Source organism: Prunus avium, chromosome 1 (genome assembly GCF_965620075.1).
Source record: "Prunus avium chromosome 1, drPruAviu1.hap1.1, whole genome shotgun sequence".
Taxonomy (NCBI): domain Eukaryota; kingdom Viridiplantae; phylum Streptophyta; class Magnoliopsida; order Rosales; family Rosaceae; genus Prunus; species Prunus avium.
Genome location: NC_142284.1, coordinates 44,237,461 through 44,517,598, shown reverse-complemented (window position 1 = coordinate 44,517,598; position 280,138 = coordinate 44,237,461). Strand labels below are relative to the sequence as shown.

Below are 280,138 nucleotides of genomic sequence, written 5' to 3'. Positions count from 1 at the left end.
CAAAATGGAGCTGCGGAGAGGATGAACCGAACTCTCATGGAGCGTGAGAGATGTATGAGAATTCATGCAGGGTTGCCCGAATCTTTTTGGGCAGAAACGGTTAACCACGCTGCCTATTTGGTTAACCGATCGCCTTCAAGAAATCTTGAGTTCAAATGTGCAGAGGAGGTATGGTCTAATAAGTCAATTGATTATTCGAATCTTAAGGTGTTTGGGTGCAGTGCATATGCACTTATTCCTAGTGATGAAAGATCCAAGTTGAAGCCAAAGTCTCTTGAATGTATTTTCATCGGATTTGAAAGTGGTGTGAAGGGCTACAAGCTGTGGGATCCAGTGAACCACAAGAAGATACTCAGCAGAAATGTTGTGTTTGATGAGAAGACCATACCTATGAACAAAGTCAAGAATTCAGAGGCAAATGAGGATGTTGTTGAGAAAGAAACAACCATTAATTGAAGTTCCACTCAAGAAGGTGTCAAGAATGACTTCACGGAAACAGCCAACTGAAGACGTTCAGGAGGAGGTGGAGTCCGACATTGAAGAGGAAGAAGCTGGGCAGCATCAACAACACACTCAAGAAGAAGAAGAGGCTCAAGAACAGGTGGAGCCATCATCTATAGCTCGGTCCAGGCCCAAGAGAACCATCAAACCACCTCAAAGGTTTGGATGGGAAAAGGATGCAGTTCACTATGCCCTAAATGCTAGTGAAGAAGAACCAACCACGTTCCAAGAAGCTGTTGAGAACAAGGAACGGGAAAGTTGGATGGAAGCTATGATGCAAGAGATGGAATCTCTACACCAAAACTCAGTTTGGGAGTTAGTTCCTAAACCCAAAGGTCGCAAGGTTATTGGCTGCAAATGGGTGTTTAGGAAGAAAGAAGAAATGCATGAGAAGGGTGCCACCTTATTCAAAGCTCGGTTGGTGGCAAAAGGATTCTTGCAAAAGGAGGGAGTTGATTATGATGAAATCTTCTCTCCGGTGGTGAAACATACTTCTATACGACTACTACTCTCCATAGTAGCACAAGAGGACATGGAGGTGGAGCAAATGGATGTGAAGACTGCTTTCCTTCATGGTGAATTGGAGGAAGACATCTACATGAGCCAACCTCAAGGGTTCATTGAAGCAGGGAAGGAAAATCTGGTTTGTAGGTTGAAGAAGTCTCTATATGGGCTGAAGCAATCTCCAAGACAGTGGAATAAATGCTTTGATTCTTACATGATGAAGATTGGGTATAGAAGATGTGAATCTGATTGTTGTGTTTACTCTCATGCATTCAAGGATGGTAACTTCATCCTTTTGCTTCTTTATGTTGATGACATGCTAATTGCATGTAAGGACATGTCAAAAATCCAGAATTTGAAGACATTGCTTGGAAGGGAGTTTGACATGAAGGATCTTGGTGCTGCACAAAAGATCCTAGGAATGGAGATAAGGAGAGACAGAAATGAAGGCAAGTTGTGGCTGTCACAAAGCAAGTACATTTCCAAGGTACTTGAAAGGTTCAATATGATGGATTGCAAGCCGGTGTCTACTCCTTTGGCGGAGCATTTTAAGTTAAGTGCAAAAGAATGTCCTTCCACGAATGTGGAGAAGGAAGAAATGAGTAAAGTTCCATATGCAAGCTTGGTAGGGTGTCTCATGTATGCAATGGTGTGCACACGCCCCGACTTAGCCCAAGCCGTTAGTGTGGTGTCAAGGTATATGGCGAATCCTGGAAGGCAACATTGGACAGCAGCAAAATGGATTCTCAGGTACTTGAAGGGCACCAAAAGGCTTGGGATATTGTTTGAAAGACAACAAGGAAAGGCATGTGTGTCGGGGTATGTAGATTCTGATTATGCAGGAGATTTAGACAAGAGGAGATCCACCACAGGATATGTCTTCACTTGTGGTGGAGGACCGATTAGTTGGAGAGCGGTGTTACAATCGGTTAGTGCCTTGTCTACTACTGAAGCGGAGTATATGGCGCTAACGGAAGCTTCAAAAGAGGCGGTATGGCTGAAGAGATTGGCAAAGGAATTCGGGATAGCTCAAGACTTGGTGGTGATTCTAAGTGACAGTCAAAGTGCTATTTGCTTAGTGAAGAATCAAGTGTTCCATGGGAGGTCCAAACACATTGATGTGAGATACCACCGGATAAGGGATTGGGTGAATGATGGAGACATCACAATAATGAAGGTTCATACAAATGAGAACGCTTCAGATTGCCTAACAAAGCCAGTCACAGCAGCAAAGTTCAAGCATTGTTTGAGCTTGCTCAATCTTGTTACATGCTAAAGATTGAGGTGGAGTTCTTGAGAGTTATCAGGACGATTCTCAAGACATTACAGATGTCCTGGAAGGCAATGATGTCCACAAGGAGTATTAGGCTTGCTATGGTGGAGATTGTTGGAAAAATGGCTCACCTAAAAGGATACAAAGGTTTTGGCGCTCAAAGGAGGATTTTGAGTCTGCCCAAAAGAGACCGGTCGCTAGGAATTTGCGACCGGTCGTTTTGAAGCAGATTCGAAGTCTGGAGTAACATCAACGAGCGACCGGTCGCCAGTTCTTTGCGACCGGTCGCAGGAAGCATAAGCGACCGGTCGCGTGACATTTGCGACCGGTCGTCCTGGAGCAGATTCAAAGTCTGGAGGGAAAACTTCTGGCGACCGGTCGTCCCAGTCGTGCTATGATGTTTTGCTTACGTATTTTCAACTGTCTTTTCAAGGGCTATCGCTTTCCACAAGTTTGTAGGTGCTTAATGGATCACTTCTGAGGTAAAAGAGGGTTGACTACCTGCTGGATAGTTGGGAGAGCACTCATGGCTAATTGGTTATCTTATTTTGAATAATCTCCTCTCCATTTTCTGGTTTAATGGAGGTGGCTGAGTGGGATTGTATTACCTACCTGATCTGACCCTTAGTCTAAGTGGTGACTAAAAGGAAAGAACGTGGAGGACAATCAGATATCCTATCTCTTGTCCATTGGCTTGTGTAGGTAATGGGATGAAGTAAGATAACACAAGGGAGAAAAACAAGTTGGATAATTAGGAAGTGGCTGAAGCAGAAGATAGAGTTTTCTGGTGAGAGTTTCAGAAAAACCAAGGAGAGAGCAAGAGAGTTCTCTAAGTGTATCAAGGTGTTGAGCAAGGGTGTGAGAGAAACAGATTGTGAGGGTAGTGTTCTAAGGGGGTTTCCTTTGTAAACCAAAGTTGTAACCTATCTTCATTAGGGAAATTTCTCAAGGTGATCACCAAAGAGGATGTAGGCAATTTGCTGAACCTCTATAAACACTTGTGTCATTTGTGCTTGGTTAATTTCTGTGTGTGTGTAAGACTCATCCATCATTGAGTTCTTTGTCTAAAGTCCATCAACAACAAGATCTTAAAAGGGCAGTGAGTTAGTCATTAATTCACAACAGGATAGATTCCCCAAGGAAAAAAGTTTTCACGTTCTTCCATTCCATAAGCAACACTGAAAAATGCCCTAATAATGTACGGACGAAACTCTCATGACAACTAATCCGAAGCAAACACAACTCAACCCAGCCGGCAGTGCAATAAGCACCCTCGCTCTCAAAACCCACGACGTAACATAATTAAATGCATCGTTAAAGTTCATGAATTATATTATCGTGTTAATTAATGCGTGCTTTGTTTAATTACAAGTAATTAAAAAATGCTTTGCTATGTATTTGTGTCAAGGGCTGTGATATGTGATATTGTGATGTATTAACTATATGGTTATCACATATATAAAATAAAATGAGTGGTGTGCTGATGTGTCCAGTTTTTGCTCATCATTCGTTATATCAACTACAAATAGCCTTAATACTTAACAATTATAACAAGTTAAAACCCAACTGGTTTGGACGAAAATGTTCAATTAACTATTTACCCACAAAGACAAAGACAAAATCAGACAATAACATCAATCAATCTTTTCTTTTGTTGAAACATCAATTGTATCACATTAAATATTTTTAGTTTTTGTGTCCAGTTTTTGCTCACCAATTGTATCACATTAAATATACTACGGTTATCACATATACAAAATAACATGAGTGGTGTGATGTGTCCAGTTTTTGCTCACCAGTCGTTATATCAACTACAAAACAATTGAAAAACATTGACAAAAAAAATTGGGGATAATTATTGGACAAAGCCAAAGATGAATTGCGGAGAAGTCTTCCAATTTTAGTTTGCAGTTTCCATCTAACGCATTATTTATTTGCTTCATGGTGTGACTGCTGTCAAGCCTCCACAAGTTCTAAGATTCGGTTGAAATATCGCATTTTGCATGTAATGCCTAAAATACACTGTGGCTGGCTGCCGACGGTTCAGGTGTCCTTTAGTCTAATCTTGTGAGTAGTGACTTCAAGTACAATATTGGTGGAGTCTAAATACGAAGGTTAGATATATATGCAGTGTTAGTTGGATTGGCTAAGGTTTTTGGTGTGCTCTTAAGTGGTCATGGATCTAAATCCTCATGGTAGTCGTGTGCCCCTCCCCTTCCTAACTTTGACCAAAATATATATATATACAATGTTAAATTCTACGTTCTTAAAGTGGATTAGCTCCATTAATCAAGTTCACTGATATACTCTAACTAAATTAAGAAATTAAATTTGGTAGGGTTTTGTTTGGGGTCCAAAATTTAAATTTGATAGGTACAGATAGTACAGGTATATGTCTACCATGTTAACCATTCTTAACCAAATTAATAAATCTGAGGACTCAAATTATGAGTCTGTATGGTTGGAGGAAAAAACATTTTGAGTCCGGACAATACATGAATAATTGTATTTTAGAGAGTGAAAATTTGAATTTAGCCCCATTATGGTTGGAGATGACCTTACTTGTCTTCCCCGCACCTATTGTGATCATTAGTAAATGTGTTTCATGTGTTTCGTGAGATTCATGATGTGAAGCAAGCACCTGGTACAGCTTAAAGTTATAATATAAAATACCAGGCAATTTAACTGTAATAACTTGTATTTCAGGAGAAGCCAAGTTATACGTTGTTTAACATTCTGCCTTATACATATCAAATTTCAAAACTGATAAGCGTAAGCATGGCTCTGCACGGTTTTATTGGGACTCAAATAGAACTCAAGTCACCTGCTGATAAGTTCTACAAAGTCTTCAAGGGTCAAGCCCACCTCATCCCAAATGTTTCTTCTGGCCATATCAAAGGCATTCAGGTGCATGAAGGAGATTGGGAAACGCACGGCTCTGTTAAGATCTGGAATTATCATCTAGGTAATTAAGTAACTATATGGTGAACCCACTTAGGACAAGTTTAATTATTTTCTGTTTCGTTGTTAACTATATCATATGGGTATGAAAAAAACATCATAAGATGAGCTTATATATATTTTGTTGTTGTGAAATAAACGTGATAGGGGACGAAGTTGGGACACTCAAGGAAAAAGTCGAGTACGACGACGAGAACAAGGCGGCAACTCTGATTGGATTGGACGGAGAAATGTTCAAGTATTACAAGAGCATTAAGGGCATCTTTCAGTTCGCTCAAAAGGGTGATGTTAGCGTTGCCAACCTGACAATTCACTATGAGAAACGGAATGCGGATGTTGAAGCTCCAGATAGATATGTTGGTCTCATGGTTACCCTCGTCAGGGATCTTGATGCTCACTTTGCCAAGGCATAATCGAATATCAAAAGCACCTATATATATATATGTATGTATGTATGTTAATGCGTGCTTTGTCTGGTTAATATTATAAGTAATGCTTTGTTTTATGTAAGTTTTTCTTTGTGGCAAGTGCATGAAGGGATTTCATATGTGATATATTGTGATGTATTAGCTATGTGGGTTATCACATATATAAAATAAAATGCGTGGTGTTCTATATATATGTCCAGTTCTTGCTCATCATTCATATATCAAGTACAAAATAGACTTAAAAATCAACAATATCCAACTGGTATATGTTGCGAGCTTGGATTCGAAGTCTTAAAAGATCAAAAAATTTGAAGTATGTTGCGTGCTTGGATTCGAATTTCACATTGAACACTTAGCCTTGTAGATGAAAAAGACACAAGCTAAAAGTGGTAAAAAAGTAGTAGAAGCAGCTGGAAGCTCTTTCCTTCATCATTTGCGCTCTCCTTTTCCCACTTCGTCTCTCTCTCTTTCTTTATCTCTCTGCCCTTCTTCCCTGAAATTGCTGGTTTACTTTAATATTAACAATCGACATAGAGAAAAGAAAGTGTTGCTGGATGCGACGAATGAAGGATAGATTCCACAAAGAAAAAAGTTTTCACGTTCTTCCATTCCATAAGCAACACTGAAAAATGCTCTAATAATGTATGGACGAAACTCTCATGACAACTAATCCGAAGCAAACACAACTCAACCCAGCCGGCAGTGCAATAAGCATCCTCGCTCTCAAAACCCACGACGTAACATAATTAAATTCATCGTTAAAGTTCATGAATTATATTATCGTGTTAATTAATGCATGCTTTGTTTAATTACAAGTAATTAAAAAATGTTTTGCTATGTATTTGTGTCAAGGGATGTCATATGTGATATTGTGATGTATTAACTATGGTTATCACATATATAAAATAAAACGAGTGGTGTGCTGATGTGTCCAGTTTTTGCTCATCATTCGTTATATATCAACTACAAATAGCCTTAATACTTAACAATTATAACAAGTTAAAACCCAACAGGTTTGGACGAAAATGTTCAATTAACTATTTACCCACAAAGACAAAAACTAAAAATATTTAATGTGATAGGAACTTCCAGTACTTCGGTTTGCCAAAATACAATTGATGTTTCAACAAAAGCAAAGATTGATTGATGTTATAGTCTGATAACTATATAAAATAAAATGAGTGGTGTGGATGTGTCCAGTTTTTGTCATTCGTTATATCAACTACAAATAGCCTTAATACTTAACAATTGAAAAACGTTGAAAAAAAAAATCAATAAAAAAAAAAAAAAATTGGGGATAATTATTGGACAAAGCCAAAGCTGAATGAGAGTATTTTTGCTCACCACTTTAATCTAAAGTGTATCCTCATTACCCTTCTGAACACTTGACACTTGTCTATTGACATAACCATGGTTCCATAAATACAAAGTAAAGAGTTAACTATGATTATGTCGTCAGGCAATTTAACTGTAATGAAATGCTTGAAATAAATTATAAATAAAATATGAAGTCTGGTGGCAACAATGTAAAAACATAGGAATACTATCTTATATCCTACTGGTCATTTAAATTTGAAATTTGGTTTTACACATATATTTATAGAGTAATAGATATACGTCTAAAAAATAAAAAATGTAGAGATCTATATTTGACAAACCCTAAATTTATCACTCAAATTTGCTACGAAGGCAAAGCTGAATTATTGATGCATTTCCAATATGGCCCGCTTGGTTTGCAGTACTTTTCATCTAGTGCATTTATTTGCTCTACCCTGCTGCTGGCATCGAGAAGACCACAACTTTTGAGAATTGTTTGACATATTTTGCACACCGACATGTCAAGTTTTGCATGAAAATCTCATGGCACCCGCGGATCATTAACCACTGGGGATTTGGCTGGTCGGATAGGAATGCCCCACCAGGTGTTTCTTGAAATTGACTGAACAAAGGATGGGCAGTAGACTCTGTTGGGAAAATGGCTCACCTAAGGATACAAGGTTGGTTTTGGCGCTGAAAGGAAGATTTTGAATCTGCCTAAAAGCGACCGGTCGCTAGGCATTTGCGACCGGTCGTTTTGAAGCAGATTCGAAGTCTGGAGCAACATCAACGAGCGACCGGTCGCCAGTTCTTTGCGACCGGTCGCAGGAAGCTAGCGACCGGTCGCTTAGCATTTGCGACCGGTCGTTTAGAAGCAGATTCAAGGTCTGGAGGAAAAAACCAAAAGCGACCGGTCGCCAGTTCCTGGCGACCGGTCGTCCCAATCGTGCTGTGACGATTTCTTACGCGTTTTCAACAGTGTTTTCAATGGCTATCGCTTTCCACAAGATTTCAGAGGCTTAGTGGGTCACTTCTGAGTTAAATGAACGTTGACTACCTGCTGGATAGTTGGGAGAGCACTCATGGCTAATTGGTTATCTTATTTCAAAGATATCACTCTCCATTTTCTGGTGTAAGTGGGAGGTGGCTGAGTTGGATTCTATTTACCTACTTGATCTGACATTTAGTCTAAGTGGTGACTAAAGGGAAGAACGTGGAGGACAAGCTGATATCTTATCTCTTGTCTATTGGCTTGTGTAGGAAATGGGGTGAAGTAAGATAACACAAGAGGAGAAAACAAGTTGAATAATTGTAAGTGGAAGAAGCTGGTATTCCAAGTTGAGTTAGAGCTGAAGTTTCAGTTGTGTGTTCAGAAAAACTAAGGGGAGAGCAAGAGAGTTCTCTAAGTGTATCAAGGTGTTGAGCAAGGGTGTGAGAGAAACAGATTGTGAGGGTAGTGTTCTAAGGGGGTTTCCTTTGTAAACCAAAGTTGTAACCTATCTTCATTAGTGAAATTTCTCAAGGTGATCACCAAAGAGGATGTAGGCAATTTGCTGAACCTCTATAAACACTTGTGTCATTTGTGCTTGGTTAATTTCTGTGTGTGTGTGTAAGACTCATCCATCTTTGAGTTCTTTGTCCAAAGTCCATCAACAACAAGATCTTAAAAGGGCAGTGAGTTAGTCATTAATTCTCAACAAGTGGTATCAGAGCTGTGTTTGGCAGCTGGAGCTAGTTCTTCTCTTGGAGTGCTAGTGTGTTGAAGATGGCAAGTGACATGGAAGCTGAGAGTGGTAGCAGTTCACAGCATATGAAGCCACCACAGGCAGCAAGTATGAAGGTGGAGTTAAAGCCTTTCACAGGGAAGGAGAACTTCACTCTTTGGCAACGAAGGATGAAGTCAGCTCTTACACAACAACAACTCCATGTTGTGTTGGTTGGCAAGGAGAAGAAGCCAGCAAGCATGACGGATGATGAGTGGGGAGTTCTTGACGAGTTAGCCAGAGGAGCTATCGAAAACTATCTCTCCGATGAGGTGCTCATCAACGTGATAAAGGATACAGCGAAGCAAACATGGGAGAAGCTCGAAGAGATGTTTGCAGGGAAATCGTTGTCCAACAAACTCTTCCTCAAGGAAGAACTCCTGAATCTTAAGATGGAGGAGGGAGGAAATCTAATGGAACATCTAAGTAGTTTCAATAGATGTGTTGCTGACTTGCAGAGAATGGATGTGAATTATAGTCCGGAGGATAAGGCTCTCATGTTGTTGACATCCTTACCTTCGTCCTATAAACACTTCCGAACCACTCTTATGTTCGGAAAGGTTACTCTTGATTTTGAGCCTGTGGTGCAAGACATCATGACACACCATAGGATGACTCAACGTTCGGGAGAAAACTCTCAAGGTGAAGGTCTAGTTGCAAAGACCGGAGAGAGAGGTCGTTCAAAGAGGCGTGAAGGCAAGAAAGGCAATAGAGGAAGGTCCAAATCCAAGGCGAAAGATGGTTGTTTCGAGTGTGGGTCAAAGGAGCATTGGAAAAAGAATTGCCCCATATGGAAGGAGAAGAAGAACAAAGGGAAGAATGCAGCAAACACAGCGGAGGATGTCACGGAAAGTGATGGTGAGCTTTTGTGTGTTAATAGCAATGTTAAAACAAATGCATTGGCTAATTCTTCAAGGTGTTCCTCTTCCGATTGGATTTTGGATTCCGGATGCTCATATCATATGTGCTCAAACAAGGAGTGGTTTGACACGTATGAGAAAGAAGATAGCAGTGAAGTGATGATGGGGGATGGCTCAATGTGTAGAGTCAAAGGAACCGGTACAATCAAGGTAAAGATGCATGATGGGGCTGTTAGGACGCTTGGAATGGTAAGGCACATTCCAAAGTTGCGTAAGAATCTCATTTCCCTTGGAACTCTTGATAAGAATGGTTATTCATTCAAAGCAAATGGAGGGAAACTCATAGTCTCAAAAGGTTCACTTGTGATTATGAAGGGTGAGATTCAACCTAATTGTCTATATAGGTTGTGTGGTACAACAATCATAGGTGGAGCAGCTGTATCTACAAGCAAGGACTCGGAAGATGAAACTCAGCTTTGGCATTTGAGGCTAGGGCACATGAGTGAGAGGGGCATGCAGGAACTACACAACAGAAAATTGTTGAAAGGTGTTCAAAGTTGCAAGCTTGAGTTCTGCAGATTTTGTACCATGGGAAAGCAATCAAAAATAGCTTTCAAGCAGCGAAACAAAGAGGAAGAAAGCACGGGTGTGCTAGATTATATTCACACGGATGTATGGGGGCCATCACCGGTTAAATCGAAGGGTGGAGCTCGCTATTTTGTGACTTTCTTGGATGATTTTTCCAGGAAGGTTTGGGTCTACTTCATGAAGGAGAAATCTGAGGTCTTCACCAAATTCAAAGAGTGGAAGGCGGAAGTAGAGAACCTAACCGGAAGAAAGATCAAGATCCTAAAGAGTGACAATGGTGGTGAATATAAGGACAGCAAGTTCCTTGAGTTTTGCAAAAGTGAAGGCATTAAGAGGCACTTTACCGTGAAGAAGACACCCCAACAAAATGGAGCTGCGGAGAGGATGAACCGAACTCTCATGGAGCGTGAGAGATGTATGAGAATTCATGCAGGGTTGCCCGAATCTTTTTGGGCAGAAACGGTTAACCACGCTGCCTATTTGGTTAACCGATCGCCTTCAAGAAATCTTGAGTTCAAGTGTGCAGAGGAGGTATGGTCTAAAAGGTCAATCGATTATTCGAATCTTAAGGTGTTTGGGTGCAGTGCATATGCACTTATTCCTAGTGATGAAAGATCCAAGTTGAAGCCAAAGTCTCTTGAATGTATTTTCATTGGATTTGAGAGTGGTGTGAAGGGCTACAAGCTGTGGGATCCAGTGAACCACAAGAAGATACTCAGCAGAAATGTTGTGTTTGATGAGAAGACCATACCTATGAACAAAGTCAAGAATTCAGAGGCAAAGGAGGATGTTGTTGAGAAAGAAACAACCTTTGAAGTTCCACTCAAGAAGGTGTCAAGAAAGACTACTCAGAAACCGCCAACTGAAGACGTTCAGGAGGAGGTGGAGTCCGACATTGAAGAGGAAGAAGCTGGGCAGCATCAACAACACACTCAAGAAGAAGAAGAGGCTCAAGAACAGGTGGAGCCATCATCTATAGCTCGGTCCAGGACCAAGAGAACCATCAAACCACCTCAAAGGTTTGGATGGGAGATGGATGCAGTTCACTATGCCCTAAATGCTAGTGAAGAAGAACCAACCACGTTCCAAGAAGCTGTTGAGAACAAGGAACGGGAAAGTTGGATGGAAGCTATGATGCAAGAGATGGAATCTCTACACCAAAACTCAGTTTGGGAGTTAGTTCCTAAACCCAAAGGTCGCAAGGTTATTGGCTGCAAATGGGTGTTTAGGAAGAAAGAAGAAATGCATGAGAAGGGTGCCACCTTATTCAAAGCTCGGTTGGTGGCAAAAGGATTCTTGCAAAAGGAGGGAGTTGATTATGATGAAATCTTCTCTCCGGTGGTGAAACATACTTCTATACGACTACTACTCTCCATAGTAGCACAAGAGGACATGGAGGTGGAGCAAATGGATGTGAAGACTGCTTTCCTTCATGGTGAATTGGAGGAAGACATCTACATGAGCCAACCTCAAGGGTTCATTGAAGCAGGGAAGGAAAATCTGGTTTGCAGGTTGAAGAAGTCTTTGTATGGACTGAAGCAATCTCCAAGGCAGTGGAACAAGTGCTTCGATTCTTACATGATGAAGATTGGGTATAGAAGATGTGAATCTGATTGTTGTGTGTACTCTCATGCATTCAAGGATGGTAACTTCATCCTTTTGCTTCTTTATGTTGATGACATGCTAATTGCATGTAAGGACATGTCAAAAATCCAGAATTTGAAGACATTACTTGGAAGGGAGTTTGACATGAAGGATCTTGGTGCTGCACAAAAGATCCTAGGAATGGAGATAAGGAGAGACAGAAAGGAAGGCAAGTTGTGGCTGTCACAAAGCAAGTATATTTCCAAGGTACTTGAAAGGTTTAATATGATGGATTGCAAACCGGTGTCTACTCCTTTGGCGGAGCATTTTAAGTTAAGTGCAAAAGAATGTCCTTCTACGAATGTGGAGAAGGAGGAAATGAGTAAAGTTCCATATGCAAGCTTGGTAGGGTGTCTCATGTATGCAATGGTGTGCACACGCCCCGACTTAGCCCAAGCCGTTAGTGTGGTGTCAAGGTATATGGCGAATCCTGGAAGGCAACATTGGACAGCAGCAAAATGGATTCTCAGGTACTTGAAGGGCACCAAAAGGCTTGGGATATTGTTTGAAAGACAACAAGGAAAGGCATGTGTGTCGGGGTATGTAGATTCTGATTATGCAGGAGATCTAGACAAGAGGAGATCCACCACAGGATATGTCTTCACTTGTGGTGGAGGACCGATTAGTTGGAGAGCAGTGTTACAATCGGTTAGTGCCTTGTCTACTACGGAAGCGGAGTATATGGCTTTAACGGAAGCTTCAAAAGAAGCGGTATGGCTGAAGAGATTGGCAAAGGAATTCGGGATAGCTCAAGACTTGGTGGTGATTCTAAGTGACAGTCAAAGTGCTATTTGCTTAGTGAAGAATCAAGTGTTCCATGGGAGGTCCAAACACATTGATGTGAGATACCACCGGATAAGGGATTGGGTGAATGATGGAGACATCACAATAATGAAGGTTCATACAAATGAGAACGCTTCAGATTGCCTAACAAAGCCAGTCACAACAGCTAAGTTCAAGCATTGTTTGAGCTTGCTCAATCTTGTTACATGCTAAAGATTGAGGTGGAGTTCTTGAGAGTTATTAGGACGATTCTCAAGACATTACAGATGTCCTAGAAGGCAATGATGTCCACAAGGAGTATTAGGCTCGCCATGGTGGAGATTGTTGGGAAAATGGCTCACCTAAGGATACAAGGTTGGTTTTGGCGCTGAAAGGAAGATTTTGAATCTGCCTAAAAGCGACCGGTCGCTAGGCATTTGCGACGGGTCGTTTTGAAGCAGATTCGAAGTCTGGAGCAACATCAACGAGCGACCGGTCGCCAGTTCTTTGCGACCGGTCGCAGGAAGCTAGCGACCGGTCGCTTAGCATTTGCGACCGGTCGTTTAGAAGCAGATTCAAGGTCTGGAGGAAAAAACCAAAAGCGACCGGTCGCCAGTTCCTGGCGACCGGTCGTCCCAATCGTGCTGTGACGATTTCTTACGCGTTTTCAACAGTGTTTTCAATGGCTATCGCTTTCCACAAGATTTCAGAGGCTTAGTGGGTCACTTCTGAGTTAAATGAACGTTGACTACCTACTGGATAGTTGGGAGAGCACTCATGGCTAATTGGTTATCTTATTTCAAAGATATCACTCTCCATTTTCTGGTGTAAGTGGGAGGTGGCTGAGTTGGATTCTATTTACCTACTTGATCTGACATTTAGTCTAAGTGGTGACTAAAGGGAAGAACGTGGAGGACAAGCTGATATCTTATCTCTTGTCTATTGGCTTGTGTAGGAAATGGGGTGAAGTAAGATAACACAAGAGGAGAAAACAAGTTGAATAATTGTAAGTGGAAGAAGCTGGTATTCCAAGTTGAGTTAGAGCTGAAGTTTCAGTTGTGTGTTCAGAAAAACTAAGGGGAGAGCAAGAGAGTTCTCTAAGTGTATCAAGGTGTTGAGCAAGGGTGTGAGAGAAACAGATTGTGAGGGTAGTGTTCTAAGGGGGTTTCCTTTGTAAACCAAAGTTGTAACCTATCTTCATTAGTGAAATTTCTCAAGGTGATCACCAAAGAGGATGTAGGCAATTTGCTGAACCTCTATAAACACTTGTGTCATTTGTGCTTGGTTAATTTCTGTGTGTGTGTGTAAGACTCATCCATCTTTGAGTTCTTTGTCCAAAGTCCATCAACAACAAGATCTTAAAAGGGCAGTGAGTTAGTCATTAATTCTCAACAGACTCGACTCGATCATGACCCGATTCAAGTTCATTAGTGGAGTACTCACTCTGTGTTTGGTTCACTTCCGTGAATTAATGAGAAATTAATATCTATATAGTTTTTTATGAGAAGGGAAATCGAATATTCATTTCCCATATTTACTAATACTGGAAAAATTACTAGAAAATATCATTTTATTTCCTTTCCTATGTGTGGTTAGTGTATGGATTGAAAATACATTTTGTTTAGTTTTCCAATTATATCCCAAAATAAAAAATCATATATATTAAAAAAAGTGTAATTAATGTTTGCCATGGTATTTTTAATTGTTAATAGTGGTAAATTGGTCATAAAAAGTTGTAATTAATTCTTGTCTTGGTTTCCCATGAGGATGGATAATGAAACCTGTTAATAATCGTTAATATATATTCGGAATAAGGTACTGCATACCTTGCGGAAGATTCCAAGTGAAAAACCGCTTGCAATTACTAGCCCGCCGAGATGCTTCCACGTCACGAACACGCCAACAAGATTCTACACGTTCCTCGTCTCCAAGGTCGTTGGATTGGCTATGAAAGTTACTCCATTGATTCCACGTACCCAAGACCAAGGCTCTTGGTGAATTGCCTAAAGGAGAGTGTTTAGGGAGATATGAGGTTTCTCTCTTTGTGGGTGTAAAACTCACTACAACTCTTTGATATGCACTCACACTTCTTGTCTCACACACACCAACTTAGAGAGTATGCACTAATGCTTCTCATCATCTCTTCACTTGCACACACTCCATCTATTTATAGGAGTTGTTTTAGCTCATCTCAAGAGAGCATAAAACATGCACTAGTGCTTAGGTTGGTAGTGCACTAAAACAAGGTTTAGTGCCTTAAAACAAGGATTAGTGTAGTGCCATAAAACAAGGCCAAGTGCCTTAATTTGTGTAGTGCCATAAAACAAGGCTAAGTGCCTTAATTTGTGTAGTGCCATAAAACAAGGATTAGTGCATAATCATTGTTTTATTACATCTCCCACTCACCCACATAGGGTGTGATGACCTTGTTTTATTACATCTCCCACTCACCCACATAGGGTGTGATAACCTTGTTTTATTACATCTCCCACTCACCCACATAGGGTGTGATAACCTCATAATCATCTTAAACCTCTTGTATACACTCTTCTTCTCATACAGGAAATGGGTCGTGCGACCTTGCGAGAAAAAACGTACAGCTACAAGAGCACATTTTATTAAGTCATCACCAAACTAATAAAAGTGCATCATTTGAAATCATCTCGTACATACCCCAGACTTATTCAGACTACACCAGTATCAGCACTCTTAACCCCTCATAAAAGCAGTGCTTCACCCCAAATATGTATTGTACTCATGACATGTCATCAACAAATATGACATAGACGCTGGCCAGCTATGAGTCACAAAAACATGGTGTATTGTCGAACAGTCTTCCTTAAGCGCTTATATCAATCCAACTAGACTTAACTGCTTTCTTAGACATGCCCCTTGAGACCTTATAATCGATCCTAGGGAAACAAGCTAAAGTAGCAACATCAAGCATCCTCTTCATGACATAGGCTAAAGTCAACTAAGGGTACATTTTTAGGATCTTAATTAATGATCCAAGTGGCTCACATAGTGATGAAGCAGGGATTCATTCATCGCTCCCACTGTCGATCGCATCTAGCACATACAGTATAAAATGTATGCTATGACGTATTCTCATAAAATGAGCATGTCACTTGTCCAAGAATTGGACATACGTCATACGAATCTTAGTCTAGACATTACACAAATGTCTAACTTGAGTTCTAGTCTCAGTCACCCTCTCGGTGCCTGTCTGGAATCTCACATTCGGCTCAATACAGGCTTCATAGATTTTATGGCAATTTTCTATTATCGACCTCTTTCCTTTTTCAAGGTCTCATCTTAGCTCCAACTAAGGCGACATTTAGAGAAGTGTTTTATCTTGCTGCCTACTTGGGCGCAGATATACATATATGTCATAATATGTTGTCTAAGCTTTTTAGAACATAACACAAATGTCTCATCTTGCTCGCTATCTCAGCGCCAAGGCGAATCTCCCATGTGAGTGGGCTGACTCAAGCCTGGTGACAAATCTTTGTGCAAAAACCATATTAATCATTCTAGAACAAGTACCATGGAAAAAACGATTAACATTGCATTAATAATAAAGTCAATTACAAAAATAGGTATATTAAAACCTTCGTAGTCCCATACTCCTAATATGAGAAAGGAACACATCTCTAGCAATGGGTTTAGTGAGAGGATCAGCAACCATATTGCCACTTGAGATATGCTTTAATATAACCTCTCCTTGTGCTACCCTCTGTCTGATATAGTGATATCTGACATCTATGTGTTTGGATTTTCCATGGTATTTCGGATCCTTTACATATGCCAAAGCAGATGTACTATCTGAGTAAACAAGTACTGCCTCACAAGTTTTGGCTGTATAGTTTAGTCGTTGCAAGAATCTTCTTAACCAAACAGCTTCCTGAACTGCTGCTGAGCAAGCAACATATTCCGACTCCATTGTGGATAGGGCTATGCAAGACTGTTTCTTGCTACACCAAGAGATAGCTCCACCTCCAAGTATAAAAGCATAACCAGAGGTGGATTTGCGTTCATCTCTGTCATTGGCCCAATCTGTATCGCTGTAACCTCTAAGTCTCAAATCGCCACCATGGTAGCATAAGACAAGATCAGCGGTACCTTGCAGATATCGAAAAATTCTCTTTACTGCTTTCCAATGAGCAGGTCCAGGATTACTTTGATAACGGCTCACCATACCAACTGCATGACAGATGTCTGGCCGTGTACACAACATAGCGTACATTAGACTTCCTATCGCAGATGCATAAGGAACTTTGGTCATTTGGTTTCTTTCCTCATCATTTTTAGGACATTGGTCAAGGGTTAGGACACATCCTTTTTCCATTGGCGTGTCTATGGGTTTGGAGTGATGCATACGAAAACGTTCAAGTATCTTCTTAATGTAAGTCTCTTGAGACAAACCAAGAAGTCCTTTTGAACGGTCTCTTATGATTTTCACTCCTAGCACATAATTTGCTTCACCCATGTCCTTCATTTCAAACTTTGCGGACAACCACTTCTTAGTGGCGACAATGGAATCCATGTCATTTCCTGCTATGAGAATGTCATCAACATACAATGAAAGAATCTGAACATTTTCCTTGGATCGTTTTAGATACACACAGTGGTCTTCTTCAACCATCTCAAAACCAAAGGAGATGATTGAGGTATGAAATCTAATGTTCCACTGTCTAGACGCTTGTTTGAGGCCATAAATAGAACGTTTGAGACGGCAAACTTTGCGCTCTTGTCCTTTGACCTCAAAACCCATTGGTTGATCCATATAGATCTCTTCGTCTAGATCTCCATTGAGAAATGCAGTCTTAACATCCATTTGAAAAAGGTTCAAATCCTTTTGTGCGACAATAGCGAGGATTAGGCGAATAGATGCAAATCTCACCACAGGGGAGAAAGTATCATCATAGTCTATACCCTCTCTTTGAGTATAGCCTTTCGCCACAAGACGTGCCTTGTATTTGTCAATTGAACCGTCCGCTTTGCGTTTGATTTTCAAGACCCATTTGTTTCCAACGGTCTTGCGCCCAGGCGGAAGGTCAACTAACTCCCAGACCTTGTTTTTGTCCATTGAGCTTATCTCATCTTGCATAGCAGTCATCCACTCTTTACTAGCTAAAGATGATAGCGCTTCCTTATAAGAAGCAGGCTCTTCTTCATCTATTGGAGTACACAAGAAAGTTTCCCCTTCAATTTCAAAAAATCGACGGGGAATATTTCCTCGTTTGCTCTTGCGCACCATTAAATCTTGAGTTTCTAGTGGTGTACCATCCTTTGGTATACTCCCACTAGGTTGCAGATCATTGTCACTTTCTTTAGCGATTACTGGATTAGGAATCAATTCCCCATCCTCGCTTAAAGATTGTGAAATATCTTCACTTCCTTCCAACTCATGGAGGTCAAGATTCTTTTGGGCATCACCAATGCTAGGAAAATCATTCTCTATGAAATTCACATTTCGGGAATCTATTTCAGTCATTCCTCCATCAGCATGTTCACCATACATCACATAGCCTTTCGAGTGCTCGCAATACCTTATGAAGATATGTTTTTTACCTCGAGGGCCAAGCTTTCCATGCTTGTGGAAAGTATTATGAACAAAACCAGCTGATCCCCAAGGGCGCAAATGCCCCAAATTGGGCTTTTCGCCTTTCCATAATTCGTAAGGGGTTGAAGTGACTGATTGGGAAGGCACTCGGTTAAGAATGTAGGCAGCAGTTAATATTGCATCTCCCCAAAACGAAATTGGGAGATTAGCTTGCGCCATCATAGACCTAACCATGTCTAATAAAGTTCTATTCCTTCTTTCCGCAACACCATTTTGTTGCGGTGTATAAGGAACAGTAAGTTGTCTGCGTATCCCCTTATTTTCACATAGTTCTTTAAACTGTTCAGATAAGTACTCGCGTCCGCGGTCTGTGCGAAGAGCCTTTAAACTCTTCTCTGTCTGATTCTCAACCTCAGCTATAAAACGCTTGAAACAATCCAAGGCTTCATAGCGGTGAGCGATTAGATAGACATAACCATATCGCGTGTAATCATCAATAAATGTGAGAAAATAAGAGGCGCCATGACGTGCCTTCACACTCATAGGTCCACAAATGTCCGAGTGAACTAACTCTAGCGGTTGAGTAGCTCTCTTAGCCTTACCAAAAGGCTTTCTTATAGCTTTACCAGCCAGACAACATTCACATATAGGTAGGTCAACTTTAGCGAGTGAGCCTAAAAGACCTTCTCTAGCTAACCTTGTCATCCTGTCACGTCCTATATGTCCTAGTCTAGCATGCCAAGTTGCAGAATCAACATGTACATCAGCATAAGCTATATAAGAAGATGAGTAATCAGAATCATTCAAATCCAAATAAAAGAAGTTACTCCTTAAAAAACCATGACCAACAATTGTACCATCCAATAACACATCCAAACCAAAAGCAGAAAACTTAAAACAATATCCATCACGCAAACACTCTAAAACTGAAAATAGATTATGCTGAATTCCAGGAACGTAGAGCACATTATTGAGGAGCAATGTGCGCCCATTGCGCATCTGAAGTTGATATGAACCAACTCCCAAAGCTTCTATACGGCTTCCATCACCCATGAACACACCAGAGGTGCCCTTTGGAATTCGTCGATAATCCAAAAAACCTTCTCGATCTCGAGTCACATGTTTGGTTGCTCCCGTATCTACAATCCACCCAGAGGACGTATTAGCAACTAAAACATGCTCACATACATATATGTGGGAAGGTTTAGTCAAGAAAGATACCTTCTTCGGCTCAGTACAATCACGAGCGAAGTGACCCTTCTTATCACAGTTATAGCATTTGACTTTGGACAAGTCTTTCTTCCCACCACGCTTGCCCCGACGGCGCTTGGTTTTGTTGTCATCCTTTGGTGCAAGCTTGTTTGCCCCATCCTGCTTATCTGTCTTTCCTTTTCCTTTACGCTTAGACCATTTAGTCTTAGACGTGCCACCCTGGGCGAAAAGGACAGTAGCATTGGTCGCCTCTTGGCGCTCCGATTCTAGCTCAACATGACGAGAAATATCAGAAAAGTTCTTGATATTCTCATTATGTGTCATGATTTGTTTCATGGAGCTCCATGAATCTGGCAGGGATCTGATGACTGCCTGCACTTGCTGCTCATCAGTGAGGGTATTTCCAGCAGCTTTTAAGTCACGTATCATGCTAGAAAGCACCCTTAAGTGCTCATGAATCGTGTGCTTAGGATTTTTGCGGTATACCTCAAACTTCAGGACCAAACTTCTAAGTCGAGTGGTGGACGTACCACCAAAATCAAACTTTAGTTGATCCCATAAAGCCTTGGCAGTAGGGTAGCTTTCATATCCCCCAATAAGATCATTGTGCATGCTGCTTAGCATAGTAAAGCGCGCACAACGATCCTTTTTGAACCAAGTCTGATAAGCTTCAAGATCACGGCGATGTTGGGCCGTTTGCCCAACCTCAGGTTCGACCATTGAATTGGTTAATGTTTCCAATAACTCCTGCTCATTCAAGAGATATTGAATTTTCCTATGCCAAATATCATAGTTGGTACCCTCAAGCTTGTCTCCCTTATTTAGGTCAGCAACAACATTTTTGGTGGCCATTATCTATACAACACAAGGATTGACTTTAGTATTAGCGTTTTGCACATTTCTATTTGTTTCAAAAATAAATTGAAAAGAATTATCCTTCCTTACAAATTTGGACTCGAAAATTTGCTATGCTTATAATCATCACCCAAAAAAGCAAGTCAAAATAAACATTTTCAATTACTTTTAAACAAATTTCTACTTAGAAAACACAAAGTTTCCAACCAAACAAATGTTTGCGCAGTTTCATAAAAGCGCATGGGCCTCTCATAGATCTAAAATTGGGAATCCATTTAATAGGTTAACCAATGAAAGTCCACCGAAAAAATGTGACCAGGTAAGTTTCGGGAGTAGTGGTGGAGATGAACTCGCTTAAATACCATTTCCTCTTAAACACCAAAGGTGTTTCCTAAATAACTTGCCTAGACATCACACATTTTTGGGTAGTCAATTCCACTAGTATGACCCATAAATTAACTCAACCAATCTTAAGTCCATATTTGGCATGCTAAATATGACCAACTTAATAACATATTTAGTTTCTAAATGACATGTCATTATGTTGCAACTTCATAAACAAACAATTATTCATTTATTCCAAGTGATACTTAGCCAAATGATTTTTAGAAAAATAGACGGAAGGAGTCCACGATTGGATTCCGTATGTCTAAGATGAAGCTCTACAAAGGGCATACGTGCTCTCACGCGCCTTCAAAGAGGATGTGTTCACAAAGAACACTGTTCACGAAGAACACTATTCATCTTGCTGAAATTTCCAGAAAAAATTTCCAGATTTTCATGATCATTTGGCCATCTTTGGAGACCTCTATCTCCTTCGTTATGCATCCAAATGACGCATACGATATATCATTGGAAAGCTCATGCAACAGAGAATATGCTAAGGCAAAGAAACAGCATTGAAAAACAATTTAACAGCATACAAACATGCTCTAAAAAACTCGAAAACAAACTGTTTTTCATGCTCTTTGGTTTCAATTTTTCTCCTAAACCACTTCTTTAAATTGTACGAAAATTTAAAGGTAAGTTCTCATCACATAGAGGAACATACTTCATGGAAAGAAAACATCAAAAAACAATCAAACAAAAACGAAGTTTCTTGGTTCATGCTTTCATGGTAGTTCTTGCGGAAGAAAAAAAAAAAAAACACATTCTCATGCATCATAACATGGCGAAAAGCAAGCATACAAGCTCTGATACCACTGTTAATAATCGTTAATATATATTCGGAATAAGGTACTGCATACCTTGCGGAAGATTCCAAGTGAAAAACCGCTTGCAATTACTAGCCCGCCGAGATGCTTCCACGTCACGAACACGCCAACAAGATTCTACACGTTCCTCGTCTCCAAGGTCGTTGGATTGGCTATGAAAGTTACTCCATTGATTCCACGTACCCAAGACCAAGGCTCTTGGTGAATTGCCTAAAGGAGAGTGTTTAGGGAGATATGAGGTTTCTCTCTTTGTGGGTGTAAAACTCACTACAACTCTTTGATATGCACTCACACTTCTTGTCTCACACACACCAACTTAGAGAGTATGCACTAATGCTTCTCATCATCTCTTCACTTGCACACACTCCATCTATTTATAGGAGTTGTTTTAGCTCATCTCAAGAGAGCATAAAACATGCACTAGTGCTTAGGTTGGTAGTGCACTAAAACAAGGTTTAGTGCCTTAAAACAAGGATTAGTGTAGTGCCATAAAACAAGGCCAAGTGCCTTAATTTGTGTAGTGCCATAAAACAAGGCTAAGTGCCTTAATTTGTGTAGTGCCATAAAACAAGGATTAGTGCATAATCATTGTTTTATTACATCTCCCACTCACCCACATAGGGTGTGATGACCTTGTTTTATTACATCTCCCACTCACCCACATAGGGTGTGATAACCTTGTTTTATTACAAAACCCAAAGTGGATGGAAGGTTTCATTTTCTCCCTATTTTCCCATGAAATAGGAAATCATTTCCCAAGTCTGGACTTAACAAACATGGGGAAACAAATAATTTATCATTCACAAGCTCCTTTTCCCATGAACCAAACGCAATAAATATGAAGGTTTCTACTTTCTAAAAGTTCATTAGCTCGAACCTACCAGAAAAACCTAATTGAGAAAACCCAATCCTCCCTTCTCTCTCTCAAACCTCTTTTGATGTGTTCCGGGGAGGGGGGAGGAGGTCACTCCTCCTCCTCTCTCCCCCTCTCTCTCTTTTCCTTACCTCCATACTTATTTTCCCTTTCCCCATCTACTGGATTTGGGGTTTTAATTGTGGGGAAGTTACTTGTGTCTAGAGATCTGCTTAAATTTGTGGTTTTGTTGGTTGGTGTTTTAGTTGTAAGGTGACTAGCTGCAATCTCGGTGGTGTTCTCTATCTCCAAGATTTTCTCTATAAAAAAAAAAAGTTCATTAGCTTGAATATTAATTGACTGGTATACTATTATAGATAAATTAATAATATTATTAAATTTGCAAGAGGCTTGTAGTTTAAGCGGTTAAAAGTTTCTACGCTCGAGGTCATAGATTCAATTCCTCATGTTTCAATATCGCTTGTATAATAAATAAAAATAATATTATTGGTAGATTTGCCATGTGCAAGATGCATATACACACATGTGCATCCTTACTTTTGACACATGTGATTATCATTTCAAAACGTTGTTGCTATACTGGGTTTTATTAATGTTTAATAAAAAATAGTATAGCCGTGCGGCTATACCTGTTTTGACACGTGGTACCTAGGCGCTGTGCGGCTACCTTGGTTTTTTTTTCAAATAAAGGCTATACTCTATTTTTTAATTTTTTTTTTTGAAAAATAGTATAGTCACGCGACTTTAGTCGGTTTTTTGTTTGTTTTAATTGCCTTTAATAAATAGTATATTGTCGGCTGCGCAGATCTCACGGCCTGGGGTTCCGGGCCGAGGGGATGTGCGTTAACATGTGGCTTCCTGCTTTTGGATGCGGTACGGTTGTGCGCGAGTGTCACGACCCGATTCGAAAATAAGGAATATTCCCGAATCATGGTGTGAGTCATACCATAGTCATAAGAATAAAATCCTACAGCCATGATATGATGAGAAATAGAGCCACAAAAATAATACAAATTTACTTAACACTACAAAATCAGAGTCGCAGTAGCTTGTAAATAACTACACACTAAGATCTTTAACAAACGGTTGACTACTTACAAATATTAATTACACAAATCAACAATAAAAGCCCAGCAGCTTAGTTGAATCCGCTTCCTCAAACTTCTTCTTTAATCCTGCACAATCTATTAGGGTATGAGCATTCTAATGCCCAGTAGAGTACCGTCAAACCCCTCAGGGTCAGCTATCACAGTTAATCAAAGTGTCATGCATCAAACAACACAAGATATACAAATTATGCAATCATAACAGATAAATAAATTTGCATATGCGGTGATGCCATGAACTCACTCCCTTCTAATCCCACTAATTCATATCCTAGGGCAACAAGCCTGCATGTCCCATACCATGCGTTTTACCACTGTGGCTCCGAATACCCTAAAATATGAACTAGTGCCCATCCGTCCCTTAACCCATTTGTCTTTTGTTTTCGAATTTCTCAACTTTCACTTATCATTAGAGGCCCTGCTCCCATCACCTTAATATATTCAAGCTCTGCTCCCGTCACCTGAATATATTCCACATTTTATTCAGATATATCTAAAGCCTTCTCCCACCCCTTAGATATATCTCAAACGACACACACACACACACACCCCAAATACCACTGTCTTTATGATGCATATGTAATGCGGCGCAAACATCATTTATTTCTGCAGAATAATAATATAGATAATAACAATAATATTCCAGGCTTAATCACATGCATAATAACATTCACTCAATGTCAAATAATATCCATGGAGAAACATCAACAATAATATTCACATAACATCAAATAGTATTCACCGATCAACACAAGAACAATATTTATAGTACTATATATATAATCACCAAGATTAAAAGTGACATAGCCCAATCATCGGGAAATCAGGAAACCCTACCTCAAGTCCAGCTAGCTTAACCTTGTGCGGTTTCGTCCTCGAAAGTACGCAGAGTAGAACACCTAGTTAAGATAATTTACTGATTAAAATTTATTGGAAATAAGGAAACAAATTTGAGTGTCCTACTAGCGCACGTAGACCTAAAACCCCACAAAACACTTGACAAGTTGTTTGACCCGATTGTTGCTCCCTTAACCTCACATCCAAGCAAGCATAGAACCAAGCGTTAAGGAAAAACTAATCTATTCCCCTCCTATAATAGTTCTACTCTTTGGGGATGTTTAAAATCATGTGGCTCGGCTCTAGACTCATAAAGAAAATTTAAAACATCAATTTAAAACTAAAATTTCAGTTTTGCTAAACATTTGGGTTGGAACACGTTAACTTTGAAAATTCACTAAATATTGAGTTTAAATCAAAATAATGTAAAACTTTCCAGATCACAACTAGACATAGAAACATTAAAGATGTCAAAATTTGATAAAAATTAGGGTTAAGGAAGCATGTCAAAATAGAAACCAAAACAGACTAGGCTGCGTAACGTTCTTTTTTTTTCTTCAGGTTTGTACACTTTATTTTGAAAAATCACCAAAATTACAATTTACAAGCAAACTGGATAAAACTTTCCAGATCTGAAGAAAATACGAGAAAGTAAAACATACTAAAATTTCATGAAAATCCAAGTTTAGGAAGTTTTCAAACACTTACTTCAAAACATGGTATGCAGCAGAATCAAAACAATTCCAGCAGGATAGTCTCTACTTTGAAATTTCACAAAAAAATCAATTTAAATTCAAATGGCACAAAACCAACTTTGAAATAACCCTTGAGATATTCATTTTGATGTACCAAAACCCCAAAATGAAAATGGAACAAAAATCACATCAAAATAATCTAGAACGTCATAAAAACACACTTCGAAAGATATATATATATATACTTGAGGCATTCTAACCAACACTTGGTTTAAAACTAGTACTCAAAGAGACAATAAAAAGAAGAGCTTCAAGCCTTTAAAGAACCATTTACTTGAGATGATAGTGACTAATTTGAGCAATTGAATGATAAGGAACAAGCCATTTGAGAGAAAGTACACATATCTATAACAAGAGATTCAACATAATCAATTGAACAAGTTTTGTTCATACCAATTTTTAGAGAGTTATAATGATTGCGTTTGGATGATCTTAGGATATGTTATAAAGGGGAGAAGTTGGAGTAACTATCATGAAGAAACCATAGTGTTTTAAGCTTTTGAAATGAGTGTTTTGGACTGAAAACGAGGGAAGGACCTAAGGTTGAAGACTATAAACAAGTTCCACTCTAAACATTCCCAAGGTGGCTAGAGAAGTCCGATCAATCTGAAATTTTGATATGTTATAATAGACATCATTTCAAACAACTTTGATGAAGGAACCAAAGTCATTTGAATACAGGAAATCACAGAAACAACTGAAACCGAGCATACTGCTGTGAAATCAGGAAATGATAAACTCATTGTGATCATACCAACGTTTCAGAGCCTATACTAATCGGATTGAGCTGAAATTTGAGTATGTTATAGGAATCACGTAAATGAACAACTTTTATGAAGAAAGTTTTCTCATTTGAGCTTCCTAAATTTGAGTTCTCGGCTGCTCTAAGGAAGCGATGAATTTTGGATTTTGAAGAGGAACAAAAGAAAAATGAGGATGAAGATAAGTGAATGAGGAAGAAAGGATGATACAATGAATGATGAGGATAAGAGTGAATTTATGATTGAAAAGCCTTAGGCTAGGTGAGTCATCAAGTTAAGAAAGAGTGATGATTCAATGAATGGGGAGGAAGAGAATAATTTCAAGATTTAAGAATCTTAATTAGGCTAGGTGACTCACCACTATAGGTTTACAACTCATCCCAAAATCAGATTTTTTTGAAGACAAAGTAAGTGGGAAGGGGGGAAGAATGAAGGAGGGAAGAAAGCTTTGGCTTACACGTTGCTTTCTCTTCTTTTCTTTTCTTTGCCTACAAGGGTATTTTGGTAATCTATCACACATCTAGGGGTATTTTGGTCATGTTTGTCCAACTTAAAATTAAACACACTTAATTTAATAATCTCAATCCAAAATCTCTTGATAAACACCCATAATCATTCTCCACAATTATTTTATTATTTTTCACTAAAATATGAAAATCCACCTTGAATTTTTTGGGGTATTACAGCGGGCGTGCCAGTACGGTCTACCGTGCGTCGAGATGTTGATGTGGATAGAATGGTCAAGTGGTGCGCCTGTTTGAACTCGTCTTCTAATCAAACGATTGTAGCCGAGAGAGGAACTGATCTCGGCTGTAAGGTTCACGGCCTGAGCTACAAGGCCGTTTAGGGGTGGTGCTGATGGTGGGTTTTGGGCGGTACTCCGGCGCGTTGCTCAGTGAGCGGCGGTCGTATGATATATGAGGTGAATGAATGAGTAACAGAGATGGTGCTCCGGCGCCTTGAAAATCAAGGGTCGTATGATATATTGATGAATGGATTTTCCTTACAAACTAGCACTACTCCTAGGAAAGCAAGTAAAGATATTGAAAGTGCACTACAGGAAAATATAATTTGCTCCGTGGGAGGCTTTTGTTTGGTGTTTGAACCCTGTGAATGTAGCTTGAGCCTTGTATTTATAGGAAGAGTTCTTGGAGAAGTAATCGAGGCTAAAAATCTGCATGGTGGAGCCTGATTAGAGCAAGTGGGTAGTCCAATCGACATTTGGGATCGTGAAGTATGGTGGTGTGACCCCATAAATCCCGGTGAATCTCGGCCGCCGCCCTGATCGTGGGTTCTGCGCTTCTGGCCGTGAAGACGCATTTATTGTTTCTGATAGTTGGTGACCCAATCTCTCAAACTGCAAGAATTCTTGTGAGAATGTCTGCGTCTAATCACTCTGATTCCTGACTTCAATCACTTCCCACCTTCCCTCGTGCATTAAATGTTTATTCGTGGTCTGCGGGTTTGCTACCATAAACAGAGGCATTGCTTCATTAAATGAAGCGTGGAACCCTACTGCCACTTGATGATCTGACCTTAGTGCCTTTGGCCGTGAATTTGTTCGGCTTCGGCCTCGGCCTATAATCAAGGCCGAGATGATCATGCCTTCACAGCTTTTCCTTTGCTTTTTTAGGAAGGCCAGACATCTTGGCGAAACGCCGCGTTTTATCCTCACGAGCAAGTGTTAGGGTCGAGAAAAGGGGCTCCCTCGGTCAGTTCTTGGCCGTGATTTATTAGGCACAAACATTGCCCCCACATCCCCGGATTCTTCGGTCTCGGTATGGGTAGGGGCCGAATGGATTCCAGGGGATGGACCCTTTGCATTCCTTCAGAAGTGATTGACAACTGTTGCATTAAATGCGCAGGCTAGTTGGCGCATTTAATGCCCAAGCACGTCGTGCAGGCCATCATTGCCCAGACTTACGCGAGGCGTCGCTTCGCCTCGTCAAATGAAACGACGGCCTCTGGGCTTCTGACACGTCATCGCGCTTTCGATTTGTGCGAGCCATCATTTTACCTCGCCAGCCAAAACGTCGGCTCCCAGGTCTCAGACGCACCCTCGCGTGCCCCGAGTGCGTTGTCAGGCCATTTCGTCTTTCGAGAATCACATCGCCTGTTCTGAATTCCAGTGCTAGTATAAAATCCCTGCCTTCCTTCATTTTTCTTTCAACGCCTCCTGCTCTGAAGCTCTCCACTTGCTTAGTGATTTCTGGGCCTCTTTCCTCCTCTACTCATTTTCCCCTTCATTTTAACCTGCTCCAATGGCCCCCATTGTAGCCCTTCCAAAAACCGGGGAGCCATATCTGCTGAACCTCGCAATTCGGCTGTTTGGCCATAGTCAGATGGCTCTTTCTCCCCTGCTGCCCCCCGTTTGCCCTTCGCCTCGGAAAGTCGACGTGAGCCAGAACCAAAGTGTGGTTGAGATTCTCTCCCAGCCCTGGAGGAAGATGACCTTCCTCCCTATGAGGCCGAGGAGAAATTGCAATGCGATTGATGAAGATGGGAGGGTCTGGTACGATGATTCCAACGTGGCCGTGGCCGTGTTTATTCGGTCGGGCACTCGGGTTGCACCCATGTCCAGAGTGACGCCCCTTCCCTCGGCCGGAATGACGGCCCCGGTTTCGCCTGGTCGTACTCGTGTCCTGAGTGCCGCCCCTTCCCTTGACCAGAATGATGGCCCTGGGCTCACCTGGTCATACCCGTGTCCTGAGTGCCGCCCCTTCCCTTGGCCGGAATGACGGCCCTGGGCTCACCTGGTCATACCCGTGTCCTGAGTGACGCCCCCAGTCTCGGGAAGAAACATCTACCTGTCCAGCGAGGGGACCATGAAGCTGATGTTCGTAGACTTAGGATGTAATCTTTCCTTATGCATATCTATATGTTGTAATCGGCCATGAGCTGGCCGTTCCTTTGTAAACGTGACCCCTTTTTAAAATAAATGAAGTATGATTCCTCTTTCCTTCTGTCTGAAAGCATGCCTTGTCTTTTATCTTTGTTGTGTTGTTTACTTCCAGTTGTAAGAACCTCATAATCCATTCTCAGCCGTCTCCCATAATGACGGGGTATACTTTTTTAAATACTGGCCGTTTATTGGTAGGTTGTGTCATTCTCCATCCCTATCCTTTAATTGGAATGCGCCTCGGCCCAGGGTTCGTTCGATAACAAATGGCCCCTCCCAGTTATGTGAGAATTTGCCGAACCGAGGGTCCTTAGTTCCGATAGGAAGCACGGCTCGTCATACCAAGTCGCCTTCGGCGAAAGTCTTTTGCTTGACCTTTCGGTTATAGGCCCTTGCCGCGATTTGCTTCTGTGCCTGCATTAGGTTATAAGCATCGAGTCTGGACTGCTTCAAGTCTTCTGACTCTTGAGCCATAGCTTGCGCATAGTCCTTCCTTTCTTTACCAGGCTGCTCAGTCACACGGAGAGACCAAACCATTAACTCCATTGGAACGATGGCGTCATGACCGTAGGTTAAGGCATAAGGAGATGTGCCCGTGGCCGATCGCTTTGTGACCCGGTAAGCCCAAAGGGCTTCAGAGAGTAAGTCGTGCCATGCCCTTGGTTTTTCCTCAATCATCTTCTCAAGGATGCCCTTGATTATCTTGTTGCTCGCCTCGGTCTGTCCGTTAGACTGGGGGTAGTAAGGTGTTGAGTGAACCAATTTGATCCCCATTTTTTCGGTGTACTCCCGGGTTTCAGCCGATGCGAAAACTGGGCCGTTGTCGGCCGTGATAGTTTCAGGTATACCAAACCTGTGGACGATGTGTTTCTCGAAGAATTTGACCACCTGCGCGCTGGAAATTGACCGATAGGACTCCGCCTCGACCCATTTAGTAAAATAGTCGGTTACCACCAAAATCTATGCGTGTTGGTTGGACGCGGCCGGATAGATTTTGCCGATGATGTCCACGGCCCAACCTCTGAACGGCCATGGTTTAGTAACCGGGTGGAGGGCCTCGGCTGGTACCCTTTGTATAGGGCCGTAGATTTGACATTTGATACACCCCTTCGCATACTCTATGCAATCTTTTAAAATGGTCGGCCAGTAATAGCCGTGCGTCTGAACCAACCATCTCGTCTTGACGCCAGACTGATGAGCGCCGCAAATCCCCTCGTGGGATTCGGTCATGATGACCTTGATGTCTTCGGCGCTGGGACATAGGAGCAATAAGCTGTCTGATCCCATTCGATATAGCTCGTTCTGGTAAATTAAATAACACCGGGCTCGGAAACGTGTAGTCCTCTCATGGCTGCCGGAGGGGTCGCGCAAATACCTTACTATAGGGTAGCGCCAATCGACCTCGACCGTGTTGATTTCGTCGGTGATCTCGGCCGATGACACTTGCGTTGTCATTCCCCGTTCAGCCAAAGCTGGCAAGGTGCGCCTCTCGATTCTTATCACACGATCGTGGTCACTGTCCGGAATATTCACACCTGACGCCACTTGGGCCATCTCATTGGCCTCATGATTTTCGGCGCGCAGTACGTGGACAAAGGAAATCCTGGAGAAATCGTCGGCCGTATTGAGGGCCTCTACGTAATACATAGATAAATTCTCGCTCGTGCACTGGTATTCCCCGGTCAGTTGGTTAATTACCAGCTGAGAATCACCGTAGACCAAGACACGGGTCGCCTTCATTTCTTTCAGAATTTCGAGGCCGATGATGAGTGCTTCGTATTCGGCCTGATTGTTGGTGCATTTGAAATCAAGCTGGAACACAAATTGCCACCTTTGTCCTTGAGGGGATTCGATCACGACTCCGGCTCTGGACCTGGCCTCGGTACTGGAGCCGTCGAAGTACATAGTCCAGTAGTTCTTCTCCATGCGGGCCATGCCGATCTCGACCTCCAACTCCTCTTCTTGCCCCTGAACCGGGTGGTGAGCCAAGAAGTCGGCCAATGCCTGACCCTTGACCGATTTCTGAGCCACATATTGGAAGGTGAATTTGGACAATGCCATCGTCCATTTCCTGATTCGGCCGCGTATGATCGGCCGAGTGAGCATATATTTGATGAGATCGGTCTTGGAGATGATCTGAACGATCGAGGGGAGCATATAATGGCGCAACTTGGTAGCCGCGAAGTAGAGCGCTAAGCATAGTTTTTCGATCGGCGAATAGTTTAGTTCGGCCATGTTAAGGGTACGGCTCAGGTAGTGCACTACTTGCTCTCGTTCTGATTCATTATTTTGAGCCAGCAGACAGCCGATAGAGCTCTCCGAAGCCGAAATGTAAAGTCTCAAGGGTTTCCCTTTTTTCGACAGCATAAGGACCGGTGGTTGAGATAAATATTTCTTGATATCGTCGAGGGCCGCTTGATGTTCTGCTCCCCATACGAACTATTCCGTGTCTTTCAGTTTGAGCAGAGGGGTCAATGGCCGGATTTTCCTTGCCAAATTGGATATGAACCGCCTTAAAAAGTTGACCTTATCGAGGAAGGACTGGAGCTCCTTCTTGGTCCTTGGCGGAGGGGCCGCCATGATGGCCGTAGCTTTATTTTTATCTACCTCGATTCCTCGTTGCTGAACTAAGAAACCGAGGAAATTCCCGGCGGTGACGCCGAAAGCACACTTCTTCGGGTTCATCTTTAGGCCGTGCGCTCGCATTCGGTTGAAAGCCTGTCGGAGATGTTCTACGTGGTTGGCTTTGGACGGGGACTTTACAACCACGTCGTCGATGTAGACTTCAACGGTCCGGCCCATAAGGTCGTGGAAAATAAGGTTCATAGCTCGCTGGTATGTCGCGCCGGCATTCTTTAGGCCGAACGGCATGACCACCCACTCATAGGTTCCGATTGCGCCTGGGCATCAGAATGCCGTTTTGTGGACATCTTCCTCGGCTATGAAAATTTGGTTGTAACTAGCATGGCCGTCTATGAAAGACAAGAGTTCGTGCTTTGCGGCTCCGTCTACCAGGAGGTCTGACATAGGCATGGGGTACTTGTCCTTTGGGGTTGCAAGATTCAAATTTCTGTAATCGGTGCAAACCCTCAAGGCCCCAGTCTTCTTCAAAACTGGTACGATGTTGGCCAACCACTCAACGTATCGGGCCGTTCGGATGAAGCCGACTTTAAGGAGCCGTTCAATTTCTTCCTTGACTTTAAGTTGCACTTCGGTCGAGAACCGCCTCGGCGATTGTTGGAAAGGCCTAAACCCCTCCTTGATTTTTAATTCGTGCTCAACCAAACTTCTCGGCAACCCGGGCATCTCATGGTAATCCCAAGCAAAACAATCCTTATATTCAAGGAGCAGGCCGATAATATCGGCCGCTAACTCAGGGTCCAAAAGCTGGTTTACAAAAAGAGGCCGTGGCTCGGCCTCCGACCCTACATTGATTTCTAATAAAGGGTCCTGGACCTCAGGGTAGTCATCCTCCATCTTGGCGGGCGCCGTTTCTAGGTCGTCAAACGTCAAAGCGTCCGTCTCGTCTGATTCATGGAGGAATTCGATCAGGTTGATTGGTGAGTTTGGTCGCAAGGATTCCTCCGCCCAATGTTCCAGCAGTCTTTCCAGCAGGTCGGTCACGGCCGCCGCTCCTTCTTCTTTAGTGGTTTTGTCTGTCATCTAAAGGCTGGTGAGGTCGATCAATACTTCGCGCGCCGAATCCTGTCGGATATTCTCGGCGCCTAACTCCAGTACTTTCTGGGCTATTGTCCTGGTCGGTCGGCTGCTTGCATCGTGGCCGGTGAGGACAACCCATCCAACGTCGTCGTCGTAAATCCGCGCTTGCACGACGTTGGTTTCGAAGGGTCTTCGTCGGCCGGGTGTATGGACACTCTCTGGCCGTCCCAAAAGAAAAGTAGTTAGAAGAGGGAGGACGGTATGCATCTGGCCGTCCTTACGTAGAAGGCTGCGACCCTTTTCTAGTCGGCCACGGTGATTTTTAACGGCAATACCCCGATGGTTTTAGATTTATCGCCGACAAAACTGCTCATGACCACGTCGCTGGGGATGAGGTCCTCCTTTGATTTGTCCAGCTTCCTCATCAAGGAATAAGGAAGGATATTGATCGTGGCCCCACAGTCGACGAAGACCTTGGACACGGGCACACCCTCTACATGAGCCGAAATATACAACGGCTTGAGATGTCGATATTTGTTCGGCTCGTCTCTGGGTATTACCTCGTTAAAAGCTATGGCCAACAATTCTTCCTTTGTCTTTGGCCTCTGATCTAGCTGCTCCTCGGCCATGTCATTAACCAAGCCGTTAGTCTGCCCCCTTGGGGCTGAGAACTCAGACGGTAGTACCAGGACCATGTTCACGCTGGCCTCCCTCGGCTCCTGCTGGTCTTCCTTACCAGCTTCCTCCTCGGCCTCATAGCCGTTCCCGACGAGGGTTTTCTCTTCAACCATCCCGAGGATCCCGTCGTATTCTTCATCGGATATTCCCAAGGTGGGGTCGTCTTCGGCCTCATGCCTGAAGAAAGGGTCGCCGGGGCCCTCGATCACAGGCCTCGCAGTCCCGAGAATGTCGTCTGTGGATGCTTCGATCTTGGGGGGGGGTCTGAGCTCTCAACCTTCTCCTCGAGGGCTCGTCTAGCCTTGGCCAACGTATCCCTAGCTATTAAGTAGTCGTTCAGACGGCTAACCTCGGCCCTTTCCTCGGTCGTCAGACCAAAGATAGTGTCAGCCGGAGTCACGGTGAAATACTGGCGAAGATACTCCAAGTCGCCCTTGCTGAAGGGGGCCTTAGCCTCCAATCCTGCTAGGTCGGGCTGGTATCCTGGCATCCCTCTCGCTCTGGCTTCCCTGTTCGCCTGGTATACGGCCTTAATGGGGGAGTCGGATCCGTTGGTAATGAGGAGTCCCTCCGCCTTCGCGTTTTTGAGGGCCAACTCCACGATTTCACGGTTCTCAGGGGTCATGCCGTACAGGTCGGTGGCTGAATAGTCTTTATGGAATTCCATGAGAAAGGACAAACCGTTGGCCGAGAAAGGGGGATCTCTTCGGTGGTAGACGTCGATGATGCCCTCGTCTGATTTCTCCAGGAGCACAGCCTTTGGCTGGACCGAAACGACTGCCGTTCTACGGGGGTTCTCGCCCTGCTTAGGGCGCCACGCCCTTGGAGGCTTGATGCTGGCCGTCATTGTCGTAGAGGGGACAATCGGTGGTGATGATGGCTCGTTTGTAGTCGCTATTTTCTGTTTGTGCCTGATAAATCACGGCCATAAGCTGGCCGAAGGAGCCCTTTCTCTCGGCCCTGGCACTTGTTTGCAGAAGCTGAAACGCAGCGTTTCGCCAGGGTATTTCGCCTTCCTAAAGATAAAAGAAGAAATGCTAAGGCATGATCATCTCGGCCTCAAGCGTAGGCTGAGGCCGAGGACGAACAAAATTGCGGCCAAGGCATTAAAGGCAAATCATCAAGTGACAGCAGGGTCCCATGCTTCATTTAATGAAGTAGTGCCTGTTTAATGCAGCAAACCCATTAGCCACAAAGAAGCATTTAATGCATGAGGGAAGGTGGGAAGTGACTGAAGTCAGGATTTGGTGATGAGAATCAGAGTGATTAGACGTGGACATTCTCACAAGAATTCTGACAGCCTGAGATTTTGGTTCACCAGCTATCCAGGCCATAAATGCGTCTCCACGGCCAGAGGCTCAGAACCCACGATCAAGAGCGGCGGCCGAGATTCACCGGGATTTCTGGGGTCTCACCACCATACTTCACGATCCCAAATGTCGATTGGACACCCACTTGCGCTAATCAGACTCCACTACGCGTAAATTCAGCCTCGATTACTCATCCAGGGACTCTTCCTATAAATACAAGACTCGAGCTACATTCAAAGGGTTCAACACCAAAACAAAGCCTCCCACAGAGCAACTTATTTTTTCCTGTAATGCACTTTCAATATCTTTACTTGCTTTCCTAGGAGTAGTGTTAGATTGTAAGGAAAATCCATTCATCAATATATCATACGACCCTTGATTTTCAAGGCGCTGGAGCACCATCCTTGTTGTTCGTTCACTCACCCCATATATCACACGACCGTCGCTCCCTGAGCAGCGCGCCGGAGCACCGCCCAAAACCCACCACCAACACCATCACTCAACGGCCTTGTAGTTCAGGCCGTGAACCTAACAGCCGAGACCAGTTCCTCTCTCGGCTACAATCGTTTGATTAGGAAGACGAGTTCAAGCAGGCGCACCACTTATTCATCCAACATTCATCAACACATCGACGCACGGTAGACCGTGCTGGCACGCCCGCGCACAACCGCACCACACCCAAAAGCAGGAAACCCCGTGTTAACGCACATCCCCTCGGCCCGGAACTCCAGGCCGTGAGATTTGCACGGCAGACATTTTCTTCTGCCGCTTGGAACTCTCGGCCTGGATCGTCTGTATCCTGGCCTGCTGGACCTGCCTCTGCATCCTTCTCAGCTGGATTTTTGTCAATGGTTCTGCCCTGCCCCCAGGTCGAGCATGGTACTAACGGTCGTCCCGCATGACCGGCGGTTTGAAAGTCTTTACTGGCCTAAAGGGGCCTCGTCTTCGTGGCCCACCGAGATACTGGGGGGTCTATGCTCCCAGTCGGTCGAAAACAGCCCTGCTGGCATGCCGACGATCGTTCTGACCACCGAATTTCTTCTCGATCGGTTGAGATGGCTCGGTGCCCTTCCTCTTGTTCTCCTGTAGCCTGGGCTGACCGACCTCACACCTACATCGCTCACAAAGCACTGGGTCTGATTCGGCCGACGGTTCCTTTTCCTTCGCCGGTCGACAAATTTCCCCATATTCAGCTCGGAGTTGGGCATCGACCATGTTGACGACATGCAGAGGGAATGGCTTGGAGTCAACCTGCATGGTCGCCTTCTCTGGGAACTGGAGCTTCTTTTTGTCTATCAACTTCTGGATGACGTCTCGCAGGACAACGCAGTTGTTGGTGTTGTGGGACCAAGAACTGTGGTATTTGCAAAATGTCTTCCCTTTGAGCTCGTCGGGCTTCGGAATTTTATGGCCGAATGACAACTTGACCTTTTTCTCGGCCAATAGCAGGTCAAAGATAGCTTCGGCCCTCTTTAAGTCAAAAGTGTAGGCCTTCGTTTCCCGAGTTGCAAACTTGGCGTCGGAAAATTTTGTACGGCTATTGTCGGCCTTGATAAGTCCTTTGCAGACGAATGGTTTGTCTATGCTGACTTCGGCTGATCAAGTCATGCATATCTCTGAATTCGATCCCTTGGAATTTTTTCCAGTACTCGAACTCCAACCTTTCTTCGGCCATCTTGACAAATTCCCTCTCTGGTAGGTTCGTGCGGCACCAGTTCCTGCATGTTTTGAACCGCTGCAAGTAGTCGCGAGGTGATTCGTCTGACGCCTGGCTCATCCTTGCTAGCTCGGCGACCGTTATTTCTCGGTTGGTCTGATAGAAATGTTTGTGGAATATTCTTTCCATATCAGACCAATCCCTTACCGAATTCGGCGGAAGGTTTATGAACCATGAGAACGCCGCGCCGGTCAGGGAGTGAACAAATAAACGGAGCTTCTGTGCGTCTGAATCGGCCTCTCCACACTGGGCCGTGAAGCGGCCTATGTGTTCAATGAAGGAGGTCTGCCCATCCCCGGAGAACAGCATGCATTCTGGCAATCGATAGTTCTGGGGAAGAGGGGTTCGGTCAATTTTCGGCGGGTACGGCTTTGTATACCTTGGCGCCTCCGGTCGCCTCTGAGCGAGGCCGTCCTCGAACATCTTCGAATCGGAGCTCTTGAGGGGGTGCTTCTTGCTGGGCCGCATACGGCCGCGGGACCTGCTGCACATCATTCTGCGGCCTTATCTTATGTGCCATTTGAACAGGGGGCTCGGCTAGTACGGCCGAGCTGGCTGGCGCCAGGTGAGCGCTATGGGTTTGGCCAGGGTGCGTGTATGCTACCGTCGGAATGGCCGAACCGTAATGAAGGTGGGAGCCCAACGGGAATAACGACGCCTGCAAAGGGGGCGAAACGGTCGGATTGCTCTGACCGTAACCTGACGCTTGGGTTCGGCCAGAGATGTCAAGGCTGCTGCTTTCGCCGTAGGGCTCGATCCTTTCGCGCTCTTGGCCTCTCTGTCCGGCTCTAAGAGGTGTTGCGGGCGAGGTCGCCGGCGTCCTCTCCTAGAAAAGCGTCCGTAGTTTCGAGAAAAATCTGTCCATCACGGGCATAAAGGATGTCTCTATCCTGTGGGCCTGCTTAGACATCAAATCTTCCACCACGGCTTGCTCTTGCATGGACTCGGCCGTGCGATTCGTCATTACTGGGACGCTGGCCGAGATTCTGACCGCGTGTTTGGTCTCGGTGACAGTGATTGGTGAGGTGGACTCAGGAGTCTCAGAAGTCATTTCGACTGCTTTGTTTTTGAGCTTTGCTTGTGCCCTAGTTTCCACCATGAGTTTTTGACAAGTATCCCACCGGGCGTGCCAAAAGTGTCGGCTGCGCAGATCTCACGGTCTGGGGTTCCTGGCCGAGGGGATGTGCGTTAACACGTGGCTTCCTGCTTTTGGATGCGGTGCGGTTGTGCGCGAGCGTGCCAGCACGGTCTACCGTGCGTCGAGATGTTGATGTGGATAGAATGGTCAAGTGGTGCGCCTGTTTGAACTCGTCTTCTAATCAAACGATTGTAGCCGAGAGAGGAACTGATCTCGGCTGCAAGGTTCACGGCCTGAGCTACAAGGCTGTTTAGGGGTGGTGCTGATGGTTGGTTTTGGGCAGTACTCCGGCGCGCTGCTCAGTGAGCGGCGGTCGTATGATATATGGGGTGAATGAATGAGTAACAGAGATGGTGCTCCGGCGCCTTGAAAATCAAGGGTCGTATGATATATTGATGAATGGATTTTCCTTACAAACTAACACTACTCCTAGGAAAACAAGTAAATATATTGAAAGTGCACTACAGGAAAATATAATTTGCTTCGTGGGAGGCTTTTGTTTGGTGTTTGAACCCTGTGAATGTAGCTTGAGCCTTGTATCTAAAAAAATTCCTATTTTTGGTGCCCGCCCAAATTTTTAAGGTTTTGCGCGACCAAAATATTCCCACGTCCTATTTTTGGTACCCGCCCAAATTTTTAGAGTATACTTTCCGTGACAAAAGACTATATATTGGTCATGCAAAGTCTTTAAAAAAATTTCAAAAAAAATTCCCATTTTTGGTACCTGCCCAAATTTTTAGAGTATACTTTGCGTGATGAAATATTATATTGGTCGCACAAAGTCTTAAAAAAAAATAAAATTTAAATCCCATTTTTGCATGACGAATTATTAGTCTTGCAAAGTTTTGCGCGACCAAAAAAATCCCGCGTCCCATTTTTGGTACCCGCCCGAATTTTTAGAGTATACTTTGCGCGACGAATTATTGTATTGGTCGCACAAAGTTTTAAAAAAATAAAATAAAATAAATTCCCATTTTTGGTGCCCGCCAAATTTTTAGAGTTTTGCGCGACGAATTATTGGTCTTGCAAAGTTTTGCGTGACCAAAAAAATCCCGCGTCCCATTTTTGGTACACGCCCAAATTTTTAGAGTTTTACACGACGAATTGTTGGTCGTGCAAAGTTTTGAGAGACGAAAAATTGGTTCGTAGCACAATATTTATAAAAATAATTGTTATGAATAATAAAAAATAAAATTATTTTATTTTATGATTGAAAATATTAAAAAATAAAGAAATAATTTAGTTTAACAATATAAAATATAAAAATAAATAAATAAGGGTTAGGCGACGAAATATTGATATTCGTTGAGCAAAGTTTTCAAAAAATAAAAAAAACTTATGAAAACAACTATATCTTAAAATTTATAATGTATAATTAAATAAAAAAATAATTGGTTTGCCCGATGCATGTTTACATTATGACGTAGTGCTATTGGTTTTTGCACAACAACCCCATTGTTATATTTAAAAAAAAAAAAATATATATATATATATATTATTAGAAAGTTTACTGAAAATGTGACTTTACTCCTTTCAAATTCAAATTTTTTTTTTCATAAAGCCCACAATAATATATTTTTCTAACAAAAACCCAATCCTAACTACAATAATAAATTTAAAGCTACAATAAATATATATACTATTCAATTTCTTAAGTGTTATACGTACAAAATAAATAAATTTAAGCTACTTAATAAATATGAATAAATAAATATATATATTTATTTATTTATTTATATATACACACACCATTCAACGATCCAACCGTCAAACTTGTTTGTATATACTTCGAGATCGTATACCCCAAAAATCGCAAAAAACAAACAATCAGAGATCTAGTAACGAGACAAAACTTTTCGACGGTTATAAATGAAAAATCACAATTTAACGGTTATTTTAACTTTGATTTTGATGATTTTTTTACAGCTACACTCCTTGACCCTATGTGAATACAATGACTGAATTTGATCTTCAATTTAAAATATTTACACTAGTGGATACCACAAAATCTTATGTTATATTTAATAAAAGTATAAATAAACTCTTAATTGTTAGTGAATATATTGTTTTGATGACATGCGCATTCTACGAAACTAGTTTCAACGATCCAACCTTCAAACTTGTTTGTTTATACTTCGAGATCATATATGCCAAAAATCGGAAAAAATAAACATTCAGAGATCAAGTAATGGGACAAAACATTTCGACGGTTATAAATGAAAAATCACGATTTAACGGTTCTTTCAACTCTGATTTTGATGATTTTTTACAGCTACACTCCTTGACCCTATATGAATACAATGACTGAATTTGATCTTCAATTTAAAATATTTACACTAGTGGATACCACAAAATCTTATGTTATATTTAACAAAAGTATAAATAAACTCTTAATTGTTAGTAAATATATTGTTTTGATGGCATACGCATTCTACGAAACTAGTTTCAACGATCCAACCATCAAACTTGTTTGTTTATACTTCGAGATCATATACGCCAAAAATCAGAAAAAATAAACATTCAGAGATCAAGTAATGAGACAAAATATTTCAACGGTTATAAATGAAAAATCACGATTTAACGGTTATTTCAATTTCAATTTTGATGATTTTTTACAGCTACATTCCTTGACCCTATATGAATACAATGAACTAATTCGATCGTCAATTTAAAATATATATTTTCTAACAAAAACCCAATCCGAACTACAATAATATATTTTTCTAACAAAAATCCGATCCGAACTAAAATAATAAATTTAAAGCTATGTAATAAATATATATACCGTTTAATTTCTTAAGTGTTATGCATACAAATATTTTTTAAGAAAAGCAAAAATAAATTTGCTTAGGCAACAAAATATTTGGATTACGTCATGCAAAGATTTTAAAAAATAATTTTTTTTATTTTTGTAAAGACTTTGCGCGACGAAACACACTTGGTAGCGCAATACTTTGTACAACGAAGTTTAGTAATTGGTCGCGCAAAAATTTTTAAAAATAATTTTTTAATTTTATTTATTTTTATAAAGACTTTGTGCTACAAACCCACTTGGTAGCGCAATACTTTGTGCAACGAAGTTTAGTTATTCGTCGCGCAAAGTCATGCAAAGATTTTTAAAAATAATTTTTTTATTTTATTTATTTTTACTAGTGGGTATTTTTACAAGGTTTTGGGGTTGAGCTTGTTTTAAAAAATTGATGGCAGCTTTGTAATTTATAAGAAGTTAAAAGTCTCTTTGTTATGTTATAAATGGGCTTTGAGTGTATTTCTAAAATCCATTTTATATAGGGTTTTTTTTATAATTTGAGCCCCTATATTGGATATAATAGTGAATCTCTCTACAATTTATCACTCAAATTTGCTACGAAGGCAAAGCCGAATTATTGATGTATCTTCCAATATGGCCCGCTTGGTTTGTACTTTTCATCTAATGCATTTATTTGCTCCACCCATGCTGCTGGCATCGAGAAGACCACAACTTTTGAGAATTGTTTGATATATTTTGCACACCGCCATGTCAAGTTTTTCATGAAAATCTCATGGCAGCCCCTTGGGGATTTGGCTGGTTGGATAGGAATGCCCCACCAGGTGTTTCTTGAAATTGACTGAACAAAGGATGGGCAGTAGACTCGATCATGACCCGATTCAAGTTCATTAGTGGAGTACTCACTCTGTGTTTGGTTCACGAATATGAATTGATAGAGAAATCAATCTCTATGTAGTTTCTCATGAAAAGAGAAATTGAAGATTCATTTCCTATATTGGTAACGTTGAAAATAGGTTAGTGTATAGATTGAAAATACATTTTGTTTAGTTTTCTAATTGTATCCCTAAATCAAAAATTATATATATTAAAAAGTGTAATTAATGTTTGTCATGGTATTTTTAATTGTTAATAGTGGTAAATTGGTCATAAAAAAATTGTAATTAATGTTTGTCTTGGTTTCCCATGATGAGGGAAAATGAAAGCCAATGTGGATGGAAGGTTTCATTTATCCCCTATTTTCCCATGAAACAGGAAATCATTTCCCAAGCCTGGACTTACCAAACATGGAAAAGCAAATAATTTCTCATTCCGAAGCTCCTTTTCCCATGAACTAAATACAAAGGTTTCTACTTTCTTAAAGTTCATTAGCTCGAACCTACCAGAAAAACCTAATTGAGAAAACCCTAGCCTCCCTTCTTTTTCTCAAACCTCTTTTGTTGTGTTCCGAGGAGGGGGGAGGAGGCCACTCCTCCTCCTCTCTCCCTCTCTCTCTTTTCCTTACCTCCCCACTTATTTTCCCCTTCCCCATCTACTAGATTTGGGGTTTTAATTGTGGGGAGGTTACTTGTGTCTAGATCTGCTTGGATTTGTGGTTTTGTTGGTTGGTGTTTTAGTTGTAAGGTGACTGGCTGCAATTTCGGTGGTGTTCTATGTCTCCAAAGTGGTGACGGCGTTGTGGTGGCGGTGGCAACAACGGCGGTTGTTGGTTTTTGGTTGTTTATTTGCAGTTTTCTTATTTTGTAATAATTGCATCAACTCCTTGTGAGTTGGGTGCATGATTGTTTTCTAGTCTCTACTTGTATTTTGTACTTGTGAGAGTTAAAAGTTGTAGTTGTATTGGTAGCACATGCCTAGTTTGTTCAGGCATATGCGGCTTTTATGCCGAAATTTCTCTAACCTTTTGTTGTCTGTATCTAGATTAACCCTATGTGGTTACTATGCTTCCATATTTGTATTACCCCTTTGTGGGCATTTGTATTTGCCCTTGTGGCTGATGGTCTTTGTGCCTACTTTATGAATACAATTATCATTTTTTCTCTAAAAAAGAAAGTTCATTAACTCGAATATTAATTGATTGGTATACTATTATAAATAAATTAATAATAATATTAAATTTGCAAGAGGCTTGTAACTCAAGTGGTTAAGAGTTCCTATGCCCGAGGTCCTAGATTCGATTTCCCATATTTCAATATCGCTCGTATAATAAAATAAAAAAATATTATTGGTAGATATGCCATGTGCAAGATGCATATACACATGTGCGTAATTACTTTCACCACACGTGATTATCATTTCAAAACGTTGTTATAATGCTAGCCATATCAAGTTGGTGGCAATTAATTCCATCCAATTGCCTTCGTAGAGACAGTGTGTTAGAGCACTTCCAGTAGTTTGCCTCTTGCCATGGCAAGGGGGGGCCTAGGGCAGCTACTATTCACATGAATAGTGGCTGCTCTTGCCATATTAAGCTATGTGTGTTTTCAGCAGTTGCCCTTTGCCATGGCAACTACTATTCACTTTTTTGTTTTTTTCACAACTTTTTTTACTTAAACAATTATTTTGGATAATATTTTTGAGTAAGATTTTTGGGTTTCTACGTGTCAATACTATTCATATCGGATAAGATTTTCGGTTTCACATTTCAAATAAATTTCGAATTTCAAATTTCATATACATTTCAAAATCCAAATTTCAGATAAATTTCAAATTTCAAATTTCAGATACATTTCAAAATTCAAATTTTAGATACATTTCAAATTTCAAATTTCAGATACATTTCAAAATTCAAATTTCAGATAAATGTCAAATTTCAAATTTCAAATGAATTTCAAATTTCAGATAAGATTTTCACCCTCTAAAATTGCGCCACGTGTCATCTCTATCTGCCTAAATTATTCTATAAAACCAGAGGCTCAGCTCATACCTCCCACACCATATCTTCTCTACATTTCCATTTCTCAGATTTTAGATTTCAATCTCTATTCTCAATGGCAGACATGGAAGAGGTTTTGGAGAGACAAGAGCGAGAAACTAGAGAAACAATGCGTAGAAGAGGTGCAAGCAAGAGGGTGCAGAGAGAACTAGATGAGCAACTTGGCATAGCAGTGGCTTTGCTTGAGGAAGAAAATCAGAGCCGCTATGGTTCACGTGAAGGCCGTCGCCCGAATGTGGACAGACATAGACATTCTCGGGGTAAGAATCTTCTAGAAGATTATTTTATCCCACAATCTCTGTACTATGATGTTCATTTTCAGGCAAGATATAGAATGCAACCCCATTTGTTCAATAAAGTCATGCATGATATTTGCAATTATGGTGAATGCTTTGTTCAAAAGAAAAATGCTGCTGGAAATTTGGGACTTCTTCCCAAGCAAAAGTTCATAGCAGTGATACGAATGTTGGCGTATGGGTCATTTGCTGATCAGGTGGATGAGATTGTCCGTATGGGGAAGTCCACTATTTTGGAGACCTTGGTGCGATTCTGTGATGCAGTGGAAACTCTGTACACCAGGGACTACTTGCGCAGACCTACGCCCAGGGACCTGCAACGGCTTCTACAAAAAGCTGAGATTCGAGGATTTCCTGTAATGATTGGCAGCATTGACTGCATGCACTGGCAATGGAAAAAATTTCCAACTGCTTGGCAAGGGGATTACAAAAACAGGAAAGGGCAGAAATCAATCATCCTTGAAGCAGTTGCTAGATTCGATACATGGGTTTGGCATGCCTTCTTCGGAGTTGCCGAATCTCAAAACGATTTGAACGTACTGGGTCAATCCCCGGTGTTTAATGATGTATTGAGAGGTGAAGCCCCAAATGTCACATATGAAATCAACAATACTGTCTACCAAAATGGGTATTATCTAGCTGACGGCATCTACCCAAGGTGGACCGCATTTGTGAAATCAATTCCACATCCTCGATCTCATAAGCAAAAATTATTTGCTGCCTATCAAGAGGGTTACAACAAAGATGTGGAGAGGTGCTTTGGTATCCTCCAAGCGTGGTGGGCTATTATTAGGGGTGCGGCGCGTCTATTTGACGAAGAGGTGCTTAGGAGCATAATGATAACTTGTATCATCCTCCACAACATGATTGTGGAGGATGAGTATGATTATCTAGCTGATGAAGTGTATGAACCAGATCCCATGAATACGCCCTTGACACGAATTTATGAAAAACCCTTGGGGCCAAATGGAGAACCAGTGCAGCATGAACCGTTGGTTCGAGACGGTAGTTTCATGCCCCGTATGATTGATCGCTACACGGAGATGCAATCGTCGTATATTCATGAATGACGTCAAGTTGACTTGATTGAGCATTTATGGGCGGTGTAAGGCAATGAAGGTGAATGAAGTGAAGTGAAGACGTTTTTTTAATTTATTATGTTGATGTTGTATTTTTAGTTATGCTTTGGTTGTGGTTTGTTTTTTATGTATGGAATGTTTTGAATAAAAAGAAATTTTGTTGAATATTTTCTTTATTCACTAAAAGAAAATCAATACAACTAAGAAAATAAAATACATGAATTACCACTAATTTATTAAACAAAAAAAACAATACAATGAAATGAAAGGCAAGCAAACTAACTTAATGGTTTTGATCATTTAACCAATCCGTGTTGCTAGGTCCATCGTCACGAAAAAGGTTTCGTCTCATAACCTCCCTTCGTTCTAGCTTCCAAAATTTTTGTGTTTCAGGGGACATATGGCTTGTATTCATGGCCATGGTTTCCCGATCCTTTTTTTCAATGTTTTCTTGGCGTACATACTCCCTTTCTTTGCATATATACTCCCTTTCTTTTGCATATTCTAGTTGAATTGCCCTATTGTGCTTGTTGTGAATTTATTGCAAGCGCACAATTCGCACAAGTAATACAGTGATAAGTGAAGTGTCGTTCCCACGAAGAGTGATTTAATTTACTAAGTACCGATTGTGATTAGCCCAAGACTTTATTTGAACAATTGAATGATGAGATTTGGTTGATTAATTAACTAAAACAATGAATAAAAGCAAGCATAGAAAAATAAAGTAGTAAGATTCAAGTTATGAGAGCACTAGAGCTTCCGATTTCACAATAGCCAATTCTACCCAATTCCCTTAGCATGTTAATCCTAATTATTCTCCACGTTGACAGTCGATTTTCCCTACTTTATTCGATACTCTATCCTTGGTTATATCAAAAGTATTCTTATTACCAACCCACTCTATCCCTAGTGATGGAATTAAGATAATAAGAACCCATTAAACTCCTTGGAAAATCTGCAAAACAACCACATAAGTCATAACAAACATCCCTGTCTAATCATGTAACTCATGGCATCTATTACAAGAAGCAACCCTAAATTGGATATCCCTATCGTCAATTTAGCATCAAAACAATTAAATGTTGGCCAAACATTCAAAAGCATTAAGCATGGTAATAGATACTCAACATGGAAAAATACTTGGAATTAACATTGACTAAAGTAATGTAGCCCTAGCATGAGAAATTAGTTCATGACAACTTTGATAAAAACCATGATAAACAGTGTCATAGGAAAGAAAAAACCAATTGAAGATTTAATCTCCGCACAGCAGCAACTCTAGCTCCAGGTCTTGTTCTTCTTCTCTTTAAAACTCTCTCTCGTGCCTTTGTAGTCTATGGTCTCCCAATAATCCTCCCCCAGCCTTAGGTTAAGGCTAAGTATTTATAGGTCAAAGGAATTCTCCAAAGATAAAGAAAAAATAATAATTAATTAGGAAGTAGATGAATAATAGGAAAGTCCAAAAATAAAACCCAAACTGAAAAGGAAAAACAGAGATAGCTGGCAGCTGAGGAGACTTGGGACTTAACCAAGTCAAATAAGGAATCTGACTTTGTGGAGAGAAAAAATGCGGCTTCAAGTAAAAGATGCAATTGGTTGGCTTTGTGAGAAGAAAGCGGCTGAGACATGAAATTAACATCTCCAGTTCAAAGGAAAGTGCGGCTTAGATAACATTTTGCAATTCAAAGGAGACCAGCCCATTAACACACTTTTCTCAAAAAGCAAGTGACGGTGGCAGCTTAGGTGATCAGCAATTGTCTCAACAATTGCAAAGTCAATTAGCTTTCAATGTTGACAATATTTCAATCTCATGCATAATGCTTTCTTTCCTTTCAGACCATCTCTTTATTTTGTCATCTAATGTCTCAGCAAATGCTCAACTGACGCAAACCACGTTGTCTTCCATATCAGCAATTGGCATCGGGTTATTCTTCAAGCGGCAGGAAACACGGCAATCGTAAATCTTCTAACTCAATCTCTCTGGCACTGGTCACTGAGACCAGTTGTGGGTATAAATTGACACTTGCACAGATGCACTCCAGGTGTTTGATAAAATGACAGAATGAGTTTATGAGATTTTGTTGAGTTGATAATTCTATCCATTTTGGTCCCTTAGGCTTCAAAAATCGTAGTTTTAGCTCCAGAGCCTTGCTAGGAACAAAGGCCTACAAAATCTTCACTAAACACATTAAACTAACCAATTTCACATGAAAACAATGCAAAATAGAGATAGATTATATATGCAAAATATTAATCTATCAGTGCTCTTGTTGTTTCATATCCATTTCAATTCTCATGGCTTGGTGCTTTGAAATGTTCTCCAAAAATTTAGATGCAATCTTGGTAGAATTACTCCCTCTCTTCGCCTTCGCCGCTTTCCTCCCAATAGGCCTAGGCTCATTTTTGATAGGTGAGTCTTGACTCATCGGGGAATCCATAGGTGAATCCGATGTCAGTGTCTCATGGAGTGTCGTCTAGTTCAACACCACCTGTGGACCCGTTAGAATAATTTGGAATCTCTTACAATTCTTCATTGCCTCCCAACATTGGTTATGATTGAAACTTTTTTTGCCTTGCCCAGTAGCACCAAACCACATTTGTGCTTGCATAATCTAAAAAAAAAAATAATGGAAATGCAACAAACTTTAAAATATATTGGCAATGCAACATGTATAAAAAAAAAATGGAAATGTAAGAAATTTTAACAATTTATTAGAAATGCAATAAATATTAACAAAATATAAATATTGCAAGAAACATTTAAATAAATATTGGAAATACAAGAAATATTAATAAAATATATAAATTGCAAGAAACATTTAAATAAAAATTAGGGTATACTGGTGAAATACCCCCTGAACTTGTACCTCGCTTTCAATTAGCCTCCTATCCTTTTTTTTTTAGAAAATTAAGGATATGAACTCTTTTTTTTCGTCAATTTCCCCCCTACCGTCTAAATCATCAACATTTCATCCAATTTTCTGTTAAATCATTAAAAATAAATATTTTTTTTGGGAAAAAATTATAGAAAAAAGAAAACAAAAAAAAAACCCTCCCAACAACCATCACCTTTCTTCTCACCATCACCACCACACCTCTCCCCACCATTGCATCACCAAACCTCTTACCCAACCCCAGATCCAAGGCCACCCGCTTCCTCACTGCCACCTCCCCTCTTAGCAGCCCACCCTCCTACAGCCACCACACACACACACACACACTCTCTCTCTCTCTCTCTCTCTCTCTCTCTCTCTCTCTCTCTCTCTCTCTCTCTCTCTCTCTCTCTCTCTCTCTTCCCCCAAAAAATTTACTCTACACACCCAATCACCACAACCAACCACTCATCTCACTGACACAAAACAACTCCTCCCTATCCCTCAACTTAACTAGTCCAATGCCATCACAGCAGCCAATGATCCACCCCCTTCCCCACCTGCAATCAACCCCCACATCCAAAAAACCCAAAATGAAAACCTTATCCCCACCCACAAACCCAAACCCATTTCGCACCGTCCTCCTCCTCCAATTGTAGCTTCTTCACGCACTCGGAGGTCGGGTCCCACGTAGGAGCAGAGGTTGGTCTTCCATTCACGGTGTATGTGTCTGTGGCTGTGGTTGATTTGGGGAAGAAGGGATTGTAGAGAGTGGAAGAGACAGAGAGAGACAGAGAGATATGGAAGGTGAGGTTTTTATTTATTTATAAACTTTATTTCTATTATTATTATTTCAAATTTCAAATTATTTTATTTTATTTTCATATGGAAATGACCAATTTGCCCTCATATTTAACGAAAAATTGGATGAAATGTTGTGGATTTAGACGGAGGGGGGAAATTGGCCAAAAAAAAGAGTTCATATCCTTAATTTTCTAAAAAAAAAAGAATAGGGGGTTAATTAAAAATTAGGTACAAGTTTAGGGGGCAAATCACTAGTATACCCTAAAAATTAATATGACATATAAATTAATAAAATGAAAATTACAAATAATTTACCTCATTGCTAAGATTTTCCCCACTTCTATGGTTGTCCATCACTTTTGGCAAGGCATCTCTCCATTTCGCCAACTCGTTATTAAGAATTTTCCACCTACTAGATAATGCCATTTCAGTACGGGTTGAACCAATTGCCCTTTCACAAAATTCCTGATGAATTTTTTTTCACATATGACAGAATTTCATCTCATTGCCCGTTACGGGACAATGACTAATTTGGACCCAACACTCACACAACAAAACATCTTCCATCGTGCTCCATGCCCCTCCGGTTTCATTAGAAGAACCCATAATATGATAGAGAAAAATACAACTTGAAAGTGAAAAAAAATATTGAGTAGAAGGAGAAGAAAATGTATGAGGATTTGGTGTTAAAAGTGAAGAGTATTGGTTGGTATTTATAGAAAACAAATTCAGTATTTATTTTAAAAAAATTTCGATTTTTTTTCAATTTTTATTGCACAAAAATTGATTGCCGTTGGATTGCTGGAAAACATCAGATCGGAGAGCCCAGCGCGCGCCACGTTGAAGCTAGCCGTTGGGGAACTGTAGCGGGCGCGTCAAATTTTTTTTAACGTTGGCGTGTGTGCTACACGTGCCAATGTTAAAAAAATTTGAACGCCTGGGCTGACATCATCTCCAAAACTCGGGTTGGCGCTCGGGCTAGCCCAGTTCGCTGGGTCCAACTCCTTGCCCGGGCCACTTTTTGTTGCTGGAAACAGCATTTTGGGCTTGCCCCACCCCCCCCCCCCCCCCCTAGGTCCCCTTGCTGGAAATGCTCTTATAATTGGCTCAGGCACTCTACACAAGAAATGGAAGCCAAACCTAGCTAATAGTAGCACACCACCGGTCCACCGGCATATACAGACAGAGAGCATATATGATAATAGTTTGATTGGAGGTGGTAATAATAATAATTACAAGCTGGAAACTGTACAGTGACGAAAGTTGTGGTGACCAAAATGCATGTTTTGGTGACCAAATTGTAAGCACTTTAGTGACCAAAGTTGTGGTCCCTAATAGCATTTTTATTAGTGACCAGACAGGAATAGCCACTAATTCTTTGTGTTGTAATGACCAATAGTTGACATTGGCCACTAAATAGAATTTGTGACGAGCCTCTAGTGACCACCCGGTGACCACCAATATTTGGACACTGATTGCATTCAGTGACCAACAAGGGTTGTTTCTGTGACCAAGTGGGTGGCCACTAATACCTGTTTTTCTTGTAGTGTGTGGAGGCTGAGGTACAGATCAAATCCAACGCTGACAAATTGTACAAGGTCTTCAGCAACCAGCACCACGCCTTTCCCAAGGCCTCCTCTGATCATGTACACGATGTTGTAGTTTAAGAAGGTGACTAGGAAACTTCTGGTTCTGTCAAGCTTTGGACATACACCGCAGGTAATAAGTCCAACCGCGATGTAATGACGCCAACACATATGTTGATTGTTAGTCAAGACATAGAAGACAACTTACCTCAAACAAGGAAAAGCTTGTCTGCCACCTAGAGACACATTTCCCTATTTTCCTTTCCATGTTTTAGGGATGGAAACTCTCTATGTTTCCCTCCATGTTTTGTGCATTGTTTGTAACTAATAATCAGCCATGTACAATTGTATATATCACTCTCTCCAAGTTAGTAATTCAATTGGCAGATTTGAATTCTCTGCAAAACCTATCTTGTTATACATTCTCAACTCTCTCAATTACACTATCTTTGGCATGGTATCAGAGCAATCGATTTTGGTTGCCTCTGCATAACCTTGTTCTTGCCTAATCTCTACCTATCCTTACCCATAATTTGCTGTTATATCATTCTTATCTCATACTTTGCCTTGCCTCAAAATTGGTCTTGATCCCAAGTCCTATTTGTGCTCTTGTTTGCTGAAGTTCTAAGCTATTTTTTTTTTTCTCTTAATCTATTTACATCATGGGTGACACCAAAGACACCATCAACTCCACGGCCGACACCTCTAAGATCGACTCCACCAAGATTGACTCCGCAACTCCACCACTCCGGTCCTCTCATGACTTCTCTCAAATTACTCTTGATAAGTTGGATGGGTCCAACTACCCTGCATGGTCTCGTAGTGTTCGCTTGGCCATTACTGCTCGTCGTATGGCTGGTTTCATTAATGGTAAAAAGATTGCCCATGCGATTGATGATCCTAGCTATGAAGCTTGGGATGAAGACAACTGTTTGGTGCAATCATGGCTCCTCAACTCCATGACCAAAAATGTACGAGCCTTATTTGATCATTGCTCAACGGCTTATGCGGTGTGGGACGCAGCTCGGAAGACATACACTGTTACTCAGAATAGCTCCAAGTTGTACCAACTCCGTTGTCATTCCGTCACCACCTCTCAAAGTGGTGAACCTGTGAATGTCTTCTATGAAAAATTACATGTAATATGGCAGGAAATTCACAGCCTCCGTCCCTGCAAACATACCAATCCGGATGATGTGGGTCTTCTCCAACAAGCACTTGAAGTTGAACGTGTGTACGATTTTTTGGGAGGACTCAATCCCAACTTTGATTCCGTTCGTAGTCGAATTCTTGCTATGAACCCACTTCCAGCCGTCATTGAAGCCTATGCACTTGTGGTAGAAGAAGATAATCGCCAATCTTCCATGCTTGGCGGTGGAAGTGCAATGGCGGTCAAGCCATATCGGCCACCACACCGTACGTCCTCCGGACTTCCTCCCCGGGGTCCCAAAACTGACGATGCAAAGGGAACTCAGAAGTGCCCTCATTGTGGTGGTAATCATCTTGTTGAGAAGTGCTTTAAGCTTCATGGTTATTCTGAGTGGTGGGATGCTCTCAAGTCCCGCAACAAAACACCCAAGGCAACATGTGTTATAACTACCGATGCTTCTCCATCTTCCACCCTACTCTCCGACTCCGAATCAGGTACACGACCCACTACATGGATAATTGACACAGGTGCCACTGATCATATGACTTTTGACTATACTATATTTTCCACATTATCTTCTAAGTCTCGTCATCCTTACATCACTAGTGCCAATGGAGTTCCTTCTAATGTTGCTGGTGAAGGAACTATATCACTTTCCCCTTCCTTATCTTTATCTTATACATTACTTGTTCCCTCCATCAATTGCAATTTGCTGTTGGTTGGAAAATTACTTGACTCACATAATTGTTATGCCACATTCTATCCTTCCCATTGTCTTTTTCAGGACCTCACGACTCACGCGACGATTGGGCATGGTAAACGAAGATGGGGGTTGTATTCCTTGACGGTCTCTTCACCACCAAGGGCAGCTCATACTCATGGTTCCAGCTCACAAGCTCGCAATCAACACCAGATTTGGCTTTGGCATCGTCGCCTAGGACATCCATCATTTGGCTATCTTCAACGTTTGTTTCCGTCTTTGTTTCGTGGCTTAGATAATCATCAGTTTCAGTGTGAAACCTGTATATTGGCCAAAAGCCATCGAACTGTTTTTCCCTTAAGTGATAATACAACGGAATTCCCTTTTGATTTGGTTCATTTTGATGTTTGGGGTCCTGCTAAAGTTTCTTCCAATGGCAAAAGATGGTTTGTTACATTTATTGATGATTGCACTCGCATGACTTGGGTATATTTACTAGCTCATAAAAGTGACGTTTCCGCTGCAATCCGTGAATTTCATGCTATGATTACCACACAGTTCCAAGCCTCCATCAAAGTATTCCGGTTTAATAATGGTGGGGAATATGTGAACAATGTATTGGCACAATTCTTCCGAGACCACGGCATCATTCATCAAACCTCCACATCTTATACTCCACAACAAAATGGTGTCGCAGAGCGAAAGAATCGACAATTACTTGAGGTTACTCGTGCATACATGCTAGATAAATCGGTCCCTCACTACTTATGGGGACATGCCCTTCTTTCTGCAGTCTATGTAATTAATCGAGTGCCTAGTAGTGTTTTGAAGTTTGACACTCCACTGAACACCTTGGCTCGTCATGTCTCTCTTCCTACAGTCCTCAAGTTGCCTCCTCGCATATTTGGTTGTGTTGTGTATGCTCATGTTCCATCTCATCAAAGAAGTAAACTGGACCCTTGTGCCATTCGTTGTGTGTTCGTTGGGTATGGATCAAATAAAAAAGGATACAAATGTTACCATCCTCCTACTCGTAAGCTCTTTGTCACCATGGATGCTGATGAGCACAAAATTAATACAAGTTTTATCCTTAAATTTATATTTGTTAGTATTTTCTTTTGTATTATGTAAATCTATTAGAGTATTTATATTGTTTTCTTTCCAATCTTGTTTTATATTTAATGAGTGGTTATTTGTAGATATTAAGTGTTTTCCACCAAATGCCAAATGAAAAGAAGAAGCAATCAATTTCATCTATGCTCTAGGACATGCATGCAAGCTTCCATCATTGAAAAAATAAAGAAAGAATGAATAAACAATGAAGGAGAAGTTCAAATTGACTACTTGCAACCAATGAATGCAAAGAAGAATGATGATGCTTGAGTTGTTATCTAGCTACAATTTGAACTAAGTTGCTGCAGTTTTTTTATAAGATACGAGAGATGAGATGGAGCAAGTGGAGCAAGTGGAGCAATTGATAAGAAGACTCAAAGATCTTTGTGAAACCAAAGTAAAGGAAGTAGGCTAAAGATGAGAAAGATATTTGGAAAAGTAAGCTACTTGATTATTATATAATTCAAGACTCCCTTTCTTTGGCTATAAATACAAGTTTTGAGCAAAGATCAAAAGATATAGAGATATAGAGGAAGAAACACACGGCAAGAGATAGAGAGAAAGAGTGGGGAAGAAAGAGAACAATGATGGAAAGGAAAGAACCAAGAGCTAATAACTCTTTTAAACTTGTTCTTCCTTTCCTAGTTCTCATTTAATTTATGTATTTTAGTTTCTTTGTTTTGTTTTAAATATTATTTATGTCTATTTAAATTACCTAACTAAGGTTGGATGAAACACCATTATTAAATAAAGTTCTAGTTTTTATTTTCAATTCTCAATTATTGTGGTGTTCAATGATTATAATTTTCACTTCACATGATTAATAGATTAAAATTCTTTTCACCACTTCTATCATGTATTGTGAGATATAACATGTATTTGTGGTAGTTAAGAGTTTGGATTAATCTATTAATTCATCCTTGGTTTATATTTCTAATTTACAAATTTCTTTGATATTTTGTTATTCAAATGAACTTTTTCACATAGGACGCTTAGGAAACTTTGATCCTTTGTAGTTAAATAATTTTGTTTACATATTATGCTTAGAATTTGTACTTATGAAGGGAAGGAAAATTTACTTATGATCTAAATTACAAGCTTAAATGATAAATCTTGAGAAAGCATTAGATTGATTTCTAGATTGCTACTCCATGGGAATTGAAAGATAAATAATTAGAATCTTATGGAATGATGGTGTGGATTCTAATACCTCATGGTTCCGTAGGCTAGCTTTTAATATAAGTGTGTAATTTTTATTAGTTTGATCCAAACTTAAGCTTTAATGTGAATTTGTAGTATTTGTTCAAATGGAATTTGTAGTTTTCTTTTTAATTAATTGATGAAAGTTTGATAATCTATTTCATGGGTTCAATCATGTTTTTCCCATAGTGTAGTAAAAACTTTCATGCTTTTAAAAGAGAAGAGAATTACTAAAGATTAATAGAATTTTGATGAAGATTATTTTTTGATAGTTTGTTGCCAATGGTACAAGTTATGCTTAGAATACTTCTAAAGGAAATTAAAAAGAGCTTTAATTATTTTGAACAACTACAATGGAAAATATTTTGTGGATCAAATTATTAAGAGTTGCATGTTTATGTTAAAAGTGGAAACCTAATACCTTAGTTATTTTTCTCATAAATGTAAATCTTAATTTCAGTTTATTGTCATTTCTATATTTGTTTTATGCTTTATCTTATTTTATTTTCTTTTTGAACAAACAAATCACCATATGAATCAACTAGGTTGGCAATGAAATTAACTTGGGTGAAATTGGTTTTCTATCTTTACATGCAATCCCTTGGGTACGATCTCGCTCTTACACGCTTATGCTATATTCGATTCGTGCGCTTGCGAGTTTATAAATTTTAAAACACCTCTTTTGAGGCACAACAGATGCCACATTCCATGAAGCTTCTACATCCCCTTCTCTTCAGGGGGAGAGGAGGAATGAAGAGAATGAAGAAAAAGTTCAAGAAAAAGTTCAAGAAGAAATTCAAGTCTGTCCAGAAACGACCGGTTGCTTTTGCACAGATTCGGAAACGACCGGTCGCACGGACCTCAGCGACCGGTCGCATGGCTCCAGCGATGAAATACCAATCTGTCCGAAAGAGACTAGTCGCTCAGAACCGTGCGACCGGTCGCCGATCCCCTGTGAACTTGAAGGTGGCTATTTGGATAGAGATGAAGGTACTGAAAAATTGTCGTTCTTATTTGGTGACGATCCCGAAGGAGATAATCCAAATGTTTCCTGTGATCAACTACAAAATACAACCCCTCCGTCTCAACCATCGGACCAATCATCTCGTGAGGAAGAAACACTCGAGGTAATTCTCGAACCACCTAATGTTATACCATACACTCTCCCACCTAGGACCACTAGAGGAAAACCTAAACCTCAATATTGTCCTGACCTTACTGCCAAATCAAAATATCCCATTAATAACCATGTTTCAACTCATAGATTGTCAAAGTCATATGCATCGTTTGTGAATCAATTATCTACTATATGTGTTCCAAATAAGTGGCAGGATGCTATAACTGATTCTAGAGGGGCTGAAGCAATGGCAATTGAAATGGAAGCTCTGGAAAAGAATTCTACATGGGAAATGGTTCAATTACCACAAGGGAAGAAACCAGTTGGATGTCGGTGGATATACACTGTTAAATACAAAGCTGATGGATCCATAGACCGATACAAAGCTCGATTAGTGGCCAAAGGGTATACACAAACATATGAAATTGACTACCAGGAGACATTTGCACCTGTTGCCAAGATCAACACGGTACGTGTTCTTATGTCATTGGCTGCAAACCTTGACTGGCCACTATTGCAGTATGATGTAAAGAATGCATTTCTTCACGGGGACTTACAAGAAGAAGTGTATATGGAACCACCACCAGGGATCTCTATGACACGCAGTCCCAACATCGTTTGCAAGCTGAGAAAATCATTATATGGGTTAAAGCAATCACCACGAGCCTGGTTTGGAAGATTCACCGATTCCATGAAGCGCGTCGTGGTGGCAAACTTACGGCCCTTATCATCTATGTTGATGATATGGTGGTTACCGGTAATGACAATGAAGAAATGAAGAATCTGCAGAAACTCCTTGCTAGTGAATTTGAGATGAAGGAATTAGGTGAGTTACAATATTTTCTTGGCATAGAAGTTGCTAGATCAAAACATGGCATATTTCTATCCCAACGAAAATATGTGTTAGATTTGTTAACAGAAACTGGAATGCTTGATTGCAAGCCAGCTGACACACCTATTGAGCAGAACCGCAAGTTAGGAATGTATCCAGATCAAGTACCCACAGACAAAGAAAGGTATCAAAGGTTAGTTGGGCGACTGATCTCTCTATCACACACATGCCCCGATATAGCTTATGTTGTGAGTATGATGAGTCAGTTTATGCACCGACCAAGTGAGGCACACATGAATGGAGTAACACGGATTATGAGGTACTTGAAGGCTGCCCCCGCAAAAGGGTTGATGTTATCCAAACATACACATATGGACCTAGAAGGATACACAGATGCGGATTGGGCAGGATCCATCACAGATAGACGTTCTACTTCTGGATATTTTACATTTGTAGGGGCAACTTACTCACTTGGAGAAGAAAGAAGCAAAAAGTTGTGGCTAGATCAAGTGCTGAAGCAGAATTTAGGGGAATGGCTCAAGGAGTTTGTGAATTGCTCTGGTTACGGAGATTACTGAAGGATCTGGGAGTTAAACCATTAAAAGCTACAAACTTGTACTGTGACAATAAATCTGCTATCGAGATAGCACATAACCTAGTACAACACGACCGTACCAAACATGTGGAAGTCGATCGACACTTCATCAAAGAGAAACTAGAAAGGGGTATAATCAAGTTTCCATTTGTAAACTCGGAAAACCAACTTTGCTGACATCCTGACGAAGGCCGTATCAAGTAAAGTTTTCCATGACTCACTGGACAAGTTGGGCATGCGTGATATCTTTGCACCAACTTGAGGGGGAGTGTTAGTCAAGACATAGAAGACAACTTACCTCAAACAAGGAAAAGCTTGTCTGCCACCTAGAGACACATTTCCCTGTTTTCATTTCCATGTTTTAGGGATGGAAACTCTCCATGTTTCCCTCCATGTTTTGTGCATTGTTTGTAACTAATAATCAGCCATGTACAATTGTATATATCACTCTCTCCAAGTTAGTAATTCAATTGGCAGATTTGAATTCTCTGCAAAACCTATCTTGTTATACATTCTCAACTCTCTCAATTACACTATCTTTGGCATTGATTTTACTTTTTAATTCTCAATTTTTCAAATTGTATAACTTTTACTGTGTTTACTCGTTGCAAATGATAATGTTTAGTTTGGAATGAGTTTTTTTTTCTTTGCATATATTCATGGTTTGACATTAGGGGTGGATATGGTCTAGATTTGGATCAGTTTCACTTCAAAACCACGGCTGAACTAATTACAATATAACATTTTGTTTTGATTTGGTTTTAACAAAAATCATGAAGAAAACCCAACACTATGTACTTACTTTCTCTTCTGCGTGGCATAATGTGTAGATGGAAAAATGTTAGATCTTCAAGGAAAAGGTGGAAATAGATGAAGCAAACAAGTGGGTAAGTCTTACCGCTTTGGAGGGACATGTGCTGGAGCAATACAGAAGCTATAAGATCATTTTTCAGTTCACTCCAAAAAGTGAAGGAGGAGGTCCGGTGAAAATTACTGTACATTATGGAAAACTTAATGACAACGATCCACCTCCTCATAAGTATCTTCGCTTTGCGATCAATGTTGTTCATGATATGGATGCCCATCTTCTTAAAGAATAAACGTACCAACCAAGATTAATATATATTATATATATAGAAGAATCCGTGTGTGTCTTTAATTTTATGGGCAAGCATGAATTGGATGTAATATTGTTATCTTGCTTGTGTGAGCAAGTTTCACATGGATAACCTTCCAAATTAATAAATTGCTCTATTGTATTGTGTTAGTACTCCTAAATACGCGTAGTTACTAACATGGGGTTCATGATTGAAATGGAGCTGGGCTGAATTGAAGTTTTAAACTAACCTCCCTAGACACTAATTAAATCTTACTTTAATGCTTGAATTAGAGCAAAATTAAATTGTAATTTAAAAACCTGAAATATAAATAAAATTAGAAGAAAAAGACGAGGGATGAATATAAACAAAACAAACAAAAAAAGGCCCCATTAAAGAAAGAAAAAAGAAAAGAAAAGAATGAGAGTGGGACCCCACAATGAAAGGGAATGAATTTGAAGTTTGTAAGATTTGGGAATTAATGCTTTTGTTAAAAGTTACAACAAGGTTTAGTATCCGTTTAGATGAAGGAATTGAAAGTTATACGGAATTCTAAAATGACGAAATTTAGATTTCCATAATTTCAATTGAGTGTTTGGATTTATGTATGTCGAATTTTGTAAATATCACTATAGAAATTGTGAAATAACGTCTATTTTGGTAGAAATTAAACTCGGGAATTTGATGCCCTCAATTTTCACATTTTTTTCTACACGTCATTGTTCGTACCACTTTGCAAAACCCAAGGGAAGGTATCGTATAGTAGTGTAGCTCGGAAGTCCGAGTGTCGTATCCATAGAGAGCAGTGTAAAGAAAATAACAGAGATGAAAAAGAACAAGTGTGATTGAGAGGTAGATTTATGCAAGATTTGATTTAAAGAAAATTTAATTGATTAAAACACTAAGGCATTGGGGTTCCACTTTTAACATAAGCATGCAACTCTTATTAATTTGATCCACAAAATAATTTCCATTGTAGTTGTTCAAAATAATTAAAGCTCTTTTTAAATTTCTTTAGAAGTATTCTAAGCATAACTTGTACCATTGGCAACAAACTATCAAAAAATAATCTTCATCAAAATTCTATTAATCTAAGTAATTCTCTTTTCTTTTAAAAGCATGAAAGTTTTTTACTACACAATGGGAAAAACATGATTGAACCCATGAAATAGATAATCAAACATTCATCAATTAATAAAAAAAGAAAACTACAAATTCCATTTGAACAAAAACTACAAAATCACATTAAAGCTTAAGTTTGGATCAAACTAATAAAAATTACATACTCATATTAAAAGCTTTCCCCTTAGCCTTAGCTAGGGAGTTAGTTCCCCATAAAATAAAACTAAAACAGAAATTTAGAACTAGAAGAATTGGAGGAAGGAGAGAAAGCTCAAGAGTTGTGGAGCTTGGTGTGTGTTGAATGCTGTGGAGGATCTCTCTATTTATAGGAGAAGCTCATGTTGCAACCTTGCAATATGTCTTGAATAAATTGTTATCCCATCATGCCATTCCCGCATCTTTCTTCTTTAATTCTTCAATTGATGCTCCACTTCCATTGTTTATTGCTATCATGATTCCATTTCCTTATCTCTTTCCTTTTATTTCTCACTTTCTCATTCTTTATATTTCCTTTTGGTTGGCTGGGCAATACCTAATTTTCCTTTGCTATTCTTTTCCTTTGGTGTCCAACCATCTCTCTCTTTGCATTCCTTTGGCATGTGCAAACCTCCAAAAGGTAGCCTTTCATCATCTTGTTGCCAACCCACGTGAATGCCCATGACATGTTTATTGTCCAAGTTGAATAAGCCATCCTTGTAACAACAACACCTCACATGTGACATACCCATGTATCAAAGCAATTAGTCCAAAATTAAACAAATAAGATACTAACAAATATCATTTAAGGGATATTACATGTAATAATTATGTGCTCATCAGTCATTTAATAAATTTCGTGCTTAAGTTGCCAAACAAGAGAATAGTCAATTTCTCCTCTTAAATTTCCAACTTTTAGCTAAATTCCGAGTTATTTTCCCTCATTCAAACGGAGGGTTAGGGTTTAGGGTTTATAATGTTGATGGGTTTGCATGTCTTGTTGTGCTTGTGTGTACAATATCAAGCTCCTCTTCTTGGAAGCGTAGTAGGCTAGTCGATAGTAATGGTGGATGATGCCGTACAGGCAATCCCGCTGCCCCACCATGTCAAACGTCTCAATAAATCTCAAATCGGTTGTCCTAGACTTCGCCCCCGCGAATCTCTGGTACTCCTCAAACACCGAAGCCAAGCACCAATTCTGAAATTTCCTCAGCACACCCACGAGACAACCCGTCCGATGCTTGCCACGTTTGCAGTGGATCAACACTGGATGGTTCCTCACGTCGATCAACACCTTCAGAGCCTCCAAGATCGTCTGCTTGGGGATCGACGACGCAGCCGAAGAAGAAGCCTCCTTCTTCCCCTCGATTCCGAATTGGAACAGCTGGATGTTTTGAGACCGAAGAAACTCCAGATTCTCCTCCGGGTAGGGCTCGGGGCACAGATATATGATTGATCGGAGTTGAAGGGTTTTGAGGAATGGGAAATTGGGCGGCTGAGGGAAGCCTGATCTGAAAATGCCCTCGTCCACCATCGAGAAATTGATCGGCGGCTCCAAAACGTCGTTGTCGTCCTGGATCATCATCTGTTTCGCTGCGGTTTCTTTCTTAAATTGCAAGTAAGCGATATTATTTGCTTGATTTGACGGAGTGATTGCACAGTTTAAATGTATTTATATGCGAACTAACTATCTAACCGAATCCAACAATGAGCAAATTTAGTTTCTAAACGAACTAACTAAATCCCTAACTGATTAGAATTCCTAGAACTCGAACGTTGTCGTACTGTTTTATTATGCTTCTAGTAGAGGAAGGAGCTCTTGGAATTTGTTTTATTTTTATTTTTTAACTTTAAACTTTTAAATTTCAAAATTCGTGTTTGTTGTAAAAACGGAGATACGGTAAAAAATGAAGTGGATTTGGATAACGAGTTTTTCCCAAGCCGAAGGAGGAAGAAAGGTTAATCAATATGTAATTTATTAGTAGGTGTAGCCAGTGGCGGATGCAGGAATTGCCACTCATGGGGTCATAGCGTAAACTACTCAATAATTTTTTAAGATGAAAAAAATATTGAGATGGTGGTTGGTGGAGGTCTTGGGGAGATTGGGGATAGGGTTGTTGTTGAGGAGAAATGGGATTTTGGAGATCTATTTTAGGGTCTGTGCTATTAAGAAGCTGTAGCCCCCTTTTTTATATTTTTATTCCTCAAGTCTTAACCCAAAACGACGTCGTTTTGGCTAAGTCATTTAAAAAAAATTGCCTTTGCCAAAACGACATCGTTTTGCCAAGCAGTTTTTACAAAAAAATAAACCAAAAGAACCCTGGCTGCCCACCAAAGCTTCTTCTTCTCCATGGGGTCATTTCCATGGCTGCCAAGGGCAAAAGCCAGTCCCTACCACTAAAATCCAGATCTGTCATGGGGTCGTCTGACCCCATTGACCCCATGGTGGATCCGCCACTGGGTGTAGCAGGGCATTTTTGAAAAAGTCAAAATAATATAAATAAACAAACAACAAAGTATATCTTATATTAGGATGAGCATCACAAAAATAAGATGCCCATCCTAAACCAAACAAAAGTGAACTACCTGTACCTAATAGATTAGGGCATACAATACAAACAGAGAAACCAACAAACTCAAAAAACAAGGAGCAAGGGATTGTAGCAGATGCTTTACAAGGAATCTTGAGAACAATTAATATGATGACAGCAATATGATACCTGATTAATGTGTTTTTTTAGTGGAATAAGTACAATTAATTTTAACCTAGAGCTGATGAGAGGATGGATGCGATGTTCTCATCTTATCAAGAGGCATGTTGCCTATATATAGGTACAAGGGCCAAACTGGTTTCCTCAAATCCTATATGTCTTAGCTATATTATTACTATTATCATTGTTATTTCAGTTAATAAACTGGTTTTTTATTTTTATTTTGTGTGGGAAGAATGGCCAAGTCTGGTAAGTTGGAGACGAATGTTGAAATCAAGTCTCATGCCGATAGGTTCCACGAATTCTTCGCACAAACGCCATATGAAATATGAAATATCAGTCCTGACAAAGTTCCGAGTCATAAATTACTTGAAGGTGAATGGGGTAAAGTGGGTTGTGTCTTCTTGTGGAATTATATAGAAGGTAATTAAGCTTGCTCCAAAGATTGTTTGACCACCATGTCATGTCACAAATATGCATATGGATTAAACCATGTTGTCAAATGATGAGCAACATGTATGCTTTTTGGATGAACTAATTATTGCTTTTGCCAAATACACAGATGGGAAACCTACCTTTTCCAAGGAGTTAACTGAAGCCATAGACGACGAAACTCATTCGGTGACTTTTACAGTCCTTGAAGGAAACCCTCTGGATCGTTACAAGAGCTTCAAGATTACTCTTCAAGTTAGTCCAAAATCAGGCGACATTGACAATATTGCTGATGAAGGCAGCATGGTGCATTTGGTGCTTCAATATGAAAAGCTGAACGACAGTGTTCCAGACCCACATCTCCAGCTCCAGTTGGCAGTTATTCTCGTCAAAGAGACTGATAATTTCCTTAACCAAGCATAATCCAATTGACCACGAAGGGTTATCTAGTGTGGTATTTATTTACCGTCTCCGTATGCAATAATAAAAAGTTCAAGTTCAAGTTAATCATGCTTGCATGTGTTTTTTTCCTTCTCTGTTTTGTATAATATGTTTGTGTACACGTGTGTTGTTACAACTGTGAAATCTTGATCATTAGCAGCAAATGCAAAATGAAAGAAAATTCAAGCTGAGAAATCTTGATCAACTTCCCAATTGGAGTGTGTTCAATTGTTTCTTATAATATTTAATTTCTCAACGACCACTCAGACAGTTGACACTGTATGATTCACTTGCAAGGATTTAAAGCAAAAAGAAATTGTAAATAAAGGATTTAAGCTTTCCAAATAATATACCTAAACGTCACTAAAGATTTTGTACATCCTGAGACAATTGACATTTAGTCCTCTACCACTTCCAAGAAGCCTGCCCATAATTTTTAAACTCCTCCCCACACAATGATAGGACCCGCTCCGAATTCCTCGGAACCTGTTGTGTAGATTTAGCTCCATCAAAATGGATTAAGCTGCATCCTCAACTTGTGATACTCGCAAGTGCACGAACCGTTGGTAGTATAGCATATGTAAGTGCGAGGTCGATTCCACGAGGATTGGTGATTGAATGATTCAATTCATTTCTCCTACACAAAACAGAAATAAAAAAAGAAAATAAATAAAACAAGAAAAAGGAAATACCTCAAGCAAATAAGTTCCCAAGTTCAATTTAGATTAATGGATTGATTCTAGCTAAAGTATGATTAAGCCATGGTGTGTGGTCATAACCTTGTGTTCCTAATTCCTTAATTTGATCATTTGTTGTCTAACCTAAAATTAAGCATTAGGAACCCATTAAGCATAGAAGAACATTTTAAACAACCAAGCATGTATCTAATCCCTGTTGTCGAATGTCCATACATACTCTTCCTATTCATAGTTCAATTCGAATTAAAGCATGGTGTATACTCTTAATTCAAACCAAGATAGCTAACATGCAAGCCTAAATGGTGATCAATCATTCAAACTAGCATATTAACTTATAAGCATAATGAATAAGAACAAAAACCATAATTGAAACTTGGAAACTAATTAAACTTGAATACTTAAGAAAGAATGTACATTACAAGAAAAATAAATTACAACTAAGAAAACATTAAAGAAAGCTAGAATTGAGAACTAGAAAGCAAAACTAAGAGAATTTGAGGGAGAGAAGGGAAGGGAGCTCTAGAGAAGTGTTTGAGAGCTCCCCCCCCTTGGGGTGTGTTTACAAGCTTAGAGAACTTCCCTATTTATAGGCCTAGGGGAAGTGAAAATCTGAATTCAATATGGCTAATGCATACAACACTTGTTTTATAAAATCTGAAATGGTTGATGCACTTGTATTAGAAAATCTAAATTGGGTGATGCACTTGTATTAGAAAATCTTGAATTGGTTGATGCACTTCACCAATAGATCCCACCAGCAGCCCTAGCTCATCTTCATGTCACCATGACCAAGCTTTCAACCAGAAATGATAGCTCATACCTAGCTCACCATGACCAAGCATCCAACCAGCACATGCTGAGGTCAGCATGACCAGCAACTTCAAGGGCTTACAACTTGGGCTTCTCTTAATCAAATTAGGACTTTAAGCACTCGAAATTGAAGTTCAGAATGTCTTCTTTCCAGCCATACAAGTATTGGCCCAATCCAAGCTCGGAGGAGGAAGTTAAGGCCAAAACAAATTGCTAACTCGTTTTGCTCGCTGACAAAAATCCATCCTGAGCATGGTTCTGTGTTTGCTAGGTAACGGACTCCAGATTTATCCAATGGGGCTGAATTTTGGATATGTTATAGTACACACCAATTGGAACAACTTTCATGAAGAATGTGGCCTCATTCGAGCTATGTAGGTTGTTGAAACAAAGTTTGCAATATGACCTACGGAACTGGACTGGCAGGGGGCTGTAGCCAAAATGAGTTTGTCTTTAAGCTCTTCATCCATTCATCCAAATTAGGCCTTAACATGCTTGAATTGCATGAATTATGCTCTCTAAAGCCATCATTATTACCTAAAGCTCAATGAACTGAAAGATAAACACAAAAAGGATTAAAAGCACAAGTTTAACTCAAAAACATAACCAAATCATAAGCTAGAAGGGTACAAAATGATATACAATTATGAACCGATCAAATACCCCCAAACCTAGATTTTGCTAGTCCTCGAGCAAAACAACACAAAACAAAGTTAAAAACAAAACAAGAAGTTAACTAGACCACTTTCGTAGGTAACTCGATTGCATTGAGCGAATGCAACAAGCCTTTAAACCTCTAGGCATCCCTAGTAGGAGGAGTTGTGTCTCTTGAGGGTTTAACAGATACGATACCCACAAACGTTTTTCTAACTCTACAAAACAAAATGGTTAGAAAACTTATTAGATTTGTTAGTCCTTAAGCAAAACCAAAAACAAAAACAAACATAAATACATTAACAAAAACAAAAAAAAATAAAACAAAAAGAAAAATAATTAAAAAAATAAAAAGAACTCAAAACAATCTTTCCGAACATTTTCTGAAGAGAAATGACTCATGCACATGACTCAAAAGTTTTTCACAATAAAAGCTCAATTTTGGACATTATTCACAAAGCGGCAAAGTTCAAAACATAATATGCTCAAAGTGTGGTAGTGTGATAGCCAAATGCAACAAATTCCCCAATCTTAGTTTTCACATAATTTCAAAAATCATACAAAGCACAAATTCAACTTCAAATCTCACCAAAATTGTCCTCTCACAAATGAATCACTCGGAAGAGGGCTAGAATGCAACACTCAGTTATAAACATGAGATTAGAGTTAAACCATAAGGGACTTAACTCACAATAGAAAGATGAAGAACTTGCATTAATATGATCTCAAGAAGGATGCCAAACACTTAAAAGTAGAAAAATAAATGCAATTCAACCACATGACATTTAAGATCAATTTAGGTCTTTAGCATAGGTTGTAATGGGGCCAAGGGTGTAAGGTGAGTAAGAAATGAAGGGTATGGATAAAACAAAGTCCAAGAAACTCAAAATATAAGAGCATAAAACAATTGTTTGCAAGACTTCGAATCATCACGATTAGATTTTTTCTTTTACACGATCAAAACTCCTTATACCTTCATTTACAATTATTCATACTCCTTTCCTTGAATTGAACAAACACCAATTTATTTAGAAGGCCCAAAAATGAAACCCAAAAATGAAATTTCATTCAACCACCACTTAATCACAATTTTTCTCTTTTCTTTTCTTTTCTTTCACCAATTGAGTGAATTTTTTTTTTTTTTTCTCTTTATGTAATATCCCTTCCCAAACTTAGCATGAAAAACACATCCGAATTAGAGCTCATGAATTCCTTAGAAAGGTAAATATTTGTTTTTCGGGCTAAGGCGAGGAAATATAATTGGTAAAATGAAAGAAAAGGTTTACATGTAGGCTCAAAATGGTAAACAATGGAAAATCATGCTTAAGCATGCATAAGGTTAGCTTGAAAGGCACAAACGATCCAAAGAAGGCCTTAATATCACTTCTTAAAATGTCATGAAGTCAAATTGCATAAGAATGAATGACTTTTAAGTGTTCAACCAAATCAATGAATAATGAGATCAAACAACAACTTTGATGACAAGAAAATAAGAGTATGTGTATAACACTCATGAAATGAAGCACAAGGCTCAAAAGCTCACATTATATGGTTATATAAGTCTAATTTATGCTTGATACAATTCTTTAGATCATGCAAATCCTTTAATTGGAAAATTATGAAACAAATGGCAAGTGCAAAGAAGGTTTCGAACATGTCATGCTAGAACGATGCCAAATTAATTAATTAATTAATTATTATTTTTTACAATAAAAATAAATAATAAATAAAATTCAATTTTTTATTTAAGTCATGCAACATTTATCACAATCTCATCAAATGTGTTCGGAAAGTGACTAAACAAAACAAGATTCAAAACAAGAAAGAAATTTAAAATTTTAAAATTTTTTTTTTTTAAGAAAAACCAAGTTTACTTGCTAAACTCCAATACCCCCAAACCTAGAAATGAGCATTGTCCTCAATGTTTAAAAATTAGCCACAAACAATGTCATAACAACAAATGAAAGGTATTAAAGCAAATAAAAAAAAAATCACAAAATCACAAAAGAAAACAAAAACAAAATAATTATAAAATAAAAATTACAACACAAACAAACAAACAAACAAAAAAAATGAAACAGTAAACCCTAATCACACAATTCCGAAACCCAAAAAAATTTTGAAGCCCAAAGCCCACAATTTCGAAACACAAACCACGGTGAATTTAACCCACTTTGAAACCCAAACTAAAGTGAAACCCGACCCACAATTTGTTTTCATTTCCGGCTTTTTATTATTATTTAGTTTTGTAAAAACAAACTATCGAACCGTGAATAGCAACACAAAAAGCGGGATTTTAACATGGGTCATGATGTCTCGGTTCAGTGTAAGGGACCAACAGACAGGGTGAGACACGTGTCGACACATAGAGGCGCCGCAGACTCCACAAGCAAAAATTACGGGCTCATGGAAAGGCGCGAAGACTTTACTGAACGCGTTCGTTCAGAAAAGACACGTCGTGATAAATGAGTTGGGTATGGTTGGAAGGCGAGAAGGTTGTGGGACTCAAGGAATGCTGGAGATTCAGAAAATGCTCAGATGCTGCAATGGCTAGGGTTTGTCAAAGACTAAGTCTATAAGAAAGGGTGAAAAAAAACGCAAACTCAGAAACACACAAAAGAGAAAAGAAAGAAAGAAGAAAAGAGAGTGAGAAATCAAATGGCCTCTAACTACCCATTTTCATTGGATCTCAACCTAGCTCCACCGACTCAGACACGAGGCCAAGCAGCGGCACCAGTATGGATGCCCTACTTTGCTTCCGCACGGGGGCCTGTGACAGTAACTGACTCAATACTCCTGGACAACGATGTTGCCATTGGAGTGGCTAGAAATTTAGTGACTCCTAAAGATATACGTGTTCTGGGGACAAGGGATGACAACCGGGTCGTGAGCGATGCCCTGGCACTGAGCGTGCAGAGTACGGCAACAGTCGCAAGTTTGGGTCATCGCCTACTTGCGAAGTCCCATGAGGTAGAGGTGCTAAAGGGTCAGTTGGCGGCGGAGCGAAGTATGGTTGAAGAGTGTCAGACTGCTATAAAAAGCTTGAAAAGGGAGAGGTCAAGGATAGTGGAGGTGAATCGACACCAGCTAGAAGTATTGCGGGACGAGAATAAAAACCTATCAAAAATGGTAGAGTTGTACTCTCGCGACATGCGAAAACAGCTGGATGACCTAGACCGACCGGGTAAACGCAAACAAGCAGATCGCGAGAGTAGTTACGCTCAAGCTAAGATTGCGATCTTTGGGAGCTCAAGTGATGAGCCCCAAGAAGCTGTGCGTGAAACCCCGGAAGAGGACAGCCAGAGGGCCAAACTCAAAGCTCCAATGGTCGAGACACCAAGCACCGAGAAGAAATGATTTCCTACTGCATTATTGTTGTTTTTATTTTATTTTGTTGTTTTTGTATTTTCGTTATTTTGTTTTGAAAATAAAATAGTAAAGTTGCAGAAGAAAAAAAAAGAAAACGGAAAAGAAAGCACACTTCCCAAACTTAAATCAAATAAAGACGACAAACGGAAAAGAAAGCACAGTTCCCTAACTAAAATAAAATAAAGATGACAGCCGAAAGGAAAAAGCAAAAACACAAAGCTCTAGAAAACGATAGTAACGGGCAAAAACATAAAACACCAGAAAACACGGAAAAAAGAAAAGTAAAGTGAAAGTAAAGGTGCTCCCCCTTGAAGCGATTAGGTCGAGCATGCCCGGGAAATCCGAAATGGTGTTGGCTCTCTCTCATCAGCATATGTCTATTTAAACCACACCTCTGCAAGCGGATGATACCCGGCATTTCTTCCTGCAAACTCAAGGAAAAACATCAAAAAATTCAGAAGCAAAACAAATGGCATCATCATGCACTCACCTTGATGATCTCAACCTTGAGCTCTCACTTGCACCACCGAATGCCCAGACAAGGGCTCCTCCAAACACTGTCTTTCCAAACTCTTCATATCATCACGGCACGGCCTCAAACTTTGCTGAGGCAATACCGAACTTTTCTGAGGCACTGTCGAACAGAGCAGTGTTGCTAGGAGGCATGATTAGCAGCAAGCTCACTCCGACAGATCATCTGCATGTGGCACAAAGATCTGATAAGGCAGCAGTAGAGGAGTCCCACAATTTAACTGTGCTCCACGCGGTCTCCGCTACCAATTTGGGCATGCGATTACTGGCGAGGACAAGGGAGTGTGCCGCGATGAGCGAGGAAATAGCTTCCTTGAAGGCTATGGTGGCGGACTTGCAGAAGCGGCTCTACTGTGCCAATCAGCACGTGGAAGCACTGCAGAGGAAAAATGAGGACCATGTCGAGCTGCTGCAGATTCTGCAAGTAAGAGAAAATAGAGGCAAGCCATGATGATGATGAAGATGAAGAAGAAGAAGAAGAAGAAGAAGTTTTTTGTTTTTTTTTTGTTTTTTTTGTTTTGTTTTTGTTTTGTTTTTAATGCAGCGTTTGAAATAAAAATGTGTTTTAACACTCAGAAATAAACTAACTAACCATACAACGTAAATAAATAAATAAACTAACTTAACAAAACAAAAACAAAGACTATACAGAAAAGAAAACAAAGAAAATAAATAAATAAATAAAACTTAATTTAAAAACACACGAATATACAAGCAACTCACGGATGACCAGTTAAGGGCCTCAGAAAACACAGCCAGGGGATCCGGGAAGGTTGGAGGGGTCACAATGGTCCCGCTTAAAACCCAAACTTCTTAGACACCGAAGGTGTCGCCTAAAGAACTCCTAGACACTGTATTGACGGAAGTGCTTACTGGAGTTACCAAAAGTTAGCTCATATGAAAAATAATTTTTTTTTTATAATAAATTTTTTAAAGATATTCTCGTAAGAAAAAGAAACAAAAACAAATTAAGATAAATGAAACAACAAACCATAAACGAAAATGAACTAAGTACTCTAAACAAACTCAAACAAACTCAATAAATTGTTGTACTAAAAGAAACAAACCAAGAAACCAAAGAAAAAAAACAAACAGCACTTTCTATCACCTATTTATCACCATTTGGACAGATTCGTTTCTATGTTTTTCAGCTTCGACCTCTGTTCAGTTTTTAGGCTATAACTTTCCAACCGTAAGTTCAAATTTTACGTTTGTTAAGGCCCAAAAAAATCTCAAGAAAAGCCCATGCATATTTTAAAGCCCAATGCATTATCAGGTTATAAAAGCAGCATGCCATGACATGCCAAGCAAGGCTACAATTTGACACGTGGGGGTGGTGGTACGAGTTTACCACTTTTTACATGCAAACTTGTAAGAATTACAAGGTTTCACAAGCCCAAGCCACTGCAATACAGCAAAGCCCAAAGCCACTGCAATACAACATAGCCCAAGCATAAGCATGCAATAACACGCGATGCCAAGCAACCCCCTGTTTAGTGTCAAATTACACAACAAGCTTAAGTGGGCCCAAGCCACATACATGCTCTGGGGCTTGCTGAGCGGGTTGTGGTGTGGATGGTTACAAGGATCCATGAGGCCCATTAAAGGTTCAAGAGAATGCAGGTTTTGGGCTGCTTGGGAGCCCCAAAATCCAAGCCCATTTTCTTGAGCCCACTAAATGGGTAAGCAGAGAGAAAGAAAAGCCCAGCACCAGCACGTTCTGTGCGACCGGTCGCCAGAACTGGGCGACCGGTCGCTTTTGCACAGAATCGAAAATCCAAAACAACACAGCTGCGGCGACCGGTCGCTTGCACCTTACGACCGGTCGCTGGTCTCGATTTCCAGCTTCTTCTAATCTGCTTCAAAACGACCGGTCGCTCATCCCTTGTGACCGGTCGCTTCCCCCAACACCTACCCATATGTGCAGCACCTTTCCCATACGACCCTAAACCAACCATACGACACCTAAACCTTATCTTTTCTCCCAAAAACCAACCACCCGGCACCTACATAGAATAAAGAAGCCTTGTCATCTCAACTGGGAGACAAGGGTGCATAGCCGGAGTAGCATGCGCGACCACCTCGATGCCGGAGTAGCATGCGCGACCACCTCGATGTCGGAGTAGCATGCGTGCATAGAGAAGTGAACTCCCAAGGCCTATAAGAGGGAGAGGAGACACAGCCAGAAGGGGCATCCATGGCGGGGGGGCCCGGAGGAGACAACCGGGGGAACACCCAAAACGCCCAAGCTCTAGCCATTCTAAACCCAGAAACAACAACCATTCTTGCTACCATACTCTTGCTGCGGGCTCACTCCAAAATACTCCAAGGTTTAACCCAGAAACAACCTTCATTTTGCTGCCGTAACCTTTCTTTTGTTGCCGTACTCTAGCAAACCATGCTTCCATTTTGCTGCCGTATTCTAGCAAACTTCCATTTTGCTGCCGTACTCTAGCAAACCATGTTTGCTGCCGTAACCTTCATTTTGCTGCCGTAACCTTTCTTTTGCTGCCGTACTCTAGCAAACCATGCTTCCATTTTGCTGCCGTATTCTAGCAAACTTCCATTTTGCTGCCGTACTCTAGCAAACCATGTTTGCTGCCGTAACCTTCATTTTGCTGCCGTAACCTTCATTTTGCTGCCGTAACCTTTCTTTTGCTGCCGTGCTCTAGCAAACCATGCTTCCATTTTGCTGCCGTATTCTAGCAAACCTCCATTTTGCTGCCGTACTCTAGCAAACCATGCTTCCATTTTGCTGCCGTACTCTAGCAAACCATGTTTGCTGCCGTAACCTTCATTTTGCTGCCGTAACCTTTCTTTCGCTGCCGTACTCTACCAAACCATGCTTCCATTTTGCTGCCGTACTCTAGCAAACCATGTTTGCTGCCGTAACCTTCATTTTGCTGCCGTAACCTTTCTTTTGCTGCCGTGCTCTAGCCACAGTAAACAACCCAGCAGACCATGCACTGTCGTGCTCTAGATAAACACACAAAACCCAGGCATTAACCTCCCCATTCTCATTTTCTTCCATAATATCACCTTAAGCATTGAACACCATCCAATCATTCCACAATACACTGCCATAATCATTCGTTCCTCAAGCAAAATACTCTCTCCTGCTAAACTTATGGATTCTTAGCTCCCACACCACAAGCCTCTCATGCCAAGCTCATTATCTTAACTCATCAGAGGAAACTCCCATGCCAAACCTATCTCTGTGCAACACTAGCGCATCATCCTCAACTCTTTCCAGAGAAGCCGTACACCATCCAGCAGCAGTGTACACCGTTTAGAGCTGCCGTCCATCTATTCCACGTATTAGCATCAAAAGCCAGTCAAATATGGAGCTGTTGTAAGAATAACAGAGTACCCCTAGGGCTTGCCTTCCCTTCGGGATGCTTTGGGCCTAGTTCTCGCTAACTCAGAAACGGGGACTTGAAGGCTTCACTCAAGACTAGCGACCATCCGGCCCAGCTAAGCCTTCCAGCAGAAAAAGACCCCCACAACATTCTTTATATGGTTGGATTCAGCATAGAAAAACAAAGAACTTAACGCGGACCAAAAGGCAAAAACAACTACGGAAATAAACAGAATTCAAAGAAGAGAAAGGATTGAAATGCTCCCCCTTGAAGCGATTAGGTCGAGCATGGATGCACTTGGAGGTCGCGACTTCTCCCATTGCTCCACACTTCCCATTCTTATGATTGAGGTTGCCATCTCTCTCCATTTATTATTGAGCTATAATAAATTGCTAAAACAAACATAGAAAACTTGAAACGGAATTAAAGGATTACGAAATATAATAAAAAACTAAAAATGAAAAGGAAAAATCAATACAAGTCCAATTCCATGCTTCAAAGCAACAAGCACCAATGGGTTGTGTAAGCTGGGACTTAAACCCAGTTCTCTTGCTTGTTGGGCAATTGTCCTTTTTTGTTGGACTACAAACACAACTTGTCCATTAACGTCATTAACTTTAAAACTTGAAATTGTCTAGTTAAGAAAAAAAAAATAAAGTAGGAAAGCCAAATAGAATCAAACAATGTTACCGATCCCCGGCAACGGCGCCAAAAACTTGTCGTGTAGATTTAGCTCCACCAAAATGGATTAAGCTGCATCCTCAACTTGTGATACTCGCAAGTGCACGAACCGTTGGTAGTATAGCATATGTAAGTGCGAGGTCGATTCCACGAGGATTGGTGATTGAATGATTCAATTCATTTCTCTTACACAAAACAGAAATAAAAAAAGAAAATAAATAAAACAAGAAAAAGGAAATACCTCAAGCAAATAAGTTCCCAAGTTCAATTTAGATTAATGGATTGATTCTAGCTAAAGTATGATTAAGCCATGGTGTGTGGTCATAACCTTGTGTTCCTAATTCCCTAATTTGATCATTTGTTGTCTAACCTAAAATTAAGCATTAGGAACCCATTAAGCATAGAAGAACATTTTAAACAACCAAGCATGTATCTAATCCCTGTTGTCGAATGTCCATACATACTCTTCCTATTCATAGTTCAATTCGAATTAAAGCATGGTGTATACTCTTAATTCAAACCAAGATAGCTAACATGCAAGCCTAAATGGTGATCAATCATTCAAACTAGCATATTAACTTATAAGCATAATGAATAAGAACAAAAACCATAATTGAAACTTGGAAACTAATTAAACTTGAATACTTAAGAAAGAATGTACATTACAAGAAAAATAAATTACAACTAAGAAAACATTAAAGAAAGCTAGAATTGAGAACTAGAAAGCAAAACTAAGAGAATTTGAGGGAGAGAAGGGAAGGGAGCTCTAGAGAAGTGTTTGAGAGCTCCCCCCCCTTGGGGTGTGTTTACAAGCTTAGAGAACTTCCCTATTTATAGGCCTAGGGGAAGTGAAAATCTGAATTCAATATGGCTAATGCATACAACACTTGTTTTATAAAATCTGAAATGGTTGATGCACTTGTATTAGAAAATCTAAATTGGGTGATGCACTTGTATTAGAAAATCTTGAATTGGTTGATGCACTTCACCAATAGATCCCACCAGCAGCCCTAGCTCATCTTCATGTCACCATGACCAAGCTTCCAACCAGAAATGATAGCTCATACCTAGCTCACCATGACCAAGCATCCAACCAGCACATGCTGAGGTCAGCATGACCAGCAACTTCAAGGGCTTACAACTTAGGCTTCTCTTAATCAAATTAGGACTTTAAGCATTCGAAATTGAAGTTCAGAATGTCTTCTTTCCAGCCATACAAGTATTGGCCCAATCCAAGCTCGGAGGAGGAAGTTAAGGCCAAAACAAATTGCTAACTCGTTTTGCTCGCTGACAAAAATCCATCCTGAGCATGGTTCTGTGTTTGCTAGGTAACGGACTCCAGATTTATCCAATGGGGCTACATTTTGGATATGTTATAGTACACACCAATTGGAACAACTTTCATGAAGAATGTGGCCTCATTCGAGCTATGTAGGTTGTTGAAACAAAGCTTGCAATATGACCTACGGAACTGGACTGGCAGGGGGCTGTAGCCAAAATGAGTTTGTCTTTAAGCTCTTCATCCATTCATCCAAATTAGGCCTTAACATGCTTGAATTGCATGAATTATGCTCTCTAAAGCCATCATTATTACCTAAAGCTCAATGAACTGAAAGATAAACACAAAAAGGATTAAAAGCACAAGTTTAACTCAAAAACATAACCAAATCATAAGCTAGAAGGGTACAAAATGATATACAATTATGAACCGATCAGAACCCGAAACGAATCCTGTGGAAAATTTTCGACATCACAACGATGCCAGGCCCACTTACTAAGAACCAAGACTGTTTGCCGAAATTTCGGCAGAGTCTCCCCTGAAAATTGGACTTTCCCCAAATTTCAACCTGTTAAAAGATTCACAATTAAATCCCAACTGGCAGCATGCACAAGTTATCAACATGCAAACACATAATAGGCCTCCGGCCTTCAGATAATTCGAAACAAAACCAACAATGCTCCTAAGTCAAACAATACATAAACCATACAGTTAATGATCTCAAACAACTTTACAAATACCACCGAAAACATCAAACCGGATTCCAATCCAATAATCACAACAGCATCCAATCACATACTCAGAATCGATCAAACCTTTAAAACATAATATAATTTGCGGCTGCACCTAGGTGAGACCCCAGGCTGCCTACGTACCTTTGGACAAGGGATCAAGCCACACGCAGTTCTCGTCATCAACAGTCACAACTCCGATAATAGACAATTATTTACAACCGAACTAACTATACATTTCATATCTATTACAATTCTAAATCCAATAAAAACACATTGAAAACTATCACTTTCTTCCCAAGGCATCGTATTAAGAAGACATCACAGGCTTGGACTAACTCCGACGGGCCTGGGCAAAATAAATCATCCGAAAGGCTTGGACAAACTCCGACGGGCTTGGGCAAAATAAATCTCCGAAGGGCCTGGACAAACTCCGACGGGCCTGGGCAAAATAAATCATCCGAAGGGCCTGGACAAACTCCGACGGGCCTGGGCAAAATAAATCTCAAACATAAAACCCATAACCGGAGAGGTACCTAAGGTAGTGCTAATAACACTCAAATTAACATTCTAAGTACTCCACACAAAATCAACAAGATAACACTTTCTCAATTATTATATATAAACCCAAGACACTCGAATATGTCAAACCCCCATGTATCACAATTACTTTACAAAAATAAAGAATTCAACTATTAAATATAAAAAGCATTTAAATAAACCATTAAATTCAAAAGCATAAGATTTCCATCATAAAATCATACAATTAATCCCATAGACCCACATAATCAACATAAAACAAATGACGGTCGAGACTCATCCAAAAGGGTTGTTCTAGTACTCTTCGAAGAGTGGGACTACCCCGGAAGACTCACGGTCAATCGAGGGTCAAACTACCCAAACTTGGTCAATCGGGCCCGCGGGGCCCACGACCTCCATTTCACGATCCGAAAGTTCCTATGGGTTCCACAAGGTCTAGGATACACGTCCTGCAAGTTTGGTCCGGATTGGACGGTTAGATCGCTCGCGATCACACGATCGGACGGTAATCGTAAAACACAAACTTTAACTATTTAAATCGGAACATCCGGGGCTCCGATTCCCGATCCGCAAATTCCTACACGATCCTAGAAATACCAAGATCAATACATATTAAATTGGAAGTGATCCAACGGTTCCAACCTATCGAACCCGGAAATCACACAATAAGTAAAATTCGTTCGGGGTTCAAACGTTATCCGAATTGAGATCCATAAAATCCTACGCGCTCGTGACAACCAGGGGATTGCATTGGGACATAAAGCCCCTCTGCTCCAGTGCCCACGCGCCGCCACACGCTCTGGCAGCGCGTGGGTGTCCAAAGCGATCACCACTTGCTGGAAAAACGTAGAATCACAGGCCAAGACTCCTACCCTAGGTAATACACCTAATTTGGAGCCACTTTTGTTCTTGGACATACCCCAAAAAGTGGCCGGAAGTGGCCGGAAATTCAACCCGAAGTTCGGCCAAACCTAAATTCGAAAATCGAACTACCTACGCTCAAAATTGATGCAATCCTACCCAACCAGCAGCTAGATCAGGAAAAATAGGTGGAAATCCATACCTTACACGTCCAATTTGGTGGAGAAATGAGGGGGAACGAGCAGCTGGAAGTTCTGTCAAAAACTAGCGTGTTTTGGCAGTTTTCCGGCGAGATTCCGGCGTCTCCAAGGGCGAGGGCTGGCCGGGAAAGGAAGAAGGAGTGGTGGGGGTGCGATCCGGTCCGGTCCCGTGGCTGGTGGCTGCCGGAGTTGGCGCTGGCGACCGTGAAACCGTCGCTGCTGTAACAAACCAGGGGGGGCTCGCGACAGGGAGAGAGAGAGAGAGGGTTTTCTGCTTTTATTAAAAATAAACTTCGAAATAATTACGATTGTGCCACTGAGAGTTTTTAGATCGTATCTCTCTCGTTACAACTCCGATTCAAGCCCACCGCATGTCTACGGACTCGTCTCAGTACGACCTACGTAAAGGTACCATCCACTGCCCCGAAATCCTCCAGGATAAAAAATGACTAAATTACCCCTACTCCGAGGGCAAAATTGAAAATTCATAATTCTTGAAATTAATTAATTCACTATTCCTTTATTTTGGGTCAGGATGTTACACACAAAATTATTGTGGTGATTGTCGTCAGCCCTATTACTTAACTTTTATGTAGGCCAAGTTGTGGATTGTCACTAAGGGGGTTGTATCCAATTCTAACTTTTAAAGACTTTTTTTAAGTGAGTGACTTTCCTATAGTTGACATATTCTTAATGACTTTTACATACTTTATAGAGTTAAAGTGACAAACTTTCATATACTTTTGTCATAGAGTTTTATAGACTTTTAAATACTTATTTTTATATTTATTTTACGAATAGAATTTATCTTTTAATATGTTGAATTAACTAGTCGGCATGCATGGAACAAAAAACTAGAAAAAAAAAATGGATGCAATTACATGGAAGAATCTTTTTCTCAACTGTTTGCTTGCTTAGCATTCTATTACTATCACGCCATCCACAATTGGCGGCGTCAACCATGAGTTGTAGCAACTCATTGCTCTCTTCCAACGTCCACAATTTATAACCCCCATTAACTTTGCTATTTCCTTTGTCATTTCCCAGTTGTGATTCTTCTATTGATAATTACTATATCACACGTACAAATCCTTATTAATTGTGTATATTTTCATAATAGCATATTGGTAAAATGCATCCAATGCATCTTTAAATTTTTATTTATCAAATCTGATCACATAGATAAGTAACATACTCTTATCAAAAGAAATAAATAGTACTCAATCATCAATAATATTTCATAAACACTCACAAATCAACAATACTGGTCAGATTACAAGAGTCTATATTCCAGCAATTCTCTTAGCCCAATACGTGATCAAATTGAGAATATTATATGAAAAAATTATCCACACCTAACGAATTATGGGTAGAGAAACAGTTCCTAAATAATAAATTAATAGGTTTAGGGGCAAGCAAACATAGCATATGAGAAAATTAATATAATAAAATATTCATATGCAAACATATTGATAAGCTTTATGATGCAAATATGAGGAAAAGAATAGAAGAAATATTCATCAACAGAGGGAAAGTAACGTGTGGATGAGAAGAGAAGAAAAAAATTCAAGATTTTTTACTAACCTGGAGGAAGTGGAGACAAGATGGGATACCAGTGGAGACCTTTAGTTGAAGAAAATAGATATGTCTGCTTGCTGGTTTGATATAATGAGGGAGGAAAGAATTGGAGACGTATTGTTTCTATCTTCTCAGCTTCCCAATACGATATAAAGTCTGGTGTAAATTACCAAGACTTTTGGTAGTAAGAATTAGCTTTAAAAGTATTGACAAATCATTTATTTAACAAAGTCTTTAAAAGTCATTAACATTTTGGATACCTCAAAACTTTTAAATACTCTTTAAAACTCCCAATTGAATACCACTAAACTTTTAAAGACTATTTAAAGGTCACAATTGAATACCTTTAGACTTTTAAACTCATTAAAAGTCATTAAAAGTTAGAATTGGATACACCCCCTAAATAATGCACCCAATAACCTAAGACTATGGGCCCCTACTACAGGTAGCTTTAGTGAATAACTTCTCCTATTTAAGCTTATCTCAGGGTGTTTTCTTCCAATTCCATCTTTTAATCTTGGGCTTATTGTTCGGTTCATTTTTACACATGATTTTTCATGTTATTCACCCACTATTTTGAGTTAGTTCTTGACATTTTATAGCTTTTTATAGCTTGTCATGGTGAAGTTGAACCACTAGGTAATTGCATTTCACAACATTCAATTTGCCAACAGAAACTAGGTAGTTGCACACACAACATGCAATTGCATTCACAGTTTGCGAAAACCAACTTTCTGTTGTCAATTATGTTCGATTCCATTTCACCCACTATTTTGAGTTAGTTTTAACATTTTATAGCTTTTTACTTCCTTTTTGTGTTTTCTTAGATTTTACCTTGGTTGGGATGAAAATGAGCTAAAAGTGCATTATTAGTTATAAATTCTGTTTTTGTTCATTTTCGTAGGTCAACTTCTTGGCCTGGGATCAACATGCTCTGGTGCTCGGATGAGGTCATGATCTTCATGAGATTTGTTTCAATGGATGTTAACTACAACATATCCAAATTTGAGCTCCATTGGACAAGTATTGCCTATCCAACCAATCCAGCATGTTACCACAGCTCTGGAAATCCGGATTTGGCCAGCTTTTACCTCCTTTGTGTCATCTTAATTCCTTGTTACCATAACTCTTGGTAACAAGAAATTACCTTTGTAAAAGAGATATTTTCTGAAGTATTTGGCATCTTTGTGAGTCAATGCTTCATAATGGCAAGGGGACAATGGGCAAAAGCTTTAGAGAAAGAATGAGTTTTATATTAAAAGTGTGAGTAGGAAAAGATGGGAAAAGGAGCAAAAGCAATTGGCAATCAGATATGGAGGGAGCCTTTGAACGTGGAAAGCAATTCAATTCTTAATTCTACACATTGAGAGCAGATTTTGGAGAGTTTTTGGAGCTTGGAGAAAGCCAAGGTGCAGCCAAGAAAAGTGGAGAAGAAGACTTCCACCATTGATGATCTTGAAGCTTTCATCATTTTCTGAAAATCTGTAAACTCTTTCTAATTTCATTTTGAGTTTGTATTTGAAATAAGTATGAGCAACTAAACTCTATAGCTAGGGCTTAGGTTGAAGCTCTAAACATGATTACCTTATTGTTTTGATACTTGAGTGTATGAATTTCTAGATATTGTTGATGAATTCCAATTCACCAAATTAATCTATCCTTGATGTGTGTTTTTCCTTGGTTGGCCATCTTTGAAAGCATGCTTCTTGAGATTGTTGGGATTATGTGTATCTTCATGTTATCCTAAGCAATAAATGGATGAAGTAAGAATCATCCATGTGAATTGGTTTCTTGAATACCTAATGTAAACACCATGCTATTAGGATTCTTGTGATGTTCATATTCTCTTTGAACTTAATGGGTTCTCCTTGTAATTGAATCAAAGTACGAACCATACCTAGGTTCGGTTATGGGGAGGGCACAAGTATTGTAGCACGAACCATGCACTTTACGTATATTAGAGAGAATCAATGCGTCTTGAGCCACGACCCATGGCCTTGATTGCGAACATTTTCATCAACACGTTTAGAGTTCATCACTTGAGTATTCATGAACTTGGGTAGAATTGTTTAGGGTGGATTCCGAAACCCTAGTGTTTGTTACTTTTTAATTCCACTCTTTGATATTTCATCTCTGCAATTCTCATTTAAATTCAAAGTCCATTTACTTTCTTGCAATAGAAATAGGTCACTTGAAACAAATCAAACCCCCCCCCCCCCCCCCCCAATGTGTGTGTGAGTTGTGTGTTCGACACGTGGTGTGTCTTTGTTACTGAATTTTATTTGTTTCCGTAATTGTTTTGGACTTTTGGTCCGCGTTGTGTTCTTCCATTTTCTGTGCTGAATCCAACCGTATAAAGAACGTGAATTTTGGACGTACGGTTGGAAAGTTATAGGCAAAACACTGGACAGAGGTCGAAACTGGAAAAATAGAGAAACGAATCTGTCCAAATGGTGATAGAAAGTGCTGTTTGTGTTTTTCTTTAGTTTTCTTGTGTTGTTCCATTTCTTTTACACTTCTTTACTCATTTCTAGTTTCCATTTTGCATTTGTGCATTTGTGGTGTGTTAAATAAGTGTTCTTTACGTACTCAAATTAGAACTTATAGGAAGCCGACAAGTTCTTCGTGGGATCAACCCCGTACTTACATAATCTATACTTCGATAGATTCGTGCACTTGCGGGTATTTTTAATTGGTTGTTTGCACATTAATTTGTGTCCTTTTAGGAATGCAACACTTATCTCCTTAATCGATGCATGATATCATTGATAATGACAATATGTCTTTGGTATTGGTGATATTTGTATTAGCAATATTTGTGGATAATAATCAATCGTATTTTCTGTTTTCATTGATAACCATATTCATGCTTTATGACAATGTATAAATGGACTTTTTTCTATTGCAATTTCCAATAGGGATCTCTCAACTAAAATAAAAACAAAAACAAAAAGTGTTGTGTTGTGCGGAACACTCCAATACCTTGTGTACGAGTTGTCTGGAATCAAAACTTATCCAAAGTTTGCGATTTGAGTGAGTGATGTTGCATCTTAATTAAGTGCTGGGTTAGCATCGATTTCAATTTCAATCCTTAGGGGCTGGACGTGCGTGTACTTGCACTAACAGAAAGCAAAAATAAAAACAAAAACAAAAAGTTGGGTATATATCTCATCGGAAAAAGGATATATCTTTACCCAAAAAAAGGCTGGAAAAAGAATCCTCTTTCTGATCCACCATAAGATGAAGATAGTGGAGATAGGACATCAGTAGTTCTAGCTTGCCCTGCTGGAGGGCCCAGAAAACTGCATTCTTGCTTCGCAGAACCACAAACCAGGATCAGCTGGAAAATTGTGTCCTTAACAGAACCAACTTTTGAAATATATTCAATTTATACGCATACCGTAAATAATATTGGCAAAAGTAGTCAAGAGGATACATTATACATGTGATGTCTATAATTTCTTTCTTCTATATAGAGACCAAGTGAGAGAGAGAGAGTTATATATTTTTCACCAGACTCTAGCTAATTTCGTACAAATTACAAAGGTACGTTATACAACTCTCGATTGAACAATATATAATATATGGCTCAAATAGCAAACATAGAAGTCCAAGCCGAGATCAAAGCCAGTGCTGACAAGTTCTACGAAATCTTTCGTAGCAAAGGGTACCTTTTGCCCAAGATCTGCCCTAATATTATAAAGGATCTACAGGTGCTTAAAGGTGACGGGAGCTCTGTCGGCTCAATCAAGCAATGGACTTACGTTACTGCAGGTAACAAATATATTAATTAATACTCTATGATATAAGTTAATATGCATATATAATATACTGGAGAAATAAAATAATCATTATAAATGGCTCTTATATTGCCACATACATTCAATCATAACTGTCAATTTCATAGCTGGACTATTATTTATCATAAACCCAACCTCCACTTTAATTAATTGGTTGTCTAAAACCATGATAGGCAATTTTTCTGAGGTTTCGAAAGAGACAGTTGAAGCCATAGATGAGAAAAACAAAACAATCGCCTTCCGAACGGTGGAAGGAGAGGTCACGAAACACTACAAGAGTTTCAAGGCGACGGTTCAAGTTACACCAAGGGGTGATGGATGCAGCCGCAGCAGCAGCTCATCAGTGAAATGGAACATAGAATACGAGAAGCAGAATGAGGCTGTTCCGGCTCCTAATAAGTATCTGGACTTTGTGGTCATTCTCACTAACAATGTTGATGCCTACCTTCTCAATAATGCGTAACAGATGCTAGTACAATATTTTACCCACAGCTGGTACTATTAGCATATTATTGGCTTAATAAAGAAAAACAATATATATTGATCAGATCGATCTGATGTTAAAAAGTGTTGCAAGATGAAATTAGAAAATCAATAAAATTAAAGTAGCTCGCAAAATGAGGTACTAGAGAAATAGGAAATCTAATCATATAGACCCTTTCATTTCATTGCATGTGGAACAGAAAATACGATTGATTATTATCCTTACTATTTGATAATGAATAATGACATTTGATCGACAGCCAGTGCCCACCCAGTCACCGACCCCAAATAATGATAATATAATTAATTTGATAGGTACACGGCAAAAAAATTAGTATTATTGCTAAAACTTGCACGAAAAAGGAAAGTTTAAATGTTTAATAAACTTATCAGAAATCAGAATTATCCATCCACCAGCAGTTTATTAATTCCTTCTGACAGTGTGACTTGATGAGCAACTGTCGATGAGTCCGGTTGAATACGCCCGATTTCTCAGGCAGATCCCTATGAACAGTAAGTAGTAGGGTATGGGCTATAACTTGATCATGGGATATTGCAATCAAATTAATTAATTATAACCCCATTGGTTAAAGTTAATCACTAACGGCTAGAAATAACATCTCATTTCACTCCAACTGATGTGTCAAAGCTTATGTGGAATGAAGGCTAGAGATTGAGATGTTATTTTTGACATCCCAAAAGCAAGATGTGAAATGAATAATTTTTTTTTTCTTTTTAATTAAAAATAAATCAACACTAAAATGTAATAAAATAATAATTTAATTTGACATATCGGGTGGAGTGTATAGCTGTGTAAGATGTCAAATTGCCACATTAGCCATCAAATTTAAATTTGATGTTTGGTATTTGACATCTCCACTCTAATCACAAAGCCCCAAAGCTCCACGTATTTTGGTTCATAGAATTCAAAGGCATTTAGAAAGTTTTTCCCAAGCCGAAGGAGGAAGAAGGGTTAATCAATATGTAATTTATTAGTAGGTGTAGCAGGGCATTTTTGAAAAAGTCAAAATAATATAAATAAACAAACAACAAATCACTACTACAAAAAACACTTTGCGCAACGAATGATTTTTGGTCGCGCAAAGGAAAATTTCGTCGCGCAAAGTTTGCGCGACGAAATTTTGGTCGCGCAAAACTCGTAAAGAAAGGGTTTGCTCGACGACAAAAATTCTTCGTCACACAAAGCCACTTTGCACGACGAAGGATAACAACTTGCGCGACGAATCATGACGACTTTGCACGACAAAAATAACAATTTTGCGCGACGGAAAATAACAACTTTGCGCGACGAATACTAATTACTTTACGCGACGAATATTATCAACTTTGAGCGACGAAAGTTAATGTCGCGCAAATGTACTTTGCGCCTTTGCGCGACGAATTATTCATTTTTTTTTTATTTTTTTATTTTTTGAAAATTTTAAACTAAAATAAACTAATTTAATAGTTTGCGCGATGAAATATTTTGTCGCGCAAGGTTTTTAACATTTTTTATTATTATTTCTCTTATATCAATTTCATTATATTAATTTTTTAAATTTAATTTAATTGTATGATTTTATTTTTCTTAATTCCTTTAATTTAAATTGACATATTCAAAATAAAATTACATAAGAAAAATAGTGGTCAAATTATCCAATATACATAATATTCAAAATGTACACTTAAATTAACAAAGTACAATAATAAAATCTACAAGCATCTTATATCAAATCCTCAACTTTAGCCTCAACAATTCCCTACAAAGAAAAAAAACAAATATTGTCAAATAACAAAACAATAACATAAAATAATGACAAATAATTGGCATAAACTCAAAACTAACTCCAAAAACACATATTAATGAAAAAAATTAAAATTTACAGAGAAGTGAGTGTGCGAGAATTAGAGAAGATAGTGAGAGAGAGATGAGAGAGTGAGTGAGAGTGAGAGATGATGAAAAGAGAGATGAGAGAGAGAGAGAGAGAGAGAGAGAGAGAGAGAGAGAGAGAGAGAGAGTGAAGAGAGAGATGAGAGATTAAGTGAGAGGAGTGAGTGTGAGAGAAATGGTAGGATTTGGGGAGTGGGAAAGAGAGAGAAATGGTAAGATTTAGAAGACATTGAGAAAATGGTGGAGGAGTTATTTTGCTTTTAAAGAACGTATCACTTTGCGCGACGAAATAATATATTCGTCGCGCAAAGTGTTTAAAAATTTTTTTAAAAAAAAATTCCCATTTTCGGTGCCCGCCAAATTTTTTCAGTTTTGGGCGACGAATTTCTGGTCGCCCAAACTTTTGCGCGACCAAAATATTCCCGCATCCCATTTTTGGTGCCCGCCAATTTTTTAGAGAATACTTTGCGCGACGAATACTTATATATTGGTCGCGCAAAGTCAAAATTTTTTTTAAAAATCCTATTTTTTGTGCCCACCAAATTTTTAGAATATATACTTTGCGCGACGAATAATTATATATTGGTCGCGCAAAGTCGAAATTTTTTTTTTTTTAATTCCCATTTTTGGTACCCGCCCAAACTTTTAGAGCAAACTTTGCGCGACGAAAAACATATATTGGTCGCGCAAAGTCGTAAATTTTTAGAGTATACTTTGCGCAACGAAAAACATATATTGGTCACGCAAAGTCGTAATTTTTTTTTTTTTAATTTCCCATTTTTGGTACCCGCCAAATTTTTAGAGAATACTTTGCGCGACGAATAATTATATATTGGTCGCGCAAAGTCGAAATTTATTTTTTTTCATTCCCATTTTTGGTACCCGCCCAAATTTTTAAAGTATACTTTGCGCGACGAAACACTATATATTGGTCGCGCAAAGTCGTAAATTTTTTTTTTTAAAATTTCCCATTTTTGGTACCCGCCCAAATTTTTAGAGTACCCGCCCATTTTTTTGCCCGCCCAAATTTTTTAAAAAAATTTAAAGCTACTAATAAATATATATACTATTCAATTTCTTAAGTGTTATACGTTCAAAATAAACAAATTTAAAGCTACTCAACGATCCAACCGTCAAGCTTGTTTGTTTATACTTCGAGATCATATACGCCAAAATTCAGAAAAAATAAACATTAAGAGATCAATTAATGGGACAAAACATTTCGACGGTTATAAAAGAAAAATCAAGATTTAACGGTTATTTCAACTCTGATTTGGATGATTTTTTACAGCTACACTTCTTGACCCTATATGAATACAATGACTGCATTCGATCGTCAATTTAAAGTATTTACACTAGTAGATACCACAAAATCTTATGTTATATTTAATAAAAGTATAAATAAACTCTTAATTGTTAGTGAATATATTGTTTTGATGGGATATGTATTCTATGAAACTAGTTTCAACGATCCAACCGTCAAATTTGTTTGTTTATACTTCGAGATCGTATACCCCAAAAATCAGAAAAAATAAATATTCAGAGATCACGTAATGGGACAAAACTTTTCTATGGTTATATACAAAAATCACAATTTAACGGTTATTTTAACTCCGATTTTGATGATTTTTTACAACTACACTCCTTGACCCTATATGAATACAATGACTCAATTTGATCTTCAATTTAAAATATTTACACTAGTGGATACCACAAAATCTTATGTTGTATTTAATGAAAGTATAAATAAACTCTTAATTGTTAGTGAATATATTGTTTTGATGGCATACGCATTCTACGAAACTAGTTTCAACGATCCAACCGTCAAACTTGTTTGTTTACACTTTGAGATCATATACGCCAAAAATCGGAAAAAATAAACATTCAAAGATCAAGTAATAGGACAAAACTTTTCGATGGTTATAAACGAAAAATCATGATTTAACGGTTATTTCAACTCTGATTTTGATGATTTTTTATAGCTACACTCATTGACCCTATATGAATACAATGAATCAATTCGATCGTCAATTTAAAATATTTACACTAGTGGATACCACAAAATCTTATGTTACATTTAACAAAAGTATAAATAAACTCTTAATTGTTAGTGAATATATTGTTTTGATGGCATATGTATTCTATGAAACTATTTTCAATGATCCAACCGTCAAACTTGTTTGTTTATACTTCAAGATCATATACGCCAAAAATCGGAAAAAATCAACATTCAGAGATCAAGTAATAGGACAAAAAAAATTGACGGTTATAAACGAAAATTCACGATTTAACGGTTATTTCAATTTCGATTTTGATGATTTTTTACAGCTACACTCCTTGACCCTATATGAATACAATGAACCAATTCGATCGTCAATTTAAAATATATATTTTCTAACAAAAACTCAATCCGAACTACAATAATATATGTTTCTAACAAAATAATTTTTTTATTTTATTTATTTTTGTACAGACTTTGCGAGACGAAGATTATTATTTGTCGCGCAAAGTCATCCAAAATATTTTAAAAATAATTTTTTATTTTATTTATTTTTGTAAACACTTTGCGAGACGAAGATTATTATTTCGTCGCGCAAAGTTATCCAAAAATTTTTAAAAATAATTTTTTATTTTATTTATTTTTGTAAAGACTTTGCGAGACGAATGACACTTCGTCGCGCAAGACTTTGTGTACCGAATTATTGTCTTTCGTCAAGCAAAGTCATGCATAATTTTTAAAAATAATTTTTTATTTAATTTATTTTTGAAAAGACTTTACGAGACGAACCACACTTCGTCGCGCAAGACTTTGCGCGACGAATTTAAGTGTTTCGTCGCGCAAAGTTACTTTTCGCGACGATGCTTTGTCGTGGCGCAAAGTGACTTTGTGCGACGATTTGTATTTCGTTGCGCAAAATTTAGTCGCGTAAGACTTTACGTGACAAAGTTTAATTTTCGTCGCGCAAAGTCACTTTGTGCGACGAATTGTGTTTGGTCGCGCAAAGTTTGGTCGCGCAAGGGGTTTTTTTTACTAGTGAAAGTATATCTTATATTAGGATAAGCATCACAAAAATAAGATGCCCATCCTAAACCAAACAAAAGTGAACTACCTGTACCTAATAGATTAGGGCATACAACACAAACAGAGAAACCAACAAACTCAAAAAACAAGGAGCAAGGGATTGTAGCAGATGCTTTACAAGGAATCTTGAGAACAATTAATATGATGACAGCAATATGATACCTGATTAATGTGTTTTTTAGTGGAATAAGTACAATTAATTTTAACCTAGAGCTGATGAGAGGATGGATGCGATGTTCTCATCTTATCAAGAGGCATGTTGCCTATATATAGGTACAAGGGCCAAACTGGTTTCCTCAAATCCTATATGTCTTAGCTATATTATTACTATTATCATTGTTATTTCAGTTAATAAACTGGTTTTTTATTTTTATTTTGTGTGGGAAGAATGGCCAAGTCTGGTAAGTTGGAGACGAATGTTGAAATCAAGTCTCATGCCGATAGGTTCCACGAATTCTTCGCACAAACGCCATATGAAATATGCAATATCAGTCCTGACAAAGTTCCGAGTCATAAATTACTTGAAGGTGAATGGGGTAAAGTGGGTTGTGTCTTCTTGTGGAATTATATAGAAGGTAATTAAGCTTGCTCCAAAGATTGTTTGACCATCATGTCATGTCACAAATATGCATATGGATTAAACCATGTTTTCAAATGATGAGCAACATGTATGTTTTTTGGATGAACTAATTATTGCTTTTGCCAAATACACAGATGGGAAACCTACCTTTTCCAAGGAGTTAACTGAAGCCATAGACGACGAAACTCATTCGGTGACTTTTACAGTCCTTGAAGGAAACCCTCTGGATCGTTACAAGAGCTTCAAGATTACTCTTCAAGTTAGTCCAAAATCAGGCGACATTGACAATATTGCTGATGAAGGCAGCGTGGTGCATTTGGTGCTTCAATATGAAAAGCTGAACGACAGTGTTCCAGACCCACATCTCCAGCTCCAGTTGGCAGTTATTCTCGTCAAAGAGACTGATAATTTCCTTAACCAAGCATAATCCAATTGACCATGCAATAATAAAAAGTTCAAGTTCAAGTTAATCATGCTTGCATGTGTTTTTCTCCTTCTCTGTTTTGTATAATATGTTTGTGTACACGTGTGTTGTTACAATTGTGAAATCTTGATCATTACCAGCAAATGCAAAATGAAAGAAAATTCAAGCTGAGAAATCTTGATCAACTTCCCAATTGGAGTGTGTTCAATTGTTTCTTATAATATTTAATTTCTCAACGACCACTCAGACAGTTGACATATCTGTATGATTCACTTGCAAGGATTTAAAGCAAAAAGAAATTGTAAATAAAGCATTTAAGCTTTCCAAATAATATACCTAAACGTCACTAAAGATTTTGTACATCCTGAGACAATTGAAATTTAGTCCTCTACCACTTCCAAGAAGCCTGCCCATAATTTTTAAACTCCTCCCCACACAAAATTATTGTCGTGATTGTCGTCAGCCCTATTACTTAACTTTTATGTCGTCAGCCCTTAGGGGGTTGTATCCAATTCTAACTTTTAAAGACTTTTTTTAAGTGAGTGACTTTCCTATAGTTGACAGATTCTTAATGACTTTTACATACTTTATAGAGTTAAAGTGACAAACTTTCATATACTTTTGTCATAGAGTTTTATAGACTTTTAAATACTTATTTTTATATTTATTTTACGAATAGAATTTATCTTTTAATATGTTGAATTAACTAGTCGGCATGCATGGAACAAAAAACTAGAAAAAAAAAATGGATGCAATTACATGGAAGAATCTTTTTCTCAACTGTTTGCTTGCTTAGCATTCTATTACTATCACGCCATCCACGATTGGCGGCGTCAACCATGAGTTGTAGCAACTCATTGCTCTCTTCCAACGTCCACAATTTATAACCCCCATTAACTTTGCTATTTCCTTTGTCATTTCCCAGTTGTGATTCTTCCATTGATAATTACTATATCACACGTACAAATCCTTATTAATTGTGTATATTTTCATAATAGCATATTGGTAAAATGCATCCAATGCACCTTTAAATTTTTATTTATCAAATCTGATCACATAGATAAGTAACATATTCTTATCAAAAGAAATAAATAGTACTCAATCATCAATAATATTTCATAAACACTCACAAATCAACAATATTGGTCAGATTACAAGAGTCTATATTCCAGCAATTCTCTTAGCCCAATACGTGATCAAATTGAGAATATTATATAAAAAAAATTATCCACCTAACGAATTATGGGTAAAGAAACAGTTCCTAAATAATAAATTAATAGGTTTAGGGGCAAAAAATAATATAATAATATATTGTATGCAAACATAGCATATGAGAAAATCAATATAATAAAATATTCATATGCAAACATATTGATAAGCTTTATGATGCAAGTATGAGGAAAAGAATAGAAGAAATATTCATCAACAGAGGGAAAGTAATGTGTGGATGAGAAGAAAAGAAAAAAATTCAAGATTTTTTACTAACCTGGAGGAAGTGGAGACAAGATGGGATACCAGTGGAGCCCTTTAGTTGAAGAAAACAAATATGTCTGCTTGCTGGTTTGATATAATGAGGGAGGAAAGAATTGGAGACGTTTTGTTTATATCTTCTCAGCTTCCCAATACGATATAAAGTCTGGTGTAAATTACCAAGACTTTTGGTAGTAAGAATTAGCTTTAAAAGTATTGACAAGTCATTTATTTAACAAAGTCTTTAAAAGTCATTAACATTTTGGATACCTCAAAACTTTTAAATACTCTTTAAAACTCCCAATTGAATACCACTAAACTTTTAAAGACTATTTAAAAGTCACAATTGAATACCTTTAGACTTTTAAACTCATTAAAATTCATTAAAAGTTAGAATTGGATACATCCCCTAAATAATGCACCCAATAACCTAAGACTATGGGCCCCTACTACAGGTAGCTTTAGTGCCGGGCCTGGGGGTAGGCAAGAAGGGCCTTGGCCATGGGCCTCCAATGAAGGGGGCCCCAAATTTTTTTATATTATATGTATATGTATATATATATATATATTTTATTGTCCAACTAAAAAAAAATTTTAAAAATAAAAACAGAAAGTCAGCGTTGTAATTGACGAGGAAGGCTGTTCCTCTTCCCATTCAGAAACTCTTTGTTTCCTACGCCACACAGCCAGCCAAGAGCAACAACTCCTTTCCTAATTATTTCTCCATGGAGCTCTATTTAATCCATCAATCTCTTAATAATCCACCATTATAATTTTTCTCTGTTATTCCCATCTCCCTTCAATCCATTACCCATATCCTTTATTTTCAGTTTCTATCATCTTTCTCATATCAGATTCATATTATAACCCTAAGTTTCAATCTCACCCAAAAAGCTCACAAATTGTCTTTGAGATTGATGGTGACCAAGAGGGGAGGAGCATGAGAAACTGAAAAGGTAATCAGATTTATAATTTTTTCTTTATATTTGTTCCTACCCAGCAAACTATTGTTTCAATTCAATTTCCAATAGGAACAAAACACAGAGAGATACAGAGTGGTAATCAGATTATTGTTCAGATTTTATTCTTGTCTAACTTGTTTTTTGTCTCTACGAAACTCCGCAAAGGATAATTATAGATTCATACTGGCACTCTAATTTGACTTTTCTAGATATCAAGCCGCTAACTTACAACATACAGCTAGCTAACTTAATTTGGATTTGTTTCTAAGGCAAAACATCCTCTGCCTGGTGGAGATAATCTCCCAAGTCTCCTTATATAAGTCGCTATAAAACTGCACAATGACATCTACTAAACTTTTCTAACAAAATCTTGCATATATCTTATCATTGCAGATGTACATAAATCAGGTGGAGGTACGGAGTGGAGTTTCTCAAAGTGCTAGAAGATCAAGGATTTTTCAGTGATTGATTGTACTTTTAATGTTACAGTTTTTACTTTTTTGATTGTAAATGGTGCAGAGGAAATCAAGCAGCTATTTGATAAAGGGAAAGCATCATATATTTGCACATTGTAATGGGATGGATCTCTTATTGGCTGCCTGTTTGGGAGGAAGAAGGCTACAGGAAGATTTTGTACCCATCCAAATTTGCTGCAACCATTTCATATGTTCTTTTCAAAGCTGATTTTGCTAAACTCGTGTGATGAAGCTTGAAGCCAGAAGCTAATCTTAAGGGAAAGGGTTTAGTATTTTGAACAAACACTTAGTTTTAATGTATCTTGACATGTTCCCATTATTGGTTGTTGGAATGTTGGTTTGTAAATTTTTAATTTCCTTCATGATATTAAATATGTAATCAGAATTTTTTTTGTTTTATATGGAGATATGGCTGCACTCTACATAAAATCATTTTATTTGTTGTTTTTTTTGCAATTGTATATAAACTAAGGGAAGGGGCCTCATTCAGTTTATTGCCTAGGGCCACCGAAAAGTCAGGGCCGGCCCGGTTTGTATTAGCAATATTTGTGGATAATAATCAATCGTATTTTCTGTTTTCATTGATAACCAAATTCATGCTTTATGACAATGTATAAATGGACTTTTTTCTATTGCAATTTCCAATAGGGATCTCTCAACTAAAATATAAAAAAAAACAAAAAGTGTTGTGTTGTGCGGAACACTCCAATACCTTGTGTACGAGTTGTCTGGAATCAAAACTTATCCAAAGTTTGCGATTTGAGTGAGTGATGTTGCATCTTAATTAAGTGCTGGGTTAGCATCGATTTCAATTTCAATCCTTAGGGGCTGGACGTGCGTGTACTTGCACTAACAGAAAGCAAAAATAAAAACAAAAACAAAAAGTTGGGTATATATCTCATCGGAAAAAGGATATATCTTTACCCAAAAAAAGGCTGGAAAAAGAATCCTCTTTCTGATCCACCATAAGATGAAGATAGTGGAGATAGGACATCAGTGGTTCTAGCTTGCCCTGCTGGAGGGCCCAGAAAACTGCATTCTTGCTTCGCAGAACCACAAACCAGGATCAGCTGGATATATTATTGGCTTAATAAAGAAAAACAATATATATTGATCAGATCGATCTGATGTTAAAAAGTGTTGCAAGATGAAATTAGAAAATCAATAAAATTAAAGTAGCTCGCAAAATGAGGTACTAGAGAAATAGGAAATCTAATCATATAGACCCTTTCATTTCATTGCATGTGGAACAGAAAATACGATTGATTATTATCCTTACTATTTGATAATGAATAATGACATTTGATCGACAGTCAGTGCCCACCCAGTCACCGACCCCAACTAATGATAATATAATTAATTTGATAGGTACACGGCAAAAAAATTAGTATTATTGCTAAAACTTGCACGAAAAAGGAAAGTTTAAATGTTTAATAAACTTATCAGAAATCAGAATTATCCATCCACCAGCAGTTTATTAGTTCCTTCTGACAGTGTGACTTGATGAGCAACTGTCGATGAGTCCGGTTGAATACGCCCGATTTCTCAGGCAGATCCCTATGAACAGTAAGTAGTAGGGTATGGGCTATAACTTGATCATGGGATATTGCAATCAAATTAATTAATTATAACCCCGTTGGTTAAAGTTAATAACTAACGGCTAGAAATAACATCTCATATCACTCCAACCAATGTGTCAAAGTTTATGTGGAATGAAGGTTGGAGGTTGAGATGTTATTTTTGACATCTCAAAAGCAAGATGTCAAATGAATATTTTATTATTTTTTCTTTTCTTTTCTTTTTAATTAAAAATAAATCAACACTAAAATGTAATAAAATAATAATTTAATTTGACATATTGGTGTTTGTGCCTAATAAATCCCGGCCATGAACTGGCCGAATGAGCCCTTTTTCTCAGCCCAAGCACTTCCTCGAGAAGCTAAAGCGCAGCGTTTCGCCAAGGTGTTTTGCCTTCCTGAAAACAAAAGAAAAGTTGCCAAGGCATGATCATCTCGGTCTCGATTGTAAGCCGAGGCCGAGGCCGAGCAAAATCACGGCCAGAGATATCAGGATCAAATCATCACGTGATAGCAGGGTCCTATGCTTCATTTAATGAAGTAATGCCTCTGTTTATTGCAGCAAACCCACTGGCCACGAATAAGCATTTAATGCATGAGGGAAGGTGGGAAGTGACTGAAGTCAGGGTTTGGCGACAGGAAGCAGAGTGATTAGACGTGGACATTCTCACAAGAATTCTTGCAGCTTGAGAGAGTAGGTCACCAGCCATCAGAGCAATAAATGCGTCTCCACGGCCAGAGGCGCAGAACCCACGATCAGGGCGGCGGCCGAGATTTACTAAGATTTATGGAGTCACACCACCATGCTTCACGATCCCAAATGTCGATTAGACTACCCACTTGCTCTGATCAGGCTCCACCATGCAGGTTTTCAGCCTCGATTCCTCCTCCAGAGCCCTTCCTATAAATACAAGGCTCAAACTACGATCAAAAGGTTCAAACACCAAACCAAAGCCTCCCACGGAGCAACTTATATTTTCCTGTAATGCACTTTCAATATCTTTACTTGTTTTCCTAGGAGTAGTGTTAGACTATAAGGAAAATTCATTCATCAATATATCATACGACCCTTGATTTTCAAGGCGCCGGAGCATCATCCTTGTTATTCGCTCATTCACCCCATATATCATACGACCGTCGCTCCCTCATGAGCAGCACGCAGGAGCACCGCCCAAAATCCACCAACACCATCACTAAACGGCCTTGTAGCTCAGGCCGTGAACCTAACAGCCGAGATTAGTTCCTCTCTCGGTTACAATCGTTTGATTAGAAGACGAGTCCAAACAGGCGCACCACTTAACCATTCTATCCACATCAACCATCTCGACGCACGGTAGACCGTGCTGGCATGCCTGCGCACAACCGCACCGCACCCAAAAGCAGGAAGCCGCGTGTCAACGCATATCCCCTCGGCCCAGAAACCCAGGCCGTGAGATCTGCGCAGTAGACAATTGGGTGGAGTGTATAGCTGTGTAAGAGCATCTCCAACCGAAATGTCAATTTCAACGTGGCAAGTTTTAACCCCAAAAAAAGACATTTTAAGCCCTCCAACCGTGATGCCAAATCCTAGCTGGATTGACGTCCTTCACTTTTGCTGTCAAAAATGACAGCCCACATGTTGAGACGTCTTTTACTTTTTTTAATTATTTTAATGCTGGGCTCGCTTCCTTCTCTCCTCTTCCATGTACAATTTTTAACCCTATTTAATATTTTACTCTTAAATACCGAGCCCACTTACCTTTAAAAATAATAAAATAAAATGTATATTTGACATCTCGGTTGGATAAAGAGTTTTACAATATGTTAAATTGCCATATCAGCCATTAAATTTAAATTCATCTCCCTTGAAGATGCTCTAATCACAAAGCCCCAAAGCTCCACGTATTTTGGTTCATAGAATTCAAATGCATTTAGAAAGTTGTTTACCTGTCACGATCGCTGTCTCCCCCTAACAAATAACAATCACCTTCCAAACATTATATCTGAGATATGTCACAAATGATAACATATGCAATAAATGTTTTACCTGCTCTCTTTCTTAAATCGAAATAGGATCTTCTAGTGGTTTTTTGTGTGTTGGTATTTTGTTTCAACTTAAAAACAACACGGTAATGTTTTAGCTTTAGACTTGATTAGAATTTAGGGCAAACATTAGAATAATAATCAACTGAAGATCAAATGGAAGTTTGAAATAATGTAGTTTGTGGGCGCACATAAGCATCATATTCACAATAAAAAAATCTAGACTCCTTTTGGACGAAACAACTCTTGATTTCAGATGTCTAATTATATTTGAAATTAGTCACACACATTACCGACATGCTAAGATTAGTATTTTGTCTTTAATTATTATAGTGGGGTTTGACGGACCTCACTCACAACAACTAATACATAAATAATTGAAGTGAGATTCATGTGGTTTTTTTTTTTTTTTTTTTTTTTGGAGATAGAATAGAGATCCATGTGGTTTGAAAATGGAGAACAAATAGTAAAACTGAAAACAATGTGACCTGTATATTCATGATATGGCTCCATCACTACTATATAAGTGTAAGAGCCTAGGCAATGGCGGACTCAGACTTTTGTTCATCTGGGGGCGTAAAAAACAATTTCATAGCTGACTCCTACAAAGTCTAGGTTTTCATAGTAATACGATATATATTATAACACATAATCTATTTCAATAATTTTTTAATATATGATTTTGGGCCAAAATCTAAGGCTTTATATATTGGACCACATCTTATTAAGTCTTGGGCCTTGATATTTTCAATATAGGAGAGGTTTTGGGCTAAAACCTTGAAGGCTTTACTTATTTAGAGTGTTGAGTGGGGATTTTGCATGCAAAATATTAGCAAAGTGTCTTGTTTTTATTGGCAAAGTGTTTGGCTAGATGGGTGAAGAAAACACTTAAGTGTGGGCAGCTGCCCACAATAGGCATGTGCTGGGTCCGCCAGTGAGCCTAGGTGTTTCTTCACCACTGCGACGAAACTTCTTATTTTGTTGTCATTTATTTATTTCCTCATTTAATCCGGCTTGGACTTGGAGCATAACGTTTTTGTTCAAAAACGTCTTATTCTGGTAAGGTGGAGACTGATGTTGAAATCAAGGCTCCTGCTGTGAAGTTCCACGACTTCTTCACGCAGAGGCCACACGTTCCTACATGATCAATAAGACATACTCAAAGACTTTTCATTAAACCCAAAAAAACATATAACCAACTTACATTTCAATCAATTGCAGTATTTCTATGTACAAACCATTTTGCAGCTTAGTGCAGAACTTAATAAACAAGAACCATAAAAAGAAAAAAAAAAATTAATTGTTAAAATCTTGAATTGTTACAGAGTTTATCTTCATATCAACCAGAATATAAAAAAATACAATACCGAAAGGAAAAAGAAAGAGAGAATTGAGAGAAATAGAATGAGCTCTTCTGTTATCACTTCTCAATTGTTCATTACATAATGATACAAGAAAACCAACTTCTATTTTTAATCCTCTGTCTAGACTTAAGTAACTGAGAATAATTAATTATATAACAAATCAACTTATTGCTTGTTCTTGTTATTACAAAGTGTTCATTGGCTTACAAGAAGTGCATTATACTATCGACAAGTAGAAAAGCGAATCATCTCATTGCTATAAGCCTTTCCTGGGAAAGCTTTTGTCGCCAAATATTGTATTTGTTGGCAGAATTCTGCCTGAAGGTATCTTTTCTTGTAGTGAGTTTCGGGAGAATTCGCTTCCATTCATCCATTTCTTGGCTTAATTTAATTGAAGATTGCCGCAGGTGGATTAATCAAATTGGCAATGTTGTATTTGTTGTGAATTAATGACTAACTCACTGCCCTTAAAGATCTTGTTGTTGATGGACTTTAGACAAAGAACTCAATGATGGATGAGTCTTACACACACACACACAGAAATTAACCAAGCACAAATGACACAAGTGTTTATAGAGGTTCAGCAAATTGCCTACATCCTCTTTGGTGATCACCTTGAGAGAAATTTCACTAATGGAGATAGGTTACAACTTTGGTTTACAAAGGAAACCCCCTTAGAACACTACCCTCACAATCTGTTTCTCTCACACCCTTGCTCAACACCTTGATACACTTGGAGAACTCTCTTGCTCTCCCCTTGGCTATCTTGACAAAACTGAAAACTCTAACTCTCTCAACTCAGAATTCCAGCTTCTACCACTTACAATTATTCAACTTGTTTTCTCCCTTGTGTTATCTTACTTCATCCCATTACCTACACAAGCCAATGGACAAGAGATAGGATATCTGATTGTCCTCCACGTTCTTTCCTTTTAGTCACCACTTAGACTAAGGGTCATATCAGGTAGGTAATACAATCCCACTCAGCCACCTCCATTAAACCAGAAAATGGAGAGGAGATTATTCAAAATAAGATAACCAATTAGCCATAAGTGCTCTCCCAACTATCTAGCAGGTAGTCAACCCTCTTTTACCTCAGAAGTGATCCATTAAGCACCTGCAAACTTGTGGAAAGCGATAGCCCTTGAAAAGACAGTTGAAAATACGTAAGCAAAACATCACAGCACGACTGGGACGACCGGTCGCCAGAAGTTTTCCCTCCAGACTTTGAATCTGCTCCAGGACGACCGGTCGCAAATGTCACGCGACCGGTCGCTTGTGCTTCCTACGACCGGTCACAAAGAACTGGCGACCGGTCGCTCATTGATTTCGCTCGAGACTTCGAATCTGCTTCTAAACGACCGATCGCAAATTCCTAGCGACCGGTCGCTTTTGGGCAGACTCAAAATCCTCCTTTGAGCGCCAAAACCTTTGTATCCTTTTAGGTGAGCCATTTTTCCAACAATCTCCACCATGGCGAGCCTAATACTCCTTGTGGACATCATTGCCATCCAGGACATCTGTAATGTCTTGAGAATCGTCCTGATAACTCTCAAGAACTCCACCTCAATCTTTAGCATGTAACAAGATTGAGCAAGCTCAAACAATGCTTGAACTTTGCTGCTGTGACTGGCTTTGTTAGGCAATCTGAAGCGTTCTCATTTGTATGAACCTTCATTATTATGATGTCTCCATCATTCACCCAATCCCTTATCCGGTGGTATCTCACATCAATGTGTTTGGACCTCACATGGAACACTTGATTCTTCACTAAGCAAATAGCACTTTAACTGTCACTTAGAATCACCACCAAGTCTTGAGCTATCCCGAATTCCTTTGCCAATCTCTTCAGCCATACCGCTTCTTTTGAAGCTTCCGTTAAAGCCATATACTCCGCTTCCGTAGTAGACAAGGCACTAACCGATTGTAACACTGCTCTCCAACTAATCGGTCCTCCACCACAAGTGAAGACATATCCTGTGGTGGATCTCCTCTTGTCTAAATCTCCTGCATAATCAGAATCTACATACCCCGACACACATGCCTTTCCTTGTTGTCTTTCAAACAATATCCCAAGCCTTTTGGTACCCTTCAAGTACCTGAGAATCCATTTTGCTGCTGTCCAATGTTGCTTTCCAGGATTCGCCATATACCTTGACACCACACTTACGGCTTGGGCTAAGTCGGGGCGTGTGCAAACCATTGCATACATGAGACACCCTACCAAGCTTGCATATGGAACTTTACTCATTTCCTCCTTCTCCACATCCGTAGAAGGACATTCCTTCGCACTTAACTTAAAATGCTCCGCCAAAGGAGTAGACACCGGTTTGCAATCCATCATATTGAACCTTTCAAGTACCTTGGAAATGTACTTGCTTTGTGACAGCCACAACTTGCCTTCATTTCTGTCTCTCCTTATCTCCATTCCTAGGATCTTTTGTGCAGCACCAAGATCCTTCATGTCAAACTCCCTTCCAAGCAATGTCTTCAAATTCTGGATTTTTGACATGTCCTTACATGCAATTAGCATGTCATCAACATAAAGAAGCAAAAGGATGAAGTTACCATCCTTGAATGCATGAGAGTAAACACAACAATCAGATTCACATCTTCTATACCCAATCTTCATCATGTAAGAATCAAAGCATTTATTCCACTGTCTTGGAGATTGCTTCAGCCCATATAGAGACTTCTTCAACCTACAAACCAGATTTTCCTTCCCAGCTTCAATGAACCCTTGAGGTTGGCTCATGTAGATGTCTTCCTCCAATTCACCATGAAGGAAAGCAGTCTTCACATCCATTTGCTCCACCTCCATGTCCTCTTGTGCTACTATGGAGAGTAGTAGTCGTATAGAAGTATGTTTCACCACCGGAGAGAAGATTTCATCATAATCAACTCCCTCCTTTTGCAAGAATTCTTTTGCCACCAACCGAGCTTTGAATAAGGTGGCACCCTTCTCATGCATTTCTTCTTTCTTCCTAAACACCCATTTGCAGCCAATAACCTTGCGACCTTTGGGTTTAGGAACTAACTCCCAAACTGAGTTTTGGTGTAGAGATTCCATCTCTTGCATCATAGCTTCCATCCAACTTTCCCGTTCCTTGTTCTCAACAGCTTCTTGGAACGTGGTTGGTTCTTCTTCACTAGCATTTAGGGCATAGTGAACTGCATCCTTTTCCCATCCAAACCTTTGAGGTGGTTTGATGGTTCTCTTGGGCCTGGACCGAGCTATAGATGATGGCTCCACCTGTTCTTGAGCCTCTTCTTCTTCTTGAGTGTGTTGTTGATGCTGCCCAGCTTCTTCCTCTTCAATGTCAGACTCCACCTCCTCCTGAACGTCTTCAGTTGGCTATTTCCGTGAAGTCTTTCTTGACACCTTCTTGAGTGGAACTTCAATGGTTGTTTCTTTCTCAACAACATCCTCCTTTGCCTCTGAATTCTTGACTTTGTTCATAGGTATGGTCTTCTCATCAAACACAACATTTCTGCTGAGTATCTTCTTGTGGTTCACTGGATCCCACAGCTTGTAACCCTTCACACCACTCTCAAATCTGATGAAAATACATTCAAGAGACTTTGGCTTCAACTTGGATCTTTCATCACTAGGAATAAGTGCATATGCACTGCACCCAAACACCTTAAGATTCGAATAATCAATTGACTTATTAGACCATATCTCCTCTGCACATTTGAACTCAAGATTTCTTGAAGGCGATCGGTTAACCAAATAGGCAGCGTGGTTAACCGTTTCTGCCCAAAAAGATTCGGGCAACCCTGCATGAATTCTCATACATCTCTCACGCTCCATGAGAGTTCGGTTCATCCTCTCCGCAGCTCCATTTTGTTGGGGTGTCTTCTTCACGGTAAAGTGCCTTTTAATGCCTTCACTTTTGCAAAACTCAAGGAACTTGCTGTCCTTATATTCACCACCATTGTCACTCTTTAGGATCTTGATCTTTCTTCCGGTTAGGTTCTCTACTTCCGCCTTCCACTCTTTGAATTTGGTGAAGACCTCAGATTTCTCCTTCATGAAGTAGACCCAAACCTTCCTTGAAAAATCATCCAAGAAAGTCACGAAATAGCGAGCTCCACCCTTCGATTTAACCGGTGATGGCCCCCATACATCCGTGTGAATATAATCTAGCACACCTGTGCTTTCTTCCTCTTTGTTTCGTTGCTTGAAAGCTATCTTTGATTGCTTTCCCATGGTACAAAATCTGCAGAACTCAAGCTTGCAACTTTGAACACCTTTCAACAATTTTCTGTTGTGTAGTTCCTGCATGCCCCTCTCACTCATATGCCCTAGCCTCAAATGCCAAAGCTGAGTTTCATCTTCCGAGTCCTTGCTTGTAGATACAGCTGCTCCACCTATGATTGTTGTACCACACAACCTATATAGACAGTTAGGTTGAATTTCTCCCTTCATAATCACAAGTGAACCTTTTGAGATTATGAGTTTCCCTCCATTTGCTTTGAATGAATAACCATTCTTATCAAGAGTTCGAAGGGAAATGAGATTCTTACGCAACTTTGGAATGTGCCTTACCATTCCAAGAGTCCTAACAGCCCCATCATGCATCTTCACCTTGATTGTACCGGTGCCTTTGACTCTACACATTGAGCCATCCCCCATCATCACTTCACTGCTATCTTCTTTCTCATACGTGTCAAACCACTCCTTGTTTGAGCACATATGATATGAGCATCCGGAATCCAAAATCCAATCGGAAGAGGAACACCTTGAAGAATTAGCCAATGCATTTGTTTTAACATTGCTATTAACACACAAAAGCTCACCATCACTTTCCGTGACATCCTCCGCTGTATTTGCTGCATTCTTCCCTTTGTTCTTCTTCTCCTTCCATATGGGGCAATTCTTTTTCCAATGCTCCTTTGACCCACACTCGAAACAACCTTCCTTTGCCTTGGATTTGGACCTTCCTCTATTGCCTTTCTTGCCTTCACGCTTCTTTGAACGGCCTCTCTCTCCGGTCTTTGCAACTAGACCTTCGCCTTGAGAGTTTTCTCCCGAACGTTGAGTCATCCTATGGTGTGTCATGATGTCTTGCACCACAGGCTCAAAATCAAGAGTAACCTTTCCGAATATAAGAGTGGTTCGAAAGTGTTTATAGGACGAAGGTAAGGATGTCAACAACATAAGAGCCTTATCCTCCGGACTATAATTCACATCCATTCTCTGCAAGTCAGCAACACATCTATTGAAACTACTTAGATGTTCCATTAAATTTCCTCCCTCCTCCATCTTACGATTCAAGAGTTCTTCCTTGAGGAAGAGTTTGTTGGACAACGATTTCCCTGCAAACATCTCTTCGAGCTTCTCCCATGTTTGCTTCGCTGTATCCTTTATCACGTTGATGAGCACCTCATCGGAGAGATAGTTTTCGATGGCTCCTCTGGCTAACTCGTCAAGAACTCCCCACTCATCATCCGTCATGCTTGCTGGCTTCTTCTCCTTGCCAACCAACACAGCATGGAGTTGTTGTTGTGTAAGAGCTGACTTCATCCTTCGTTGCCAAAGAGTGAAGTTCTCCTTCCCTGTGAAAGGCTTTAACTCCACCTTCATGCTTGCTACTTGTGGTTGCTTCATATACTGTGAACTGCTACCACTCTCAGCTTCCATTTCACTTGCCATCTTCAACACACTAGCACTCCAAGAGAAGAACTAGCTCCAGCTGCCAAACATAGCTCTGATACCACTTGTTGTGAATTAATGACTAACTCACTGCCCTTTTAAGATCTTGTTGTTGATGGACTTTAGACAAAGAACTCAATGATGGATGAGTCTTACACACACACACACAGAAATTAACCAAGCACAAATGACACAAGTGTTTATAGAGGTTCAGCAAATTGCCTACATCCTCTTTGGTGATCACCTTGATAAATTTCACTAATGAAGATAGGTTACAACTTTGGTTTACAAAGGAAACCCCCTTAGAACACTACCCTCACAATCTGTTTCTCTCACACCCTTGCTCAACACCTTGATACACTTAGAGAACTCTCTTGCTCTCTCCTTGGTTTTTCTGAAACTCTCACCAGAAAACTCTATCTTCTGCTTCAGCCACTTCCTAATTATCCAACTTTTTTTCTCCCTTGTGTTATCTTACTTCATCCCATTACCTACACAAGCCAATGGACAAGAGATAGGATATCTGATTGTTCTCCACGTTCTTTCCTTTTAGTCACCACTTAGACTAAGGGTCAGATCAGGTAGGTAATACAATCCCACTCCGCCACCTCCATAAAACCAGAAAATGGAGAGGAGATTATTCAAAATAAGATAACCAATTAGCCATGAGTGCTCTCCCAACTATCCAGCAGGTAGTCAACCCTCTTTTACCTCAAAAGTGATCCATTAAGCACCTGCAAACTTGTGGAAAGCGATAGCCCTTGAAAAGACAGTTGAAAATACGTAAGCAAAACATCACAGCACGACTGGGATGACCAGTCGCCAGGAACTGGCGACCGGTCGCCAGAAGTTTTCCCTCCAGACTTTGAATCTGCTCCAGGACGACCGGTCGCAAATGTCACGCGACCGGTCGCTTGTGCTTCCTGCGACCGGTCGCAAAGAACTGGCGACCGGTCGCTCGTTGATGTTACTCCAGACTTCGAATCTGCTTCAAAACGACCGGTCGCAAATTCCTAGCGACCGGTCGCTTTTGGGCAGACTCAAAATCCTCCTTTGAGCGCCAAAACCTTTGTATCCTTTTAGGTGAGCCATTTTTCCAACATATCCTTCATTCGTCGCATCCAGCAACACTTTCTTTTCTTTATGCCGATTGTTAATATTAAAGTAAACCAGCAATTTCACAGGGAAGAAGGGCAGAGAGATAAAGAAAGAGAGAGAGAGACGAAGTGGGAAAAGGAGAGCGCAAATGATGAAGGAAAGAGCTTCCAGCTGCTTCTACTACTTTTTTACCACTTTTAGCTTGTGTCTTTTTCATCTACAAGGCTAAGTGTTCAATGTGAAATTCGAATCCAAGCACGCAACATAGTTCAAATTTTTTGATCTTTTAAGTACTTCGAATCCAAGCTCGCAACATATACCAGTTGGATATTGTTGATTTTTAAGTCTATTTTGTACTTGATATATGAATGATGAGCAAGAACTGGACATATATATAGAACACCACGCATTTTATTTTATATATGTGATAACCCACATAGCTAATACATCACAATATATCACAAATGAAATCCCTTCATGCACTTGCCACAAAGAAAAACTTACATAAAACAAAGCATTACTTATAATATTAACCAGACAAAGCACGCATTAACATACATATATATATATATATATATATATATATATATATATATATATAGGTGCTTTTGATATTCGATTATGCCTTGGCAAAGTGAGCATCAAGATCCCTGACGAGGGTAACCATGAGACCAACATATCTATCTGGAGCTTCAACATCCGCATTCCGTTTCTCATAGTGAATCGTCAGGTTGGCAACGCTAACATTACCCTTTTGAGCGAACTGATAGATGCCCTTATAGCTCTTGTAATACTTGAACACTTCTCCGTCCAATCCAGTTAGAGTTGCCGCCTTGTTGTCGTCGTCGTACTCGACCTTTTCCTTGAATGTCCCAACTTCGTCCCCTGCCACATTTATTTCACAACAAAAATATATATATAAGCTCATCTTATGATTATTTTTTCATACCATATGATATAGTTACTTAATTACCTAGATGATAATTCCAGATCTTAACAGAGCCGTGCGTTTCCCAATCTCCTTCATGCCAAATATAGTGTAATTGAGAGAGTTGAGAATGTATAATAAGAAGAACAAGATAGGTTTTGCAGAGAATTCAAATCTGCCAATTGAGTTTCTTACTTAGTGAAGGGTTAGATATACAAGTATACAAGGTGATTATTAGTTACAAACAATGCACAAGACATGGAGGGAAACATGGAGAGTTTCCATCCCTAAAACAAGGAATATGAAAACAAGGAAAAGTAACAAGGTGGTAGACAAGCCATTTAGGGATGTCTATGTTTTGTCTTTGACTTTACTAACACTCCCCCTCAAGTTGGTGCAAAGATATCACGCATGCCCAACTTGTCCAGTGAGTCATGGAAAACTTTACTTGATACGGCCTTCGTCAAGATGTCAGCAAGTTGGTTTTCCGAGTTTACAAATGGAAACTTGATTATACCCCTTTCTAGTTTCTCTTTGATGAAGTGTCGGTCGACTTCCACATGTTTGGTACGGTCGTGTTGTACTGGGTTATGTGCTATCTCGATAGCTGATTTATTGTCGCAGTACAAGTTTGTAGCTTTCAATGGTTTAATTCCCAGATCCTTCAGTAATTTCCGTAACCAGAGCAATTCACAAACTCCTTGAGCCATTCCCCTAAATTCTGCTTCAGCACTTGATCTAGCCACAACTTTTTGCTTCTTACTTCTCCAAGTGACTAAGTTGCTCCCCACAAATGTAAAGTATCCAGAAGTAGAACGTCTATCTGTGATGGATCCTGCCCAATCCGCATCTGTGTATCCTTCTGGGTTCATATGTGTATGTTTGGAGAATATCAACCCTTTGGCAGGGGCAGCCTTCAAGTACCTCATGATCCGAGTTACTGCATTCATGTGTGCCTCACTTGGTTGATGCATAAACTGACTCACCATACTCACAGCATAAGCTATGTCGGGGCGTGTGTGTGATAGATAAATCAGTCGCCCAACCAATCTTTGATACCTTTCTTTGTCAGTGGGTGCTTGGTCTGGATACATCCCTAACTTGTGGTTCTGCTCAATAGGTGTGTCAGCTGGCTTACAATCAAGCATTCCAGTTTCTGTTAACAAGTCTAACACATATTTTCGTTGGGATAGAAATATGCCATGTGTTGATCTAGCAACTTCTATGCCAAGAAAATATTGTAACTCACCTAATTCCTTCATCTCAAATTTACTAGCAAGGAGCTTCTGCAGATTCTTCATTTCTTCATTGTCATTACCGGTAACCACCATATCATCAACATAGATGATAAGGGCCGTAAGTTTGTCACCACGACGCTTTAAGAATAAAGTGTGATCCGAGTGGCTCTGAGTGTACCCAAAGCGCTTCATAGAATCTGTGAATTTTCCAAACCAGGCTCGTGGTGACTGCTTTAGCCCGTATAATGATTTTCTCAGCTTGCACACGGTGTTGGGACCAAGTGCCATGGAGATCCCTGGTGGTGGTTCCATATACACTTCTTCTTGCAATTCCCCGTGAAGAAATGCATTCTTTACATCATACTGCAATAGTGGCCAATCAAGGTTTGCAGCCAATGACATGAGAACACGTACGGTATTGATCTTGGCAACAGGTGCAAATGTCTCTTGGTAGTCAATTCCATATGTTTGTGTATACCCTTTGGCCACTAATCGAGCTTTGTATCGATCTATGGATCCATCAGCTTTGTATTTAATGGTGTATATCCACCGACATCCAACTGGTTTCTTCCCTTGTGGCAACTGGACCATTTCCCATGTAGAATTCTTTTCCAGAGCTTCCATTTCAATCGCCATTGCTTCAGCCCATCTAGAATCTGTTATAGCATCCTGCCACTTATTTGGAACACATACAGTAGATAATTGATTGACAAATGATGCATATGACTTTGACAATCTATGAGTTGAAACATGGTTATTAATGGGATATTTAGATTTGGCAGTAAGGTCAGGACAATATTGAGGCTTGGGTTTTCCTCTAGTGGTCCTAGGTGGGAGAGTGTATGGTATAGCATTAGGTGCTTCGGGAATTACCTCAAGTGTTTCCTCATCACGAGACGACTGGTCCGATGGTTGAGAAGAAGGGGTTGTATTTTGTTGTTGATCGCAGCAACCATTTGAATTGTCTCCTCCGGGATCTTCACCAAATAAGAACGACAAATTTCCAATACCTTCATCGCTGTCCAAATTTTGAAGTTCACTGGTGCTTGGCGACCGGTCGCTGGATTCTGTGCGACCGGTCGTTTTGTCACGACGACCGGTCGCTTCTGGATTACGACCGGTCGTTTTGTCACAGAGTCGATCTTCATCATCGCTGGAGCAAGGCGACCGGTCGCGGTCAGTGCGACCGGTCGTTTCAGGAAAGCGACCGGTCGCTTCTGGGTTGCGACCGGTCGTTTTGTCACAGAGTCGATCTTCATCATCGCTGGAGCAATGCGACCGGTCGCTGTGGTCAGTGCGACCGGTCGTTTCAGGAAAGCGACCGGTCGCTTCTGTGTTGCGACCGGTCGTTTTGTCACAGACTTGGATATTTTCTTCCTTTTCTTCCTTCTCTTCATTCCTTCTCTCCCCCTGAAGAGAAGGGGGCATAGCAGCTTTAAAGTAGGATAAATCTTCATGAAATGTGGCATCCATAGTGACAAAGAGCTTACGAGTAGGAGGATGGTAACACTTGTATCCCTTTTGAGTTGATCCATACCCAACGAACACACATCGAATGGCACAAGGGTCCAGCTTACTTCTTTGATGAGATGGAACATGAGCATATACAACACAACCAAATATGCGAGGAGGCAGCTTGAGGACTGTAGGAAGAGAGACATGACGAGCCAAGGTGTTCAGTGGAGTTTCAAACTTCAAAACACTACTCGGCACTCGATTAATTACATATACTGCAGAAAGAAGGGCATGTCCCCATAAGTAGTGAGGGACCGATTTATCCAGCATGTAAGCACGAGTAACCTCAAGTAATTGTCGATTCTTTCGCTCTGCGACACCATTTTGTTGCGGAGTGAAAGATGTGGAGGTTTGATGAATGATGCCTTAGTCTCGAAAGAAATGTGCCAAGACATTGTTCACATATTCCCCACCATTATCAGACCGGAATACTTTGATGGAAGCTTGGAACTGTGTGGTAATCATAGCATGAAATTCACGGATTGCAGCGGAAACGTCACTTTTATGAAATAGTAAATATACTCAAGTCATGCGAGTACAATCATCAATAAATGTAATAAACCATCTTTTGCCATTGGAAGAAACTTTAGCAGGACTCCAAACATCAGAGTGAACCAAATCAAAAGGGAATTCCGTTTTATTATCACTTAAGGGAAAAACAGTTCGATGGCTTTTGGCCAATACACAGGTTTCACACTGAAACTGAGAATGATCTAGGCCACGAAACAAAGACGGAAACAAACGTTGAAGATAGCCAAAGGATGGATGTCCTAGACGACGATGCCAAAGCCAAATCTGATGTTGATTGCGAGCTTGTGAGCTGGAACCTTGAGTATGAGCTGCCCTTGGTGGTGAAGAGACCGTCAAGGAATACAACCCCCCTCTTCGTTTACCATGCCCAATCGTCGCGTGAGTCGTGAGGTCCTGAAAAAGACAATGGGAAGGATATAATGTGGCATAACAGTTATGTGAGTCAAGTAATTTTCCAACAGACAGCAAATTGCAATTGATGGAGGGAACAAGTAGTGTATGAGATAAAGATAAGGAAGGGGAAAGTGATATAGTTCCTTCACCAGCAACATTAGAGGGGACTCCATTGGCACTAGTGATGTAAGGATGACGAGACTTAGAAGATATTGTGGAAAACATAGTAGAGTCAAAAGTCATATGATCAGTGGCACCTGTGTCAATTATCCATGTAGTGGGTTGTGTACCTGATTCGGAGTCGGAGAGTAGGGTGGAAGATGGAGAGGCATCGGTAGTTATAACACATGCTGCCTTGGGTGTTTTGTTGCGGGATTTGAAAGCATCCCACCACTCAGGATAACCATGAAGCTTGAAGCACTTCTCAACAAGATGATCACCACCACAATGAGTGCACTTCTCAGTTCCCTTTGCATTGTCAGTTTTGGGACCCCGGGGGGGAAGTCCGGAGGACGTACGGTGTGGTGGCCGATATGGCTTGACCGCCATTGCACTCCCACCGCCAAGCATGGAAGATTGGCGATTATCTTCTTCTACCACTAGTGCATAAGCTTCAATGACTGCTGGAAGCGGATTCATGGCAAGAATCCGACTACGAACGGAATCAAAGTTGGGATCGAGTCCTCCCAAAAAATCGTACACACGTTCCACCTCAAGTGCTTGTTGGTGAAGAGCCACATCATCGGGATTGGTATGTTTGCAGGGACGGAGGCTGTCAATTTCCTGCCATATTATGTGTAATTTTTCGTAGAATACATTCACAGGTTCACCACTTTGAGAGGTGGTGACTGACTGACGACGGAGTTGGTACAACTTGGAGCTATTCTGTGTGACAGTATATGTCTTCCGAGCTGCGTCCCACACCGCATAAGCCGTTGAGCAGTGATCAAATAAGGCACGTACATTTTTGGTCATGGAGTTGAGGAGCCATGACTGCACCAAACAGTTGTCTTCATCCCAAGCTTCATAGCTAGGATCATCAATGGCAGGGGCAATCTTTTTACCATTAATGAAACCAGCCATACGACGAGCAGTGATGGCCAAGCGAACACTACGAGACCATGCAGGATAGTTGGACCCATCCAACTTATCAGGAGTAATTGGAGAGTAGTCATGAGAGGACCGGGGTGGTGGTGGTGTTGTGGAGTCGATCTTGGTGGAGTCGATTTTAGAGGAGTCGTCCGTGGAGTCGTTGATGGAGTCGTTGGTGTCACCCATGAGGTAAGTATATAAAAGGATGTAGAGGAAGAAATAGCTTAAAAATTCAGCAAACAAGAGCACAAAAAGGGCTTGTGATCAAGACCAATTTTGAGGCAAGGCAAAGTATGAGGTAGGAATAATATAACAGCAAATTATGGGCAAGGATAGGTAGAGATTTAGGCAAGAACAAGGTTATGCAGAGGCAACCAAAATCGATTGCTCTGATACCATGCCAAATATAGTGTAATTGAGAGAGTTGAGAATGTATAATAAGAAGAACAAGATAGGTTTTGCAGAGAATTCAAATCTGCCAATTGAGTTTCTTACTTAGTGAAGGGTTAGATATACAAGTATACAAGGTGATTATTAGTTACAAACAATGCACAAGACATGGAGGGAAACATGGAGAGTTTCCATCCCTAAAACAAGGAATATGAAAACAAGGAAAAGTAACAAGGTGGTAGACAAGCCATTTAGGGATGTCTATGTTTTGTCTTTGACTTTACTAACACTTCATGTACCTGAACGCCTTTGATATGGCCAGAAGAAACATTTGGGATGAGGTGGGCTTGACCCTTGAAGATTTTGTAGAACTTATCAGCAGGTGACTTGAGTTCTATTTGAGTCCCAATAAAACCGTGCAGAGCCATGCTTATGCTTATCAGTTTTGAAATTTGATATGTATAAAGGCAGAATGTTAAACAACGTATAACTTGGCTTCTCCTTAAATACAAGTCATTACAGTTAAATTGCCTGATATTTTATATTATAACTTTAAGCTGTACCAGGTGCTTGCTTCACATCATGAAACTCACGAAACACATGAAACACATTTACTAATGATCACAATAGGTGCGGAGAAGACAAGTAAGGTCATCTCCAACCATAATGGGACTAAACTCAAATTTCCACTCTCTAAAATACAACTATTCATGTATTTTTCCTCCAACCATACAGACTCATAATTTGAGTCATCAGATTTATTAAATTGGTTAAGAATGGTTAACATGGTAGGTATACCTATACTATCTATACATCAAATTTAAATTTTGGACCCCAAACAAAACCCTACCAAATTTAATTTCTTAATTTAGTTAGAGTATATCAGTGAACTTGATTAATGGCTCTAATCCACTTTGATAACATAGAATTTAACATTCATATTTATTTTTTTGTCAAAGTTAGGAAGGAAAGGGGGAAACTCACACACACGATTATCTTGAGAATTTGGACTCATGACTGCTCAGGAGTATATAAAGACCTGGATTAATCCAACTAATTAACACCACAACGTTTTTTAGGCATTACATGCAAAATGGGATATTATTGTTCTCACCACTTTGCAAAACCCAAGGGAAGGTGTCGTATAGTAGTGTAGCTCGGAAGTCCGAGTGTCGTTTCCACAGAGAGCGGTGTAAAGAAAATAATAGAGATGAAAAAGAACAATTGTGATTGAGAGGTAGATTTATGCAAGATTTGATTTAAAGAAAATTCAATTGATTAAAACACTAAGGCATTGGGGTTCCACTTTTAACATAAGCATGCAACTCTTATTAATTTGATCCACAAAACATTTTCCATTGTAGTTGTTCAAAATAATTAAAGCTCTTTTTAATTTCCTTTAGAAGTATTCTAAGCATAACTTGTACCATTGGCAACAAACTATCAAAAAATAAACTTCATCAAAATTCTATTAATCTTTAGTAATTCTCTTCTCTTTTAAAAGTATGAAAGTTTTTACTACACAATGGGAAAAACTTGATTGAACCCATGAAATAGATTATCAAACATTCATCAATTAATTAAAAAAAGAAAACTACAAATTCCATTTGAACAAAAACTACAAAATCACATTAAAGCTCAAGTTTGGATCAAACTAATGAAAATTACATACTCATATTAAAAGCTTTCCCCCTAGCCTTAGCTAGGGAGTTAGTTCCCCATAAAATAAAACTAAAACAGAAATTTAGAACTAGAAGAATTGGAGGAAGGAGAGAGAGCTCAAGAGAAGATTGTGAGCTTGATGTGTGTTTTGAAGCTTGAAGACTTCTCTATTTATAGGGCTAAGAAGAAGGAACATCATGATGAATTCCAACACCACCATTCCTATTCCAATACAATCCATTACTCCCACTTCATCTTGTCTAAGTTAGTGTGGTTGGAATCAATTCCATCCCATACTTCTTTTGGCATGGGTGTGGCACTTCATGCATTCTTTTCAATTCTTTAGCTGCTGCATCTCAAGCTCTCTTCACATGGGTATTCAAAGGTGTTCAATTATGGCTGCCTTTTGCTGCCAATCCATGTGGGTTTTCTTTTGGTTGCTGGAAAAACGATTCTTCTGAACCAGGCTTGGTGTATGAAGACCTGAGATTTCAATATGTATCCAATGGGGCTCAAATTTGGATATGTCATAATAGACACCCATTGGAACAATTTTTATGAAGAATGCATTCCCATCTGAGCAGTACAAGTGTACGTTTTGGGCCTTGCAAGTTGACTGCCGAAAATAGACTGGAATTGGCTTCATTTCTTTTCTTTCTTTTCTTTTTGCTTCACATGCATGCATATTCTTTCTCCTTAATAGCTCCAACATGCACCTATATAAAATCATGATATTAGAATAGAATGTAACAATTATTGCCCAATTGATAAGAGTTTGGGTGCCACTTCAAAGAGAGAGCTACCAAATAGAGAATTCAAATGAATTAGCCTATATTTCAATGAAGTGCAAATGGATTCGTAAAATGCAATGAAACATTCTAATTGGTGCAAAAATCAATATAACAAAGTACTAACAAATATAGATTAGGGATAGAAATTGTAATAATTATGTGTTTATCAAATACCCCCAAACCTAAAATTTGCTAGTCCTCGAGCAAACTAAAATTGAAAACTAAGAATAAATGAAAACTAATTAAGCCACTTCCGCAGGGATCTCGATTGCATTTAGCGTATGCAATAAGCCTTTAAACCCCTAGGTTGCCCTAGTGGACGAGTTATAGTCTCGTGAGGGTTTTTAGGGATGATACCCACAAACATCTGAAATTTTAAGTAACTCTCCTGCCAAATTATCATCAAGAATGTCAAAAGCTCAAAAACAAAGATTCTCAATTCATGAACAAATTTAAAAGAGCGAACACAAATCCAAAACTTTAAGTTCTTCCAGTCTAAAGTCAAAGTCATTTATCACCATTAATAAACTTTTCATTTGCTTTCTTTGGTGTAAAGTGAACTAACACAATTGAGAAGACAAAAATTCAATCATAATCACACCATCCTTGCTATCTTAGATTTTTTTTTTTATATAATTATTTAATAATAAATATATACATGCTATTATGTGGACTGTGCAATGTTTAGCTCCCTTAAGCTTTCTAATTAACCCATGTAGCAAGTGTTAGGCCAATGACTCTCAAACACAAAGGCTTTAAGGCATTAGGTGTTGAAACACCCCGATGAGCTTAATAACTCGAGTTAAAAAGGCTACAAAGCTAAACAAGTCACACATGCATTTTTTTTTTTTTTAAAGAACTTCACGGTTTGATGCGAACACTCACTACTGATTAGGCAAGAGGCCCAGTTACTAAGTGAAAGTTATATTTTTATTCTTCTTCTTCTTCTTCTTTTTTTTTTTTTTCTTTTTTCAAGAAAACAAAGATAAATACAATCAATCTCAAACTCTATCTTCTCAAGCGCATTAGTGTGAGTGTGAATTTTTCAAAGCCTAACTCATAAATCATTCATTAAGTAGAAATAAATGAAAAAGACTAAAGACTGGATTAGTTATCGCTCAAGTGTTCTCAATTTTAAATTCATGCATGAATATCAAATCTCAATTTAATGCAAGTCTGTTTTGATGACAACAAGCGTGGAGGTTTTTTTTTTTTTTTTTTTTAAATGTGTGAAATAAAATTTACAAACTAACAAATTGTCAGAAATAATTCTACTTCCCCCCAACTTGAATGAAACATTGTCCTCAATGTGTTATAAAGGAAAAATATGAGAGACATGTTGGAACGAAATTATAACGAGTGGGATAGAAGTCACCTAAATGCTGAAAAGTCTTTGAATAATTTTCTCCCTGAAAATAATTGGGTTTAGAAATGGATACCATAGGAGAAGTGTCAACTTCACTGTTTGGCAAAGACTTAGGGAACAATTTCAATTTCACTTTAGGAGCCTCATTTACACTTGACATCATAGGCTCATCATATAAAGGTGGAAGTTTGTCAATTTTGGGTTTCCAGCCAATCCCTTAATGTACCTGTAAAGCATCAAATAATGAACCAATTTCAGTAATTTGTGAATTTCTTGTTAAATCAGAACCATTAGAATTTATTTGAAATTTTTCTGCACAAGAAACAACACTACTTTTCGCAAATTGATCATGCGATAAAGTTGAGATAGAATTCACAAATTCGGGTTCATCTTCCTCCCCAGATGACTGTTTATAAACATTAAAAACATTAACTTCCATAGTCATATTTCCAAAACAAAGTTTCATGACTCCACTTCTGCAATTAATGCTAGCATCACAAGTAGCCAAGAAAGGACGTCCTAAAATCACAGGAATTTGATTATCAGAATTTGAAACATGTGCAGTGTCCAAAACAATAAAATCAACAGGATAATAAAATTTGTCCACTTGGACCAACACATCTTCAATAATCCCTCGCAGTGTCCTTACTGATTGATTGGCCAATTGCAAATTTACCTTTGTAGGTTTAAGCTCACCAAGACCTAGCTGCAAGTACACTGAATAAGGCAATAAATTTACACTGGAGCCCAAATCAAGTAATGCACGATCAATAAAATTATTTCCAATTACACACAAAAGAGTAGGACTTCCAGGGTCTTTATATTTTGGAGGAATTTTATATTGTAACAATGCACTCACATGTTCAGTTAAAAAGGCCTTTTTCTTCACTTGATGCTTTCTTTTGATTGTGCACAAATCTTTCAAAAATTTAGCATAGGATGGAATATGTTTAATAGCAGCTAACAAAGGAATATTCACTTTGACCTCTTTAAAGACATCTAAAATTTCAAAATTTTGACTCAATTTCTTTGGAGGATTTAAAGCTTGGGGAAAAGGAGCAGGAAAATGATATTCATTTGATTCATTCAAGTTGGACATGTTAAGTTTATTAGTATTCTTAGATTTTTCAACTTCCTTATGTGAAGGTGTGTTGTTAATTAATTTACCACTTCTAAGAGTAATAACAGATTTTACATGCTCGAGTGAAGATTCACAAGAATTGGCCCCTTTTGGATTTGGTTGAGTGTTGGCAAGAAATTTTCCTTTTTCATTAACAGCCAAAAAGTTAGTCAACTTGGAAATTTGACTCTTAATTTCTTTATTTTCTTCAACCAATTGACCAAGCAAAGTATCATACCTTTGATTTTGCTTCTGTTGTTCATGCATAAATGTGTGAAGAGTGTCGCTCAAAGATGGCCTAGCATTGAATGCATTAGGTGCCTGAAACTGATTATTGGAAGAATTCATGTCACTTACCTGAGGTTGTGACTCATTGCTCCAACGAAAGTTTGGATGATTCCTTGTTGCTGGATTATAAGAATTGGAAAAAGGAGAATACTGTTGTTTGAAGTTTCCAATAGCAGCACAACGCTCCTCATTAGCTCCTTTCATTTCCTGAAAAATTGGGCAATTTTTAATAGTATGACCAATCTCATAACAAGAATCACATACTTGATTAACATCAGCTTGAAAAACAGATTGAGGCAAATTTGATTTTTCCATTTTCAAAGCAGCTATCTCTTTAGTTAAAACCTCAAATTTTAATTTCCAATCATCTTCTTCTTTTAATTGATAAATTCCTTTATTAGTAGAAGATGTGGTAATTCTTGACCGATCAGTGGTCTCAACTGGACTGGGGACAGTCCATTGATGAGCTTTTTCAGCAATTTCATCCAAAAATTCTAAGGCATCATCAGGGTCTTTTTGCATAAAATTTCCATTACACATTGACTCAACAAATTGGCGATCACGAGGGAGAAGTCCCTCATAGATATAATTAGCAAGACGCCAGTTTTCAAAGCCATGGTGTGGGCACAAATTCAAAAGCTCTTTAAATTTTTCCCAAGTTTGATATAAAGTTTCATTTTCTTTTTTAGAGAAATTTGAGATTCTTTTCTTTAGAGCAATTGTCTTGTGATTAGGAAAATATTTGTTACAAAAAACTTGAGTCATTTCCCCCCAAGAACCTATGGATCTAGCCCTTAATGAATACAACCAACTTTTAGCCTTTTCTTTTAAGGAAAAAGGAAAAAATTTCAACCTTATGAAATTAAGTCTATCAAGTTGAACATTGTAAAAAGTGCCAATAGCCTCTTCGAATTCCCTAACATGCACATAAGGATTTTCACTTTCCATGCCATGAAAAATAGGTAGTAATTGAATCATTCCAGGTTTGAAATCATAATTTGGCATGTTAGGTGGAAACATGATGCATGATGGATTTGGTGCACGAATAGGATGCAATAATGTCTCTAAAGTTCTAGGGGCAACTACTTCTTCTCTCATTTCATTATTCACAATCTAAGCATTAACCACACATTCATTATTCACAATTTCTTGTTCATTATTCACAATTTCAGCCATGGTTTCAGATTTGTTGGATGTTTCAGGTGAAGAAGTTGAAGCAGAATTAACAGTTTCAGACTTTTTGACAAATCTTCCTAGATGATCTCTAGGTCGCATAAAGAAAATAAATAAATAAACAAGAACAAAACAAAACAAAACAAAACAAATTAAAAAAAATTATTAACAATAAGATGAAAGTTGGAAATAGTGTACCAGATGTGAAGAATTTCACATAAACAGCAAACCTTCGACCAAGGGGATCTCTGTACTCTTTGACAAGCCGCTCCCCGGCAACGGCGCCAATTTGTTCGCACCACTTTGCAAAACCCAAGGGAAGGTGTCGTATAGTAGTGTAGCTCGGAAGTCCGAGTGTCGTTTCCACAGAGAGCGGTGTAAAGAAAATAACAGAGATGAAAAAGAACAATTGTGATTGAGAGGTAGATTTATGCAAGATTTGATTTAAAGAAAATTCAATTGATTAAAACACTAAGGCATTGGGGTTCCACTTTTAACATAAGCATGCAACTCTTATTAATTTGATCCACAAAACATTTTCCATTGTAGTTGTTCAAAATAATTAAAGCTCTTTTTAATTTCCTTTAGAAGTATTCTAAGCATAACTTGTACCCATTGGCAACAAACTATCAAAAAATAAACTTCATCAAAATTCTATTAATCTTTAGTAATTCTCTTCTCTTTTAAAAGCATGAAAAGTTTTTACTACACAATGGGAAAAACATGATTGAACCCATGAAATAGATTATCAAACATTCATCAATTAATTTAAAAAAGAAAACTACAAATTCCATTTGAACAAAAACTACAAAATCACATTAAAGCTTAAGTTTGGATCAAACTAATGAAAATTACATACTCATATTAAAAGCTTTCCCCCTAGCCTTAGCTAGGGAGTTAGTTCCCCATAACATAAAACTAAAATAGAAATTTAGAACTAGAAGAATTGGAGGAAGGAGAGAGAGCTCAAGAGAAGATTGTAAGCTTGGTGTGTGTTTTGAAGCTTGAAGACTTCTCTATTTATAGGGCTAAGAAGAAGGAACATCATGATGAATTCCAACACCACCATTCCTATTCCAATACAATCCATAACTCCCACTTCATCTTGACTAAGTTAGTGTGGTTGGAATCAATTCCATCCCATACTTCTTTTGGCATGGGTGTGGAACTTCATGCATTCTTTTCAATTCTTTAGCTGTTGCACCTCAAGCTTTCTTCACATGGGTATTCAAAGGTGTTCAATTATGGCTGCCTTTTGCTGCCAACCCATGTGGGTTTTCTTTTGGTTGCTGGAAAAACGATTCTTCTGAACCAGGCTTGGTGTAGGAAGGCCTGAGATTTCAATATGTATCCAATGGGGCTCAAATTTGGATATGTCATAATAGACACCCATTGGAACAACGTTTATGAAGAATGTATTCCCATCTGAGCAGTACAAGTGTACGTTTTGGGCCTTACAAGTTGACTGCCGAAAATAGACTGGAATTGGCTTCATTTCTTTTCTTTCTTTTCTTTTTGCTTCACATGCATGCATATTCTTTCTCCTTAATAGCTCCAACATGCACCTATATAAAATCATGATATTAGAATAGAATGTAACAATTATTGCCCAATTGATAAGAGTTTGGGTGCCACTTCAAAGAGAGAGCTACCAAATAGAGAATTCAAATGAATTAGCCTATATTTCAATGAAGTGCAAATGGATTCGTAAAATGCAATGGAACATTCTAATTGGTGCAAAAATCAATATAACAAAGTACTAACAAATATAGATTAGGGATAGAAATTGTAATAATTATGTGTTTATCAATTATAACCAAATCTTAGAACTTGTGGATATTTGAGTGCTAGTCACACCATGAAGCAAATAAATAATGCATTAGATGGAAACTGCAAATTAAAATTGGAAGACTTCTCCACAATTCAGCTTTGGAAATATTTTTGCTCACCACTTTAACCCAAGGTGTACCCTCACCACTCTTCTCAACACTTTACACGTGTCTATTGGCATAATCATAGTTAACTCTTTACTTTGTATTTATGGAACCATGGTTATGTTAATAAACATGTGTCAAGTGTTGAGAATGGCGGTGAGGATACACATTAGGTTAAAGTGGTGAGCAAAAATACTCCCATTCAACTTTGGCTTTGTCCAATAATTATCCCCAATCTTTTTTTTATTATTTTATTGATATATTTTTTTTCAATGTTTTTCAATTGTTAAGTATTAAGGCTATTTGTAGTTGATATAATGAATGGTGAGCAAAAACTGGACACATCACACCACTCATTTTATTTTAAGAAAAATTAGGTATTTGACATAAGTAACTTTACTAATTAGTATTTGAGACATTGGGTATTTTTATTTGGGTTTTAATACCTAGGAAAGAATTGTTGTTTTGGATTAGGCCAAAGAGGAGGCCCAAAGTCGTTGGGCCAGCTTAAAATAATAACTTAAAAGACAATGCTACCATTCTTCTTAAAAAGCCTGGCCTAACTTTAAAACTTACAAAGTAAATGACTTTTTTACCACTGTCTGTTTAAACTACGCTCAATTTGAACTTTTCTCTTTCGTTTTCATTCGGCTTGATGTTTTGGAGCTTTGGTTCGTTTAGCTATGATTGGAGCTTTGAATTTCGGGTAGGTTTTCATTCGATTTTCTGTTTTATTCTGATTATGTTTTGTATTATTTAGATTGATCTTTATGTTTTGGGTGTAATTTTTCTTTTGCATGCAGAATCAAGTTCAGTTTTGGCGTCCGATTTCTGTGCTTTGGTTCGATCTTAGTTCTTCTATTTCGAGCTCAGTTTTGTGGAGTGCCATTTTGTATCTTCTTCGTTTTGTGATTAGATTTGATTTTGAGCTGCTGTTTGGTTGGGGAGATTTTTGGCAGTCCTAGTTGTTGAGGTATGAGTACTTGAGAACCTTTTTTTGTTTGTATCGACTTATATGTTTTCGGAATTTAGTTTTAGTACTTTGATCGTGGCTTTTCCTTTTGGTTTCTATTCGAAGTTTTCTGATTTTCTGTCATAAACTGCATTGCCGTTTCTGTTTGTTGCCGTTTTTTATGCAGTTTCTTATTTCATAAACTACATTGCAAGTCTATGGGAATGTTACAACTGCTTATAGACTTAAATGTGTTTTGAACTTAGTTTTAGTACTTTGATCATGGCTTTTCCTTTTGGTTTCTATTCAAATTTGTGCATATATTTTCTCATAAACTGCACTACAGTTTCTATTTATTTCAGTTTGTTATCAGAAACTGCAGTGCAATTTCCTGTTCCATATTTCGATTTCAGAATAATTCATACTAGTCTATGGGAATGTTACAACTGCTTATGGACTTAATTGTGTTTTGAACTTAGTTTTAGTACTTTTATCATGGCTTTGCCTTTTGGTTTCTTTTCACACTTGAGCAGATTTGTTTTCTCATAAACTGCACTACAGTTTCTATTTATTTCAGTTTGTTATCAGAAACTGCAGTGCAGTTTCCTGTTCCATATTTCGATTCCAGAATAATTCATACTAGTATATGGGAATGTTACAACTGCTTATGGACTTAATTGTGTTTTGAACTTAGTTTTAGTACTTTTATCATTGCTTTGCCTTTTGGTTTCTTTTCACACTTGAGCAGATTTGTTTTCATAAACTGCACTGCAGTTTCCGTTTGTTGCAGTTTTTGACTAGGTGCAGTTTCTCGTTTCATAATTCGATTTTAGACTAATATTTGCAAGTCTATGGGAATGTTACAACTGCTCATCTACGTTATTTATTGATTTAAGTTGTGTTTGTGCCTAATAAATCACGGCCATGAGCTGGCCGAAGGAGCCCCCTTTCTCGGCCCTGGCACTTGCTCATAAAACTGAAACGCAGCGTTTCAACAAAGTGCTTTGCCTTCCTAAAGACAAAAGAAAAATGCCAAGGCATGATCATCTCGGCCTCGAGTGCAGGCCGAGGCCGAGGCCAAGCAAAATCGCGGCCAGAAATATTAAAGTCAGATCATCACGTGATAGCAGGGACCCATGCTTCATTTAATGAAGTAGCGCCTGTTTAATGCAGCAAACCCACTAGCCACAAATAAACATTTAATGCATGAGGGAAGGTGGGAAGTGACTGAAGTCAGGTTGTGGCGACAGAAGACAGAGTGATTAGACGTAGACATTCTCCCAAGAATTCTTGCAGCTTGAGAGATTATGTCACCAGCTATCAGAGCAATAAATGCATCTCCATGGCCAGCTGCGCAGAAACCACGATTAGGGCGGCAGCCGAGATTCACCAGGATTTATGGGGTCACACCACCATGCTTCACGATCCCAAATGTCGATTGGACACCCACTTGCGCTAATCAGACTCCACTATGCGTAAATTCAGCCTCGATTACTCATCCAGGAACTCTTCCTATAAATACAAGGCTCGAGCTACATTCAACGGGTTCAAACACCAAACCAAAGCCTCCCACGGAGCAACTTATTTTTTCCTGTAATGCACTTTCAATATCTTTACTTGCTTTCCTAGGAGTAGTGTTAGACTGTAAGGAAAATTCATTCATCAATATATCATACGACCCTTGATTTTCAAGGCGCCGGAGCACCATCTCTGTTGTTCGTTCCCTCACCCCATATATCATACGACCGTCGCTCCCTGAGCGACGCGCCGGAGCACCGCCCAAAACCCACCACCGACACCATCACTCAACGGCCTTGTAGTTCAGGCCGTGAACCTAACAGCCGAGACTAGTTCCTCTCTCGGCTACAATCGTTTGATTAGAAGACGAGTTCAAACAGGCGCACCACTTATCCATCCTACACTCATCAACATCTCGACGCACGGTAGACCGTGCTGGCACGCCCGCGCACAACCGCACCGCACCCAAAAGCAGGAAACCACGTGTCAACGCTCATCCCCTCGGCCCGGAACTCCAGGCCGTGAGATTTGCGCGGCAGACAAGTTGTTTTATGTTTTTGTTTGTTGTTTTGTTTGCATTTTCAAGGCTAATAAAGGTTTGTGTCAATGCCAAGTGCACATATAAGTCGGAATCCATTATGTTCATTTTCTTCTTTTGCTTTGCCTTGGCCTTTTCTTTCTTTGGTTGGTTTGCCAAGGCAATTGTCTTTTGTAATTCTTCTTCTACCATGCCTTTTGATGGTTTTGACTTTTCTCCAAAGTGCCTTGTTTTGAAGGTATCAATGTATCTATCAGTGCCAAGTTTGACAGATTTTCCTTCGTTTGGCAGTCCTAGAATCTCAGTCACTGCATTAGCTGTGATCTTGAATGATTTGGTGCCGAATTTGAAGGTCTTTGTATCTGGATCAAACTTCTTGAGCAGCTTTACTAAGTCGAGGTCCGACTTATTCATGTTCTTCATGTCAATTCTTTGGTTGTAAAACAGCTCAATCAAGTTCCAGAAATGCGTTTTCTTGAGCAGTTTCTTCTGCCTGTCATTGAGCTTGTCTTTAACGTATGTAATGATGTTGTTGAAGGCATTGACGTTGCACCGAAACATGACATAGTCCGGGGGCTTTGCTTTCCTATCATAGTTTGACTTTGTTTATCTCTTTTGAGCCATTGTTTTGATTCTTAGCTTTCGTTGGTTTTGAGCTTCATTCTTTTGTGGTGACATTTCTTGTGCCATTTGTGATCTGAAACAAGAAGGGATGAAAACACTATTAGACAAGTAGAGATAAACTACAATAAAGAAGTATAAATAGTTGAGTAGAAAATAGAAAATAGAAACTGCAATGCAGTTTGTGGTTCATTGCATTGCATTAACGAAAACTGCAGTTTCCGTTTTTTGCAATGCAGAAAACAGAAATATTTGATGATCTTCCTCTTTTAAAGGGAGCAATCCAAAACGCAAAACATCAAACATAATAGAAATATAATAGGAGCTATCCAAAACACAAAATATAACAGAAAATATACATCAACTTAACATGAAATGGAAAGATCAGCAAAGTCAAAACAAGAACTACAAACTAAACCAGATATATTTGACGCTCTTTCTCTTTCGCTGGTGATTTTTTGGTTTTTAAAGGTTTTGAAACCAAAACTAAACCCAAAACCTAAACTACATTGCAGAATGAAGAATGAACAGTAGGTAAAATCTCTAAAATCCTTAATCCTTATAAACGAAGGCAAAACCTAAACCAAGAGTATTTGTGAATCCAAAGAGTCATCCATTTTTTCAAAGGGAGCATGCATAATAAACAGTAGCTAAAATCTCTAAAATCCGTAATCCCTAAAAACGAAGGCAATTTTGTGTTAGAGTGTTGATTTTCTTACGGTTTTTTTTCGAGAGAGTGAGAATCGGCTTTGATCGTTGGTGGTCATCGTTGATGCGAATGGTTTAGCGTGGAACGATCATCTTTGAGATTTTTGGGAATAGTGTTAAGGAAACTGTGGAAAGGTGGTTTCTCGAGGTGACGGCAAATGGTCGCGCGAATGGCTTAGCGTTCAATTTGAGTAGATGTCGTTTCGGGTTAAGTTTTTGGTGTTGTGATGTCGTTTTGCTTATCCATATACAGCTGTAAGTTTTGGTTTAAAATTAAATATTGAAATTTGAAAATAATGGCATACTGGCATATTTTGTAATTTTGATGTCCTTTAATTATATTATAGTAAAAGTAGGTATTATATTTTGGCTTTTGGCTTTATCCTAATTAGTTGAAAATTGAATTCCTATTTACCTAAATAGTAAATTATATTGTGTGTGAAAACTAAAACTCCCTTTATTTTATATAGTTATCAAACTATAACATCAATCAATCTTTTCTTTTGTTGAAACATCAATTGTATTTTGGCAAACCGAAGTAATGGAAGTTCCTATCACATTAAATATTTTTAGTTTTTGTCTTTGTCTTTGTGGGTAAATAGTAAATTGAACATTTTCGTCCAAACCAGTTGGGTTGTAACTAGGGGCGGTCCTACCCTAAGGGCAGGGTAGGCAGCCGCCTACTCCATTTTTTGCCAAACCAAATATTACCCAATACTTAATACAATAATATCTCTTCTGCCTACTCAACCCCAACCCACTCAAATGTTTCCCCTTAAAAAAAAAACAATAGCCCAGCCCACTCAAACTTTCTCATTTAACAAAAACAATAAAAGCAATATCAACTCAAATGCTCCAGCCTAGCCGACATTCTCCACTCCAACCATGTGCCATGCCCACTTATATTATACTTCAAAAAAAACAAAAGATACCTTCTCCTTCCTTGTCAACAAGTATTTCTCATTCTCTCCTCTTTAATTATCTTCTCTTTTTGGGGTTTTCCTAAAATACATGTATGCATCTTAATTTTAATTTTAATTTGAAATTGAGTATTCTGAGGTTTAATTAGAAATGAATTATAATTTGGGATTTTGTTGAAATTAATTAGGTCTTTGAAACTGAGTATTGTCTCCTCTTTGTTGAGATGTTTGATTTGATGTTGGTATTATTGAGATGTTTGATTTGTTGTTGGTATGTTAATGTTTCATTAAAGACATTGATGTTATTATGAGAATTTGTTTGATTTTTGGCTGTGATATTTGATTAAATAGGTTATCTTTTATTATGTCGGATCACAATCGGAACCCTAAGAAAACAAAGAATTTGTTCTCTTTTTTTAAGAAAAAGAATGATGGGTCATCATTTAGTACAATGCTTTTGTTAAGCTTTTATTTATGTATAGATATGCATATTTGAGGGTAAGGCTCATTACGTCCCCCCCTACTAGGTGTATCTTTTTATTTTTATGAATAAAATTCACTCGTACAGTCGAGTTTTTAAAGTAAGTTTCGCCTACTTAGCTTTTGAATCCTGGATCCGCCACTTGTTGTAACTTGTTAGAATTGTTAACTATTAAGGCTATTTGTAGTTGATATAAACGAATGATGAGCAAAAACTGGACACATAAGCACACCACTCATTTTATTTTATATATGTGATAACCATAGTTAATACATCACAATATCACATATGACATCCCTCGACACAAATACATAGCAAAGCATTTTTTAATTACTTGTAATTAAACAAAGCACGCATTAATTAACACGACGATATAATTCATGAACTTTAACGATGAACCAGCAAGCAGTACGTAGCTCTTTTCACCGTTGCATGCTTTTCCTCATGCCTTGATAAAGTGAGCATCAAGATCCTTGACAATATTTACCATCAAACCAACGTATTTGTCTGGAGCTGCAACATTGTCATTCAATTTCTCATATGCAATCGACAAGGTCGCAGTGCTGCCTTCATCCTTTTGAGTGAATTGATAGACAGGCTTAAAGCTTTTGAAATACCTGAAGACATCTCCTTCCACCCCATTCAGAGTTATGGACTTGTTCTCATCGTTGTACTCCACCTTTTCCTTGAATACCCCTACTTCGTCCCCTATTTCACAAGACATAATTGTATTTTGTTAGGTAGGGAATTAAAGATATACACCCCACTACATGTAAGATGTATGTAGGTGACCTTACCTACTGAGTAATTCCAACTCTTAATAGAGCCATGTGTTTCCCAGTCTCCTTCATGCACCTGAACGCCTTGAATGCTGCCAGAAGAAATGTTTGGGACGTGGTGTGCCCGGCTCTTGAAGATGTTGTAGAACTTCTCAGCTGGTGCCTTAATTTCTATTTCAGTCTCAACCTTACCTTTCAGAGGCGCCATGTCTATCAGTTGTTGTTGTGATGATACTCAGAATTAAGTATAAGTAGTTATCGATGTGTGTACAAGGCAGAATGTTAATGAGCATAATTTGGGCTCCCCTTAAATACAAGTGAGAGTGTCGACACCTAAATGGTGCAATATTTATTAATTTATTGGATAACTTTAAAAATATAGTGCTTGAAACACGCATACATCATGAATCACATGAAACACATGAAACACATCAACACATTTATTTTATATCAATTATTGAAAATATATTTTATATGAATTCAGATTAACGTAATGATTGCAATATGTATATATGATTAAATAAAGGTTTGCCTATCGTTCTTTTACACGATATTTCAAGTTTTCAAGCAAACAAAAAAACGAAATAGACAACGGGATCCACTGTCGTTAAATCGACCAACATCAATTATGACGGCTTCTCACTATCGTTGTTTATTTGTAAAGACGACAGTTTTATTAAAAACCGTCGTTATTTTATTATAAAGATGAAGGTTTTTTTTTTGTAAAAACCGTCGTTGATTTTATATAAAGAGACTTTTTTTCTTTTTATAAATATTTTTGGTAAGAAGAGTGTTATTGCTAGCTCTCAACATCCATGAACAAGTGCAATTACCTTCGGTTCCGGCTGCAGGACAAATATTAGCCAAATCTTATATTAAGGAAAAATATTGTATTTGATATTGTTATATCTCAACAAATGATTTGAGCTTTTAGAATAAAAAATATTTACCTTTTCAATGATCATATCTTTTTCATTTGGATTTTACTAATCCCTGACTAGTTAAATTGAATGCTAGACAACTGTCTGAAGAAAAACTCTCTCAATTCATAGTTAGTGTACATGCATGCAATGCGAGATCTTCAATTCATATATACATCGTAAAATGTGTTGCATGCAATGCCAGATCTTCAAGCCTACGAAAGAAAGATACTTATGAGTTATAATACTTTATAAGATTCACATTTATGAAAGTGTAAAAACTACGAGAGATGAATAACCTTTCTGAGATGTAAAATCAACGAAAACCCAATTATTACTTTCATCCTCACCAAATCTAATTATGCAGACCAAACCCAGCCCATGCTTATAAACTATTTGGCAATAAGAAATTATCAAATGGGCAGGCAGGGATGATCCACACCTGTCAAATTCGACAAATCTTTAATAAAATAAACATTTTAGATCTTCGATTGATCAGTCACACAGCCATTATTTATGGTACGTATATAATAATGTATAACTTTTTCCCTTGGGCTTTCGTTCTTTAATCAAAAGTCACACCAACTCCCATTTCCAAAATTTAAAATTACCACCCTAATAAGGCAGGTGGCGTAAAAAACTTCGAGAATGATAGATACGAGTTAGTGTATCTGTAGTTCAGATCAGTTGATTGAAGCAACATTCGAGTTTGATCCCCTTCTTGTACATTAGAGTTAGAATATATTTTTGTAAAAAAAATAACAAAATAAAACAAAACTCTTGGCAAATAATTGAATAATTGAGAAATAAATAGCTAGATATCTAACTTGTATTTTTAAAATTGAAATGGTATAATTCTACCATGCATTTCTTAATTTTCCTGGAGCCACTGCCAAATTAAAAAAATCAGAATAAAAGAAAATAATTTTCCTGGATTTTATGGTCGTAATTAGGGATGCCTTGCTTGATTGAAACGAGTTACTGTATCTGTAGTTCTGCATTTATATTCTCATATGACAGAAACATGTTCAGGACTTTTGTTCTTTGATCTTATGGTGCCTTAAAGTTTGTATTTGTTTCGAGTTCGAAAGGAGCCTATGTTTTAATGGTGTGTGTGCCCTAGTGGGAGAATGTAAGCGTTATAAGGTCACACACTCGTTGAACTTGGCTGGGTGAGACAGATACCAAGATCAATTAGAATAAGTATTCTGAAGCTTATACATATGTGATTAAGATATTCTATTTAAGCATTGAAGTCCTAATAATATAATTAAAAGAGTTGGACATAGTCATCTGGTTAATTGGTGATTAAGTTGAATTCTAATAGGATTGTAATGGGAGAGTCCTATTAGAATTATACCAACTAAAGCTCATTATCAGAGATAGAGTGATATACAGAGCTTGTTAAAGAGGTGGAAGACTTGCCTACTGAAACAATGGTTTCTTCTGCAGGTATTTTGTGTATTATTTGTATGTCTGCTAAGATGTTATAAGATTAACAGTCACTACTCACAAGATTAGACTAAAGGACACCTGAACCGTCAGCAGCCAGCCACAGTGTATTTTAGGCATTACATGCAAAATGGGATATTTCAACTGAATCTTAGAACTTGTGGAGGCTATTTGAGTGCCAGTCACACCATGAAGCAAATAAATAATGCATTAGATGGAAACTGCAAACTAAAATTGAAAGACTTCTCCGCAATTCAGCTTTGGCTTTGTCCATAATTATCCCCAATCTTTTTTTTTTCAATGTTTTTCAATTGTTAAGTATTAAGGCTATCTGTAGTTGATATAACGAATGAGCAAAAACTGGACACATCCACACCACTCATTTTATTTTATATAGTTATCAGACTATAACATCAATCAATCTTTTCTTTTGTTGAAACATCAATTGTATTTTGGCAAACCGAAGTAATGGGAGTTCCTATCACATTAAATATTTTTAGTTTTTGTCTTTGTGGGTAAATAGTTAATTGAACATTTTCGTCCAAACCCGTTGGGTTGTAACTTGTCATAATTGTGAAGTATTAAGGCTATTTGTAGTTAATATAACGAATGATGAGGAAATACTGGACACATCAGCACACCACTCATTTTATTTTATTTATGTGATAACCATAGTTAATACATCACAAAAGCACGCATCAATTAACACGATAATATAAGAGATTTTCTATTTAAACCCCGCACTTCTCTTTGTTCACCCCAATACTTAAATCATTAAGCTGTAAGTTTTATTATTGTGTAAAAAGACAAAAAAGGTCATCCAACTTAATATTTAACTCTAGTATATCTATACACACACCCCAACTTCCTGTTTACAAACTCTCTCTCTCTCTCTCTCTCTCTCTCTCTCTCAACAATACCTAAGGGTTTAGGGTTCCATATGTTTGTGTTTTTTTTCTGCTGGGAACAAAGAAAATTGTGGGGTTTAAATAGAAAATCTCTTTTATTTCTCATTTTTTTCAGTTTAAATTTGGGGTGTATTTAAGGGTAGTTTGGGAAGACAGTGGGGTTTTCTTAGAAATTATGAAAATTTAAATTAAAAAATGGGGTGAACTTAGAACATGGGGTGAACTAAGAGAAGTGTGGGGTTTAAATAGAAAATCTCTAATATAATTCATGAACTTTAACGATGAACCAGCAAGCAGTGTGTAGCTCTTTTCACCGTTGCATGCTTTTCCTCATGCCTTGATAAAGTGAGCATCAAGATCCTTGATAACATTTACCATCAAACCAACGTATTTGTCTGGAGCTGCAACATTGTCATTCAATTTCTCATATGCAATCGACAAGGTCGCAGTGCTGCCTTCATCCTTTTGTGTGAATTGATAGACAGGCTTAAAGCTTTTGAAATACCTGAAGACATCTCCTTCCACCCCATTCAGAGTTATGGACTTGTTCTCATCGTTGTACTCCACCTTTTCCTTGAATACCCCTACTTCGTCCCCTATTTCACAAGACATAATTGTATTTTGTTAGGTAGGGAATTTAAGATATACACCCCACTACATGTAAGATGTATGTAGGTGACCTTACCTACTGAGTAATTCCAACTCTTAATAGAGCCATGTGTTTCCCAGTCTCCTTCATGCACCTGAACGCCTTGAATGCTGCCAGAAGAAATGTTTGGGACGTGGTGTGCCCGGCTCTTGAAGATGTTGTAGAACTTCTCAGCTGGTGCCTTAATTTCTATTTCAGTCTCAACCTTACCTTTCAGAGGCGCCATGTCTATCAGTTGTTGTTGTGATGATACTCAGAATTAGTATAAGTAGCGATCGATGTGTGTACAGGGCAGAATGTTAATGAACATAATTTGGGCTCCCCTTAAATACAAGTGAGAGTGACAACACCTAAATGGTGCAATATTTATTACTTTATTGGATAACTTTAAAAATATAGTGCTTGAAATATGCATACATCATGAATCACATGAAACACATCAACACATTTATTTTATATCAATTATATTGAAAATATATTTTATATGAATTCAGATTAACGTAATGTTTGCGATATGTATAAATGACGAAATAAAGGTTTGCCTATTGTTCTTTTACACGGTATTTCAAGTTTTCAAGGAAAAAAAACGAAAATAGACAAGGGGATCCACCCTCATTGTGATGCTTTGAAAACAGTCATTAAATCGACCGATATCAATTATGACAACTTTTAACTGTCATTTATTTGTAAAGACAACGGTTTTTAAAAACCGTCGTTGATTTTATATAAGTGCATTTACTTTCGGTACATCGCCATGTGCTGAACAAACATTAGCCAAATGAACTTTTAGAATAAAAAATATTTACCTTTTCAAGGATCACATCTTTTTCATTTGGATTTTACTAATCCCTCATTAGTTAAAGTGAATGCTGGACAACTGTCTCTCAATTCATAGTTAGTGTACATGCATGCAATGCGAGATCTTCAATTCATATATATATCGTAAGTGCGTTATGAGTTATAGTACTTTATAAGATTCACATTTATCAAAGTGCGACGAAAACCCAATTATTGCTTTCATCCTCACCAAATCTAATTTGCCAATAAGAAATGATCAAATGGGCAGGCAGGGATGATCCACACCTATCAAATTCGACAAATCTTTAATAAAATAAGGACAAACGTTTTAGATCTTCGATTGATCTTCGACAAATCTTTAATAATGTATAACTTTTTCCCCTTTGGGTTTTCGTTCTTTAATCAAAAGTCAAACCAACTACCATTTCCAAATTTTAAAATTGCCACCCTAATAAGGCAGGTGGCGTAGAATTGCCTTTATTTATTTTTTATATAAAAATAAATTAATGTATTTAAAAGATCAATAATTTAGTTTCCAAATTCACATTATCTGTCAAATTATTATTAATTTTTAAATTGGCTATTCAACTGAATAATGAAAAATGGTGTGTGTGTTGTTCCCATCCTCCAGCAAGACCTAGACTTCCCATTAATCAACAGAGATAAATTTAATTACGTTACTTACATCGTGGGTGCTGTGCTGGTTTAGGGTTTGACTAGTTGGGTTGGGTGCTTATTGCACTGCCGGCTGGGTTGAGTTGTGTTTGCTTTGGATTAGTTGTCATGAGAGTTTCGTCCATACATTATTAGGGCATTTTTTCAGTGTCGCTTATGGAATGGAAGAACGTGAAAACTTTGTTCTTTGTGGAATCTACCTTCATTCGTCGCATCCATCAACGCTTTCTTTTCTTTATGTCGATTCGTTAATATTAAAGTAAACCAGCAATTTCACAGGGAAGAAGGGCAAAGAGATAAAGAAAGAGAGAGACGAAGAGGGAAAAGGAGAGCGCAAATGATGAAGGAAAGAGCTTTTTTTTTTTTTGGTCAAGGATGAAGGAAAGAGCTTCCAGCTGCCTCTACTACTTTTTTACTACTTTTAGCTTGTGTTCCGTACAAGGCTAAGTGTTCAACGTGAAATTCGAATCCAAGCACGCAACATACTTCAAATTTTTTGATCTTTTAAGTACTTCGAATCCAAGCGCGCAACATATACCAATTGGATATTGTTGGTTTTTAAGTCTATTTTGTACTTGATATATGAATGATGAGCAAGAACTGGAGATGTATATATAGCACACCACGCATTTTATTTTATATATGTGATAACCCACATAGCCAATACATCACAATATATCACATATGAAATCCCTTCATGCACTTACCACAAAGAAAAACTTACACAAAACAAAGCATTACTTATACTATTAACCAGACAAAGCTCGCATTAACATACATATATATATGTATGCTTTTGATATTCGATTATGCCTTGGCAAAGTGAGCATCAAGATCCCTGACGAGGGTAACCATGAGACCAACAAATCTATCTGGAGCTTCAACATCCGCATTCCGTTTCTCATAGTGAATCGTCAGGTTGGCAACGCTAACATTACCCTTTTGAGCGAACTGATAGATGCCCTTAAAGCTCTTGTAATACTTGAACATTTCTCCGTCCAATCCAGTCAGAGTTGCCGCCTTGTTCTCGTCGTCGTACTCGACCTTTTCCTTGAATGTCCCAACTTCATCCCCTATCACATTTATTTCACAACAAAAATATATATATAAGCTCATCTTATGATGTTTTTTTCGTACCCATATGATACAGTTACTTAATTACCTAGATGATAATTCCAGATCTTAACAGAGCCGTGCGATTCCCAATCTCCTTCATGCACCTGAACGCCTTTGATATGGCCAGAAGAAACATTTGGGATGAGGTGGGCTTGGCCCTTGAAGATTTTGTAGAACTTATCAGCAGGTGACTTGAGTTCTATTTGAGTCCCAATAAAACCGTGCAGAGCCATGCTTATGCTTATCAGTTTTGAAATTTGATATGTATAAGGCAGAATGTTGAACAACGTATAACTTGGCTTCTCCTTAAATACAAGTCATTACAGTTGAATTGCCTGATATTTTGTATAATAACTTTAAGAGGTAGCAGGTGCATGCTTCACATCATGAAACTCACGAAACACATGAAACACATTTACTAATTTTCACAATATATGCGGAGGAGACAAGTAATAAAGGTTTTGTTTACAGTGTTTGTTTTATTTTTTCTAATTTTATTTTTGAGTTACAGTGGTGGTGGCCGACGCTCCAAGAAAGCAAAGACTGAGTCAAAACAGTTATTGGCCCAGAAAGGTCAGTCTCTGGCCCGTCATGTCATTGTCGTCCGCTAGACTGTCCAAAATGAGAAAGTAAATACGGAGTGAATTAATCTAAAAAAAAATGTGAATACCACATGTACATCTTATACTATAACACGTGTAGAAAATGTATTATAATTCTATAATCTCTCAATATAATGGGCCACATCTGCGTCAAATTTCATATCTTTATTGATTTTTTTAGAGGGCAGTATTTAAACATATTCACGTGAACGGCCCCACTACGACTAGTACCTCCCACCAAACCTGTACCCAAAAAGATCTGTATAATATGAGAAAGCATTGAGTAATGGCGAACGGCATGTACTGTATCAGCATGAATTGACAGTTGTGTAGTGAACTGTTAATATTGACATTCGATTAAATTAGAATTATCCTTTCATAATTATAAAATGTGACTCATGATACTCGTGAGTTCTTTTTAAATATTTTTAATTCGACAATCATGCTATAATGAGACTCATGAAAACTACTTCCACTTAATTAATTATAATTCACTTGATTTGTTTTCATCGTCACCAAAATCTGGGCAAACCCCACGGCTTAAGACAACTTGACAATAAGAAAATAGAGATAATCAAGTGGCCAGGCAGGGACGAATGATCTTACTCATCATCCATCACCAGCATTATTAACAAATACTAAATATTATTATAGGTACACACTTAAAATTTAAATTTTTTTTTTTTTTTTTGGGTTTTGGGCTAATTGGATGGTTCTTTATTTAATCAGAATATAAAAGTCATAACCAACTCCCATTTCCAGAATTTAAAATTAATATCTCGCAATAATGTGAAGAAAGAAGCAATATTGTCGAAAAAAAATTTCTAATTTCGAAGAAGCACCATATTTTGTCATTCCTTAAAATAATGTATGAAGTAATCTGTAATTGTGCATATCAGCATATCAGCATATGTATATACATATAAGGCTGAGACTGAGAGCCCTCAACCATCCACCCATCAGCTGTCCAAAATTGAAATCCAGTTAACAATTAAATAATTACAAGGAGAAGTAAAATGGATTATACAGAATTATCTTTGGAACACATGGGATCTTGCTCCTCACTTATTTAGCATATCCGGAATATCCTTTCTGGAACTAACAGTAACTGGAGAGGCAGAAAGGCGATTGTGTTTATCTGAAACCACAGGGTAATCGAGTTTCTTACTGTCCTTTTCCTCTTTGTAAGACTTTGCAGGAGATGTCGATCCAAAGATCTGTACTGTTAAGCTTCCACCTGCAGATAAACAAGAACCAGACATGTAAATGCATATGGAAAGCAACCACTAATAATTATAAACATCAACTAATCAGTATTTCCCTGTTCGAGTTTGAATATCGGTACGCATTAAGGTTAATTTGTCAAACTTTTAGCCAATAGAACATCTAGCTGACAAACCGACTAGTTGAGCACACTACCCTTCTCATTTCAAGCAACAACAGGCAGGTGCGGGGTTTCAGAAGCACATCTTTAAATCATTTAATAACACAAGAATTTAATTCTTCTATCCTGGGAAAGAGCACAATGAAGAGGATAGGTACGTTCCTATTCCAATAAAATCATTTAAACTTTAACTCACAGATTTTTAAATAACATACCGAACCTAATTCTTGAAATTCTTATTCTTCTCAAGCTTGAAATTTGACCAATTTAAGCTTTACTGAAATCCTACATAACCACGTAAATACTCAATTTTACTAAGATACAAGCTGGTTAGAAGGTGAGCAGCAGATGTATAGTCCGAAAGTAGATATGTTAAATCATAAGCATTGCACCTACTAATGGTAAGGTAATATTTGGTCATTGGTAGTTTGATAATAATAGCTGAATTTACTTTACCTAGCACCAGTGCAGCCCCAATCCAACCAGTAGTGCCCCACCTTTCCCCAAGGAGAAACCACGCAAAACCAGCACCCCAGACTGGCTCCAAGCCATAAATTATTGCTGTTTCTGTGGCTGATACATCACGCATTGCAGCCATCTGTAAGAGTAATTCTCTATTTAAAAATTTAAGCTAAAAAAATAATGCTTGCGAATTTATTTGGTTTAGCAAGAGCATAAGGAGTATCCTCAACCAGAGGTCATATAATTTACAAATGTTCATTTCGTATTGGACATAAGCTGTGTATCCAATGAATCCCAGGAAACACAGCAATGCAAGATCAAATGGTTGACACCCTCAGATGAGCATTTGCAAATACCTCTACCCATAAGCATAGACCAGTCGAGAATATGCCCGAGTACAGTGCAGGTATCCATGGAAACACCACCATCCACTCCCAGAATATCTTCCACGTCCACAATGATGGGTTACAATCTTGCAGGCCCCCGGACCCTGATCCAACGCAGTACCACATTGTTGACATGATAGCAACAACGCATACCTAAATGGAATCTTAGAACCTTAAAAGACCACCGATGAATATTAACAAGTAGAATTCATTCCATATCTAACAAACATGGACATAACGACAATATACTAACCTCATAACCGAGCAGAGGTAAGAAATTTTCTCTTTTTGTGTTTCTCGAAATGTGTTCAGTTCTTAACATATGGACACCAAAAAACACGGCGCTTAAGAAGTTCAACAAATCTCCAACCTGAAAAGGTTTGGTTGGATGCAATTTTACTAAGAGCAAGAGAGAGAAAGACCGATCACCAATTATATAAAAAATGACAGATGATTCTATAAACATCTTATCAAGTGTATGACAATTTACACTGGGTGGAGATCCGCTGGATTCCAGCATTGCAACTCCTATGATAGACATGAGAGCTCCGAACCAGGTACGAGTGGGGACTATTGCTCCTAACATACCATCAAGCAATGGAACTATAACTACCTGTTAAATTCACCCAGAAAATGCCAACATTGTACCTTTAGGTACGCCCAGCAAACAATCAATTTGCCCTCCTATATATGCATAGAAGGTTAATAAAGAGACTTACAGTGAACATGGATATAAATGATGCACGACCGGCATCTGATGTTAGCAATCCAAGAGCCTGCATGAGATACCCTAGACTGACCCAGAAACCCAACTCAATCCCTGCATTACGGGTATGAATATCACCTCGTGCTCGGAACACAAATGGGATGAATGGAATGGCCGACACAGCAAACCGAACAACAGTAAAGGCTGCTGGGTCCATGATCGCTTCCACCTCTTTCACAACCGAGAAGTTACTGGCTGCAACAAGTGAAAAAGATGAGTGGAACAAATTAAAATTGTGATTCGTGCACCTTCAATACAATACACCATACGAGCCTGGACTTCATAACCCAAATAGCTTTCACTTCCAGAGGGTTAAAAGGCTGCAGTTGGTTTGCATTATGGATCAGTGATTAAACATCTCTTGAATAATACAAAGTAAGTTCTGCCAACTCAATACCAATGCACGGTAAGCTCTTACTTCCTAGCGGGAAGACATCTATAATTTTCACTTCTGATTGAACAACGAGTTCTCTCAAGTTTCCACACTGACTTATTTGTGCTTTCCTATTGATTCTCCCACTAAAACTCTAAATCATCTCTCTGTTCAGTAACTTCACTTGCCCTTTACCCTATATTTTTCTTGAGCTACCATTACACATTGTTAAACGTAACAATTTTTTGTTCTTTTCTTTAATTTTATGAGCAACCAGACATAAGGCAGAGATTATTTATGGAAATATTACAATGTTAATAATGCTCAACTTTTAGGGAGAAAAAAAAGAAAGAAAAGGAAGAAACTTTACCATAAACGACGGTGATAACGTTGAGCAAAATGATGCTCCGAACTTTCTTAGAGGCGAAAAATATCCTTCGCCACAGAGATCGTTTCCCAAAGAAGGACTTGAAGCTTAGGGGCGTTATTCTATTTTCGTCTTCAGATCGATTTCCATTTGAACTTTTACCTAATTTGCTTGGATTCGGACTCGCACTATCCAATTTCAGGGGCTTTCTCAGTCCCTGCTTCGCAGTAGATTTAGAGCTACTAGAAGAAGGAGACGAAGAAGCCGTGAAACGAGGTCGTTTTTGTGGAGCTGAGTGGAAGGAAGAGAGACTTGAGGAGTTAGAAGAGCATTTAACTGTGGCGATGGCGTGGGTCGGTGAGTTCCATGACCATCCACATGGTGATTGGGCAGCCATGGCTCAGAGCCTGAGAGCGCTGAGCAGAGAGGAGGACCGAGAGAAACTTCTCGCTGTGGCTGAGAGAACATTTCACTCGCTAGACTCGAAATTACTGAAATGCCCTCGCATTGGCAGCCGGACAAAATATCTGCGGCTTTTTTTTTCTTTTTTGGTCAAGAAATATCTGCGGCTTATCGTTGAAATGTCAGTTTAGTCAAATGTCAGCTAAAAACGACAACGTTTGGGTCTTCCTCTGTTCCTCGTAAGAACAACCAACGACAATTCGGTTAGTTGAGAGAATGAGAAGAGTGATGCAAATACCATGGAGCTCCAGAAGAAGCCATTGCATGATGGGCATGACCAAGCTTTGGTTCAGTCTCTCACTTAAACCACTTGCCTCAATTCTCCAATTTTCTTCTCTCACCCAAACCCAAAACCCCACCAATCCACCAATTGCTCTGACCAAGAAAGTCTTCACCACCCTCTTACAGTCATGCTCTTCCTACCCAAACGAACTCAAGCAAATTCATGCCCTTATCCTCACCACAGGCCTCTCTATCAAGAACAGCCTCATCACCCAACTTCTCACCAATTTCACACTCTTAGGGGACATGTCCTATGCCCGCCAATTATTCGACCAAATGCATAAGCCACGCGTTTTTCTATGGAACACTCTTATCAAAGCCTATGTCAAAAATGGTATTTTTACGGAGGCGGCTTTTGTTTATAGACAAATGCACCTTCTGGGTGTTCGTCCTGACCAGTTTACTTACACGTTTGTGGTCAAGGCATGTGCTGAACTGCCCGAATTATGGGCTGGATCAGCTGTTCTTGCCCATGTGGTGAAATATGGGTTGGAATTCGTTGCTATGGTGAGGACTGAGCTGATACTAATGTTTGCGAAATTCGGAGAATTGGGTATGGCGGATTTTCTATTTGAAACTATGGTTGACAGGGATTTGATTGCTTGGAATGCTTTCATTGCGGCTTGTGTACAAAATGGCAATGCTGGTAAGGCTCTTGCATTGTTTCGCCAGATGGATGTAGCTGGAATTAAGCCTGATGCTGTTAGTGTTGTGAGTGCCTTTTCAGCTTGTGGTCAATTAGGGTGTTTGGAGAATGGGGAAGAAATCTATGGGATCATGAGAAAATATGGGATTGTTTGCAATATAATTGTTGCCAATGCACGGCTTGATATGTATGTGAAATGTGGTAGCATAGACATGGCTGAGGCGTTGTTTGAGGATATGCCTCAGAAAAATGTTATTTCCTGGAGCACTATGGTAATAGGGTATTCCATAAATGGGGAGAGTGAAAAGGCATTGAATATGTTTTCGAGGATGCAAAAACATGGAGTGCAACCAAACCATGTCACTTATCTCGGAGTTTTGTGTGCATGTAGCCATGCTGGGCTTGTAAATGAAGGCAAGGCTTATTTTAGTCACATGGTCCAATCTGGTAACAAGAATATTCGACCAAAAATAGAGCACTATGCATGTATCGTTGACCTTCTAGGCCGGTCAGGACATCTTGAAGAGGCCTATAATTTCATAAGAAGTATGCCAATTGAACCGGATTCTGGGGTGTGGGGAGCTTTATTGGGCGCCTGTACAATCCACCAAAATGTTGAACTGGGCCAGCGTGCAGCTGATTTACTTTTTGAAGTAGCTCCAGATATTGGTTCATATCATGTCTTAATGTCAAACATATATGCGGCTGCTGGAAGATGGGATTTTGTTGATAAGGTGAGGCTCAGAATGAGAAAAGGAGGTGTTAAGAAAATAGCTGCCTACAGCTCCGTTGAATGTAATGGGAAATTCCACATTTTCTATGGTGGAGACAGATTGCACCCAGAGTCATCAGAAATATATGAGAAGTTGGAGGACTTATTGAGACAAGTGAAGAGTATAGGTTACATTCCAAATACCAGCTCCGTGTTTCATGATGTAGACATGGGTGAAAAGGAAGCCACACTGAGCAGTCACAGTGAAAAGATTGCCGTTGCATTTAGTCTTATAAATCTAAGGCCTGAGAGATAAAATCCGTTTTCATCATTTTAGAAATGGTGATTGTTCATGCAACAACTTTTGGTGATCGCAAGAAATACTAATGACTGGCATATGGTGATTGAAGAAGAACCAAGGATGAGCTCATAATAGATACTAGCTATGGCTCAAAGGTAACTATTATATTGCCTACGTCAATGATACCTGAACTAGCTTGTGCACTTGTATTGACAAAGTATCAACGGCAACAGATATCTTATATCTGGCGATGCTGAAAAAGTGGACTTCCTACATGAACTTCTGCACAGCACTAAGAGGTTTGAGGAAAGCAATTTTTTTGGCTGAGAATGTTTAATTTCATACATCACCAAGGAATTTGACTCAGATTGTGAAACAGTGCGTAATGTTTGCCACAAAAATCTCAAGATCCTTGGCACTAGAATAAACGCCTAATGGGAGCCTTGAGAAATGGCTATACTACTCTCACAACTTTTTTCAAGATAGATTGCAGAGACTAAAGGTAGTGGTAGATGTTGCCTCAATATTTGCATATCTCCATCACGTTTGCAGTTATGGCATAATGTTAACAGAAATTTTCACTAGAATAAAGCCGAAAGATGAATATTTTGCAGGAGAACTGGGTTTGAGAGATTGGGTTGGTGACTCATTACATGGTTCAACAGTTAAGTTGGTGACACAAATTTGCTAGGCAATGAAGATGATCATTTTGTTGAACGAGAAGTGTATATCTTGTGTCTTTAGACATGGCATGCATCCAAGATTCACCTCTGGAGAGGATTGATATGAAATATGCAGTGACAAAATTTACGAGAATTAGAGGACGGTTTCTAGCAAATATTTGCTTTGAGGTAAAGAACCAAGCAATGCTTTTGGTATTTTCTTTTTTGTTTCCTCTATGTAAAGACCATGTATGCATCTGTACTTTGAGCACTTTCAATATACATGTCCATTAACAGGTGCAAGCTACCAATTCCCCTGCACAGGTTATGTTCATTTTATGTTGTTTTGTAGTGTTTGCAATGTTAGCTTTGTTGGTCTTTCCGTGCCTGCATTGTTGCCTCTCATCTGCTACGAGAGTCCTTTATCCTCTGTGAGTTCCCCAAGCCCCTTCTCAGTTTCCGCCCCTTTTTTTTTAACTCATCCCCAGCACCTGCTGGTTCTTTATTTTGTTTTTCCACCTGATCTTCGGTTACCTCTCAGACCCAAAATTTCATATAAGCATAAAAAATAAAAAATAAAAATCCTCTCCCAAGGAAATTTTGCGTGTGACACACATTTTCCAATAATGTTACACTCACAAACTTTGTTCAATTCAACTTTATATGTTATAAAGTTCTACCTTATTATAATCTGGCATATTTAAAAATAAATAAAAAAGTGTGCTAGTACTTTATAATTAGACTGCATCTTGTTGTCAAGGACTCAAGTGGGTGCAGTTACTGTTTTTAAGGAATAAAGATATTAAAGTCAATAAATCAATTCATGAGTAGAAAAGTGGGATTAGATGTTCCTCTATTGGTAAAAAAACAAATTGTAATTAATCGTTAAAGATTCAAGGGGAAAAACAATCAATGAAAAGTTGAGAGTTGTAAAAGCAATCTCATTCATTATTCTGCCATTCTGGTTTCTCCTGCGTATCTATCAATTTACGAGTCGACGACCCATATAATAATAAAGTCTCTTTTCAAGCTGCCCTGTCACAAAACAAAAGCTAAATTTATGCTCGTGGTGTGGTAATCGGATAACAAAATAATACTATTCCCGCTCATGCAACGCCATGCGAGCTTTCTAACTTCCAAGTTCCATATATTTACTACTCGAAGGGTAAAGGGACCAAATGCCTAGATATCATTCTTCCAAGAAACATGTCTTTGTCGTTAACCGAAAGGAAATACCAACAAAACCCTGCGCTGCTTTGGTCAATCAGTGCAAGCAATTTTCTCTCCATTTTAACTCCCAAGGTCACCATGCCCATTTCTTCCTAGTTGTTTTTTAGTGCATTATCTTATATTACTATGTTCCAACTTGGCTCTGACCCAAAACAAAACCATTGATGCTACTTGGCTTCTTTTTTTCCTTTTTTTTCCTTTTCTGTTGAAATTGATGCTACTTTGGTTGGCTTAAACAAAAACCCTAAACTTGTAATGATGAAGAAGGCGGTCTACATTGATAACATTATGTATGAAAGAAGAAGTATATTTTTGGTGGTTGATGATATTGTGATAAACTTGGCTTTCAGCCAGCTTGTCGACCAGCGTGGGGTCCTTCCTTGGTTATGATTTCTAAATTGGTGATAAAAAAAACATGACCATATTTATTCAATGAAGATGTTGATGGAAACAAATATTTAAATTAAAATTTCAAAACAAAACCCTAGCTCGCGATGGAATGCAAAATCTTGGGGTGGGTGGAAGCAATAAACGGGTTTTATGGGAGTTGACAAAGAGAGAGATGAGGTAGTTGCATTTCGATCAGACCCTCTTTAACTCACACATTTATGAATGATTCCAAGCAAACATTCATCTCATGGGGAAATACCACTTTCCACAAAAATAATAACCCTCGACATCTTTATTAGGTGAGAAGAGATAGCTAGAATCTTTTCATTTTTGAAGTAATCAAAAACTACTTAATTAGATTATTAATTAATTATAAGAAATTATTTTAAACTTTATTGTTTTCTGGCCAATTTTGATTTGGGGTGGAGAGCTGTTTCTATATATATATATATTTTTTATAGGTTTCACAGATTCAGCTTACACTACTCATTCCAAGGAAGTTTCTATGGGTTTCTTTAATTGTTGATCCAATCTTGAGAGGTTGAACTTTGTTTTGTCCACAGGTGACATTGAAGAACAACCAATATTATAATCTAAAGTGGAGCTGTGGCTGCCCTTAATAATTTAAGTCTAATAAGAGCACCCTCCTCCTGCCCCTGTAGTAAATGTAAAATAAAGGCAAGGACGACCAAGGACGAGATGGAATGGGTGGTGGTGGGTGGGGAAGTGAAGTGCCCGTAGGGCTCTGCTCCATGCAAAAACTTGAGCACCATTAATAACATGTTGGGGGAATAGAATAGAAACCCTAATAAGTCCTGACTGAGGTGAGGAAGCGTGTTGGCCCATAGAGACAGGCATCCTCATTGGAAGAAAAAAATGAAATGGGTGCATTTAAGTCTCCAAATACAGATGAGGACTTCTAGGAACAATCAATCAAAATAGTCCCACACCCCAGCCAATAAAATATCAACCCAGCCTAGCTAAGCTACCTAGTTTCAAAGCTTCAAGCCCTACTTGCCCCACGTGTCTCGTTATTAGACGTTGATATTTTTCTCCAATAGTGCAGTGAGGACCAATGATCAGGATCATTTGCTTTGAATCAGTGCTGGGTGATTATTTAGGTCTAATTATATTGCACGCCTCAGTAATAATGCACAATCATGGAGAAGTAGCATTAGTTGGACGGTCGGATCTGCGTAACCAAACTAGTATTCGACCCTGTAGTACTATTGATTTTCTGCAATGTTATATGTCTAGGGTTATGGGGGTGCTGGAAATGAACCATGGCATGAAAGAATTAAAGTAGGACAGCAGATGAAGAATAATAACTATACGTGCAGAAATGAATTGAAGCACAATTAAATGAATGGTAAAGAGAGAAGGTACAGAAAGCTGTAAGAAGATGACTGCAAAAAGAAACAAGAGCATTAACACTAGCCTCCCCATTTTCTTCCTCTTACCACTCTCAGCATTGCTGCCTGCCCTGCCCATAACCTCATCAAACACTACTGAAAAAGGCTAAAGCCATGCTCTCATTCTTTCTACCTAATGAAAACAAAAAAAACAAAACAAAAACTGATAACATAAAACATGTTACAGTCTTTTTTCACTTGATGAGAATTCTAGCTAACTATAGCTAAGCTAGTAGCATTCAACCCTAGCTAGTAGTACTGGAATACACAGGAGCAGCAAATCAAACCCCAACCAACCACTGATATTGAAATTTCAATATGATCAATTAGTTGTGAAGGGGATTTGGACCTGTATGAACTATTCTCTTGTCATCTCCATATAGCTTGTCCGGACCACCGTTGATCCCCACAAAATGATGAACATCATGAGATGGAGTACTTGAAGGTGCATAAAACGATACCTTGCCCAGGAAACGTGATTTCCTTGGCGGTGACCTCATGAACCGGCCACCACCCAACTCATCACCATGACTGGTACTGGTTCTACTGGCAGAAACCACCAAATTACTTGTTGAAACAAAAATTAAAATGACCCAGAAGAAGAAGATTGCAAAATTTCTAGCTTCTCCACCCCCATGTCTGCTTCCTCCTGTTGTTGTTGTTGTCGCACCGCTACTTTGTAGGCCTTCTCTAGCAGCAGCTCTCATTGCACCAACTAAAAATGGTAATGGCAGAGACTAATAAATACCATAAAAACCTTGATGTGAGCTCTAACTAGCTTCTACTGTGCACTCGTGGAAATGGAAGTGGGGTTTTTTCTTTTTTGGGTAGTGATTGTTGAGTGAAGGAGAGAAGAGAGGAAGCTTAAAAACCTCTGGTGGTGCAATTCTTCCTTGTCTGGCGGGTCTACCCTAGGCACATGATCTTGACCCTTGATTCCTGGAACCTTCTTATATTTCTTATTTCACTTCTTCTGAAAAACTTGGGAGTCTGCACCTTTTACTCACCACTGCTTTGTTTTTACTTGCTTTGCTTTGCTTTTCGGTATCTGTTTGGGTTTTTTTTGTGGGGTTTGATGTTGTTGTACATATATGTATATTTATAATGAATATCATATATATGCTGCTGGCTTGGAGTTGGAGAGGGTGTGGTGTGTGGGACTGTCCAGTATTAATAGCCGTTGTCCCCGGAATATTTTCAAATCTAATCCATATACGTTTGTGAAAAATGGAGCATTTCTAAACCAACTCGGTGGCCGTACCATCTTTTGCTTGTGCACAGAAACTCCATATAAATTATATATAGGGATTTTACTCTACTAGCTAGGTGAACAATAAGCACGTGCATTAATAACATATTATATTAGCATTAGTAAATTTTATTTATAGAGTATATAGTTTGGTAACGGTAGGTAGTAATTTTGGGTGTGTTGAGTAAAATTGATAAGGTCTTTATCCGAGTCATGATTGGAAGCGTGTGATATTTGATCAGTCACATTCATATTTAGTACTGTAGACCAGCGCATGCAGCTTATAGCTTTGCCATCACCAAAATTGAGAATGCCAGCTCACTCAACCACCACCATACAGGAACAGGAGGAGAGGAGAGGCCTACTTCATTAGCTGGGAAGGGAGACCAAGACTAGCTAGTCCACCATGATCAGATCTTGTTCATAATAATATAATATCAATTTTAACGGTATCAAGTCAAAGCAAGCATGATTGACTACATCAAAGATCAATCTGTGATCGTCAACAAAAATAAAATAAATCAATCAAAGGTCTTGATTTGAATCTTGTCTCACGTTCCTTAAAAATAAATGATAATAGTAAAGGCGGATGGATGGGTTAGACGAGTTGATTAGAGTGGTAAGTCCGGCCCTTACACCCATATTCGATGATTGTGGATCTCAATCTGATCTAAAAGACAAGAGCCCAACGGGCCTAGATAATCATATATGGGCCTTTGTCCAATTAATCTAGAATATTGGAAGGATAGATCATAGATATTATGAGATGGCACATTTTGATACGATTTTGGGAATATGCGAGAGCAGGGACGACGAACATTGGAGGAAGATTCCTCAGTCATGCGCATCTCCCTCTCTCTCTTTCTTTTTTCCAACTCAAACTGAAATAACCACCCTTTCAATCCAACCTTCCTTTGCTCTTTCTATTTATTTTAGCATTTCATTCCCTTCTATTTACACCCAACCCACCTCCTCTTCTTTCCTCAGCTCCACCAATCTTCCACATCTTCCCAGGTTCTCTCTCTCTCTCTCTCTCTCTCTCTCTCTCTCTCTTAGGATTCGCACAATTTGTTGTGATGTTTCTTTAAGGTCAATGTTGGTGGCTTGCTTGCTTGTTTTTTAATTAATGAGCCACTATGGATTTTTTTTTTTTTGGTTCGGAATTTGGGTGTTATTTATCGGTGGCGAATTTAATATTTGCATTCTCAAGAAAATCGGATAATGGGTTATGGTTGTGATTCGGGGTTTTGTTATGCACATGGATGTGCTTATAATCTGTTTGATAAAACACCGCTTCGTAATGTGAACTGCTTCTGGTTTGTCGTCCAGTTATGTTAGATTTTGAGCTCAAAATATCTGCTTTTTTTATAAATAAATAAATAATTAATTAATTTTTTTTCAAAAAAAAAAAAAAAGAGCTTTGGAGTTTGGAGTAAGGGTGTGTTATGCATTTTGATTAAAATTGTTTCTCTAATAGAAGCTGGTGGGGGTGTGTGTGTGTGTGTGTGTTGAGGAGGCTTTCTAAGAAGGGATCTTATAACTAGCCAAAGGGAATGCCTTGCAAATCTTAGGGGGCTGGTTGAAATGTAGAGGGTTCTTTTGAGTGTAGGACCTTTGTCGACCCCCTCCCTCCCTGTAGCATGGGATCTCACGCCATGAACTGTTCGATTGAAAGAAACCAAACCTCTCCATTTGGATTTCCCATGCTAATGGAGAGTTGCCTTTTCCAGTTTTCCTAGCCAAAGAGGGCTCTTTCAGTCAGAGAAAGAATTAAAACCATATATATAAAAAATCATTATCTATGGGATGCAAATTTCGTGGTTTTTTATATATATAAATTCCCTTAATTTCAAGCTTCAGTGGTTGCTCAACATTATCATGTGCTCTGCTCTTAATTTGTAAAATTATTGTTGTTGTTTTGTAGTGGTACACTTTTAAGAGGCATATTGGCTCGCAATTGGGACACTTCTTCCAACAATTGCCAGCAAGTGTTTGCTGGCAAAAGATTGCTTGCCTTATTACAGAAGAACTTATGAGTCCCCAGAGTACATTGAACCGACGTAGAGCCCTAGAGGGCATGCACGGGGTGCGTGTGGTGCCGTGTTCACTGTTTGAATCAGAGGAGACTACTCAAGATGGAGACCTTCCTCACTCAACTTGTGGAAGTTCGGCTGTTGGAGCAAATCAGCAACTTTTTATGCAGTGAGTGAGAAACCTGATTAATGAGACTTGTTTATCAGCATATGCTAATAATATTTTAGGGGACATGTGATTGCCATCAAAGAGACAAGATTAAGCTATGAGTACTAATTATTTAAAATAATTATAATGCATTTCCACAGTTTTGAAGTCATTATAGATTCAATTACACATTGAAGAACAAATGCAAGCAATTCCACAGCTATTAACTTTGTCTGCATTGTCTCCAGGCGAGTATGGCAGCAAAGACCGCCATGTTTGAAGCCCATCCAGGGCTGCATTCAAGGTATTATAAATATAAATGCATTTTTTATCTTTATCTGGCTTGCAATCCAATCTCTTGTATGGAAAATACATAGCTGTTGTTAACGCATTTTCCCATTTTGTTAGGCGATCACAGTGTTGCAGAAACAGTTGCTAATGTGCTCACTTCACTTCCTTTTATAGTTCTTGGAATCCATGCCCCCAGGTAATACTTTTATGTAAGACAGTTGATGGACATATACGTAATCTTATTGATACATCACTTTTAATTAACTTTTTCTTCCTTGGTGAAACAGGAAGAATCTAAATTCAAAGATATATGCTAATTCATTAATTGGAGTTGGAGTCGCCTCAAGTTTATATCATTCTTCAAGAGGAAAACTAAGGCAATATTTAAGATGGGCCGACTATACAATGATAGCCACAGCAACAGTAGTAAGTCAGAAAAATTCCTTGAATAAATAATAGTTGGTTTTATTATCAACATCCATGAAGTTGTTTCTGGATGATGCCAAATTGCTTTAGTCAAAATTAAATTCATTAAAAAGATTGTAATGGTGATTCTTCACTCAAACATGAATGTATGGAATGATGCATCTGAATTAGAATTGTTATCGCTTAAGAGGGCCTTTTTAATTTATAAACTGAAAATATTTCTCTTCTGAGTGTGAAGGTGATTTGGTCAATAGGAGTAACTACTGGATTTCAGAATTTTTCAGCATTTTTTGGTTTTCTGCATTACTCACTAAGAGTCTGAGATATGTTGCTTGTTCACCTCATCTCTGAACATTTATCTGGATTTTGTTCATCTGAAGAAGCTCTAGGATTAATTTGTACATACTCATACTCATCTTTGGCAAGTTTACATGGATTACACCTTGTCAGTGTCATGAGCCCCCCAACTCTTAATTATCTGCAACGTAACTTTTATTTTCCAATAGAATGAATTTGCTGCAAAAGCCTACTTATCATGATAATCAAGGAAAAAAAAATTCAAGGAACAAAAACCAATCAGACCACCAAACGAGGTTCAGAAACTAACACCCCAATATATGATTTCTTATATAGTTTTCCTACATGTTTAATTTGTTTCGTATCTTCCTGTACAAAGTATTAGTTATATCTGTGTATTTTCTTTCTTAAAAGTTACTCAGTTGCCCACTTGATATAATCAGAAATGGATCAACTCATATTTTTGCAGTGTCTCTCAAGAGCCATCAGAAATGAAAACCCAAAATTGCTGATGGCAGCTTCTGCCTTATTTCTACCAATCCAGCCTCTGATGGTTTCAGCCGTTCACACTGGAATAATGGAGGTAACCTTGTGACTTTCCTGTAATCTATTCAATCATATGAAAAAGTTCGTGTTAAGTAACTAGTCATAGCCATAGGCAACCTGAAAAATTTTATGTTAAGCACCTGGTTCTACTAAAATTGTACTTTACTCATCAATTCTCTTGTTTTGTTTTCCAGGTAGCATTTGCGAAAAGAGCATTGAAAGATCCAGAGCTAAGGACGGCCCACAATGTACATAAGATGTCATCACTAGTGGGAGGTGTGCTTTTTATTGCTGATGACATGTTCCCTCAGACTCCCTTCCTTCATGCTGCCTGGCATCTCGCTGCAGCTGTTGGCGTTAGCACCTGCAATAAGCTTCTGGAGTAGTAGTTAATCAGCCAAATAGAGCTACTACTGCATCCAAATTTCAATCCAATCCATCATTCTTTTGACTCAATTGGTGGGTTACCATGATTATTATGTAACTAAAATGGTAGAAGGGACAAGGTACTAGGAAGGTACAACTGTACAACTGTACGAGGGAGGGCGTTGTCTCAGAAGTCAGAGCAGCTTCGTGCATGGGCTCGACCCCTATTGGGGTAATTTTCAAAACGTCTTAAAGATGTAGTCAATCGTCTGTTCATTATGTTCACTCAAGTTTGCCTTGTAAATATGATACTGGCACCCATTATTTAGTAGCTTCTTTATGAACATATTTGCGATGCCTTCTCTATTTTTTCAAATACAAGCAATAGCTTAAAATTACTCTAAATTAACCTAATTTACGGGGAGAGGGATTCGAACTTGGGTGCACAAAGGATGACCTCACTGCTTTGACCAACTGACCTAACCAACTTTTGCACAATATTTTCTTTAAGAAGAGAAGAAAAAATAAAAAACAAAAGAGGTCTTGGGGTATTCTGTGGGTAAATTGATTGAGATACCATAAGAACATACTTTGATATGAGTTCGATGCCTCCAATTTAGGCTTATGAGTGATTCTGAAAGAAAAAATGAAATGTTTTGAGTTATAACTAGTCTTCCATCTTTTCTTTTCAAAGGAATATTCAGTTGGTGATGATAGATCCACTCTTCCTCACTAAATAAAAAAAAAATTGGGATCTGGACTGCAGTTGGATAGCTTAAATTAAATCTACCATTAACGAGATCTTCAAAATATCAATCTTTAAATTATAAATATTTAAAGAGGACAACCAAAAGGATACGAAATTAGAATCAGAAGTTGCATTTTCTAATCAGAGAGATCTGTTCACTTTAGGAGGTACTGTTTTGATACTAAATTTTCATACAAATAATATGCACCGGTAGAACAAGTCTAAACCGCAGTAAATGCCTATAAATACCAACTAAGAGAAGATTATAAGTTACAATGACAAATGGCTCAAGCTTTTTTCATCCAAAATAACAAATGGCTCAGCTTTTATCCACTTTCGTTTTTAGAATTCCTTGTAGATGTAATACACACTGCGGATACCTCAATTTTCCCAAAGTAGAAGATGGGTCTGCTTGAGAATTGAGATACACTAACAGATCTAGAGATCGAATTTCAGTTCCGAAGAAGATACATAGAGAGGCTCTGGCTCCACTTTTCGCCTGATCCTGGTTCATGACAAAACCATTTTCTTTAGAATAATTCAGTTTAAATGTATTAGATCTCAAGCAAATAAGAAAAATTATTTAAAACCACAAGTATTAAGTATCAGACTATTCTTCCTTTCAATGTAGACTGCACAAGTCACTCCTACAACAAGAGGTAAAGCTCAGTAATCCTCCAATGTAAGATGTAATTACCAATTATCTTGAGCCCATTTGCAGCCATCAGTATCCACCACATGCAAGCTATACGCATGCCTTGATTTTGAGGACTGATTCTCAAAACTGTAGTCCAAGCATTTGACAGGAAAAAAGGAAAAATTGGATTTTCAGACCACCCAACTAAGGCAAAATATTTGAAGGTCAACAGAAAGAGTTTAATTGAACTGACCTTTGATGAATAAGATCACCATGAATAACAACTAAAGACCCAGCTTTCACTTCAATAGGCACAAAATCCTTTTGATCATACTCAGGGGAAGGACGATCAAAGGTCACGCCCCCTTCACCTCTTATGAACCGTCTGACAAGGCCATCTGTAAAACAACAAAAAACAAATTACAAGAAAGTTTTAATACACCAAACAATTTCAAAGCCTTTCCAGCTCACAAAAACTTGAAATTGGCAAAAAATGTATTGGAAGGAAGAAACGGAAAAGGAAATAAGAGGTGGGAGAGGAGAATGGTACTCTTTTGAGAACCAGGTATAGCCCATAGGCAGCCATTCGTTATTGTTGCATCTTCTAGAGCCAGCCACAGCCCTGTGCAAGTTGGTGGTTCGGTATAAAGAAATGAGTTATCCTGATGTGGTACTACCTCACCTCCAATACCTGGTTGCTGCCAATAACATTCTTGTGCATTAGTTTGCAAATAAACTCAGGATAATTTGCATATCTGAAGAAAAACAACCAATATTGACATATTAACATAGCCAAACTCATGAACATACAAAACAATGTACCACAACAAATCATGAAATTTGAAATTATACAACTAAGATTTAGCAGGGCCGTCTACATTTTACTGTTTTAAATCATAACATTGCTAATTTCACAGTTCCGTAGACATAACTGAAACCATTCTAGACCCCATCCTAACAAAAGAACACAAAACTTGTTCTAACAGGGGTGGGGCAGGTATGCCGATCAAGTCTGTACCTCCTTCCTCCCCCTTTGAATGCGTGCATGCATATCTATGTGTAAATTGTTAAACACATATGTTCACATACATGTGTGTACATATGTTATACATAGTCTCCATTCCAATGTTAAATTGTATCTAGTCATTTTAAATGCATTGAATCCAATATTTTTAGGGTTCTTTCGGCCAATTAGCCCAATTGTCAAAAACCAATCCTTTCCTCAGCCAAATAGACCTCAGGTCTCGCATTTAATAGGTACTAGAGCCTCACAAGGAAATTATGTCACACCACTAGGCCTTAAACACAAGAAGATGTAATACCTTAAATATGTACATAGACTGAATGATGATGGGCCTTTTATAACCCAAGGAGGAGAACAAACTTGAAACTTTCTCAGAATAGGAGAAACCTTTAAATACTGGATCGAGCTCATGTAACGCTGCACCAAAGAGCATGTGCTTTACAAAATTAGTTTTAGTTTCAAATGCATGGAAAAAAACTAGACTTCATTTTTTCAAATTTTATTAATCCAGAGGTATTCAGAGCTTACCATGGCCAACTTTATTAATGGAAAGTTCCTTTGGCTGTTGTAGCTCTCCATCATTCCCAAAAGCTTTCTCTGCCAAAATCAAGAAATGCCAACAATTTAGCACAACACAAACTAGAGATTATGGATGAATCAAATTGCAAAAGTGTTCAATTTCACTATTTGGAACCAAATTCCACTTGTACAGAAGTGTTCAAAAGTGTACAAATCATCTTCTTTCTTTTTTCCGGAAAGAACAAAAAAAAAAAAAAGACATAAATACAGGAATTGAAGAAGTAAATGATTCAGGGTTGTTGAAAATTGAAACATATAGTCGTATACCTTCGAAGAAAAACGAAATCTTCTCGGCGCTTTCATAGAAGTAATTGTCCGTCGACTGTTGCTGCAAAATACAATTGAAAATGAAAAAGAAACGAGTTTAATTACAGATAAACATAAATAACTACATAATAAAAGGAAAAAAATTAAGACACCTGATTCTTGGTAGAGAAAATAGAGGCGGTGGCGGAGCAGTCGAAGTCGTGAAGCAATTGGTCCATTCTCTTCCTCATGGCATCGATGTCCTCCACACTGGCAAACGATTCTATAACAAAATAACCTGCAATCATAAAATTATATAACAAGTTAGCAACCCAACACACATGTTTCCAAGTCAAAAAAAGTCAAAAACAAAGCTTTCTTAGGACATTTAGGAGGAGTTAGTTGGTTGTGTTTACCTTGGGAGTTGAAGGAGTGGAGTTGGTCGGGACTGAGATTTCCGACGATGCCCATGGCTTCTGCTTCTGATTCTGATTATGAAAGGCAAAAGAGGTAATTTGTGTGTTTCTCCTCCGCGGTGTTTCTGTCTTCTCTTTAGAATTGAAACGTTGAAAGGTTAGATTAATAGGATCGGGATCCATATATTCTCGCGGGGTTGTCAAATTTACTCACATTTGACAAGGTCTCGGGGTGCAATGCCACGTTTCAGTTCCTTTTTTCCTTTTATTAATTTTTTTTTATTTATAAAAATTAGAAAAAAAAAAAAAAAAAAAAACCCTAATAACAGGGCAACGCAACCTGTTTGATTATTCGGTCAATTATAAAACTAACTTGAATCACATCTTTGTTGGTTTGCAGACGTGAATTAAGCAGTTGAATAAGATAGTGAGCTCTCTTATACATCAGTTTGAATCTCCTCATAAGTTAAATTATCATTTGTATTCAAAAACAAAAATTAAAATGAATTTATTCAAAGTAACTCTAATAAAACCATCAATAATCTTTTTTGGGTCGTGAAGCCTCAAAAATATAAATGATCATAATAATTTAAGTCAATTGTTTATAATTATAGTGTGCTTATCATATACATACATGATCATTTGTGTAGTGTATCAGGTCGACCTAAGCCATTTTTGGAACAGACGGACAACAAATAAATCTCAACCAAAGGCACAATTGGATCAAATCACGTTCGGCCCTAGGGAAAGCCCAATGATCGGGGTCTAAATATAGTGGATAGAGCCCCTTTTAGAGCTCAAAAGGAATATTCATGGTGTTAGGTTCTATATTTGAGCTCTAAATTTTTTTATGATGAAATTTGATTTATGTCCTTACTTTTTTTTTGGTTAACTTTTTTATTGTTCATGTATATTTATATTTTGTTAAATTTTTTTTCTTAAGAACATTTCAACTAAAAAAATTTAATATTTGGACGAGATTATGAAACTACATTTTGATTTATAGATATTGTTTGCAGAAGTGTTTATAGGGGAAAAAAAAGAGAGTTTAAATTTGAGTGAAATGAAAATAATGGTAAATTAGAAGGAAAGAAAGAAAAGTGGTTGACCCAAAGAAAAAAAAAACGATTAGGAGCAGCCAGTTATTTGCAAAACAATAAACTTAAATAAAAAAAAGTCTTTATTCAGCGAGTAATGGAGCAGCCGCAAGTCTTGCGTGATTGAGGATCAGCTTTTTATGTTCACGCGTGCTTATAGGCTATAGTCCAAAAATGAGTGGGTCCTGCAGGTTTCAGTGGCTTCTTCGACCGAGTTCCTATATATATGGGTGTGATTGCAACCCTCCGGTGGGCTGAGCCATTTAGAGCCCACTATTCATCATCATTGGTGTTCCTTTACCATCTGCAGCCTTGCGGCGGATAAAGCCCTCCATTTGGCTTGCTCTTAGAACAACCAAAACGCGCGCAGAATGTTAACACACAAGGCGAAGGCGGGACATAAATACAGCCAAGCCCAAGATAGAAAACAACGCAAAAGCTTTCTGGCCACGCCCACGCCCACTGAGACGAAACACCACAAATTATAATTTCAAAAACGTTGCAGCCAAACTATAATTACATTCATGCCCCCGCTAAATCACAAAAATTAATGAATATATTGGTGGATGTTATAAAAATAAAATAATTAGAGTAAGGAATTACCACTGAAAATTGATAGTGGAATTAAATCTTTTCTTGTGGTGTTTGCACAGTTGAAATTCCTCTCAAATAGAAACTCACTCACTAATACTTAAATTTCTCTCTCCTTTTCTTTCTTCTCTCTTCTGATGGTGTGTGTGTTACAAATGAATGAGCAAGCCTATTTATAGGCGCTTCTGAAGTTTTCTCGTGAGTGTACAGTGCAAATCTTCTACCTCAATTTCAAATCATCGCTTTCATCCGTGAGTGTACAGTGAAATCTTTGCCATATTTTCAAACTTCATAATTTCAATGTGGGCTCCACTTCCATTATTTATAACACTCCCCCTTGGAGACCACATGTCCCTTCATTAGTTGCCTCATTAAAACCTTGCCTGGAAAAACCCAGTGGGAAAAAACCGAAGCGAAGGAAAAAGAGTACAACCTTACTCGGGACATTAGAGTAATGTGGAGTGCGCACATGTTGCCTCGTTAAAACCTTGCTAGGAAAAACCCAGTGGGAAAAACCCTAGTCGAAGGAAAAAGAGTACAACGCGCTTATGTCCTGTGTTAGAGGACTCTTGAATGCTCCCCCTGATTTTGCATGCTCTAACTTGATTGCTTGCAGAGTTGTCGTAATCCGATGCCATGTACTAGCTTCTGGAATGTGCACTTGGGTAAAGACTTGGTGAAGAGATCTGCCAAGTTATCGCTTGAACGGATTTGTCTGACTTTGATTTCTTGATTCTTCTGAAGCTCATGCGTGTAGAAAAACTTTGGTGATATGTGCTTGGTCCGGTCACCCTTGATGTACCCTTCTGTGATTTGAGCAATACAAGCTGCATTGTCTTCATTTAGAATGGTTGGAGTGTCCGTTGCTGAGGGCAAAGCACAGGTGCTTCGAATGTAATGAATCATTGATCTTAACCAAACGCATTCACGACTGGCTTCATGGAGGGCAAGTATTTCTGAGTGATTGGAAGATGTGGCTACCAACGTTTGCTTTGTTGAGCGCCATGAGATTGCAGTTCCTCCACATGTAAATACATACCCAGTTTGTGAGCGTCCTTGATGTGGATCAGAGAGATATCCTGCATCAGCATACCCAACAAGACTCGGGGCATTGGTCAATTCACTGGAATAGAATAAGCCAATGTCGGTCGTTCCACGAAGATATCGTAAAATATGTTTAACACCGGTCCAATGTCGACTGGTTGGAGCAGAGCTGTATCTTGCTAACAAATTTACTGAAAATGCTATGTCAGGTCTGGTACATTGTGCTAAATACATTACAGCACCTATTGCACTAAGATATGGTACTTCTGAACCAAGTACCATTTCATCATCCCCTTTTGGACGATATGGATCTTTCTTAGTGTCGAGCGACCGAACGATCATCGGAGTGCTAAGTGGATGGGCTTTATCCATGCCAAACCTCTTTAATACTTTTTCAGTATAATTTGATTGATGCACCAAAATTCCATCAGCACTGTGCTCAATCTGTAGGCTAAGACAATATTTTGTCTTTCCAAGATCTTTCATCTCAAATTCGCGTTTGAGATAATCAGCAGTCTTTTGGAGCTCTTTAGGAGTTCCAATTAGATTCATATCATCAACATAGACTGCCACTATTGCAAATCCAGACTCTGATTTTTTAATAAACACACATGGGCAGACGGGATCATTTGTGTATCCTTCCTTCAGTAAATACTTGCTGAGACGATTATACCACATTCGCCCAGATTGTTTTAACCCATATAATGATCTTCTCAATTTGATTGAGAACATGGCCCGTGGTTTATTACTGGCTGCATTGGGCAGCTTAAGTCCTTCTGGGACTTTCATGTATATGTCTGTATCCAACTCTCCATACAGATATGCGGTAATGACATCCATAAGTCTCATTTCAAGTTTTTCTGAAACCGCTAAGCTTATCAAGTAACGGAACGTAATTGCGTCCATTACTGGGGAGTATGTTTCCACATAATCAATTCCAGGCCTTTGTGAAAAACCTTGCGCAACAAGTCGTGCTTTATACCTTGCAATCTCATTGTTCTCATTGCGCTTTCTTGTAAATACCCACTTGTAACCTACAGGGTTCACATTAAGTGGGGTTGGAACAATAGGTCCAAAAACACTCCTTTTTTCCAAAGAGTCTAATTCTGCCTGGATTGCATCTTTCCATTTAGGCCAATCCTGTCTCTGTGTGCATTCATCAATGGAACAAGGCTCAACATCATCAACTTTTATGATCTCAGTAGCCACTAAGAATGCAAATATATTATCGATGATTATCTCATTTCTGTTCCACAATTCATTAGTGGATGCATAATTTATGGAGATTTCTTGGCTTTCAGGTACAGCTACCACTTCAGGAGCACGTGTCTCATCAAGGACATTTTCCTTCTCAGGAAGTACCCGTCCCTCATGGGAGGAATTTGAAACATGAATTATGGGCTCTCCATTTATTTCATTTGCATTCATTTTGGCCATCAACTTCCTCTTTCGAGGAACTGAGTCCTTTGAGCCTAGTGGTCTGCCACGCTTCAAGCGTGCAACAGATGAGCCGGTTGCTGGCGCATTGCCTTCTTTATTATGAACATCAATCCTTGCAGGTGCATTTGCAGCTGGGATATGTGATTTCATCACTTTCGTTGCATCATTAAATGCATCTGGCATCTGATTCGCAATGCTTTGGAGGTGAACGATCCTTTTCACTTCGTTTTCGCATTGAGCGGTACGAGGATCGAGATGAAGCAAAGTGGGTACATCCCATGATAATTCACGTCGTTCTTCATGAACGAGTTTGCCTTGTTCTTTAGGAACAGATTTTTCTCCCCTAGTAATGGAAAAATTGTCTCATCAAAATGACAATCCACGAATCGTGCCCTAAAGATATCACCAGTCAGGGGCTCCAAATATCTGATGATAGATGGTGAATCAAAGCCAACATAAATTCCCAATCTGCGTTGAGGGCCCATCTTAGTACGTTGCGGTGGTGTAATAGGCACATAAACCGCACAACCAAAAACTCTTAAATGTGAAACATTTGGTTGATTACCCAACACAAGCTGTATTGGAGAATATTGATTGTTGGCGACGGGCCTCAACCGCACCAGAGATGCTGCATGTAAAATGGCATATCCCCAAGCAAAAACTGGCAACTTTGTTCTCATTAGCAATGTGCGTGCTATCAATTGAAGACGCTTAATCAAAGCTTCTGCCAAGCCATTTTGAGTATGTACATGGGGAACAGGATGTTCAATGTCAATGCCTAACGACATGCAGTAATCATCAAAAGTCTGAGATGTAAATTCACCAGCATTATCGAGTCTAATGGACTTGATGGGATAATCTGGGAATTGGGCTCGTAATTTAATTATCTGAGCCAAGAGCCTAGCAAATGCCATATTCCGAGTGGACAAAAGGCAAACATGTGACCATCGGGTAGATGCATCCACCAAAACCATAAAGTACCGAAATGGTCCACATGGAGGATGAATAGGCCCACAAATGTCCCCTTGAATTCTCTGTAAAAATGATGGGGATTCAATATCAACCTTTGGTTGTGATGGTCTGATTACCAACTTCCCTTGTGAACAAGCTTGACAAAAACTGTCATTTGATACCATAATATGTTTTGTCAATAAGGGATGTCCTTCAGAGTTGGTAATGATCCTATGCATCATGGTGGATCCAGGATGACCCAACCGGTCATGCCAAAGCTTGAAAGTATTTGAGTCAATGGACTTTTGATCCATGACACTATGTGCCTCAATTGTCCGTATGGTTGTATAGTACAACCCTGATGAGAGCGCACAAAGCTTTTCCAATATACGTTTCTGGGTATCATTGGAAGTAATACAAAGATATTCCATGTTTTTCTCATTCTTTGTTTCAACATGGTAACCATTCAAACGAATATCTTTGAAACTCAACAGATTTCTTCTGGAGTTAGATGAATACAAGGCATCTTGAATGGACAGTATTGTCCCATTTGGTAACATAACTTGGGCTATGCCTGAGCCTTCAATCAGATCTGTAGGTCCTGATATGGTTGTTACCTTTGCTTTTGTAAGCATCAATTTTAAGAAATACTTTCGATCTCGAAGGATTGTATGAGTAGTTGCACTGTCTGCAAGACAAATATCTTTGCTAGAGCTCTTGTTTTGGGGGCATCCATAATTTACATCCATGCCTTCAAATAAAATAAGTTGAATCAACAATCATTCAAAACATTGCCATTTTTATTGAAGGCAGAAAGGAAAATAAACAGTGCTTCAGATAATACAAATGGTACATGAAGGAATTTAATCCAGTTCGGACCCATAAATTTCATTCCCCATTTCAGTAACAAAATCGGAAACATCTAGATGCGTCTTGTCTAAACGACGCGATATTTCCGATGAGCCTTCTATGGCTGGCGGATCTGGTGCAACATAATTTGTCTCCACTTTTCTGTTTCTAAGTGAAGTTTGATAAAGATCCGCCAAGTGCCTCGGCGTACGACATGTACGCATCCAATGTCCATTTGCACCACATCTGTAACAAGCTCTTTCATCATTTCTAGGCACATAGCTTGTTTGTGTTTTTCCCTTATTTCTGGGTGCATTTTTGCCATTCATGGGTGGATTGTTTCTTGGCCCCAAGCTGTATGAGTGAGCACCACGATCTTTTCTACTCCCTTGCCATCGGCCACGTTTGCCTCCTCGCCAACATTTGTGGATACTGCCACGAGATGAGGTGGTATTCACTTCCCGAGATGCAACATTTATTTCAGGAAGTGGTGCTGAGCCTGTTGGGCGAGATTGGTGATTTTTCAATAAAAGCTCGTTGTTCTGCTCAGCAAGCAAGAGGCAAGATACAAGTTCTGAGTACTTTGTGAAACCACTATGCCTATATTGCTGTTGCAGAAGCACATTTGAGGCATGAAATGTACTCAGAGTTTTTTCGAGCATATCTTCCTCAGATATATTTTCACCACATAATTTCATAAGGGAGGTGATCCTGTGCATAGCTGAGTTGTATTCGGACACTGTCTTGAAGTCTTGAAATCTCAAGTGTGTCCATTCATATCTAGCTTTTGGGAGAGTCACCGTCTTCTGATGATTGTATCTTTCCATAGGACCAATGGTTCATCAATCACCACATATTCGCTCTTCAGCGCTTCATGAATGTGGCGGCGAAGGAAAATCATGGCCTTCGCATTTTCCTCAGGTGATGCATCACTTCCATCTTCAATGGCTTTGCCAAGGCCATTAGCACGCAGATGGATCTTGGCATCCAGGACCCATGATAGGTAATTGTCCCCAGAAAGCTCTAGGGCAGCGAATTCCAATTTAGCCAGATTTGCCATCTTCAAAAGAAGAATGAGATGCATTAGAATTCGCAATAATCTTCATGCTTAATATATTTTTGAACTTCATGTCAAAAATATTTTACTCAAAATTTCAGATTCGGGATCTGGGACATTAAGCCATTTATTAATAGGAACTCCAGGCCCTATAATTGTTTGAGGAACTCCAGGCCCTTATTTTAGTTGGTTATAAAAATAAAGTGCTATAAATTTGCTGGTATGGACGATAAACCCGCACCATACTTTGAATGAAAGTAAATGTGCAGTAAAGTAAATTCATAAAGTAAATTGCTTGCTGTATGGACGTTAATCCCGCACCATACTTTAAATAAAAGTAAATGTACGGTAAAGTAAACGTGCGATAAAGTAAATGCATAAAATAAATTGCTTGCTGTATGGACGTTAATCCCGCACCATACTTTAAATAAAAGTAAATGTGCTGATATGGGCACTAATCCTGCTCCATACTTTTAAGAAATAAAAGGCAGTTGTGTGGACGATAAACCCGCTCCACACTTTAAATAAATACTGTCATATGGGTAATAAACCTACACCATACAGTAAATAAAATAAGTGTGGGAATAAAACCACCACTAAAAATATAGGAAGTACATATTATATTTTGTGGGCAATATAACTGCACCACTATATAGTAGATGGGTTTTAAGATCACACCATAATTTTATTATGATAATTTGTGTTACAACGTGATGGGTAATGAAAATTACACCACCATAAAACAACAGAATGGGGTATAAAACCGTGCCATTCCAAATTATATTACAAAGAAATAAATTAAGCAAACATGGATGAAACAACACAAAAATTGTGAGAACACAAAAAAAAAAGTTTGCATGTCATCGTAGTAGTAGAGTGAGAGGAGACATATGACGGAGAGGAGAAAGAGGAATAACCACATAGTGTTGAGCTGAGAAAATTTAACAGTGGAGAGACTATCGTGCTGATAACGTGTTATAAAAATAAAATAATTAGAGTAAGGAATTACCACTGAAAATTGATAGTGGAATTAAATCTTTTCTTGTGGTGTTTGCACAGTTGAAATTCCTCTCAAATAGAAACTCACTCACTAATACTTAAATTTCTCTCTCCTTTTCTTTCTTCTCTCTTCTGATGGTGTGTGTGTTACAAATGAATGAGCAAGCCTATTTATAGGCGCTTCTGAAGTTTTCTCGTGAGTGTACAGTGCAAATCTTCTGCCTCAATTTCAAATCATCGCTTTCATCCGTGAGTGTACAGTGAAATCTTTGCCATATTTTCAAACTTCATAATTTCAATGTGGGCTCCACTTCCATTATTTATAATGGTGGAGTATTAAAGATATCCTGTGAGCTTCAGTAACTAAGGTAACCTCTTTGTAAGGTGGGGATAAAGAGCACGAAAAGATAAATGAAACCGGAAAGAACCCAGAAAAGAAAAAATGAAATTTGAGTACCATGGCCTTTGGATAAATGTACAAAAAATTCAACCTGATCCTATTTGCACTTGCAGATCAAACTCTAACTAATCTACAAACATGGCAAAAGCAGGCAGGCTGTGAAGGAATGCGATCTGTCAGTACACAGCTTGTTAAATACAGCAGCTGCAGATATGAAACAATGCCTCAGTCAACGCCCGGGAAACTCCTGTGATGGAAGGATTGATGTATCACCGTCTTCTCTTCTGGCATCATATAAAAACTATGCAACTTCGTCACGATCCAATCCCGGGAAAATAATTAGGTAACTGTGACCTCCAACAAATTCCTTGTAGCTCCCAAAATTGGTGTATATGCCCTCTCCACACCCGGACAGGGACAGAAAAAAAATGAAAGAATAGCAACACAAAAGGGGGGTCAGCAGTAAAGTTTCCTCGCAAAATCAAGGGTATGGGGAACACCCATCACAACGTTTTCATTCAAAATCACGTAGCTGACGATGCTCTTGAATCCTCTGTCTTGTTTGAGCGGCACATGCAATCTGGGCATGGGAAGGTATATATCGAGTCATTTGGTCTCTTCAGCTCAAAGCCCTTTGAATCACCATGGGACCTCATACCCAGCAGTTGACGCTTGAAAGTCTTCCATCTGGGAATAAACAACAAAACCAAGAGATGTTACTGCTATGGTAGTTTGGTAGTGCTCAAGAAATTTGCATCACAATGGGTAGTTTGGTGTCCCAGACATTTTTGTTCATATTAACTCAAATACACGACAATACATAATATGGTATTTTCTTCTGTTCTTCTTCTCTAGCCAAAACCATAAAAGGCGTTGCTCATTTCCTGCCTATTCCAGCCACACACCCATAAAAGAAAGGACTGTAATTTAGTTCTGACACAAATATCATCAAATGTAACCTCCTTCCAGCCATTTCAATACATGTAAAAATGCATTTTTCAATGAGACTAAACTAGCCATAAAGATCATGTATACCTACCCAATTTTGGGATTATCAAAGAGTAACGCTAACTTCCGCTTGTCGGGCCTGATAGTCTTGGAGTGTCCACCATACAAGTATCTTCTGTGTCCCATGAGAAAATGGGGAAAGTTTCCTCCTTGAGTTGTCACAAATACCTCACTGTGAAGACAAACAGTGTAATCTGTCGCAGCCATCCTGGAAGAAAAATTCTAGCAATAGTAACTCAAGTCAGAGCAATGGTATTATACCAAACCTCAAAGATTGAAGAAAAAAAACAGAACTAAGACTATTAAGACCTTGAAAGGAGCAAGCTCCTCATCTGATGCTAACATCTCTTTTGTCTGCAAATTAGGAAACATTTCCAGTAATGGGGCCATTGTCTTCTCAGCATTGTATATCTTTCCCGATGCCAAATAGATAAATGTGTTCTTATCAAATCCCATTCCCCTAAGCATCAAGCCAACCTGATTAGATGACACAGAAAAAGAAATAATCAAATATTCATATTCTAGAATTTTAAAGAAATTTAAAGAAATTTAAAAACTCATAAAGTCTTTCTTAAAGTGAAAGAAACAATTGAAGATAAGGATAGAAACAATGGTCACAGTTAGAATAGTGTTGCAAAACAGCAATTTAGAGGACCCCAGCTGGCAGATGGCACAATGGGACAGTGGCATAGGCTGCCTTGCAATGCAAGTGCCTCATATGCTGGGTTCAAACACAGAAATGACACAACAGGCAAAGGACTAGGGAGGGGAGGGTTAACCCTCCGTTCTGAGGCCATAAGTTTACCTATTCAACTAATATATATATATATATAATTATATATTATGAATCCTTGGGAATAAATATTTTCAAACAGAAAAATAATTTGTGCTAGACCAGTTGTCTTTTGAAGGTATGATCATTTGTTTTATCAGGAAATGAAATGACAAACAGATGAAGATGCTGGCTACCTGATGAAACTTCTAGCAATATGGAGTTTATACTGCTAAACTTTAATTCATGCAAAACCTAAAATAGCTTAACTGGAATTCGTGCAAAACTTACAGCTCTTTCATTGTTTGTGAATGAATAGTCACTACGTAATTAAATACTCGGGAAGGAACTACACAAAAGCAAAAGATATACCTCTAAAGGAGTGAGAGGACATTTTCCATTAATCCTGATTGCTCCAGGACGTATAACCCTACCAGGTTTGCTAAATTTCCCTCTCCAACCTCTTTCCCTTGCTGCTTTCATGTCTTCATTTTCTTGCTCTCCACCATCAAAAACACAACAAGAGAACGCAACCATGTCCTACACTTGGGAGATCAGTAAATTCCACTTGTCAAAGGAAGATGATATTTTCTTCATGGAGGTTAAATAGAAGTTAATTATACTACACCAACAGCTGATCAAGACAAACCTCCTCAAACCGAAGATGCACCGAAATATATTTGCCACCATAATTTGCACTGCGTTCTTTCATTCTTGCAACCAAAGTTTCTCCCAAAGTTAATATAGGACTTGAAAACCTTAAAGCTTCATAATTTGCCAAGCATCTTAGCCGTTGAACAGCGGGAGGAGAATCAAATGACAATCGATTTGCAAAAGGAGAAATCCTTATAACCCTGTTTTGTCCATAAATATAACCAACATTAAGCATCATTTTGTACAAGAATTGCATGAATCATGCCACACCCATTTTCACAAAATTGATGCAACAATAAGTATCTCCAGAATCTGCACTGGATACAACAATAACAAAGTTCAATTCTTGCGAAAGCTGTATAACAGTCCATATTAGTTCAGTTCCATATACCATAATTTTTTTAAGTATTTAACACTATTTTTAGCAATGCTTATTCAAATTTTATTACCGAATAAAACAGAACATATAGTTACTGGATCTCATTTTAAATAGTTATAAAACAATATAAAGAATTAATCAATAATCGATGAACAGTAATGAGGTCACATTGACAAGTTTAATCAAACTCATCTACCAAGCAGAATTTGGATTGGATAGAAAACAGCCAAGAAGTATCAATCCCAAATTCATCAGATTCAGGTGGGTCGGTAGGTTGAGGTCAAAATTTACAACCTCTACTTGCACACAAGTAGTGTCGATACCTAAGGCAACTCTTTAACAGATTAAATGACTAGGATGAGCAACACAACAGATTTTACAGACCCTATATTTTTTCCTCCATATTCTCCCTCCCCCCTCTCCCCCCTTTTTTTGACTAATACACCATTTGTGCAATAGAAACTATTAAACCATACCTCATATAGAAGCAAAGTTTCACTGTTTAGCACAACATGTACCACGACAACATAATGAAAGCAACTTTAAATAAATAAATAAAAGGACCAACTGAAGTTAAATTTTCTCACTCACTTTTCTTCAAGTAACCTTGGGAGAACTGCATCCTTATAATACAGAATGGGAGACCATGCTTTTATTCTGAAGTTGTATACGTTGCTCAAATTGTGGTCAAATCGTTCCATTAAATATTCAGGAACCTTGTTAACTACGCGTACATCATTTTCCAACATACTGATGAAATAATCTTCATCATAGATGTCTCTGAATTTACTGAAAAGAAAAGAAGAAGAAAATCAGAGTCCAGTTTATGTGAGAATGAAATCGTGAATATAATATTCGTATCAGTTCAACAGAAAACTCCTGATAAAGCTACGAGGTTTTAAGCAAGGTACAACCATACAAACAGAATATATGTGAGGCAGCGTTCATGCCAACCCAAAAGAAAATAAAATGCTGTATTAGCACCTTATGTCACTTTATTCCTTCTATCTTATAATGTATCTTTACACTTTTATCCATTTGTCTGCTTTCTTCTTTTTGAGTTTAAGGGTTGACTGAGTCAAGTCAAATCTTCAGATAAGTCAAGATGCATAGACGACACTGCCAAAATTCACATACTGTTTTCTATGTACCTCAGATTTGTTTGCTATTATGTACCTCATATTTTAGTTGCAAATTTCAATACCCTGGGAGGGTTCATAGATATGGATATTCATTGTTAGGCACCCTGATCCTACAAACACAACATCAAAATGATAAGTGTTGACAAACCTTGGATCTCTCCAGATGCTATGATAATGAAAATTGGGAATTACAAGTGTTGCATTAAGATATCCTGCAACAGCAACTGCATTGCATATCTAGAAAGAATCAACAACAACCATGTATCAAGGAGTCAAGAAAGTTGTTACAAATAATAATATTCAGAACAGAAGCACAAACACAAACAAGAAAAGAAATACGCAACCAAACGAGGAATTAAACTCACTGAAGTCCTCTGCTGATTTAAACCACCATTTGCCTCAATGTATATATAACCATTTGACTCTGCTAAACCTACGAAAAAGCAACCAAATGATCAAGTTCGGAACTCATATGAAGATGGAAACCAACATATAAATGTGCCTATCTAAAAAGTAAATGAAATGATATTATGTTACAGTATGGAAATATCAAAAGGGAAGGGGGAGTATGAATTAAGAAAGCAGTTTCCAGCGTAGGAAAAAAAAGGTATACCAGCAGCCATTATCATATAAAACTGCAAGAACTAGTTGAGGTAACTCGTACCTCCAGAGGACTTGTTTACACACGGTCTCCACTCAGCACCTTTATAGGAATGTTTCCATACAGTTGAGATCTGCATAGAATTTGATAGATTGTCAGCAAGTTGGATAGGATGCATAGGAGGGGCAGATAATTCTAAGCCATAACTACATCGAGAAATTCCAAGATCTCTAAGAGTAGCCTAACTAGGGAGAGAAACAACGGAAGATTCAAAAAGAAAAATAAGAAACAATTTTTTCAAATCCCACTTGTATGCAATGCTTACCATGTAATAGCTCAGTATCCCACAGTTTTTTTTAAAAAAAAATCTTTTTAACTGTCATTTTATCTCAATGATGAATTACTTATTTGTTGTATAAATAGCAATAAGTCAAATTTCGGCACAAAGAAAGAAAATGAGTATGTCCAAGTAATAATGATAGGATTGATTAAAAGACAATAGGTTGATTATCTGAAAATTAGAAGATTGATTGTTCACATTCATAGTCGTTTACGCAAAGATTTCAAATCTCCAGGTTAAAGCATAAGCAGGAGGATGGCCGATATAGTACTAATTACTAAACAAGGTAGGAACGCCAAGCAATCCTATGTAGTCTAAATCAGAATAACTTTGCCATGATTGATTTTCGTCCTGAAATTATGTCAAATGAAAAACAAAACGAAAAACAAAACAAAAAACAAAAAAACAGATTGATTGAAATTCAGAAATCATGTAATGCTGGAAAACAATTATTGGAAAAGATCTCAAACAGTAAATCGGGCAACAAAAGGGAAGTAATGACGGGACGAAACGCACCGCATCGGCGGAGGAGTTATCGGCATCCATTTCCGGTCGGAGCTTGGCGTAGAGTTGGGGACTGCGGTAAACGGAGCCGGGAGCAGGACGATGTGAAATGACGGGAACGACCTCGAAGGAAACGGAGCCCATGTAGAGGAGCATGCCGGAGATGTAGAGGAGAGGGGCGAAGAGAAAGAACCCCTGGCGGCGGATGAGAACGGAGAGAAGGTGCCAGACGATGCGCTGGATTAGGGTCCGACCCGGCTGGTTGAACCGGCCACCTGCTTTGGACCGGCTGTGTCTGAACCGGGGCGAGCGGAGCGGCGAAGGCGGCGGCGATGGGCTGTTGTGTCCGCTACTCGGTAGCCGATTGTATGGGTGCATTGGGATTTGTGCTGCGCTCTCTCTCTCTCTCCCTCTCTCTATGTACTACGTCATGTGGCCTTCTCTCTCTGTCTTTTTTTTCTTTTCTTTTCTTTTCTCTGTGTGTGTTTGTGTTTCTTGTGAATTGGGTCTCTTCTGAGAAAATGTTGGGGGAGAGAAAAGGTGGACAAAGAAAAGAAGAGAGAGAGAGAGAAGAGAAGAAGTGTTTGTATTGAATTGAAATTGATTCGAACAAGAATGAGTTGGGCGTGCACGTGCTTCTCTTCTCAGGGATGACAAGGGCTTCCTTTTTTTTTCTTTTTTTTTTGGCTTTGAAATGGGGATGACTTGTTTGCAAAAATAATGCCTAGAAGACCAAAGCCAATTGATTTTTTTTTTTTTTTTTTTCGAAACTATGTCAAGTGTTGTCAAATATATTTAGCATAAATAAATGCAATGAGAAGATTATGCTAATCAATGTTGAATGCGTTGACATGATGGTTTTTGGTGAAAGATGGTGGGAGGCAGAAAAAAAAAGAGACCATTTCACGTGACCCACTTATCAAAATGGGAAATTCGGCTGATGATTATCAGGAAAATGGCAAAAAGACTGCACCACAAATTACTTATATATGTGGAATGGTCTAGAGATTCTTTAGAGATACGTTTCTCTGAATATCACAAATGTAAATATCCATCCATGCTATATGTTTCTGCTTTTTGGGTAAACACATTAGATTAGAGGAATATATCCTAATGTGAAATATCAACATTCTTTATCGGATACGGTGAACATTTATTATCATTGTATTTATTTATATCAATAGACGCGTATCAAGTGTTAAGAAGAATGGTAATGATACACCTTGGTTAAAGTAGTGAGCAAAAATACTCCATTTAGAGAATTATGAAATAAAAATTATTTCTATTTTTCATTGTTTTATTATTTTATTAACCATGGATAACTTTACAATAGCAAATTACTTTGTATTAAAAAAAAAGTTTATTCGATTCTTTAAGGGGGAAACTGCAAAATAGTAAACATAAAAAGAGATATCGTGCCTCCCGGTACAAGTAATTGTGTGCTGTAGAAGCGTTGTCCTATTATTTTTCTCTAATTATTTTATGTTAAAATAAGATCTACCTTTGGTTGGGGAGGGGCACGTGGCATAATGAGGTGCTATTGTCATTTTTTATTCGGATATGATATTACCCATTCACTCTTAGTAGTACCATTATCATAGTTTAATAACAAATGGCCATAGGCAAAATTTAAGGGATCCTGTCAAGAAAAAAGATTTTCCAAAATATAATGGAGTTGGGGCTTCCCAACCAACAAACGAGATCTCTAGAAATGGATGGATGAGTTAGCTACTTACCTGTTGTACTCGTCCTTATATATTGGGATCCAACTCATGACCCCCTCCCCTCCCTAAATCCCCTTCATTGCCAGCTTTTAATTTCTAACATTCAAGCTTCTGTCTGGCTTGTGGTGTTCAACATTCACGTTTACAGATGGAAATTGGAAAGTGACAAGTGCAGGAAACGTTTGATATTTTTTGCGGGCATTTCTTTTGTAATTTTGTTTTTATACAAGTAATAATCTAAATTCTCAATCTAGTTTACGAGAAGGGGAACTTGAACTTGGATTCAAGAGCACAAACTCAATGTCCTAGCCAACTGGTCTAACCAAATTTGCTGATATTTTTCATTCAAATGAGTGATGGAGATACAAATAAGAGGGGTGAAAAGGATGGAACATTATAAGACAAACTACAACGATTTTCAGTTCAACTTGGAAATGATAATTGAAATATATCTTAAAGACTAAAACCCCTCGCAAACGCATTTTCCACTTGCATAAAAGACATTTTAAACGTTTTAATCAACTCCTAATAGAGTAGCAGTTGGAACTTCGAGGTAAGAGCCATCACTAATTAACCTTGTTAGATAAGGAACTAGAAAAAGACGAGAACTAATTTTCATGGATGAGGAGGCTTGAGAGAAACTAAAGGAGAAAACGGTGCTATGAGAATCAGAATACAACTACAGAAATCCCACAAGACAAGGCTACCATAAATCAGCAAGTCAGAATTGATATTGAAAGAAAGCTACTGCTCTCTCTCTCTCTCTGAATTGGGCTCACTAAACAGAAGCATTGAGAACATTTCAGTGGGCCATAACATGCGATTTTAACACACATGCCAAAGCAAATTCAAAGGCCCATTTGATTTTTAGATTGCAAATCCAATCCAGAACATAAAGGAGGGTAAATAAGAATATGAAATCAAGGGCGCTTCTATAATAAGGGGATTTGGTGAGGGGGTTCAATATGGGGTTCCATCCATCCCACCATTCATTTCATTTAAAAAGTTTGACTCCAACACTCTCTCATGTTGGATGGTGGGATGGACCCCAAATTGAACCCCTCACCAATAACCCCCCTCATAATAACATTTCCGTGAAAATAAAAGGAAAGGGCAAGGAATTATGTAATCCAGTTCAGATCACAACGTAATAAGAAAATTATAGTGTTTGCTTGCACATTGAAAATCAACACTCCTCATGCATGCAAGACATAGATGCAGAATCTTATTTGTACATACATAGGGTCACCATGATGCGGATGGAAACAGAGTAAACAGAATAGACCAGGTAAACACAGTACGTACGCAGAATTAGGAGAATTAATATGCATCAATTATCAGCACGCAGATTTCCTAGTAAATCATTTGACTGAAAACGCAACACATTTGAAACAATTGCGGAAATCAAATCACATTATATAAAAGAAAGAGGTCAAGGACATGAAAGCAAGAAGAAGTTTCAAAATCCAATCACAATCTAAGCTACTTTATAAATCACATTTTGGTTATAATTGTGGCATGAGTTGGGTGAATCCCTTGAGTTTAGCACAATTGACAAATTCACAGACTAGTATGCAACAAATAAGATACAAAATTATTTCTAAATTTGGCCCATAATTTCCAGTGCAAAAATCCAAACCTAACAGAAGATAGAAATAAATAGATTGATAGGGGCTTCCATTAGTTCATTTCAAAGAAAACTAACACCCATGATAAATTCCAATCCGCTAATTAATCAGTTACATCTGACCCTCAAATTGAATAGCAATATCCTTTAAAAAAAAACATACTACCCAATCCAATGACTCATTCATGGAGAGTGCCCAAGATGTCCTCATCCCTGTATAAATGGAGCCTGCACAACACCAACCCACCAAAAACCCAAACCAAAAGTCATAAATGGAAGAGACCCCTAAAACATACAATGGCAAAACAGAGCAAATATAGAACAAAAAGACTTACTCCTTGTCACCAAGCTTGACTTGGGTGCCCCCATACTCAGGCAAAAGAACTGTATCACCTTCTTTCACAGCCACTGGAATCACATTCCCAGCCTTATCCTTGGCTCCTGGTCCCACAGCAACCACCTTCCCTGAGTTTAGCTGCACACACCCATAAAAATTAAAATCCACACAAAGTCATCAATCATTGACAATTTACTCAGAGACACATTTTAAGAAGAAAATGGTAGTATTTACCTTGGTGGATGACTCGGGGAGGAGAATGCCGGCGGTGGTTTTAGATGGTGGGATGATTTTCTCAATCAGGACACGGTTGAGGGTTGGGATCAAACGCCTAGCCATTTGTGCCTCTGTTTCTGAGACTGCTACTGTTGTTGGCTCAGATTGGATTTGAGTTTTTCTTTGGGGAAGAGGGCGATTGCTGATCTTTCTTTTAAAAGATGTGGGTTTGGGGAGGATGGGAACTACTTGGCGATCAAGTTCTAGTAGACGATAGAAGGTTCTAGGTCTTAGGGTTTTGGGGGTTTTAGGGTATATTTGTAAATTATGTTGATGTTGGATGGTGTGGGCTTGTGGGCATAGGTCTGAAGGTTTGGTAATATAAAAAGCCCAATGCATAACGTTGTTTGCTTGGGCTTACCTTCATTGTCATTACCTTTCCTTAAGAATTCTATAGTGAGGGCCTTATATATGGCCCTTGGCGAAACAATATCTCTTAACCGTTTGATCAAATTGGTTAGCCCGATCCAAAGGTTAAGAAATAGGACTTCACCTAAGGACTATATATAAGACCCTCACTATAGAATGACTCTACCTTTCCTTTCCTTTCCTACAATGGGTTTTTGAGTTTGGGTCATCAAGTACTTGTAGATGTTTCTTTTATTTTGGAAATTTGGATTTGATATGTTATGTTGGATTAAGAATTCTATAGTGAGGACTTTATATATGGCTCTTAAGTAAGACCCTATCTCTTAACTGTTGGATCAAATTGGTTAGTCTGATTTAACAGTTAAGAGATTGGACATCACCTAAAAACCATACATAAAGCCCTCAAAATACTTCAGCCCACTGGAAGGTTGCAACTAATTCATAAATGTATTGAAGCCCATGAAACCCTACTGCGTCCCACTTGAGAAAAAGCAGCGAACCACATGCAGTTAGAGTTAAGTCCAAAACAACTGCGCTTTAATGACCAACAATCAAAGTTCGAAAATGGGCCTAGGCTGGTCTGGGCAGGTTGGGTTTTTTTTTTTCCTGGGCGGGTCTGGCATATCTACAAATACGTCAAGCTAGAGACTCACTCTTTCTCACAGTTTATCAATGTAAAGGTTAGCTCTTCCCCACAATTCACTCTTTTTTATTGTGCATTCTTTATGCTGTGACTTAGAGTGCATTCGTTTGAAATTTCTCAAATTGTCGATAGCTCTGAACAAGTTGTTGAGTTGTTAAAATTGGAGCTTTGTGACAAATATTGGGCTCTTTCTATTGAATAAGTCCATGTTTCACCTGAATTTCGTCTCTTTGAAAATTCAAACCCTACAAGTTGAGAAATTGCAATTGAAAATCAATATTTTTCCATTTTCTATTTTGGTTTATGTTATGTTTGGTTGCTCGGAAGCTAATGATGAACAAATATTCTCTTACCTAAATATTCAGTTTCATATTTCTTTTGTTGTATTGATTAATTAGTTACAAATTGAGTTGGTCTGGTTAACTAACCCAAAAGGAGTATGCTGCTTTCTGGGGCTCCAATTGTTGAGTCATCTGTTCTTTTGAAAGTTCCCATTCCATTTTTTCTTTTTAAATTTCATTTTTGTCAATTCTCGGTAATGTAATCTAAGTGAAATGCAGCTTTTGGATTCATAAGATGGGAAAAAAGAGTATATAAAAAACTCAGAGAGAGATGCAAGATAATACAGCTGCTGTAGAAGGGAAAAAAAATTGTTGAATCATTGGTTGAGATTCAGTTCAGGTTTACCATGTATTTTGGTGTTAATTTATGTTTCAATTACTAGGCGTATGAAGCCTCATCTAATCCTACTTTCTGCAACAGGAACACCTAGAGAGCAATGAGGGTGTCCTGAGTTACTTGTTTACATTCCGTGAGTATCCACTTTTGTTGTTTTATGTGTTATCTTCAGGACATGAGTTAAAGAATGCATAAACATGAAATTGATGGGGACAGGGAGATCCATTGGTTGAGTAGTTGTACCCATTTTTCCATATTTTCATTCAGTTTCAATGGTAACACCTTTTGTTAGATATCCTTAGTCGGATCTGTATGAGTTTGAGTATTGGATTCAACCTTAAGCCTTCTCCAACCTATGAGGGGGCTAAACCCAAATTTTCCCCTCCAAAAAGTAACTATTTGGGTTTTGCCCTGACTCAAATCCTTTTTTCTCCTAACCCTACGGACTCAAATTTTAAGTTTGCAACTTTTTAAATAGCGTCATAATTTAATTTTTTGAACAATTTGACCTAAAAAAAAAAATTGAAATTCCACAATTATAATTTTATTCCAAAAGAAAACACACAAGATAATTGAAACACAAAAGGAGGCTTCATTCTCCAGTGAAGTATGGTGGACAATGGCTTGTATCACTCTCTGATGATGTTCCTCATCATCTGAATCATCATCAAACATAAAGGAAAAGATGGCATTGCCACAGTTATCCATTGAAAGCTTGAAATGATATGAAAAGTATGAGAATGAAGAAGATGATGTGCTTGAAATGATATCAAAAGTATGAGAATGAAAGGAGATTGATGAAATTGACAAAGGAAAAATAAATTGAGAAATAGAAAAAATATTTTTTTGTAGATTAATTGAGAAATGGGTGAGTATTTATAGAGTTTGGAGTGAGTTTTGGGGTTGGATCTGATTTAGATTAATTTAAAATATTATTTTGACCGTTGGATTTAAATTTCAGCCGTTGGATCTTTCTTTTTTTACCGTTAAAATAGCTTAGATTTAATATATGTCGTTGATTTAAAGTTACTATTATAATTTTTTTTTATAAAAAAAAAAAGAAATTTGAATTGCAACGGACACTTAAGCTGGGGTCAACACGTGGCATCCGCTGCGTCAGGCCAACAGACAAAGCCAGCAGCGCAGGCCCCAATCTCTTTTCTGATGTACATGGGCTATGCCAGCTGTAAGTGGGCTTCACTGAACAGTTTGGGTCTAGGCAATAGTTGGACTGGTATTTGGATCCAAATTTGAGTTTTTCCAAATTTTGGCATCTTCATTTTCTTGGGTTGGGAGAGATTTGGGGTTATAATTCAGGATATTTTGGGTTTAGCCCCTTGGGCTGGAGATGGCCTTAATAGCATTTCCAGGATCACCTAAAACAAACATAACACATAACTTGTGTGTCATTTATAATTATCTTTTATTCTTGTGCTCATATGCTATATATGATGTTAAACATAGCTTATTTTTGAAACATTTGTGTTGCATCTTGAGAAATTTTATTAAAACCCACCATTCTAAGACCAACTTATTAGATGAAGTTATCTATGATGTCGTTACTTTACATTTTGATTGAGTTATATTTTGTTCATTTATTTCTGATAGATTTACATCAGATGTCAAGATCAAGAGCATTTCAATTACTGGTTGTGCTGATGGAACTAGTCCTTCCAAGGTGAGGGCGTAGGTTCGAACTTCAATATTTTCTACCTAAGGCCTGGATTTCTTATATTGGTGTAGTTCGAGATGGCATTGACTTTCAGATGTTCAAGGAATGCAAGCCATTCAGGTATTGCTTTCATATTAGCTTGTCCCAGAGTTACTTGAAAAATTCAACGTTTCAGCCTTGAAACACGTCTTCTTGTTGTTTTAAGGAGTGGCATTTGGTCGAAAATTTTCAAGGAGTGTTGGAGTACCAGACAAGGTATTTATTACAGCCCTAAACCCTTTTGTACTGCTTCAAAAACCATGTTGTTTAATTTTCTAGAACATGACAACTATAAAAATTGAGCAGAATGAAGGAAACCTTATTCTTTTTCAAATTGAACAGTGAAGGTAATCACTTTCAATTGCCACTGAAATGAGTTCTTTTGTTGTTTTTATTTAACCATCTGCTATCCCTCTGATATTGCATTTCTCCATATAATTAGGTATTCCAAGTTTCAAAACATGGCCAGCATCACATTGCATTTTCCTGATAGTTTTGGTGGTAATTCCATTCCATATGAGAAGATTTGTAGAGTTAGTTGTGCAAAATAACACTTTTTTTTTTCTATGATGAACAGTTGAAGAGGGATGTTGTGGCAACAATTGTTTATGAACTCACAGGCAAATCCTTCTGATCACAAGTAAGCTTTCATTAACCTAGTGGAATGGAAAAATTGGTCTTTTTCAAAGAAATGTGGGTTGGGTTACTCCTTGTGGGTTTATCAGTAAAACTCTGTAGAATTTCTTGTCTTGTCGAATGAATTCGAGGCTATTTGCCAGTGGAGAAAATAACTGATGTTATGCTGTTTGCAGGACAAAGGCTGAAGGTGGGGGTCTTTCACATGTGGAATGAGGAAACTCAAGCCATGCTAGCAGTTCAAAGGCTGAAATGAACAAGTTATGCTAACTGTGACCTGCTGTGCTTCTTAAGAATGGAACACTCTTTGTATATCGATAATTAAAACACCAAGGAAATTACTTGAATTGTTGTCACAATCCTTTTATTTGTGGCTCTTTTTCTGTGTTATCTTTCTTTCGCTTTGTTTTTTATTTCTTATGGTTGCACAATGCTCTACTTAGTTTGCAATGGAAGATGTTGGTTTAGTTGAGGCTCATTAGTCTCTCTTATGGGTCTTTAACTCAAATGGTGCTCAAATTTATACTCGAGTTGCATTTTGGTCCTTCAACTAAATTATTCGTTCAAATAGTCCATGAACTCTTTATTATTCGGCACATTGATCCTACCGTTACATTTTCTATGAGTTTTAATCAAGTCAACACTACAGGTGGGGTATAGTATGGGTATATGGATTTTTACTATCACATAATTAAGTTAATGAACGACAGAAATTAAACATGAAATTTGTCATAGTTTATCTGGTACTTTGGTTGAAGACCTTTTTGTTCTGATTTTGAAGTATCGAAATTCAAGTTGAGGTCTACTTCATCTAACCAAGTCCCATCCCTAAAAGGAAATTTACAGATAACTACAAGTAAGTGCAAGTGCCGATCAGTGTGTCTTTTATTGAAAAACAATACGTAGGGAACCTTCAAGTCTGTCCTTGCAAAAAGTATACTTTTTTTAGGCTCGACAAGCAGCTAAAGTTAAAAGCCCTAACTGGATCAAGTCATGACAAAACTCCAGACTCGTACGATACAAGAATTCCAGACCACTCCTCGTGCTAGGTTAATCATGATAAAAGTCATGCATATTGCTGTCTATTTTGTGCAAAAAAGAAAATAAAAAGGACCATAAACTTTTTGAAATAATTTATATATATGGTTGACATACTTAGGACCAAAATCTTTTTGCAACCCAATTGAGGATTGGCCATAACTTCGTCATCCCTTCCAATAGCATGTGATGGGTTTTTGCGGTTCAGATGGTTCCCACTAAAAGGATCACTTATAGTTTCCTACCTTTGTAGCTTTATAGCCTTTAAGGACCATCACATTTTTTCCAGAAAATCGGATTCTCGTTATCTTTCAAAGACATGTCCAAATTACAATACCTTTGCTTACAATTTCATGCAGAATCTAGCTTTAGAAAAATTATCTCAAGAACCTTTGCGATGATAAGTTGCGTGTATAGTTTTTTATTTTTTCATACACATATATGGATGAAAACCAGTCAATATTTGCTTTGAGAATATAGAAAGCCAAACCCATCATTGCTTGCCACATAAATAGCTAGCTGGACATGTCACATATGAAATATACCCTAATTGATGGTGCAAACATTCAAAACACTCTAACAAGGGAGAAAAACTTACATATATACTAAACTTGTGTCACGATGAGCGATGCATATACAACTGTTGTCCTATCACTCCGTAACATGCAATTTTTTCACCTAATTAGAACCGAACATAAACAGAACTCAGGACCATTCATTATAAACACAAAACACACATTTGCTCATAGTCAGAGATTTAATCATTCCTGGGTTTCCCTCTTTTTCCTTATTTGTGAACTTATGACAATTTCCATATGACATTGAACCGTGGGATCGAAGTAACACATATGGCTGTGAATTAGCTGTGTATGTATGACGAATGCATAATCGAATATGTTATAAAATTGGAGCATATTTGTTGTGTAATTATCAACTGTGAACTGTGTGTTCCAATAACTTTGGTGGCTCTTCATAATTTCTGCGTTTGACTTTGGTGTTGATGATGATCCAACTAATAACTATGTATGTATATATCAAATCTGTAATTCTGGCTGTCTCGCTCAACTGATGCTACTTTGTTAAGGCTAATCTTTTATTTGCAAATTGCAAGGGTTGGCTGAGAATCAACGAAAGGTCGTAGAACCGGAAGGCATTAGTGGGGGGTTGTGGTAACATATGGAATATTTCCGATGCAGTCCGCCACATGTCATAAGAAGAAATGTAGTAAGTTGGATAATAATTCCACATGTTCTATGTTTATTGGATGGTACACCAGACACGTGGTGTACCTGGAACATTTAAAAATTTCTCCATATGGCGTGTCTCATGAATTGAAGCATAATTATAATTTATAATAATGAGTTCCACGATTGAAAACAAAACTGGATGATAGGGACTCACTTGATACGTGGAGCTTATTCACTGGCCTTCTCTTGATCATGAGTTTTGTAATCCATTTTCAAATGGAGCAGTTTCATTTTGAACATGTGTATTGAGAAGCAAATATAATCGCGGATTTGTTAGTTAATTTAAAAATAAATTACACTTAACTTTCGTAATATGACTATTAAGATTTGTTTTGATGTTTGGAATATTGAAATCCCACCTTCCTTGGAATTTTGTTCTTTCATTAAAACAAAATTTCAGTGATCCATGAATGTTGTAGAAATTTCCTTTCTTTTGGAAAGGCTAGAATTTCCGAATATGCCTAGTGGGATGTCACCATTGTGCAGCCCTCCTAGATCCTGCACATTCTTTTGAGATATCAGTGGGGTCCTCCCTCTCGTATACCGGAATCTCCTTTACAAGTCCAAAGATGTGGTGCAGCCAGCTACAAGTAAACTATTCTGTTAAATAATAATGATCAAAGAATCTGAACATCGTCAAGTGGGCGTGCCGGAGTGGTTATCGGGCATGACTAGAAATCATGTGGGCTTTGCCCGCGCAGGTTCGAATCCTGCCGCCCACGTTTTGACTCTCTAATCTAAAACATTAACATTTTTTATTTTTATTTTTAATAATAATTTTATGGACAGCAGCAATCATACACAAGTAACAGAAGGAGCACAACATCCAACTTTTAATGGTTGCTATACTGATCAAGAACAATGGAGGGTGGATGCCCATCCAACTTTTAATGGTTGCACCTCAATGTTACCTCATTTTCCACTTCATGTCTTACATTGACATTTATTTCCAAAGCAAATGAAATGACTTCTCCTTTTTTTCATATTCTAAGATAGTATCTTCTTTTTCATCTCATCATTCAAAAATGTTGGGTAGGAAGAAAAAGTAGTAGGGTTCAGTGTCTGAGGAAAACTCCAAGATTCTTCTCCAAGTTAGTGCCACTTGAATCTCCAATATATATTCGAAAGGGCCTACTTATCTCTTTCCACCATCATCATTGTTAATGGTGGTTGTGGTTGTGGAGGGTTGAGCTTCAGTGGCCTGGCCTGCCCTGGCCGGCCTTTCCTGATTGTTAAGCTAATAAGCTCTCCAAGTTGCTTACAAATTATGCGGTAATTGTTAAGCTAACTTTCCAAGCCACACACATACGTATCATTAACTAGGGGTTCAGGCCTGATATTTACTATGTGATGCACCAATTATCGTGGGGGATGAATTTTGGACTTTACTATTTTTGCTTCTGAAATTTATTCGACTGAGTTTGTTTTTTATTTCTAAAGTCTTTTCCCTTTTTAAAAAAATTATTTTGGATTTATGGGTATTGTTGTGGTTTATCCCTTGTATAAACTCGTTGTTTAATCTTCTGAAATTAAGAAGAGTCTTCTGAGTTTTGTTCTACTTTGATCATATACATTCATTATTCTCGTTGAACAATCAACGAATCCCTTAGAAAAACTTTGCTCCCCTGGAAAAGTTTGCTTCGAGTATATATATATAGATACAGATTGATTAATCTGCCTCTATATCAACAAGATATAGAGGATGATTCTTGAATTGGAATCGGTTCCTCGTATGTTCATGGAAAACTCAACAACTTCTAAACTAGGTTGTAGATTGTTTGAATTGGAAGGCGAACTACATCCAACCTAATTATGGATGATCAACTTTGGTATGTTTTTTCTTTTTCCTTTTTTTTTCAATTAAAAATAAATAATTTTTCCCGTATTTAATTCATTGCTTTTATTTTAGATTTAACATTGTTGTTAAGATTGTCTTTTGAGAACTAAAGAAAGTGTTCACTTTTATTTGTTTGTGGTTCCTGGAAATCTTGATCTCTTTTATGGATGTGATATTGTGGAAGTTCATCTTTTGTCTTCTTCTTCCGTATGCTGTTAATTACTTAAGAAAAGTTTAGTGATGAAGAGCCATCAATATTACGCTTAACATTCATTATAATCTGAATTAATTTGAATGAACTCGTAACACTATCTCGACATACCATTTGGTATTAGGAACAATATTTTTTCTTTCTAAAAGAGATGCAGATAACCAAGACCAAACCCTATTGTGATGCGGATTCAGACATAATATTAGCAGGCATGGCTCATATTCGGTTCCATGCACATTTTATGAAACGACGTAGTCTGATCTGTACAATATTTATACACATACCAACACCATATATATTAAAAGTAGTAACTTTACGTATATATGCGCACATTTCTCTACCCTAGACATTGAAAACAAAAATACAATAACATATGGTTATGTTTCATTTGGTCTTTTTAGGGGCACAAAGTTGGCGCAGCAGCACCTCCGTCCTCCTCGTAGCTAGAGTTAACTGCTCACTAAAATATTGTACATGCCAAAGTTGTAAATAAATTATGCTTGTCCTAAAGTAGAAACCAAAATTAAAGGTGATTGATGTTTTTTAAACTTTTTGGTTTCTGGGTACAACAAATCCAACAAAAGTATAGCTAATTTTTGATTGCAGAAGGAAGATGCGAATGAATATGGATTTTGTGGCATTATATTGTGGCACGTCACCTGGACTGGACATATGTGCTCACACTGGCTTCCTATCATTTTGCTTAATGCATGACAAACAATTTAACAATATGGTGCTTGCTAGGCTGCTAGCTTCTTATAGCTTATAGCTCACCTCCTCCTCCTCATCCTCATCAAAACAAGGGTACCGACCCAAACCGAATACACCACCGATCGACTATCTTTCTTCTTCTTCTTCTTCTTCTACTCTGATCAGTTGTAAACTTGTAACAATTGTGTTGCTGTATTTAACATGTCTAGCAACTGTCCATATAAAATTCCTACAGAGTTTAGACCATTTATTTACAGCTTGGATGAACACAGAGAATATACCTCAGAATATTACCTCCCGCGGTGATCAGCTTCAGCCAATTACAAACCCAACCCATTTGCATGGCACACTAGTTTATGTACCTTCTTCAATGTTTCAACCATCTTTTCCGGGTCTAGTACCTTTCAACAAAATTTTCTACTTGTAAGCTTTCCTTTTATCATCTCCCTCCACATTTAATATTTTACAGATTCCCCCTTTTGAACTTTTCATTTTATTCTTTGAGCACCCCTTTTAGCCTAACTAGCTTAGCTAATTGTACATATACAGATAGAGAGCTAGAGATAAACCAATTCACTTTGTGTCATTTCGTGAGTAATTAGCAAAAGTAGCGGGCTCAACGACCCCTACTCAATTAGTAATAGTATAGTAGCTAGCAAGACTTGTAGTAGTAGTACTAATTTGGTTTTAGCGGTCCCCTGGAGAAGTTGATTGATGGGAGAAGCCTCACACGATAAAATAGAGGGCTCCTCACCCTCAAAGTTAAATAACCAGCATCCCACCATAAACACACCAAGTAACAACAACAACAACATGCACCACTGCATGGACATACCAATGGGGGGATTGGAGGTTCACAAGGTTGTTCCTCCACCCCATAGAAGCACCTTGCAGAAGCTCATGGCCAGGCTCAAAGAAACCTTCTTCCCAGATGATCCCTTGCACCAGTTCAAAGGACAGCCACCAAAGAAGCAATGGATTCTTGGAGCTCAGTATGTCTTCCCTATCCTTGAATGGGGTCCTACTTACAGCTTCAAGCTCCTCAAGTCTGACATTATTTCTGGTGTCACCATTGCTAGTTTAGCCATCCCACAGGTACAAAGCTTGATCTTCAACTTTGATTTCTCAATTTCATGATTGAAATTTGAAAACAACATATACCCTGTTCTTAATTGAACTCTGTTATTTTATTTTATTTTATTTGGTCTGAATTTATTTCTTCTTCTTCTTCTTCTTCTTCTTCTTCTTCTTCTTCAGGGAATCAGTTATGCTAAGCTTGCTAATCTACCTGCAATTGTGGGTCTATGTGAGTAATTTGTTTCTGGAACTTGTTTACAATTTTGAATGTGTTGCATTTTTTGATTTTAGTATTATTGATCTTTTTTGGACCTGTAGATTCCAGCTTTGTTCCTCCTTTAGTGTATGCTGTTCTTGGAAGCTCAAAAGACCTGGCAGTAGGACCTGTATCCATTGCTTCTCTTATAATGGGATCAATGCTTATGCAAGAAGTGTCTCCAACAAAAGATCCAGACTTGTTTCTTCAACTTGCCTTTACTTCAACCTTCTTTAGCGGTATCTTCCAAGCTTCTCTGGGATTATTGAGGTAAGTGGCCCCACCTTCACTTCCCAGCTTAATTTGCTGTAGTTTTGCCGCCTTCTTATCTAAAACTTGAAAGGACAAAAAACAATATTATAAGAAACAAAATTGATCAATGTTTTGGTATTGGTGGGTGCAGGCTTGGATTTATCATTGATTTCCTTTCAAAGGCCACTCTTATTGGTTTCATGGCTGGAGCTGCTGTGATAGTCTCCCTGCAACAGCTTAAGAGCCTCCTTGGAATACAAAATTTCACCAAAAAAATGGCTATAGTCCCTGTTTTGAGCTCTGTTTTTGAGGAACGAAGGGAGGTAATGAAACAGAGAGAAGCCCATTAAAATATTCAAACAGTGATATATTACTCTGCTAATAAAGCTTTTAGCTTTTCTTAGCAATCATAAACTAAGCTACAGACATAGTACTAGAGATAACTATCAACTAGATATCATTTGGAATCTCAGATATTGTATTTTAATATTAGTTCCTTTTCATTTTCCTCTCTTTTTCAAGTAATAATTTGACTGTTTTTCTTTATTTTCTGAAGTGGTCATGGCAGACTATATTAATGGGAGTTTGCTTCCTTCTGTTGCTCCTAATCGCAAGACACGTCGTATGTTATCTTGTCCCCTGCCTTCACTTTCTGATGGATTACTTTTTTCATTAATGAACTCACTCACATCAATCTCTGACTGATGGTTATAAATATGTTGTCTTTATCCACTAATTACAAACACACATAGTCGCCCCAACTAAAGGCCAAATGTGGTCCTCCAACTTTGATTAAATGTGGTTGAAGATGAGTTTTGCATTATTTTAGAGTGCCTTATTTTAGAGTTACGTTGAAGATGAGTTTTGCATTATTTTATAGCTACATTTAGCCTATGGCCATAGCTGGAAATGGACTAAGAATTCAGTTCAAAGTCAATGATGCAATTTGACTAATCCATATTGGGCTGCGTGCCATGTACATACATGCAGAGCATGAGAAAGCCAAAGCTATTTTGGGTCTCAGCTGGAGCCCCTCTTGCGTCTGTCATCCTCTCCACCGTAATTGTTTTCGCATTCAAAGCCAATCGCCATGGCATCAGTGTGGTAAGTTCTTGGGGCCCACACCATGCTTAGTTAGTTTGCTTCCCCTCAAAACTCTCTCCTCCATGTCCATCCACTATGCATCATTTCTAGAGACGTTGATTTTTGGTCTGCTTTTATATTTTATATGGCAGATTGGAGATTTACAGAAAGGATTGAACCCACCTTCATGGAACATGTTGATTTTCAGTGGGACCCACCTAGGACTTGTAATTAAGACTGGGATTATCACTGGCATCATTGCTCTCACAGTAAGTTGATTCTTTTAAGCAGGGGTTTTATAATATAAAAAATTAGAAATTTTGATTAAGCGATTGGTTTGGCTGATTAGTTTTGCATCAAATTAATAGGAAGGCATTGCAGTAGGAAGGACTTTTGCTGCTCTGAGAGAATACAGGGTGGATGGAAACAAGGAGATGATAGCAATTGGGCTCATGAACATTATTGGCTCCATCACTTCCTGTTATATCACAACAGGTTCGCATTTCACTATCAACTTAATTAAAAAATAATAATATTGGTGACCCAAAAATCAATTATTAGCAAGGATGAGGAATTGATATAAAAGTTTTGATCTTGATGATGGATCAGGTTCTTTCTCACGGTCAGCTGTGAACCACAATGCCGGAGCAAAAACCGCCTTGTCCAACATAGTAATGTCGGTGACAGTTATGGTGACCCTCCTGTTTCTAATGCCTCTGTTCCACTACACACCCAATGTTATTTTGGGTGCCATTATAGTGACTGCAGTGATTGGCCTCATCGATGTTCCAGCTGCTTATCACGTTTGGAAGATTGACAAATATGACTTCATTGTCTTGGTGTGTGCTTTTCTGGGTGTCATTTTTATCTCTGTTCAACAGGGCCTGGCCATTGCGGTAAGAAATAATTTATCATCCACAACTCAACCTCAACTTTTTTATTTTATTTTAAAATTTGTATGCATGACATGGGAATTTGATGATATAAAATAAATAGGTTGGAATATCGGTTTTCAAGATTCTGCTGCAAGTGACAAGGCCGAGGACAGTGGTGTTGGGAAATATACCTGGGACAGATGTGTTTAGAGACCTACACCATTACAGTGAATCAGCAGTGAGTGTCCCTGGTTTCCTCATTATCAGCATAGAAGCTGCGATCAACTTTGCCAACACCACTTATCTGAATGAAAGGTTGGTTGTGGATTGTTTCTTTGACAGCATTTTGGGCCTTTTTTGTGTGTACTTTTTCAGTTTATTTGAACAATTGCCATTGTTATATGTAAATGTATATGAAGGATTTTGAGATGGATAGAAGAAGAAGACGATGGAAACAAACATCCAAACATTCGATTTGTCATTATAGATATGTCAGGTGAGTTTAATTATCTTGAGCATCAACTGTTTATTTTATTGGGTATCTCATTTTTTGTTGGTTGGCTGACAACTTGTGTTATGTTTTAAGCTGTGAGCACCATAGACACAACTGGGATCACACTCTTTGGAGATTTAAGGAAAGCAATTCGAAAAAAGGGTGTTGAGGCAAGTTGGTAGAAATACGTGTACATTTGTTTGTTTAATATCAAGTTTAGCAAGTTAGTTTTAATTATTGAGTTGCTAATTGAAATTAATTACAGCTGGTGTTGGTGAACCCATTGGCTGAGGTTGTGGAGAAATTGCAGAAGGTGGATAAAGACAATGAGCTGATGAGACCAGATCATCTTTACCTGTCAGTTGGAGAGGCTATATCTTCACTGTCAATGGCAATGAAGAATCAAGCATCAAACATGTACGATGAGGAGTTGCAGACGAATGCTCCCCCCCCAAAGCTAACCACAACTTAAAAAGACAGGACACGCCAGGACAGCAACCCAAAATAATCAAAAAGTTGCAGATATACAATTATGGTAATTCAGGGTCCTACTGATTGTCACATGCTTTTCTTCTGTGTCTTTGGTTAACATGTTCCTAAAATCCTAACGGATATAATATTTGAAGTTGCCTTGTAATTTTACTCGCATCTAGTACTAGTTGGTAGGTCATTCATTCCCTTTCTGTAATTAACAAATTTTGTTTGGAGAATGTAGTATGGAAGCTCAAATAAACCAGTACGCATCTTAGGAAACCAACAAGAAACTAGCTCGACCAAACGAAGAAACTAGGTCTAAAATAAAGATTTAATGTATTGAACATTTTAGAAAAGAAAAGTAAGTTATAAAGGAACTAGAAATACAAAAAAAATATATATGAAAACGGTTGAATAAAAAAATGAAAATTTATGGATAGAACAATTATTTTCACAAAGAGAATCAGAAAATTGATTTACACATCCAAAAGTAAACTATATATTATAAAGACAACGCCGAAAAAGGCAATCTCACGCTAATAGGCTTATAGATGAGTTGGCTTTCAAGCCCAACTAGTCAGTGTCCTATTATCGTATAACAGGCTGTCAAAGCCACGATCCTATCATATTACTATCACAAGCACCAAGCTGATCTCTTCGAATTTAAAATCCTTTCAACGCCAGGAGAGGTCAAATTTTTACATTTAAGAATTAAACGACGGCAACTTCTCAGGATTGTTCAAGAAATATGCAGCAATGGCGACTAGAATGATGAATATCACGATCCATATGTTCAATCCTCCTGCAACCAAACCGATAGCGTGTCTCATTTCTAAATGAACTATAGTTGCAACAGAGTGAGGTACCAATTAGAGCAATTAGGTGTTTTCTAGTAGACAAAATAGATTCATAGAAAGTTCGACATTCATCCTAATCATCCTAATGTCATATGGTTGAAATCCGAATTGATTGTTGTTTGAACTTAACTTTTTCTCAGGAAAGCCTGTGACGCTCCAACAGTAAAACCCAATCATTAAAAATGCCAACAAAACACTAGAGGAAACGATTAAATAGAGCTCAAGAAGGTCCCCCAAACAGTGATGGTGTTCTACTTGCTATGTTCAGTGATAGTAAAAACTGAATTGCAATTTGGCTGCTTATATTACTTGAGACCTTGACAATCGAAAAGGCCTCCAATCATAGGCAAGGTTTTCTAGCATGATGGTTTAACTAGGCTGTCAAGGGAAGTCCAACAATTACCATGAAAAGTTCGGAGGGATACAACTGAATTATCCAACCAAAAATTGTTGGCAAGAACTTACCAGTTTTCTTCTCATCCTCAAGTGTGGACACCCTTGCACTTGAGTCCAGGGATGCGGAAGCCAAAGCTCTGCATTTTAGAATCACATGCTTCACAAACAGTTCATAGAAGGCGAAAATGGATTGCTGCATAATCATAACCATAGAAGAAACATAATGTTGATATGTTGGTTTACCTTGAATCACGAGAGAAACTCAATGCAGTTACAAAGCCAAGGTGTGCTTTCTTAACCACTTTTTGAATCCGCATTCTGGTTGAATTTACTATCACAAGATCTCCTTGAGTAGTCCCACTGTGTTTTCATGATAAGATGTGTTAGTTTAGTTTTCTCCTTTTCAAGACACAGAGGAGATATTTTTACCAAAGGATGGAAAGCAGTGAAAGCAATTGCTTCATGCTAGATTGCAATTGGATGTAAATAGTGTTAAAAATGGTGATTTCAAATGACACCATATGTTGTTACCCAAAAAAATACAACAACATATGCAATCATTTGACACATTGTGTAGTGTGAAAAGCATCTAAAAAAACTGTTAATAGTACGGATCCAAGATAATATTACCAAGCAAGGAGCTTTCCATCAGCTGAAACATCAAAGGCACAAATAATGTCACGTGCAATAGTCTTTGATCCAATCCTCTTCCAAGTGGTTGTGTTCCATGTCACAATGCTTCCAGATTTATCTGTATTATATAATACAGAGGTTGAAACGGTTAACTCATGGAAAAGTAAGTAGAAAGAGAGCAGTTCTCTAAGAAACAGATGAATTGCTTTTTCCACACGGAATATTTACCTGCAATATATAGAATGTAATTCCCATCACTAATCAAAGAAAATCTGCATGCACAAAAAACCTCGTCCTGCATGTATTATAATTTATAATTATCCTCATTAGTTAGAAACCCACTTGTAGAAGTGTAGTGACTTATAATAGTACAAAAGCACGAGGATCCTCTAATTCATATAGTATGACCAGGAGGTAAAATCAGAAAAGTAGGTTAAATGATTCACAACAGTATAGGGATATCGGTGTCAATAGTTTGATCTACTTTTTTTTTGTTAACGTGTTCAATAAGCATACAATTAAGTACACAAACCATTGTATGTATGTACCAGTAAAAATCAACAAAATCTCCTTGAAAGGGGTATGTCAATCTACAAAGTCAAGGATCATTTGAATCCGCATAAATTTGAAACTCATAATAATTTTATTTATAGAAGAATTTTCAGCAGTTACTCACCTTTTCTGGTGGTAGAGAAGCTGCAACAGTAGACGAAGTTATGTCCCACACCCTACCAGGGCCACTACTTCCCAACGAGACAAGAAATTTCCCATCAGGACTGCAAGACAACCGGCCCAGACCATCAGCAACAACATTACAAATAAAAGAGGTTGATAGATTTTTTTTTTTTAAATGCCACGACTCTTGCAAACCTGAAATCTAATTGCTTCACTGTAGTATGAGCTTGAGCTTCATTGAGAATAATTTCCATGCTAGGCCACTTGAAAACCCTTAATTTGCCATCCTGTACTGCACCAAATGAGAGCATTATTATACAGTGTGCTACTACTTCTGGAGAAAAGAAAATTTTGCATCCGACATTGATGTCATGTCTAAAAACAATCTATAATATAAAACTGTAACATATAGTGATACATAATGTATAACAAATGTATTTGAATCCAAAAAGAAAAAGTGAAGGGACGGGCTGTACCTCGCCTCCAGCAGCAAGCACGGAACCTTCTTTGTTAAATGCCAAGGCCAACTGTTGTCCAACATCTACCAACTGGTCGAGCACTCTGTCCGACTGCTTCAAACCCAGTTTAGGATCTTCACTGCTTTCTTCGTCCCATTCAAACCATCTGCAGAAGAAAATGGAAATCTACAATTAATATATGCATATGTACGTGAATATAATATAAGAGCATCCCACTGCTCATAAACGTAAAATCAAAATGTGCAGCCTTTCATTCTTTCATGTAAATCTGGTTGGGTTTCAGTTTTCTCAGAGTCAAGGGAATTGAGAGATAAAGATATTGTCTAAGATAAAGAAATGGAAAATTTTGAATGAAAAAGACCTGCAACTATTAGGAAAAGAGCAAATGAGACCGTCACCACCGGGGTGAACCGCCATTCTATAAGGCAAATCCGAGCCAGTGTCCAGCTTAGCCACCTGATAATCAAACAACAAATTCCAAACATGACACCAATTACAATTACAAGGCAGGCAAATTAGGTAATAATCTGTAAAAATTAAGAAGGATGGGATTGGGGTTGGAGTATTACGGGCTGATGAGAGAGAGAAACGGAGGCGGGATCGAATTGGGCGACAAGGATGGCGTTTGGGACGCCGCTGCGACCCTCGCCACCACCGCCGGCCAAAACGACGTGGTTTTGGTTGGGATGTGATTGGGCTGATTCAGTCTCAGTCTGAGATTTGCTTTGATCGTCGTCGTCATCGTCTTGGTCGCGTGGTTGGGATTTGCGGACGTCGGGAGCCCAAGCGGCGACGTAGAAAGGGACGCCGTACTTCTGGTAGTTGCTGGGAGGCTCCATTGCCATTCGGGATTTCAGATCTCTCTTCTGTCTGTGTGAGCGTCGAGTGATGGCGGGTGTAGAGGCAGTCAAAATAGATCGATCCTAGCTTATTACAATTTACAACAAGAAGCAGTCACTTTTTCGTTGTTTAAGTTAACCAGAAAATAGAAAGTGAATAATCTTTATTAACCTCGTCCAGGAATTTGTCTATAACCAAAAAGGTATATTCAATCACAACTTTAAAAGACTTCATAAAAATTTATTAAAAAAATCATTGATTTTAAAAGGAAATGCAAAAAGTGTGGATTTCATTTTAATATACACTAATTAGACCATGAAAAATCTTTGCTACCCCCATAGATTTTGATAGATAGTATTTCTTTTCTCAAGATATGATTTAGCAACTTCTACTACCACCATCTTATCATGGCTATCAACAATGTCGCCACCACCAGCACCACAACAGTCATCATCGTCGCCACCCTCACTAGCAACCCCACCACAACCTCCACAATCACCACTACCACTGTCAGCACCATCACTGCCACCGCCGCCACCACAGCCACCACCACCACCACTACAACCCCACTATCAGCCCCACCATCATCACCATCACTACAACCACCACCATCATCATCACCATCACTACAACCACCACCAGCATCATCACCACCACGCCGCCAGCACCTCCGCCACCACTACCTCCCCCACCATCACCACCACCGTCATCACCCTTAAATTCTTTGTTTTTTGAGTGTTATAAACTCCATTAAAGTCAATAATAAAACTCTAACAAACTCAGTTAAAATCTATACATGAATTTAGTCAAAATCTATTTGGAGTTTGTAGAATTCAGTCAAACTCAATTAAATTCAATTCAACTTTATAACTCTTTTAAAATCATTTAAAATCTAAATTGAATACAACCCCAAAGCAAATATTGTTTCCTTTTTTTCATTCTTATTTTAAAACCAACGCAAATATTGTAATTTATGAATCTTTTAAATGGTTTACCTAAGCCTAAGCTTCTTTTTTTAACGGGGAAATTAACCATAATTTGTCGATTACTCTAATTTTAACTGGGGCTACAGAGAACGAGTCACATCAGCTGAGGCTGTGGGGGTTCAAAGCAAAACGTATATTCTGATATTTTAATGGAATGGGGGGCAGAGCAAGAGCAGCAAACAACTCATCAATAATCTTTCATTGAGTAAATTATAACTTCTAACAAAAAGAGAAAAAATAAACGGAGGAGGAGTGAGTGTATTCTTCTCTGAGTCTCAGCCTGTATGTACTTTTCATTTTCTTTCTTTTCACCATAGTGTAAGAGAATGATCACTTTGATACAATAAATGGCTCTCAAGTTGTGCGTATCACTGTTATGAGTCACATAAAACGCAACTGTGGACTGTAGTTAGGAAGTTACTGTTTTGACTCTGTATAATCAGCAATTGACTTGAACCTGCGGAAGGAGATGAGACAGCCGCAGTAAAAATGATGATATGATCAATGCAACAATAAAGTCTCTTTCTTGCAATGGTAAACAGAAAACAACCGGGACGGCATCACTGACGCTTCCTTTGGTAGAGTGAATAACCAACAAGCGCAGACATCAAAAATGTCCATAGTACCTGCCCACACAAACACCAATGGATGAGCACAACTATTCTATACAGCTCCAGTCCAGTACAACTCTTTGGGGGAAAAGGTATCGTAAGCACCGTGTTGATTGTATGCCACCGCTCAAGTCTTCTAATCCTTGACTGCATGTCTTCGATAACCCCTTCAACCGGAGAAACTTCTCTAATTGGTGAAGATTCAGAAGCTGAACTGCTGCCCTGTTTATGACACCATTACATTTTCAATCAATGTTAGAAATGCAGCATGCACTGAAAAAATTCTTTAGTTTTAGATGCAAAAATTGCAAGACTTCGAGACCTGCAAACATGTGATATGTCATATCCATTAACTTGATAGAAAAATACCTGAGATTGAATAAATTCCACAAGTTCCTGCAACCTTGCAGCTTGCTGAGTGTGAATTCCACCTGAGCCTCTTCCTGATGCTGGCAATCTTTCCAGCACTATTTGAAGATAGCTCTACAACAAACAAACAAATCAACTACCAACTCAGATGAAATTGAATCAAAACAAACAAACAAACAAACCAGAAAGAAGAAAGTGATTTTGGGTTGGGATTAAGAATGGGAAACAGCATAGAATAATTAAAGGAAAAACCTTTGTAGTATATGAACCATCCAATTTAAGCATTGATCCTGCAGCTGCTACAGCTTCTTTATCAACCCCCTTGATTTGCAGGTAAGGGTTCGGGGCATCTTGTAGATGATCAACCTCAATCAAAATCTAAAGAGGCATGAAAACTTAAGCTAATATTGCTACCACAATTGAAGTACTTTCCAAATAGAATACATGTTCAAGAAGAAATAAATCTCATAGAATTTGATCTGACCTTTCCATCTTGATAGATGAAAGCAGATGCTTCAATATAAGCTACAGCTTGATACCTGACATAAACAAAAGATAAGAAAGTAATGATAAAAACAATTCTAATAATAATAACAACAACAACAATACAACATAATTCATCATCCAACATGAAGAAAATGTGTCCACCCATGAATTTTATAATTCAAATATGTTGCTTACCCAAGGTTAAGAAGCCCAGCAACTGTACTAATGCTAATATCAAAATCCACTTTAGGTTGGATGATGAAGTTTCCTTCTCTTATAGGCTAAGCAAACAAATTCAGGAAACAGAAACAAAGAATGGAATGTACACTGTGGTTAGAGAGAACGAGCACTGTATTTATTAATAATAAAAAGCAACTTATAACCAGGTCACATTACAAACCTCCCGTATCAGCAACGCGAATCTGCCCTCACATATTCTGACCCGAATGCAGTCACCCTCTGTTAACTGCCCATTAGTAGGAAGTCCAGGAAGCTTCAAGTATATATCAATGAAATTCTGGACAGAGCTGCAGAACTTTGCAGGATCCAGTATTTTCAAAATATCTTGATAAGCCACCTATGACCAAATGGAAATAGTGTAAGTATGTAAGGTGAAAATCATATTTTATGAGTTCAAGACACAGGCAAGATGATACCCTTACTTGCTTGTTACTCTTCAATACAAACAATGAACTCTCGGGGGAAAGCACGGGATCAAAGTCATTTCGAATTTTGAGCTGTATTGAGATAAGAAGAAATTGAAGCACCAAAAATAGCCCTTGAAAGTCGCAACCAAATTTCAGCAGTAAAATAAGTTTCATAATGGATTAGTCTAGATCAAGGGTTCGATTCCCTCCATTGTAACAAAAGAAACAATAAGTTTCATAATGGAAGTGCCATAGATTGGTTCCAAAATCCAATTGAACTTAAGAAGGTTAAAGTCCACTAACGTGTGCATGAACAAGATGAGGTTCAATGAACTGCTGGAACATTGGAAACACTGTCATCATGATCTCATTCTGGGACATAAAACACCCCACTCTACTTTTGTCCCTTTGAACTCTAGAAATGAGATGTGAATGAACACCTCCAACCTGACAGCCAAAAAACAAGAATGAACACTTCCTGGCCAGTCTTTCTCAGAAACACCTGAAACTGACTTAGAAACACAGATTCATGGATATTAAAGCTTTAAAGGTGCAACAGGGGTTATACTTACAACAGCAATCCACAAGTCAAGTGATTTTCGGATATCTGGATGCAAAGCATAAACTCCTTCAAAAATAATCTGCTTGTATATAAAAAATAAAAAAAAATTAAAGCATAAACTAATCGAATTGTTTTGTCAAAAGCAGGGAAAAATAGAATATTATTCCAAAAGGAGCAAGCCAAATTGTGAAAGCACTAGTAGATCTGTCTGATAACTGACCACTCCACAGTCTTCAGAAACTTCAAGTTCCTTGAAGCCACTCTGAACACCAGTTTCCAAATCAAATATGGGTACTTTTGTCCTTTGACCATTCCTTATGTCATCAATGTTCTGCACATGGTAATGTAATAACGTTAAGTACTACAACAACAAAGGCAGCCACTAAATCAATGGAATTGTATCTTAATTATTGCAATCATATTTTGTCAGTTAAGATGTGATTCAGCAAAGGTCAAATGATATTTCACAATAGCAAGCCAACGAATTGGCACAGTTGTTGGCAACTGGGAAAACAAATTAGAAAAGTATGATTTTCGATAGGCCTTCAAGGCTTCAACAACCTGAAGGCCTATCGAAAATGGGGCATATGAGAGAAACTAACATGGAAAGAGGCATCTTTTCTGTTTTTTTTCTTGGGGTTGCATTTCATTGTCTAGCATAACCATAGCAATCATCTGATTGGCCACCCCATATGGCCCAAAGTTACAACTCAAAGAAGAATGCCAAACTAGTCAAAATGAGCTAATCATCAAACCTTACTTTTGAAAGCAAAGATAGATCGAGCGAGCTGAAGTCGTCATACTTGAAATCCTTTACTTGTTCAGATTTATAATAGCTTTCAAGGGAAACAACTTCACAACCAACTATGTTTGCCATTTTATGAGCCAAACTAGTTTTTCCAGAACCACTTGGACCTCCTACAAGAACAATCAGGAACAACATAAGAACATACCTCATGCTCAATTAATTTCGGATGCTAACAGGCAATAAGAAATAACAATTTTTAAAAAAAAAATAGGACTGTATTCTACTGTTTTCAGACTTGAATAGCATAACAAGAACAATGGCCATCCCTGACAAGCAAAAGCTCAAAACATGAGAGATGGAGAGAGAGTTAAATAAAGCCTGTATTACCAATTCCAACTATAACTGGAAAACCTTTATTCTCCAACAGTGCCTGAAAAAGTAAACACTAATACATGAAGTTCCCATCCAAGTAAAACATATTAATACATATTTTAAATATTTCTATTCATATAAACTTTGTAAATATATTATTCTAATGAATTTCTTATACATGAAGTTTTCATTATGGAGTTTCTCAAACAATTCTGTATTAACTTCACCTTACCTGTATTGCTTGCACAGCAAGAAGCAATCCTCTATCCAAGTCATACGAATCAGGCATTGGAGCAAGTTTCACGGTGTCCCTGAAAGAGGAAGGATCTGTGGTTGCTTCATGAGAGAAGTCGAAACACAGAGAGAGGTAACAATACATCCAAGAAATAGCTACTTACAAAATTGACTGTCAAGTGAAGAAATACATCTCTAAGTCAAAGTAACTTACCTATGGTTGAGCTATCAGCTTGAGGAGGATCCGATGAGATGAAATGCCATGTTGCTACTATAGGTTCCATCTTAGATTTTGTTGGAGATCTAGTCCATGGCTGAGATAGATCCTCAAGCCGAGTAACAAGGTTAGGAGGAACGCGAATTGGTCTTGGTGCAGCAATCATTCTGTCCTGACTAGTGGTCAGAGATGTATTTGGCAAGAGGGGTGGTGTATTGAGGCGAGGTACGCCTGCATCATGAAAAACCATGACCTACATTACACACATAAAGTACAAACAAAGAGAGAGAACATGCTCAAAGCAAGGAAAGAACTTGGTATTTTAATAAATGCATAAAGAAGGAAAGAACTAATATTAGGCCTAGCTTGCCACCTTTTCTCTCAAGAATCAATTCCAGATATGATTTAGTGATCCAAGGCTCACTAATACCCATCTTCAATGCTTCAGTTCCAACTGTCTACACAAGACCACTAGTATGTATCAATATCAGACCTCATGTTAAAACATTGGCATATATCCAAAAACAAATGCTATAACCACTCTAGTAAAAATGCAAAGTTCATACTTTTCTATTTGTGCCCCTCAGCACCATGAATGTCTCACCAAGGGTATCAATGGTTTCAAGCGACAATGAAACATTTCCATTATCAACCGATTTAGATGCTCGTTTGTAACTAACAACCACAGCATATCCCAAAGCCAGTAACCCACCTAAAGTCATCCTTCCAACCTGCTTCCAATGTTAAACAGTAGCAAACAGGTAAGAGTTACTGAACATCTAGAAACTCTACAGTAGTATTACATAAAGAGTAGTCCTTTACAAAAATTAAACATAGAAATAGGCATCTCCTGTAAAAATTCCAACCAATGACCCTTCTATTTGCTCATCACTGACCAGAAGGCTTCATAAGAACCATTAGTCAAGCATGTAGAATACACGTAAAACAGAACGCAGAGAGATGAAGAACTGACCCAATGTATATCCAAATTATCAAGTGGCTTTATTTATTATAATGTCTATACTATGGTCAAAACCTATGAAAATACTTCTTACCTCAAATTCAGCTTTTGGCCTGATAATGAAATTTTTGTCAACAATCCTCTGGTCCCCAAGTGACAGATAATATCTTATACCCGATTGGCGCACCTTGATCCAATCATTTATCCGTGCTTCTTCACTTGCTGAAGGAGGCCTAAGATACATCTCAATGAAACTGAGAGAAAATAAATTATGTAGAACTTTTAGTTGCTATAGAACTAAAAAGTTTAGGAAGGAAAGCAATTCACTTTCTTTAGTTCCATATTATTATTTAAAAAAAATAGCCAAGAGATAATCGAATTTCCAACCAGACTCACTTATCTATTTGAGCTTCATTTCCTTGAAAGGCATAAGCAAAATGTTCTTCTGCTGCCTGTAACAAAACTTTGAAATTTTAGTCAAATTAGTAAAATCCCTATCCAAAACAAAAAAATGAAAAGAAATAAGATGGAGCAACAGTCGGTAAAAGCCACGAGCTACAAAGAAAAAATAACATGGCAATTGACAAATACAGTTCTTAGCACAACTTGAAGTAACATGTAAGCCTCACTGTTGCCATCAAAGAAACTAATGTTCATAGAAATACACATTACAAAGTACAGAAGTTCAGTTAAAAGATTTGATAAGGTGTATCATCATGAAAATTCACTCAATTCAACTAGAACTTTATCTTAAAAAGCTTGGGCCAGTTTGTTCCCCACCAAAACAAAAGAAAAAAACTTGGGCTAGCACAAAAATCATTTTTTTCAAATCATATAGCTACAAGAGCAATATAAATGAGGAAGGCCCATTTCCTATGCATAAATATATGCCCAACATCACTTGAAAATAAACTAGCAACGCATACAGACCTCACTCCTGCATTTCAGCTTGTAGATTGCCTCCCTAAATGATGAGACAAAGCTGTTGTTAATCCTAATCTGCAAAATAAATGCAATACATTGAGAATCGGCAATAAAATTTCAAGGGTAACAGCAGTCAATTACCAACCTGTGCATGATGAAGGTCTGGTTCAATGTGCTTCCTAAACAATGGGAAAATGCTGTCAATAAGGTAATCCAGTGAACAAGAATCTCCGATATCATATTGAACTTTGGAAAGAAGGCTAAAATGAACACCACCAACCTGATATACCAAAAATACATATAAAATGTCATGTCAACTTTCTGTAACACAGTCTTGGCCAACAAAATAGGATTTAGAAGATTACCACTGCAACTCGAATATCTAGCAAAGAGCGCAATTTTGCATGCAAAGCATAGGTTCCATCAACTATTACCTAAAAACAAGGAGAGAATAAGAATCTGGGATTTGAGGTTAACCATACAAATTGAATGCTAAACATTCTTACCACCCCAGATGAAGCACTCTTTATTGTTTTTGAACCAACACGTTTCTTTTGTTGATAGTCAAATACTGGAATCAATGTATCTTCACCCTTTGTCAAATCCTATTTTAAACATAAAATGTAATGACATAATCACTCAGAAAACACGGATTTGAATATAACAAATCAGCCAGGATTTGACTTCGGAACATCATATATACTAGGAAACTCTTCTTCTTTATATAAAAAATCATTTGAATGTTTGAAGGTTTATATGGCTATCCCAAGTATTCAAGCATGAATCACAAATCAATACAATCAATTTATATGAATAAAGAGCATGACAAGAAACAAGTAGATGCAAACCTCAAGATTTCTGACCAGCATATCAAAATCTATTGAACCCAGATCATTCCCTTCATCAAATCCATCACGATAGTTCTCCATTGATACAACAGTACAACCAATAACAGATGCCACCTTTTCTGCTAAGCTTCAGGAAACATTAAAATTACAATAAAAATTAACAATGCAACAAACAAGAGTAAGGAATGCTTATAGCCTACAGAAAACTATATATACCTTGATTTACCAGAACCACTTGGACCGCCAATGCCAACTGTTACAATGCCCTCTTTTTTCTCTCTAAGTTCTTGGATAGATTTTACTAGCAAATAATACCCGTGATCAAAAGACTGCACCATTTCAACACGAGCAGTAATTAGGTATCTCATATAAGTTCAGAGAGCATTGTTACAGACTTAAAGTCATGATGGGAAGAGCACAGATGAAAGAAAAGCATTCAATTCCAATTTGGTCAGTTCCATAATTCTTATGTCCTACACCGTAAAAGGATCAGCAAACGAGAATCTAAACATGCATACAATCCCAGCTAATCAACACAAGTAGAAAAACAAATTACAGCTCCAACACAGAAATCCCAATTCCAAGAGAACCCAATATTCACTCTAACAATTCAACTAAACAAGCAACAAAATGGGAAAATCTTGACCTGCAATGCAAAGTACAAATAACCCAATAAACCCATAAACCAAAAAAGTATGTGTACTAGTGTGTGTCGATACCACATGGAGAGGAAGTGACTGGAGAATAGAGGAAGAGGAAGAGGAAGTTGAGGGTTGCTGTTGGAAATAGTCGCGGCCTCCTTCTTGGAAGACTCGCTTTACAACATCGTCGTCCATTTTGGGGGGCCGCAAAGGCCTGTAGTCTCAGCAAAGACGAGGAAATGGAGGGTTGCTGTATAAATCTCAATCCCCCAAAACCAGCTCTGCACCTAATCTTTCTTCTTTTCTTTCTTGGATTGTTTGCTTGAGAGAGGAATCTTTGCTCCAATTAAAGAAGAGAAAGAATCTTTATACCTTTCTTTATAGATATCAGATATGATAAATAACTGATAATATGGATGACGGGTTTCAATGAGCTGCTGTTTGCTTTCATCCGCCTGCCTTTATGTGTACACTTTGCTTACCTCTACCTTCCTCGTCCCGCTTGTTTTTTGTTTCATCTTTCACTCAATTTTGTTGGACGGCCTTTGAAAAATTCAGGACATTTTTTCATATTTTAACAAATGCGAATCTCTATTTTCTCTTGGTGGAAAAGATTTAACCTCAAACTCAAAGAATGTAATATTGTTGATCACTAATTAGCTAGTTTTGTGTCGTGTCGTACGAGCGTGAGTGTGGTGTTTTTTCTTCTTTTTAAAAAAAGATAGTTTTCTTAATTAAATGCACATTTCATATAAATATAAATATAAATATATACATCCCCTCCTTTCATTAAGTGATTTCTCAAATAATTTTTATTTGAGCAAGACCCTCTAGGGTACCCTACGAATATTTTTTCAACGATCCAAACCGTCTATTTTTCAAGCATTTATAGATCATTTTTGCAAAAAATCAGATAAATTGAAAATCATTAAGGCATCTAATTGAGACCAACAAAATCAATGAAGACGGTGCTTTAAGAAGGTACTTAAATTTCAATAATTTAATTGAATGGTTAAATAATATCGGACTCAAGTGATTTTTTTATATAAATTATCTTTGAATAAATATCTACAAAATAGACAGTTTGGATTAGTGAAATACAATGCGGAGTATGCCCTACAAGAATGTCTTATTTGAGGGATCCCTCAACAGAAGCTCTATAGAATGATAAAACATTCAAAATACCAGAAAATGCCCTTGGTTAATACAAACATTAAGAATTGAAATTATTAATTAAATGAGGATAATATGATAAATTCACACCTTTTCATATTTTTAAAAAATTATAATTTAAAGAAAATTCAGATAATGGATCATATTTTTATGGAACACAACTACCCATTATCCTTTTTAATTCTAAAATAAATTTTAAGTTTTTTATATAAAAAAAACCCTCTAGCAGGCGCAGAAGCGCGTGTAGAGAGACTAGTATCTACTATATATATATAAAGCAAAATGGAGAGAATGGTAAAACATTCAAAATACCAGAAAATGCCCTTGATTAATGCAAACATTAAGAATTGGAATTATTAATTAAATGAGGATAATATGGTAAATTCACACTTTTTCATATTAAAAAAAAGAAAATAAAAAGAAAAATCAGATAATGGATCCTATTTTTATGGAACACAACTACCTATTATCTTTTTTAATCTAAAATAAATTTAATATTTTTAAAAAAGGGCATATCGCAATCACAGAAACGCGTGCGAAGAAGCTAATATCTATCTATATATATAAAGCAAAAGGCAGAGAATGATGAAACATTCAAAATGCCAGAAAATATCCTTGGTTAATGCAAACATTAAGAATTGAAATTATTAATTAAATGAGGATAATATGGTAAATTCACACTTTTTCATATTAATTAAAAGAAAAATCAAATAATGGATCCTATTTTTATGGAACACAACTACCCATTATCTTTTTTAATTCTAAAATAAATTTAAATTTTTTTAAAAAAAACCTCTCGCAGGCGCGGAAGCGCATGCGGAGAGGCTAGTATATATAAAGTAAAAGGCAGAGAATGGTGAAACATTCAAAATACCATAAAATGCCCTTGGTTACATTAAGAATTGAAATTATTATTTAAATGAGGATACTATGGTAAATTTACAATATTTCATATTAAAAAAATTAAAATTAAAAACAAATCAAATAATAGATCCTATTTGTTTGGAACACAACTACCCATTATTTATTTTAATTTTAAAATAAAATAAATTTAAAAAAACAAACAATTGGCACACGTGTGAGGGGCTAGTTATATATATATATATAACCAAAGTAAAAGAATAGGAAAACATTCAAAATACCAGAAAATATCCTTAGTTAATGGCAAACATTAAGAATTGAAATTATTATTTAAATGAGGATAATATGATAAATTCACAAGGTTTCATATTAAAAAAATTAAAATTAAAACAAAATCAAATCATGGATCCTATTTTTATAAAACACAACTATCTATTATTTTTTTAAATTCTAAAATAAAATAAAATAAAATAAAATAAATTGGCACACGTGTAGGGGCTAGTATATTTATTGGCTGGAAGATAACCAATTCGACCTCAAGTTCAAGTTTGACAATTTCTCAATTACGTATGGAAATAAAAACTGAAGATTTAAAGATATAGTTTTAAAATCAATGGCCCAAATGCCACTTCCAAAGAAGACAATAGAACCCAAAAAAGATGACGAAAGTCCAGTCCTAAAAAACATTTCCTCATCTTGAAATGCGCCTTCTTTAACTTTTTCGACTCTTGTTCGCATTGGGTTGGCAAATGAAAATCCACAAAGTCCCCAGTTTCCTTCCAATAATTTGGGCCACTGAATTTGAAGCTTTGGTCAGTTGATATAATTGGCCCATAAAATATTGTTCTAAACAAAAAACAAAAGAAAATTATCAATAAGCTCCTCTTCTCAGGAGGCCAATATTCCCAACATCATACGAGAGTTTAATAACAATTGAAGAAGGAAAATTACAAAACCAAATATAAAAGTAATCTACATCTTGTTCAAAATTTGCTAACGCATTTGCATCCATATTAGCTTCTCGATAAATATGCCAAACATACTAAGGATAGAGATCTTGAGTAATTGCCAAGTATATGTGACAATTGAAGATATTCGCCAAGGAGTAGTAGTCTTGCATTTTAAAATGTTGATTAAAACTTGTGAGTCTCCTTTAATACACAAAGAAGAAATACCTGATCATTTTTGCTCAAATGAGTCCATATTTTAAAGCCATTGCTTCAACTTGCAAGATGAGAGTAATATCTAAAGGAAAAGAACCATCCATTTTAACCTTTGTACGAGCTTTTTTGTTCCAGCGGCTACAGATGGGTCTGGGCTGCTATAAAGAGCACATGGGTGGAGTTGCCCATGTGTCTGAGTAAAATAATCAAACTCCAATAGTGCTTCAAAAGGTTCGTGGAGCCTTAGGAAGCACATTGGTTTTTTTCACCAACAAAACAAACAGTTGCTTACAGATAAATATTTTGGCTTAACTTGAGAAGCTTGTAGCATGGGAGCTGAGCATTCACGAGTTTAGCATTAGAAAGAGAAGACTTGGATTTCCTATGAGAAACAAAGGTTCAAAGTAATGGGAGAGGGAATTTTGAGAGGATTTGTTGAGGGAAGAGAGGAAAAGATGAGGGTGGAAGAATATGTGGTTTTAACAAATTTCCGGCAGCTTGACGAAAACTTCAACAGGCTTTTGAGCGTTTTGCCAGAAGAGACAAGTGGAAGAAATGGAAGAACATGGCTCTAAATTGAAAGGTTCCAGTAGTGAGAAGGGATGTTTGCTCTCTCTCTCTCTCTGGATGTGGTTATTTGCTAGGTAGGAGATGCCCCCTTTTATAGGCGCTGGAAGCTCCTTCTTCCCAAGAAACCCTAGCTGGTTCCCCCCAAATTTATCAAGTCTTCTCCTCTATTTCCCTTCTCTTCCTTTGATTCATCTTCATTTTGTGAAATCCCCCTAATCCAAACATACAGAGACAAGATTTTTGGGAGCTCTAGAGTCTTCCCGCAGCTGTCCTTGTGGCACTTTCCTATCTCTAGCAACACTCTCTCATTCTTTCCTCCCTTATTTTATAACAAGACCTGGTGGGGGAAAGAAGTGGGTAAAGGTGTTGGTCTGAAGAGTGTTCTACACCCAGCAGCCTGCACATACAAGTATCCTTCAGTTTTACAAATGGTCTGTCTTGGATTTAGCTTTGGCCATGTGCTAGAGGCTTCATGAGATATTTTTCTAAGTTGTTGGGCCACTTCCTAAGGTGATGAGTTAACTTACTAAGGTGATGGGCTAATTTTCTCTCTTTCATGCTTACTCACATATTTGGGCTCAAGAAATGGGATCGAGTTTTGGGGTTTCCAAATAGCCCAAAACTTCCACTTCTTGGCTCATTAATGGGCCTCGTGAATGCTCGTAACCATCCATACGACAACCTACTCAGCAAGCCTCGAGCATTTGTGTGACTTGGCCCACTTAAGCTTGTGGCGTGGCTAGGTGCAAAATAAAGGTTTTCTGCTTGGCATTGCATGTTGTTTGGCATGCTCGTGCTCAAGTTTTATCGCATTGTAAAGGGCTATGGTCATGCCAAAATGACATTTGACGAGATAATAAGCATGGGTTCATAAAGTCGATACATTTTACGGGCTTGTTACGACTTTTGAGGTGATGAGTTATATATTTGCTTGGCATGGCACGTGGATCATGACTCGTGTGAGTGCGTACGACAAACTATCGTGTACCCAAATAGGGTTTCTTCTCAGTAAGGTGTCGTACTAGGCTGAAAATATACTTGGGCCAAGCCTTGGATTTTTTGGGCCTCAACAACCTTCCCATTACAATCTCAAATTGCATACCCAACTAGTGCAACATCAATAATTTTTATCATTATAATATAAGCGATACTACAAGAGGAACAATATTAATATATCGTGGGGGTTCGAGCTTGAGACTACTAATCTGCAAGTTAATGTCATTTTTTCATTGGACTAGACCCTATAAGCGCAATAGCCATCAAAGTTTAATTTCCAAACATTTTCATTTGGTAGCTCCCATTTAATATAAGGAAAATGTTAGGGGCACCAACTTTGGGCACCAACTCTCTAATAGAGCATGAGACCCGTTGTATTGGCGGGCTCCACCTCTATTAGAGAGTTGGTGCCCAAGTTGATGCCCAAAGTTGGTGCCTCTAGCACCACCCTTAATATTAGGCGTGGGCACGGTCCGGTTTGGTCCGGTTTCACCCTCAAACCACAGCTGAACCAATTAAACTTTCACGGTCCGGTGTGGTTCGGTTTGAGCTAAAATCAAAATGAAAACCAAACCAAACCAAACCATTCATATCCGGTTTGGTGCGGTTTGGTTCGGCCGGTTTAGGCATAAAAGAAAACGTCTTACAATAACAAAGAACCTATTAACAAACATCCTAAAATAGAAACTGATACAGCTACAAACATCAACATTTTCATGAAATAATCCGAATCTCCAATACATCAAACATGGAAAGTTAACCAAATTTCCAGTAAAACAAAGTTCAACATACAATCCCACATTTGCATACAAATAGAAATAAACTTCAATATCCAACTAATTAATACAAATCAAACTAGAATTTTCAAACACCAAAAAACGAAAAAACAATAAGCAGCATGTCTTCATTTCCATTCTCAATCACAAGAAATATGTAAAGGCCCCATAGCATTTGATTTCTTCATCTCTACATAAGAAACACAATAAGAGATTTAGTTTCAACATAATAAACACACAAGTTATTATATAATAAACACACAATTGAAAAAAAAAACAAACTTAAACCATATTTCCCCTATTTTATTATTATTGTTTCTATTTTTCTTAAAGTTCTTTTGGTTTCAGGTTTATACAAGATTCAAAAGGAAGATAATTTTCCCTTGAATTGACAAACCAACAAAAGAAGTCTCCAGTCAACCAAAAAGACAAACCAGTGAAAAGAAAAAAAAGGAAAAAAAAAGGAGTAAAGCCAAGAGAAAAAAACACAGCCAACCAAACTTGAAGAAGAGAACTCCTTCGCACAGCCAAGCCAACAAAAGGGAAGTCACGAAAAAAAAAGGGAAAGCAAAAGTCAAAAGCAAGCCAAATCTCTTCAAATACCCCATCTTCTTTTTTAACTTTCTGCAAATCCCACCCCACCCCACCCCATTGCACCCACACATCACCATAGCAGAACCCACTAATTTCACCAGAAAAAAAGACAAAATGAAGACCCATATGTATCTAAATCATCAAAAGCCATGAGAGATATGAACCCAAATCAGAAACTTGAACAAGAAAACCATCAAATCTACAGAATGAGAGTTATTGAGTGAGTGTGAGTGTGTGTGTGTGTGTGTGAGAGAGAGAGAGAGAGAGAGAGAGAGAGAGAGAGAGAGAGAGAGAGGTTACACTGGAGAGACGAAGAGGCCAAAGGTGATGACCTTGTCTGCCAAAGGTGATGAAGATGGAGATGAATGATGTGATGAGATGAGAGTAGTGAGTGAGTGTTGTGTGCGGCTAGGGTTAGGAAATGAAGGAGAGGCTGAGAGAAATGTGAGAGAGGTTGAGAAAGACTAGATCCGTGAGTTTTAGTTTTGGATGAATTTTTCAGGCTTTTGGAATCCAATCATGTGCGGTATGGTGCATGATAACAATTACAAAGAACCACTCAAGCCTTGCCACATGTAAAATATATTTAACAAATAATAAATTTATTTTTAATCAGTCCGGTTCGGTTTAGGACAGTTTACAAAATGCTCAAACCGCAGCCGAACCAAACCAAACCGGTTCGGATCGGTTTTTGAAACTGTTGATTTTTTCTTTGGTCAAACTCAAACCAAACCAAACCAATATAATCGGTTCGGCCGGTGTAACCGGATCGGCCGGATTGATGCCCACCCCTACTTAATATAATGTAGAACATGACCGTTCGTTCTTTTTTGGCTATTGTCTTTATACTTATTATACTCACAATTACCTTATTTTAAATAAATAACAAATAGTACTACATTCTCACTATTTGTATAGAAAAAATACTAATACATTATTTGGTAAACAAATTTGATAAGGTGTCATGTTTTATTTTGTTTTTGTGAGAAATGTAAAATTAAAAAATATTATATTTTAATATCAATCACACCATTTGAAGTGGAAAACTGTGACCAAGGTGGTTGGTGTGAGTGGTTCGGCACTCTCATTCCTTAAGAGAGGTCTGGGGTTCGATCCCTGCTCTCGTACGGAGTCACCACTTTGGCCAACACTTTACCCCTTACGGGCCGACCCGGTGTGGGTGGGGATTAGTCTGAGTTGTGGTTAAGGCTTAAAGATGCCATTCATAAATGGGGCCCATCCATGACCACCTCATGGTTCAGACAAAAAAAAAAGAAAAAAAAAAGGAAAATGCTAGGGATACCAACTTGGGATACCAACTCTCTAATAGAGCGTGGGACCCATTGTATTGGTGGGCTCCACCTCTATTAGAGAGTTGGTACCCAAGTTGGTCTCCCAAGTTGATCTCCCTAGCATGACCCAAAAAAAAAGGAAAAGTGCGCGTTGGAGGAGACGTGGAGCTGTGTGCAGTGGCTTTCATGTAGATTGGCGACTACAGCTCGGTTGGTAATAAAATAATAATTTAAAAAGTAATGATGATAAATATTTAAAAAGAAAGATGCACTTCCTGACTCTGAGGTACTGAAAGTCAACGCCCCTCCCTCGCCCACTACTTTTTGTTGGCTTTGTCTTTTTAGCGATGCTCTTTTCTATCCGCATGTTCGTCCATTGACTTAAACTGTACGTCACCATCACATTCTGATCACGCGCCAGTTTCTCCCTCCTCCGAAGGCCGTGCTACTCCGTGGGCGCCCTCATATACTCACCATAAACTCTACTTGGCTCTTTCTTTCATTTTTCTTTCTACTTTTCTATTTTTAGGTTTAGGAAGGCCATGCTCTAGAGAACATTCATTGTAAATTCGGAAAAATAAAAATATTGAAATTCAATTATTTTCCAACCTAATAGAATAGACCATTTATTATTTTTATTTTTATTTGGACGAAATCTCTATTAAATCTCTTGTCAACTTGTTTGAAATCTAGGGAGGTTGACCATATTCATACAAATTTATAAACTTAACTATCAAAACATCCACGAGCTTCCTTATCATAAAATCCTTGTAATTTTCTTTGGGTGAATCTTGCACCAAGCATTGATAAAGACACGTGTCTAATTATGACACATCCTAGAAGGGCGCTCATGACAAGGAAAGTGAGGACAGCCGCAGCATACCGTGGCGTCGACCTGGAAGGAAGAGTGTCACTTGATTGATTGGAATGGAAGGAAACCTGGGTGGAAGGGTGCGCAGGATAAGAGTGGGAAACTCTATGCTCTGAGTCACCCTTTTGTCATGGTCAGCGTCACCAATTCCCACAAAGCCCACTTTATTTCTTAGTTTTACACTTATTATTATTGTGTTGTGATTTTCTGAGAGAGTCATCGATCCAACGGGAGAGCTTTTCTGGGTCTCAAACTCTGAGCAGCAGAGAAGAAAGAAGCAGAGCAAATTGAGCAATGGAGGATCTGCCCTCTGGTTACCGACCCAACGTTGGCGTTTGCCTCATTAACTCTGATAACCTGGTATTCACGTTCACCCACCATCTTCTCCATCCATCTCTCCTCTAAATTTATCATATAAAAAAACTCACTTGTTCTCTTCTTTGCTTTGTCATCTTTCTGTATTTGGTAGGGTCTCGTTAATTATGGATTTAGATTGTGATCCAATTTTGTTGCTGTCACTAAGTTATGCTAACTCTGACAAAACCCAGTAGATTCAAATCGGTTTTGTGAATAACAGAGTCCAATTTAAGACCCTTTTCCTTGAAAAAGTGTACATATTTGCGGGAAGAAATTGTATTATAACTGTCTGGATTTTATTGCAGGTTTTCGTTGGATCAAGATTGAATGTTCCGGGAGCATGGCAGATGCCTCAGGTAGTACCGCACTAGATGCTTTTTTTGTTTTCAACCACTTTTAAAAGGTGTTATTAATTGGTAACAAATAAGAGATTGCTTTAATCACCTGGGGATATGGCTAATTGTTGTAGACTATGTGAAGATTAATGACTTATTTAATTCAAACCATTATTTGTTGATGAATTCTGTTCAAATAGTTACTGATGTAGAATCAGAGATGTGCAATCTGAACACTTGTTGCTTCCTCGCATTTGCAAAACATCCATAGTGGATGTGGATTTAGTGTTTTTATGGCTAAATGATAGAAATCCATTCCACATGGTTAACTTTTTTGCCCAATATCTCTGTACAAATTTTCCTTATACTAGTATCGGATTCTCTTCAAGGTCAAAATTTTCCTTCAATCATTGTAAAGGTTGAACTTTCTCTGTAATTCTCTGGATTTCTGCTGTTTTGTACAATTCATTCGGTTAAGCTTCACTTTTGTATTAATTTTTGGATCCTCAATCTCAGGGGGGTATTGAAGATGGTGAAGAACCTAAAAATGCAGCTATTAGGGAACTACGAGAAGAGACTGGGATAGAATCTGCTGAAATCATTGCTGAGGTTAGTTTGGAAATCTGGCAAAAACCCCATAATCACCACTATAAAAATACTGAATTTGTAAAACTCCAGTGCATCATGAAGTAATGGCTTGGATGGTGTTCAAAACTTCTAAATTATAGTCAAAATATGCTGCATGCTTCATAACCATGCTGAGCAGCTGAATTTTCATGGCAGTCAATTTTTCACACTTACGACTGAGGTTGTGTGTATTGACAGGTTCCGCATTGGTTGACATATGACTTTCCGCCTGCTGTGAAGACCAAAGTAAATCGTCTCTGGGGAGGTGAATGGCACGGGCAAGCACAAAAATGGCATGTCCTTCTTCCTTCACATGCACACACTTCATGAATTAAAAACAATATCAATTCTTCTAAAACCTGCCTTCTTAAGCTTGCAAGTATGTAATGTTCAATTCTCAGCACATTAAGAGACTTTTTCCTCATTGTGATTGCAGATCTTTATTAATGTCATTGTCATCGCATGTACTCTGCTGTTTCTCCTTATATGATCATTTTATTGAGGATGTGTATACTCTGTTTTTCTACGAATTCCCGACATGTTTAGTAGCTCACTCTGGTGCCTGGGGCATAAACACACGTGCTTTGAGCCATCTGGGGACTTATGGGACATGAAAATGAAATGTCTTTGTATGGTTCAACTGAATTATAGAATTGATATTGAGCTTGCTTACCATGTATATTCAGTTATATCAGGCTTCCTCTCTCAGTGAAAAATTAATGTGTTTCCTTTGCTTATATAGTTCTGTAATTTTTCTCCGAATGGATGGAAATAAGAGATGCAAAAGTTTCTGCTGCTGCTTAACAATGAATTTGGGCACTTGACAGGTTTCTTATGAGATTCACAAAAGATGAGAGTGAGATCAACTTAGCCAATGGGGCAGCTGATCCAGAATTTGCAGAGTGGAAATGGGCGAGCCCTGAAGAAGTTATTGAGCAGGTGTGCTGAAAAATAATCCTTCTGGTTAATTTAATTGAATCATTGTGTTTTGTGGACGTAATCAGATATGAGTGGTTACTAATCACAGGCAGTGGACTACAAGAGGCCAACATATGAGGAAGTTATCAGGACCTTCCAGTCTTACTTCGACGGCAGTGCTTTATCGACAAAGTGTAAATCCACAAAATGGTGAATGTTGTTGTTGGTGTGCTTCTTGTGTAGTTATGTTCATCTTCTTAACTCATTTCACCGATTGAATTTGGATCGAGTAGGACTGCTGCTTATTGTAAATGATAATGACAACTTCAAATTAGATCTTTGCGTTGTTATGACAATAAAATATATGTGGAATTACTTAGTTGCTTGCTTCCAATGGCTTTGCCTGGCTACAACTATCAATAACAAGTGGGGGAAAAGCCAAAAAGGGTTAAGGACTCGAATTTCTTTGTGTTTACTTCCCCAATTTGAGAGCTCTTTTTGGTATTGAAAGGGGCCCAAGCCCAGAAAAACAAAAGTGGGTAAGGATGGCCTTATATGGTCCTTAAGTGGGGGTTCAAGAGTTCTTTAATGAGGGATATATGGTCCTTAAGCGAGGTCATATCTCTTAACTGTTGGATTAAATTGGTTAGTCTAATTTAATGATTAAGACATAAGACCTCACATAAGGGCCATAGATAAATCCCTCACTAAAGAATGACTCGTGAAAGGTTATAATAAGGGGGTCCTTAATAGCCATCCAAGCAGGTACATAGTTATTATTGGACTATTATAGAAGCTCCCCTACTTTCATACTACTCTCCCTAGCCCAAAGAAAACCAATGGGTGGTTATGGGTTCAAACTCCTGGATACCCATGTGTGTGAGTTTTCCTCATTTCCCTTCTAATGCAAAAACAAAAAACCCTCAAAACAAAAGCAATTGACTTTCTTTGGTCAAAAAAAAAAAAGGAAAGAAGTAAGTACACCAGTAAAGTAAAGGAAGTAACAGAAAGAAAGAAAAGAAAAAAAAAATAAAAATTGAGCGGCACCGGAACCGGCACAGATAAAGCCGGATGGAGTTTGAGTCACAATACGATCCTAAATGCATGTCCATTTCTGCTCACTCACTCTTAAACCCCAAACGATGGCAACCTTAAAACCTCACCAACCCCTTCATCATCAAAACATCAAAGATCAAAGGCAAAAACGCATCATCTGCAAACTCAGAGACGCCCTTTTGACCCGTATTGCCGCTTCATCAGAACCCTCCAAACCCATCATCAACTCCGAGGGCCTCAAGTCCAACATCGACCGCCGCCTCCGAGAGCTCATCCCCACCGTCCACACCCCAACTCACCCTCCTTATGCCTCGGTAAGTTTGAATTTGGTTAACTACTAATTTCTTTTTATTTTGCAAGTTCAAAGTGATTAGCTTTTAGAAGCAAGAAAACTACTTTTTTGTGTGCATATTGTTTTATAAGGGATATTGTGAGTGTCTTGGTTTTGTTGATCTCCTGTGCATTGTATTTGTTTGTTTTTTGTGAATGTAGATGATACAGAGGGCAATAGAGGAGTTGGATGAGGAAGGTGGGCTGAGTGAGGTGGCCATATCGGAGTTTATCAAAAGGGAATATGAGGATTTGCCAGTGGCGCATGAGGGATTTCTGAGGCATCATCTGAGGAAACTTTGTGAGAGTGGGGTGGTTGTGAATTTGGAAGGTGGGAGGTACAATCTTGTGGTTGAGGAGGGTGATGATGGTGTGGTGGACAGAGAGTCTACGAGCGAAAGGTGGCCGGGGCGGGAGGATAGAGGCGAAATTGAAAGGATGGAGGAAAAAATGAAAGGGCAAGAATGGCAAAGTGAGGTGATGAGAAGACTTGATGTACAAAAGCAGGAGCATTTTGAGGTGATTGAAAACAAATGTGAAGCCCAAGGAAAGCAGATGGAAGTGAATAAGGGACAACTTGAGGTACTATTTTTGACACCTGGTTTCTGCATTTGGCTCCTTTTACATTCTCAATTGCTTGCCTAGTAAATCTTTGTTGTTGGTGGCGCTGATTTTACTTTGTGCTTGAAGTTTGTTGAGCAATGCTGTTCTCATGTCATCTTAACTTGATATTAGCTAGTCGTATCTTGTTTGTGCTTTTCCAGTAGGTTTTTGCTCTTGGCAACATTCTCTGTGTGGGTCTAATTCCGTTTGACAATGCAGATGGCAAGCATGGAGTTGGATGTGGAAGGGAGTTCGAATAAAGAAGCAATACTGGGAGATATTGAATCTGAGGTGTATGAAAATGAAGTGATACAAGGAAATCATCATAGAGAAGAACAACAAAGTGGGGAAGTATATAAGCAAAACGAACCACAAGCTCAAGAAATTGAGGTAATTGAAAATCATTTTCAACCGCAAGCTGGGAAAGTTAGCGAGATTGGAGAGGGAGTCCAAGGGCAAGATATTGAAGTCAGAACTAAGATATTAGAATTATGTTGCCATGCTGATGAGAACTTGAGAACCCAAGGTGATGTGCCTCTTGCTGATCGGCTCCAGCAATCACTACTTCAAGGCCAAGAAAAGCGACGTCCAGGGAGGCCTCGTAAGCCTAGAAAAGGTATAGAAAGTACTAGTAGGGCATTGTTACTCTTGGCTCCTGAAATTCATCATGAGGAAGAGCCACCAAGGCGTCGAGGGATGCCTCGTAAAGCTAAAAAAGATATGGATGCAAGTACTAGGGCATTGATGCCATGTGGTGGTCCTCAACATCATGATGAGGAGCAGCCACCAAGGCTTGGAGACAGGCCTCCTAAAGCTAAAAAGAATATGGATGTAAGCATTTCGGCATTGCTACCCTCTGATCCTGAACATCATGATGAGGAGCAGCCACCAAGGCGCCGAGGAAGGCGTCCTAAACCAAAGCCAGATTCAGAAACAAGTTTGGCAGTTGTATCATGCTCAGATAAGCAACAGCAGCAGCAACCACAGTACAGAGGCAGAGGGAGGCCTCCTAAACCAAAACCAAATTCAGAAACAAGTCTGGCAGTTGTATCATGCTCAGATAAGCAACAGCAGCAGCAACCACAGTACAGAGGCAGAGGGAGGCCTCCTAAACCAAAACCAAAGTCAGAAACAAGTCTGGCAGTTGTATCGTGCTCAGATACAAAATTAGATGCAGAAAATGCTAAAAACCCACCACAGAATCCTCAGATTGAGCAGTTGCAACAAAAGCGTCGAGGTCGGGGAAGGCCTTCAAAATTGCAATGAGGACCAGAAACAGAAGGCTTGTTACAGAAGTGTTTGATTTTATGTTTGTATATATTCTGGTATATATCTTTTTGGGTTTAAAAGGCAGTTGCATCAGTTGTTTTGTCTGCCAGGATGATCTCACTACTAACAGTAGTTTAAGAAAGGTATATATGAACCACCAGCCAGTGGACCTTTTAATGCTTATTTCGCAAAGTGAATGTTGGATGGCAATTTGATTTTCATCAGTAAACCTTCTTGGCCTTTACTAATTTGCAAACAAACAACAGTGTCATAAGGCTAGTTTGGGGAATCTCTAGGATTTGATGATTTTCAGATAAATAAACCAATGAACGTTTTTTCTCTCTTTCATAAACTAATCACTATTGTAATAAACATGTGAAATTCCTCAAGAGTTCTTGATATGATTGCACCTAATATGTTTGTGATGTCAATTTATAACGAAAGAAAGGCATAAATAATCTAAAATAACTAGTAACAAAAAACGGATAGATAGAACCGAAAGCCAAAAACCAGACAAAGACAGAGTCTTTAACGTATCGGACAGGTCCCAAACAAAAAACGGAGTGTAAAACAAAAAACGGAGTGTAAAAGAAGCTCCGCTAATAGCGGACAAAAGATTTAGTCATCGGTCATCGGTCATCGGTCTCACTACTCACATATGATATGGAAGCCATTCTTCGCTGGTTTCAAGGTCTCTCTTCATCATCTTCTTCTTCTTCAGCTGATCACCGTGCTATTTCACAAAGCGACGTCGTTCAGCAGCCACAATCATCGCCAAGTACTGATGAGCAGCAGGAGGAGGAGTTGATGATCACGGTGGAGTTGGACATGAGTGGGTTGAAGCCCATCAAGGTGCCTGAAAGGACCAATCACAGACTGGCATCTATGGGCCATCATAAGGTCAGCCACACACTCTCTCTGTCTGTAACCCAGCTGTTGAATTTTAATAATATTCTTCCTTTGCGTCTCTCCGTCTCTGTATGATCTGATGACTGATAAGATAAGGTCCGCATTTTGAGGATTTAGAGCTGAGTCGGTTGCCACAACTTGTCCTTTTTCTCAACTGAAATGTATGCGAGTCAAATTTAATGGTTTTTCTTTCGGATTCATTCTTCCCCTCATCTCTCTCTTTTTCCCCTATACTTTTAATCAAACACTTTTTCACATTTTTGACTTTTTTTTTCCTTCTAATTAATTATTAATGTCGTTGGTGATCACGAATAAGAGCAATTCGGTTGACAAGTTCAAATCTGCACCGCTGTACATACATACATATGTATATATATATTTCACATACTCTTATCTGATGGGTTCATATCCTTGATCAAATCATACCTGTCATATCCTTTTGTGGGTTTTTTGGTGTTCCCTGAGAGGATCAGGCAATCTCGTACTCTGGCTGGTCTAATTGTTATCAGAAATTCAACAAGGTTTTTGAAAGTCACTGTTTTTCTTTTTTAAAGATAATTGTGTGTACATACCTTCTAGTTTTCTGTTCATTTTTTTAACTGCCTAGCTGCTTGATCATTTCTTTTGTCTTTGCTCTGGCTCATATCATATCAAGGGTCCAACAAGTTTCTTGAACTGCGATTTCAAGTCGTAAACTTTTTCGATTCTCATGTTATGCAATTTGTAACTTGAGACTTAAGAGTGTGTGAAAGAAAGACAACTTTTCTGTCAGATTTTGTTCAGCTTAATGACAAGTGATGATCTCTTCAGGCTTTGATATTCCAATGAAGTGTGATAATCGAACTGCAGGATTTGAAAAAGTCCCATCTGAAGAGTACTGCACTATTGATCTTTAAAATTATTTAAAACTGTATCCATCTGTCCATGACTACACATATATTCTTTTGCCTTCTATGAACAACAATTTACCCATTGGAAGGAGTCGCAGAAAGTAAGCTAGTGAAAATTGCAAAAGATTAGGATAGTTTAATTTTCTTTATTGATTAGCTAATATACCAATACGATTTAAATGAACCAAGTGACTTATTGCAAATTGAAAATTGGTTTGTGAATCATTGTTTAGGATTTGTTACTAAATTGAAAATTGATTTGTGATACTTATTGCAATGTTTGATTTATTTATTGTTCTCTCGCTCTCTCTAGATTCTCTATGTAGGTTAGATTAACTTCTAAGTTTTGCTCCCATATTTCCTAATAACCGCATCAATATAATTGAGCTGAATAAGATGTTCCTTATCTGTGGTTTACGTTGGATGATGACAGTGGTTGTACACTTCTGTTTTATCATATTAATTTTATATGCAGTCGTATACTTTAGAATTGTCAGTTCAAGTTTGCATTTACCATCCATTTTTTGTTTATTCTTCTATTCACAATTTTCCCTCTGCCCTTATTTTACTTTTGAAGGATTACTAATTATTTCTTAATTTAAATTCAGAACATGCTTGACAAAGAATTTTTCACAGAATATGGTGAGGCAAGTCAATATGAAATTCAAGAAGTGATTGGGAAAGGTAGCTATGGTGTTGTTGCATCTGCAGTTGATACTCACACTGGTGAGAAAGTAGCTATTAAGAAGATCAATGATGTCTTTGAGCATGTCTCCGATGCCACAAGAATTTTAAGAGAAATTAAGCTCCTTCGGCTGCTACATCACCCTGATATTGTAGAAATAAAGCATATAATGCTACCCCCTTGCAGACGAGAATTTAAGGATATATACGTTGTATTTGAGTTGATGGAATCTGACCTTCATCAAGTTATAAAGGCAAATGATGATCTCAGTCCCGAGCATTACCAATTTTTCTTGTACCAGCTTCTTCGAGCTCTGAAGTATATACATACAGGTTTGATACCCTTTTATTGTACCACCATAGAATTTCCTTCGGTTTCACATATTCTATGGCGCTGATGGATTCTTTTTTTCTTTTTGCAGCAAATGTTTTCCATCGAGATTTAAAGCCAAAAAATATACTTGCTAATTCAGACTGCAAACTGAAAATTTGTGACTTTGGGCTTGCTCGTGCAGCATTTAGTGACGCTCCATCTACCATTTTTTGGACTGTATGTGTAATTATATGGGAAAAATAGAAGTTGTGGATTGCCATTCTAGTAATCGTTAGCTTTTTTAGCTTCCTTTTCTTTGTTAATGCTGAATTCTTTTTTCTACCTTTTTCAAGGATTATGTGGCAACTCGATGGTACCGTGCTCCTGAACTCTGTGGTTCCTTTTTCTCCAAGGTGAGAGTGTAAAGATTATATTACGAGATTTTCAGCTTACAGTGATATATGAATAAGTAGTGATATGATTACATGATTTAGGCATATGAGAAACAAGTGTATAAAATTTATGATAGAACTAAACCCTTTGAGATTGTGGCTAAGCATTTTGTGACCTGTATTTTGCAGTACACCCCTGCTATTGATATCTGGAGCATAGGGTGCATATTTGCAGAAATGCTAACAGGAAAACCGTTGTTTCCTGGGAAAAATGTTGTACATCAATTGGATCTCATTACCGATTTACTCGGCACTCCTCCTGCTGAATCTATTTCAAGGGTTTGTTACCTCTTTCTGTCAATTTCATTTGTTATTAGGTTACTATTATAAAAACTTAATCAAAGTCAAGTGGTTGCGTCTTTGGACTTGGTTAAGATCTTGATCACCAATCGTGTGGGATATCTTAATGACTGCAGATTCGGAACGAGAAGGCCAGAAGGTATTTAAGTAGCATTAAGAAAAAGAAACCAGTTCCTCTCTCGCAAAAAATCCCGAATGCAGATCCATTGGCTCTTCGTTTACTTGAGCGTTTGCTTGCATTTGATCCTAGAGATCGTCTTTCTGCTGAAGAGGTAAGATTTTAGTGAAAACAACTGTTTGCCATAATTTCATTTCTTATGTTTCCCAATAAAGGTCATTGCTTTCTTTTCAGGCACTAGCAGACCCATATTTTCATGGATTGGCAAATGTGAACCAGGAACCATCTAAACAACCCATTTCAAAGCTCGAGTTTGAGTTTGAAAGGAGTAAATTGACAAAAGATGATGTAAGAGAGCTAATTTACAGAGAGGTATGACTATAGTTAGTGATGCTTTGCTTCAGTGCATTATTCTTCACTTCTTGTTGTTGGTAGTTTTCTTTCCTTACCATCTACTCATGGTGAACGTTCTAAAGCATTCAGATTTTAGAGTATCATCCGAAGATGCTGCAAGATTACCTTCAAGGGTCAGATAATATTGGCTTCATGTATCCAAGGTCAGCCTTTGTTCCTAGATCTGTGATTTCTAGAAGGCGCATACGGCACGTGCACATCATATTATGTGATTTATTTTGCTTTAAAAAAAATTAGTAATACTTCTGTTAAGTGTCCATATGAAAATGCATAATGGAAATTCATCTCATGTCCACCAGTGGGGTTGATCGGTTTAGACGACAATTTGCCCATCTTGAGGCACACTACAGTAAAGGTGAAAGTAGCACTGCACTTCAAAGGAAGCATGCTTCGTTACCAAGGTAAAATTGGTTTTTTCTTTGGATTCTACTCGTTTTTTATTTTATCATCTTTATTCATGAGATTGATGGCTTTCCATTCTTTTGCACAGGGAACGAGTATGCATGTCCCAGGATGAGGCTGCGGAGCAAAATGGTAATGCTAAAAAGAGTGCTACAGCTTCAGTGGGTCGTGCAGCTATTCACAGCCCTCCAAGGTCCAAGGGGTTTGAAGTAGCAGAATCTGTTTGTGAAAATGGATCAACCATACTGAATGGCCTCAGTAAGCCAAACTATAGTCCCAACAGTCTGTTGAAGAGTGCTAGCATTAGTGCCTCTAAGTGCGTGGCTGCAAACGGACAGTACTGTGAGGTAAGGGTTCCTAGATTTTTCAGTATGTTCGGCACCTCTCAGTTTTCATAGTACTATCTGTAAGTAATCTGTGCTTGTATAACCCGGCAGGAAGATAGAACGGCAGAACGAAATGACGAGATGATCAATGTCGTTTCATAGAGGATAGCAGCAGCAGCATGTCACTGGTATTATACTACTGTTAAGATAGCCTACAAGGGCATGGCTTCATTTTGTTGCTGGGCCTAAAGCCACATTGTGGATGTGTGGATAATTTATGACATTTACCACCGAATGTTGGTTGTTCTTTTTGGCTTAAGGCGAGAAGGCATATACCACTCACTTTGTCTGTTATACTCTTTGTAAACCTTTATCATGATTTGTTCTTAAACCTATATTATTTTATATCTGAGAGCGGTTAACTACCTCGACTTTGCTTCATCCTATGCATTCTCAGTTTTACACCATTTCCTTTCTCAAGGAAAGTAACATAATTTGATTGGACTTGCTGGCATTTGGCTAACATGCTAAACATAGAACATGTTAATAAGTTTAAGAAACTAACACAAGCAGCTATAGATTCTGAACAATGATTTGGAGAGCACAAATAGCCATTATTCATCAATGCACTCTCATTCAACAAACGATAGGAAAGAATAACAGAAAACAGAAATCTATAGAGTTTTTGGTGCCCCATGATGAAAACCAAGTAATATAACAACAAAGTTTATCAAAGTTCAGACATCGCACATTCATCTGCTAGTACATCCTCGCATTTCTATGGTTGGCATCATATTTACTTCAAATATCACCACGGGCAACTTTAAGTTTCAAGAGATAAGGTATGAGATTTTCAACTCATAATCTGGAAACCAACAGGAAATATATCTTCTATCCACTTCCATCAAGCTGTCCATGAGATAGAAGGTGTGCCATGTATTGCTGCAAACAAGTTAATAAAAATGAACAAGTTAAAGAACACTCTACGAATGAACTTTCTATGCAACCCAATAAACATGAGATGCTGAAAGCAGATGGATACTCGGAAGACACTAATCAGATGTATAACCATGTACTCCGAAGAGCACAAAACACCAACAACAGAAACTGTGTGCATCAACATAGCAAATGATACAAGAAAAACAGAATATCGAACTGTAATTAGCAATTCAAATTTCATGAAAAAACAAACCATACCCTCATTCAAAGAAACAAAAGCAAGCAAATGCAATCCAAACTATTCACTTGGGAAAGTGAGCTATAATTGATTAAGTAAAGTTGAGTAACTTACGGCATGGTACGCATAGGGTGTTTTACCCTGTCGCTCAAAGTGTTTGGCCATGATACAATACTCAATGGGACCCCATTCTTCGTTTTCGAAACAATTACCAAGCGCAGCTTTATACAACTAGCAAAACCCCAAGAATTCAAGTATCATATCGAAGACGAAACAAATACGAATCAAATCAAACATATTGAAAACTTAAAAAGTATAAGCCTTTCATGTTCTGATAATCAGAGTTCTCACGTACCTTTGCTGTGTCCGTCAAGAGCTCGGTTCCAGCTGGGTAAGACGCATAGAATTGGTCGCCTCTGGAAAACCCAGCTCTGGTTCTGCAACACCAAACACAACAACGGAAAAAACCATGGATGGAAAATGTTAAGAACAGCATGGGGTTCAAAGCCCAGATAAGTGTTTCCATTTCATATGCGTTTAAGGTTGTAAGTGACTCACGTATTGCTTGTGTAAGCGTAGCTCAAGACTGCTGTGAAGCAGTAGAATCCAGCATATGACACAATTCGCCTGAACTTCTGAATCTTTAGAATTTCTTTGACGCCATCGTACAGCCTCATCATGATTTGTGACTATAAATTGAGTACTTGAAAGCCAAAACGTTTGGGCAATTTCAGCTAGACAGTTGATCAAACAGGTGGTGTGGCTTTCGGGCGTCGCTGGAACATCGGGCATATGGAAAAATGGGGAAATATTAAAGAAACTTGGGCTTAGCCCACGTGTGTTTCTTTCCAGGGTTCAAACCCACCTGGGCCTAGACCAGTTCCCAAATTACTGCGAATGTTTATGTGTAAAAGAAGAAGAAAAGTTAGGAAATAAAAAAGTAAGGCTTAATTACGTAAAAGTACCCAATCTTTGAAAAATTAATACCCAACTTTAAAAATCTTGCACGTAAATACCTAAACTCACAGAAATATACAAATTACTGTTATTAAAATATTACAATAAGACACGTGAGTTAGAAGAACATCCTCCCATTCTACTAATTAGTCTGTTTGTCTTCTTGTACTTAGATTCGAATTATCCTCCTATAAATTATAGAATGGTTCTAAATAATTTAGACTACAGTTTCTATCAAAAAATAAAAAATATTGCAACGCGTTAAGCCCGATGTAGCTAGTCCTAATACTAATATATTGGGCATGACATTGACAATAATGTATCACATACAGATGTGATATCACGGCTCTAATGGAGTCAACGACCCCCAAACTCCTCTTGAAGCTTATTCTCCTCCTCTCCGTTTCTGGGTTCTTATTGTTTCAACTGCTCCCTCTAGCCTTCCTTCTTCACATCCCACCCTTATCATCACCAGCCTCCATTATTAATTCTAATCCAAGCTCTCTATTTCCCAAAGAAGCTTATCCCACCAAGTCAGGCTACCTCCCAGTCAATTCCACCACAGCTTCTTCTATTTTCTACACTTTTTATGAAGCTCAGAGCCTCCTCTTACCCGATCTCTCACAAACCCCACTCATCATTTGGCTCCAAGGTGGCCCTGGCTGCTCCTCCTTGTTTGGTAACTTCATGGAGATGGGTCCTTGGCACGTCAACCTTCACAATCATCATAATCATCGTCAGCTACCATCTTTTGTGCTCGAACCCAACCCCGGTGCTTGGAACAGAGTTTTTGGCCTTCTTTTCCTTGACAATCCAATAGGAAGCGGATTTAGCATCGCCTCAGAAGCTGAAGAAATCCCAAGAGACCAACTTGCAATTGCCAAACACCTCTACATTGCCATCACCAAGTTTATTGAACTTGACCCAATATTGTTCAAATCTCGTCCTGTTTATATTGCAGGCGAGAGCTATGCTGGCAAGTTTGTGCCAGCAATTGGGTACTATATATTGAAGAAGAATGATGAGTTAATGATGCCTGATCATGATCATGATCAGTCTCAGATTTTAATTCATTTAGGTGGTGTTGCTATTGGAAACGGGTTGATAGACCCAGTGACTCAAGTGGCCACTCATGCTGACAATGCTTACTTCTCAGGCTTGATCAATGAGAGGCAGAGGATTGAATTGGAGTGGCATCAGCAGGAGGCAATCAGGCTGGCCAAAATGAGGCATTGGAGACAGGCAACAACTGCAAGACATCAGGTGGTGGATATGTTGCGTTACATGACAGGGCTGCCCACTCTGTACGACTATTCAAAGAAAGCTCCTTATCACAAAACCCAATGGGTTACTGACTTTTTGCACAATCAAAGGGTCAAGAAAGTTTTGGGGGTGAAGGAATCAGCTGTGTTTAGAAACTGTAGCCATGTGGTGAAGGTTGCATTGTATGAAGACAATATGAAGAGTGTGAAATACATGGTGGAATTGTTGGTGAAGAGGAGCAAGGTTTTGTTGTACCAGGGGCAGTTTGACTTGTGGGATGGTGTATATTCGACTGAGGCTTGGGTGAAGACCTTGCAATGGGAGGAGATTGGAAATTTTCTATCGGCGGATCGAAAGGTTTGGAAAGTGAATGGGGATGAGCTTTCTGGGTATGTGCAGAAATGGGAGAGTTTGAGCCATGTTGTGATTTCAAGGGCAGGGCATCTTGTGCCTGCTGATCAGCCATTGAATTCTCAGGCAATGATAGAAGGCTGGATTTTGGAAACAGGGTTGTTTAGCAATGTGCAATCTTGGTTTCCCTGATGGATGATATATTATTGTAAAAATTCAGAGGTTATTATAGTACGCTTGCTCAAATATTTCTGGCCAAATGTACATGAGAAGTTGAGGAATTTTTAGTAAATAATCACCTCAGTTTTATTTATGGATCTTCATTAAGCAATTAAATTAAAATCCCAGCTAATAACCACAACAAATGGATGGAGCCCAAGGAAAATTCTATGTTAATTTGTATTTTGTACAGTTGTACGGTACAACTTGTAACCAAACGATGATTAACTTGTTGAGGAGGATCAGAATCCAAAGCAACGTTAACTACTAAAGAACAACATACGATATATATTTGTTTGGCATCATGTATTTTGAAGATACCCAAGCATTACAAAAACACAATATTCGTTTTACTGTTCTCACTAGTCGCCACGTGTGATGTAGACCTACTCATTTATATGATTAATCCGTCGGTGTGTCTCAACACTACTACTCTTCAATCATCAATGGAGTCAACAAAGCTCCTCATCCTCTTCTTCTTCTTCCTCCACCTCATCACAGCTTCATCATCATCACAACCTCTGTTCCCCAAACAAGCTCATCCCACCAAATCAGGCTACCTCCCAGTCAATCTCACCACAGGCTCTGCAATTTTCTACACTTTCTATGAAGCTCAGAACCTCACAATCTCACCCAATCTCTCTCAAACCCCACTGCTCATTTGGCTCCAAGGCGGCCCTGGTTGCTCCTCCATGATCGGCAACTTCTTCGAGCTCGGCCCATGGCGTGTAAATTTTAACAAACACCCTTCTGAGCCCCTCGCTCTGGAGCCCAATTCTGGTTCCTGGAACCGAATCTTTGGCCTGGTGTTTCTTGACAATCCAATTGGAACTGGATTCAGTATAGCTGCGAAGCCAGAAGAGATCCCAAGAGACCAGCTTTCAGTTGCCAGAGACCTCTTTGTTGCAATTACCAAGTTTATTGAGCTTGACCCTGTGTTTAAGTCACGGCCTCTTTACATAACCGGTGAGAGCTATGCAGGCAAGTATGTTCCGGCTATTGGATACTACATTTTGAAGAGGAATGCTGAGTTGGCAGCTGGGTCCCAAGGTGTGAATTTAGGTGGGGTTGCTATTGGGGATGGGCTCACAGACCCAGAGATTCAGGTGGCTACCCATGCTGTGAATGCTTACTTCTCTGGTTTGATCAATGAGAGGCAGAGAAGTGAGTTGGAGAAGCTTCAGGTGGAAGCAGTTGGGTTCACTAAAGCAGGCAATTGGAGTGAGGCTACGGATGCAAGAAACAGAGTCTTGAATTTGTTGCAAAACATGACTGGGTTGGCCACTCTGTATGATTACACAAAGAACGTTCCTTACAAAGACTGGTTGGTTGAGGATTTTTTGAGGCATGAGGAGGTGAAGAAGGCATTGGGGGTTAATGGGTCGTTTGTTTTTGAGGAATGCAGTGATTTGGTGGGGGAGATTTTGCATGAAGATGTGATGAAGAGTGTGAAATACATGGTGGAATATTTGGTGAAGAAGAGCAAGGTCTTGTTGTACCAGGGGCAGTTTGATTTGAGAGATGGTGTGGTTTCCACTGAGGCTTGGGTGAAGACCATAAAATGGGAGGGGATTGACAAGTTTCTGTCCGCGGACCGGAAAGTTTGGAAGGTGAGAAGAGAGGTTGCTGGGTATGTTCAGAAATGGGGGAGCTTGAGCCATGTTTTGGTTTCAGGGGCTGGTCATCTTTTGCCTGCTGACCAGCCATTGAGAGCACAAGTAATGATAGAAGATTGGGTTTTGGACAAAGGGTTGTTTGGCAATGCGAGGGAAGTTAATTTGTCATCAAATTTCGTGCTGTGAAGTTGCTCCTTTTATCGTTTAAAAGTTGTATTACTTCTCTCGATGAAGATGTTCTTTTCAGGGGAAGCGTTCAGGTTTAAGCTATAATGAATAAATTCCTAAACCATATTTAGGATGAGTTCTGCAAAATGTGATTTACCGGATTATGAAAGTCTCCAGCGGCCAAAATGTGATTAATTTGCTATCCATTTCTCACTGTACATTTCTTGATTATGATTATGATTATGCAAACACAAAACAATTCTCGGGCAATAATTTGACTAACATAGTATACTTTTTATATAATAAAGAAAAAAGAGAGAGAGACTTGTGAAATGGTTGGGGAAAATGTAATGGCTATTGGAGGCGGGTTTGTGAGAAGAGAAAATGGGAGGGTGAAAGGAACCTTGGGGCTCATTTGGGTCAAGACCCTCATAAGCAACCAAAGTTCCAAGCTTCACAACAACCCATTAAGCACATAACCCGTACTATGATGCCATTGTCTCCCACAGTATAATAATCTGTGCAAGACTTCATGTACAGGGCTTCAATGGCAGGGGACCCTGTAGAAAACCTACAAGTAAATCAGAGCCACTGATTCATACGCTTGAAAACAAGCATATTGCTGCTCTGCCCTTTGCCTCAGCCCTTGCTATATTGAAATTGTTCCGATCTGGGAACTGGGGAAAGTGAGAAAATTGCGAGAAGGAAGACATGAACTAAACCTAAATGTTGCCAACGCGCGGCGACCTCTCTGTCGAAACCCTAATTAAGCAATTGAAGCATATCAGTGTATTTATAGTCACCCAAAAGGGCCAAAGATTATGACTGACGAATTTGGATTGGGCCCAACCCAAAAACTTAGACTCGATCGGGCCAGATTACTGTCTCTCAAAGTGAGCCCAATAAAAGCCAATTGGACCTGTTCGCGAACCATACTGAAAATAGTGATTATTTTTTTTTGGTAAATGAAAATAGTGATTATTGATTTTCCTTCAAATAATATTCTTGAAAATAATTAGTAGATTTGTTTAGAAAATAATTTTTTCACTTCAAAAAAGAAAAAATAAAGAGTTTTATGTTTTTTAATTTTAGAAACAAGCATATTTTTCTATTTTGATTGAAAAGTGTAAAAGAAATTAAATATTTGGATATGATATTGGTTTATTGTTGAATATTGAGGAAAGAATTTTAAAAGAAAAAGAATATCCCGGACATAGGAACGAGGGATATTTAGACGACAAAGAACGAAAAAGAAAAAAGAAAAAGGAACAGACTTTGTCACTGAAGCTCCTTCGAACGTTTCTGGGTTTTTGATTTTCAGGGCTCTGTTTGAAGCATTGGTCAATAGGTACGTTGCCAACTTCCCTTTCTGTACCGTATAAAATAGACGCTACGATTTGTCCATTTCATGCGCTCACTACCAGTTCCAAGATATATTCTGAATTTTTTTTTAAATATTAGGAAACAGGTGGTGGTTTAAATGAACTAGATTAATGGCTAGGTTTGCTTTTCGCTACTGCTTGTTAAGAGTTCGGTTTCTTTGAATTAACCTTTGGGCTCGCCTATAGCATTCTTATTGATATTCGCCATTTCATTGCTCTGAGTAGCCGGTGCATTAATTTTTAGAAAGTCTGACACTTTGTAATATTTTGTTGTATATGTTTTCTCAACCTTGTGCAGGTTTGATGTTTTTCTCTGTTTAGGCATGTCCAGTTCAAGCAGTAAGTTTGTTGCACATGGCAGTGGCAGTTTCAGTTGTGCAATCAGTACGTACTTAACTTCCTCTTCTTCTTTTTTCTCACATCTTTGATTATCGGCCGAACCAGCCTTAAGTTTATGCTAACTTTCAATTTAAAAGGGGTAACATATGTTATAGTTACTTACACCAATAGACAACCCACCTTTCATTATTGAGTTGTTTTGGACTTTCTCAGATGTTTAATATGATATACGATTTAAATTTTTAATTTAAATTTTGATGGTTAATGTTTTTGAAGTTTCCCATACAATATATATACACTAAAGACCAACTTTAAGTTTGGAACTTCCAATAGAGTTTTTTCTCTATTGTGCCGTGTCAGAGTTGAGAATTCACATAAAACTTCTAATAAGTTTCTGGACTTATTATTATGAAAAGAAAATAACTACAATATACTTCTTTTTTATATAAAACATCATAAAATTTTCAGCAGTACCCGAGATTTAAGAGAGTTGCAGAGTACCAATGCATAAAGTCGGAAAAATGGCCAAGACAAACAAAATGCCTGCAGTTTTGGGCTTAAAAATGGGATAATATGCTAGTGTCTATGTGCAATGAGATGGAGTTTGAGTAGGAAAAGGGAGTGTGAGTATATGTGGGTTGAGAGTGATTGGAAATTGGAAACTAATATTTTATTAAATCTATTTGAAACCATCGTGGTATAGTCTACTTTTATTGTATGATGATCTACAAAGAGAGTTCTCTTTGTAATATAGATATATATGATGAACTGTTTAACCCTTACATATGAGCTTAGTAATACACCAACAATGAAGTTTCCATCTCAGTGTTTCAGTGGGAATGGATTGAGAAGTGCAATAGCTTTTGAAGCTGAGAAGGGATATCGGAATGCTTTGGGTAGAAAAATGAGGTCTGTAGATTATTTGCAATTTGATTTGATCTGAAAGTATGAGAATTAATAATGTGGGCATGGCTATTTCAAATTGCAGGTTCAGTAATTTTGTCTTTTCCAAGATATCGAAATTATGTTTTCGATCAAAGCATACTTTTGTTAAAGATGTTTTGAAGGAAGCAGATAGTTATGGCATAGCAAGCATCTCTGATCGGTCAAAGTTGCTCAATAAGGTAGATTTGTGTATATACAAGTTTAATATTGGTTAATTCAGCAAAAAAGAATAATCAGTGGTACTGTTTGTTGTTTGATTGCTGAAACTTTATCTAATGTGCATGTACTCTGACAAATGGAATGTATTGTTGCCTTTCTAAAATCTAGTCCTCATATTTTGCTGTTTCATTTTCTTTTAGGTTTCTGTTTTGATGGGTTACGATAGTCTTCATAATTTGATTGTGAATGAAAGAGCTGAAAAGCAGTCTGGTATGTATGTTAAAGATGCAGTGGATGAGTTTGATGTCTCCATGGCATGTAGAAGATTTCCGTCGATCATTTTGAGCAGTTCCCCTCGGGTAGAGTTGTATGATGGAACCACAAGTTTCACTGAAAGGATGCTTTTAGAAACTCAAAGTTGTGAAGGATTTCTGTCTGATACTATGGGTGAAGTGCAGGTGCAAGATTACCTCTAAGAAATATGGAATTCTCTGTATCCTGCTTGTACTGTGTCAAAATTCCTTATTAAAAGAAGATTCTTAAACGTTGCCCTTATCTCTGCAGTCCACGACTTTGGTTCCTGTTAAAAAATCATATCAACCAGTTCCTACGGAGGAATCTTCTAAGAAAGTTTCACTTGAATCGCGAAAGGATGCTGTATCAGTTCAGTTGTCCCTGGACAGTTCTATCAGTTGCATACGTGGAATAAGTAAAAAGCGTTGTCATCAGCTAGAAAACTGTGGCTTTCATACGGTGGGTTTCTGAAATTATGTTAAAGGAAACATTTCCCTTATTATTGGGAATTTGAAAGAAGCCTTGGGTTTACATTCTTTCTTCTGTTTCCATACAGTTGCGGAAATTGCTTCACCACTTTCCTCGGACATATGCTGATTTACAGAATGCTCAGATTAAAATTGATGACGGGCAATACTTGATTTTCATTGGGAAGGTATTAAATTCAAGGTATTAAAATTTTCCCAAATATCTAGTAAATTATTATTTACCAATAAAAATAAATCCTATTTAGTTTTCTTGCTAAGATTTATAAGTGGTCAGAGACTCAGAATTTTCTTGCTTGGTCTTTGAAAGAATTTGTTTAGTGATTTAAGTGTCGTAATAGGCACTCTGGGTGCTTCACCGTAGCAATTGGATGAAGTTAGGCTAATCTGACAAATTCCAAGTCAGCTGACTTATTAAGGTGCTTACTTTGGTTCCTAGTGATATTATGATAAATTAAGATGTTTCGAAAAACAATGAAAGCCTAACTAGCTGATAGAAACTGTGATGTTCTGAGACATGAAATGATGTTAAATGTGAATCTGTGTCTCTATGACATAAATGGATATCTAGTTTCATTGACATAGTGAATAACTTTTTTTTTCTGTGAACATTTCTTGGCATACTTGTGCTGAAATTAGATAAATGGATATCTAATTTCATGGCATACTATTTGCTAGTGCTGTGCCTTTGTAACTCATCTGTGATAATGCATCTGCAGGGATGACACATGTATATGTATTTGTATTCACTTATTCATTCACTTTAAGCTGCTAATCTGCTGCTGTTCAAATGCTTTGGTATTTTGATATCTAATATGTTACCTCTTTTCTTACAGGGGAATCAAAGCTAGTAGTACTTTCTCAATTTTTGAGGTGGTTGTGGGTTGTGAAATTACTGACAATGAATCAACTGAGCATATGAATGATTTTGGTGACAGTAGAAGAAAGAAGACAATTTATTTGCATCTGAAGAAATTTTTCCGTGGTACTCGTTTTACTTCTGTACCTTTTCTTAGAATTGTTGAGGACAAGCATAAAGAGGGGGACTTTGTATGCGTTAGTGGTAAGGTAAGTTTTACCTTGGTTTTCTCTCTTGTTTAATTACGTGCTTGCACTTCAATGTGTTTTTATTGGTATCGTGTTCAGTATTCTTGTGTTATTATTATTGCTGTTATAATTATTATTATGGATTAATAACTGGTGCTCGAAAATATAGTCAATTACAGGAAGAATATAGTTCAGAGAGTAATATTTCTTTTTCTGTCTCACACCCATAAGGCTGTAGCCTACTACTTCGAGCCAGTTCTTACTGGATGGAAGTAGACTGAATCTAAGTGCAACTCTCCTGTTGATGCTGTTCCTCGTTATTTATAATATATAGGAAAAGTTAAAAGGAGGTATCAGCCAGCACATTGCTCCATTTGTTGATTGCTTTTTGGATTATTGTAATGCTATCAGAAATTAGGTAGTCCTGCTCATGCATGTTAACTACCTTAAAGACCTTTTGACTAGTTAATGGTCACTCGTTGGTTAGTGCCCTATGCAGCACTTTCAGTTACAATGGATGTGCCGTTGTATAAATTGGCTCACCTTTTCATGTACTGAAAACTATTAAGGACTAAAGCAGTAGTGGTGCAGGATATGGGTGAATTGAGAATTTAGGTAGTTTTGCGGAAGCAAAACAATGGAAAAGAAGAAAATAGAACGAACAAGGATAGGTCTGGAATCACTCCAGGGGTTTTTGCTTCACACCAAGGAGTCTCCAATCTCTGGAAAATAAACTTTACTCAATATCTCAAATCTCAACTCCCATAATGAATTACATAGCAAGGGTGTTTATAATAATCTAAACCTAGAGTGAAAAGGAAAATTAAACTTATTCTAGGAAAGAAATCCTAATCCAAATAAAATAAGAAACTTGGAAATCCTAATGAAATCTGGAGTACTTAGAGAACCTAGAAAACTAACAAATAAATTAGGAAACTAATTAACAATTTCCTCTTCCATCTCTTTCGTTTGTAAACGCTAATGGGTTTGACGAAGCTGTCCTCATCAAGTAGGACTTTCTTTTTATGAAATGTAGTACAATTGTGTTAAAAATATTATTTCTTCATTTTTTTTAATCTTAATTTGGAGACTTGTAATAATGTTACCTTTTAACATAGGTGAGGACAATGCCTACTAAAGATCACTATGAAATGAGAGAATATAACATTGATGTGCTTAAAGATGAAAATGAAGCGTCTTTTCATGCAAAAGGAAGGCCATATCCTATATACCCTTCAAAAGGAGGCTTAAATCCAAATTTTTTGAGAGACATCATTGAAAGGTTTGTGCCTCCAACCTTGTAGGTACCTTGAACTGTAACATCATAACACAACCAGTTTCTTTCGCGGCTACATTTGCGAATATATATTCTTCTTACTCCAAGATCTTTTTGTGCTGCTAAATTTCTCTTACTTCGTCCTGATAAGCTTATACAATTTGCATTAATTTATGGAGAGTGGCTGGTTTTCTCAATATTAGATATATAATTGTGTTTTTATTCTTTCTTCAATAATATTCCTTCATTTATCCAATGGAAGTTGCTTCTCTTAGTTCTTTGCAGTTGTTTTAAATTATTCAAGTATTGGATTAATTGGGTAGTTTCTTTGAAGTTTTCTCTGATTCCAATAAACTAAATCTTTACCATTTTACTTGTTCCAGAGTTGTACAAGTTTTGCCTGTCAATGTTGATCCTATTCCTAAAAATATCGTTCTGGACTTTAGGCTGTTAAGCCTTCAAGACGTAAGAACCTTCACTTTTGTCCTTATTATCAAGCATATATGTAATTCCTACCTTTAATTATGGTCACTTATTACCCTTGATTTCATGCAATAAAAAGAAGAGTATTTGTATTTGTTTATGTATATTTCAAGCATTTATTTTTCGAACATTGTACCATACTGTTTGGGGGTGGTAGCTGAAAAGAGGGAAACACATACATACATACATAAATACATGAATACATTAAGCATTCTGGAATTAAAAAGCAGGCTGTTGCGGCCATAACGCTTGCATTGTCTTGATATTAGCCCATGCAACCATGTTAACCCACCATTGTTGGTCTCGAGACAATATATATTTGTACGTTCTTTATACCCCAGTGAGCATAGGAGCATCTCCATTGAGACCACCTTGTCTCAGTGTCTATATATTTATTAGAGAGCTATATGAGCCCCTTGCTGTTCTTTAAATAACATTTTTTGGCATATTAAGAAAAAACTTGAGCTATATGTGTTTTTTTTAATAATATAGGCATATACTGGGATTCACCAACCAAAGAGTATAAACGAAGCTGATTTGGCTAGGAAGAGACTAATATTTGATGAATTCTTTTACCTACAGGTGATGTTGGTTCAAATTTCTTCATTAGTTGTTCTATTTCCATTCATTGTTATATTAAGGTTATAATCTTATGTTTATAGGTCATTCTTCTTGCCATCAAACTTAAATGAAACCCTATTTCATTCTCAGAGTTTTAAAAGAAAAAGAAAAAAGAAAAAAGAAAGAAAGATGTACCTGCATATGCTTTTAGATCTCAGTCTCTTAGGTTAATGCTCTTCTCTCTATTGCTTACCGAATACATATGCATCTTCTTTAAACTGTAATGCTTTTTTTTGCTTAAAAAAAGATTTTAAAGACTCATTTGGGTCATTTACTACATTGCAGGATTTTTTACGTTTTAATGTATACTCAGAATGCACTTTGAATTTATTTTTTTTCTTTCTCTTTTTGCAATTTTGAAAATAGCAGGTGGTTTACTTTGTGCATGAAAAATATCATTTGATATCTGAGAAGTGTATCTTTGCTAACTTCTTTTTTTTTTTCTTCAAGTAATTAAATGTCCAACAGTGTAATAGTGAAGAGTGCTGTTTCTGGTTTCGTATCTAAATTCTTCAATTATCACTGCTGATAAATTGTGCTTTCTTACTATGAAATTATCAAATAGAGTAAGGATTCGTACTGACCTAATTGTCAGTGCCTGTCAGTTAGGGCGCTTATACCAAATGCTTGAAGGTCTTGGTACACAAATAGAGAAAGATGGATTGCTGGATAAGTACAGGAAGCCTGAATCAAGTGCTGCATATATGGAGGAATGGTCCAGTCTTACCAAGAATTTTTCAAAAACTCTTCCTTATACCCTTACTCCTAGTCAACTCACTGCTGTTTCAGAAATTATCTGGGATCTAAGTCAACCAGTTCCTATGAATCGGCTTTTGCAGGTTTTAATCCTTGCGTACAGGATTTATCAATTGTTTTAAAATTTATTACAACTTTTAATCATATTTTAATCCTGATTTTGAAGTGGTAATTCTACATCTTGATCTGAATTGACTTGACCTTCATATCATGTAACTGAAGCACCTACAGTATATACAATTTCCGGTTACAAAGTGAGGACAAAATAAGATCTTTTGTGGTTGGCTTCTGGTTGAAAATAATTTTAAGCCTAGGCTCTTGCCCTAGTTCTTTTCCTATCCCTTTTCTAATTGGCTCGTTGTTCTCTCTCTACATTTCCTTGGCATGCACAATAGGTATACTTGAAAACTGAAAAAGATTCTTGATTGATACTGTGTTGTTACACTTATTTTCAGGGTGATGTTGGTTGTGGGAAAACCGTGGTAGCTTTTTTGGCATGCATGGAGGTTATTGGCTCTGGATATCAGGTTTGTCATTAAAAGGTTTTCATCGATTCAGGTTTGTGTAACATTTTTTATACAATATTTTAAAATATGACTCTACAATAGTTGGGACTCCGTTTGTTTTACAGTTGTTTTGCAGCTAAAATTTTGTTTCTTTGATTAAGTTCAGACCTTCGTCTGTTTGCATTTTAGTTATGATCTTTGTTCCTGACAGAAGCTCATTATGATCGTTTTTCTTTGTTTCATTTAAAGGCAGCTTTCATGGTTCCAACTGAGTTGCTTGCAGTCCAGCATTACGAGCACTTAAATAATTTGCTTGAAAATATGGAGGATTTTGAGTGCAAACCTTCTATTGCTTTACTCACAGGCTCAACCCCATCAAAACAATCGCGGATAATTCATAAGGCATGGATTAATGTTTGGTTCTTTTGTTTTGTTAAATATAATGTTTCAGGGATCCTAACTAGTGGTAGTGAAAGTGATACTAATCATTAATATTATGTAATTCAGGGTCTCCAAACTGGAGACATATCAATGGTCATTGGAACCACTAGTTTAATAGCTGATAAAGTAGAGTTCTCTGCCTTACGCATTGCAGTGGTGGATGAACAACAACGTTTTGGTGTGATCCAGAGAGGCCGGTTTAACAGCAAGGTAGTTTGCTTTTAATTGAACTAAATATTAGTCATGTTATCTGGTCGCATAGTACTCCATTAATAATCTGTCCAAACTGTGATACAATTTGACTCTTTTATACCTTATGGAATGTGGATGATTAGTTTTTGATGATTTTGTTCCCGGAATTCATTTTGTCTTAATTTTAATATCTTTGGGTGCTGTTTGAATAGTTCTTGATGTTTCTGTGAGTTAATTCATATCGTTATAGGTCATTATTGATATTAAGTTGAGGAGGAAATTTGAAACTTAATAGGGGTTGAGATAGGGTATCATTAATTTGGTATTAATAATCCAGTCCTTGAAAGTTGAAATGGTCTGCAATTTATTTAATAAGATGATCTAACTGACGCACTAATCCCTGCAGCTATATTATACCTCCATAAGTTCTAGAATGCTAGCCACCAATTCAGATGTGACCTCCAAAAATGACAAGCATATGGCTCCTCATATTCTTGCCATGTCAGCTACTCCCATCCCAAGGACACTTGCTCTCGCTTTATATGGGGATATGTCATTAACACAAGTATGAATTTTTGTTCTTGTTCCTTCATGCCTTGTTGCAATCTTTCTTTTCTCATTTGAATTTTAGATTTTTTTAAAAATATAAAAATTATAATTAGATGCTAATCTTAAATGCTTGTTTGCAGTGAAATATTTGAACTTTCTTAAGAAATAAGGCAACCATCAGGTTATCTCTTATTGGAATCAAATTGTTCATATCTTAGTTTGCCACATTTTAAAAGATTATTAGGTCCAGTCATCCAAGAAAAAGAAAATATTCAAAAGAGAAAAAGTAACTTAAAAGTGATCTATTCTGAGTTTAAAAGCTAATTCTATGGTATTCCATTATTTAATAGGTGCTACATTTGGATAAGTTGATTTCCTGTATTTGTATTGAGTATTTGTTGATTCTTTTGTTTCTACTTTCTTTAAATAACAGATAACCGACTTACCTCCAGGAAGAACACCAGTTGAGACCTTCATCATTGAAGGAAATGACAATGGGTTTGAGGATGTTTATGAGGTGATTGTCCTTGTTTTAACTTTGGTACAGCACTCTGTTATACATTTCTTCTTTTCCTTAGAAACAAAAAGGTGTTCCAGTTTAAGTTTGTTATTCGATACTTGAAACAAAATATAGCCATTGATGCAAAAAAGGGTTCATTGACAGAGTTCATATTCGAGACATAAAAAAGAGAAAGAAACCCTCATAACCAAACTCATCATTCTGCGAAGAGATCACTGTGTTCTTTTCAAGATGATCCTTGATGGATTTTTTATTTGCTTGTAGATTAGAATAGCAAGATTTTTCTAATTCCACCCGTTTGCTTTTATCAGTATCTGATACAAATAATATAGCATGTAACAGATGATGCTGGATGAGTTAAAAGTAGGAGGGAAAGTGTATCTTGTGTATCCAGTCATTGAACAATCCGAACAGCTGCCACAACTTCGTGCAGCTTCCGCAGATTTTGAATTTATATCTAATAGGTTCCAGGGCTACACATGTGGATTGTTGCATGGAAGAATGAAGAGTGATGAAAAAGAAGAAGCATTGAGAAAGTTCAGATTGGGGGAAACAGATATACTACTTTCCACACAAGTAATTGAGATTGGTGTTGATGTTCCGGATGCATCTATGATGGTTGTTATGAATGCTGATAGATTTGGGATAGCTCAGTTACACCAACTTAGAGGACGAGTCGGACGAGGAGTGAGAAAGTCTAAATGTATACTGTTAGCATCTTCCGTCAGTAGTCTAACTCGTCTGAAGGTTCTGGGGAAATCATCAGATGGTTTTTACTTGGCAAATATGGACCTTCTATTACGCGGACCTGGTAACTTGCTTGGTAAGAAACAGTCAGGACATCTCCCAGAGTTTCCTATTGCAAGATTGGAAGTAGATGGCAATATCTTACAAGAAGCACATCTTGCTGCTCTGGTAAATAGTATTTCTGTGATAAGTTTGGTAACCATCTTTTTACATCATTTCTATTTTTTGATGAGATATTAGTACATAGAACATTAATCCATATGCAAGTATTTCTTCTTGTTTAATTTTCTATGCGACAAATGCTCAGTACCTAAACCGTAGCAAGCTCTTTTTCCTTAAATTAGTTTAGCTTAATCTGCCATTTAATGCATTGCCCGTGTTATTTTTAGAACATAAACATACGACGTTTGTTACCATCATTTTATTGGGCATTGGTTAGGTTGTATAAGATTCGAAAAATTTGTGGAGAACTCAAAAAGATTAATTCTGGCAATGTATAGTTAGTGACAGAATTTCATTTCTGCAATCAGCCAAAAAGAAAATAATTGCTTTGACTCTGCAATTCCTGACTGGCTGATGCTCTGGTTCATGTAGTGTACTTAGTTTAACACAAGCAGTGGTTCTTTTTCGCAGAAAGTTTTAGGTGTTTCACATGATTTGGAGCAATTCCCGCTGCTGAAGACAGAGCTTAGCATGAGACAGCCGCTTTCTATACTTGGTGACTGAGTGTGGTCACGGTAAAATCTGAACGCTTACAATTCTATACAATCTAGTGTTGCTTGTATTGATGGACATCTGGACCTTTTTTAAACCCCTTCTGTAGTAGTATAATTGTTTCCAGTAACCATGTCTTTTGATGCTAATAGGTGGCAAAAGCTCGATGCTTCTGTAAGCCTTTCTCGCTGAGGTACCCTTACATGTAGTTGGCTGGCTTGATTTTATGGGGTTGGCTACTTGGAACCAAGAAAAGTTGTTAATGGTTGAGTTAGGGGAGTAACTGGATATGCAACCACCACCAGCAAATGCAAAGAAGGAATGTCGTATCCAAATTGGGTGTTGCCTCCAAATTTGCTGTTTGCCATTGAAGTTACTGGTTGGTTGTTAATTGACTGTTGAGTAGGCATTTTAACATAATTTGATATGTCAGCGTCCTAATTTGTCACTTTGCTCGCATACAAGAATACTAAAGCATGTATTTATCTTTTGGGCTTTCACTTTTGTGTTTCTGTTAAACGACACCTAAAAAAGTGTTTTTTTTATTAAAAAATAATAACCTGAAATGGGTTTGGTTATCCTAGTAGTAATAATTCACATGTTTAACTTTGTTTCTTTTCCTAAATCAACTAGCAAACGACTATTCGTCTTCTTTAAGATGTTCCGTTCCAAAAGGCAAAGGTTTTTCGACAAAACTTCAATATGTTTCAAGGAAAGGCCGCCTGCTTCTCGCGCACTTTGCTGTAAAGCTTTCTTTCTCTTTTGAACATCCTGTCCTGGACAGAAAATGACTTGGGAATATTATATAAAAAATTTAGAGGAAAGTCCATAGTGAAATAATGAGATACCTTAACTTCAGCTGAAGAAAAATAATTCAGGATTTCGGAAAATCTCTTTGTTTGTCCATCTGAACAAGGTCGTGCTTTCACATCTTTTTGTCCTCTTTCACAGGTTTGGACTGAATTTGGACTTGGAATCTTATTGCAACACAGCAACTCATTTGAATTTTGCAATTGTCAAGGGGAATAATATACGTCCGAATCAATGTCATAAAAATTTTGAAAATGAAAAGGGTAGCAATAATCAATAAAAGGAGATTTGACTGGATTTCCACATTAATAAATGTCTAATAAATCACATTCCGAATCAGATTTTTATGCAAGCATCAAGATAAAGATCATCATGTCATCGATTGATTTTGATCCTAGTGGGAGGAGGAGCAGCAGCACAGCAGCACGTGTGTGTGAGTGAGTGTTCTAAAGTGCAAACCACCGTAAGGCTGACGGGGCCCACCTGTTATCCACTGTGATTACAGGACATCGGTAGATGTCTGATAGAATGTCCAATCAGCAATTCACGAGCGGAGACAAGCAGACAAGTGGGTCCCGTAAGGTTCCCTACCAATCATTCAAATGGTGAGGGTCCACAGCCACCATGTTCCATGACTTGTCTTCTATGTCTGTAATGATCAAAGTAGACCCCACGTTCCCACGCCTTTTGCCGTATATACATAATACATACCATACCATAATAATTTTTCTCTTTTCTCTTTAGAAATAGTAGTTTCTTCTCAAAAAATCGGGACTTTACGATCCAAAATTTTAAAAACGAAAAATAGAAAGTCTGGTGGTGTGTTGGAGAATTTGTGTTGTCAATGAGCGCGTGGGAAGAAAAGAAAGGTCGTATTGTGTGTGGATAAATGAGTGCAAATAACCGAACAAAGCTGACCAAAGACCACTTCATCGACTCGACGGCCTTGTCACGCCACGAGGCTCATGACTTTACTCGATGCAAAATTGCCCAAAATACTAACGTGCGAATATATTCACGTATCTAGATATCAAACTCATCATAAATATAGAGACATTATTTATCGACAAAGTGAAGACAAATATGACTATATTAAAACCTAGTTGGTAACTTTACATGTTAAAGGAATAATGAGGTTTAGATCAATTACACAACATGATAATTAGGCCTACTGTATGTCGGTGTCTCCGACAAGTGGTTGGTTTGGTGCATAACAAGAAAAACACAAAATGGGTTGCCTTTATAATTCTTCACTTTTTGAGGATATTATTTTCTGGGCCATTGTTGGTTTATTGATTGATATTCATGGTCAAAACTCATTTAAGCTTTTTTCCACTAATTGCTCCTTAATAATTAGGAGCCTTATTTGAATTAAGAAGCATTTCAATTGCTTGTTAATTAAATTGAATCGAATACATGAGAGGTCATTCGTGGACTGGGAAAAAGAAGAACATGTTCCCAATTCCAAGCCATGGAATATGAACACTGACGTAATGTAAATTGGTAATTTCAATTTATAATAAGAGGTTTGAAATTAATGAGACGTTGAGAAAGGGGGCATGAAATGTCTTTCTCCACACCAGAAAGTTATTCAAAGTCATTGGTGCAATTAATAAGAGAGGTTTTTATTAGCCTGCTCTTCCCTTTCATAAATGACTCTGCTCCAAAATTCATACCCACTGGAATTATGTCAATTTCTTCGTAAGCATATGTGAGGAAGCGTTACAACGCCTTTTGTACCCGCAAGCATTCAATTTCTCATTATCCAAACACTACGTAACCCTTTGGCATTTATAATTCTATACCCAACTTAAACATAAACAAAATATATATACATAAATAATTCCATACCATCATTTTTCTCTGCATCAGTGATCAAACTCTCAATGGTCTTGATTCGATCTATTATGATGATTGATGAAAGTTCATAAATAAAGCGCACAAAAATGCAAAATACTCTTATGGGTCGGTCCATTAAATAGGTTATCATTTTCTTCCCTTTTGAAGAAGGTAGGAGAGAAAAAGGAGCATTGAAAATGTTTGTGTAGGTATGTGTGTATAGGTGTAGGAGTAGCAGGCAGCGGGAGAGAAGAAGGCTCAAGGCCCAAAGCTCATGCTTCCCAATCATTTCATCAGCTGACCTTTCTACCGACAACCACACTCACGACTCAGACCCCGTCCTTTTATAATCGCTTAAACAAGAAAACTTGCCGGTTATTCTCCTACACGGGTTTTTTTTTCTTCCTTCAGTTTGACACGTGTCTTACATCGGAACGGTCAGACCCTTTGACTTGGACGACAACAGTCAAATAAACCCTAACCCAACTCCAAATCCAAAAACCAAAACCAAAACCCTCCCTCTACCTTCCTCATTTTCATATTTTTCTTGTTTGTTTTTACCCCTTTACCCTTTTACCCTGTCGTTTTGTTTCTTCTCACCTCCCACTATTTATTTGCCCTTTCCATCTTTTAACTTTTTCTCTCTATTTCATCTTATAGTTTTGTGGCTTTCATCTCTGTCTCATTCTGTTTTTACTTTACCCTTCTCCTTTCTCCTTTCTCCTTTCTCCTTTCTTCTTCTTCTTCTTCTTCTTCTCGTCATACCTGCAATCACGTTTATCAGGTGTTTATGGCGGTTTTCCCACCAACGGGCTCTTCGAGCTTGGAGTTGACTATATCTGTACCTGGCTTCTCTTCATACCCGTCTCTTCCTAATTCATCCGGTAATTATTTAGCCCACCAAGCTTATATTTTCTCTATCTTCTTCATTTCTACAGTTTGTTGGACTCAATTGATGTTTGTGCCTTATTTGGGAAACCTCACGCTCTCTATTTTCTGTGAGATATTCCCAATAATTGTTTTTTTATATAAGTTTTAAACATACATATGATCTTTTTTTTGGGGGGGGGGGGGTTAATCAGTTTCACATGTGATATGATCTTTACCCGGATATCTTGCATGTCTTTCCTTCTTTTTACCTTTTTTCTTCTTCTTTCCCAATATTTGTCCATCTCTCTGTTGAAAATCTCCAAAACCCTAATAAGCTTTCTCTTTGTCATGTCTCATAAAGAAAAGTTTGGTGGCTGAAATTTGTTTGAAGACTTTTCTTATAACATGTCAAAAAATTGTGAATCGGGTTTTGCAGTGAGAGGTTTGGACATAAACCAAGTACCATCAATACAAGCAGATCAAGAAGAATGGATCACGGCAGGCATGGAAGACGAAGAAGACAGCAGTAATGGATCAGGCCCTCCGCGGAAGAAGCTTCGTCTCACAAAGGAACAGTCTCGTCTTCTGGAAGAGAGCTTCCGACAACACCACACCTTAAACCCTGTAAGTAGGTAGCTAGGCTGTGTTTATAGGATTAATTAAGCAAATACATGTATAAAATATTGTTCAATAATTAATGGAGACCCTTCTGGAGCACTGTTGGTGTTTTGCAGAAACAGAAAGAGGCGTTGGCGATGCAGTTGAAGCTGAGGCCACGGCAAGTTGAGGTGTGGTTTCAAAATCGTAGGGCCAGGTAATGTGTGTGTCTATGTCTATATGCGTGCTATAATGCTGTATAGCTAGCTAGGGTCATGGACTCATGGACTCATGGACTTAGAATTGGCCATTCATTAATTATTTTGTTGGTGGTTGGGATTTAAATATGTTGTGTACTATATTTCTCTAGGTAATGTCCTTTTCATAAATTATATTTATCGTTTGTATCTAATTCTTCTGGGCCTGGCATCCTGGCATCCTGGCATCCTGGCATGTGTGTGTATTTGTGCATACAATTATATATCTATCGCACTCTTGATGCTCATAGGGTTTTGCTTTAGTGGTTCGTCACTTGTTGCGCTTGTGCACGCACGCACGTAAAGAATCTTTGGCAGATTTTATATAAAAATTTATAGAGAGTGCTAGTTTTCTTTTTAAAGCTAAAAGTTGTCAGAATTTTATTTTATTTTATTTTTTCCTTTATTTCCTTTGCATGAAAATGGCTTAACCTAATATGATGTTATGAAATGATAATAATAATAAGAAAGTAGGGGCAGTTACGATTATAGGTGGGTGGGTCAAAGTACAGATGCAAAATTATGATGCGGTTAAACTCGTGAGGTGAGCTTTTATGAAGGAAGATATAATGATAGTCGTCTTCCAAAAGAATAAACAACATAATGATGGTGTGGTGGTGCATTGATTAAGAGGATCAGTACTGATATTGTTTTTAAGCCTCGTGTGCTCGTCTCGTCAGTTTCATCACTCTAATAATAACTACCTGCTTTGACTCGGTCGTTGGATGGACTAGCCATGCATTTATGATCATTATTATGTATATCTCATCGACCCTTATAACAAGTCTTTCCCTTTTTACTTGTTTTCTTTTGTTAAAGTTTTGGTTTTTTTTTTTTTTCCTGAGGTTTTGAGTGTTTTATAGTAAGTATATTTAATGCGCATATGTTATGGTTGAAAAATGGATGGATCAGTTATTGCACATTTACGTCTGAGTTCATTCATTCATTCATTCATATTCATTAATATATCAAATAAGTTTTCCATGTCTTTTACACATTACACATGCATGTATAGTTTTCAATGTGTTTCTTATGTATCATCCAACCAACCAACAAAAACAACAAACGCCAAAAGAGTGTTTCTTATCATGTATGTAAGATATAATTAAGAAGGTAATTAATTAATTAATTAATTAATGTGACTGGTGATGCAGGAGCAAGCTGAAGCAAACAGAGATGGAATGCGAGTATCTGAAGAGATGGTTCGGATCACTGACTGAACAGAACAGGAGGCTACAAAGGGAGGTAGAGGAGCTGAGAGCCATGAAAGTGGGCCCACCCACCGTGCTTTCTCCCCACAGTTGTGAGCCTCTTCCGGCATCTACACTCACCATGTGCCCTCGCTGCGAGCGAGTCACCACCACCACTACCACGCTCGATAGGGACAGGGACAGGGACAGGGACAGAGACAGAGGCGGCCCCACCAAGACCAACATCTCTTCCGCCTCCGCTACCACCTTGTCCTCTAAAGTGGCAACGCCCGCCCTCTAATCCCGGGCTGCTGGCTGCATTGTTTAGTTTGTAATTTGACCCAGTACTTGATCACGATCATCAATATCAAAGGAAATAGTCACAAGCGAAAGATTAGAGAATGTCCATATAAATTAATTGTTTATACAAGGTGTTGGGTTGGGACACAAAACACTGACTTGTTAATGTTTCAATGTTGGTTTGTGTTAGCATGTTCGCCACTTTCGCCTAGCAATGATTTCAAACCCCATTTTGAAATTGCTTCAATCTTTAAGCAGTCAAGTCAAACTTTGAGACCTCAAAATGTGACCATGGGTTCAGTCCAAGAAACAACCCAAAATGTTAATGATGGGTTAGAAACAACCCCAATAAGATTTTCATGGGGAAAAGAAAAGCCCTCTAATCTAGACCAATATTTATAGCCCAGCTGTCGTTTTGATATCTTTCATTTTCTGATAACTGTTTGTTTTTGTTTTATTATGTTCGCAGATACGCTTGAACAAAAAGTCTAGTTAGCCCAAAGTCATGTGATTACGAGAGCACGATCGTAGTTTACTCTTAAAGGAGGCCCACACTTTGGGCTTTCATTTGTAACAACTGACGGAATCAATGGGCCTCCGACTACGAAAACAAAAAAAGGGAACACGGATGGATAATGAAATTGGACCATCACCTGTTCCTTGGGGCAAAAACAACAATTGACTCAATTCTTTTCCGAAAAGAATCAGCTTGTTGAGTTTCACTTGATTGGTAGAAACAACCGTTGACAACCCGAACTCGAAAAATATGTGGCAATATGGGGGGGTTGTAGTTGTAGAGTAGCATCTGGTCCTTGGAAACAGGGTTAAGTAGGGCAAGGTTAAGCATTGTCTTGCCTTGTAATCGATAATCATTTTACATGGCACTTAATATAAACTCCCTCCCAACCGAACATTTAGAATAAATTCACACACCTAAGCTGCATATATCACATGGGCCATACACTTGGCTTCATCTTTATTCCAAATGGACGGTCATGGACTGTCATCAAACATTATCATAAATTTAGTCACACAGTTTCATTTCCAACCTATAATATATAATATGTCAAAACATACACTCAACATGTCCCCAAGTTCCCATTTAATATGTTCCCCCCTTATTTAAACATTTGTTTTTAAAAAAATAATAAAACTAGAATAATTCGAAAGGGATGATGAGTTTGTTTCTTAGCTGTATTTTGGAAATTTCTACTTCTTTTGGAGGAATTTAGATTATTAACTGAAAAAGAGAGGGAGAGAAAATATATAGATATGTGATTTGAGGATGGAAATGGCAGAGGAATGAGAGTTTGTGTCACCAACTCAGAAAGAATGTTCTTTCACATGGTTGGCTTTGGGATTGAATAAACTAAGACCCCACAAGCACGAAATCTGCTTGCTTTGGTGTTGCTACCAACACTAATTTTATTAACATTTATGATTAATATACTTCTCTTGTAATTAGCAACCTTATCTTTATCATGATCAGAGCCCAAGATTGAGTCAACCTTGTTGTCACTCACGTGTACGTGGAACGGATAATTGTGGTTTAACAGTCCCCATTACGATGCATGTGAACCGGGGTCTTCACAATATTATACACTCGATGCAATTAAAGGGGAGCTTGTGAAAAACGAAATGCAAGTTGGTTTGCAATTCTCTTTTCATTTTTTTAGTTAATCAATTTCGGAATGCCAGCAATTGCTTGGAAACCCTAAAATTGGGCCAATCTATGTTGACCGTTGGTACGAAGAAGAAGATATATGAAATAGGCCCAATGAGAATTAATAATGGCAAAGTCCTGACATTTGCATGCCACTCACTTGTATTAGAAATATGGTATATAAATACGCTATGATTAGCATTTTTGTTCGTACTACTTATGAGTAAAGGGTCGATCTTAAAGTTCATAATTCATATTTGCTGTCTCAAACCCTACCACATTGTTTGGTAAGCATAAACAACGACCCTCCACAAAGAAAAGCCATGGTCCTAGATTCTTGCTTAAGTCGTCGCAATGCAAGCTTCTTTTTTAAGTACTAATATGTGGGGTTTAGAATTTGCACCCTTTATATCGAAGAAAGTGAAAAGTGCTTCGAGAAAGGAGAGTGATGCCTAGTGTGTTTAATTATTGTAAAATTGACCATACATATAAATATATATATCCATGTGCGTCAATTTGGTGTGATTATGATCTAAATATGAATTAAGTTATGAGAAAACCATTTTCTAAAGATTGTTTATGAACTCAGCAAGCATATTGTAGTAATTTGGTGGCATGTTGGCATGGGGAAAGGGAAGATGATGAGGTTAAGGGTGGGGGGGGGGGGCTCCAGCAGAAGCAGCAGCATGCATGGCCATGACTGATGAGCATGGGTTGTGGGGGAGGCCCAAAGGCCCGACAGGCTCACATCTTTTGACTCACACACGTTCCCCCGTAGCTAATTAAGCCTCTAGCTAAGCCTAAGCTACTAGTAATTAACTGTAGAAAAGGAGAGCCACTTGGAAGTGGAACCACTCATCTTTGGACCGTACGTGCACACATTTGTTGATATTTAATATTACCTTTCTCTTTGGCTTTGGTCACATCTCAATCATCTTCTCTTCTCTCTTTAACTCTAATAATGCTTCTTTTATGACTTTGCAATATTTGATTCTTATGAAAAAAGTTCATATTGAATAATGCAAGTAAAAGTCTCATCTTTGATTTCTTCATTTGCTGCAATACTCATTAATTAATATATATATATATATATATAAATTGTCAGGAAATTAAGGAGGAAGCTGCATGATGGAATCATAAAGATTTGAAAAGGTTCCAATCCAAGGGAATACAATCTTATATACCAAACTTTTTCATGCATGTATCTGTTTTTACTAGTAAAAAACTCTCATATCGCTGATAAGAAAACAATATTATTCTTGTTTAGTCAGTATGATGACCGGAAGCATCAATAATTGTGAAGAATTTAATTAATTACTCAATGGCTTTGATAAAAATAAAAATAAAAATAAAATGGCGACGGAAAAGGGCAAAGAGAAAGGAAGGGGGGGGTTGAGCTAATGATTTGGGTGATCCATTTCCATGTATCAAAGGGAATAAAAGGAAGGTGGAAGTTCATGAGTGATAAACATCAGTCGCATTCACATACCTAAAAAAATATTTTATCAGTCGTCTTTGGCTTCTGCTCTGCACGACTGAAAATACATTATCATGTCACGCAAAAGTAGGGACCTTTTGGCTGTGATTACCCACCGTCAAATTCCTCCCGACTCAAAACATGCATCATTTAAATACGGAAAATTATAAAGAAACTTAAGGGCTCTTTTGGACCCCAACTCTTTTCTTCTTTTCTTCTTCTTTTTTCATCTACACCCACCACCACCACTATCTAGTATCTCATTTTTGTTTCGTGCCCATTTTGCCGTTTTAAATAATTATGGCAAGAAACTGAAAATTCTGATTTTTTTGCATCGATACTTTACTATTTTATTTAAATTTTGTATTATCTTCATAATCCACGGTACGGTACCTACATGCTACAACAAGATAAAATTCGTCAAGAAAATATTTGATACTTACGAAACAACAATATACCTATGATATGAATAAAAAATGAAAAAATATACCAATTTGAGATATGATAAAATCAATGCGACAATTATTAATAATTATTCACCTAAAACTTTGTTTGTTTATCGTCTTTATTTCTAAAGGTAACATTAAATCATACAAGAAGAGTTGACAAAATAAAAAGGTGTATAGTGCAGTATAGGGTAAAATATACATTGTTTTTTGTATTTATAATAGTACTGAAGAGTGAGAGAGAGAGAGAGAGAGAGAGAGAGAGAGAGAGAGAGAGAGAGAGAGAGAGAGAGAGAGAGAGAGAGAGAGAGAGGTGCTTGAGAAAAGAAGGTTACCTTGTTAAGTGGAAGAGTAGGATTGGATGGACAAAATGATTGCATGTGCATGCATGCGAGAATTTGTTCGATAAAATGTTTGAGGATGTGATGGTCACAATCTGATGAACAATCAGTTTGATTGAATTGCAGGATCTCTGCCCAACTTTTAAGTACTTTGTGCTTCATTCTTTGACTCTGTTCAACTTCAAACAGACCAAATTTTGTCATCTTTAACCTCAATCTTCTCGCTTACTAAGTTAGGTTTGGTAACTTACTATACCAATTCCATTGAATCATTTGACTTCTTTTTTTCACCAATTTCATTCTTTAGCAAGAGGTGATCCTGAAATTTACAGACAAGAGCAACCAGAATTAGACCGAAATAAAGAAACTAGAGAAACGAAACTGGAAAAAGAAGATACAAGACTGTCCACGTCATTCAACAACCTATTACCACACGAGTACTACCACGTGTAGGAACCCATGTTGGGTTAAGCTAATCATATTAGGCGGTCAATTCCTAACCCACCCACCTTTCACTTCACACACACACACACACTCTCTCTCTCTCTCTTGTCGCGGCCCCAAATCTATAGGAACTAAATACAATATTTCACTCGCTCCCTCCCTCCCTCACTCTACTCATGTACACGCGTGTGTGCCCTTAACTATACAAATTGGTTGGAAAAAAAAAAAAAAACACGAGACTTAGAAGAATAATATTTTTTTTATAAAAGACTTAACAAGAATTAAAAATACTCTGATATCATATCATATGTTAAGAAAACGAAGGCTTTGAAGTCACATGTTGGAAAATTTAAGATGCTCGTATTAAAAATGGAATAGGAATCAACAGACAAATAAGTTAGTATAAAATGTAAACTAACAATATGTGTTTAGGGAAAAGTACATAAATTTTTTCTATAATTAGTCTCAAGTAAGATTAATTTCGACACAAAATGCCGGGCTCATAGTCATAGATAGTTTATTATTAGTTTTAGTGTCAAAAGAAAAGACTTATCTTTGCAGCAGGAAAATAGACTATCACTTGATGCTGATGGGATTTAAAGTTTTTAAATTAAATAAATAAAAAATGATATACGCGCCTGAGTGTGTGTGTGTATGTATATCTATAGATTATATCTAATCTCTTATCTGTGTGGCCTCCTATATATATTCCCTCCAAAGTTACTACAACCCCTTGTAAAATCACTCCCTCCCTTCCCCTACTCTCTCTCTCTCTTCTCTCTCACTCACTATCTAGTATCATCAGTGTTTCCCTCTCTCTAGGGTCATCAGCCGTATGAGAAGAAAAGCACACTGACTGAGCGCAGCCAACAACAGCTGCACACGAGAACATGCTCCAATAATCCCTTCCCCAATCCCCCAGTTCGTTATCTAACGGTTTTCCCCTTCTTCCCATTTTGCCCTTTCCCTCTTCTCCAATTCACATCCAAATGCCACCAAACCTCCACCACCACCGCCACCACCAGATCTGAACCCAAACTCTTAATTACTAAGCCAGGCCAAGAGCCTTTGCCCTTTTCTCTTCCCTTCTCTTCTCTATCACAAACACAAGTTGATAACTAGCCAATTAAAAATGATATCGTGGCACGACCTTTACAACGTCTTAACGGCGGTGGTGCCGCTGTACGTTGCCATGATCTTAGCCTACGGCTCCGTCAGGTGGTGGAAGATCTTCTCCCCCGACCAGTGCTCCGGCATCAACCGTTTCGTCGCCATCTTTGCCGTTCCTTTACTCTCCTTCCACTTCATCTCCACCAACGACCCCTACACCATGAACTTCCGCTTCATCGCCGCCGACACCCTCCAGAAAATCATCATGCTCTTCGCCTTGGGCCTCTGGACCAACTTCACCCGCAACGGTAGCCTCGAGTGGATGATCACCATTTTCTCCCTCTCCACCCTCCCCAACACTCTCGTCATGGGAATTCCCCTCCTAATCGCCATGTACGGCCACAAAATCCCCGAATCCGGCAGCCTCATGGTGCAAGTGGTCGTCCTGCAGTGCATCATTTGGTACACTCTCCTCCTCTTCCTCTTCGAGTACCGCGGCGCCAAGCTCCTCATCATGGAGCAGTTCCCCGAAACCGCCGCCTCCATCGTCTCCTTCAAAGTCGACTCCGACGTCGTTTCGCTCGACGGCCGCGATTTCCTGGAGACCGACGCCGAGATTGGAGACGACGGTAAGCTCCACGTCAAGGTCCGCAAGTCCAACGCCTCCCGGCGGTCGCTCTCCGCAATGACGCCTCGACCATCTAACCTTACCGGTGCAGAGATTTACAGCTTGAGCTCGTCCCGGAACCCGACGCCGAGGGGCTCGAATTTCAACCCCTCCGATTTTTACTCCATGATGGGAGTTCAAGGCTTCAACACGAGGCACTCCAATTTCGGACCCGCCGACTTGTATTCGGTCCAGTCCTCCCGAGGTCCGACTCCGAGACCGTCAAATTTCGAAGAGACTCCAATGCCGCAGGCGCAGACGGTTACGTCTCCGCGGTTCGGGTTTTACCCGGCGCAGACGGTACCGTCTTCATACCCGGCTCCGAATCCCGAGTTCTCGGCCCCTGTCAGTAAAAGCAGTACCAAAAACCAACAGCAGCAGCAGCAGCCGCAACCGCAACCGCAAGGGGCAGCGCAACAGGCTTTGAATAATGGTTCTACTAAAACGAATAGTCATCCACATGATGCTAAAGAGCTCCACATGTTTGTTTGGAGCTCCAGTGCCTCCCCTGTTTCGGAAGGCGGTGGGCTCCATGTATTTGGCGGTACTGATTTTGGCGCGTCGGAGCAATCTGGACGGTCCGATCAGGGCGCTAAGGAGATAAGGATGTTGGTTGCTGATCACCCTCAAAATGGAGAAAACAAAGGTAACTAACCACTATTTTTTCTTCTTATTTCTGTTGGGCATTAATTAATAATTAAAAATATTAATAATTAAATATAATGAATGTGTAGTGGCTGTTAGTGAGAGTGGTGGTGGTGAGGTGTATGGCGGGAGGGGTGGTGGTGCAGAGGGAGAGGAAGAGAGGGAAAAAGAAGGAGCCACTGGGCTGAACAAGCTGGGTTCGAGCTCAACAGCTGAGCTACACCCAAAGGGCGGTGGAGGTCTTGAGCACGATCCGTCCGGTAGCGGAAAACAAATGCCTCCTGCGAGCGTTATGACCCGTCTGATCTTGATAATGGTGTGGCGCAAGCTTATCCGCAATCCGAACACGTATTCTAGTCTGATTGGTCTCATCTGGTCTCTGATCGCTTTCCGGTGAGACAAGTTAAAATGAAATTGAATGATTGATTTCGTATTTGGATTGTTTGTTACAAAATTATGAACATATATCCTTGTAGGTGGCATGTGGCGATGCCGAAAATAATAGCAAAGTCAATCTCCATACTGTCCGATGCTGGGCTAGGAATGGCTATGTTCAGCTTAGGTGAGTACTCTCCTCCAATAATACCGAATTAATAACAAATTATATGGTCGAGGTTTGTATTAGAAGCATAATAATGAAATTGAATGAGTTGCGGCGCCTAGCTTCTTAGCAGTTGCCGTGGCACAATTTCAGTCGTTGGTCAATATTTGTTTGGCACCATGATTTGTATTCTATCAAAACCATCCATCCATCCACTGGTTCTTTTCTTACTCCTAGTTTTAAACTTGGACTAGAAATTCTAAATGGGTATTGACCACCCGACATGTGGGGTCCTGCTTTTGCGGTCCAGGGTCGGTGGCCATTGGTTGTCACAGATGCCAATTCGCTCTAAATTAGTGAAGGTAGTTGAAACCTAGCTGAAACCCCCCATTATTTTTTTATTATAAAAAAAACCCTAATAATAATAATACTGAATTACTTAGCTTTAATTACTATACTGATTATTTACTGATGAAATTAGGTCTGTTCATGGCACTTCAACCCAAGATAATTGCATGTGGGAACTCTGTCGCCGGATTTGCAATGGCTGTGAGGTTCCTGACTGGCCCAGCCGTCATGGCTGCTGCCTCCATTGCTGTTGGCCTGCGCGGTACCCTCCTCCATTTAGCTATTGTCCAGGTACTTCATCATCCCCTTCATTTTTAATTATTTATTCAGATATAATTGTTTCAATAATGTTCATAATGAACGTATAGGCTGCCCTTCCTCAAGGAATTGTTCCATTTGTGTTTGCCAAGGAGTACAATGTCCATCCAGCCATTCTCAGCACTGCGTAAGTAGAGACATTACATATAAAGTATAATTCTATGTCGGTTATTTTTTATTTATCTTTTAACTAATTAATGAACTTTAACTCAGCTTAACTGTAAAAATTGCAGGGTTATATTTGGAATGTTGATAGCGTTACCAATTACTCTTGTCTACTACATTATTCTCGGACTGTAAATGTTGTTGTCATAGATGCATAAACACAAGAGAGTTGTATGTTGTGGCGCAATTCGTGTCACACTTTAAATTGTGATTTTGGAGTATGCACCTACAAGCTTGATGAGGGATTTTCCGGCAGATGAGAAAGAAGCTAGCAGGACGAGGAATTCCGCAAGGTTGAAGGTTTTTATTCCAAATTTTTGGGAGCAAAAGTAATAGATTTTTGACTTTTTGTAATTAAAGAAGGGGAAGCCCTGTTATAAGGATCGTGCTCCCATTAGAGGCCAAAGTTTATCTAAATTTATGAAAGCTTGTTGGAAGGGAGCAACGCAATGCAAGTCTGTGTAGCCTTGAGAGGAAAAGAAGGAAAAGCAGATATCCCTTAAATCAATCATATCTAATTCTCTTCATTTCGTCACTCAAGTCAGGTCAGGCCTCTGATTTCAAGCGAATTCGTCCTTTACTGTATAAAAGAAGTGACGATTGAAATCGGTGCATGAATATATGGAAGACAAAAGAATAGGTGACAAAAAATATTAAAGATGGCATTTTATCTTTATATAATTTATCATTTTCCTAGTATAGTCTAGTTTTCTTGTCTAGTTTTCTTCTTCTTAACTTTGTTCCCAGTCATGGTTTTGATGATATACTATCCGGGGAATGTGGATCCATAAATTATTTGGGTTTGTCGTTATTGATGACTCTGAACTAATTTTTCTACTGGAAGTGATGAGTACCAAAAAAACTTGGACAGGGGAGACATTAATTTGTCAATCACCTATGTTAATTAGGTGTTAATAAAAAGAGAGTCAAAGACAAGAGGATGGATTTTTCAGCAAGGATAAAGACTTGTCAATGGACCACCCTCTTCTTCTTGATTTTATGCAAGCGAAAGCAACTTGTGGAGACTTTTTGTAGTTGGGTTAGAGCAAGCAAAGTCATTTGGTTGAACTTGAATTGAAAGCACATTGTCTTTCTTCTACCATTTTGTATATGGATGCACAGAAAGGAGGGGCTTTGAAGTTGCTTGCTGCTTCTTCTTCTCTTAAGATAAAAAGTGAGATGAGAAAAAGCGGAAAAGTTGATAAGCTCTAGTCAAAAAGCAGTTTAGGCTTAGGTTACTTTGTAGCTTTTCGCTTTTGATGCGCCCACAACCCTACCCTACTTTTGTTAGTTTTTATTTTATTTAGGAGGCCCATAGGCCCACTAGGCAGCGGTGGGCTGGTCAGCAGTTCAACTTTTTTTTTTTCAAAATAAAGGAAAATGATAGCACGTGATCGGTGCCAATCAATTTGTGTATGTCACTCATTCATTCATAATGATCACAGAACATCACCTCCTCCCACAAGTCGAAGTCGGTGGTGATGATCATCAGATTCATGACGCCAATTCTAAATCTCAATACGAATGATTTGATAGATCTTCCATGTAATTTTCGGCTTGTTTATATTTCGTGAAAACAATGTATAATTCATTAAAAAATTCATTTTCATGAAAAATATGTAAAACTTCAGTGTAAATTGTTTTTGTTACAACCTTTTAATTATAAAGTGACATGTCCTTAATATTACATCCAACGGATTACAGATTTTCGATTTTTTTTGTTCTGTTTTTCTATGTATATATATATAAAAAAAACTTTTTCTTTTTATTCGTGCAAAACTTTGCCCATCTCTTCCTCATCTCCTACTTCTCTTAGCGCCTACACCTAAGAGCACTTGCACTCATTTTCCATGTTAAACAGCAAGGGCAAGGCAATGATTGTTACTATTCATGTGAATAGTGGCAGCCCTTGCAAAAGGCTTGTTTTGTTTCTATCCATTGCCATGGCAAATGGCAAATACAATTCACTTTATTATTATTATTATTATTATTTTACTTAAACAATTCATTTGGATAAGATTTTCGGTTGTCACATGTCAATATATATTATAAAATTTACATATCATATTTCGGATGCAATTTTCATATCAAATTTTTGAATAAGATTTTCGGTTGCCATGTGTCCATATTTATTATAAAACTCACTTCTCAAATTTCAGATAAGATTTTCTAATAAGATTCTCAGTTACCACGTGTCGATATTTATTATAAAATACAAAAGTCATATTTCAAATAAGATTTTCACCCTCTAAAATTGCGTCACGTGTCATCTCTATATTCTAAATCCCTCTATAAAACTAAAGCCTCAACTCAGACCTCTCACACCATATCCTCTCTATCCTTTCATTTCTCATATTTTAGAGAACACATTCCACTCTTAATGTCTTACATGAGGAGGTGTTTGGAGAGGCAAGAGCAAGGAATTGAATAAAGAAGGCGTAGATGAGCTGAAGAAGAAAGGGAGGAGGAAGAAGATGATAAACAAGTTGCCATGGCAATGGATATGATCCATCTAACAAGCCAAAGCCGCCACTGTGGTTCACAAGTCGGTCGTGGCTCGAACGTGGACAAACGTAAGCATTCTCAGAGTAAGAATCTTTTGGAAGATTACTTTATCCCAAATTCGTTGTACTCTACTGTTGATTTTCGAGGGCGATATAGAACGCATACATTTTTTTACCCGTTGGATTGGAGGACGAATTACGACCAAACAACCCAAGATAAGCCACATGGCTTCTAGCCATTGGCGGAAATCAGGGCTGATGGCATCAGCGCACGGAAGTTTCAAATTTTTTTACCGTTGGCGCGTGCACCCGACGCTCCAACGGCAAAAAAAAAAAACAAACCGAGGCGCAGACGTCAGTTGCCCTCTGGCATGAGCTCATGCTCGGGTTGGTGGTCCCCACCATTTGCCCAGGCTATAGAAACTCGCTAGAAGCTCGAAATTGGGCTAAGGCCCCCTCATACCCGGGCTTCCCCTGCGCACTAGAAATGCTCTAAAATGTCTTCACAAATCAAGATAATGGAGAATAGAAGACTGATGTCACCTAAACCTTAATCTTTATTAAGGATTTGGATGAACCTTCATTAACTTTCGTGCACCCATAAATTAAGGCCATCTTTCAAGTACTAATTAATATGTACATTAACTATTACCTCCTCTAACTAATAATAACTACTGGGAAATATTTTTCTTCACCACCATCATTCTCAACACTTAACACGTGTTGATATAACCATAGTTAACTCTTAACTTCGTATTTATGGAACCATGGTTATGCTCATGGACACATATCAAGTGTTGAGAATGATGATGAGCAATGGCGGAGCTAGGAATTCTATCGAGAGTCAACTTTAAATAGCTTTTAAATTACATTAAACTTAGTTTTTATAAGAAAATATATTTAAGAATTCATTATAATTATTAAATTTCAATATCACAAATTTAATATCTTAGTAAGTATAACCCAAATTCTAGCAACCTAAGAATAATGAAAGAGAGTATTATCAAAAGTTGATTTGAGATAGAATGAGAAAATCAAATAAAATCCATGACGCACACATAAAAATGACATATGAAGACATGCAAACAAGTATAGATCATATTCCTGTTCATTGTAGACAATTTACATTTGCAAGAAGTGTCAACAATAAATATAGCTATAAAACAACTTGGATAACATAGATAAATATAAGGTTTGCAGAATGTTGAGAAGGATCAAGTGACCCTTGTGGGCCTTAATTGGCTCCTCCAATGATAATGAGGATACACTTTGGATTAAAGTAATAAGCAAAAATGCTCCCGTGAGTATTTACAATGAGCATGCAAAAGCCCATCCATATTTAAATGTTATTAATTTGGTGAGTTTTGGGATTAGGCATTTGGCAAAACCCGTATCCCAAGATCTGAATTAAGGAGATGGTGTCGATTTGGGAGGGAACACACGCACTACACAGTGGAACACTAGGTGTTAACTAAAACCCAAGCAATATAAGTTATTATTATATGATCTCTGTAAAAAAAGATGATGGAAGAATATATATATATATATATATATATATAGGCGGAGGAAACTAATAAATAAGACGAAGACAGGAATTAGGCAGTAGATCACGAAATTAAAGATAAGGAAGAAGAGAGGCAAGAAAGACGACCAACATGCTCGCTCCATGATATCGAAAAGAGGTCCAGAGCAGGCAGAAAGGCAGGCTCAACGCCCGCCAGAACGCGAAAGCGATGGTCTTGGAGGTTGCAAATGGGTGAGTTACGAAACCGACGACTCATGAACCCTAGATCCATGTTCACGGTACACTTTCACATGCATTTGTAGCCACAATCCAACAAAATTAAGTTCTCACCCCCACGTGTGCACTCTGCTCCATCAACCTCAGCCTCACTTTTTAATTTCTCATTATCTCTATCTATAATCCTACTGGCTAATTCTACTAAAAGAATTAAGAAATCAATCAATCGTTCCATCCATGTTAGGAAAAAAGTTGACATTAATTAGGGTAATTAAACAAACAATATATTAATCTCGAGACCTGGCAAACAACATCAAGTTATTGTTTTAGATGATATTTTTGAGCCCATAAATAGATGATAGATGATAGATAGACCACAATTATTATGTGCAGTGCATATGCATGGCATGGCACCACCAGTATGATCGTTGATCGATGTGGACTAAATGGCGGGGCCTGAGAGCAATGGCATGGACGATTGAAGATTGATCATCGTACAGTTCACGCACACACGTGGCTAAAGCATTAGGGCGGGGTCCATCGTCCATGCTCATGTGGATGCCCATACTTGGGTCATGTGGAGCTAATTAAAGGAGGTTTGAAAAATCTAACATTTCAGCCAAACATGCCATGGTTAGCTATGTATAATTGAATTGCTCACTGAGGAGGGAGGCCCCGTAGATAATAGGAAGAAAAGGATACAAATAGAGAATCCAAGCAAGGTAGGGACTGTTTGGAGGAACCAAGTTTTGCAGGGCTTTTGGACTTTGCAGGAAGCACTTTTCTTTGGATACAAAGGGAATGGACCCCAAGGTGACACGAACCACACATCTCTCTCTCTCTCTCTCTCTCTCTCTCTCTCTCTCTCTCTCTAGCTAAGGTCTAATTGAAGGGTCCTACCATTTTAAGACTCTTTAGTCTTTACCTTTGTAAAGGGAACTTTGTGTTGTGTGGATGATATATAAAATACAAAAGGCCTCAGAAACAAGCAGTACAGTCCCCACAAAGCACTTCAACTTGAGAGTCTTAAAAGCCCAGACCCTTTGAACTGAAATCATATCATCACTACATTTTTGCAGCTCAATTCTCTGCATGATTCATCGTTTTTCGGCTAATTTATTCGATACTTTTAATCGTACACTGCCATCACTTTGTACTTCACACACACACACACACTCTAAGATCTGAATGGTGGTAGGCAATCTAAAAGATAGGTCACCAGACGATATTGGTCCATATATATACATTATATGTGCATGATTGGGAATTCGACAAATAATGAACTTTGGTTTTGATTTTACTAAAATTACTTACATGGAAATGGTAATGAAGTTCAATATGTGTAGCAGCATGTAAATAGTAAATATATAAATATATGTCCTTTGACATAATAATTATGTAATAATTAATGGATGATTAGGTGGGAGTAGGGCACACAATATTAAAAACATATGGTGGCGTCCTCGTGCGCGTGGCTTGATTCTCCAGCATATATGGGGGCCATGCTTCAAAGTCTGCAGGCAACACCTCATCCAAATCAAATCTTGCCAATGCCAATTATGTAACTATGATTATACTGCGTGACTAAATCAGTTCCGTGAAATTTTATGCTCCTTTATCTGATTCTGATATCACAAAATTTATTCAGGTGGTAACATATATATATACATACCATAAACTAAACCTAACTCGATCATGCTTTTCAGATAAGTTATTATATATAATATATAGATATACAAAGGAATTGGTATTAAATTCGTGCAAGTTGGTGTTGGAGGCTTTTGGGTTGGGTTGGGACCAAAACAATAAAGGCGTGGTGCAGATGAAAATAAATACATACAAACAAAAATGAATCAAAACATGGAGATAGAGAAGGGGGTGGTCATGCCGTCATGGTCAATGTAGGGTGAACAACGAACAGGAGCCAGCAGAGAGATGGACCAGCAGCTGCTGTGGCGTTGGGACCATTTGCATTCCATTCCAGTCCATTAGGGTTTTGGGTTGGCTTGAGAGTTGAGACTATTGACAGAGACAGAGAAAGACAGTGCATGTAAAAGCAAAGAAAATTTCTTATTATAAACCAATAAGCGATTTCACAACATTTACGTACGCCCACCTTCTATCTAAGTCCATCGATCGTATCGGATGTCAAGGGCCCCATCCATGTCCCCTTTTTTATTATTGCACCTCTTTTTTGCCTGCTTTTTATTTGTTTGAATTCTAACACACACATGTACATATATATGTACATATATATTTTGACGCAGCGAGATATAAGGGATAGGGAGATCGAACGATAACTCTACAAGTAACAATGTCGGAATCCACCAGAGAAATTGAGTATACCTCAAATATATTGATTGAAAATAAGATGAATAAACTGACAAATACAACATTATGAGTTGACTTAAATAGAAAACAAAAAAACCCTAAAACCGTAAGAAACCCTAGGTTCTAGAATATTCCTAAGCTTAGCTAACAAGAAAATAATAAAAATTATAGCTAAAATCATATTAAGAAAATAATATCCTATATTCTTCAAAATATAAAATTAAACATTAAATTAAATACAAATCTTGATAGAATCATAATTGCTTCAAACTTCCTCAACCAATTAGAAAATTCCAACGATACGCCTTGCTTCTTTTCTTACCACCATAATTGATATTTAATTGGAATTTTCCTCTCTTGCACGATTTCCTTCCAACTTTGAGATATTTTATTTTAATTAATTTTTCACACCATAATTGACCCATATTTCGTCCTACATCATATATATATATATATATATATATATATATATATATATCATGGGGGCTTCTCCAATGCGAACTCTAAGATGTGAACTCGTTGCGAACTTTTGTTTTTAATCGTTGGAAGAAGAGCGAAAAGAAAGAAAATAAAGCCACACAAGCCATCCAACGGTTAAAAACAAAAGTTCGCAACGAATTCGCATCTTAGAGTTCGCATTGGAGAAGGCCTCTATATATCATCTAGCCTTTGAAATTTATTTATTTGGACCAGTAATATAAATTGGTGTGTATCTAGGGATAATGCCATAAGCTAATGCCTGCACAGCAAGGAAATGTCGAGCTGTCGACCTCTATCAAGGAAAACTTTATGTTTAAATGCGATTTGATACTATAATTTTAATCCAATTAATTGCCTGATTATTTTTCATGAAAATAATCAATCTCTGCACAACCAATTGTTAAACCATGTTTCATTATTTTTGTCTACGAGTGAAGCCAGAGCCCAAAACACAATAAGCTAATTAGGATGGAGGTCCAACTTTGCAGTAGAAGATTTAGAACGGCCCAGCTCAATGCATTGATCAATTTCACGTATCCAAAAAGGACTAATAATAAATAAGTAGCCCTTAATGTGTATCGGATTTGAATGTCTCGTGTAAACATGGGCCGCTAGACCCATTGACATAATGTTTCACAAAAAAGAAAAAAAGAAAAAAGGAAAAAAAGACTAATCCATGCAACCCGAGATTTGGTACAAGTTTTGCTAATGAAGATGTAAGTTGGTTGGGTGTTGCATTTATAATATGGGGCTTACATTAAAATGAAACAAATGGAAACATTACCTCCATTGGCTAATCGCCAAAGCAGCCGAACCATTGATTTACCCAAAACCAGGACATTGTTTGCAATTTAAATTTCTTTCCAGTCACACCAATATTATTTTTCTTACCTGCTTGCTTGCTTCCTAGAGATCAGAGAGAGAGAGAGATATATATATATACTAACTAATACTGGGGAAATTGTGTAGCATATAGTTAAAATAAAGAGTAACAAAATGTCTGATCAAGCCATGAAAAACATGGAAGAGGGTGGCAGCTCGGGTACAGACAGCACAGATTCTGGGATTTGCTCTTCTTCTGAGATTGTTCAACTTACCCAAAAGGTAACGCCTTGTGGGTGGCTGATGGATCTCACTGAGTATTATATATATCGTATATGCATGCATAATACCTAATTAAACCTCCTCACGTGCAGGTAATTGCAGAGGTGATTGGGACATATTTCGTGGTATTTATCGGGTGTGGTTCGGTAGCAGTGAATAAGATTTACGGTTCTGTAACATTTCCAGGGATTGCAATTACTTGGGGATTAATTGTTATGGTCATGGTCTATTCCGTTGGCCATATCTCCGGCGCCCACTTTAATCCCGCTGTCACCGTCACCTTTGCCATCTTTCGCCATTTTCCAATCAAAGAGGCATGAATCTTCATAATCCAAATTAATTAACTAACTAATTACATTCTTGATGTTAATGAATTAATTTGTGATACTTGCATTGCATTTGCAGGTGCCTTTATATGTTGTGGCGCAAGTGTTAGGATCCATCCTTGCAAGCGGGACACTATGCCTTCTTTTGGACGTACCCCAAACCGCATACTTTGGTACTTTACCAGTTGGATCAGATATTCGATCTTTGATCATTGAGATCATTGCCTCCTTTCTCTTAATGTTTGTTATTTCAGGCGTTGCCACCGACAACAGAGCTGTTAGTATATGATTAATATATTTCTTCATTTTTATTAATCAACTTCCATCTCCTGGATATATTCATTTTACATTTTATATACATAACATATATGTATGCATCAGATTGGAGAATTGGCAGGAATTGCTGTAGGAATGACAATAGTGATCGATGTCTTCGTTGCCGGGTACATATATACATTTACATGCATGGACAGCTGATTTTCCATATCTTTAATTACATAAAAATTTGCTTCACAGTTCTAATTAACAAAATAATAGCAAGTTAAAGAAATTGAATATATCCATGCAGGCCAGTATCAGGGGCATCAATGAACCCAGCGAGGAGCCTAGGGCCAGCAATTGTGATGCACACATACAAAGGACTGTGGATTTACTTTGCAGGTCCAATAGTTGGCACCGTACTGGGTGGATTTGCCTACAATTTGATTAGATTTACTGACAAACCACTCCGCGAGTTAACCAGGAGTGCTTCCTTCATCAAATCCCTCTCCACTAAACCTTAAACATCCTATTCATTGATTACTTCATTTGCATCCGTTTATTTATTACTGCTTCGGCGATCGTATCCATCATCTTCTCCATCTACCCCGGCTGCACGCAACCATATATGTGGACATATGTATATCATATCCTAACCCTGGGGCATATTAGTTTCTTATGCTGTGCAAAGGATTAATCGAAACTCATCTCTAGGTGTAATTGTACTTTATTTTCCATATTCTATGTACAATGTTGTACAAATCTCTGTCATTTTTGTGATACCTAGCTAATAAAACTTCGAAAGCAGAAATCATGGCTAGCAAATTACAACTTCTCTCTACCAAAATAACGTTTGATTTCCAATATGACCATGCGATAGTTTACAGTTTATGATCACCTTGGTAGGAATAGGATGCTCTGCCCCTACAGATGGGAGGCTGGAGAGAGTGCGTACTTTCTCTTCTCATAAACTTCTAAATCATGAGTGCACGCGCGGACAGACTCGACAATGCTGACCACTTGCATTCGGCTGGGGGACAACACGCTGATACGGTTCCCAATGGAGTGATGGGCTCACATCCTGTCGTGAAAGAATTTTTTTCAAATTCAATGGCCATTATCACGCATGCATGTTCCCCTAGTGCTTCAACTAAAGGACGAGCAGAGGAAGCTCTAGGCGTGCCAACTGAAACTAATACTGAGACCCTAAATGTTAATTTTTTATTGGGCCCTGCACTTTCTTTGGCTAGTGTCAGTAAAGACCCCACCCTTATTGGTGAGTCTGAGATTATTCATGCGGTTGTGGAAGATGTCGCACTCCACAAGACGACATCCTTGATTACTGAATCTGACCCCACAAAAGAGACGGAGCAGCCTACACAACAGAAACGTAGTAAGAAGAAATGTATCCTTGAAGGTGGCAACCCCCCGTCAAAAAGGAAAAAATTTCTTCCGTCGCTCAACCCAGGCTGCTCTCTAAAACTCACTAGAGGAACTGTGGGGGTTAGAGCTGGTGCTAAAGGGGGGCGCAAACGGGCACACGGCTCCACTGGTGTGGCTAAGTCTGCAATCAATGACTCATCGCTGTGTGAGGTAGTGGTGAGTCCATCCAAAGAGTTGGAAATCCTTGAACTGAGGGTTAAGAATGGTCTTATTGACGGCGGTGGTGGCTGGCCTTTGACAGCCACAAGAGGTCCATGAATCTACAATTTTGGAATTGTCATGGTTGGGGCATTTTCCTGACAATTCCTCACAGAAAGATGCTTTTATGCTCTATCAGCCCCTCTACTCTATGCCTCTGTCTTCTTTTTGGAGGTGTCGGCAGCTATGCTTTTGTGCGTTTGTCTTTGTTTCCTACTGTGAATGTTCTCCTCCGATCCCTTGCGGCTTTGTCTCGTTGTTGGATCTTCTCCACCGTGTTACGTTCTAGTGCGTCTCTCCTCAGTAATACTATTGCTGTTGAGGATGCTTTTAAAGTGCTTTTGACACTTACCTCTCGGATTATGGTAGCGCTCTCTGTAGCTGTGATGGCGTATCCATCACCATCTTCCTCTCGGTTCTTTGGTTTCTGTGACTTCTCTGGTGGTTTTGGTCTTGCGTTGGGTGCCTTGCCAATTGGTTATTGGGGGTGCGGCTTTTCTCAGCTTCCTGTTTTACGGCTTTTCTTTTTGTTTCTTAGCGTTTGTTGTTCGTTTTAATTTGACTGGGTAAGAAGCTTGGTTCTAGCCTTGTACTGAGGTCTAGCTGCTTCTACCTGGTTCGTGTATTTCCGACTCAGTTTGCATTCTATCCCGTTTTGGTTTCTTTGAAACCAAACATTGACCAAAAAAAAAAAAAACTTCTAAGTAATGAATTAACAATCTTAAACTTGTTTAATGAAAGGTACATCAAAACCACGTGGAGCTCATCACATGAGTCATCGTGCCAAGCTATCTATCACATGACAGGCTACCTTTATGTATATATATATACAGTTATTCTCTTATCCGGATGTCCGCACGTTATTATCATACGGATCTTATTGTAAACAGGCAGGAAAACAGAGAGGGGTAGTACAAAATACACTGCGTCCGCACGATAATAACGTCCGGATGTCCGCATAAGAGAATTTCTGTATATATATATATTACCTTAACTCATGCATCCTTAACATGCACATTTGTAGTAACAACTTGTAAAATTAATATACTCCTTAATTAAATTAAGGAGCCATAGGGGATAGGGCCACCATATGATGATGAAGAGGGAAGCCCACCTTGTTTTATTATATGTTCTTCAAATTTATGATGAAGCCATAGACTTTCCCCATCTGATAAGCCCTCCCACCAAATCTTAATTTCTAGCTAGGCCATATCATTGACTCTAACCTACGATGCCACATGGGCAATTTCGTCTTTGTTCTTTTCTTTCCCTGTATAAATGGTGTCTTGTCTTCACTTAACGACGGTTTTCTTGTAATAAATTTGGAGGATTCAATATATAGATCTACGATCTATTTGGTTTTGGTGTTGATTACTACTGGGATTAGGGATATATATTACGGGAGCTTCTATAATGAGGATTTATAGTGAGGAGGCTATTTGAGGAGGCCCATCTCACCATCAAAAGGGGTGTGGACCCCCTAATGCACCCCCCCCGATGTACTTTGTTTTTAGTTGTTGATGGTGAGATTTCACCTCCTCAAATAACCTCCTCACTCAACCTCCTCATTCTAGCCTCTCCATATATATTACTACCTAAGCGGGCGAACCAAAGGGAAAAAAAGAGTCGATAAAGGGACAGGATCGCAAGACAGACAATTCATTAACGGACAGGATCCGAGTTTACACAGGCGTGGCCGGCCCGATATCTTTGTATATGTTGGGCAGGTCGAGACATGCAGAGCCCATGCACATGCTCCTACAGCAGGTTTTCAGTTTGTCCCAATTGGTGTGTGGTCGGCCCAACCCTGATTCCTAACCAAATGATTATATCCTCCTTGAGATTTTCTAATCAAAGGCTTCTCATTCAAAAAAAATTGAAAGCATGACGTGGATTAGACCAGTTGAAGACAATGAATCGGTATCTTTACTCTCAATTCGAATTCTTGTTTGTAAATTAAATTAATTTATACTATCCTTTGTATATATAAAATAAATAAATAAAAAGCATACCTTTTAATTATATAGAAAAATATGTTAATTTGTAGGAAAATAAGGGTATGGAGGTGAAGCTGCTGGCAGGCAGGCAAAAATTTAACAGAGAACAATAACGACGGAAAGAACGGAGGGTTTGAAGGCGTTATCGAAGTGTCAGAAAGAAAGAAGATAATAATTAAGAGGCGAAAAGCCAACCATCATCGATTGGTGAGATTGAGATTGAGAAATGGTTTGACTGACTGATTGATACAAAACAACCTTTTTAAGTACTTGACAACTTATGAGTACGCTAATCACTTCTCACTCACTCACCAAAAAGTCTGTCTCTTTCTCTCTCTCAACCTCAGAAGCTTGTTAGCCAAACAACAAGATCTAATTTTGTAACCCCCCCAAAAACAAAGAAGAAAAAGAAGCAAGATCTAAAGGCAAAGACAAAGTAATGGGTTTCTTTGGTGTTGTGTCATGTGTGTGTTTTCCCTCCTAACACGCCTGCTTCAGATGCCTAACTAACATTTTGCTTCATTCTCCATTACCAAACTGTTTCCTTCTCTGGGATCCAAGCGCCAGCCACCGCTAATCTGATTTATATGCGTTTCTTGCACCTCTGAAATGCCCGCTTCTAGTTAAGGTAAGCTCTTAACATTTCCTGCAATTCAGTGACTTTTTCTCTTTTGGGTTTTGGATAAACGGAGACTTGCCCATGTTTGCTTACTTATTAATTTTCTTTTTTGTCTCTGAAAGATTGACATTCCTTTGAGGCCTGATTATAATCATGTCTGGGGAGATAGAAGAACCCTTTAGTTTTAGCTTTCAGGTACTTCTTTGTTTCCACCTTTTAGTCTGTGCTTGATTGTATATGTTCATTCCAATTTTGTGTGTTTGCAAGTAAAGGTTCATAAAATCTATACCAATCTGAGATTAACTACTTAATCAGGAAAATTTTAGGAATGTTATGAGATACAAAAAGAGTTGACCTTTAGGTCGATTATGTAGAACTAACCTTTCCCAATAAAAGAATTTTGGTCATATTGTCGAAATTTTGTAAGTGTTGGCAAAAGCCATGGAATTGGATATTGTAATGAATTGTGATCTGCTTTTCTGATTTGATTGATTTTCAGCAGAGGTATCCAAAAACTGATATAGTAATGCATACAAAATTTCCCACAAAGTGCATGAATTGAAAATTTTGTTTAGCGATTCAATCTGTTTTGTAGTCATTCCCTTTATAACAGCCACTTGTTTGGAATGGACAGTCAGACTCTTTACACTCTGGTTCCATATCATTTGGGAGGTTCGAAAATGAAGCGTTATCTTGGGAAAAGAGATCATCTTTCTCACATAACAGATATGTTGAAGAGGTTGAAAAATGCTTGAAACCAGGTTCAGTTATTAAGAAGAAAGCTTACTTTGAAGCTCATTTCAAAAAGAAGGGTCTTCCCAAACCAAATTTACCCGAGTGTCATCATGGTACTGATTATCAAGTCTGTGAAAATGATGTCTTGGAGAGTGGTGCTTACAGGGAAGAATTTGAACATGGAAATGAAGGCAGCAGTTATGCTCAATTTGATGAGAGCCCGGATGGTTCAGAATATCATGGAGACTGTAGTGTTGTGACCGAATGTGAAAAAGAAGATCCTGAAGTTTTATTGTCTAGTCCTCAGAAGGTATCTTCCTTAAAGGATGATGATATTTTGGTCGATGGTGCTGTTGAAGATGCAAATTCTGAGGAAACACATCAACCTGGAAAGGATTGTGACAAGTTTTCTTCAACTATTGATGAACCAGAGACTGATGTAAATAAGAATCATAATGGTGATGCAGCGAATGCTGATGAATCTTCTAACCCTGTTAATATATGCCCCAAGACTGAAGCAGCTAAGAAAGTTGATAGCACTATTGTAGAAACTTGGCAAAGTGCTTCTCCAAAGGTTTGGGCTCCTAAGAATACTTTCATCATAATAAGACATTTTTCTTTAGTTAGTAATAGTATTTACTATAGACTCTGTTGCATTAAAATCTAGATGTAATTATATCTGACGAAAAACAATATAGATATAATTATAACGTTATAGCATCTAGATATGTGCTTCCGGACTTACTTTCCTTTTGTTGTTTGAGAACCAATGCTATGTTGCTTATACTCCTTGTGTCCTATCTAGTTGAAGGATGCAAAAGAATCCAAAACTTCCAAGCCCAGAGTCAATTCTAAGGCCAACATTTCTCAGGTCCAGAGAAGCATTTCTTCTGAGGCATCTAAAGATCCTACAAAGAATTCTAATACAAGAGAAAGAGAGGGCACACGGAGAACGGATAAAGAAAAGCTGTCATCAAAAACTGCCATTCCATCAACACATTCTGGACGCAGAACTTCAAAATTAGAGGTAAGCATTGTTCATGATACGTATTTACCACTAAAATGCCAAAATATGATAAAGGTATTTCATGTCCTCGTATTTATGATGTTCTTCACCCTCTAAATGGTGTGCTATATACATATTAGTTTCCCAATAATGGTATGCCTTTGGATACTGCAATCCTTTATTTATTATTTATCATTGCATTTCTCTTTTTTTCTTCCACACAGGAGTCTGGAGATCTGAAGGGAAAATCTGTTCATGAGAGTACAAGGTATATACTGTTTTTTGTAAGTAGAAATCCTGCATGCTTTATTGAATGGAACCTCATATATCCTTCTTACATTGTTGTAGTGATAAAGAGTCACGAGGCAAGAAACTTGATGAACCTCAACCTCCGGCATTCAAGCCTGACTCCAGAAGATGCCAAACAGCAAACAGGTATATTAACATTTCTTATTCAATGCTATTAGATGTTTCTATCTCTCGAACTGTTGAATTTTGATGGAGATCATCTTTCCCTTTTCCTTTCTCATATAGGCTTAACCACAGAGTCAATTTGACCAAGTCTGATACGAGATCAAGTGTTGCAACTTTCAATTTCAAAAGTTCTGAACGAGCAGAAAGGAGGAAAGAGGCAAGCCAGCATGTATTTTTCTGAATTTGCAGTTCCTTTAGATTTTGGGTTTAGATTTATATGGCTTACAACATTGAAGTGACTTGTTCCTTCGTCCTTGTGGCTCATACAATCCAGTTTTCCATGAAGTTGGAAGAAAAAATGCACGCTAAGGAAGATGAGAAGAGTAAGATCCAAGCAAGAAAGCAGGTCAAGAAATTATTCAATTACTATCTTCTGTATATAATGCTGAATTATTCGACAATTTCAGTGTTGGATGCATTAGTATATGTTGAAAAAGATAATTATGTTTTTCAAATGATTAGAATGCTATGTTATGCTTGGTACAATGATGCAGATGTTGTGGGTCTAATCTATTCCTGGACTTTTGGATGCTAAAGTTTATATAGTTACTCATAAATCAGGCAAATGTTCAATGATAATGCAACTCAAATATTCCTGATTGCATGTTTTCGAAACTTCTCTTAAGAATCTCAATGGGTTCAGGTTACTGTTATGCGGCAGGAAAAGACAGAAGCTGAGATTAAACAATTCCGGAAAAGCCTCAACTTCAAAGCAGCACCAATGCCTTCTTTCTACAATGTAGCTACGACTTCAGGGCCCGATGGAAACAAGGTAAATAGATGTCTTACATTGCATTTTTAAGACAGGAGATAGATTCCAAGTGAATCAATGAGGCCAAGTTTGAATTAGAGCATAAATTCCAATTCACTCGTGAAAACGGATGTAGAATATGTTGTGAGATAGAGAATGACTTGTGGTGTTCTAAATCATGATTAGTTGTTCTATCTTTCAGGCTGCATCTACCAAATTCTCTAAAGTACAAGGCAAGTCAACAAGTCCAGGGAGTGGAGCTGCTACAGGATTGGCCTCACATTCAGAGGTAGGAAAGGATGAAGATCCCACTGCTAATGCTCCTGTAAGCACAACTGAATCACATGATGCCTCAGGAGAAACCAACTTATCCCGAGATACGAAAACAAAAAGTGAAGGCAGCAGGATGAAAGAAAAAGAGAAGGATACTAATGTGCAGAAACAGCGGTTGTTAGAAAGTGGTAAGGTGGCAAAAGGTCAGAAAAGTGAGGGGAAGCAGAAAGCGGGAGGCGAAAGAAATAACAGAGAGATGTCAAGGAAGGGTATGAAAGGCATCGGTTTCGGAAGCAGTTCCAGAATGGGTCATCTAACAGTTGGTGTTGCCTCATGAATGAAGGGTCCTTGTTCCTTTTGTCATCCCATCATCCATAGTATGCTTCAATTTATGGTATTGGTGACAACCATTATTACTATTAGTGATCATCAAAATCAGCTGTTGAGGCTAGCGTTTCCATTTGCTATCACTTTTAGAGTCCCACAGACAGTTTTATCCATGCAAAGCTTGTAACAAAAGCATATAAGCTGAATAGACATAATAATAATGGTTGCGCTGTTTTGAGGGGCTAAAATTGCCTAGGCTAGGCCCACTTGCCACCTTATAAATATGATAAATTATATTATTCATCAGGTAGATTGTAATGAAAGCAAGTTCTCTTTCAATCAAAGTATGTCTCTTTGAAATGGATTAGCGAGTTTGTTGCTGGCACAGAACAGAACAGAGCTTTTCTATGGTCATTCAATTGAAATTCTATCATTTCCCCACCACAAATGTAGAATTTTTGCAATGGCATTGAAATTCAATTGAAATTCTATCATTTCCCGGATGTCTCAAGATTTTCTGCCTTCCCATTAAATAATATGACAAGTCACAGTCTCATGTGTAACATCCCACATTGACCAACGGAGAGGGGGTGATGTGCCTTATATGTACATGTTCGCCTCCATTTAGCATGAGGCTTTTTGGGAGCTCATTGGCTTCAGACTCATGAGAACTTCGAAATTAAGCGAGTTGGGGCTAGAGCAATCCCATGATGTGTGACCCACTGGGAAGTTGCTCATGAGTTCTCAGAAATAAAACTCTGAGAGTAGAGAGGGGGCCCAAAGCAGACAATATCGAGCTACGGCGGAATTGATCCCGGGATGTGACATCATGAATGCTTTTGAATTCCCTTATGTTTGAATTTGATAAAATGTTGGGAATCTTCTGCTTAAAAAGGTTGTGTGGGTTGGAATGTCGTAGGGAGAAAGATAATACTCCTTCTGTCTCTACTCTACTTTTAACTCTAAGTGGTAACCAACCAAAGGGCCCCCCCACCACCATAGCAAAACCTATTCTATTATCTTTATACACATACTGCGTTAGTGGTTGCAACTCTTAACAACCAAGTTTGAAAACTTTAATCTTTGTTTAGCCTTTATTGTTCTTTTAGCAGACCAATTTTATTAATTTACAAGGCATAAAATGGACCTTGAAATGTAATGGAACTGAGCTTTTAGCTCTATTTGGTTTGCCATGCATTTAAAAAGTTTGAATGAAGACAAAAAACTGAAAGGAAGGAGCCTAAAAGAGGATAAGGAAGGCATCGTGAAGTTTCCGTTCCATTGACCTGCCGACTCTGTAATTAAGCCTATTGGTTGCTGTCCTTTGCGCGCAATCACCAAAATAGGTGATGTAATATTTTAATTGGGAGGTTAAGCATCGCATTAAGACAAAACATAAGCAATATAATATTAATTCTACGTATCATCATCATCGTTATCACTTGCTCTGTTTCTCTCACCCTTATTTCTGCAACTGCAACTAAATACATACTACTCTTGGATATGAAACATGTACCATAAAAATATTTAACATGATTGATTTCCATTAAACCAAAACATGATGATATTTGATCATGACCAGCTCCAGCTAGCTAATTCATTGATTAAAAGAAGATGAAGAAGAAGAAGATTGTTACAGAAAACTAGAGAAAAAAGAAGACGACAAATACAAGTAGAAGATTGGTGGTGGCAATAGTGTTGAAGAGGGTGGATGATCTTGTAATGAGGGGGGTTGCTGATGAAGCGTCTCCGTTTCCGCGAGCACCGTTTTTGTAGTAGAATGGGAAATAGGGAAGGATGGGGTCAGGAGGGGGATTGGCACCAAAACCATATCCACCACCACCATTGTAAGTGGATGGAGGAGGGTTGTAAGAGGAATATCCCGATCCAGTTGGGTTATTGTAGACGGTCGGAGGAGGCGGGTATGACCCGGTTTGAGTCAACGGCGGAGACGGCGTTGTGGTGGTCACCGGAGTAGTGCTGCCGGTGCCGGTAGGTGGAGGATAACATGGATATGCGCACGGATTATCTGAAGTTGTTGTGGCCGGGAAGCTGAGAAGAATGGAGACCAGGAAAAGGGTTGAGAATGAGAGAATAAGTGGGTTTATTATCTTAGCAGCCATGGTGATGGTGTGTTAAAAAGGGTTTGTGGATGGAAAGGTTTTGAGGAAATGTTGAAATGAATAAGAGAAAGGAGGTCGGAGAAGAAAACAAAGTAAACAAGTGGAGTGGAGTGGGTGAGTGGTGGTGGAGGTAAGCTGTTTGCTATTAGGAGGAGGAGGAGACTATGAAAGTCTTGTCACGACACGACTCAAGAAAAACAGAGAAAATAGAAAAGGATCCATATATACAAAAGGAAGGGAGCGTACAAAAGCAAGCTGTAACTAGTCTTAGTTTTAGCGGTATGATTAGAAGATGTCACACTCGTACATGAAACTTGGTTACTAGAATTGAATGTTGATAACAAAGGTTGGTTCGGAAATTTTAAGCGACAACAAATAGAAACCAAGTTTAGGGGTCCCAAGCCACAATAAATAGATACATACGAACTTTTTAGTTTTGCTTTTGTGACTTTACTAAAAACACATTTCAATATGAAAAGAAAAAGAAAAGATTAGATAAAAAGGTTGGATATGTGGTTTAGGCCCTTTGACAACAACACACGGCGCCTTCCACTTCTACTCTCACGAGTCGACGGCCAAGTCGAAGGCCACCAGACCAGTTGTTCCGGCGGAGGAGCCCGAAGTCACATGCTTTAAGGTCATGGGCCATTATGTCTTTCTCTCTCGAAGTGGAACGCGCGGCATGAGGAAATTGACTTGGGTCCCATACTAGTAAATTAGTTTGAAGGACTTAGCCCCACTTGGGGGAGCTTTATGCGGGGGGCGTACCTACTACCTACTACCTACTGTCTGTGAGAGAAGATAAGAGAAGAGAAGAGAGAGAAGAGAAGAGAAGGTTGTAGTCTAGACTCTAGCTTAGCTATTATTATTGTAATAATAATAATGCCCTACGACTACGAACAAGGCGGCCTTATATGACTAGATTATTTTATTTTTGTGGATAAATTATATGAAGATCCGAATTTGAAGCTCATTACTCATTATACTTGTGAACTGCTAAAATCGGGAATATATTTGTGAACTGCTTTGTTTGTACTGTTCTTTATTCTTTTGGGTGATTGGAATGAATTGAAACTAACCAAAAAAATTATTTTGGTAAATAGTTGAGTGACTTGGATGAAACCAGAGTAACCTTTTCTTGGTTCCAATCGTGGTTTTGGTCATCTCATGTTTGAAAGTAAATAAAGTAAATGTCAATAATAACCTTCTCTCTCCCAAATTCCATGGTATCGTATCATGTTCCCAGCTATTTACTTGAAACTTGTGTTAATTTGCTGTCTTGGATCTTGCCAAACTCTCCAAAGGCATCGATGGAGTTTCGAAAAGCTTAATTAATGAGTTATTAATCTTGGATTAATTATCATTAGACTATAATAAAAGGAGAAACATTCTTGAGGCATAAGCCTTGAATAACATTTAAATTATATTATTATTATAAACTAGCTAAGTCCTCTATTAAGTCACAAGTAGTGACTACATTGTATGATGTCTCAAAGATATCTTCATCCGAAATTGGTGCATGGTTTTCAATTTTATATTACCAAAGTCGAAGCACAAATGAAAGTTTGTTTGGGTGTGATGTGCGTATATGGCCATGTGGATTGTCAACTTAGTCACTAAATTCTACACCTAACCATGTTCTTATATATAAAAGCTGGTGAGAAATTTGAGAATGGAATCATGGAGAGATAGAGACAGGTGTTTAAATTGCATTTGAAAAGCGTCCAAAATGCGATCCATGACTTTCTTTGCTACTTACGCAAATTCAAGGCACAGCTGGATAAAAAGAAGTCAAAAGTAAGTGATGAGAGCTCGGTTGAGTGAATTTGACGAACAAGTTCTCGTGTAGCCCACACCACAACCCAACATAATAAACTGGATCGCTCACTAAATACCATTCCATTCGTTTGTATTAAATAACTAAAGGCTACCATTCTATTTCTTAAACCTTGATCATGCAAACGAATAGAAGGTAAAATAAGATGAAGCCTCCATTAGGTTCATTAACTGGTCATCAAATTCATTTAGTTTCATCAAGATTCTGTGCTTCCAAATAAAAAATAAAATGTTCACACATCTACACAACGTCAACATCTAAATAGAATCAAATAATAATATCATGATCATGATCTTGAGCTTGCACATGTTAATGGTTGAAGAAAATACATCCAAAGGTTTATAATCCCGAAATTGAATACAATATATAAGATAATTTTACTTACCAACCAAGATATATAATTATATGTAATGGAAAGGGTAACTTTCAACCAAGGTGGTTGGTGTGAGTGGTTCAGCACTCTCATTCCTTAAGAGAGGTCAGGGGTTCAATCCCTGCTCTCGTACGGAGTTACCACTTTGGCCAACACTTTACCCCTTACGGGCCGACCCGGTGTGAGTGGGGATTAGTCTGAGTTGTGGTTAAGGCTTAAAGATGCCACTCATAATTGGGGCCCACCCAGGACCACCTCATAGGTCAAAAAAAAAAAAAAAAAAAAAAGGGTAACTTTCATTTTACTCGGAAAATGAAAGGCATACGGCAAATTAAATTATATCCGAATTATTTTTATAAGGAGTGACGTAGGTATGATGAGGAGACTGTATTCTTTTTACTTTGGAATTTGTGGTTCAAAAAGGATAATGCTTTGCGGTCATCTATAGAAAGAGGTCCATTGGCCTAAACTTTATGAAACCTCTTAAGGTAGCATTATTTGATCCAACAGTACAGCCTGTTGCGCTTTCTTATTGTCAACCAAACAGTCTGTATATAATAACAAAAATACTACTTTCCTGCATGTTTAATTTTATATACAACCAACAAATTCAAGAATATTAATTCAAGAGTGAATGTTAACATGGTAATTCCATTTGGAGGGAATGAATAACCATAATCGATTTGTCTTTTAAACACTTGTCATGATAAATGAGAACCACATATATATGGTTAAAATTTGTCTATGCGGATGTCTGGATATTATTATCATGCGGATGTTATATATTTTCTACTACTTCTTCTTGTCAAACAAAGTGGGTAGAGTATTTTCCGGTATATTTTATTCTCCGAAAGGAGGTATTTATAATACAAAGTTACAAACCCTAGCAGGATTATACTAGGAAATAAGCTAAAATCATAATTACATAATATATATACAAAAAAAGGAAATAAATAAAATCTTAATATACTAGGAAGTAAATCTCCTAATTACACTAGGATCTCGCTAACACTCCCCCTCAAGTTGGAGTAAAGATGTCGCACATGCCCAACTTGTCAAGCGAGTTGAGGAAGATACTGGAAGAGACAGCTTTTGTAAGGACATTGGCTAACTGATACTTAGAGTTGATGAACGGGAAGGAAACAATCTTCGCATCCAACTTCTCTTTAATGAAATTTCGATCAACCTCCACATGCTTTGTACGATCATGTTGCACCAGGTTATGTGCAATTGCAGCCTTATTGTTACAATATAAATTCATAGGCTTCTGTGGCCCAAAACCAAGATCTCTCAACAATCTCCTCAACCATAGTAACTCACATACGTCGTGAGCCATCCCACGATACTCGGCCTCGGCACTAGATCGAGACACCACTTTTTGTTTCTTACTTCTCCAAGTAACAAGGTTACCACCAACAAACATGAAATACCCAGACATAGAACGCCTATCAGTGGCTGAATCAGCCCAATCAGCATCAGTATACCCTTCCACATCTGTATGACCATTTTTGGAAAACAACAATCCCTTGCCAGGAGTTACTTTTAGATACCTTAGAATACGAGTCACAACCCCCATATGATCTACACTAGGAGAGTGCATAAACTGACTCACCATACTTACAACATATGCAATGTCCGAATGGGTATGAGCTAAATAAATCAATTTCCCCACAAGTCATTGATAACGTTCTTTATCAGTTGGAACTTGATCAGGATATAACCCCAACTTATGATTCTGCTCACTAGGGGTATCAATCGGTTTACAATCCAACATCCCAGTCTCTGCAAGTAAATCCAAAACATACTTCCTTTGGGATAGAAAAATACCATGTTTTGACTTAGCAACTTCAATCCCAAGAAAGTACTTTAAATCACCCAACGATTTCATCTCGAACTCGAAAGCCAGATACTTCTGAAGACTCTGTATTTCTACATGATCATCTCCAGTCACAATCATATCATCAACATAAATAATTAAAACCGTCAATTTACCTTTATGACGCTTTAGAAACAAAGTATGATCAGAGTTACTTTGCACATACCCAAACTTTTTCATGGATGCAGCAAATCTTCCAAACCACGCTCTTGGAGACTGCTTTAATCCATACAATGACTTTCGCAGCCGACATACAACACCCTCCTTAGAGGTCACAAGAATACCGGGAGGAAGATCCATATAAATTTCTTCCTGGAAGTCACCATGTAGAAAAACATTTTTGACATCAAACTGCAATAAGGGCCAATCGTGGTTAGCAGCAAGAGATAAAAGCACACGCACAGTGTTGAGCTTTGCCACTAGGGCAAATGTCTCCAAATAATCAACTTCATATGTCTGAGTATACGCCTTGGATACCAATCTAGCCTTGTAACGATCAATAGAACCATCAGTCTTATGCTTCAAAGTAAACACCCATCTGCATCCAACTGCTTTCTTTTCTTGTGGCAAAGGAACTAAATCTCACGTCTTATTTTTGTTCAAGGCACCCATCTGCATCCAATTGCTTTCCTTCTTGTTTATAATGACATCCGTACAGTAATAATGTCCAAATATCCAAATGAGAGAATGATATGCATAAGTTTTCTTTGTTTGTTTGTTGTTTTGGTGGGAGTCAATGTGAGAGAGAGGTAGGCTGCTCCCCAAGGGCCCCAACTCACTCAACTTGTTAGTTAGGCTTAGGATAATATTTGATTTGATCATTTACCCATCAGCCTGCTGTTTCGTTAGTTGCATGGTTGGTGTGGTGTAGCCTAATTTCCTCACAGCTATACCAACTATTGCATTATCCTTGATGGAGCCAATCACACTTGTACTGCGTGGCAAGGCATCTAAATTCATAATCACATTGTTACTAAATTAAGCAGTGGTTTATCTCCAATTGCAGCATGAAGGGGTAAGTAGATAAGGACAAGTAAATCTTGATTAAACTTAATAATCACACACCAAACAAACCGACCCTATGAGGCTATGAATAAGGACGGAAGAGGACGACCCACCAGCTAGTTGGCTTTGCCCATAAAACCCAAGATCATGTATATGTATGTGAAAAGAGACATGGCACTAAAAAGCTTGCGGGACCCTTTTCATAGTTTGGTGAAACCGAAGTTGATCTCTTCTTGTTCTAAAAGCACAGAAGCACAGAAGCACAGAAGCATACGACACGTAGCCAGAATGGAATGACTTCTGATATCAAGATCAGATGGTTGGAATTTTCAAGTTTGTAAGTCACTGACCGACAGGCCCACGTACTCAAACTAGGCAAGCCATGTGAACCTTCCTAATTGGACATCAATTCACACGCGTCAACTTCACTGGATGAGCGATCAAACTTTTTTCAAACTGTACAAGAACAAATTAATCTCCTATTGCTATATAAAATACAATAACCATATTGTTCATTTTAGATTAAACTAAAGGAATGATTTAACCCTTTAGCAAGCAGATTGCGAAAATTGTGTGTTTTTGGTTTTGGAATGCATTGTCTTGTCCAGTGTTGGCAATTTGTGACCAGTTTCTAACTATTATTAACTTTGGCCGCCCCAACGCAACAAGTGCATAATACAAAGGCATCACTATCCTTTGCAAAATGCTAAAACAATAAGGATGGTCGCTGCTTCAAATTTTTTTTTTTTTCTTTTGGAAATATATAAATGATAAAGTACGCATATTATTTTAAAGCTTGTGGCTTTGCAATATTAATATGTTATTGGATTACACTATAATATTGGCTAAACAACAAATGCACAAGTTATGGCTTGAATTATGCACAGTGGCACATTCATAGTTGAGTCCATTAAGCACATGCCACCTGGACACATGAGCCTTTCCTAAGCTAAGCTATGCTAAGCTAAGAAGGAACATCAACCATTAATCAAGGGGGTCCACATTGAAAGCAAGTTTTTTTAATTAAGACGTCAGTGGAAGTGCAAGCCGGTGATCCATCCTTACTCTCAAATCAATATCAACATATTCAGCGGATCGCATCAATTACCAATCCAATCATAATTCTAAATTTCATAATTCAAGAGCTAGGGAAAAAGAAAAAGAAAAAATTATGAACCCAAAGAACAAAGTCAATTACGTAATTACTGATCACGAGATTGACAATAAAATTGAAATCGAAAGATTATTACACAATTGATAAGAGCAAGTATGAAAACAAAGGTATTAAATTTGTGCCCTTATAATTCCCTGGAGTACAAAAAATGAAACTGTTGATCCCTAATTATAACATCCAGAAAATTTTTATGTCCCTTAATTAAAACCATATACCATCTGAACTAATCTTACTTACCGCATAAGAAATTACGAATGAACAAGTACATGATCACCAAAAGGCCAGAAGAAGACCCAACAAGCCACAGCCAACTAAAACCGGTAACCCCGTGACCAAACTCCGGCTAGCACCATTGAAACTCTGGTCAACAGGGTACAAGTCCCCCGGTGGACCGGTGATGTATATCAATGGCGTGGACGGTGATGATGGTGTTGATGGCGTTGATGGCGTTGATGGCGTTGTTGATGGCGTCGATGGCGGCGGAGGGCAGTACGGAGTGGACGGTGGTTTTTTGGGAGAAGGCGGCGGCGGTGACGGTGGCGGAGGAGATGGTGGTGGCGGTGATGGCGGAGGGGGACTTTGAGAGCATGGGGCGCACTTTTCCTCTCCAGGAGCGGGTGGGGTTTCGTCAGCGTAGACTGGACCTGCTACGGAGGCAATCAAAAGGAACATGGCAATCATAGCCAGGGCCGGAGGTTTAAAGCAACGCATTTTGATCGGCATAGGGAGTTCCTGGCTGTGAATTTGATTGATATGTTGATATGGTACTGGTTTTTATTAGGGCGGAGTGGGTTTGGTGACTTTAAGGAAATTTGGTAGAAGGGGGAGGGAAGACTGTTTGTGAGAGAGAGATTACGTTATTATTAGGTGCATGGAGTGAAAAAGAGAGGGCTTTTTTTGGGGGTTTGAGGGATGGGAAATTGAAGTGAGGGAGACGTGTTGTGAGGGGCTTTTCTAATTTCTACTAGGAAGGAAAGATGTTGCTTTTTCTTCAAGGGAATCGCACTGCATGTGGATGGTCCAAATTTTTGGCCCCCACCACCATTTACAGATGTCTAATCTTTTATTTTATGGGCGTATGAATGTATATGTACATTGCTTTCTTATCAATCCTTACTTAATGTACGATATGCATAGTGTAATGTCGGATACTTTTACTATACGTATAGCCCTATAAATGTAATAAGGTGTAATTAAAAAGAATCTTTGAAGGATCACAAATCTTAGAGAAAATTTTGGTGAATCATGAATTCATTCAAGGGTTCGATTGTGGAGGTTGAAGAAAATGGAAGTAGATCAAGCAAGCCAAGAAAACAGAAAAGAAGATCTTATTTGATGCTGGGAATTAGACATGTAATTTTGTGGCTTTCTTTTTCTTGAATTTTTTAGTCTTCGTTGTTGAAAGAAAAGGGATAGATGATTGAAAATCCCGCTTAGAGATCGCAACAATAATTAGAGTAGGAGTTCCCATCTATCATTTTCCTATTTTACTTTTAAATTACGGTTGATTCATTGGATTCTATTAAATTTGTCCACATATATATAACATTTCGAATCGTATAAGAAAAAGAAAAAGAAAACTATATAAAGTAGGAGAATAGAAAGGAGGTTTCATTTCATCTAAACGAAAAAGTGACCATTTGAGCTTATAATTAAGAGTAAAATAAACCCGTACATCTTTAGACAAAACAGGATATATTGTCCAGCCACCGGCCCCTTTTAACATAAACATGCATCAAAATTCATACAGCATCAATCGCCAGCGAAAAATGAGAGACGAAAGCATGAAATATCCGCTTCATTTGCATCATTTGAACATTTTATTTTTTTTGGGTAAGTTTATTATGTGTCAATTGACATGATGACTCACGAGCCTTTTGGGGAATTCTGTTCTTCATGTTGCAGCACATAATTGATTGGTGGATATATATAAAATATCGGATCACCAACAGCTCATCTGGGGTCAATTCCCTAATTGTTGAATTGTCGTTGCCCACTTTTGTTTGTCCTCGATAGTTTCGTATGCGCGAGACTTATAGGTGTTATAATTATACTGATATACATTAACATGATGAGACCGACTCTGAGTGAGAAGAAACAAAGACTAAGCAGAAGAAACAAAGACTAAGGACTCTTGCGGAAGTCTTGCAAAAGACTAGTGGCCACAAGCCACAAACAAATCAACATTTCATTGTCAATATTTGGGAGATTCCAATTTCCAATGCCCATATTATGGACACGTTTGATGACATAGCGGCCCTACTCTCTACACGTTTGATGAGCTGCAGTTCCGGGAGAGAGAGAGAGAGAGAGAGGGAGACATTGCACTGCACCTTTTGCTTGGATCATCAAAAAATGAATCATTTTATGAGATCTACCTTCCTCTCTCTCTCTCTCTCTCTCTCTCTCTCTCTCTTTGGGGCTTTGAGCTTTACAGTGCTAATTTGTGTTGTTGTAACCAAAGTGTGCAGTATTAAACTGTTGCTTTTAGCCACAGAAAGACACATTGAAATTGTAGCGATGAGGAACTTAACCCTGAAGAAACTTAACCCTGAAGAAACTTAAGAGAGAGAGAGAGAGAGAGAGAGAGAGAGAGAGAGAGGGGGAGGATACAAAAAGCTGTGAATGTGGAATCTACATATACATATACATTATACATATATGCGTCTATGGGTAAAGGGGGAGATGGAGATAATCGGTTATAAAGGGGCACCGTCCCATTTTCTCAAAGCATATTCTTCCCTCCCCTTTTCTTCATCCAGATCCAGGTCAACTTCCCCAATAACACACACTAGTATAAATAATTCATTCATTCAGCCTAGCAGCCTAGCTATAGCTATAGCTAAGGATGATTATCTTCGGAACCTTCTTTCCTTAAAACTAATCAGTATTGCTTTTCCTGGAAACCAGTTATTAATTGTTAGTCCAATAATGAAATAATCATGGTGCATTCATTATTTGGCAGGAAAATGATACCAAAAACAATCACATGGTGTACTTGGAATATGCAAAAATTACTCAAAAACAGCTTTTGCCTCCACCACATGCCAATATGACAAGTAATAATAATATGCCCTGTAAGAATGGCCAATAACTGGGTAAGGTTGAATTGAAGGGCCAAGAGATCTGCAGACTTGTTTATGTATGGAGCTGGTGAGAAGGATCGCATCAATCTGACTGGGAAGCTGCTTATTGATTATATTCAATTATTCAATTATTGTGAACACAAATGAAACAGTCGTGACGTATCCAATGGCTATACTTTTGGCTTGGCCCAGCGCAACCATAACTTTATGTTAACATTGTTGTCATTTTGTTTTGTAATTTAAAAAAAAAACAGTACCAAATGCTTTTCCTTTTTCCACAAGTAAATCCATCCAAGAGAAAGCAATGCAACATGAAAAGCCAACCCACTCAACAACCAATTAGGCAATTATTACAGAAATGTCCAAACTCCAATTAAACGACAAAGCATTAGGTCATTCTTTTTCCTGGGTTGGGCTTTTGTTGATTGAACCCCAATCAATCATTCAAAGCAAAGGCATAAAAAGTAAGTTTTCACAATTCCATTGCCTCCAACTTGAGTCCAGTACAACAAACAGGCCCAGTGGCAGGGACTTGAGATTACCCAAAAACATTTTGTACAGAGTCACTCAGAATTGACCACAAGAGCAAAAGGCAAAGTACAGCAAGCAACCACTTCACCCACTAAAATGAAAAGAAGCCATTTCCTAGGCTTGGTACGTGTAGAGCTGAGCCTCTGTCCACCCCTGAATGAGATTCCAGACGCGTCCTCTTGGTCTTGGAGCATCCAGACTGTTCAAAAGCTGATTGTCCACAGAACAAAGACGGAGGAGGAGACTGGAACCCTTGGGCCATCTCCATCAACATTGTCTGTAGATCCTCCATGCTATAATTCTTTGCCTGATCACCACTCCAAATTACATAACCCCAATTAGAATTCCTAGAAACGACTAAGTAGAAACTATCTCTACCATCACACCACGAACCAACCAAATTAAGCTAAAAAAGAAAACAAGATCAGAGAGTCTAGTCTAGTCTACCTCTCTTCTGGATTCGGCCATGAGAGACACCATTTCTTGCACAAAATCACAGAATCCCTGCGGTACACATCAGTTGTGTGTAAATTAGGTGCCAAAGACACAGCACAATAAAGAAACAGAGGAAACGAAAAAGGCAGCTTAAATCAACACACAGAGAGGGCCTTGATTGAAGAATAAATAGAAACATAAAGACCCACCTCGTCGTCTTCCTCATCAGGATCATATAAGCCTGCATCGTACATGGTCCGCTTCCTCTGGTCTGATAACACTGCTCCAATCAAAACCAAAAAACAGGGTTAAACAAAAGCTGTATCAAATCAATCAACACTCGAAGATTCTTTTAAATGAAAATAATTAATAATTCAAGAAGAAACCCTATGCACAAAAAACCACCACTTAAAAAAAATTATGTTTATATACCTGAATAGGCTTCTTGAATAAGCTGGAATTTTCGCTTGGCTTCACCCAACAGAGAAGGTGTTCTTGTCCACCTGTCCGGATGCCATTGCTGCACCAACACAAGATAACCAAATACACAACGTCAACTCTAAACTCATTTCATTAATTAGCACAAAACTTTCCGAATTAAATAATCCAAAAAGCACAGAAACCCAACCAAAAAGATGCATCTTTTCTTCTCATTGTCACCATGTAAAAAACAGGGGTTTTTTTTTTCTCTCCGAAATCTAGTCGTTTTCTCTGGACGTGATCTATGTATATAGCAAGCACTTATATATATATGAAAATTAGAATCTAGAAAAGAAAAGAAGAGATGATAAAGATTACCTACCATAGCAAGCTTGCGGTAAGCACGCCTTATATCTTCAATGGAAGAGTCCGAACTGACACCAAGAACACTGTAGTAAGATGGCGACCCCTGTTCAGCTTCCATCTCCTCCACCAAAATCACCACCACCCAAGAAAACCAATCTCAGAGCTTCTTTTAATTGCCAATCAAACACCGAACTTCGCAAAGCACAAGTTCCTCAAGCACTTTTATCAACCACGTGTACAGTTTCTAATATCAGAGTCTTGTTAATCTTGAATGCTATAGAAACCAGAGGACCATTGAAATACAAATACCAAGTAATACAAACAAGAACAGAGAGAAATGGAGGGTGGTGGTACGTATTTATATTACAGTGATGGCTGGCTTAGCTATGGCCGTTTCTGTAAACAGAGGCAAAATATCTTCTGGGTTTCCATTCCGGAATGTTCCGGAACAACTTTATAAATGACGTGGAATTTTATTTTGCCACAAGGGCCCTTGATATTTTCGGGTTTGCGAAATGTTATGTTCAGCTCAGCTTTGAAGCAAAACAGCATGCACGGTTATTGCATGGGCTGAAACTATATCCCAAGGCAAAGGCCTAAGGCTTTGGAATCTGAAGTTATAACATTAGCTTTGGGCTACTTCGTCTCAGGCCTGAAAGAGATTGGACTTTGGGCTACCGCATGTAAACTTAAATTTTGTCAGCCTTGGGAAGTTTGGATCCAAAACAGAAATGAATAGCGACTTTTTCTTGTAGGCCGAACAAATATAGATATTTGTTTGTTTTGCTTGTTCTTTAGCTTTGAGAAAGGAAATCGACGTCCGCAAAGAGTTCGTTTGTTCAATTTTTCAGGCAAATTCATCGATCGTTTGTTGTTTTGACAAGAAATCATATCTGGAAATGGGAGACTGGAGGCTGCCTGGCCTTGGATTGCTTGACAAGAAATAATCTTTAATATCACTATAAATGCACACCACTACATATTTCCATCACTCCAACACTGAAAAATGAAAAACACCATGCCTCCAATCGCATCCAGACCATCGTTTCTCTCCTTCATTGTCATCGTCCTCGCCATCTTGCTGGGCCCAATCCCAACCCTAACCCAAGCCGGAAAGCCCCACCACATCAATTTCCGATCCCCAAACCTCTACCCAGAAGGCGTCACCTATGACCCATCCGCCCAGCACTTCATTGTCGGCTCCCTCCACCATCGCATCATAGCCTCCGTCTCCGACGCCGGCGTCGTCGACACCCTAATCTCCGATCCTACCCTCCCCGAAAACGTCTCCGTTGTCGGCCTCACCGTCGACTCCGTCAACAACCGCCTCCTCGCCAATATTCACGCCCTGGCCCCGCTCCCCGAATTCAACGCGCTCGCTGCCTACGACCTCCGCACCCGCCAACGCCTCTTCCTTTCCCCCCTCCCCTCAGATGACGTCAGCGACGGCACACGTCAGATCGCGAACGACGTCGCGGTGGACTTCAAGGGCAACGCCTACGTCACCAACTCGGCCGGCAACTTCATCTGGAAGGTCAACGCCAAAGGGGAGGCCTCCATCTTCTCCAAGTCTCGGGCGTTCACTGCGCAGCCCGTGGACCGAGACCTACCGTATAGCTTCTGCGGCCTAAACGGCGTCGCTTATAACAGTAAGGGGTATCTTTTGGTGGTGCAATCGAATACGGGCAAGATGTTCAAGGTGGACGCGGAGGACGGGACGGCGAGGCTGGTGCTGCTGCCGGAGGACATGCATTTCGCCGACGGGATCGCGATCAGAAGCGACGGCGTCGTTTTGGTGGTGTCACATAAGACGCTGTGGTTCTTGAAGAGCCAGGACAGTTGGGGGGAGGGTGCGGTTTATGACAAAATTGACCTCGACGCCGAGGGTTTTCCTACTTCTGTGGCGGTCGGGGCGGAGGACAGGGTGTATGTGCTGCGTGGGCACATCATGGAGGGTATGACCGGAAATGTGGAGAGGGAGGAGTTTAGCATTGCGGAGGTGAGGTCGGTGAGGGAGAGCAAGGAAGACAGTGTTTGGATTTTCGTTTTGATCGGCTTGGGATTAGCTTATTTCTTGTTTTGGAGGTTTCAGATGCGCCAGCTTGTTGGCAACTTGAACAAAAAGACCAATTAGTTTTTCTTTTTTCTCATTTTGTAGATTACTGTTGTAACAGATCAATATCAATGAAGTTTGATTTTTCTGCAATATAAGATTTGTAAATGGTAACAAAGAAAAACATAGCCAGGAGCAAAAATGATCATGCACACAAAGGTTTATTCAACAACGAAATCGTGATCCCAAGTTCTGAATTAACAGAGGCCAATTAAAATTCTATAGAAGCATAAACTTTCGACAAGTGTCATGCCCTACTGTGTCAACAAAACGATAAGGCAGCCAAAGTTCAACAACCCCAACAATGGAATGAATGACCATTTACCATCTCAAGGCAGAATTGCTTCCACTGGTGGTACAAGCAGGCTTCCTTGAGCATTTTGAGGTGCTGCAGGGGGCAAAGTCTGAGGCTTTTTCTCCTCCGACAATGGTGGTGATGGGTATGGCTCTTTCCCATCATTGGTCTTCGGCTTTGACAGCCCAAACTGTTCCCTGATCTTCTCAAACTTCTCTTGAATTTTCCTCCTGATCTCGGGCTTGACAATGCGAGCTTCCGCAGGTTTTATTGGAAAAAGAGTGGCTGCTGCCAGTGTCCCAGCAGGCAAACATAACATCAAATCTCTTCGTGAAACGCCAGAGGCTTTTGGAGCTTCTATTCTGCGTTTTCCCTCACTTCTCACCTGCAATAATTCAGAAAAGGAGAAGTTAAATAAAGGTGCATCTCAGAGATGAATTCAGAAGTCCTACACCTTACACGAACGAACTTAGTCTTTTGTTACTTGTAGTGTGTAACCAAGAACTGAGAAGTACTAGAAAGCACTAATAAGGGTATTAGAGCCTAATTTCTGGAGGCCCTTTGACAAATAAAAATCAATCTGCTCAAGTTATGCATGATTTAACCATTTACGGCATACAGTTTAGAGGGACCCTGATTACCAAAAGAAGGATGCGTAAAAATCCCATCCTACCACTAAGCAAAAACTAATCCATCTTCCTTGTGATCCATTTGTATTTATGACCAGAAATTAATGAAATTTTCTGTCGCTTAGAGCCTTAGATCTTTGGGATAAAAACACTCAAACTAGAGATGACAAAACAGAGCATATATTTGGTACTTCTTATTCAGATTAGCATGAATTCATCACAACAAACTTACACTGTGGCCAGAAATTAACTTGGGCAATGGGCACCATATGGAAAAGGTTACGACTACCCTAGGTTCTATTATCAAAATCTTGGTAACTTATCTCCACCAAAAACATACAGTACGTAGATTCTATGGAAGCTAAGAAAGATATTTCTCTTCTCCTCTTGTCTGAAACTCAGGAAGCAGAGACTCCTACAATGAAATTTAAATGCCAACTATGAAATCTAAGGATGTCATGGCCCACGGTTTAATATTATGCTCTTAACCTGCTTATTTATGGACCATATTAGGCAGATCAGCTGCTGCATACATAATTGATGATCGCCCAAATATTATGCTACCATACAATTGTTGATCTTTTAAATATGATGTGTACCATTTATGGACATCGAAACAATTCCAAGTATTTGGAAACAATGCACTTAGTTTCACATGGCATGAGACGACTCGCTCAGTGATACCAACTAGTAAACTAGTTTGGAACAAAAAAGCTACAATTAAGTTCCGACTGCAGATGCGCGCTACAATCTATAGACATAGGAGGTCTGTAGCCTCACATATCAGAGGACTAATTAACTGAGTTAGACAAAAAGCGAACAAACATTAGGATATCAAAAGAGAGAACTCAAACCTTTTTACAGCTTACAGTTTAAGTTTCTTCACAAATTTCCGAAAATAAGGAAACATAAACTAAACAACTCATTCACTGTTATGAAATTACAAATGTTTTTGATCTGTAACTATGTGAACAAAATGCGACCCACTAGTCTAGTACATTCCTAAATGATTGCAGCACGGAGTTTACTACAAAGAATGATCCAGTAAAGTAAATTACCCTATAGATAATTGATATTACATAATTGGGTTTAAAAGGAAAACCCAAATGCATTTGCAGTTGAAAACTTCACCCAAAAATACATAGATAATAAACCAATCTTAATGAATTTCTCCTACAGACATGAGCTCGGAAAAAGAGGTGGGTCAACAATTCAGAGGACAAATGTTAATTTCTAAGCACAAAATAGACGACAATAAAAGGATTTTGAGCAGCACAGAGTGGATGAATCTAGCAAAGGCGGTTGAAAATCAAATAGTAGAAGGAGACTGATGAGTTCAGCTAAGCAAGGGGTTTTACCAGTGTTGAACTTGAATCTCAACTCTGGAGGAGGCCAAAGCCAAATTAAGGTGATGAGTTAAAAATGAACCTGAAGAGGAAGAGCTCTCTTCGGGGTTGTCGTCACCGAGCGCTTCCAGGGCAACTGGTTCTCTCCGACTGCCGAAGGAAGCGAACCGCCCACCAGCTTGCAACTTGAGAATGCCATCAGTCCCCCGCAAAAATCAACGGTCTCCGACCCTTAGACTTGGTTTATTTGTGGAGTTTGAAGGGGCAGTCGGTAGAGCTAAAGAGACGCAAACAAATTAGTGGGCCTTCTGTAATAGTTTCACTCATCTGGACTGGTTGTTTTTTGTTGGCCCAAGGTTTTTTAGGTCACCAGTGGACCCAAAGTGTAAACCCATATCACGATGTAGCTCCCACCCCGAACACAAAAATACATGAATGATGCAAAGAAAATCGATTGTAGTCGTGAAATTTTTTCTTTTTTCTTTTTATCCTGCCAAGTATGGTGTGTTTTTCGATTTTGAAAGTTTCTTGTTTTAAAATGTCGGTTAATGTCTTGAGGGGGAGTGTTAGATTGCTGTCCACAAATTCTGAAAAAGCTTGTCTACCACCTAGAAGCACAAATCCTGGTTTTAGGGAAATACAAAATGCTGGAAATCAGAAATCTGGTTTTGTGGTTTAGTTTGTAATCTTGTGGCCAGCCATCTTTACTTGTATATATTTCCAATTAGTAATACAAAGAACGACGAATTGAAAATCTGAAAAACCTCTCTTCTTACACTCTATTTGGAAAATACTTTCCTCCTTAAGTATCATTCCTCCTAATAGTAGTGCGGTGTATGTGTAGATATTTTTTATTTTGTGTTTTTAATTAATTATTTTTACACATTTGTCAAATTGTGATCTGCATAAAGGAGAAGTATTTTCTTATAGGTAAGAAGACAAGTAGTATCTTTAATTAAGTTGTTTTTTTAAAAAAAAATTCACCAAACTATGCATATAACATAAGTCACGTACTTGTGTTCTGAAAACAAAGTAAACCATGGCCTCCTCCTCTGCTTTTGCCGCTACCCACATAAATTACGTACATTAAGCACAACACAAGGGATTCTCTTTCAAGATTCTATTTGTCTTGCACTGTGTTTCAGTTAGCCTTTTATTCTCCAAGTGTTGGATTTGCTGGTTGTTCACTAACCCTTCATTTATATTCTTTCAAGAGGGAGATAATCAAATTTTCACTAATGAATTAACCTTAGCTGATTGTTTTACCTTGTCATTTTACCTGATTAAACAAGCAAATCTCATTCATGGCCACGGGCTTTCAGAGTCTGTAGACTGTATGCATGCCCGCAACAAAGTAACTTTCAAAGCTCTTTTCGGTGAAGACGAAAGCCATACCTACCGAGCCAGAAACGAATCTGCATGCAGCATGCGCAATGAAATTGTTTGACCTCCAACGCAACGGGAAGGTGTGAGATAATGCCACGTCACTGACAAGACTTGAAATTGGAAAAGGCAGACAAGCCCACAACCAATACGAGCTTTGTCGATGAGCATGAGATGATGTTAATTATAACAATACTTCATCTATGCATAATGCATGTATTATATGGGTCGTAATATTCACATATAGAAAATGAGTACATATAAAAGAAGGGAAGGAGGGAAGGAGGGAAGGAGGGAAGAAACAAAATCATAATAACTAAAAGCAGATTAATATAGCTTTCTACCAACCGCAATTCACTGGAGAATTTGATGCGATCACATTGACTTTGAAGCACAAACTTGCTGGACCACAATTTACATGGCGTAATTGTCAATATATTTTTGGTGAAGAAAAACAGTGATGAGATTATATATATATGTACTGACATACCTGCAGATCGAAGACTTGTGTTCTTAAAATGTACCTGGACATGATCACGTTTTTTGATGAAAAGTTGATCCTCTTCCTCATAATTAAACTTGGTATATATAGCCACAGGACAGGAGGAAACATGTAGATAGCTCAAGATGTTGAATTCCATGCAAACCCTTGCCAAATGAAAAGTCTCTTTGCTTACACCTCAGGTTCGTTGTCCCTCCGACCTATCAACATTAGGGTAGCTAGCTCTCCTAGTCCTATAGGCTATACCTAGACTAATTTTGTAATCTACTGTGCGTATGTAATGTACGCCTCTAGCTAACAATAACAAAGTAAATATTTTGGTGGTATATACTGGAAGCAATAAACTTAATTAATCTTGGTAAATTAAATCACATGCCGATGCGATCATCCAATTACGTGACACAAATTTACTAGAATGATTTCAGATATTTGAATTTGATATTGAAGCATATAAACAACAAAAACAACCTTTGATACTTCGATTCCCGTGATTAATTGGCTGTATAAAATGATTCGTTCTCATGGAGTAATAATCCGTCGCTTTGCCTCATCGACAATTACTAAACTGGCGCTGACCTGCCTAGTCTTTGGAGGCCACAAAACTCACTACCGTAAAACTCCAGCCATTAGTTTATGTCATATTTATACCACAAAAGAGGTTTATAGGTAGCCTATTAATTACTGTAATTTTCTATCCCTAAAAGAGGATCCAAAAAAGAAAACACCAAGCCCCTTCCCAATTTGATCAACCCTAAACCTGTTATATATAAGCGAATCTGAAATAAAAGACGTATACCTCATATGCAAATCCAAAATCTAGAAAATTTTCTAGGCGTGTAACAACTATATTATATACATACTCGATACACCATGTTTCAGTAGACTCCTTAATTGTGATCACAAGGAGCAAAATTTGAGATATTGACGAGACATATCGATGCAACAAAAGACTTTAGCATGCATATCATTTGACGGCATCTTTTGTGTCCCCAAAAGCTAGAAAACAAAAAATCAAGGACAATATTGAATCTTTCCAGAAGACGATCCAGTCCAGCATAAGTCCTACTACATACACGCCTTTTGTATATGCACTACATATAGTAACTTTTAGCTTTTCCAATAATTTCGGTCGATCAACTTCTAGGTCATATTCCAAGATGTATGGTTTAGTTTGTTAGATGATCAATCGTGTTAATTAATTGAAAAAAGCCCGCTTAATAAAATCTAATTAGGGTTGTCTAGAGTCTATCCTTTACCGTAGGTTTCAGGTCGAACAGACAACGAAAC

The 280,138-nt window shown here is 38.3% G+C and overlaps 32 protein-coding genes, 3 long non-coding RNA genes, 2 other non-coding genes and 6 pseudogenes across 54 annotated transcripts; 22 read left to right on the top strand and 21 right to left on the bottom strand.

The window, feature by feature from the left end:
* The first annotated feature begins 4,993 nt into the window (after positions 1-4,993).
* Positions 4,994-5,856, top strand: LOC110751453 (MLP-like protein 328). The gene is made up of 2 exons (XM_021951926.2): positions 4,994-5,243; positions 5,387-5,856. Exons 1-2 carry the CDS (start codon positions 5,057-5,059, stop codon positions 5,650-5,652), a joined length of 453 nt encoding a protein of 150 aa, XP_021807618.1. The 5' UTR covers positions 4,994-5,056; the 3' UTR covers positions 5,653-5,856.
* Positions 5,857-59,387: 53,531 nt separating this feature from the next.
* Positions 59,388-60,283, bottom strand: LOC110751452 (inositol diphosphatase DSP3 pseudogene; annotated as a pseudogene).
* A 987-nt stretch (positions 60,284-61,270) lies between these two features.
* Positions 61,271-62,106, top strand: LOC110751473 (MLP-like protein 43; annotated as a pseudogene). Its single transcript, XR_015832875.1, has 2 exons — positions 61,271-61,559; positions 61,699-62,106. The product of XR_015832875.1 is annotated as an MLP-like protein 43 (transcript).
* Positions 62,107-72,724: 10,618 nt separating this feature from the next.
* Positions 72,725-77,453, bottom strand: LOC148297896 (uncharacterized). 3 transcript variants are annotated; one of them, XR_015832878.1, is made up of 3 exons: positions 77,307-77,453; positions 74,266-74,610; positions 72,725-73,958 (listed from the first exon to the last, which is right to left on the bottom strand). It is a non-coding gene; the product is annotated as an uncharacterized LOC148297896 (long non-coding RNA). The 3 variants fall into 3 exon arrangements; XR_015832876.1 differs by having other exon boundaries at positions 72,725-74,610; XR_015832877.1 differs by lacking the exon at positions 74,266-74,610.
* A 3,333-nt stretch (positions 77,454-80,786) lies between these two features.
* LOC110751470 (MLP-like protein 31) lies at positions 80,787-81,667 on the top strand. Its single transcript, XM_021951948.2, has 2 exons — positions 80,787-81,074; positions 81,274-81,667. Exons 1-2 carry the CDS (start codon positions 80,885-80,887, stop codon positions 81,561-81,563), a joined length of 480 nt encoding a protein of 159 aa, XP_021807640.1. The 5' UTR covers positions 80,787-80,884; the 3' UTR covers positions 81,564-81,667.
* Positions 81,668-86,852: 5,185 nt separating this feature from the next.
* On the top strand, positions 86,853-87,796 carry LOC110751472 (MLP-like protein 43). Its single transcript, XM_088253581.1, has 2 exons — positions 86,853-87,131; positions 87,271-87,796. Exons 1-2 carry the CDS (start codon positions 86,945-86,947, stop codon positions 87,561-87,563), a joined length of 480 nt encoding a protein of 159 aa, XP_088109707.1. The 5' UTR covers positions 86,853-86,944; the 3' UTR covers positions 87,564-87,796.
* Positions 87,797-89,617: 1,821 nt separating this feature from the next.
* Positions 89,618-90,867, top strand: LOC110751474 (uncharacterized). The gene is made up of 2 exons (XR_015836974.1): positions 89,618-89,986; positions 90,386-90,867. It is a non-coding gene; the product is annotated as an uncharacterized LOC110751474 (long non-coding RNA).
* Positions 90,868-102,768: 11,901 nt separating this feature from the next.
* LOC148297894 (MLP-like protein 328) lies at positions 102,769-108,734 on the bottom strand. The gene is made up of 4 exons (XM_088246827.1): positions 108,566-108,734; position 104,833; positions 103,162-103,209; positions 102,769-103,073 (listed from the first exon to the last, which is right to left on the bottom strand). The coding sequence occupies exons 1-4, from the start codon at positions 108,701-108,703 to the stop codon at positions 102,808-102,810; spliced, it is 453 nt and encodes a 150-aa protein (XP_088102953.1). The 5' UTR covers positions 108,704-108,734; the 3' UTR covers positions 102,769-102,807.
* Positions 106,490-108,108, bottom strand: LOC148297895 (uncharacterized). Its single transcript, XM_088246826.1, has 2 exons — positions 107,084-108,108; positions 106,490-106,793 (listed from the first exon to the last, which is right to left on the bottom strand). The coding sequence occupies exons 1-2, from the start codon at positions 108,069-108,071 to the stop codon at positions 106,759-106,761; spliced, it is 1,023 nt and encodes a 340-aa protein (XP_088102952.1). The 5' UTR covers positions 108,072-108,108; the 3' UTR covers positions 106,490-106,758.
* Positions 108,735-110,608: 1,874 nt separating the features above from the next.
* Positions 110,609-120,241, bottom strand: LOC148297892 (uncharacterized; annotated as a pseudogene).
* On the top strand, positions 114,113-114,219 carry LOC148297893 (small nucleolar RNA R71). Its single transcript, XR_015833299.1, has one exon. It is a non-coding gene; the product is annotated as a small nucleolar RNA R71 (small nucleolar RNA).
* A 2,321-nt stretch (positions 120,242-122,562) lies between the features above and the next one.
* Positions 122,563-123,429, bottom strand: LOC110764579 (MLP-like protein 31). Its single transcript, XM_021967580.2, has 2 exons — positions 123,145-123,429; positions 122,563-123,055 (listed from the first exon to the last, which is right to left on the bottom strand). Exons 1-2 carry the CDS (start codon positions 123,332-123,334, stop codon positions 122,790-122,792), a joined length of 456 nt encoding a protein of 151 aa, XP_021823272.1. The 5' UTR covers positions 123,335-123,429; the 3' UTR covers positions 122,563-122,789.
* A 2,727-nt stretch (positions 123,430-126,156) lies between these two features.
* Positions 126,157-127,357, bottom strand: LOC148297891 (MLP-like protein 31). Its single transcript, XM_088254191.1, has 2 exons — positions 127,092-127,357; positions 126,157-127,002 (listed from the first exon to the last, which is right to left on the bottom strand). The coding sequence occupies exons 1-2, from the start codon at positions 127,279-127,281 to the stop codon at positions 126,737-126,739; spliced, it is 456 nt and encodes a 151-aa protein (XP_088110317.1). The 5' UTR covers positions 127,282-127,357; the 3' UTR covers positions 126,157-126,736.
* A 1,784-nt stretch (positions 127,358-129,141) lies between these two features.
* On the bottom strand, positions 129,142-129,950 carry LOC110764582 (MLP-like protein 328). The gene is made up of 2 exons (XM_021967583.2): positions 129,691-129,950; positions 129,142-129,601 (listed from the first exon to the last, which is right to left on the bottom strand). Exons 1-2 carry the CDS (start codon positions 129,875-129,877, stop codon positions 129,336-129,338), a joined length of 453 nt encoding a protein of 150 aa, XP_021823275.1. The 5' UTR covers positions 129,878-129,950; the 3' UTR covers positions 129,142-129,335.
* Positions 129,951-131,067: 1,117 nt separating this feature from the next.
* Positions 131,068-134,488, bottom strand: LOC110764578 (uncharacterized). Of its 2 annotated transcripts, XM_021967578.2 has the most exons (7): positions 133,988-134,485; positions 133,198-133,439; positions 132,969-133,091; positions 132,732-132,848; positions 132,449-132,631; positions 132,087-132,228; positions 131,068-131,483 (listed from the first exon to the last, which is right to left on the bottom strand). In XM_021967578.2, the coding sequence occupies exons 1-7, from the start codon at positions 134,379-134,381 to the stop codon at positions 131,308-131,310; spliced, it is 1,377 nt and encodes a 458-aa protein (XP_021823270.1). In that variant the 5' UTR covers positions 134,382-134,485; the 3' UTR covers positions 131,068-131,307. The 2 variants fall into 2 exon arrangements, with proteins under 2 accessions (XP_021823270.1, XP_088103082.1); XM_088246956.1 differs by lacking the exon at positions 132,969-133,091 and having other exon boundaries at positions 133,988-134,488.
* Positions 134,489-134,521: 33 nt separating this feature from the next.
* LOC110764577 (Tetratricopeptide repeat (TPR)-like superfamily protein) lies at positions 134,522-137,366 on the top strand. The gene is given in 3 exon segments (XM_021967577.2): positions 134,522-136,392; positions 136,394-136,889; positions 137,002-137,366. Coding segments are annotated over 2 exon segments (1,794 nt in total). The 5' UTR covers positions 134,522-134,662; the 3' UTR covers positions 136,458-136,889; positions 137,002-137,366.
* Positions 137,367-142,104: 4,738 nt separating this feature from the next.
* On the top strand, positions 142,105-145,783 carry LOC110764583 (uncharacterized). The gene is made up of 7 exons (XM_021967584.2): positions 142,105-142,344; positions 143,255-143,532; positions 143,760-143,815; positions 143,920-143,998; positions 144,090-144,228; positions 144,995-145,108; positions 145,266-145,783. Exons 2-7 carry the CDS (start codon positions 143,363-143,365, stop codon positions 145,455-145,457), a joined length of 750 nt encoding a protein of 249 aa, XP_021823276.1. The 5' UTR covers positions 142,105-142,344; positions 143,255-143,362; the 3' UTR covers positions 145,458-145,783.
* A 508-nt stretch (positions 145,784-146,291) lies between these two features.
* PAHX (phytanoyl-CoA dioxygenase (PhyH) family protein) lies at positions 146,292-149,271 on the bottom strand. The gene is made up of 9 exons (XM_021967568.2): positions 149,088-149,271; positions 148,845-148,969; positions 148,693-148,753; positions 148,375-148,443; positions 148,145-148,263; positions 147,373-147,520; positions 147,076-147,220; positions 146,883-146,969; positions 146,292-146,690 (listed from the first exon to the last, which is right to left on the bottom strand). The coding sequence occupies exons 1-9, from the start codon at positions 149,140-149,142 to the stop codon at positions 146,624-146,626; spliced, it is 876 nt and encodes a 291-aa protein (XP_021823260.1). The 5' UTR covers positions 149,143-149,271; the 3' UTR covers positions 146,292-146,623.
* A 5,784-nt stretch (positions 149,272-155,055) lies between these two features.
* Positions 155,056-156,119, bottom strand: LOC148297890 (uncharacterized; annotated as a pseudogene).
* Positions 156,120-157,539: 1,420 nt separating this feature from the next.
* LOC110764581 (protein ESMERALDA 1) lies at positions 157,540-163,577 on the bottom strand. The gene is made up of 10 exons (XM_021967582.2): positions 162,928-163,577; positions 162,135-162,204; positions 161,836-161,903; positions 161,619-161,707; positions 160,920-161,117; positions 159,945-160,149; positions 159,668-159,835; positions 158,833-159,000; positions 158,555-158,745; positions 157,540-158,202 (listed from the first exon to the last, which is right to left on the bottom strand). The coding sequence occupies exons 1-10, from the start codon at positions 163,291-163,293 to the stop codon at positions 158,040-158,042; spliced, it is 1,686 nt and encodes a 561-aa protein (XP_021823274.1). The 5' UTR covers positions 163,294-163,577; the 3' UTR covers positions 157,540-158,039.
* A 2,702-nt stretch (positions 163,578-166,279) lies between these two features.
* Positions 166,280-167,085, bottom strand: LOC110764570 (10 kDa chaperonin, mitochondrial). The gene is made up of 3 exons (XM_021967569.2): positions 166,838-167,085; positions 166,602-166,741; positions 166,280-166,494 (listed from the first exon to the last, which is right to left on the bottom strand). The coding sequence occupies exons 1-3, from the start codon at positions 166,940-166,942 to the stop codon at positions 166,446-166,448; spliced, it is 294 nt and encodes a 97-aa protein (XP_021823261.1). The 5' UTR covers positions 166,943-167,085; the 3' UTR covers positions 166,280-166,445.
* Positions 167,086-167,812: 727 nt separating this feature from the next.
* LOC110764575 (uncharacterized) lies at positions 167,813-171,356 on the top strand (annotated as a pseudogene).
* Positions 171,357-173,841: 2,485 nt separating this feature from the next.
* Positions 173,842-173,923, top strand: TRNAS-AGA (transfer RNA serine (anticodon AGA)). Its single transcript has one exon. It is a non-coding gene; the product is annotated as a tRNA-Ser (tRNA).
* A 2,009-nt stretch (positions 173,924-175,932) lies between these two features.
* Positions 175,933-180,674, top strand: AST91 (sulfate transporter 91). The gene is made up of 13 exons (XM_021968512.2): positions 175,933-177,055; positions 177,218-177,266; positions 177,356-177,563; positions 177,697-177,868; positions 178,102-178,167; positions 178,536-178,649; positions 178,781-178,897; positions 178,997-179,123; positions 179,238-179,524; positions 179,625-179,818; positions 179,923-179,999; positions 180,090-180,166; positions 180,262-180,674. The coding sequence occupies exons 1-13, from the start codon at positions 176,675-176,677 to the stop codon at positions 180,466-180,468; spliced, it is 2,076 nt and encodes a 691-aa protein (XP_021824204.1). The 5' UTR covers positions 175,933-176,674; the 3' UTR covers positions 180,469-180,674.
* A 206-nt stretch (positions 180,675-180,880) lies between these two features.
* On the bottom strand, positions 180,881-184,442 carry STL2P (SEC12P-like 2 protein). Its single transcript, XM_021968605.2, has 10 exons — positions 184,080-184,442; positions 183,872-183,966; positions 183,508-183,655; positions 183,227-183,318; positions 183,033-183,132; positions 182,585-182,651; positions 182,354-182,474; positions 181,967-182,083; positions 181,793-181,860; positions 180,881-181,272 (listed from the first exon to the last, which is right to left on the bottom strand). The coding sequence occupies exons 1-10, from the start codon at positions 184,353-184,355 to the stop codon at positions 181,175-181,177; spliced, it is 1,182 nt and encodes a 393-aa protein (XP_021824297.2). The 5' UTR covers positions 184,356-184,442; the 3' UTR covers positions 180,881-181,174.
* A 1,064-nt stretch (positions 184,443-185,506) lies between these two features.
* Positions 185,507-193,555, bottom strand: LOC110765415 (P-loop containing nucleoside triphosphate hydrolases superfamily protein). 7 transcript variants are annotated; one of them, XM_088247190.1, is made up of 26 exons: positions 193,035-193,552; positions 192,532-192,644; positions 192,316-192,442; positions 191,974-192,072; positions 191,833-191,901; positions 191,613-191,747; positions 191,474-191,542; positions 190,940-190,995; positions 190,638-190,797; positions 190,149-190,316; positions 189,956-190,040; positions 189,580-189,813; positions 189,364-189,467; positions 189,147-189,189; positions 188,772-188,929; positions 188,232-188,342; positions 188,022-188,090; positions 187,753-187,896; positions 187,465-187,539; positions 187,203-187,379; positions 186,998-187,083; positions 186,801-186,855; positions 186,569-186,694; positions 186,317-186,430; positions 186,053-186,169; positions 185,507-185,962 (listed from the first exon to the last, which is right to left on the bottom strand). In XM_088247190.1, exons 1-26 carry the CDS (start codon positions 193,149-193,151, stop codon positions 185,897-185,899), a joined length of 2,877 nt encoding a protein of 958 aa, XP_088103316.1. In that variant the 5' UTR covers positions 193,152-193,552; the 3' UTR covers positions 185,507-185,896. The 7 variants fall into 7 exon arrangements, with proteins under 7 accessions (XP_088103316.1, XP_088103318.1, XP_088103317.1 ...); XM_088247192.1 differs by having other exon boundaries at positions 189,364-189,458; XM_088247191.1 differs by having other exon boundaries at positions 190,149-190,313.
* A 4,875-nt stretch (positions 193,556-198,430) lies between these two features.
* LOC148297889 (uncharacterized) lies at positions 198,431-199,694 on the bottom strand. The gene is made up of 2 exons (XR_015833113.1): positions 199,390-199,694; positions 198,431-198,685 (listed from the first exon to the last, which is right to left on the bottom strand). It is a non-coding gene; the product is annotated as an uncharacterized LOC148297889 (long non-coding RNA).
* A 1,630-nt stretch (positions 199,695-201,324) lies between these two features.
* Positions 201,325-203,883, top strand: NUDX25 (nudix hydrolase homolog 25). Its single transcript, XM_021968495.2, has 6 exons — positions 201,325-201,612; positions 201,915-201,965; positions 202,461-202,553; positions 202,770-202,864; positions 203,399-203,510; positions 203,599-203,883. Exons 1-6 carry the CDS (start codon positions 201,547-201,549, stop codon positions 203,701-203,703), a joined length of 522 nt encoding a protein of 173 aa, XP_021824187.1. The 5' UTR covers positions 201,325-201,546; the 3' UTR covers positions 203,704-203,883.
* A 584-nt stretch (positions 203,884-204,467) lies between these two features.
* LOC110765414 (uncharacterized) lies at positions 204,468-206,930 on the top strand. The gene is made up of 3 exons (XM_021968536.2): positions 204,468-204,859; positions 205,038-205,457; positions 205,698-206,930. The coding sequence occupies exons 1-3, from the start codon at positions 204,590-204,592 to the stop codon at positions 206,742-206,744; spliced, it is 1,737 nt and encodes a 578-aa protein (XP_021824228.2). The 5' UTR covers positions 204,468-204,589; the 3' UTR covers positions 206,745-206,930.
* A 356-nt stretch (positions 206,931-207,286) lies between these two features.
* On the top strand, positions 207,287-211,996 carry MPK17 (MAP kinase 17). The gene is made up of 11 exons (XM_021968560.2): positions 207,287-207,647; positions 209,155-209,563; positions 209,653-209,780; positions 209,897-209,956; positions 210,125-210,274; positions 210,412-210,567; positions 210,648-210,785; positions 210,897-210,970; positions 211,127-211,228; positions 211,318-211,576; positions 211,667-211,996. The coding sequence occupies exons 1-11, from the start codon at positions 207,411-207,413 to the stop codon at positions 211,715-211,717; spliced, it is 1,764 nt and encodes a 587-aa protein (XP_021824252.2). The 5' UTR covers positions 207,287-207,410; the 3' UTR covers positions 211,718-211,996.
* Positions 211,997-212,104: 108 nt separating this feature from the next.
* Positions 212,105-213,574, bottom strand: LOC110765398 (uncharacterized). The gene is made up of 4 exons (XM_021968513.2): positions 213,291-213,574; positions 213,088-213,169; positions 212,847-212,963; positions 212,105-212,497 (listed from the first exon to the last, which is right to left on the bottom strand). The coding sequence occupies exons 1-4, from the start codon at positions 213,410-213,412 to the stop codon at positions 212,447-212,449; spliced, it is 372 nt and encodes a 123-aa protein (XP_021824205.1). The 5' UTR covers positions 213,413-213,574; the 3' UTR covers positions 212,105-212,446.
* Positions 213,575-214,010: 436 nt separating this feature from the next.
* On the top strand, positions 214,011-215,577 carry LOC110765474 (serine carboxypeptidase-like 50 pseudogene; annotated as a pseudogene).
* A 328-nt stretch (positions 215,578-215,905) lies between these two features.
* SCPL50 (serine carboxypeptidase-like 50) lies at positions 215,906-217,442 on the top strand. The gene has a single exon (XM_021968570.2). The coding sequence runs from the start codon at positions 215,921-215,923 to the stop codon at positions 217,322-217,324; it is 1,404 nt and encodes a 467-aa protein (XP_021824262.2). The 5' UTR covers positions 215,906-215,920; the 3' UTR covers positions 217,325-217,442.
* Positions 217,443-218,499: 1,057 nt separating this feature from the next.
* Positions 218,500-229,340, top strand: LOC110765451 (DEAD/DEAH box RNA helicase family protein). Its single transcript, XM_021968585.2, has 20 exons — positions 218,500-218,654; positions 218,987-219,072; positions 219,854-219,936; positions 220,016-220,151; positions 220,332-220,589; positions 220,696-220,884; positions 220,982-221,094; positions 221,747-221,978; positions 223,076-223,239; positions 223,617-223,698; positions 224,209-224,298; positions 224,943-225,176; positions 225,549-225,620; positions 225,849-226,001; positions 226,107-226,250; positions 226,639-226,797; positions 227,215-227,298; positions 227,644-228,216; positions 228,682-228,785; positions 228,915-229,340. Exons 2-19 carry the CDS (start codon positions 219,043-219,045, stop codon positions 228,772-228,774), a joined length of 2,889 nt encoding a protein of 962 aa, XP_021824277.1. The 5' UTR covers positions 218,500-218,654; positions 218,987-219,042; the 3' UTR covers positions 228,775-228,785; positions 228,915-229,340.
* Positions 229,341-232,047: 2,707 nt separating this feature from the next.
* Positions 232,048-234,873, top strand: HB17 (homeobox-leucine zipper protein 17). The gene is made up of 4 exons (XM_021968518.2): positions 232,048-232,295; positions 232,718-232,905; positions 233,016-233,095; positions 234,290-234,873. Exons 1-4 carry the CDS (start codon positions 232,202-232,204, stop codon positions 234,624-234,626), a joined length of 699 nt encoding a protein of 232 aa, XP_021824210.1. The 5' UTR covers positions 232,048-232,201; the 3' UTR covers positions 234,627-234,873.
* Positions 234,874-239,742: 4,869 nt separating this feature from the next.
* On the top strand, positions 239,743-243,491 carry PIN4 (Auxin efflux carrier family protein). Of its 4 annotated transcripts, XM_088255990.1 has the most exons (7): positions 239,743-241,419; positions 241,537-241,621; positions 241,683-241,811; positions 241,895-241,980; positions 242,441-242,598; positions 242,676-242,752; positions 242,859-243,491. In XM_088255990.1, the coding sequence occupies exons 1-7, from the start codon at positions 240,129-240,131 to the stop codon at positions 242,923-242,925; spliced, it is 1,893 nt and encodes a 630-aa protein (XP_088112116.1). In that variant the 5' UTR covers positions 239,743-240,128; the 3' UTR covers positions 242,926-243,491. The 4 variants fall into 4 exon arrangements, with proteins under 4 accessions (XP_088112116.1, XP_088112110.1, XP_088112113.1 ...); XM_021968508.2 differs by having other exon boundaries at positions 239,744-241,419; positions 241,508-241,811; XM_088255984.1 differs by lacking the exons at positions 242,676-242,752; positions 242,859-243,491 and adding an exon at positions 242,270-242,321 and having other exon boundaries at positions 241,508-241,811; positions 242,441-242,579.
* A 7,262-nt stretch (positions 243,492-250,753) lies between these two features.
* Positions 250,754-252,345, top strand: LOC110765478 (putative aquaporin NIP-type). The gene is made up of 5 exons (XM_021968616.2): positions 250,754-250,950; positions 251,043-251,264; positions 251,356-251,553; positions 251,658-251,719; positions 251,845-252,345. The coding sequence occupies exons 1-5, from the start codon at positions 250,843-250,845 to the stop codon at positions 252,056-252,058; spliced, it is 804 nt and encodes a 267-aa protein (XP_021824308.1). The 5' UTR covers positions 250,754-250,842; the 3' UTR covers positions 252,059-252,345.
* A 2,909-nt stretch (positions 252,346-255,254) lies between these two features.
* On the top strand, positions 255,255-259,701 carry LOC110765443 (protein WVD2-like 7). 5 transcript variants are annotated; one of them, XM_021968576.2, is made up of 10 exons: positions 255,255-255,800; positions 255,914-255,986; positions 256,426-257,100; positions 257,398-257,553; positions 257,757-257,800; positions 257,881-257,967; positions 258,067-258,175; positions 258,281-258,352; positions 258,650-258,778; positions 258,960-259,701. In XM_021968576.2, the coding sequence occupies exons 2-10, from the start codon at positions 255,945-255,947 to the stop codon at positions 259,365-259,367; spliced, it is 1,722 nt and encodes a 573-aa protein (XP_021824268.1). In that variant the 5' UTR covers positions 255,255-255,800; positions 255,914-255,944; the 3' UTR covers positions 259,368-259,701. The 5 variants fall into 5 exon arrangements, with proteins under 5 accessions (XP_021824268.1, XP_021824267.1, XP_021824266.1 ...); XM_021968575.2 differs by having other exon boundaries at positions 255,256-255,800; positions 257,332-257,553; positions 258,067-258,163; positions 258,668-258,778; XM_021968574.2 differs by having other exon boundaries at positions 255,256-255,800; positions 257,332-257,553; positions 258,668-258,778.
* A 1,169-nt stretch (positions 259,702-260,870) lies between these two features.
* On the bottom strand, positions 260,871-261,767 carry LOC110765413 (hydroxyproline-rich glycoprotein family protein). Its single transcript, XM_021968535.2, has one exon. The coding sequence runs from the start codon at positions 261,478-261,480 to the stop codon at positions 261,001-261,003; it is 480 nt and encodes a 159-aa protein (XP_021824227.1). The 5' UTR covers positions 261,481-261,767; the 3' UTR covers positions 260,871-261,000.
* Positions 261,768-267,753: 5,986 nt separating this feature from the next.
* Positions 267,754-268,683, bottom strand: LOC110765448 (uncharacterized). Its single transcript, XM_021968580.2, has one exon. The coding sequence runs from the start codon at positions 268,466-268,468 to the stop codon at positions 268,016-268,018; it is 453 nt and encodes a 150-aa protein (XP_021824272.1). The 5' UTR covers positions 268,469-268,683; the 3' UTR covers positions 267,754-268,015.
* A 2,606-nt stretch (positions 268,684-271,289) lies between these two features.
* LOC110765446 (uncharacterized) lies at positions 271,290-273,026 on the bottom strand. Its single transcript, XM_021968578.2, has 5 exons — positions 272,600-273,026; positions 272,230-272,317; positions 272,007-272,077; positions 271,810-271,866; positions 271,290-271,669 (listed from the first exon to the last, which is right to left on the bottom strand). The coding sequence occupies exons 1-5, from the start codon at positions 272,699-272,701 to the stop codon at positions 271,454-271,456; spliced, it is 534 nt and encodes a 177-aa protein (XP_021824270.1). The 5' UTR covers positions 272,702-273,026; the 3' UTR covers positions 271,290-271,453.
* Positions 273,027-273,364: 338 nt separating this feature from the next.
* Positions 273,365-274,794, top strand: LOC110765444 (NHL domain-containing protein). The gene has a single exon (XM_021968577.2). It carries the CDS (start codon positions 273,590-273,592, stop codon positions 274,715-274,717), a length of 1,128 nt encoding a protein of 375 aa, XP_021824269.1. The 5' UTR covers positions 273,365-273,589; the 3' UTR covers positions 274,718-274,794.
* A 44-nt stretch (positions 274,795-274,838) lies between these two features.
* On the bottom strand, positions 274,839-277,285 carry LOC110765447 (uncharacterized). Its single transcript, XM_021968579.2, has 2 exons — positions 277,049-277,285; positions 274,839-275,376 (listed from the first exon to the last, which is right to left on the bottom strand). Exons 1-2 carry the CDS (start codon positions 277,163-277,165, stop codon positions 275,026-275,028), a joined length of 468 nt encoding a protein of 155 aa, XP_021824271.1. The 5' UTR covers positions 277,166-277,285; the 3' UTR covers positions 274,839-275,025.
* Between the last annotated feature and the right edge of the window lie 2,853 nt (positions 277,286-280,138).

Excerpts from the sequence above, each read along its gene's own strand:
- LOC110751453 (XM_021951926.2), top strand. The coding sequence starts at position 5,057 with ATGGCTCTGCACGGTTTTATTGGGACTCAAATAGAACTCAAGTCACCT. Across the intron at positions 5,244-5,386 it reads GATCTGGAATTATCATCTAG|GGGACGAAGTTGGGACACTC; the intron begins GTAATTAAGTAA and ends TAAACGTGATAG.
- LOC110751470 (XM_021951948.2), top strand. The coding sequence starts at position 80,885 with ATGGCTCAAATAGCAAACATAGAAGTCCAAGCCGAGATCAAAGCCAGT. Across the intron at positions 81,075-81,273 it reads ATGGACTTACGTTACTGCAG|GCAATTTTTCTGAGGTTTCG; the intron begins GTAACAAATATA and ends AAACCATGATAG.
- LOC110751472 (XM_088253581.1), top strand. The coding sequence starts at position 86,945 with ATGGCCAAGTCTGGTAAGTTGGAGACGAATGTTGAAATCAAGTCTCAT. Across the intron at positions 87,132-87,270 it reads CTTGTGGAATTATATAGAAG|ATGGGAAACCTACCTTTTCC; the intron begins GTAATTAAGCTT and ends CCAAATACACAG.
- LOC148297895 (XM_088246826.1), bottom strand. The coding sequence starts at position 108,071 with ATGGGTGACACCAACGACTCCATCAACGACTCCACGGACGACTCCTCT. Across the intron at positions 106,794-107,083 it reads ACTCTCCGACTCCGAATCAG|GACCTCACGACTCACGCGAC; the intron begins GTACACAACCCA and ends TGTCTTTTTCAG.
- LOC148297894 (XM_088246827.1), bottom strand. The coding sequence starts at position 108,703 with ATGGCTCTGCACGGTTTTATTGGGACTCAAATAGAACTCAAGTCACCT. Across the intron at positions 103,074-103,161 it reads GATCTGGAATTATCATCTAG|GGGACGAAGTTGGGACATTC; the intron begins GTAATTAAGTAA and ends TAAATGTGGCAG.
- LOC110764579 (XM_021967580.2), bottom strand. The coding sequence starts at position 123,334 with ATGGCGCCTCTGAAAGGTAAGGTTGAGACTGAAATAGAAATTAAGGCA. Across the intron at positions 123,056-123,144 it reads GAGTTGGAATTACTCAGTAG|GGGACGAAGTAGGGGTATTC; the intron begins GTAAGGTCACCT and ends CTTGTGAAATAG.
- LOC148297891 (XM_088254191.1), bottom strand. The coding sequence starts at position 127,281 with ATGGCGCCTCTGAAAGGTAAGGTTGAGACTGAAATAGAAATTAAGGCA. Across the intron at positions 127,003-127,091 it reads GAGTTGGAATTACTCAGTAG|GGGACGAAGTAGGGGTATTC; the intron begins GTAAGGTCACCT and ends CTTGTGAAATAG.
- LOC110764582 (XM_021967583.2), bottom strand. The coding sequence starts at position 129,877 with ATGGCTCTGCACGGTTTTATTGGGACTCAAATAGAACTCAAGTCACCT. Across the intron at positions 129,602-129,690 it reads GATCTGGAATTATCATCTAG|GGGATGAAGTTGGGACATTC; the intron begins GTAATTAAGTAA and ends TAAATGTGATAG.
- LOC110764578 (XM_021967578.2), bottom strand. The coding sequence starts at position 134,381 with ATGGCTGCCCAATCACCATGTGGATGGTCATGGAACTCACCGACCCAC. Across the intron at positions 133,440-133,987 it reads CGTTATCACCGTCGTTTATG|CCAGTAACTTCTCGGTTGTG; the intron begins GTAAAGTTTCTT and ends CACTTGTTGCAG. Across the intron at positions 132,849-132,968 it reads CCAGCGGATCTCCACCCAGT|GTTGGAGATTTGTTGAACTT; the intron begins GTAAATTGTCAT and ends AAACCTTTTCAG.
- LOC110764583 (XM_021967584.2), top strand. The coding sequence starts at position 143,363 with ATGAGTCCCCAGAGTACATTGAACCGACGTAGAGCCCTAGAGGGCATG. Across the intron at positions 143,816-143,919 it reads CATCCAGGGCTGCATTCAAG|GCGATCACAGTGTTGCAGAA; the intron begins GTATTATAAATA and ends CCATTTTGTTAG. Across the intron at positions 145,109-145,265 it reads TTCACACTGGAATAATGGAG|GTAGCATTTGCGAAAAGAGC; the intron begins GTAACCTTGTGA and ends TTTGTTTTCCAG.
- PAHX (XM_021967568.2), bottom strand. The coding sequence starts at position 149,142 with ATGGGCATCGTCGGAAATCTCAGTCCCGACCAACTCCACTCCTTCAAC. Across the intron at positions 148,754-148,844 it reads TTTTCTCTACCAAGAATCAG|CAACAGTCGACGGACAATTA; the intron begins GTGTCTTAATTT and ends TGTATTTTGCAG. Across the intron at positions 146,970-147,075 it reads GGTGATCTTATTCATCAAAG|TTTTGAGAATCAGTCCTCAA; the intron begins GTCAGTTCAATT and ends CTTGGACTACAG.
- LOC110764581 (XM_021967582.2), bottom strand. The coding sequence starts at position 163,293 with ATGCACCCATACAATCGGCTACCGAGTAGCGGACACAACAGCCCATCG. Across the intron at positions 161,118-161,618 it reads AGCATCTGGAGAGATCCAAG|TAAATTCAGAGACATCTATG; the intron begins GTTTGTCAACAC and ends TTTTCTTTTCAG. Across the intron at positions 160,150-160,919 it reads CCAAGGTTACTTGAAGAAAA|GGTTATAAGGATTTCTCCTT; the intron begins GTGAGTGAGAAA and ends TGGACAAAACAG.
- LOC110764570 (XM_021967569.2), bottom strand. The coding sequence starts at position 166,942 with ATGGCTAGGCGTTTGATCCCAACCCTCAACCGTGTCCTGATTGAGAAA. Across the intron at positions 166,742-166,837 it reads TCCCCGAGTCATCCACCAAG|CTAAACTCAGGGAAGGTGGT; the intron begins GTAAATACTACC and ends GGGTGTGTGCAG. Across the intron at positions 166,495-166,601 it reads GTCAAGCTTGGTGACAAGGA|GCTCCATTTATACAGGGATG; the intron begins GTAAGTCTTTTT and ends GGTGTTGTGCAG.
- AST91 (XM_021968512.2), top strand. The coding sequence starts at position 176,675 with ATGGGAGAAGCCTCACACGATAAAATAGAGGGCTCCTCACCCTCAAAG. Across the intron at positions 177,267-177,355 it reads ACCTGCAATTGTGGGTCTAT|ATTCCAGCTTTGTTCCTCCT; the intron begins GTGAGTAATTTG and ends TTGGACCTGTAG. Across the intron at positions 178,898-178,996 it reads CTGGCATCATTGCTCTCACA|GAAGGCATTGCAGTAGGAAG; the intron begins GTAAGTTGATTC and ends TCAAATTAATAG.
- STL2P (XM_021968605.2), bottom strand. The coding sequence starts at position 184,355 with ATGGCAATGGAGCCTCCCAGCAACTACCAGAAGTACGGCGTCCCTTTC. Across the intron at positions 183,967-184,079 it reads TTTCTCTCTCTCATCAGCCC|GTGGCTAAGCTGGACACTGG; the intron begins GTAATACTCCAA and ends TTTGATTATCAG. Across the intron at positions 182,652-183,032 it reads CTTCTCTACCACCAGAAAAG|GACGAGGTTTTTTGTGCATG; the intron begins GTGAGTAACTGC and ends TAATACATGCAG.
- LOC110765415 (XM_088247190.1), bottom strand. The coding sequence starts at position 193,151 with ATGGACGACGATGTTGTAAAGCGAGTCTTCCAAGAAGGAGGCCGCGAC. Across the intron at positions 192,443-192,531 it reads AGTGGTTCTGGTAAATCAAG|CTTAGCAGAAAAGGTGGCAT; the intron begins GTATATATAGTT and ends TGTTTCCTGAAG. Across the intron at positions 190,798-190,939 it reads AATGAAGCTCAAATAGATAA|TTTCATTGAGATGTATCTTA; the intron begins GTGAGTCTGGTT and ends ATTTTCTCTCAG.
- NUDX25 (XM_021968495.2), top strand. The coding sequence starts at position 201,547 with ATGGAGGATCTGCCCTCTGGTTACCGACCCAACGTTGGCGTTTGCCTC. Across the intron at positions 201,613-201,914 it reads TCATTAACTCTGATAACCTG|GTTTTCGTTGGATCAAGATT; the intron begins GTATTCACGTTC and ends ATTTTATTGCAG. Across the intron at positions 202,865-203,398 it reads CACGGGCAAGCACAAAAATG|GTTTCTTATGAGATTCACAA; the intron begins GCATGTCCTTCT and ends GGCACTTGACAG.
- LOC110765414 (XM_021968536.2), top strand. The coding sequence starts at position 204,590 with ATGCATGTCCATTTCTGCTCACTCACTCTTAAACCCCAAACGATGGCA. Across the intron at positions 204,860-205,037 it reads CTCACCCTCCTTATGCCTCG|ATGATACAGAGGGCAATAGA; the intron begins GTAAGTTTGAAT and ends TTGTGAATGTAG. Across the intron at positions 205,458-205,697 it reads TGAATAAGGGACAACTTGAG|ATGGCAAGCATGGAGTTGGA; the intron begins GTACTATTTTTG and ends TTGACAATGCAG.
- MPK17 (XM_021968560.2), top strand. The coding sequence starts at position 207,411 with ATGGAAGCCATTCTTCGCTGGTTTCAAGGTCTCTCTTCATCATCTTCT. Across the intron at positions 210,971-211,126 it reads ATTGGCTTCATGTATCCAAG|TGGGGTTGATCGGTTTAGAC; the intron begins GTCAGCCTTTGT and ends CATGTCCACCAG. Across the intron at positions 211,577-211,666 it reads CAAACGGACAGTACTGTGAG|GAAGATAGAACGGCAGAACG; the intron begins GTAAGGGTTCCT and ends ATAACCCGGCAG.
- LOC110765398 (XM_021968513.2), bottom strand. The coding sequence starts at position 213,412 with ATGATGAGGCTGTACGATGGCGTCAAAGAAATTCTAAAGATTCAGAAG. Across the intron at positions 213,170-213,290 it reads TACGCTTACACAAGCAATAC|AACCAGAGCTGGGTTTTCCA; the intron begins GTGAGTCACTTA and ends TTGGTGTTGCAG. Across the intron at positions 212,964-213,087 it reads TCTTGACGGACACAGCAAAG|TTGTATAAAGCTGCGCTTGG; the intron begins GTACGTGAGAAC and ends GGGTTTTGCTAG.
- SCPL50 (XM_021968570.2), top strand. The coding sequence starts at position 215,921 with ATGATTAATCCGTCGGTGTGTCTCAACACTACTACTCTTCAATCATCA.
- LOC110765451 (XM_021968585.2), top strand. The coding sequence starts at position 219,043 with ATGGCAGTGGCAGTTTCAGTTGTGCAATCA. Across the intron at positions 220,885-220,981 it reads AAAACTGTGGCTTTCATACG|TTGCGGAAATTGCTTCACCA; the intron begins GTGGGTTTCTGA and ends GTTTCCATACAG. Across the intron at positions 224,299-224,942 it reads ATGAATTCTTTTACCTACAG|TTAGGGCGCTTATACCAAAT; the intron begins GTGATGTTGGTT and ends AGTGCCTGTCAG.
- HB17 (XM_021968518.2), top strand. The coding sequence starts at position 232,202 with ATGGCGGTTTTCCCACCAACGGGCTCTTCGAGCTTGGAGTTGACTATA. Across the intron at positions 232,296-232,717 it reads GTCTCTTCCTAATTCATCCG|TGAGAGGTTTGGACATAAAC; the intron begins GTAATTATTTAG and ends CGGGTTTTGCAG. Across the intron at positions 232,906-233,015 it reads AACACCACACCTTAAACCCT|AAACAGAAAGAGGCGTTGGC; the intron begins GTAAGTAGGTAG and ends GGTGTTTTGCAG.
- PIN4 (XM_021968508.2), top strand. The coding sequence starts at position 240,129 with ATGATATCGTGGCACGACCTTTACAACGTCTTAACGGCGGTGGTGCCG. Across the intron at positions 241,420-241,507 it reads TCAAAATGGAGAAAACAAAG|TGGCTGTTAGTGAGAGTGGT; the intron begins GTAACTAACCAC and ends ATGAATGTGTAG. Across the intron at positions 241,812-241,894 it reads TGGTCTCTGATCGCTTTCCG|GTGGCATGTGGCGATGCCGA; the intron begins GTGAGACAAGTT and ends ATATCCTTGTAG.
- LOC110765478 (XM_021968616.2), top strand. The coding sequence starts at position 250,843 with ATGTCTGATCAAGCCATGAAAAACATGGAAGAGGGTGGCAGCTCGGGT. Across the intron at positions 250,951-251,042 it reads TTGTTCAACTTACCCAAAAG|GTAATTGCAGAGGTGATTGG; the intron begins GTAACGCCTTGT and ends CCTCACGTGCAG. Across the intron at positions 251,720-251,844 it reads ATCGATGTCTTCGTTGCCGG|GCCAGTATCAGGGGCATCAA; the intron begins GTACATATATAC and ends ATATCCATGCAG.
- LOC110765443 (XM_021968572.2), top strand. The coding sequence starts at position 255,945 with ATGTCTGGGGAGATAGAAGAACCCTTTAGTTTTAGCTTTCAG. Across the intron at positions 257,801-257,880 it reads TCTGTTCATGAGAGTACAAG|TGATAAAGAGTCACGAGGCA; the intron begins GTATATACTGTT and ends ACATTGTTGTAG. Across the intron at positions 258,176-258,280 it reads GGAAAGAGGCAAGCCAGCAT|TTTTCCATGAAGTTGGAAGA; the intron begins GTATTTTTCTGA and ends CATACAATCCAG.
- LOC110765413 (XM_021968535.2), bottom strand. The coding sequence starts at position 261,480 with ATGGCTGCTAAGATAATAAACCCACTTATTCTCTCATTCTCAACCCTT.
- LOC110765448 (XM_021968580.2), bottom strand. The coding sequence starts at position 268,468 with ATGCCGATCAAAATGCGTTGCTTTAAACCTCCGGCCCTGGCTATGATT.
- LOC110765446 (XM_021968578.2), bottom strand. The coding sequence starts at position 272,701 with ATGGAAGCTGAACAGGGGTCGCCATCTTACTACAGTGTTCTTGGTGTC. Across the intron at positions 272,078-272,229 it reads TATTCAAGAAGCCTATTCAG|TGTTATCAGACCAGAGGAAG; the intron begins GTATATAAACAT and ends TGATTGGAGCAG. Across the intron at positions 271,867-272,006 it reads CTGATGAGGAAGACGACGAG|GGATTCTGTGATTTTGTGCA; the intron begins GTGGGTCTTTAT and ends TGTGTACCGCAG.
- LOC110765444 (XM_021968577.2), top strand. The coding sequence starts at position 273,590 with ATGAAAAACACCATGCCTCCAATCGCATCCAGACCATCGTTTCTCTCC.
- LOC110765447 (XM_021968579.2), bottom strand. The coding sequence starts at position 277,165 with ATGGCATTCTCAAGTTGCAAGCTGGTGGGCGGTTCGCTTCCTTCGGCA. Across the intron at positions 275,377-277,048 it reads AGAGAGCTCTTCCTCTTCAG|GTGAGAAGTGAGGGAAAACG; the intron begins GTTCATTTTTAA and ends GAATTATTGCAG.